At 35.1% G+C, this 288,358-nt stretch overlaps 10 protein-coding genes across 17 annotated transcripts in view; 4 read left to right on the forward strand and 6 right to left on the reverse strand.

Annotated features, from left to right (window-relative positions):
- Nucleotides 1-81,269: 81,269 nt before the first annotated feature.
- LOC128237261 (uncharacterized) lies at nucleotides 81,270-93,754 on the reverse strand. 2 transcript variants are annotated; one of them, XM_052952623.1, is made up of 6 exons: nucleotides 93,629-93,754; nucleotides 88,270-88,388; nucleotides 85,933-86,011; nucleotides 85,749-85,783; nucleotides 84,552-85,592; nucleotides 81,270-83,951 (listed from the first exon to the last, which is right to left on the reverse strand). In XM_052952623.1, the coding sequence occupies exons 2-6, from the start codon at nucleotides 88,376-88,378 to the stop codon at nucleotides 83,467-83,469; spliced, it is 1,749 nt and encodes a 582-aa protein (XP_052808583.1). In that variant the 5' UTR covers nucleotides 88,379-88,388; nucleotides 93,629-93,754; the 3' UTR covers nucleotides 81,270-83,466. The 2 variants fall into 2 exon arrangements, with proteins under 2 accessions (XP_052808583.1, XP_052808584.1); XM_052952624.1 differs by lacking the exon at nucleotides 93,629-93,754 and adding an exon at nucleotides 88,871-89,007.
- A 9,755-nt stretch (nucleotides 93,755-103,509) lies between these two features.
- On the reverse strand, nucleotides 103,510-110,784 carry LOC128237265 (C-type lectin domain family 4 member E-like). The gene is made up of 4 exons (XM_052952631.1): nucleotides 110,503-110,784; nucleotides 110,172-110,248; nucleotides 104,925-105,018; nucleotides 103,510-104,101 (listed from the first exon to the last, which is right to left on the reverse strand). Exons 1-4 carry the CDS (start codon nucleotides 110,690-110,692, stop codon nucleotides 103,902-103,904), a joined length of 561 nt encoding a protein of 186 aa, XP_052808591.1. The 5' UTR covers nucleotides 110,693-110,784; the 3' UTR covers nucleotides 103,510-103,901.
- A 3,334-nt stretch (nucleotides 110,785-114,118) lies between these two features.
- LOC128238253 (epithelial cell-transforming sequence 2 oncogene-like) lies at nucleotides 114,119-157,983 on the reverse strand. 2 transcript variants are annotated; one of them, XM_052953957.1, is made up of 26 exons: nucleotides 157,868-157,983; nucleotides 156,063-156,350; nucleotides 155,625-155,660; nucleotides 155,018-155,104; nucleotides 139,234-139,386; nucleotides 138,463-138,594; nucleotides 137,997-138,081; nucleotides 137,449-137,690; nucleotides 137,068-137,216; nucleotides 135,332-135,349; nucleotides 134,718-134,850; nucleotides 132,421-132,536; nucleotides 131,485-131,669; nucleotides 130,958-131,047; nucleotides 129,609-129,791; nucleotides 126,306-126,409; nucleotides 124,817-124,897; nucleotides 123,689-123,761; nucleotides 122,957-123,198; nucleotides 121,765-121,979; nucleotides 120,703-120,927; nucleotides 120,242-120,398; nucleotides 119,754-119,819; nucleotides 118,692-118,783; nucleotides 118,183-118,355; nucleotides 114,119-117,638 (listed from the first exon to the last, which is right to left on the reverse strand). In XM_052953957.1, the coding sequence occupies exons 2-26, from the start codon at nucleotides 156,279-156,281 to the stop codon at nucleotides 117,511-117,513; spliced, it is 3,384 nt and encodes a 1,127-aa protein (XP_052809917.1). In that variant the 5' UTR covers nucleotides 156,282-156,350; nucleotides 157,868-157,983; the 3' UTR covers nucleotides 114,119-117,510. The 2 variants fall into 2 exon arrangements, with proteins under 2 accessions (XP_052809917.1, XP_052809918.1); XM_052953958.1 differs by lacking the exon at nucleotides 135,332-135,349.
- Nucleotides 157,984-157,988: 5 nt separating this feature from the next.
- Nucleotides 157,989-186,450, forward strand: LOC128238254 (polycomb protein EED-like). The gene is made up of 12 exons (XM_052953961.1): nucleotides 157,989-158,139; nucleotides 161,874-161,999; nucleotides 162,367-162,459; nucleotides 162,920-162,985; nucleotides 163,445-163,570; nucleotides 164,278-164,359; nucleotides 164,834-164,925; nucleotides 165,178-165,311; nucleotides 166,436-166,541; nucleotides 166,684-166,836; nucleotides 185,314-185,387; nucleotides 185,972-186,450. The coding sequence occupies exons 1-12, from the start codon at nucleotides 158,038-158,040 to the stop codon at nucleotides 186,096-186,098; spliced, it is 1,281 nt and encodes a 426-aa protein (XP_052809921.1). The 5' UTR covers nucleotides 157,989-158,037; the 3' UTR covers nucleotides 186,099-186,450.
- Nucleotides 186,451-187,627: 1,177 nt separating this feature from the next.
- LOC128236833 (3-oxoacyl-[acyl-carrier-protein] reductase FabG-like) lies at nucleotides 187,628-200,626 on the reverse strand. Of its 2 annotated transcripts, none has more exons than XM_052951956.1 (9): nucleotides 200,491-200,626; nucleotides 198,027-198,160; nucleotides 197,158-197,250; nucleotides 195,784-195,869; nucleotides 194,206-194,299; nucleotides 193,205-193,274; nucleotides 192,448-192,484; nucleotides 192,001-192,064; nucleotides 187,628-188,501 (listed from the first exon to the last, which is right to left on the reverse strand). In XM_052951956.1, the coding sequence occupies exons 1-9, from the start codon at nucleotides 200,549-200,551 to the stop codon at nucleotides 188,343-188,345; spliced, it is 798 nt and encodes a 265-aa protein (XP_052807916.1). In that variant the 5' UTR covers nucleotides 200,552-200,626; the 3' UTR covers nucleotides 187,628-188,342. The 2 variants fall into 2 exon arrangements, with proteins under 2 accessions (XP_052807916.1, XP_052807915.1); XM_052951955.1 differs by lacking the exon at nucleotides 195,784-195,869 and adding an exon at nucleotides 196,418-196,503.
- On the forward strand, nucleotides 200,597-222,123 carry LOC128236832 (catalase-like). Of its 3 annotated transcripts, none has more exons than XM_052951952.1 (13): nucleotides 200,597-200,765; nucleotides 201,932-202,103; nucleotides 205,197-205,307; nucleotides 207,224-207,354; nucleotides 207,675-207,725; nucleotides 208,532-208,711; nucleotides 209,517-209,708; nucleotides 210,597-210,749; nucleotides 210,924-211,062; nucleotides 213,392-213,546; nucleotides 214,185-214,352; nucleotides 216,064-216,098; nucleotides 221,330-222,123. In XM_052951952.1, exons 1-12 carry the CDS (start codon nucleotides 200,709-200,711, stop codon nucleotides 216,091-216,093), a joined length of 1,539 nt encoding a protein of 512 aa, XP_052807912.1. In that variant the 5' UTR covers nucleotides 200,597-200,708; the 3' UTR covers nucleotides 216,094-216,098; nucleotides 221,330-222,123. The 3 variants fall into 3 exon arrangements, with proteins under 3 accessions (XP_052807912.1, XP_052807914.1, XP_052807913.1); XM_052951954.1 differs by lacking the exon at nucleotides 216,064-216,098 and adding an exon at nucleotides 217,209-217,234; XM_052951953.1 differs by lacking the exon at nucleotides 216,064-216,098 and having other exon boundaries at nucleotides 200,598-200,765.
- A 5,593-nt stretch (nucleotides 222,124-227,716) lies between these two features.
- On the reverse strand, nucleotides 227,717-242,385 carry LOC128238462 (uracil phosphoribosyltransferase homolog). 2 transcript variants are annotated; one of them, XM_052954405.1, is made up of 7 exons: nucleotides 242,201-242,385; nucleotides 240,886-240,928; nucleotides 239,487-239,556; nucleotides 239,233-239,295; nucleotides 238,544-238,702; nucleotides 236,654-236,752; nucleotides 227,717-233,088 (listed from the first exon to the last, which is right to left on the reverse strand). In XM_052954405.1, exons 1-7 carry the CDS (start codon nucleotides 242,326-242,328, stop codon nucleotides 232,982-232,984), a joined length of 669 nt encoding a protein of 222 aa, XP_052810365.1. In that variant the 5' UTR covers nucleotides 242,329-242,385; the 3' UTR covers nucleotides 227,717-232,981. The 2 variants fall into 2 exon arrangements, with proteins under 2 accessions (XP_052810365.1, XP_052810364.1); XM_052954404.1 differs by having other exon boundaries at nucleotides 238,541-238,702.
- Nucleotides 242,386-250,034: 7,649 nt separating this feature from the next.
- LOC128238558 (iron-sulfur clusters transporter ABCB7, mitochondrial-like) lies at nucleotides 250,035-270,220 on the forward strand. Of its 2 annotated transcripts, none has more exons than XM_052954602.1 (16): nucleotides 250,035-250,206; nucleotides 250,852-250,923; nucleotides 251,877-251,964; nucleotides 254,401-254,525; nucleotides 255,911-256,040; nucleotides 256,512-256,698; nucleotides 257,595-257,676; nucleotides 258,193-258,281; nucleotides 258,712-258,799; nucleotides 259,439-259,613; nucleotides 260,840-260,997; nucleotides 261,539-261,702; nucleotides 262,541-262,670; nucleotides 265,577-265,751; nucleotides 266,166-266,269; nucleotides 266,908-270,220. In XM_052954602.1, exons 1-16 carry the CDS (start codon nucleotides 250,051-250,053, stop codon nucleotides 267,163-267,165), a joined length of 2,181 nt encoding a protein of 726 aa, XP_052810562.1. In that variant the 5' UTR covers nucleotides 250,035-250,050; the 3' UTR covers nucleotides 267,166-270,220. The 2 variants fall into 2 exon arrangements, with proteins under 2 accessions (XP_052810562.1, XP_052810563.1); XM_052954603.1 differs by having other exon boundaries at nucleotides 251,889-251,964.
- Nucleotides 270,221-272,146: 1,926 nt separating this feature from the next.
- Nucleotides 272,147-278,910, forward strand: LOC128236746 (histone deacetylase complex subunit SAP18-like). The gene is made up of 3 exons (XM_052951837.1): nucleotides 272,147-272,264; nucleotides 274,684-274,790; nucleotides 278,304-278,910. Exons 1-3 carry the CDS (start codon nucleotides 272,187-272,189, stop codon nucleotides 278,596-278,598), a joined length of 480 nt encoding a protein of 159 aa, XP_052807797.1. The 5' UTR covers nucleotides 272,147-272,186; the 3' UTR covers nucleotides 278,599-278,910.
- Nucleotides 278,911-280,597: 1,687 nt separating this feature from the next.
- The window catches only part of LOC128239371 (actin-related protein 6-like), a 16,927-nt gene continuing 9,166 nt past the window's right edge, over nucleotides 280,598-288,358 (reverse strand). Inside the window, exons 7-12 of the mRNA XM_052955995.1 lie at nucleotides 285,658-285,756; nucleotides 284,184-284,304; nucleotides 283,754-283,877; nucleotides 283,139-283,214; nucleotides 282,593-282,655; nucleotides 280,598-281,496 (exon numbers count right to left, since the gene is read on the reverse strand). Of these exons, the coding sequence (XP_052811955.1) occupies nucleotides 281,367-281,496; nucleotides 282,593-282,655; nucleotides 283,139-283,214; nucleotides 283,754-283,877; nucleotides 284,184-284,304; nucleotides 285,658-285,756 (613 nt within the window). The 3' untranslated portion in view covers nucleotides 280,598-281,366. The remainder of the gene's footprint in view (nucleotides 281,497-282,592; nucleotides 282,656-283,138; nucleotides 283,215-283,753; nucleotides 283,878-284,183; nucleotides 284,305-285,657; nucleotides 285,757-288,358) is intronic.

A 288,358-nucleotide genomic window follows, 5' to 3' on the forward strand; every position in this document is an offset into this window, starting at 1 on the left:
TTGAACATGTATTGGCAGGCGCGTAGCCAGGCATACTCCCATACTCCCGGGAGTATTTCGATTTTGAAAAATGAAAATTTTAAATGGCCTAAAAATGATGAAAAACTTGAACCCTAAAGGGGGAACAGCAACATATTACACAATGAAGACAGTCACAATTCACGCTTTTGTTTTCAGCAATATTTTTTTCTTGTTTTTCAATCGAAGGTAAACTACCGGTACAATTACATATCTGTATAAATCTGAGTTGTCTCCCATACATTATATACATGTCAAGTAAAGTTTATTGAGCGGGTAATTTTAAACCAATATGGCTTCCACAACATCAGCCGGTCCGCCATATCCAGATCTTTTTCGGGAAGATAGCACCTGTGCCTCTTCGAGAGCATATGAAGACAACTTCAAACACAATTTGATGTCGCAACAATGGACTGGCGCTTCTACATTTAAATTTCCAACAAGGTTAGAAATGTTTTATACACCCCCCTCCCCCTTCTACACACTTAAATTCTAAAGCGTAAAATAGTACAGTATTTATTACATCATTACTGCTGTTGTTAATGATTTATATGTTATAATCATTAAATGATTGGTACATATTAGCATTAATTCATACAGTGTTAGTTTATACGACTTTATTTCATTCCATCTCAATCAGCAGTACCATCAGCTCAATACAAATAGTACTCAATACACTGACGACAGCAGCAAAGAGACCGTGGTGTAAAGGATGCATGGGGGAGGTACGAACTTTACGATGCGAGTTCGATCCGAGCCGACGTCTTTAATTTTTTTATTTTTTAAACTAACCCGAGATACCAAAATCATTAAATGTGACATAAAACTGACAATATGACTCGCGTACATAAATATTTTAATATATTTATATTTTTTGTTTGTGTATTCAGGTACGCCCAAGGACGATTTCGTACACTACAAGCAAAGTATTTTGTGGACTTCCCATGGCTGCGATATTCTTTATCGACGGATGGTGTCTATTGCGCCCAATGCCACTTATTTTCCGGCCCTGATTTACGCGTGAAAACCCTTGTTAGCTCGGTTCTCCCTGACTGGAGCTATATCGCAAAAATTGTTGCTAATCATGCTAAGTCTGAAGCACATTTGGCGAACTGTGATTCTGCTGATACTTTCTTGTCTGTCATGAATGGCAATCAACCAGACATAATGCGAAAACTGTCATCACAATTTTTGAAGGCGGCCATCTTTGACAATGGATCGAAACACGTTCGAAGCTCTTCAAGCCCAGACTTTGGATCTGAAGTCCGGCACTACCCCTTGACCACGATGCCCACCCTGTATATCAGTTGTGAAATTTCTGTCTGATTGTGTTTCATTTATCCCTATGCATAACCGGAAAAAATCAATTTTGGTCCAAAACATGAGTGAGTCCCTTTCAGTATTTGACCAGGGTAAAGGATGTTATGGTGCACATAAATTGCTTATTTACATATATTTATAGGTTAGATTTGACTAAAGTTATGTGTATTTATGTTTTTGTTTTTCAGCAGACATAAAGCTGCCAGATAGTGACAGTGCCATGAAAACCAGTGATGTTCCTCCAGCCAGCACATATCCAATCCCTTTGCAGGTATCATCGGAGGCTGATGACAACATCGATATTGGAAATATTCTACCTATGGATGTAGGGCAGCTCTCCTCATGTGAGCAAGATTTGGATCATGCCCTGGAGACATTTAGGGAACAATTTCCATTCATTGACTCACCTGCAAATTCTGAGAGTGAGGATGAAAGTGAAATTGAGATAAACATAGGCAAGTTTCTTCAATCTGAATCCGAAGATAGTGAATCAGATCCCGATTGTAAATCTGATCTTGCTGAAGAAATTACATCAAAGGGAGGAAGGTTTAAAAAGAATGAAATAATCCGAGATGTTGAGTACCCGAATACTTTCATGAGAAAACATCTGAAACGAGCTCATTCATTCCTCAAGTGGTCAAGCATATAAGAAGAAATATGACAGAGTCTATGATAATTTTCATTACTGTTTCTTCTGTAAGAAAATGAATGGGCACATTCCTGTTCACATGAAAACTCATAAAAACATCAAGAAAGTTGCCGATGATTTAAACAAGAGGACCATGATGGCCCTAAATTGCTCACCTCTGTAAAAGAGTTTAACCTTTGTCATCAATATAGCTTGATATTTGTTCTCAAAGAATATTGAACAAGAGCTGTCACAGTATGTGACGAAAGCCCACGAATGTGACATTGACCTATGAACAAGGTCAGTACATGAAAAGTTTAAGATCAAACACTGACCTTTGATGTATGTATGTGGATCTTGCATACGACAGACAATCTTTATATGCAAAACACAAGTGCCAGGTTTTTGCTGTAAATCTGTCATATACGTGACAAAATTACAACCCGGTTATGACGTATATGTCCATATATGCAGCGTTTCATAATAATATAAAGCAAGGAATGCTTACAAGGTAGGGACACGGATCTTACACACGACACATCGTTTTGGTATGTCAAACACAATGGCAAGTTATTTTAAAATCTGTCCATACAAGAGAAAGTTACAGCCCAGACAGGACAACCTATACTCTTATGTCCTTATATGCAGCATTCCATTGTAAAAAGACACCTAAGTGTGACCTTGACCTTAAAGGTAGGGACACAGGTCTTGAACGGGACACATCGTCTTGGTATATCCCCCGCCTCATGGGGCATTTTTTGTAACGAAAGCCAATCAATGGTAAGGGTAGTTTCTCAGGAACATAAGAAATGCGTAAAATTAAGAAAGGGCAATAACTCTTTCAAAAAGCCTGACAATATGCACAGCTTCACTTTATAGTCATCAACGTAGGAGGAGTTGCGAAGAAACCAATTTTAAATGTAAAATAAGCAAAGGGCAATAACTCTTTCAAAAATGGTCAAATCAGAAAAGCCCGACAATATGCGCTGCTTCACTTTATGATCATCAATCTGTAAAAGTTTGGTAGAAATCGCATGAAAAACGTAAGAGGAGTTGCGAAGAAACCAGTTTTAAATGTAAAAAAAGGGCAATAACTCTTACAAAAATGGCCGAATCGCAAAAGCCCGACAATATGCACTGCGTCAGTATATGGTCATCAATCTGTGAAAGTTTGGTAGAAATCGCATGAAAAACGTAAGGAGTTGCGAAGAAACCAATTTCAAATGTAAAAATTAACAAATGGCTATAACTCTTTCAAAAATGGTTGAATCACAAAAGCCCGACAATATGCACTGCATCACTATATAGTCATTAATCTGTGAAAGTTTTGTAGAAATCGCATGAAAAACGTAAGAAAAGTTGCGAAGAAACCAATTTTAAATGTAAAATAAGCAAAGGGCAATAACTCTTTCAAAAATGGTCAAATCGCAAAAGCCCGACAATATGCACTGCTTCACTTTATGATCATCAATCTGTGAAAGTTTGGTAGAAATCGCATGAAAAACGTAAGAGGAGTTGCGAAGAAACCAATTTTAAATGTGAAATAAGCAAAGGGCAATAACTCTTTCAAAAATGGTCGAATCAGGAAAGCCCGACAATATGCGCTGCTTCACTTTATGATAATAAATCTGTGAAAGTTTGGTAGAAATCGCATGAAAAACGTAAGAGGAGTTGTGAAGAAACCAATTTTAAATGTAAAATAAGCAAAGGACAATAACTCTTTCAAAAATGGTCAAATCAGGAAAGCCCGACAATATGCGCTGCTTCACTTTATGATCATCAATCTGTGAAAGTTTGGTAGAAATCGCATGAAAAACGTAAGAGCAGTTGCGAAGAAACCAATTTTAAATGTAAAATAAGCAAAGGGCAATAACTCTTTCAAAAATAGTCGAATCGGGAAAGCCCGACAATATGCGCTTCTTCACTTTATGATAATCAATCTGTGAAAGTTTAGTAGAAATCACATGAAAAACGTAAGAGGAGTTGCGAAGAAACCAATTTTAAATGTAAAATAAGCAAAGGGCAATAACTCTTTAAAAAATGGTCAAATCAGGAAAGCCTGACAATATGCGCTGCTTCACTTTATGATCATCAGTCTGTGAAAGTTTGGTGGAAATCGCATGAAAAACGTAAGAGGAGTTGCGAAGAAACCAATTTTAAATGTAAAATAAGCAAAGGGCAATAACTCCTTCAAAAATGGTCGAATTGGAAGAGCCCGACAATATGCGCTGCTTCACTTTATGGTCATCAATCTGTGAAAGTTTGGTAGAAATTGCATGAGAAATGTAAGAGGGGATGCAAAGAAATGAATGTTGGATGGACGGACGGACGGACGCACGCACACACGGAATCGCCCCTACCATTACTATATCCCCTCGGCTTTTCAAGGCGGGGGATATTAACAGTAAGCTTAACTTGTTAACCGTTTTATTCATGATTAGATGCATAACTGAACCTTAAATGTACAAAGAATGCCCTTTGTGTTTCAGTACTATTGGAGAGGCATTGGAGACGGCTCTAGATGAGAAGATCAATCCCAATGCTGAAGAGGCTCTTCCAGTGAATCAGTTGCTTTCTGGGTTATTCCATTAACATAGTATTAAGATTTACAGCTAAAGTTCAATTTAAGCAAAGTATAAAATAGAATGAAGTATACTTGAAAGCCAAATATGGAGACATCTATAGTCTTGGATGTCATAATTGAATCAGGGATGCCAATTTTCTCTTCAGCTGATTTCCCTTTTTTGGTCACAAAATTAAGTGTTGCAATTAATCTGATCTATACAAAAAATGCTAAGTGTATATAGTATGATGGGGATCCTCTTATTTCATACTGGTTTCCCCTTTTTTTTACAAATTTGTGTTGGCATACCAGTTGAATGTTGGTCTTAAGTAATACAGGAGAAGCTCTTTCAGTGAATGTGAAATCTTATAATTTCGAGTACTATTTTCCAGGACTTTCTTAATTTTTTAAATTAAAATACTTAAAAGTACTCTTCTGGAGAATATCTTCTCATTAAACATGGGAAGTCCTTCCTACCTGCAGTGGTAAGACGGTTTCCAAAGTTTAAAAAATGTTAATATCTTTGATTTCCAATGCTGTCACCTTCTGTGAATACACTCATAATCGTTGGCATGAAATTTCATGGTTTAATGAAACGTGTGCATATTCGTGGATTTCATAACTGTAACAAAAAAGCAAGGGGAAATTAATGTTCAGTGGGATCTTAAATTCGTTGCTTAGCTCTCCCACGAAAATAAGTGCCCCACTAATAATGTTTCCACATTACATGTGCATTTATTTAAGAAAAGTTGGATTCTGTGCATTTATGCGGGTATGCACTGCAGTTGGTCAGATGAAAAATCCACGAATTGAGCTAAAATGGCCTATGCCTTAATGTGTAAAATTCAATGTTCATGTTCCGTTCAGGTTCTTGTTTCCTGTTTTGTTTCTTGTTTTATTTGAATGACTGTGTTAATATTTAACTTTGTAAATTGATATATATATATATATATAATAACAATGTAACAGTCATACTTTAATTAATCATTCAGAATTATCACTTAAACATACCTTTAACTATGTTGTGGGAATTAGAAAAAGCTTGAAATGTCACATTAATCATGGTAAATGGAATCTTAAAAGAACAAGTGCTTCATGAATTGTTGTTACTTTTTAAAAAAAGGTAATTTTAATGTAATTTTAAATTAAATGTTGAAATGTATTGTATTTTAGGTGGAGGAATGGCCATGGGTTAGCTTTTTCAAAACATTTAAAAAGAAAAGTTGGGTCATAAATGATGTCAAACAAACCATATTCCAGTCAGATGTTGAAAGGAGGTTGGAACCACCTGATGTCTCTATGCTTGGAAGTCGTCTGTTGTACACATTCAAGTGCCCTTTTCATGATAGTATCTACAGAGACTGGTCATTATGTTAAAATATCATACACATTCATAAACTTAAATCTTCTCTCAGTTAATGAAAGCACATTTTCTTTTAGCTTCTGGTTATGATTATATATATATAATCTTTGTTAAGTGTATCAACCTAAATTTTCAGGTTATTAGCAGGACATATGAAGAAGTATCCATAATAGTCAGAGATCATGCTGGCAGTTACAGATTTTGCAGTTACAGATTAACTCTTTGCAAATTTGTTTAATAAATCTTTTAAATGATATGAGTTTTCTTAATAAAAAGTAAATACTTGTTTGTTCAGCTTCTGATACATACAATGTTTAGCAAAGGCTTGGAGATGTAAGAGTGGTCTAAATTTACTAGGTTATCTGGTCCCCCTAGGCGTTGTTGTCCGTTCAAGTTTTGTGTTTAAGATCTTGACAAGCATTTCAGTGGCGACAGGTCCCTATCTAGGCTTCGACCAATGGCCAATTGCAAACCATTTTAACTAGGAGGTTAAAGTTATCTTAAGTTATCAGGGTATCTGGTCCCCCTAGGCTTCGACCAATGGCCAATGACCTAGTATTGTCTGCTCAAAGGCAGGGTTATCATTGGGCACCACCCAACTCTTTGTCGCCAGATTTTGGTTGAAAAGCATTTTAAGTCTCTATTGCTAGTAATAAAGAATGTATAAACATGTTCTGTATCTGTGTTACGCAATAATCAAGAGACATATATGAGAAATAAGCCTCAAATAGCTCATATTACTGCCACAAAAGTATATAACTTTACTCTTTGATGTGCGCCTTCGTGTCCAGTTACATCTGGATGTAAAAGTCCTAAAACCGGTTGCTTGCTTCAAAACTTGGCATGGTTTGCTTTGTTTTTCTGCATAAAAAACAACTAGTTATGTGACAAAGCATTACAAATTATAATAAAGCAAATTTAATGTTTACAACAAGAAAGGGTTCCATTTATAGTGGAATGTCATCGTTACATCACCAATTTTTGAAATAAATTGAAGGCTCATTACTTTTTTTGTCTTAAGTTATTTATTTTATCTTCTGTGGTATTTTAGTAGTGACAAAAACAAATGCAATAGCATGTAAAAGAACTTAACTCAACTCTTGATAAAAAAAAATGTGGACACCAAGCAATTTGTGATATAACAAACAAGCTGGACAGTGAATTCTTCCTCATATATTACAGGCATAACAATCTTATCCTAATATCATAAAACAAGAGATGTTAGTGAAACATTTATGCCCCCTTGGGAGCCAAATTGTTAGTAGGATTTGGACACTTAAATAAAATATGGACAATCAGAAAACCTTTTTTCAGCTTACAGTCACACTGACCTTGACCTTTGACCCACTGACCTCAAAATCAATAGGGTTCATCTGCTGGTCATGACCAATAAGCCTACCTAGTATGAGGTCTCTGGGTCAAAGCGTTCTCAAGTTATTGATCGGAAACCGTTTTTCATGTTAAGGTCACACTGACCTTGACCTTTGACCCACTGACCTCAAAATCAATAGGGTTCATCTGCTGGTCATGACCAATACACCTACTAAGTATGAGGTTCCTGGGTCAAAGCGTTCTCAAGTTATTGATCGGAAACCGTTTTTCATGTAAAGGTCACACTGACCTTGACCTTTGACCCACTGACCTCAAAATCAATAGGGTTCATCTGCTGGTCATGACCAATAAGCCTACCTAGTATGAGGTCCCTGGGTCAAAGCGTTCTCAAGTTATTGATCGGAAACCGTTTTTCATGTTAAGGTCACACTGACCTTGACCTTTGACCCACTGACCTCAAAATCAATAGGGTTCATCTGCTGGTCATGACCAATACACCTACCAAGTATGAGGTTCCTGGGTCAAAGCGTTCTCAAGTTATTGATCGGAAACCGTTTTTCATGTAAAGGTCACACTGACCTTGACCTTTGACCCACTGACCTCAAAATCAATAGGGTTCATCTGCTGGTGATGACCAATACACATACCAAGTATGAGGTCCCTCGGTCAAAGCGTTCTCAAGTTATTGATCGGAAACCATTTGGTATTCCGACCGACCGACAGACAGACAGACCGACCGACCGACCGACCGACATGTGCAAAACAATATACCCCACTTTTTTCAAAAGGGGGCATAAAAATAGATTTAGAAAGTGCCAAATTTACAGATGCTCAACCTCAAGTTGACTGGGTGTGTCGACACTTGGGAAACTCCTCAGATGTCCATAAAGCATACTACAGACAAATGTCTGGGTTGGTTGAGCGAGTTTACGTTACCGAAAAGCTGCCTCTACAAGATGTGAACCTATAAAGGGGCAAACACTTTATGAAATTGACATATCACTACTTCTATTTCTTTTTGAAAGCATGATATAAAATTGATTCCAGGAAATAACAAGAGTGACACTCACAAAATACGCCCATCAATAATTTCTTGGATTCTAAGACAACTTAATGTAGCACCTTCAGACGTATGGCATCAAAATAAGGTGGAAGCAAAAAGTATCCCTTGTAAACTGTGTATCCAAATTCCGAAATTCCGTGATGCGAAATTCAGTACCTTAATCTGTCAAAGTCAGAAAAGGCTCCTGAAAATCGTGTCTATAGATATAGACGATAAATCCCAAATCATGCCCAAAGACGATCAACGTGTTCGGGATTTGAAAAACAACATTCATGTAAAAATCGTCTCCAAGAGATGATTCATCCTTAATCGTACCCAAGAGACAATCATTGTGTACTTGGCAAAGCATTTATACCGGCAAACATTCTTGGTAAAGATTTTATAGCTACAAACATTTTCAGCAAGTTTGGTGAAGGTCAGATGAGAATTGTTCAAGTTAGAGAGTAGACAAAGCTTAAATGGCAAGGGCAGTAATCCTGAAGTGCTTCGGGGCATTTGGCTGATTATCATACTTGACCGATTTATTTTACCAACAAATATTTTCAGCAAGTTTGGTGAAGATCAGATGATAACTGTTCAAATTAGACAGTGGACAAAGCAAAAATGGCAAATTTTGACCAATTCAAGGGCCATAATCCTGAAGAGCCTGGCTGGTTATAGAACTTTGCCAAGAATATATACCAACAAACATTTATAGTAGCAAGTTTGGTGAAATTCGGATAAAAACTGTTCAAGTTTGAGAGTAGACAAAGCTAAAATGGCCAATTTTGATAAATTTAGGGGGCCATAACTCTGGAGTGCCTAAAGCGATTAGGCTGGTTATCGAACTTGACCTAGATATTTCACCAACAAACACTTTCATGAAGTTTGGTGGAAATTGGATGAGAAATGTTCGTTAGAGAGCGGACAACATTGTGGAGCCGCCCGCCCGCCCGCCGCCTGCCCGCCCGCCGCCTGCCCGCCATGGGTGTTCCCATAATACGGCCATCGTAAGATGGGCGTATAAAAAAAGCAGATCCAAGGAGGTCAATCCACTATTCAATACTCAAATCAAAACAAGAGTTCTTAATTGTATTCATCATGCAAAAAAATTTGGTAGGTAATGTTCATTGTGCAATAGGGCAAAGCATAAACAGCCTTTGCAATGTTGTCAGTGTAATGTATGTAACAGACCAAGGACAGGATAGTTTAATATAGCTTTATTACATTCATACAGATATGCACACAATCTTGAATCTCATCAATAACTGAACTATCAACATACATGCAACTGTTAGCCAGAGGCGGGCTTATCATACATAGAGGTGGGTATATCAATACTGGGCTCTAATTGGCCACTACAGCGTTTTTATGTCGGATATTGTTTTTCAAGTGCAATGCATGATTTACATCATTAATGTAATAATTTGTTTGCTATTTTTTAAAGAAAAATTTGCACGAATTTTTCAGCCCCACTAACAGTGAATCAGTATACTGGAATGAGGTAAAGATGTCAAATCAGAAAACGATGTATGCATTCTTTAAAAAAAAGCCTCTTGACCAAAATAAAATATCAGCTTCAGATGGACACTCCAAAAAAGTCAATGCACCTTTCAGCAAAAATTGCTTAATCCTAGATTTTGCCCAAGAATAATGAGTATAAATGTTCATGATATCTGAACTGTAAAAAAGTACATGTTTCCTTCTAGTCAAACAAGTGTGTATCTATATATCCATATATTGTAAATTTGGAAATTGATATTCATGAAACAAGTTACTGTTCTGCATTGTTTTATCACTCAGTGTTATAAAATTCTCACTGAAATTAAAATTCTCTCACCAATTTTGGACAAATGGGAGAAATTCTCTCTTTGAAAATCTGACATAGAATTATCCCTGTATTTTCAGCACTTACATGTCACACATATTTCCAAGAGTTCATTAGGAGAATGGAGCTCTATATATGCACAGCAAATATCACATTAAAGGCAAAGGTAAACAAACAATTGTTTAAGGAGGTGCCATTTTGACCAATTCAGGGGCCATAATTCAGTCATGCATGGGCGCATCTGGCTGGTTTTCAAAAGGAGCCGAGCTCTCATGGATATCTAACTACTGTATAAGTTTGATTGAGATGCATTCAAAAGTAAAGATTTAAGAGCATAAACAAAATTGTTTGCGCACGCACGCAAGGACAACAGACACCACGACTGACGTCATAGGCTCTCTGTTCTATGGCCAGTAGAGCTAAAAATGATTATTTGTTGTAATGGTCAAGATCAAGATGAAAGGTTCTAATGTTGTCATCACCTTTCTTTAACTTCAGCCAGCAAGAAGCAAGTGCACACCCCATGGATAATTGAAGAAAAAGAAGCCTTGTTTAATGCATTTGGTGCTTTTTTACAAGGATCAACTGATCAACTTCCTGGAAAAGAAGTTATTACTAAAGCACAGTCAAAATTCAAAGTTCTTCAGAAAAGAACCTGGTTAAATATTAAATGTCAGCTAAAAAACATGAAAAAGAAAAACATTTAGGTGAATTGCAGTGTAAATGGACTTCTTATTTTGAAAATGTGTAGGGTCGTTCCCTGCATTAATCTCTTATAAAGTTGTTTGGAGAATTATTTTCCATGCAGGACACAAGTCATGTTTCTAGGTGCACTAGCAATAATTATGTTTTAACCAATGATTATTCATTCATTTTTCTTTCTTGTCTTTGCAGCTTGATAACCAATTTCGATGACCTGGATCCTAAATTCAAGGAACAGATACAGCCTTTTTATACAAAGAGTAACACGGCCACTTTGTCTGACCACTTAAACGAATGTCAAAGGGCTTTTGTGAAATATCAGGCAGACAAGATTGTCAAGACCAATGAATAAATAACCACCATTTTGGTGGCGCAGATAATTAGAGAGGGCCTAACCCAGCGTCTTTGGCCAAATGATTTCTGCTTAGAGTCCGGAAAGGATTTCACAAGTTACCTTACAAATAGGTTAAAAAATGAAAAAAGCGATTAAACCTGAAAGCTCTTAAAGGAAACTCGAATGAAAGGATGCAGATGTATGTTGACACCAGTTTAAGTAACTCAGAAATCAACAGCAGCCGATTGGACAGCACGGAATCAGTGTAAAATGGAAGTGATTTTACGGCCGTTTAAGTAGACAGGACTACGGTCATTGAGGTAGAAAAATGACTACGGCCATTTGAGTAGACAGGACTACGGCCATTGAGGTAGAAAAAGGACTACGGCCATTTAAGTCGACAGGACTACGGTCATTGAGGTAGAAAAAGGACTACGTCTATTTAAGTAGACAGGACTACGGCCTTTGTAAATGTCAATTGAAGTAGAAAAAGGACTACGGCCATTTAAGTAGACAGGACTACGGCCTTTGTAAATAGTGTAATTTATACGTGATTTATTTTGATTTTATACATAGTCCAATTATATGACAATCATTTCTAATCGTGTTACTAAAGCTTTCTGTGATAACGGCAATTTACGTTGAAAAAGGACTACGGCCTTGTACATATTTATAAGCATAACTGTGATAGTGTGATTCATACGTGATTTATTTTGATTAAGTACATAGGTCAATTATTTTACAATCATTTCCTATCATTATCCGCCGCCTGTCTGACGGGGTCATCGTCCCGCGGAGGTGAACATTAATATCAGTGAAATGGCTGAAAGCAGCGAAAGGCTGCTTTCAGCCATTTCACTGATATTAATGGCCAACGGTCAGATGCTATTAGAATAAATAATAAATACACATTTCTACTTTATATTCTTATGTAGTTTTGCTTGTTTGGATACCGATTGCGTTCTAAGTGCTTCTTTGTATATGCCTAGTGCTTCTTTGTATATGCCTAGTGCTTCTTTGTATATGCCTAGTGCTTCTTTGTATATGCCTAGTGCTTCTTTGTATATGCCTAGTGATTCTTTGGATATGCCTAGTGATGCTTTGTATATGCCTAGTGATTCTTTGGATATACTTAGTGATGCTTTGGATATGCCTAGTGATTCTTTGGATATACTTAGTGATGCTTTGGATATGCCTAGTGATTCTTTGGATATACTTAGTGATGCTTTGGATATGCCTAGTGATTCTTTGGATATACTTAGTGATGCTTTGGATATGCCTAGTGATTCTTTGGATATACTTAGTGATGCTTTGGATATGCCTAGTGATTCTTTGGATATACTTAGTGATGCTTTGTATATGCCTAGTGATTCTTTGGATATACTTAGTGATGCTTTGGATATGCCTAGTGATTCTTTGGATATACTTAGTGATGCTTTGGATATGCCTAGTGATTCTTTGGATATACTTAGTGATGCTTTGGATATGCCTAGTGATTCTTTGGATATACTTAGTGATGCTTTGTATATGCCTAGTGATTCTTTGGATATACTTAGTGATGCTTTGGATATGCTTAGTGATTCTTTGCATGTACATGTACACATAGTGATTCTGCGAATTTGCTTAGGAATTATATATATATTAATTCTACTTTATATTCTTATGCAGTTTCGCTTGTTTGGATATATTTGATATTTGTTTTCAGGAACTCACAAGAGTAAGTCTGCTCTGTCTCGGAATAAAATGAAAACAAGATCCAGAAAGGTAGAGTATAGCTAGATAAACAGGTGAAAGCCATACAGAGGCAAGAACAACTGAACAGGGAGTTACAGAAGAAAAAAGGAAATGAGCAATCTAAAACCAAAAAGGCACATCAAAATGAGATGCAGAGGCCCAGACAAAAAAGGTCAGTAAGACATAGCATTGAATTTACATTTCATAGAATATTAAACACTGAAATGGATCACAACAAAACTTCACTTAGCTGCGTCATATGAAAATGTAACCTAGACATATAGAACAGAATATAGAAGATCGCAGAATAACCTTTAATGATTTGAGCTAGTCTTAAAATTTGGAACATCTACAAATGGGTCTATGGTGGGCGTCAAGATCACTGTGATCTCTTGTTTCAAATTGTGTCAATGAAATCTAGGTCAGTTTCGAAACTGGATCATGTGGGGTATAAAACTTGGTCACTAGTTCACATCTCTTTCAAAACCATTATCAACACATGTTTAGCAAAGCGTTTATAAATAGCTTTTGATTAAACTTATTCACAGGTATATGGAGAGAAAGAAAGAACAAGGAATTTATATAAGCATCAAAAGTTCAACACCTACTTCAAAGGCTAAACCTCAAACAAGGAACATTATTGAAACAAAAAGGGAGTACAATAGGCAAAAAAAGGAAAGTAAGACAGGAAATGTTGTGGCAAAAAAAGATGTGGATTAGAAAGAAGGACAGAGAAAGAAAAAAAGAAAATAGAATAGAAGCAGCAAAACTAAGGTCAATTTATGGTGGGATACAAAATGTTTGCTTAATTCAGAAGCAAGAGCTCTCTAGTCCAGAATTCATTTTGCTGACATATATTATGGAGAAAGAAATATTTGTTTTCAGGAACTCACAAGAGTAAGTCGGCTCTGTCTCGGAATAAAATGAAAACAAGATCCAGAAAGGTACAGAGTATAGCTAAACAGAAGGTGAAAGCCATACAGAGGCAAGAAGACCTGAACAGGGAGTTACAGAAGAAAAAAGGAAATGAGCAATCTAAAACCAAAAAGGCACATCAAAATGAGATGCAGAGGCGCAGACAAAAAAGGTCAGTAAGACATAGCATTGAATTTACATTTCATAGAATATTAAACACTGAAACGGATCACAACAAAACTTCACTTAGCTGCGTCATATGAAAATGTAACCTAGACATATAGAACAGAATATAGAAGATCGCAGAATAACCTTTAATGATTTGAGCTAGTCTTAAAATTTGGAACATCTACAAATGGGTCTATGGTGGGCGTCAAGATCACTGTGATCTCTTGTTTCAAATTGTGTCAATGAAATCTAGGTCAGTTTCGAAACTGGATCATGTGGGGTATAAAACTTGGTCACTAGTTCACATCTCTTTCAAAACCATTATCAACACATGTTTAGCAAAGTGTTTATAAATAGCTTTTGATTAAACTTATTCACAGGTATATGGAGAGAAAGAAAGAACAAGGAATTTATATAAGCATCAAAAGTTCAACACCTACTTCAAAGGCTAAACCTCAAACAAGGAACATTATTGAAACAAAAAGGGAGTACAATAGGCAAAAAAAAGGAAAGTAAGACAGGAAATGTTGTGGCAAAAAAAGATGTGGATTAGAAAGAAGGACAGAGAAAGAAAAAAAGAAAATAGAATAGAAGCAGCAAAACTAAGGTCAATTCATGGTGGGATACAAAATGTTTGCTTAATTCAGAAGCAAGAGCTCTCTAGTCCAGAATTCATTTTGCTGACATATATTATGGAGAAAGAAATATTTGTTTTCATGAACTCACAAGAGTAAGTCTGCTCTGTCTCGGAATAAAATGAAAACAAGATCCAGAAAGGTAGAGTATAGCTAGATAAACAGGTGAAAGCCATACAGAGGCAAGAACACCTGAACAGGGAGTTACAGAAGAAAAAAGGAAATGAGCAATCTAAAACCAAAAAGGCACATCAAAATGAGATGCAGAGGCGCAGACAAAAAAGGTCAGTAAGACATAGCATTGAATTTACATTTCATAGAATATTAAACACTGAAATGGATCACAACAAAACTTCACTTAGCTGCGTCATATGAAAATGTAACATAGACATATAGAACAGAATATAGAAGATCGCAGAATAACCTTTAATGATTTGAGCTAGTCTTAAAATTTGGAACATCTACAAATGGGTCTATGGTGGGCGTCAAGATCACTGTGATCTCTTGTTTCAAATTGTGTCAATGAAATCTAGGTCAGTTTTGAAACTGGATCATGTGGGGTATAAAACTTGGTCACTAGTTCACATCTCTTTCAAAACCATTATCAACACATGTTTAGCAAAGTGTTTATAAATAGCTTTTGATTAAACTTATTCACAGGTATATGGAGAGAAAGAAAGAACAAGGAATTTATATAAGCATCAAAAGTTCAACACCTACTTCAAAGGCTAAACCTCAAACAAGGAACATTATTGAAACAAAAAGGGAGTACAATAGGCAAAAAAAAGGAAAGTAAGACAGGAAATGTTGTGGCAAAAAAAGATGTGGATTAGAAAGAAGGACAGAGAAAGAAAAAAAGAAAATAGAATAGAAGCAGCAAAACTAAGGTCAATTTATGGTGGGATACAAAATGTTTGCTTAATTCAGAAGCAAGAGCTCTCTAGTCCAGAATTCATTTTCCTGACATATATTATGGAGAAAGAAATATTTGTTTTCAGGAACTCGCAAGAGTAAGTCTGCTCTGTCTCGGAATAAAATGAAAACAAGATCCAGAAAGGTAGAGTATAGCTAGATAAACAGGTGAAAGCCATACAGAGGCAAGAACACCTGAACAGGGAGTTACAGAAGAAAAAAGGAAATGAGCAATCTAAAACCAAAAAGGCACATCAAAATGAGATGCAGAGGCGCAGACAAAAAAGGTCAGTAAGACATAGCATTGAATTTACATTTCATAGAATATTAAACACTGAAATGGATCACAACAAAACTTCACTTAGCTGCGTCATATGAAAATGTAACATAGACATATAGAACAGAATATAGAAGATCGCAGAATAACCTTTAATGATTTGAGCTAGTCTTAAAATTTGGAACATCTACAAATGGGTCTATGGTGGGCGTCAAGATCACTGTGATCTCTTGTTTCAAATTGTGTCAATGAAATCTAGGTCAGTTTCGAAACTGGATCATGTGGGGTATAAAACTTGGTCACTAGTTCACATCTCTTTCAAAACCATTATCAACACATGTTTAGCAAAGTGTTTATAAATAGCTTTTGATTAAACTTATTCACAGGTATATGGAGAGAAAGAAAGAACAAGGAATTTATATAAGCATCAAAAGTTCAACACCTACTTCAAAGGCTAAACCTCAAACAAGGAACATTATTGAAACAAAAAGGGAGTACAATAGGCAAAAAAAAGGAAAGAAAGACAGGAAATGTTGTGGCAAAAAAAGATGTGGATTAGAAAGAAGGACAGAGAAAGAAAAAAAGAAAAATAGAATAGAAGCAGCAAAACTAAAGGTCAATTTATCACTATCAACAAGAAGTCCATTTTCATCTAAAAAAACAACAGAATACAATATAACATCAAAAGTAAGGAAAAGTTTACCTAAATCACCAACAAAATTTGCGAAAGTTGTGGATAATTTGCTGTCCAAAGCATCACCAAGGAAAGTTAAAGCTCTTAAACAGCTGAAAATTTCAAAGTCAACTACAAGTGTGCAATATGGCAGAAAGGTACAAGCTATTAAACAGGTGTTGAAAAGTTCAAAGGCTTCTTCTGTCATTGTTGCTGAGCATTTGGTAAAAAAAATATAGAGCAGGACATATCGCACATAGAAAAGGTTCTATCATGAAAAGAAAATCTCATGTTGATAGAAAATGGGTTAAGGGCCACATGGTTTTTAAGTATTCTTTTACATTGTTCCGGCAAAAGATTATGTTGGCATATAATTGGTCCGTCAAAAATGATGTTTGCAAAATCAGTGTCCATCAAAAAATTATGTTAGCAACAATTTTTCCGTCAAAAAATGATGTCAACATAAAAACAGGACTTGACCTGTATCTCCTGATGTTACCTGTGTACCAAATTTTTTTAAATCTGTCTAGCCTTTCATGAGTTATTGTCAGGAAACCATGAAAACCGACCGACCGACCGACAAGCTCACTAAAATTGTTCAAATCCGTCTAGCCTTTCATCAGTTATCGTGTACGAACACGCCTGATAAAAGGGACAAACCATCATTTAGGCTGCTTTCCCCCTTCAGGCGAGAAGTGGACTAGTCAACCGTACCTATATAAGGCAGGACGAAAATTCAGACGTTCATAACTAGCTGGTCACTCATATAGAAAAGATCTAAACGACGACCCCTGGTGAGTTGGATTTAATTAGTCTGAAGTTCATTTCACTATACCCTATTGCGACTACATGATTGTAACTCGGTCTTCTGTTGATATCTTCTATCATAATTATATTTTAAGTAAAGGTTAGATCGTTACTGATTTATTAATATACCGTAACCCAGATTAATTGATTGGTTTGTCTTATGTGTATGTATCTTTTCAGTTGCATTCATGACTTCTGAAAGTTCATCGGATGACGAAATGGCATACAGGAGGTCGGCTCCGAAAAAACCCAGGGTGAAAGTTGAACAAGACACAAGCGGAGAAACCAGCAATGTATCGGTATCGGGGTCTTTCATGTCACCACTTCTTATCTCGGATTCGGAAGAGGAATGCGCGACCGGCCGGTTATAACGCCATTCATGTCGCCGTTACTACTGACAACAGAATCGTCAGACGAAGGCCGGTCGACGCCACCCGGAGATGTGAACCCCCACATGGATAGCAGGGAGAGTGAGGACATGGATGACGACAGCCCGCCCCTCGCAGCCATGGCCACGTCCGCAGCCCCAGCAGCCCCAACACTATCCCGGCCACAGGGACTGGTTTTTCATTTTAGAGCCCCAGTTTTCAACCCTTACCAACACCTTGGGTTCAGAGTAATGGCAGCCAATCCCCCAGTGCCGGGACTCCGGGGAAGGAGGGTGAATAGCATACAGTTCTGCGACGACGACCTCATCTCCGCGCTCATCAGGCAAGCCAGTAAGTTGAAATCATTTGTTTCATTTAGTCGTGCTATGAGTGTGTGTTGCACTTACTTACTTATACTTATTTAACATGCACATCTCATGCTCGTTGCGGACTGTATGTTTCCTTTTATATTTCAATGATGTTGGATGCAGGGTCAGCGGAGGCAGTGCACAGGGCCAACCAACAGCCACAGGAAGACAAAAAGGGCCACCATACAGACCCGCTTAGAGACTTTATTTGTGATTTATAATTGTGATTTTTCATTTACTTTCATTGACTTGTATGAGTGTTTATTATGATTGATAGCTTGTGTGTGTATGTGTTTTTCTTTTCATTTTTAACCATTTCTATTTTGTTTTGTATGTAAGTTTGTTCGTATGTTTCATTTTATTGACTGGTATCAGTGTCTGTGAGTTTGTTTTTTTCTGTTCTTTTCATGTGTAAATATTTTAATATGTTTGTATGTATGTATGTTTTTTTTTGTACCAATTAAATCATACAAATTCAAATATTGAGTGGTTCTGACCATTTGTATGAGAATGAAAACTTTTGACAATGTGAAATGGACTACTGCCGTCTGGAAACTTGGTATTTTGCCAAATATCAGTCGCCTTCGGAAAATGACGGCCTAAAGGCTGGCTAAGGTCATCTTGGGGTCATTTTGGCCAAATGGGGGTTTGTAACCCTAAGTAGCCCACTCTTGGTAACTTAAAGACACAAAGAGTGCCGAAGTGCACTAAAACACCATTACTCTTGATTTACTACAGAGAAAACCACGGCGGCAGGAAATTTACTAGCCACACCCTGCAGGGAAAAAATTCCTTTTTTTTGGCTAACCCCAGAAATTTTCCTGTGTACCCTTGGTGAAATTTTGGGGTTAAATTTTTGGAAGTTAATTTTGACTGATACTTTAATATATTGGGTAAATTTGTGCGCCTAACACGAATCTAAAGTTCGTTTTGTCATATTTAAAACGGTTAAAAAGTTATTAAGGTTGAGAGCAATAATGACCACTTTTTTAGGTACCCCGAACCCCTCAGGTACAGGTGGAACGGACACCGATATCAAAAAACGTTTTTCAGATTTAGATTCAGCGCTAAATCAAACCACTAAACACACACTAACATAGCCCCATAGGCCCCTTGTTAAATTTTTCAATTTTCACACCTAGAATAAAGAAGTCTGAACAATATTTTTTTTCATTAACACTAATATTGCTCGCTAAATATGTATTGTAACGGTTTTAGGATACGCTGAGAAAGAATCTGAAATCAGAATTGTAATAACTCATTCCGTTCTTGAGATAGATCCACTTCCGGTATGATGGCCGCCAGTGAAGGGCGCTGGAAGTAGTTTTTTGGGGCGATTTTGACCAAAAACCATTAACGGCATAGCGTTCAGCGCATCTGCTACTGAGCATACGAACAGGCAAAGCATTGTTTTCGATACGGGTCAATTTACGGGCCATTTTACCTCCGGGGATTTCAATTATGACCAAAATACCCGGAATGTATTCAAGAAAACCCCATTATATGTCAGGTATATCTGTGTGCTAGACGTACACGTGAAAATGAATGCAAAAAGCAACGTTTGTCCGCCTGTCTGAGCGCAAAAGTAGAAGCAGTGCTATTTTACATGTAATTATAGAAGCGTCCTGGTTTGAAATTTTTCTTGTAGCTTTATTTTTTGAGCAGTGCTTCTGAAATTTGGTCAGATTTTAGTATAATCTATGCCTGTTTTAACGCAAAAAGATTTATGGAGGTATCTCTGTTCGTTCGTCCGTACGAGAGCGTGGGTCAATACAAGTGTGCGAAAAGGTGCTCTCTAAGGCGTCCGCGCGATCTGTTTTTGTTAATAACCTTTTTGTCTTGCACGCGACACGTCGTCTTGGTATGTGGAACACATGTGGCAAGTTATTTTAAAATCTGTCCATACAAGGGAAAGTTACAGCCCGGACACGACAACCTATACTCTATGTCCTTATATGCAGCACTCCATTGTGAATAAACACTATGTGTGACCTTGACCTTTGAGGTAGGGACACGGGTCTTGCACGCAACACGTCGTCTTGGTATGTGGAAAACATGTGGCACGTTATTTTAAAATCTGTCCATACAAGAGAAAGTTACAGCCCAGGAAGACAACCTATACTCTATGTCCTTATATGCAGCACTCCATTGTGAATAAACACTAAGTGTGACTTTGACCTTGAGAGGTAGGGACACGGGTCTTGCACGCGACACGTCGTCTTGGTATGTGGAACACATGTGGCAAGTTATTTTCAAATATGTCCATACAAGGGAAAGTTACAGCCCAGACACGACAACCTATACTCTATGTCCTTATATGCAGCACTCCATTGTGAATAAACACTAAGTGTGACCTTGACCTTTGAGGTAGGGACACGGGTCTTGCACGCGACACGTCGTCTTGGTATGTGGAACACATGTGGCAAGTTATTTTAAAATCTGTCCATACAAGGGAAAGTTACAGCCCGGACACGACAACCTATACTCTATGCTTATATGCAGCACTCTATGGTGAATAAACACTAAGTGTGACCTTGACCTTTGAGGTAGGGACACGGGTCTTGCACGCGACACGTCGTCTTTGTATGTGGTACACATGTGGCAAGTTATTTTAAAATCTGTCCATACAAGGGAAAGTTACAGCCCGGACACGACAACCTATACTCTATGCTTATATGCAGCACTCTATGGGGCCACTCTTAAAAAATTATCTGTTTGCTATTGCCGGCCGACCCGCCGAAAATGCCCCGACTCAAAAAGTTTTTTTTGCTAAAAAAAAATCGATTTTTTTTTTATTTTCCCTTAAAAACAGTCTTTTCACAAATTAGCGGTCTTGTCGTTATTTATCGATCCGTATCGTCTAGACGATTGCATATGTATATAATGACTGAATGCAAGTGTCTACTTCACCACATGCATAGTAACCTCAAACATGGCGGCATCCAGGGCTGTCGGAAAATGGAAGCATGAGCATTCAGGAGAAATAACATTCTGCTGCAATATAAGTGTAAATTATGTAAACCAACCAGAGAAAAGAAACATATTGAAGAATAGAATCTATTCATTTAACTGTTCTGATTCTTGGAACGATCTGCTAGCAGATTTATTAAGCGAAACTGATATACATGTTGAAAAAACTGATACGATTGAATTGTCAGTTGCCAAATCATTAGCCGGGACTGAGCTTTTTCACCCAGATTGCGATGAAGAAATCAGTGTGTTGCATAAGTTTGACAAAACTTTAAAATATGTTAACTTCTGCATCACCAAAGAACATCCACCAGAAATTTCACCGGAAGATACAAAGACTTCCAGTTCCACAAATGCATTCAGTTTAATGATGAAGGTGCCTAGAAAAGTTGAGAAATCTCCAAAAATGAGGGCACAAGGCCCAAGATTTACAGGTTTGTGAAATTGGAATGCCTAAAATTAAACCTGATAGTAAATTCATTTGAATCTATATAAACATGATAGTTAAAGATCTGTATTAAACTCAATTTTTTATGGTTTAATATCATAATTATAATGCTCAAATGAAGATATATCAATATTGTATGTTCCAAAAATCATTATTTGTAAAGATATTTATTTACCAAATTTATATTTCATGTTACATTACATGTTAAAGGGAGGTATAAATTAGAAATTTATTTTCTCAGGTCTGACAATTAAGTTTTAGATTAAGCTATAAATTCACTTTTTAAATCAGGTTTTTAATGATTTTATGAAATAAATATTTTCAGCAAAGGACCGGTTGTACAATGATTTGGTGACTGAGATGACGGTGAAGAAGGCCTTCTTTCCAAATATCATGTCAGACCAAGATGTTACCAAACGCGTTATGGTTGTTGTTAATGCCCTGTGGTATGTGGATGGGTCCCTTGGAAAACTACAAAATAGGTTTACTGGTGCTGACGAGGACTTGTGACAGACCTAGGTGTGTGTATTCCAAGAAGTCGCTCACTCTCAAGAGATAGTCGATCATTAGGGCGCCTGTTGGAGAAATATGATTATACATGTGGCTCGTTGATAACACCTGAAGGTTAGTCTGATCAGATTTTAACTGTAATACTTTTGTTCATGTCAATAATTTATAAAAATAATCGGACAACAGCAATTACCCTACATATCCTTTGGTTGAGCTATTTAGGCTTCAAGTACTACATGCATTACATGCTGTGATGCAGTATGGTCAGAATTACTGCAGCTTTATCTAGATATTTAAACAAACAAGTTTTATTTAATTTGTGATTCACACAAATTTATTACTCTGACAACATTGATAATTTTCATCTTAATATATAAGAATGTAATTCTTATATTGCAGCATCCACAATGAAATATAACTTTTAGCAATTTCATATTTATAAAAGCTAATAAAATGTTTAATATGTCTGACAATGTTGTTTTTCAGGCGATGCACTTCATGGTACAGTGTTTGTACGCCTGCAGCTATCCTGCCTCAGTCCAATAGAGTTCGCATACTATGCCTCTTCTAGTACAACAAAGAAAGACATAATTATGCTGTCATTGTGCTGCCGATAATTCTGAAAGAGATGCAGACTTACTAAACAAATTTCGTGTTGTTCTTCCAATCTGTAATGCCTGCAGAAATGATGGAAAAGAACCGTTAAAAAGGATGCCAATCAAATAGAGAGCTTATAGTGACAAAATAATGTGCAAATTGAAACATTTAACAAATGTTTGCGAGTACTATTAAAGTTTGATACTGTCATGTGACACTGATAGGGAGCTATCCTAACAACTCAGTACAAACAGTTACAAATACATGTTCCTAGTTACAAATATATGTTCCTACTACTAAGTCAGTGTTGGCAAACAGTTAACAAATGTAATTGGTTACTGAGCATGTAGATGATACTTGCATGTCAGGAGTGTTGGCATCATTTTCAGAATTATTACAGTATATTTGTACAAATGAGAAGTGAAAGATGCATTTTCAATCTGATGTAAATAAGGTAAGTTTAAACCATTGATGCCTATATATGATATCAAAAGTGTTTGAATTCATAACAACTTAATTACTATGCAACTAATAGAAAAATCTTACAGTGACAATCAACAAATGGTATTTTTTGGCTACAATGAGTAAACAGATGACCCTGTTCTATTAAATTTTAATTCATTTAAAACTATGAGACTTTAATCTTTAATTTCCATTTAATTACCTTGACCCTTGAGACACCAAACGCAATCCCATGAAAGTTCTCCATAAACTCTTCCTTTATACCAAGTTAGGTCTAGATATGCCAACCCTGACTAAAGTTATTCAGTTTCAACTGTTTTCCTATTTTTAGTAACAGTGACCTTGATCTTGACCCTACAACCCCAACCGCAATCCCAAGAAAGGTCTCCATAAATTCTCCCTTTATACCAAGTTGGGTCAAGATATGTCAACCCTAAATAAAGTTATTCAGTTTCAACAGTTTTTCTATTTTTAGTAACAGTGACCTTGACCTTGACTCTAGGGACCCCAAATACAATCCCATGAAAGATATCCATAAACTCTTCCTGTATACCATGTTTGGTCAAGATATTGCACCCTGACTATAAAGTGATTCAGTTTCAACTGTTTTTCCATTTTTAGTAACAGTTACCTTACCATTGGGACCCCAAACGCAATCCCATGAAAGGTCTCCATAAACTCTTCCTTTATACCAAGTTTGGTCAAGATATGTCAACCCTTACCGAAATTATTCAGTTTCATAGGGGTGTTTCACGCCGCTCGTCCGAACAACGACGTTGCACATTCTTATAACCATGTTTCACTATATGTAAAAACCTGGTTAAAAAGAATAAGCCATCCACAAGTTCTAGTAGTAGAGTCACTGATGCTCCTAGTAAATATGCCGCCAATGAAAAAACTGTACGAAAGTGGATGAATGACCTAAATAAAGATTTGGTGTTTATGATTGAGAAAGGCATGGTTAACTGCCTGACCTGCACGCTTTGTAAACAGTATTCGCCCCCATCCATGTCTTCAAATGTAAGAGCCATTACCAGTTATGCAATGTTTTTTTTTTAAACAAAACAGCACCAAATTAATGTTTCGTTCCTTGGATTTTTGCAAAAAAAAATTTGGAGTGAGCGAGCGAAAAAAAATATTCAAATACCATTTTGTCAGTTTCAATTAAACCCAAAGCGAGCAAAGCAGTCTTCCTGAAATGTGCCGGTCCGCCGGACATGTCCGGCAAATTTTGTACATGTCCGGCAGGTCTTCCGAAAATGGCGGTCAAAATGACGGACATATTTTGAGACGACTAAATAGCGAAAAGGTACATGAAAGTGAAATGTCTCTAAAAACTTTTGCTGATTATTTGCCTTTGCGGTAGTTAGTCAATCCCATACTGATATTGACGTCACATAACATCGCCAAAAGTCGGCCATTTCCGATATGCAATTATGATGTTGTTTGCCGGGGATAAACGAGTAAATACGATTCATCAGTAACGGCATATTATCACAACTGTTTTGATTGATTCTTGGTTAGCAACAAGGTACAATCAAAATCGTCGGCACTCAATATACTTCGTCTGCAGTCAAAATGGCAGCAGTTGGTGGAATTACTGGAACCGAAAAACCAGAAAGCACCTTAATGGCGGGGGTGTTTAAATATTTTTTTCGATACCAAGTGTGTTTATTTTTACTAAATGACATGTCCATGTAGTGTTTATATGTTTGTGAATTAAATCAGGAAAGCATTCAAAACAGTTGACATTCATTTTTTTACTCTTTTTGTATACTATGAAATGACATTTATTGGTGGACAGGCAGAATTATTTCTATTTCGGGAAGACTGGCAAAGAGCGAAAAATATTTTTTTCTTTATAATCAATATAAATAGGAAATATTGTTCAATATAATTGCCCTTAAACCCATTTAAATGCAATCTTGAACGCGTCTGAACCTTTAATGGACAATGTAGAAATACATACTAGAAACTGTGTTAAGTACAATCATTATATGGATAAATAAAATTTCTCATACAATTAAAACGTATTTTATTATGACAACTTTTCATACTAAAAAATAACCCTGCTTTTACTTGAAGTTTTGAGAAAAAGTTTGAAACAACTCATATAAATAATCTACCTAAATCACTTTAACATCATATGCAACTGTATTGAGACATACTTAGGATTTATTTCAAATGTGTAAAAAAAAATGATGTTTTACACAGTCATCATCAAACATCAGTCTCTATATACATTTATATTTCTAGACTAAGTTTTGTTTTTATTATCACAAGAAATGCAATGGTATGTGCTTATCAAAACAAAAAGAACAAGGTTATGTTCAGAGTATTTTTATGGTCATTTCAATGTTTGTATGCATTAAGCCAATTGTATATGGCCCCCCAAAGTCCGGAATAGCAGGGACTTTGACTTCCAGTCCATCCAATGCCGGTTTAAATACCCGACCTGCAGGGACAAACTGCTGGCAAAATCACTGCAAAATTCCCCCGCTACCCAGGATACCTAGGTAAGGCCCATTCCTTGATATTTTTGGAGTGAAGACAAGACCAATGCATTCACTAGGCACTGCGGGCCACCTGAAAGCTAAAAACATGGCCCATTGCCCCCGCTATACCCCTGGACCGGAGGCGAGGGTTTGGTGGGGGACCAACTGGTTACAATTGACTGGTGCATTTTACTCCTGGATTATGCTGCAAAAGAAAACAAGATTTAAGGTGATCAACTTAGGCTTACCTATGTTTTGGTTGATCCAGACCAGTGTTTAACTTAGGTTTACCTCCAAAATAAATCAAAACCCTGCTTAAAATCCCCAAATTATTTTTTACATGCAAAGTCAGTAAGTCCACATGGACCCTAATTAGTTTTACGCTTACAAGTATAAGTAATACTTATAATAATTTAATTTGATATTTATTTACTTGTTCTTTTTTATTCAGATGATGAAGCATAAGTGCATTCTGTGTGAACATTGGCGAAAGGACAGCGAGGTTGTGAGGCAAACATATTTTGACAGGCTGCCTCAGCATCTGCAGACAGCCTTGGCATTGGTGGCCCCGAGTACCGCGTTATGTAGTCGGTGCTTCTGGTAGATCTGCCGATAATCAGCGTTATTTTCAGTGCAAAACGTGATAGCGACACATAAGGCGGCACACCTGGCCACAAAGATGTATCATCCAGAGTTGCAGTTGGTTGCATGTGACTCTGTGAAGTACAAGGCAGCATGGGGAACTTTGTTCACCAAACCAGAAAGGAAAAAAAAGTTCACCAGACCAGAAAGGAAATAAAGAAGTTGACTGCTGTTGCCGATGACGCCACTGAGGCAGACAACTGTGGATGTGTGGCTAACCCCTCCACCAGCAACAGAAGCGATGATGTTTCACCACCACCAGCAAGCTCTTCATAGGGGTGGGAGGATGACGGCCCTCTTTCCTTGCTCACCAAAGAGCATGTGATGGGCCTTAGAGCAAACGCCTGTGTTATGGCTGGCCATTGGCATTGTACATATGAATTAATACTTGCTTTTTTTTAAATTTCAGGACTACTACAGTGGACCCCTGTTGGCTCAAACTCTCAGGGACCAGCGAAAATAGTTTGAGTCTGAAAAATTTCGAGCCAAGGGAGTTCGAGTCAACGGGGTTTGAATTTTTTTTATGTTGTCTTTATGTTTCTTTATTTGTTTTTCAGTTTGTGATGGCCAGCTGTGGGGTGCTTTCCTTCAAACCAGACCGGAAGGACTGAAAGACTCGGCGCACGCCGGTGAGGCAATGATGAATGTCTGCAAAAGTCTGGCCTTGTCGGGGTTAAGGGGCCGTTATGAGGAGGCGTTTACCTCGGGACACCTCGAGACCCATGGCAAGTACATGCCGCAGAATCTTAAGCCCGGGTCTGTAAAGGCGGCTTATACGTACCTGAACTGCTGTCCGGAGAAACAGTGTGAAGCGGCAGGTGGAGCTTCGTCGGCGAGATCAGGAGATGTAACCAACTGAAACTATTCAACATGTGGCGAGGATCTTCATGACAAGCCCCTATGTAAAGACAACCCCGGATGCCTTCATCCTAAAAGTAGACCTAAATCATTTTGAAATATGTAATATACACCTATGTTTTAATGTCTTTCAGATATTCGCACATACTGAATGCCACATCCTTCGCAGAGGACACATACAGGACAGTAACAGTAGACCATCACAAGACGTCGGCTGTGTTTTGTGGCCTTAATGCATATGCCACAGCACATCTACGCAGTCCTGCAAGCATACGCCCATTATACACGTCTTTACCACTGGCCGAGCGACAAAAGCTCTGACCTGTTCCGTGTTTCCCAAGGAGCAGGACCCACACAGACTCATGATAGCTATATAAACAAGTGGGTCGCTTTCGCATGGAAGAAGTCGGGGCTGGACGCGCAGTACCCAGCCTACCAGGGCACGATGACCCCTCACTGTAATTTTATTACGACCTCGTCCAGGCGCCAGGACAGCGGCCAGAAGGCCCATGACCCCTGTCACGGGTGCCAGTCTTCCTGTTCAGACCGGCCACGTTCATACCATCGCAGTTCCTTGGCTACAGAGTTAGACCAATCGCACCGCCGTTGCCAGGACTCCGGGGAAAGTGGGTACGGAATATGCGGATCTCATCGTCGTGCCTGTGCGAGGACCCAGGCAAGCCAATAAGTTGAAATCGTTTGTTTTCATATCATGCTATGAGTGTGTGTTACACTTTTACTTATATAACATGTCTATCTCATGCTCGTTGCTGACTATATGTTTCCTTTTATATTTCAGTACCCTGGTTGAAATTCTGGGGTAAAATTTTTGGATTTTAAAATCGACTAATACTTTCATATATTGGGAAAATTTGTGCGCTGAGCACGAATCTGAAGTCCGTTTTGTCATATATCAAACAGTAAAAAAGTTATTAGGGTTGAGAGCAAATTTTCAGCAGGTTCAGATGGACTGGATATAGATATCAAAAAACGGTTTTCAGATTTATTTTCAGCACAAAAAACTTACCACTAAACACACACTAACCTAACCCAATTCACCCCCTGTTCAATCTTTTTATCCTTACTGATGTATCTTGGCTGAAATGATAGGATTTTTTTTATAACTGCCTGATACTATGATATATGGTGTAAATATTGTTGTTCATTTATTTTGAATAATTTCCCTCTGTAAAACATCACACCTCTTTTCTTCATATAAAACAAATATTTCTTTATTCTTTAAGCAATGCTTGTAAACTTGGGTCATTTAGTGGTATTAAGTGTATTGATTTTATCGCAGAAAGATTTAGGGACACACGTTCGTTCATGCAAATGTACGTAATCATGGAGCCGTCTAAACGTCCGTGCCTTGGTAGGCTCTATTATGGGTTATAGGTAATGTCTTTTAAGGGTGAATCGGTGTGGCTTTGAAAACACTCATTGATTTTTTTTATTTCATTATTTATTTAATGTCCAAATAACTGTGTTTGCTTGCGTGCGTGTTCGTGCGCCTGTACGAACACGCCCGATAAAAGGGACAAACCATTATTTAGGCTGCTTTCCCCCCTTCAGGCGAGAAGTGGACTAGTCCATCGTACCTATATAAGGCAGGACGAAAATTCAGACGCTCATAACAAGCCGGTCACTCATAAAGGAAAGATCCATACGACGACCCCTGGCGAGTTGGATTTAATTAGTCAGAAGTTCATTTCACTATACCCTATTGTGACTACATATACTATAATAATTATATTTTAAGTAAAGGTTAGATCGTTACTGATTTATTTATATACCGTAACCCAGATTAATTGATTGGTTTGTCGTAATTGTATGTATCTTTTCAGAAAAGTTGCAATGATGAATTCTGAAAGTTCTTCGGAAGGCGAGATGAGGTCGGCTCCGAAAAGACGAGGATCAAAATGGAGCTTGACACAAGCGACGACAGAAGCAGTGTTTCGGAAACTGGATCATTCTTTTCACCAGTCGCAATCTCCGATTCAGACGAGGAGGGCGCGACCGCCTTACCCCTACCATGTCGCCGTTACTGTTGACTACGGAATCGTCTGACGATGGCCGGTCAACGTCACCGACAGATGATGTAACCCCCACCGTGGACTGGGTTAGTGTGAAAATGGACTTGGATGAGGCCAGCCCGCCCCTAGGAGCCATGGCCACGTCAGCAGCACCAGCAGCACCAGCAGCCCCAACACTACCGCAGCCACGGGGACCGGTTTTCCCATTTAGGCCACCAGTGTTTAACCCTTACCAGCACCTTGGGTTGCGGGTTCGAGCCATAAATCCCCCAGTGCCGGGACTCCGGGGAAGACGGGTTAGCAACATCAGGTTCAGTGACGACGACGTCATCATCGCGCCCATCAGGCAAGCCAGTAAGTTGAAATCATTTGTTTCATTATCGTGCTATGAGTGTGTGTTACACTTACTTACTTATACTTATTTAACATGTACATCTCATGCTCATTGCTGAATGTATGTTTCCTTTTATATTTCAGTGACGTTGGACGCAGAGACAGTGGATGCGGTGGATGCAGTGCGGAGGGCCAGACAGCAAGAAGACCAGTAGGGCCACCACAGACCTGCGTAGAGACATTCTTTGTGATTGATTATTGTGATTTTTTATTTACCTTCATTTACTTGTATGAGTGTTTGTTATGATTGATGGCTTGTGTGTGTGTATGTGTTTTTCTTTTCATTTTTAACCATTTCTATTTTGTTTAGTATGTAAGTTTGTTCGTATGTTTCATTTTATTGACTGGTATGAGTGTTTGTTATGATTGATGGCTTGTGTGTGTGTATGTGTTTTTCTTTTCATTTTTAATTATTTCTATTTTGTTTTGTATGTAAGTTTGTTCGTATGTCCGCGCGATCTGTTTTCGTTAATAACTTTTTTGTCTTAGGAGGTATCTTATTGAAACTTGGACAGGCGCCTTTGAAAAAAAAACACGTTCAACGGTGTATGACACTTTGGGGTAATGGCTTCCGTTCGTCCGAACGTGCACATATGGCTATTTTTAAGTGACTCAAAACCACAACATATTAATTCGTTTGTTCATTATGTCAGATTTTATATAAAATAGACAGCCTGGCAAGGTATTTGGGCATGACAAAAACAAATCTGAAAACAGAATTGAGCTAGCTTAAATATTAAAAAAGTTAGAAATTTTGAACGCAACTTATTTTAGCACTCGCCCCCCAAAAAAATTACGGTACAACGAAAACAGATATCGAAAAGCGGTTTTCAGATTTGAATTCAGCGTCAAACAATGCTTTAATATGCGCACTCACCTTAGCCCCTACACCTCTTGTTCATTGTTTTATTATTTTTTTGTATAATTTTCCGCTGTACCAAATTGGGGATCAATTTTTGGACTTTAATATCGCCAAATACGTTCATATATGGGGTAAATAAATGCGCCGAGCACGAATATGAAGTCCGTTTATTCATATGATGGAAAATAAAAAAGTAATATGGGTCAGGGCGAAAATAACCACTTTTCTGACACCACTGACCCCATAAGTTCAGGTGGAAAGGATGCAGATATCGCAAAACGGTTTTCAGATCTGAATTCAGCGTGAAATCCAACTACGAAATAACCGAAAAGATTAAAAAAAATTATTTTTTTCTAACCCCAGAATTTTTCCTGATTATATATATAGCCTGGCAAAAATTCTGGGGTTGGGCCAAAAAAAATAAAAATCGACATAGGTGGTTATTTTCGTGGTAGTTTTAGTGCTGAACTTGAATCTGAAAACCGTTTTGCGATATCTCAATTAATAAAAAAGAAATTCGCGAAAATGGGTACTTTTTTGGGGTTGGTTAGTATCGCCCCGAACTGATAAGCCCCAACGTATAATATAATCAACTACTAAACAAGAAACAAAACAGTCTACTTACAGGTATTTCACGTCTCTAAAGACGATAAAACACATTAGAAACCCCTAGTTTCATGTTTTTTATTTTTTTGTATATATATTCTCAATGTAAAAAAAATTGTCATTTTTTTTTACAAAAATATCGCCTAAAACTTTTATATATATATATGGTCATTAATGACGCCGAGAACGAATATGAAGTCCCTTTTTTCAAATCTTAAAAAAAAAAAGTTTTATGGGTCAGGGCAAAATTAACCACTTTTAGAAAACCACCCGCCCACAGGTTCCGGTGCAACGGATACAGATATCAAAAAATGGTTTTCAGATCTGAATTCAGCGTGAAATCCAACTACGAAATAACGAAAAAGATGAGAAACTAAAAAATTTTGCTTTAACCCCAGAAATTTTCCTGATGTATATAGGAAAAACTATATTTTCGCAAAAAAAAAAAAAAATCGACAAAGGTGTTTTTTTATGGTGTTATTTTATATGCTAAACTCAGAGCTGAAAACCGTTTTACGATATCTCAAATAATAAAAAATGTTGTTCAAGAAAAACAGGTAATTTTTGGGGGTGGTTAATATCGCCCCCATATGATAAGCCCTAACCGAATACAAATTCAACCACTAAAGAAGCGACCAAACACTTTCACTCCTTGAAAGAGCTCGAAAACGATTAGAGATATCTTTATGCGTTTTTTTTATCTGAAAGGGCGTGAAAAATAACTGCCATAGCGAAAGTTTCAACAAATTCCACTGCTCGGAAATAAAAAAAAAAAAAAGATGGACAAAAAATGGCCTAACCCCAAAATTTTCCCGACCCCCGAGGAAGGAATTGGTAACATGTTTCTAGACTAATTTTTGACACTGAACACGAAAATGAACACGAAAACCCACGAAGACGACAATAAATTTGTTGGAGCAAAATGTGCCAACAGCTTGCAGGGCGTTAATGACCAGTGCCAGGGCATTACTAACCACCTCCAATCTTTCCAGGGGAATAATGACCATTTTCAGGGCAATAATGACCAAAAGTCCCTAACCCTAACCCTATCAGGCAAAATTTCTGGGTTTAGCGAAAAAATAATAATTTTAGGCCCAATATAGGGCCAAAACACTGATTTTTTGCAAAGTGGAGATGGAGTGCAAAACTGTTTTGCTATGGCCTTTTTTAGGCTCCCGCTAGCAACTGAGCACGTTTTTAGGTAGTTCCAGACTCTTATTAGTAAACTCTTATTAGTAATTTGAAAAAAAAAGTTGTGCCCTTTTGTGCTCTGGGTTTTGGTGGAAATCGATTAAATTTGAATATTTTCATAAAAATGCCCTCAGAAGACCCACTTTGGTGTAAGTTTAAGCGTGAGGTTAGCGCAACACGAAAACAATAAGTCCTCAACTTATCTGACCCTTTAAGTCAAACACGTGGATTACAATGTCGGATACTAAGAAGTGTGTTATTTGTTACCAGGCTCAAAAGGCAGGCGGCAGGGTCCGACAGACCTACTTTAAACAGTCAGTCTATGTGAAATAACGAAATGAAATGTGTAAATGAATATAAGTAATAATTTAATATGGATAATTCATATTAATCAAATTCATAATTGTAATGGAAATGATTTCTTTTAATAAATAATAATGAATAATACTTTTCAGGCTTTTGCAGAACCTACAGAGCACACACCACGTGGGGCGTGCCGAGTCCAAGGCCATGGCCAGCCTTCAAGGTCACAAGACCGGATGGTTGAAGTCGAAACGACGCACCACCCGGAGTTGGTCAGCGTGGCAAAGGATAATGATGCTTATCGCGCCGCAAGGGTTCAGCGCTCTGAACGAGACGTGTACTCAACTTCCACAGTAGCCGCCGCCTCCTCAGCCTCCTCCTTGTACAGCAGAGCCGATGAGCTCCGGGTGGAGGGGACTGGTTTCAGGAAGTTGTTGACGAGGCTGACCTTATGATGTCGCCCCCCCCCCCCTTACCGGAGCTGCCATCCTTGGCGAAGAAGTGCTTCCTTGCACAATGGACAAACATAACGGGAAATGAGGTGCTTCTGATTCGCAGTGTTTAAGGCTGACATAGCACACTGCTTAAAAACAAATACAACGATACCCACTGAACGTTTGGTCCAGGGTATGAAGGGTAAGACCTGGCGACTTAGTGTGGCGCAGGTGCACAAAAAGGTTAGAAACCTTGTTCAGAAGGAAAGACTGTGCCAAAAGTGTATGTAATTTATTCCATTTTTTTTATTATTTGTCACTGTTGGTGACATTGTTTGATTTTTTGTCTTATTTTTTTGTCTTGCCCCCGTGTGTGTGTGCGTGTGTGCATGCGTGCGTGTGTGTGTGCGTCTTTTTTATCTTAAATTTATTCTTTAATAATCAGTAAATCATTTTGAAGTTAGTATTGCGTTTGTCACTGTACAACAAGTCCAAAGCAAGAAATCCCACTTAATGTCTGTCCGTCAAATTAATTAAGAAAGAAAAAAAAAATTACCAAAGCAACCTTTAATTACTTAATCAATTTCCGGCGGCACTGGTGGCCACCAGGAGCCGTCTTCTCCAACTTCTTTGTTGGATCGTACTTACATTCAGTGGTGTACCAAATGATTGATTGTTAATGATTTCTGGTCGAAATACACAAAAAAAACAACTTCCGGTGCAGCTAGGTGGCGGCTCCCATGCTGAAAGTGCATCTATCTTGATAACGGGATGAGATATTTTAATTCAGATTTCAGATTCTTGTTCTACGCCCTCGAAAACCTATACAACACCAACTTTGCAAGCAGTCCAAGTGTTAATAAAGAAAAACACTTTTTACCTCTATGTAGTCTTTATGGTGAAAAGTAAAAATGTGGTGAACAAGGTTATGTTAGTGTGTCTTTAATGGTTAGTTTTTATGCTGAATTTAAATCCGAAAACCGTTTTTCAATACCTACTTCCGGTCCACCCAAACCCGAGGGGTCCTGGGTGTCCAGAAAGTTGTGCCTTTTTACTCTCAATCTTAATAACTTTTTTTAATATTGGTGATATCACGAAAAAAGCTGCAAGATCTTGGAAGGTCAAGCATTATAGAGACCGGTAATGAAGAGAGGCATATGAGGTCTTAGATGTAAACAATAGAAACTTAACGGCATGGTCTTATCTTAAACAAATTACACTATCTCAACTTATGTTGTTCAACAGACGAAGACAAGGTGAAGCCTCAATAATGAAGCTGTCAGACTATGAAGGACCGCATAGTGGAATTAAAGAAGACATCACAGAAACTCAATCTCCCTTGGAACAGCATTTATGCCAGGTCCTTAAAAGGATTGAAATAGTTGGTAAACGAGGTATAACTGTTCCTGTAATCTTGACCCAAAAAGTGAAGATGTGGCTGGAATTGCTCATATTAGACAAAAGGAAAATGTAGGTGTAAATGCAAATAATCAATTTATCTTTGCAAGACCCTATTATGGATCTTGGACACATCAGGGGCTCTGACTGCCTGACGGACTTGAGCGAGGATTGTGGGGCCACTCATCCCAATTAAACTGCTTCGCTCTACTAAATTAAGATTCCAAATAGCAAAACTTTTTCAGATCCTTAACTTGAAAGAAAAGAAACTAGACCTTGCTGACTTCTTAGGCCATGACATCAGGGTACACAAATGAGGCACATATCGCCAAGAACACTTTGTTCAAAACTGGTAAAACATGCATACAATTCATGGGAGGAATAGTAAGAACTCAAACAATCAAACAAGTGCCCAACTTCCTACAATACATGTTGAAAAACCCTAAGGAATACATGGGATCCAACAACAAAACATTGATGGATCAAATGTCGTCAGTAAAAAACCTCTACATGAAAAAAAAGAACAACTCCACAAGCAACAAAACAATCACCAAAAGGAATGACCAAATTAATATCACCAAACTCTAAAATGTTCGAAAACAAAAAGACCATAACAGAAATGACAGAAACACCAGTGGAATACATGACCAGATACAATACGATAGACAAACTAAGACAAACTAAAACTATTCTACAAATTGTTACAACAAAAGGACCAATCAGAAGCAAACACGATGATCCAACTCCTAAGACACCCACAAAGTAACACAAATTGGTAAAATGGGCAGCACAGGAGGTTGTACTCAGGAGAAAAACAGACAAAAGAACATATTTGAACCGATTCATGGAAGAATCAAAAGAAGAACATGAAGATTACCTAACAACATTCGAAACCCACACACTTCTCCACATGTGGTGTGAGGAACAAAATATTGACCCACAAACATTCCTGGGAGCACTATACTTGGTGTTAGGTTGTAAAATACCAAAAAAAACACACAATCTACCTGCATGGTGCATTAAATGCAGGAAAAACATTCTGGACATCTGCAGTCCTCCTAGACATTGACAAGGTGGGCATGCATATCACATCAAAGGAGTTTGCATTCCAGGAATGCACGGACAAGGAAATAATCATCATTTCGGAATTAACAATCTCCACACAAGAAATGGCAGAACAATACAAGCAAGTATTTGCTGGAGAAGAACTATATGTCAACATCAAAGGAACAAAGGGGGAACTCCTAAAAAGAAAACCGGTAATCTTAACAACAAACACCCCAGTCTGGAAATTCTTCTCCAAAGACAAACAAGCACTGACAAATAGAATGTTCTCATTCTTACACCTAAGGCAGTCTGAGACATTGAGAATAAAGCTAGCTAACAAAAAGGCCAACCCAGAATACTTCAGAATGGTGTTCAGAACCATGAATAACGTAGCAAATTTAAGAAACATAGAACAAAACGACCAAATGATGTGGCACACAGATCTCGAGTTCAACCTATATAATGCACAAAAAATCACAGACGAACCCGAGGAACAGCAGAAAGAAAGAGAGGAACAGGAGGAAGAAAAGGAGGAACAGGGGGAAACAGAAGAAAACGCACAAAAAATAGAAAGTTTAGAGACCCAACCACCACTCAGTGACAATTAATTGGAGGCTTTCTCCGATCAAGAAATGGAAGAAATCGATAAAATAATGAACGAAAACATACCAACAGAAGAACCAATGGACACACAAGAACCAATGGACATACAGTTCAGTAACTGAATATCTGTCAATATTGGCATTATAGTTATTTATACATATAGATCTATGCAATTTAGTTTCCATTGTTTGTCAAGATTCTTTGGTATGTCCCCCCCCCCCCCACTGATTTTCGCCTTTAAAACATATATGATTTTTTTATTCACCAGGATAATGAACCCAATCAGGACCCTTTCCTGAACTGGTCAGAGGGGGATCAGGGTGCCCAGCCAGAATTACCATTTGCTGGGACTCCAGGCCTGACAGATGAACTTGGGGAGGGCCCAACCCCACTACATTACTTCCAGACACTGCTCCCGGGGGAAACAGTTGACACCATGGTGGATGAAACCAACCGGTATGCAAATCAGCAGCTAGACCTCAGACAGGGAAAACTAGGGACCTTTTCAAGGTATCAATGTGGAGCAAAGTAAGGTATGAAAACAATTATCGGAATACCGTGGGCATTGGAATGATTACTTTCTATGATAATAAACAATTTAAAAATCAGGTTTCAAACAGTATAAAACATCTCATAAATGTAAAGGTGAAGTTCCACTGGTGTATTTAGGCAGAAATGGATGCAGTTCCTGTAATTCCTGACTACAATACCAACTTGTACTATCGTTGATGGGTAAACTAATGCACTGAATACGAATCTGCAAACGTTTTTTTATATATTCCATAGTTATTTTGTTATTTTTTTTTTTCAGTATAATTTTCCAGGGTGAAAATGTGGGGTTCGATTTTTGACTCTAGTATAGACACATAGTGTGATTTTTGGGGTAAATTGAAGCACAGAACACAAATATAAAGTCCGTTGTCATATATATATAAAAATGATCACTTTTTTGATACCCAGGAAAACACAGGTTCAGGCTGAACGGTTAATGTAGATATCAAAAAACAGTTTTAATATTTATTTTCAGTGCAAAATCTGAACTAAACACACACTTACCCAACCCTTTTCACCCCCTGTTCAATTTTTCAATCCTTACTGACATATGAACAATGGCTGATATATGGGATAAACATTGTTGATCATTTTTGTTACTTTATTATTTCTTTATTCTTTGAATATTGCTTGTAAACTTTTGTCAATTAGTATTAGTGTTCTGGTTTTAACGCAGAAAGCTTTATAGAGATGCACGTTCGTTCATGTGATTGTACGTCATCATGGTGGTGTCTAAATGTCCGTGCCTTGGTAGGCTCTATTATGGGTTATAGGTAATGTCTTTTAAGGGTGAATCGGTGTGGCTTTGAAAACACTCATTGATCTTTTATTCTATTATTTATTAAAGGTCCAAATAACTGTGCATGCTTGCATGCCTGCATGCGTGTGCCTGTACGAACACGCCCGATAAAAGGGACAAACCATTATTTAAGTAGCAATCCCAATGAATGAAATAATCCTTACATGTGAAAAAGATGAAAATCCTCCATTTTGTGTATCACATGTAAACTGAAGTTTCGCGATAATCCCGTGAGATTCAGGGGAAAGTACTCCAACCACACTGTTTGAAAAGTATTGCCACAGTTCCTGACCTACTTTGCGAAGCCAAAAATCATCATTTTCATCCAAAAAAAAAATTTAAAAAAAATTGTGACGGAAAAATGCTAATTTCACCCCTAGGGCGAATAGTTTACTAATTTTGCATAATTTTAAGCACTCCTTTTATCGATCTCACATTGTTTTAATTTGTGCTGACCTTATTTTGGCATAGAAACCCCCCCCCCCCCCCGGTCTATTTTTAAATCAAAATCGGAAGATGAAAAATCAAAGTAAAAGTAGATTTCTGAAACCCGGAAATACAAGATGCTTCAATTGTTTACCTCGATTTTTAACGATAATTGCTTTATGTGTCATCAATCATTGTCTTTTAATATATATATATATATATATATATATATATATATATATATACTGGTAAAACCGTAAAAGTGGGCAGTCGTCCTCAAACCGCCTTCCAGCCAGACGCCGGTGGTGCTGGAGATGCTGGGCCTAAGAGAAACAGTGACCTAAATCCCAGACCGGATGGGGAAGCGGGCGCAAGTAAGGCAGCTATTAGTGTTGAAGGTTCGGAAATTGTGAGGGCAGTCGGAGCAGAGCAATTGCAGGCGACTGGGTCAGGGTCGGGTCTGTGCAACTGGCTTGACGGGTATAAGGCATGCGAAGTTGCCGAGCTACAGCTGCAGGATAGTAGCATCGGGATAGTCTATCGCGGTCTAATCGAGGGTACGAAACCCTCATCTGAGGCCATGCATGTCCAGAGTCCCGAGGCGCGCCACTACTGGGTGATCTGGGACACCCTGACGTTGCAAGACGGTGTCGTCTTTAGGTCTCAGAATCCTGATAAACGGCCTCAGCTAGTTGTACCACACAGCCTGAGAAAAGATGTGATGCGCCTTGTCCACGACGCAGTCACTGGCGGCCACATGGGTATCAAAGCCACCAAGGCCAAGTTACTTAAGGCCTTCTACTGGTATAACGTCAAAATGGACGTTAAGCTATATATCGGCTCCTGTGACGTCTGTGAAGCAGACAAGCGACCCAAAAAGACGGCGAGAGCGCCCATGGGACATATAGGAGTTGGCGCACCATGGGACGTGCTGGCGCTAGACTTCATGGGTCCACTTCCGGTCACTCCCAGGGGAAACCGTTACGTCCTCGTTGCCGCGGATCACTTTACGAAGTATGTCGAAGTGTGGGCCGTGCCGAGGCAGACAGCAGATGTATGCGCCGAGAAGATTGTGAACGACATCGTGTCAAGATGGGGTGCACCACTCTGCATCCACACCGATCAGGGTTCCGCGTTCGAGAGTAGCCTTTTTAAAGAGCTGTGCAACCAATTGGGCGTGCGAAAGACTCGAACTAGCCCTCGCCACCCACAGTGCAACGGTCAAGTGGAAAGATTCAACAGAACACTTATCAAAATGATTAAATCGTACCTGAAAGACGAGCAAGAGGACTGGGACCTGTACCTTGGTGTTCTAGCCGGAGCGTACCGCGCAACGCCAAGCCGCGCAACATCGCTCACGCCCAACATACTAACTATAGGAAGAGAAGTGCGCATGCCCGCAGAGCTTGTCTTCCCAAAGGCTGTAAGTGGTGAAGATGACTTTATCTCAAGGGGAGACTACGCCAGGTCTTTGAGAGCAAGAATGCTCAAAGCACACGAGGTAGCTCGAAATCACCTCGGTCGATACGCGTCTAGAAACAAAGAGGTGTATGACACACGTGCCTCGCTAACTGAGTACAAAGTCGGCGACTTGGTGTGGTGTCTCCGGGAGATGCGGAAAGTTGGCGTGACCCCGAAGCTTGAGAAGGCGTTTGATGGGCCCTGCGTGGTCAGGAAGAAACAGTCGCCGGTCAACTTCGTCATCCAGCTTGACAAGCGCGGTCGAGAGCGCCTCTTCCATCATGATAAGCTGAAGCGGTACCGAGGTGGGACGGTACCAAGATGGGCTGCAGAGGCCCGAAGACGGCTAGCTGATGGTCCTGTACCAGTGATACCTACAGCGGGTCGACCTACCGAGTGTGAATCACCCGAGATCGGGAGTCGCCTCGTAAATTAAGCATCTGCGTTATATTTCAGTGCACATAGGGTAGCAAGAAGCAAATCATTGTTATTGCTATATAACTGTAGTAAATAGGCTTTAAAACGCCAGTAGTGTTTTCCATAGCCTAGTGGTGAAACTGAATATTAAACTGCGGTACAAACAAACATTAGCAAGTGAATGTAAACTTTTTATGTGGTTGTTCTGACCTGCCTTTCAAATTGCTGTGTGAACAATAAACGTAACTTATGTTAACATAATTATAATGTGGAGTAAAATCATTTCAAAATCTTAAATGGAACCTAGGGGGTGGTTGTCCTTGTGGTAAGGGGTAAAAAAAAAGCTAAAACAGTCAGACCTCATCCACAGCTTATACTGCATTTACTCATAAGTCCAAGCTTTATTTCAGATGGACGGAAAATTTTCTAATGGCAGCATGACGTACAGGTGTGTCCGGTGCGACAAAATAGGCCGTAAGTGGCAAGTCTTGGACCACGCTCTAAAGGAACACATCCCAGTGGAGAGGGTACCATTCTATTGTATCCTGTGCCGGTTTAGGTGCCAGGACTCCAAGGCACTGGTAGAGCATACTATCAAGTATAAGCGCCATGTAGACGAGGTCAACAAGAACGGGCCAAGTGATATAAACCAAATTCTAGTCCAGTCGAACAACCCGTTCTTTGTTGGTGATGATTGGGCCCAACCAATGAATAAGCTGACCTCGGCCACTGATAATGAGGTACAGGGGGGCTTTGACAGCTGTAGCGGGTCGTGGGGCGTGACCGGGTCAGCATTCGGCTCCACCTTCCCAGGGGTCCCCCGTCCTACATTGCGGGCCACTCATCTGCCGCTAAGCCCAGCCATGAACCCTTATGATCAGGCCAGGATGAGGCCCATGCAGACCAACGCCACAATGATGAGGGATGTTTCACCAATACAAGGAGGGAATGCCCCTCTCAATTTCGGGGCGTCGGATATACCGACGTTCACGATGGCTGGTGGAGAGCAACAGCCATGTACCTCGGCGCAGCTTGTTCCTTTAATGTTGCAGCCAACCAACTTAGGGCTTCTACAAGCGACCCCGAAAGCAAATGATGTATTGGAGAGCAATGGTAACACGCAAACCAGGGTGGCGGCAGTGCATACGCCAACAACCCCTCTCTTTGATGAAAGGATCAGCGATTTCCTGTTGCCTGGTCCATTAGATGAGGCGGACCCGATCTTCCTGGGCCTAGACCAGACCCCCAAGCCAGGGACGAAGAGGGCGGCACAGCCACCTGCGGGCTCCCCAGAACGGAAAAAGACGGCAGGGGATCCCTCCCAGGAAGCCTTGGCACGCATCATCGAGGAGACCATGCAGGCGTGCACAACCCGCATGATAGCAGGCATGGACAGGAACACACGAGCCGTACAGTCATCCATCGAGGCGCTAAAAGGTGAGGTCTATCGGATCGAGAGGAAGATGTCCACAATGGTCCCTGTGAAACCAGTCAGCAAAGAACAAACCATAAAGAGTGTTGTGACAAAGCCAAAAAGGCATTAACAATATGAACAGAACAGTTATTATTATTATAAATTTACAGTTCCATATAGTTATAAAAACTCTCGCTTGAAAGTTAAACAGGCAGCAGGAGCTTGCCCTTTAAAGGCAGGGGTGATGATGTGCCCCGGTGTTGTGACACTGACTGTACATTTATATTAAGAGAAAGTGTTATTATCAAAGTACTCACAGTTGTCATGTCAAATTTGTTGTTGTCCGTGATGGGGTAACTTAATTTTAAACCCAATTATAGACACGAGTTTACTTTGTAGAATTACCCCACCCGGCATTTCGTTTACTGTTTCCTGCTAATCCAACGTATATTCCGATTTAGAACATGCAAGCAACTTAGCTATATTGTGTAACAGACCTATATGACTTCATTTCATAAGCTTCTTACTTTTAAAACATGAGGAATATCACGTAATTTTGTCTGTTTCATAGCAAGTTATTGCAATATCATAGTCAGTCAGCCATCTTGTTTCATTGATTTTTGACATTTACGTCTTATCCTTTTACCAAGGTTGCTATAACCGCGAAGTTTAAACTCTAGAGGTTGATAATTTTACCTTGTATTGTTATTTTGCTTTGCTTTAGCGCTGAAAACTTAAGGCGAAAATGTATATTCTAGCATAACTATCTTAATCGCCATATTTTCAGCGGTTCTATTTTTAGACCGATCAAAGTTTTACTAGTCGATTCAATTTTAGGCGATCGATCGCATTTTCCTAGATCGATCAGCTGTAGTCGATGCGCTTTTTTGGTGTCGATCTACGAGTCGATGCAGTAGTCTGCATCACGCATATATAAGGAGCGTAGATTTTTGCTCAGGAGTTCTCCAGTTTTCTTTCGTGGCGGAAGCCTGCGTTTAACATCTCGGCATTTTTTTAAAGTAATTATAGCATAAAAGAATCAAGAAATATTAAAGAACATTAGTTAAATAATAAGTGGAACCGTTTTACAACGTTTAAGTAATTTATAAGATTTTGCTAAAGTTTTATTAACATTTTATCAATTTAAGGCGCTTGATGGCTGACTGTTTTAGTGTTTGATTGACAGGGAAATAAAACTGTTTTAGTCATAAACAATAACAACATTTTAGCCTTTCTCAAAACGACGGTTTTACCATGCATGTTTTCTTGTTGATGTTAACATAGTAAACTGAATAAATATTTTAACGGTTATTATCGTTTGTGACTTATCACCCGGATGTCAGCCTAAAGTCCGCGCCAGAACTGTAATACACGTAGGGCCAGAGCTAGCCCACAACAATATATATATATATATATAAAACCGTAAAAGTGGGCAGTCGTCCTCAAACCGGTGTTACGGGATGATGACTTTGCCGATGGCTAGGCTTCATATAGTTAACGTCATTGCGTATATATATGGTTCAGTATACTATATATCACAATATAGTGTCTGTAATCTCCCTTTTTAAAAACAACGCTGTGGGATGATTTTACGGGCAGAATACCATCTGCCCATATATATTTGTCATCTCCCCACATCTACCCGCAATATGTCTTGTTTATATATATATGTATATATATGTCACATATATTTGTCATCTGGACGGTATTATCAAATTGGTTACACAGGAAAGGGGCCTTAGACACGTTTACAGTTGCGTACGAACGTATATGTCTATCTGTCAATGTTTTTCCTTTCAAAAACAATGTTTGTGGGATAATGATACCAGCAGAATACCATCTGCCCATATATATTTGTCATCTGCCCACATCTACCCTTCAACCTGTCTTCCAATTAATATATACTAGTCATCTGCCCACTTTCCGTCTTGTATATATAGATATATATATATATATGTCACATATATTTGTCATCTGGACGGTATTATCAAATCTGTTACATAGGTAATGGGACTCAGACACGTTTACAGTTGCGTACGAGAACAAGGATGTGTGTCCGAATGGTTTTAGATACAACGACGAACGAGACAGGGGGGGGACGCTGGAGTCAATCTCCTTTACATAATTAACCTTATGCACACAGGCACTCGTTATCAATATTAGATGTCTGTGTATGATGCTCAACGTACGCCGGCGACATGGTTTTGCTTTCACTTGGCAAAAACGGCTTAGAACTTTTCCCCACCAATTCACTAAAAGAACGATATCATTATAATGCAAGTAATACACAAATAGTGGTATTAAATGATACAAAGTCGATATTAACTTGCACCCAAGAGTCTTATGCGACAAGTACATGGACATAAATAATAGTATTTAAGATGCGTGCTGTGAACTCAGAAAGCAATAATCCAGTCTAATAGATTGCGGCGCATCCGATGATAAAAGTCTACACCCACTAACCATGAAACATTTTTTCAGACTATAGTCCTTCCAAAAAAAGATATACGGTTGTGAGGTTTGGAACAATATTTCAACAGCACAAATGATTTCCCTTAATCGAGTGCATAAACAGTGTATAATTTATACACTGTTAATGCACATGAAAAACGTAATAATTCTAAAATTGACTCATTTTCACATTTATGAAGGTCGGATGTAGATTGACAAAAAACCCGACTAATTTTCGGACGGCTTTCACTAAGTGATGATAGTCGAGTACATTTATTCAAAACGGTACTAAGGTACCTACATTATTTAGGCAAGCCACTTGCTCAGTGTTTACCATATATGTTATTAACCGTGTAGTGTATCTACGATTTGGTTAAAGGGTGATTTTAAAACTGTAAATAAGATAATCATCGCATCATACATTAGTTTACCAATTCCGTCTTTGTGATAGGCTGATGTTTATATGGTGAAATTAAAGTTCCATTTTGCATTATAATAAGTTTGATATTTAATTATTATCATGATTTAACTCTACTTGTTTATGGCACAAGTACCGACATAAATTCAATCGGAAAGTTAATGCAAATGTATTATATTTTCAACGTTTGTTGTACAACTTACATCTATTTAGTTTACCAATATAAATGCACGTGCGGAAGGGCCTACAAATGTGTCCATAAGTGGCTTCGCATTATGTGACTATTTAACAAAAGACACAGAAATACTGTCCGTCATGCTCTAATTAAAGTTACACACACGGATACGTCATAAACACACGTCATAAAATTTAAAAACAAGGCACACAATTATGGACTCATAAAATAATATTAATATAACCATCACTAATTCGTCCGAGTAAGATATATATGATTAATGCATATATATGGGCATCCTAGCTCACGTGACAAGCACGTTCACTTCGTCTCCATTATACAGATATGTTTGACCGTGAGTGACCATGTTAATAAAACATCATGTAAGGACATGATTGGACATGAATGCACGAGAAAATACGTAATTAACATACGTCATATCCTTTAATGCTCACGTCATATCCTTTAAAAATAACAAATATCTCACTAAAAGGATATATCATAGTGTTACTGCAAATATGGATAATAATACTTCTAGAAGAAGAGCACAACCGTCTTCAGTGAAAGATTGGTGCTTCACCCTCAATAATTACACGGAAGATGACTGTAAATTATTGCAACAAATAGATGTCAAGTATATTTGTTATGGAAAAGAGGTTGCTGAAGATGGAACTCCATACTTGCAAGGATTTATTCAAATGCAAAGGCGAATTCGTTTCACAGGTATGAAAAAAATTCCACCATTTCATAAAGCAACAATAGAGAAACGTCAACGTCTTGGTTCAGCACTGGAAGCATATAATTATATTTCCAAAGATGGCAAAGCCAATTGGACAGAAAGAGGTGTTATGACCACACAAGGTATTCGTAGGTGGACAACACCTACAGAAATAGCATTTCAAGAATATGGATGTTCAAGACTAATACCTTGGAAATGGCGTTACAAAATATATGATCTTCAAGATTGGCAAAATCAGAGATGGTTCGACATGATTGGACATGAATAAACCTGATTATTCAACATACCGTATATGGACATGTTACAAAATGATTAGACATGTGAGTGACCATGTTAATACTTATGTGACTAATTCTATTTAAGAGACTAGTCACTTAAAATTATCCATGAAATTACGTAATTAACATACGTCATATCCTTTAGTGCTAACGTCATATCCTTTAAAAATACAAATATCTCACTAAAAGGATATATCATAGTGTTACTGCAAATATGGATAATAATATGTCTTCTAGAAGAAGAGTCCAAACGATTTCATCGAAAGATTGGTGCTTCACCCTCAATAATTATACGGAAGAGGACTGTAAATTATTGCAACAAATAGACGTTCAATACATATGCTATGGAAGACAGGAAGATCAAGGCAGAAATCCAAATTTACATGGATTTATTCAAATGAAAAACACAATTCGTTTGTCCGAATTGAAGAAAATTCCACCATTCAATAAAGCAGAATTGAAACGTCAACGTCTTGGTATTGCAATTGAGGTATATAATTATATTTCTGAGGATGACATCATCAATTGGACAGAAAGAGGTGTTATGAGAGGACACGGTATTCGTAGAATGACAGTAACCATAACACCATAGAATATATCTTACAAATCATTACAGTATTGAAAAATCAAAGACATGGTCAAACATGATTGGACATGAATAAAAATGATTATTCAACATACCGTATATGGACATATTTCAACATGATTGGACATGATTAAACGGAAAGGTGCATCAAAATGACACTGATATTTCTTGTACATATGTTTAATAAAAAAGTTAATAGTTACATCAGTTAGATTAATTCGTCCAAGGACCTGGGTTTTGTTCGACATGCTCCAAAACTTGTTACTGTAGCCTCTCCAGCCACATGCGGCACCTTGTCCGTCACCGCATATGAACTTTTCGCGGGCTAAAGCCCGCGAAAAGTTTCATATGCTACATGTTTGGTAACCATAACAACCTATCTTTAACCCATACCGGTCATGCTAAGGTGTCCAAACTGACAGGTGGTTGTGTTAGTCAGTGAAAATAAAATCCCTAATATACCGGAAGTCGATCTCTATAACTTCCATTTACGTGACCGCATAGTAGGAACGCTTAACGTAGAATGACGGAACGTGCCTAAGATAAATGACGTATTCTCTGTTACGTCATCATCATCACGTGGATGCACGTGAAATAATTCCAGCAAATCAATTTAACCAATTATAGTCCAATTAAAATAGGCCCAGATAATTAGTCACTTAAAATTATCCCTTAAAATAGTCCTGCGGGGCGTGGTCAGTATTACCCACGCCCGCAGGACTATTTTAAGGGATAATTTTAAGTGACTAATTATACGGACAATTTTAAGTGACTACAACTTAAAACATTTAGTCACATAAGTATTAATAATACTATCATGACGGACATAACTATTACTTAGGCGACTATTTTCACGGACACTTTTATGTGGCTATAATTTAGGTGACTAATTATACGGACAATTTTATGTGATTATTTTGACGGACAATTTTATGTGACTACAACTTAAAACATTTAGTCACATAAGTATTAACAATACTATCATGACGGACATAACTATTACTTAGGTGACTAATTATACGGACAATTTTAGGTGGCTATAATTTAGGTGACTAATTATACGGACAATTTTAGGTGGCTATAATTTAGGTGACTAATTATACGGACACTTTCAGGTGACTATTAACTTAGTCACATATATACCATTTATACGGACAAAATTTTATTCCCGGTTTTTTAAAAAATCATCATGGAAACCGGGAAATACACTAATTAAAATTTAGTCACTTAAAAATTAAGTCTCTTTAAACACCCATCCATACTAATGGACAATAGGTTAATGTGACTAGTCTCTTAAATCTATTTAGTCACATATATACCATTTATACGGACAAATAGTCACATAAGTATAATTTCGTGAGGACTCAGAGACTGTTGAGGAAATTGCCTGGCATAGGGGCGGTTGACTGTCAGTAGATAAGAATTGACCCAACCTCTGCACCAACCACGCCTGTGTACAGTATTGTCTTCAACAACCTCAGATACACTGCATCATATTTTGATTATATTATATACAGGTATATAGTTTGGATTGGTTGTTTGTTCTTTCACTTTTATTTACGTTTGCTTACGTTTGTTTCGTCGTATCTTGTATACGTATTTCATTTTGGTTACCTGTTTAAAATCCCTTCATTATGGAGGAATTAAAGAATATCTGTCTATCTGTCAATGTTTCTCCTTTCAAAAACAATGTTTGTGGGATGATGATACCAGCAGAATACCATCTGCCCATATATATTTGTCATCTGCCCATATCTACCCTCAACCTGTCTTCCAATTAATATATACTAGTCATCTGCCCACTTTCCGTCTTGTATATATATATATATCGTCGCTATCGGACGTAAATGGCGTAACTCAATTTTGGCGCTAAAAGGACTTATCTCACGAATCCATTCATAATATAAGACCGCATCCCGTACGAAAATAGCGAATCTCTTAACCAATTATAAACGTAAATATGACACATGTGACAAAATTACTAAAATTCATTGGACAAAAAATAGTTCGGCGAATATTGCCTATCTCGTAATCAAAATACCCGGCACTCATGAACATGGTTGACGATGCCTTTCAACGACATTTTACACTTCGTGGTAAGTTTTAAGTGCAAAGTTAAGGTTTATTTTAGTGCCAGTAGATGATTTACTAAATCTCCGAAGTCTTAACGCTTATTCATGAATAATTATTGGCCTTTTTAGAATTTGTCATTGTTTTAACTCGATTATTTTTCAATGAATGATTTCACGTGTAAATATTTTCTATGCTTGTATGAAAACATGCATCAACATTTATGTTAACTGAAAATTAATGCCCTTATGTATATAAATTTAATGATTGTTTTTGAGATAGGTAATTTTCGTTCAGTTGAAAAGCCTTCTTGGTAAATATTATTAAGATACGCCATTTTCTTAAATTGATATTTCCTCATTTAATTTTTGATTTTTTCTAAAATTGGGTAATACAATAAAGCCAAATTTCGAACACATAGTTTGTCATAAAGGAGAAGAGTATTGTTTGATGTTTGTATTTGGAATTGAACATTTATAAAGCATTTAGTTTCATTATTGCCTTGCACTTCATTCGTTTTGTCATATTTTTCAGCAACCATCGTGATCCTGCAATGTCCTTACTGCAATTACCAGAGTGTGTAATAGTGCAAATTCTTGAGTATATATATATCGATACTCTTTTACATGGTGTAGATAGAACATGCAAATATCTGCATGAAGTTATACATAACAATTCACGTTTGTGGAGACATATTTCTACTGATGGACCCATGATTGCGGATAAGAATCAATTGAAAAGTATCCTCAAACATGCATCATGTTTTGAAGAATTTTTGATACCCTATGGACAACTTACTTGTCATCAAGCTGAGATCGATTTCCTGTTTACAACGTCTCTCTGTAATGCGAAACACCTTTATTGGCTGGATATATCGGATTGTGAAGTGTCAACATTGTGTTTTCTGAATTTTTTACCAAGTTTAGAAATTTTGAATGTTTCTCATTGTACTAACTTGATTGACGTTGACTTTGAAGTTATTGAAACTTGTGATAAACTAGACCAACTGTTTATTTCATTCAATGATGTTCATCCTGAAACAATTGTCAGATGTTGTTCAGAGCTTAGTCTTACAGTGCTAGACTGTTCAGGTATAAAATTACGCCTTAGTAACATTCAAGACTTGCTAACACCAACTCTGATGCAATTCCATCTCTCTCTTCATACCGACGAAGATGAAGCTATCTTCCGTGATTTAGTCAGACCTTTCGGTTCTTTGTCAACTCATTTATATAAAAGCATTTACAATGTCTTACTATAGAATACAGGGATCTTCAGTGTCTGATTTGAGTGATAACAATTGTACTACAGATCAGAACAACAACAACGAAAGCCTTTTGAAACTTTTAGAAGATTCTGATGACACTGAATCATACTATGACGACGATGTCCGTGATCCGGATTGGAATCCTGTTAATAGTGCCATATCTGATACTGAAGAGATTCAGGTTGACCACGAAGTGATTATTGAATCAGAGCAAGATAACAATGGCGCGGTACAAAGGAGTTCGATCAATCTGAAAGAGTTAAATAAAAGTAATCGTATGAAGGGGGAGAAATACCTTGGCGTTCAAAAGAACACTGATGGTGTGAAATCATATTGCGTCGAACGCAAAGAGCGCTTAATAAGTCCAAGTAATTGCACAAATAGGTGTGAAAAAAGCAGACAATGCTCTCTTCTACAAGAGGAGGACAGACAGGCCATTTTTGAAACGTTTTGGCACCAAATGACAAGGCAGGAAAAACGCCTATATGTTACGGGGCTTATAGAGAGAAGAGAAGTTGCACAACGTACAACTGAAGGAAATAGCAGGCGAAACTTTTCTTACAAATATTACCTACGGAATGGTCATCTTAGAGTCCAGGTGTGTAAGAACTTATTCACTGCTACATTAGGTTTAAGTGAAAAAACTGTTCTTAACTGGACTAATGAAGCAACGTTTGCTGTGCCCAAACCAGAAGGGCAATGACGAAAAGGTGTCAACACGGAATTTGCTACAAGGAGGGACACAGCACGAGAATATTTGTCATCGCTACCAAAGGTGCCTTCGCACTATTGTCGATCTACCACAACCAAATCGTACCTAGAGCCATTATTTCAAAGCTTAAACCAGTTATATAACGAGTATCAGAAGGATTGTAAGGAGAAGGGTACGACTCCCTACCACAAAACTGGATTTATTGAAATGTTCAAAGACATGAACTTATCCTTGTGGCAGCCAAAGAAAGACCAATGTGACAAGTGTTGCGAATACAAAGCAAATAATCTAGACGAAGACATTTATCAAGCCCACATACTAAAGAAAAACGAAGCTAGAGAAGCAAAACAGGCAGACAAAGAAAAGGCAAAGCACGATTCAACAACGAAATTGTTTACCATTGACTTACAAAGTCTTTTAGTATGTCCCAAGTTGAACGCTAGCTCCTTGTACTACAAGATGAAACTATCTTGTCATAACTTTACAATATATGACATGACAACGGCAAGTGCCACAAACTACTTTTGGCATGAAGGAGAAGGAGAACTAAATGCAAATTGTTTTGCGTCATGTTTAGTTGATTATTTAGAGACATTAGATCTTTTGATTGTCAAAACAATTATCATTTACAGTGATGGATGTACATATCAAAACAGAAACTGTATTATGTCTAACACCCTGCTATTATTTGCAACAAAGCACAATGTGGTGGTGGTGCAGAAATACTTAGAAAGGGGTCATACACAAATGGAGTGTGACTCTGTACACTCCGTAATTGAACGCAGTGTAAAAAAGAAGCCCATTTTTGTACCCCAAAACTATGTAGAAGCCATAGAACAGGCCCGCGGTAAGCAGCCGTATATGGTCAAATATGTAGACCATACATTTTTCAAGGAGTTCAGTGCTTTGACGTATTACTCATCGATACGACCAGGCTGTGGTGCAACGGTGACTGACATTCGGGTTTTGAAATATAATACGGACGGATCCATTGCGTACAAATTAAACCACTCTGACGAATTTAGCGATATAACCAAACCTCGAAGCAGCAGGGTTGCCAGTCCCTCTATTTCCGACATGGTAGAAAATCTGTATAGTCACCGGCTTTCCATCAGGAAACAGAAGTATGAGCACCTTCAACAGCTGAAATCTGTGATTCCACGCGATTATCACAGCTTCTATGACACACTTTTACATACTTAGAAGTAGTAACAGTTTGCTATGACTAACTTCAAGTTATTTTTAATGTGGTTTTGCATTTGGTATATCCTTATTTGCCACAATCTTTAGGATTTATAGATTCTCCGGATGTGTGCTTTATATATACACGTCTATTATTGTGTTGTCACAAAGAAGTTTGCCTTCACAAAATATGTTTTGTTTTTCCACAAACATGTTTTCGTGCATGTATAAGTATGACAAAATTCTTACCATGCTGTTTGTTCTTACGTAAAATGCATTTAATTTTCATACACTTTGCTGGTATTTGTATTTGTCTCAGTAAGACTTTTAAACTATTTTAGTGATGTCTTTAAGAAGTTTGCACTTACAACATGGTTGTTAATCTGAATACACAAATATGCGATAAACCTTTTTCGCCAGTAAGTGTATAATACATGTACTTAAAGACAGGTTTTTCACCATGTTGTTTGTTCTTTGGCAAAAGTACCTTTGCCTCAACGTTTAAATATAATAGACTATGCTGTTTATTGTGTGTGTCTAGGTAAGACTTTCTGTACATGTATGTGATAGTGATGTCTTTAAAAGTTGATATTACAACAATTTGTTTAACCCCCAACCACAAACATGTAATTTACATGTTATCGTAAAGTGGATATGATTTCTTCTAACAATTATGAGCAAAGTCATCTAAGAATAGGGCGTTTTAATTAATTTTGTTTTATATAGTTCATTGTTTTATTTCTGTTCAAGATTGAGAATTGAAAGGTTTTGTTGTTGTTGTTGTTGTTTTTTGCCATGCATTCATAACAGCAAACATTTATTATGTAGATTTTGTAAATCATGGACAACATTGATATGGTATATCAAAATGAAACTACGTTGTTTTAGTGCAATAAATATGCAAAGAAACTGTACATTATTGTAGATTTGGGTTTGATGAATGTTCATTATTTTACATATCTCACTACAAAACGAGCAAATAAAGACAGAAACATACCTAACTCAAAACTTGCAAAATTCAGATGCAAAACAAACAATTTCAACAAAGCTATATTAATTGTATTATATTTTGAACATTATATTATAATATGAGCGTTTTTCGGTAAAAACTTTATATTTTTTTTAGTTTTTTCTATCTCCTGAAAAAAGCGTTTTTTTTTAGTTAGGCCTTTTTCGTCCGAAAGCGACGATATATATATATATATACGCATATGCCACATATATTTGTCATCTGGACGGTATTATCAAATTGGTTACACAGGGAAGGGGCCTCAGACACGTTTACAGTTGCGTACGAACACAAGGATGTGTGTCCGAATGGTTCTAGATAAAACAAGGAACGAGAGAGCGGGAACGCTTGAGTCAATCTCCTCTACATAATCAACCTTATGCACACGGGCACTCGTTATCAATATTAGATGTCTGTGTATGATGCTCAACGTACGCCGGCGACATGGTTTTACTTTTACTTGGCAAAGACGGCTTAGAACTTTGTCCCACCAATTCACTAAAAGAACGTTATCATTATAATGCAAGTTAAACACAAGTAGTGGTATTAAATGAAACAAAGTCGATGTTAACTTGCACCCAAGAGTCTTATGCGACAAGTACATGGACACAAATAATAGTATTTAAGATGCGTGCTGTGAACTCAGAAAACAATAATCCAGTCTAATAGATTGCGGCGCATCCGATGATAAAAGTCTACACCCACTAACCATGAAACATTTTTTCAGACTATAGTCCTTCCAAAAAAAGATATACGGTTGTGAGGTTTGGAACAATATTTCAACAGCACAATTGATTTCCCTTAATCGAGTGCATAAACAGTGTATAATTTATACACTGTTTATGCACATGAAAAAACGTAATAATTCTAGAATTGACTCATTTTCACATTTATGAAGTTCGGATGTAGATTGACAAAAAACCCGACTAATTTTCGGACGGCTTTCACTAAGTGATGATAGTCGAGTACATTTATTCAAAACGGTACTAAGGTACCTACATTATTTAGGCAAGCCACTTGCTCAGTGTTTGCCATATATGTTATTAACTGTGTAGTGTATCTATGATTTGGTTAAAAGATGACTTTAAAACTGTAAATAAGATAATCATCGCATCAAACATTAGTTTACCAATTCCGTCTTTGTGATAGGCTGATGTTTATATGGTGAAATTAAAGTTCCATTTTGCATTATAATAAGTTTGATATTTAATTATTATCATAATTTAACTCTACTTGTTTATGACACAAGTACCGACATAAATTCAATCGGAAAGTTAATGCAAATGTATTATATTTTCAACGTTTGTTGTACAACTTACATCTATTTAGTTTACCAATATAAATGCACGTGCTCAGAGACTGTTGAGGAAGTTGCCTGGCATAGGGGCGGTTGACTGTCAGTAGATAAGGATTGACCCAACCTCTGCACCAATCACGCCTGTGTACAGTCTTGTCTTCAACAACCTCAGATACACTGCATCATATTTTGATTATATTATATACATGTATATAGTTTGGATTGGTTGTTTGTTCTTTCACTTTTATTTACTTCTGCTTACGTTTGTTTTGTTGTATCTTGTAAACGTATTTCATTTTGGTTACCTGTTTAAAATCCCTTCATTATGGAGGAATTAAAGAATATCTGTCTATCTGTCAATGTTTCTCCTTTCAAAAACAATGTGTGTGGGATGAAGATACCAGCAGAATACCATCTGCCCATATATATTTGTCATCTGCCCACATCTACCCTCAACCTGTCTTCCAATTAATATATACTAGTCATCTGCCCACTTTCCGCAAGATATATATACTTGTCACATACATTTGTTATATCTGGACGGTATTATATTTTTTTAACACAGGGAAAGGATATAATAATAATAATAATAATAATAATAATAATAATCGTTTGCTTACAACTGCTCAATTTCATTTATAAAATATATTTTCTCCAAGAGCATATTTGCTGAACTTTGATATCACAGCGACTGTTGGATACCACAGTGACTGAACATTTGATCATTTTACAATAACGCATATACGTATAATGTTCTAAACCAACTTGCATTATTTTGAATATCATGCCAAAATTATTAAATCAAATACTTGTAGTAAAGCTAACGGTGGAAATGATGTGGCATGTGTATATTTTTATTTATTTCGTACGACGGACATACTTAGTCGTGCGCACGAATTACTCTGGCGTGAGCATGTGTGACTAAGTTGTGTGAACGGAACACTATGTCTCGCACACGAGTTACTATGTCGTGCACACGCGATTATTATGTCTGGACGAGAAAGATACGACAGTTTATTAGCATTTTTCAAAATATGTCAAAAGGCAGGGTTGTCCACTAGTTGACAGCCAAGCAGCCCTATATCAAGTCTGATGTTTTCTGTAATAACTGTGCAAAACTAACCAGTGTTGTTGCAAACACACCCTACCGTTACCCGTCTTTAATAATTTCAACTAACGTTGCATCCACTCAAAGCTCAACCCTTACGGCGGGACCCCTTCTCGTCTACTATTTACCGCCTTTCACAACAAAGTCGATACCACTCAAAAACTACAGACAGTGACATATTCTTTCACGTACATGTTTATTGCGTGACGTCAAATATCTTAATTGTTGAATATCCAACCTGACAAGAAAATTTGATTATTGCGCGACTTTCCGGCGGATTAAATGACTCCGTGATAAGACATGGATTGAAGCGATAGAAGTGGAGTTGTTTACATATATGAACAGAAATGATGGTGAATATTTGTCAAATGACGTCAACGATGTCCAACAGTGTATGTATACACGTTTGTAGAAACTGATTGATGTTTCATAATGTAAAGAAGAAGCTACCACAGCCTATATATTATATTATCCGAGGGCTTCACAATAAATGAAGTGTCGTTGTACCTTCCATGGCATTTCCATCAAGATGACTTTGAATATAATATACAACATTTGAAATAAAATATTAACTATGTTTTTCACTCATCTGCTAAAACCGCAGAGTCTAATACTAAATATATGCATTTTATGTTCCGTCATATTAGAGAAGTATTTAAAATTGACGTAATGGCGATTAGTCTAATTGCAGAACAATTTTCCTGCGATGTATTTGCAAAGTGATATTTAGCTTTGAAGATGTTTGAAACCAAAATAATTTACTTTTACCTTTACATATCTGAATGAAAAACAAACAAACTATAATTATTAACAAATATGTTTGTTTATTGGGCTTTAAGTCCAAACGACAGTTATTTATTTGGAAACACGTTTGTCCAAACGAGGCGGATTTAGTCTACCAAACTGTGTTATCACACAGTAGACAAGTGGAATGATACCACGACCGACTCACGTTATCCTGACACTGGCAAACAGTTCTTGAAATATACTGTGCTGAGCGCCAAGCACAAGGAACAAATAGCAAAACCAGTTTAACGACTTTGGTGAGTCGCAGCTGGGGATCGAGCCCGTAAACTCACATTCCCGAGGCGGATGATGTAACAACTAGGCCAACCGGAACGGACAACAAAGACATTTTACAAAATAACGTCTGTCATGGCCGCACATATCTGCCATTTCCTTCAGGGCTGTTTAATTTAAACATATCATAGTACCCCAATTTTGCGATACATAATAAAGGTATATGAAAAACGCAGATTCAATCGGACTCGTAGTTAATTCAACAGTAACAAAATCTCGAATCATGAAAAAAGCAACATAATTAGCACATGTATTGTTTTGTTTGTAACTCTTTCCTGTGCAACTAAGTTCATATGTTGTGAAAACAGTCTGAATAGAAGCTAAATGATGAATTACGGGAGCGTTGTGGTTTAGGGCCTTCGCTCTGAGTGCAGGAGGTCCCAGGTTCGAGTAACCGCGATGGATTTGTCCGATATGACTAGTTGGTGAGTTGCCGGCTAGCATTTGATGGTAACCGCTTGCCAAGCTACCTGGCATCGGGGAGTTATGGCTTATGCTTGTCTAAAAAGGAGTCTCATTAGCTAAAACCTATTTGCCCTTTCAATTGGGGTGACACTATAATTAACAAAAACAATACTTTACATAGAAGACTTATACCGTTGCAATATTAACAAGTTATTTGCTTATGACTTGGTTCTCAAGATCACTTTCCGACCACAAGTGTGAGAAAATACTATCATGCAGAGCTACAGATAACTTTTTTACTTAAAGTGTATTTTACACCCTTATGCAATCTGGTACACCCTTGGGTCATTCATTAAAGTGTAATGGCGATTTATAAAGGGTACTGGTACATTAAATTACAAATTTGAATGACTTATTTCATTTAATGAACTTTGATTGCACACATATAAGAACTTACACAAAATTAAAATATTGCTCAGCAAATAACAATTCCTGACTAATCTGCTGAGCAACATTTTAATTGATTAACACAGAATAAAATCGATTAAAAAACGCTACGCATCGGTTACGTTTACACATTGCGTAGGATAGTGAATCAATTTCAACAAACCGGTTTAACACTTAGTCGTGTGCACGAGTTACTATGTGGTGCGCATGTGTGACTAAATCGTGTGCACGAGTTAATATGTGGTGCGCATGTGTGGCTTAGTCGTGTGCATGAGTTACTATGTGGTGCGCATGTGTGGCTAAGTCGTGTGCACGAGTTACTATGTTGTGCGCATGTGTGAATAAGTCGTGTGCACGAGTTACTATTTCGTGCACATATGTGACTAGGTCATGGGCACGAGTTATTGAGTGGTGACTAAGTCGTGCGCACGGAATATAATGTCTCGCACACGAGTTACTTAGTCATGCGCATGAGATAAGTATGTCTTGCACGAGAAAGATACGACAGTTCATTTGCATTTTTCAAAATATGTCGAAAGGCAGGTTTGTCCATAAGTTGACAGCCAAGCAACCTATCTCAAGTCTGGTGTTCTCTGTAAGAACTGTACAAAACTAACCAGTGATATTGCAAACACACCCAAATCTGAACCCTAACGACCGGGCACTTTTCCATCTTCTAGTAACCGCCTTTCACAACAAAGTTTATACCACTCAAAAAGTTGAGATAGCGACATATTCGTTCACGTGCATGCTTGTTGCATCATATCAAATATCTTAATTGGTGAACATCATACCTTACAACATTACTTGATTATTGTTCGAGTTACCAGTGGATCAAATGACGCCGTGATAAGAAAGGAGTTATAACGATAAAATTATCTCGTGCGCACGAAATTGTTACTCGTATACACGAATAAACAATCTCGTGAGCACGAAATAGTAGCTCGTGTAGACGACCTAATTATCTCGTGTGCACAACATGTCATCTCGTGCACACGACTATGTATCATACGCGCACGACATAGTATTTTGTGCGCACGACATCAATAACACATATTATAATATATATATATATATAAGCATGTCAATCTGTGGCACCGTAACAGGTGGCTTATACATTTAGTGCACCATTCAAAAGGCTTATATTGTCTTACCTTACCATCCTAAAAAGCACTTCAAGGAGTAATATAAGAACGTTTTGGTTAATACCAGTTTAATCACTTTATTGAGTCGAAGCTGGGGATCGAACCCGTAAACCCACATTCCCCAGGCGGATACTGTAATAACTAGGCCACCGGCGACGGACTACGGATACATTTTACTGAATAACGTCTGTCACGTAAAAACAACGTTGATATCTGCCATTTCGTTCTGGGGTGGTTCAATGAAACATATCGATCCTATCACAGATATACTATGCATCTATTCACGCACAATAGTTCCCCGATTTTGCGATACATAATAAAGGTATATCTAAAACGCAGATTCAATCTGACTCGTAGTTAATTCCGAATAAACAAAATTTCGAATGATGAAAAAGTATAATGAGTACGTTTTTATTATTTTCATTCTCCTTTGATAAGAATGCAAAACCAGTTATAGAAATATAAAACAATATCTGCTTCTTTGTGATAACCTTGACCACTTTACGAAGCCTGTGGTCAGCATTACCCCGGTTGCATTGCTCTGTATTTGAACATGTCACAGATTACCCAACAGATAAGCCATATTTCCTCCAATAACTCTTTCCAGTGCATACGTTGCGTAAACAGTCTGTCATCCACGTAGAATCTAAGGATTGTTATATTTTCATTAACCACGGTGAGTCTGACCGATGTGACTAGTCGTAAGTCGCCGGCTAGTATTTGATGCTGAGTTAATGCATTTCTAAAGAGGTGTCTCAAAACCTTTTTGCTCTTTCAATTGGGGTGACACTTTAATTAGCAAAAACATTACTTAACAAAGATGACTTCAACCGTTGCAATATTTGCAAGTAAATTGCTTCATGACTGTGTCTCAAGATCACTTTTGACCACAGGTGTGAGAAATTACTATACTTGGCCCAAGTTGCGAGAATGTACAATGTACAATTATCCTATATATTGTTTTACAACGTGTCACACAGTTAGGTTTTCAAGATCATTAAAGTTCCGCTAGTTAGGTCTAAAAGATGAATGATTAAACTTTATTTGGCCCAGGCCATCCCGGTGTAAAGAAATTAAGGGTCCAGAAATCTAGTTAAATTGTCAAGCAATTTGAAACTGGGGTCAATGACATCTTGAGCAAGGCAAAATTTGTTAAAAAGCAACAAAAATGCATTTCTACATGTCAAACACATGTTTTAACCTCCAACATCTTGCCTTCATCGACATCAATGTTCATTAACTAGTGGTATGTTGTAACAGCAAACCAAATAATTCTCTAATTTGGAGGACACAGCTTTATTCTCGATTCAGGAAAGAGTTAACACATTCTTTTTTCACCATGACTACGCCGCTTTGACTTAGAATACAATAACTTTTACTTGCCTAAAACTTTAACCCAAGTCAATCAGGGGCCATAACTTGAATTAAGGATATGGAGTTATGTAACCTCATTGGGTGATGGTCCTGAACAATTAAGTATTAAGTCAATTGAATGAAGGGTATAGAAGTTATTAAACAATATCCCAACCGCCCTAAAACTTAAACCTTAGTTTCATAGTCAATCAGGGGCCACAATTTGTATAAAAGATCATATGGAGTTATCCAACCTCATTATGTGATGGCTCTGAACATCTGTGTGAAGTATTAAGTCAATTGAATGAATGGTATTGTAGTTTTAAGCAACGGGGATTTTCAAGATCTGGAGTTTAGGTATTAAAAATCTACACCTATCACATAAATACTTTGTGTATAAAAAAAATTACTTACTCTCTTGAAGCTAGTAAATATAAAAGCTTTAAAAAATTCTGGAATGTATGATCCTCCAAGATCAAAGACAGCAATCCAGAAAGAGAAAATTGCAGACTCTGTTTGATTGAGTCTGTTAATGAACAGTAATGGTGAATGCAACACTGTAATGCAACACTGTTCACGCCCCCTAGCACCGGCTTAAGCGGTATTCAATGTTCAAATCTTAACATGTCTCAATTAAATTACATACATTGTTATCTGGTCAGTGTTGTGTAATAAGTAATATTATAATTAAATCATTATTGGTATATGTATTTTCGCAGCAAAGTTGGGGAGATGTCCACTCACATAATAGAACATATGGATCTAGCAAGAAGAATGAGAAGACAGGAGATCTACATGTACAACTAATCTGCTTACAACACTTCCTGTCCTTGGATGTTGAACATACAGCAGGGCTCAACATTAACGGTGGTCCGATGGTCCAGGACAACCAGATTCATGGTCCGGACCAGTAGAAACCAGTTCTGGCTAGTCCGACTGGACCAGTGAAATTTCCAAGAAGAAATAATTTAATCGGAAATGTTAAGCACGATCCCTGACTAAATCTGACAATATGTATAATCCAACAAATAAATGCAGTGCAAGCAGCGTTCGTTGTTTTTATTTACATTCCCTTGCGCATGCGTTACATCTGTGACCGGAAGTAAACAGCACAGAACAGTTTACAATAGCTGTGAAATCATCGGAATTAGGTCAATCTTTATTACGATGTAAAATTCCAATAACTTATTTTAGCAAATCATTTCGTCCATATTTATAGCATTGAATTTGTTTTTTAAGTATTTATCGTATGCATAGTAAATTAAAGCAAAACAAAAAAACGCGAGAATTTACAACAGTAAATGACCCGTTGACCTATTTACGGTTTGTTTACAATGGAGGAATGATCGTCTGCTGAACAGCGTAAAAGATGCCGAAACAGAATCTACTTTCTTTCGGGTTTACAACGAGTAAAGAAACGGAAAAATCAAAAACTGTTAAAGGTTTGGCGGTGACCAAAAAGGCCTATGAAAATAAGAGAAAGAGACATTTCGTCCCGTCATGGCTGGACCAATATCTGTGGTTACGATATGATGAGGAAACTGATAAAATGTTTTGCAAGTCTTGCGAAAAATACGCAGACGAACATGGGTCCTCGTTGGCATCCGGGTCAGATGTATTTAAGATAGATTCTTTAAAGGCACATGTTTTGAACTTACTCAATTATTGCCATTTGCTAATGTGATTGACAAATTTTAATGTACATTCAAGTCAGATATGTACTATATATCTTTTATTGCTGCCTGATAATCCAAGTATATTCTAGTCAATCCTCATACTATTGTTTCATTGTTGTAATGTTAAACAGTTAAAGTTTTATATTAAAATTAAAAGCTCACTATTATTTTCATCATGTGTGTATATAATAAACCTTCACAGGCAAAGAATTAAAATCATATCATCAAAAAGTATCAATTTGGTCAGGACCAGTGGATATTAGGTCAGGACCAGTAGAAAATATATCTACTAGTCCGAATGGACCAGTGGATTTAAAAGTTAACGTCGAGCCCTGTACAGCGTTTTCAGCTAACCCAAACACTAAAAGTGAACTATATATTTGTTGCCTATTACTCAAACGTACATGCTCTGGACTGAAAATGACCACAAGAGCCATGCCAGTAGAGCATAGGCCCTTTTGGGCCTCTTGTTTTCATTCCAAATTTGGTGTTTCTGCATCATTAGAAGAGTTTTGCATTATTACAAAGAACTAGGGATAACATTGGCAGAAAATGACATAATTTGTGCACATTTTTGTTCAAATGCATTCAGGTTACAAAATAAGATTTCTTAAACAGTTGGGCCATTATCAAAGAAACAGTTTTAAGCTCATCTGATTTTTGAGAGGCGATAATGTATTGGTCTGTGTTGCACAGCCTGGTTGAGTGTTTTGTTTAGGTTGCTTTTCTCTTGAAACATCAAAGCTATTACTTTTGAAACTTTGATAATTTTTCATCAAATTGGGATGACTAGTAGCCACAATAATGTGCGTTAAGGGAACGTTTTTTAACATTTGGATATTTATTGTGTTCCCTATAACGCCACAAGTCGATTTATTTATACCAGTGTGAAATAAAATATTAGACTATTATATTACAACAACACTGAATTGTTAAAAGAAAAGGGACACATAAATGATATACTGGTTAATACCTTTTATTTATAACTTGAAGTTTTCCATGATAGCATTTATGATTTATATAACCTCATTGTGTGATGGTCCTGAACAATTGTGTGGAGTATTCAGTCAATTGAATGACGGGGAATGAAAGTTATTAATAAATATCCCAACCTGCCCTAGTAAGTTCCATTGTCAATCAGGGGCCATAATTTGTATAAAAGATAATATTGAGTTATCTAACCTCAGTATGTGATGGCTCTGAACAATTGTGTGGAGTATTAAGTCAATTGAATGAATGGTATTGGACTAAATGGTAATTGGAATGGTATGGTATACTTGACAATCCCAACTTGCCCTTTAACCTTCCCTAAACCTTAAAACTGCATAGCACACATATAAAACAAAATATCCAAATGATAAGGTTGGTTTCTCCACTTTCAAGAAACTGAAGCCCCAACATGTCACGCATGTGTCAGAAACAAACCGTAAATTATGCCTTTTTCAGATATATTGCAACACTGCTCTAAAATCAAAAGCTTTGAAATCCTTCCTAAGCCATGATAACTTTAAAGGCATAGAAAAGCTACCATATGAGAAGCAGGAACTGATAAAGAGAACACTTTGTAAGAAGGCAGAAGGAAAGCTGCATAGGAATGTGTGTCTCAAAAGAGAATGTAAGGACTGTGGAACTAGACTGCAAAGACCACTATTTGTGAATATTAGTTTACTGTTTTATAATATTTGATAACTGTATGATCTTTGTATAGTCCGTAGACTTTTAAAAACATGAATTGTATAGAATATTTTGTAAACACTAGTACTCCATATGCAAAGAGAGTTGTATGTTTTCTTCTGTATGGAAACTGATGGGTGTGCCAAAGTACTAGTTGTCATTCTGTCTATGCTCTTCTATTCATAGTTGTATTTGACAGGATAGTGCCATTTCATTGAAAGTAGAGTACAAGAGCTAACACCTATTTTTTTAATGAGGCATATTTTGTTATGGAAATGTTTTTTTGTTATGGTTGTAGTATATTGTTCTATTGCTCAAAGCAGTTTACAAGTTATAAACAATAAAGTTCCATCATTTATTAACTTGTTATTGTACATTGTGTATATATAGTCCGTAGACTGCAATACTAGATGTAAAGACATAACTTTTTTATTAGTCATGTGATCTTGATGCCGTTTGGAATAAATGTGCCCGAGTGTCTATGTAGTCTGTTCTCGTAAAAATTGGAAGGATTTATGCAACTTTATTTTTTGGTGTTTGTGCAACATGCTGTCCTACCCTGATCTGAGCCCACCCCTAATGTGAAGAAAACTCAGAGGATTTTACATGGACTCTTAACGTAAACTAAACTTACTTAAATTTTGAATTTAGATCACCTTAAACGTTACTAAATGCCATTAAACACAAAGTATTATAGAATGTACCTCCACTTTAAACGTGCTTTTTTCAAGCAGTGTTAGTTCTCACATTAATAATCAACTTTTGGTTCAAGTGACAACAATACAGAATCAAAATGTCTGATCATCAGTTATGCACTCAATTATACAGGGGTTTTTTACTGAAAAAGGGGAAGGGGCCTTAACAGCCTTTGAGAAGGGGAAAAATTTGCAGCATTGCATTAAAACAGGGGATTTTTTTATACAATGTGCATGTTTAACTTTTTATATGCTATCTAACATCTTGAGGGCCTTTTTACCAGGTAAATGGGGAAGTCCTATTTTAATGGGGGGGGGGGGGGGGGAAGTGGTGTTTTTATCCTATTTTTTTTGGAAACATCTAAGAGTAATGCTACTTTTTCAAACATTTTCGGGAAAAATAGAGTATATAATCACCATCTGATATAAATGAATCAAATGCTATTGTCAACATTTCATTACAAAATCAAACCCTAATGTTATTAAATCAATTTTATCCAGTTTGACAGAAAATGTCACTAACCGAAATATTTTTACTATTATCATAGTCAAGCAGCTTAACAACGGAAGCAAACAATAATTATCTCCCTTTCTAAATATCAATCTGTAAATGCCCAATCTATCTTTGTAAAGTTACTAGTAACGACGATTATTGTAGAATGTCGAGCAGGTACAACTCATGTAAATAGTAAATTGGATCTCAATCTGAATATATTAAGTCTCAAAATGTCCAATCCATGATTACTCACATTCTATCTACACTTTCAGTCGACGTTTCAAGGGGCAAGAAGACCGATTAGAAACTTATACCCTAGATATTTGCATGTCATGTAATGCAGACTGCTATAAGCTTGTGAGGTTCGTTGTTCCCAATTTTACAGTATAAATAAAAGTTTTGTGTTCACAACATGATCTATTCTCACATATTCAAAATGAAATAATGAAACCCTCACAAAGTGCATAAGCAATCTACATCAACATTCAACTTTAAACATCCCATACATAAATTGTTATACACAAAATCAGTTGTGAAATAGTTCACTGTTTCGTAAACATTTCACAAATAACTGAAACAACAAAAATGATTTAACAAATATCGACCAGTCGCCAAGGTGTAGATCTCTAAGCCTTATAAATCCAAGGCAATTTGTTGACCCATTTTAGGTGAAAAGATGGGTTTCCAATTGATTTACCATTACTTACAAAACTTTATCCTGAACAGTAAACTACATGTAAATAAAGGACAACAACTTACGACTGGTTAATGGACAGTTCCATATTTTGACTAAATTAGGCATCTATATAGCTTCAACCACTTTTCTTCATAAAGCAGTGGCCACATAAGCGGCACAGTTTATCCCCCTTCTTACATAAATTAAGAGTAAAAACGTATCTACGAGGCTATGAATAGTAGACATTTCTATGAAGGAAAGGGTTAACAATCGAAGGTACTTATTCTAAAAAAATACATGGGTGGGGTCCGTATACATAAAACATCTGAATTCATTTCCTAACTCAAGTCATTTTTTTAAGAAAAGTATTTCCCTGATTATACGGTATTATATTACATATTGATAATACCTGAAATGCTCCATTTTCTTTGATTGAAAATACATACTTCAACTTTTAACACACAGTTACAATTCTTTCAATTTGATTATGAACATTTAAGGAAAGAACATTTAAGAAAAGACTTAAGATGTTTTATTTATGAATTCCAGCCCTAGCCATCTGCACACAAACATCATCACAAAAATTTAGCATGTGTAGACAAGGGCATTCATGTACATCTGTAGCTACACATAACAACTAAAACACAATTCTCACATTTAACAAGTCAGATCTAAGCCAAACGAAAGGTACTCACTGTGACAATGGCCGCACATAATGGACACCATACCAATACAGGTTTCTACCTAAAAAAAAATATCCGGCGTGGGGGTCCCCATGACCATCAAGGTTGACAAAGAAGGATTTCAGGTAATTCTACTAGAATTTAATTAAATGAAGTTAATTAGATTCAGGGATTCAAGTTATATTAAAAATAGGATTCAAAAAGTGTTTATGGTCAGCGACTTCCATTTTTGTCATTAATTAGGGAAAGCCCTAAGAATATCATATCCAGCATATTGTCTATTGATGCCTAAAGGACTTTATAAGCCATATTGCTATTGGCCCTTTTGTCAAATACTGGAAAATATGGCTGTCTCTACAATATTATACATATTGACTATTAACAAAATTACTAACATGGGAACTGTCCATTGCCTTATAATAAACAACATCTTACTGGTCACCAGTCACACACCCAACTGCTTGACTTGGCACTATAAATGTCTATGACCTCTATCAGCTATGATGTCACAGGGGTCTAGGGAAATGAGAGGCCAACTGCACAAGGAAATCAGTCCACTGTCCATGTCCCTAGGGGTTACTTGTGGCATCCATTGGCTATGTCGCAGACGTCTAGTGTCCAACAGGAAGCCAATTAACCGCACGGGGAAGTCTGTCCACTGTAGTGTACCTGGGGGTTACTTGTGACCTCTCAGCTATTATGTCCCAGGGGTCTAGAGTCAAACTAGAGGCCAACTGCTCGGGGAAATCGTTACACTGTCCTTGTACCTGGGGGTTACTTGTGACCTCGATCAGCTCTAATGTAACAGGGGTCTTGAGTCCAACACGAGGCCAACTGCACGGTGAGATCTTCCCACTGGTCACTGTCTTTGTACCTCGTGGGTCTCTTGTGACCTCCATGAGCTATGAGGTCACAGGCTTCAAGAGTCCAACAAGAGGCCAACTACACGGGGAAATCAGTCCACTGTAGGTGTACCTGCGGCTTACTTGTGACCTCCATCAGCTATGATGTCACAGACTTCAAGAGTCCAACAAGAGGGAAATCAGTCTACTGTAGGTGTACCTGGGGTTTACTTGTGACCTCCATCAGCTATGATGTCACAGCCTTCTAGAATCCAACAAATGGTCAACTGCACGGGGAAATCTGTCCACTGTAGTGTACCTGGGGGTTACTTGTGACCTCCATCAGCTATTATGTCACAGGCATCGAGAGTCCAACAAGAGGCCAAACGCACGGGGAAATCGTTACACTGACTTAGCTGGAGGTTACTTGTGCCCCCCATCAGCTATGAGGTCACAGGCTTCTAGAGTCCAACAAGAGGCCAACTGCACAGGGAAATCTGTCCACTGTAGTGTACATGGGGGTTACTTGTGACCTCCATCAGCTATGATGTCAAAGGCTTCTAGAATCCAACAAGAGGTCAACTGCACGGGGAAATCTGTCAACTTAATGTGTACCTTGGGGTTACTTGTGGCAACCATCGGCTTTAATGTCATAGGCTTGAAGAGTCCAACCAGATGTCAGCTGCCCTAGGTCTTTGTACCTGAGGGCTACTTCTTTTCATCTCTCCTGAAACAAAATGTTCTCTTGTCTGAAATCAACATTGTACTTGCCCAAAATAAAAAAGTTGCCTGAATTAATGAGTTTATTGCCTGAAATTAACAATTTACTTGGAGGACAACTTTCCTGAAACTATCATTGAACTTTACTGAAATAAGCAACTCACAAGTTTGAAACTAAATTGATACTTTTGTGAATTATATATTCATACAAATACTGATCTATCTTTCATTATATGGAGCCCTAACTATTAAATAATCTTTTGGAAAACAATACCATCTTGTATATGAATATGGGTAATAATTCAGCAACAGTCTCCTCTGACAAGGCCTGAAGAAGGTCAAGTTATAACAGTGCTACTGCACCTAAGAGTTTTGGGTTTTGAGCCCTTTCTCCGGTCCTGCTTTCTTCTGACTTAACAATTGAGGAAAAACTAAAATAGTATATACTAAACAGTGCCACTGCTTTCATGGGCTATTAATATGCAACAGAATGAAGAGTTAGCAATTTAATTATTGCACAAGCAAAAACAAGTACCTGGTAATCGAAAAATAAATTTTACACAAGACTGAAATATTAAGCATTGAATAAGTATGTTGAAACCAGAATCTCCCACTGCAAGACAACTAACCATTTGATGATTTCTGACTAGGACGGCCTGCATTCCTGAATTGATTGCTCCTACAACATCGTCACGAGCATTCTGTAGATAGAGCAATATCAAAAGTAACAGATTAGTAGGTGAAGCTGTCACCCGATATGGTTTTCTTTTCCCCTTATATCCCATATCGGGTCACCTACTACCCCCATAACATACATATGACATACACAACCTGTTTACATGTTTAAATGTTTTATTTATCAATCTGAATATTCATCGGAATTAGAAAACAAGACACCATTTCAGTACGATATACCCTGTGACCATTCCAGACCAATAGTGTTGTGTCTGTTATGTTGGAGGCGTGATATATAATTATACAAGCCATCTTAAATAATTTACCGTTTTACACTGAAACAATAGTATCAAAGAGTCAATGCTAATGTTCCTCTATTGTTGTTGACAGGGTTCGACACTAACGGTGGTCCGGTAGTCCGAGACTACCAGTTTTGTGCTCGGACTACAAGAAATTTTAAGTCAATAGTCCGTCGGACTACTAGAAAATATGACATCCGGTAATTGAGCATAAAATCTATATTACGCTTAAACTTGCGTAAAACGTTTTGCTAAAATTTAAAAGAAGCCGAGTATCACCGGTAAATACTCATTCTAAAGTTTGCCGAAGATGGCCGAGCAGTTCCGGACAACCTGGATTGGACTGTTAAGCGAGTTTCGCCCGCAATTTGTTTAGCCTTTCGATCAATATTTAAAGCAGTCTGTAGAATGTCTTTATTTAGAAAGGGAAGAAACATTTTGCACTGTTACATGGTGTGTTTTAATCGTTACTCACATGAAACTCTGCCATTGTCAGCGAGGTAGATTTGTGTTAAAAATTAGGTAGAAATTCTAGATGCCTTGCATTTTCAGTCAGAAACAATGATAGATACGATGTTAGCAAAAACTTGATGGTTGTTACTTTTTTTAGATATTCTGAAAATATGTCATGGTAATTTATTTATCGTTTAGAGTATTGTCAATTGTCGGTGTTTTGATATAGCAGACAGAAGGAACATAATGTATGGCTTGTGAAATATTTTAACTGGCTTTTAGAAGAGCAGCTTAAAAAATAATCATACTGCTCAAAAAGGTCTAATTCAGTGTAAGTGCAGACGACAGCAGAAATTGTGTGCGTTAATTTTCGCGCTAAAATGTCGTTGTAAACATTGAAGTTAGGGCCAATAACAATTTTTTTCTAACTTTAATAAATTAATAACAATTTGGGAATTAATTTCATTATATTTTTAAAGCATTATTGTATGTCGTTTTAATAGATTAACAAAGACTACTGAATAGCAGGATGCCAATATCAATTATCAAATATTGCTGATCAGTAGGATGTCTGTCATTTGTGCGGTATCTTAGCAACGATCTCGGTCGAGGTGTCAATTGATTTATTGCACCATTTTCCTGAAAGTGACAGATTATGGGGTATTTTAGCATGGTTTTTAGATTTTTATTCTTGGGTATTTACGCATGGTTTTTAGATTTTTATTCTTGGGTATTTTAGCATGGGTTTTAGACTTTTTAAGGTTTTAAAATTAAAGGCCAAACATTGTATTGAAGAATGTGGAAATTTTGAGATTGAAAAATTGAGACACTGATAAGAAACATGACCAATCAAAGGGTTATACTGACAATGTTTCAATGGGAAGTCTAACAAAACTCTAAAGGAATCTGTTGCAGGTTTGCATTTTTTTGGACTACCAGAATTTTTGCTGGACTACCTGGATTTCAGATCCAGTAGTCCAAGGGACTACCTTGTGAAAAATGTTAGTGTCTAACCCTGGTTGAGTTTTTTTTTCAGTCAAAAAAGGGGAATCACTCAACAATTATTAAAGCAAGAGTTTTGGGCCTTTTAACCCATGTGGGTATTGTCTTTGCAACATGTGAATATCTTGACCAGTTTTTGAGGTATGTAATTTGTTATTGCCAACAACAACCATATGCAAAGGCTTTGAACAGAACTCATCTTTCTTCTTTCAAAATCAGATGAGCTAATCAATTATTTAAAGGGGTCTCCTATTGAGCAAACATTCATAAAACCAATTGCATTATATGCAATTATATACATTGTAAAACAGCCGACCAGTTGCTACATAGGCCTAAAAAAATATATTTGGTTGGAGTTACCCGACCCTACCTACAAAAGAAAAGAAACCAACTAGCTACTTCTTAATAATTCTACTTAAATTTCACTTATTTTACCACATTTGAATTGGCCCAATTGTCACTTGTACCGTCCATTTTGGCCAGCAGCCGGTTCTTAAACGTTAACACTGATAACTCTTAAATATTCATTTAACTCTTTTAAAACCTATTGACCTGGCCCCTATTTCTCAAAACTTCTTAAAGTCACATATAACAGGATTAACCTAAACTCACTATTTTTATTGTTCTATAATATGCGTTATATTTACTTCTTAAGAGTTTTTAGAAATTATATAAGGAAACTCTGTATGCTTATTAGAAGAAACCATTTTTCATTTATCAAAATCCATTATTAGTATGTATTTGGCGCTAATTGAAATAAGCGACTTAAGCCTGTAAAGCTTAAGAAGTTTCGAGAAATTGGGCCCAGTTCTCAACATAAACATGTGCATTAAAAACTACAATAAGTTTTTATTTTACCAGAATTTACTCTTCTACTTAAAATAATCGAAAGAACTTCTTAGGCCATGTAGCCTGTTCATGTTCTTATTACATTATTTATTGAAAAATATAACTGCTACAACTCACATTAGTTTAACAATCACAAGACATTCTTCTCGATGGACATTCAGCTGACAAGAAGCAACAGCAGCAGCTGGTATACGAATCAGCTCAGCTTTACAATCCATCACATACTTAAGCCCAGATCCTGAAATAATGAAATGTTTAATTTTATGAAAAATCCTTTGACGCATGGTTGCAGATATTGAATAGTGGTAGAAACCAGCAACCCTCAAGGCCCGCACTGGCAGATTTCTAGCAGCAGTTTTATTTCCTTGTTTTAATAAAATTTTGATCTTAAATAATTTTAATCTTTCTAAATTTGTATGCTAAATTCAACCGACCTAATCTATGATGATATACATTGTACACATCAATGACTTTGGGGAATTTTCATTGTCCACCTCGTGCTATCGAAATTTAGATGAAAAAATTCCAGCTCTTTTTCACCTTCTTTGCAAGAGCCGAATTCCGGATACTTCACAATTGCGGAAAATGGCATGTTTTCCCAATTTAAAGTTGTTGTTTTTTCCAAAAAGGAAGTTCCAACTTCACAAATATACAATAAAAATACATCATGTTTGTGCACATTTTGTTTGTTTACCTTTTATGATGACATCAAAAGCATTCCGTATAATTTTCGGCCATTTTCCGATAGTCTGTTCCAATGCACCAAGTAGTGTGTGTTTATATTCGGCATCACAGAAAAAGCAGGAAATTGTCAACTTCCACCCCTGCAATTGAGTTCCTGAAAGCCATACAATGTGCAATGATGAAATACCTGCCAAATGACTAACATTGAAGCAAAAAGGACCCCAAATATGGTAGCTGTAGTAATTCATGTAAAAAAAGCAATTAATAAATTTAAAAAAAATTGCATGTGATTTAATTGTCACCAAAGTGATTTGTAGATTACAGGCAGTCTTCGTCGTAACTGGGTTGCCCGAAGCTCGGGACAAGTAAACACCGTTTCGGACAAGTCAAAATTCCCAGTTGGTTGCCCAAATGGGCAAGTGCATTTTCAGAAATTCAGATCCTTCTGTTAAATTCAAAATTTCTTCAGCAACAATTCACACATCCTGATTGAATGTAATTATTATATTGCAATATTGGCTTTCGTCTATTTATGCATGAATTTGTTATTTTGGGCAAGTAAAACTGTCGTAGGGCAAATGGTTTTCTTCAATTACTTGTCCAAAGGACAAGTGCTGAAAGAAAATTAAGGTACAGACTGTACAGTTCGAGATTGTACGAAAAAATGACAAGAATTATATTCGTAGGACAGGAACAAAGAAATCAACTTTAGAAAATTGAAGAAAACAGCTACCTTAATCACTGTTTAATTAACATTTTGCAATGCCACATATTGCATTGATTGGATACAGGGGGACGAGGGACAAATAATAGAAATGAATCAGTATGTTATATGCTTATATCATGGGTTAAGTATAGAAAAAAAAGATTACGTCAGTAGTAAGGAAATATCGTGCAATTAGCAAAATCTGAAAAGAAAATGTGTGGTTGGTTGTGTTCATTAGTGCTTACATGAAAACCCTCTAAAGTTCAATAATAAAGGCCCATAATTTACATTATTTGCAAATTATGCACCAGTCAATTGTAACCACGGTCCCCCCAGGTCCGAGGGTATACCGGAGATAGCCAGGGAAGTCGGCTGTGTTTTTACCTTTACAGGTGGCCCCGCAGTGCTGTGTGAATGCGGTGGTTTTGTCTTCGCTTTAAATATAGCAGGGAATGGGCCTTACTTAGGGTCCCTGGGGTGCGGTGCATTTGACGGGGATTTTAGCATCTGTTTGTCCCCTCAGGGCAGGGATTTTAGCCGGGGTTGGCCTGACCGAAAGTCCTCACTATTCCTGGGACCTGGGGGAGCCGTGGTTACAATTGACTGGTGCATTAGTGTCATCTAAATTGAAGGTGTTAACTGCTTATATTTATCAAACCTTTTAAACAGTCATTTCACCCTTGTGGAGTTGTTTCTTTACATTCAGTTTCACTCACAAACTGTGGTTTCACTTTGTCATTATTGCCCGATGTAAACTCTCTATAAAAAAAACAAAAAAAACAAGAGCTGTCACAGTTTTTGAGGAATGCCCCCAAATGTGACATTGACCTCAGGGTTTTCATTAAGAGCCGGCTGCCGGCTAAAATGACCGCTTTAAAGAGAATTTTTATCAGCTCAAATTCTCAACAAAAATGCCCAAATGCGCCATTGTTATTATTACGGTCATTTCATTTCATAGCTGTTGTTTTATTGTCTGCAAGAAATGCATTTTTGTGTGTAGAATAAACATCAATTAATAGACAACTCGCGAAAATAGACGATGTTACTATGAAAGATGTCAAACATGCCTTCAAAGTTCACAATGTTTTGATGTCTCGTTTTTCTATGCAAAATCCCCAAACACGTCACTACCTATTTTTATCTACCAATAATAAATATCATATAATAATATCCTATTGATCACGCGCAAATGACATCACAGGTCATGGTTCAGAAATGTGTCAAAATGGCTGATTAATGATGTAGTAAACAAGAGACTGGCTTGAATAAACACATGTCATTTGTCACTTTTGTTTCCGAAAATGTAATGCTAATCCGCCAATAAAAATGTACCCTTACATTACACTTGTCTGTTTGTCAACGTTAGTATTTTGTTATGAATACAAGGATTATAGTAATATTATATGTGATATGACCCTGTTTTACAGCACGTGTTTCCTTGATCTAGAATATCACACAAGAAAGATGTTGTAATTTACCATGCTTTTCAGACCTTGATTTCTTGGCTTCGTTGAGGGCAATATCTAGTACAACATCGAGGTCATAAATCCATTTGCAAATTATGTTAAAACTGTTGCTAGAGGCAGACCTAGCATTCTTTTTATTTTTTTATAATTATATTTAAATTAATTCATTTTAAAAACAACGAACATGCAAAGTTGAACTGAAATAACACTAGTAAATTGTTTACCCTATAAAATTCTGTATTAACTTTGTACAATACATGACTCCTTCAATTTAAAAAACAAATATTGTCCAAGTTTCCTTTGGGATTAAACTTAGATAATTGGATTTGAAATTTAGTAAATCAACAGCAAAGTTATGTTTTAAGTGTAAATATTATCTCAATAGTTTGTTTGTTAAGGTTTAATACAAATCGGATCACAGTTGGTTTAAACAGCAGGGTTCTCAATAGGAACCGGCCGACGGCTTAAAAGGCCGCTTCAAAATGAATTTGGGCCGGTTCAAATCGGCGAATTCTTAAAAATGATATCGAAGAAATTTTGTAAACATCCTGCCGGAAATCAAAATTATGTGACCTGCGCATGTGACCTGCGCATCTAACCTCTTTGAACTGCACGTGCACCGAGCCGTTAATTCTCATTGGTCGGCTTATTATAGATATTATCGGAATTTCCAGAATTGCTATTTTTGAGCCCCTACGTCGCAAAAAAAGATGGCGAGGTTAAAAATCAAAAAAAGTTTGTTTGTACATCGCCGTGAACAGCCAGTTGTAAAAAAAAAGAAAATATGTTTTATCTATTGTACAAATTAACGACATAAAAACTCTGTGTGTACAGTAACATTCCAATGTTTACCGGCACGTCGAAAAGGATCTCTTGTTACGTTTTACATGATAATCGAAAGTGGTCAGTATTAATTAACTTACCATGATTTGTCCAAAATTTACATTTTTAATATTTAACAAAAAAAATTGAATTCTTTTTTTTTCAAAAAAGCAATTCATTTTAAATCAAAATTGTGTTATATTGTCTTCAAAAATAACTTCCCTTATCATGGTCAAAATAGCCCAGAATGCACGATTTCACACTTAGAAATCAAAAAAATTTGGGGGGGGGGGGCAATTTTCCGGACCCCCCTAGCTGGATGTTGGGGCCTCTTCAAAGTATTTGAAAGCCTCTTACAACAATTGTTATTGAGAACCCTGAACAGTAATTATTCATATGTTGTTAATATATCAGCATATAACAAGTATACAGGGAAAAGGATTCAAGAGAAAGTTCGCTCTGCACCTTTGATGCTTGATATTTTGGCCTTCTCAAATTATATTTGGGCCTGCTCAAACTTTCCTTAATGAAAACCCTGTGACCTATGAACAAGGTCAGTACATGAGAAGTTAAAAATCAAACAATGACCTTCGATGTATGCATGAATAAACACTAAGTGTGACCTTGAACTTAGAGGTAGGGACACGGGTCTTGCACGCGACACGTCGTTTTCGTATGTCGATCACATGTGGCAAGTCATTTTAAAATCGGTCCATATAAGAGAAAGTTACAGCCCGGACACGACAACCTATTCTCTATATATATGTCCTTTTATGCAGCATTCCATTGTGAATAAACACTAAGTTTGATCTTGACTTTAGAGGTAGGGACACGGGTCTTGCATGTGACACGTCGTCTGGGCATGTCAAACACATGTGGCAAGTCATTTTAAAATCTGTCCATACAAGGGAAAGTAACAGCAGGACACTATAACCTACACTCTATGTCCTTATATAAGCAGCATTCCATTGTGAATAAGCACTAAGTGTGACCTTGACCTTAGAGGTAGGGACACAGGTCTTGCATGCGACACGTCTGGGTATGTCAAACACATGTGGCAAGTCATTTTAAAATTTGTCCATACAATGGAAAGTAACAGCGGGACACTACAACCTACACTCTTATGTCGTTATATAAGCAGCATTCCAATGTGAATAAGCACAAAGTGTGACCTTGACCTTAGAGGTAGGGACACAGGTCTTGCACGCGACACATCGTTTTGATATGTCAAACACACGTGGCAAGTTATTTTAAAATATGTCCTTACAATAGAGTTACAGCCCAGACATGACAACCTATACTCTATGTCCTTATATATACAAAAAATAAGATATTTTCTTTCTTTTTTTTTTTTCTTTTTTTTTTTATTTACTTGTACTGATTCATTTTCAACATCCCAATAAATAATTATGTGATGTAAAGTTTTTTTGATAATTGAACTAGGAAATCATTGTTTTTCATCACATTCAGAGATCAGTATGAAATATCATCTGTCATGATTTATTGCAATAGATATTTACACCCAATGATTCATATTTCAGTCATTTTGGGTCTTTTAAAGGGAAATAAAACTAATATTAAATCATTTCCCAATTCGCAGGAGACTAGACAGCTTTTTCTTTTTTTAACTGTAAAATTTCCCAATTTCAGCATTTTCCATGACGCAAAATTTCCCAAAATGTCTCGGGTCTTTTTCCCAAAATGGGCAGAAAAAGCCTTGGTGTGACCTTGACCTTAGTCTTAGAGGGAGGGACAGGGGCCTGCACGCAACACTTTGTCTTGGTACGTCGAACACATGTGGCATGTTATTCTAAAATATGTCCCATCATTGGTCGAAATTAACACAATTTTGCAAAAATTGGCTCATTCCAGGTCAAAAAATAAAAGTTGTCAAAACGTTCAATCTGTGAGAGTGCAGCTTTAAGGTTACAGGGCTTTCGTTGAAAGAAGTTTGGACTTATATTGCTTCCTAGAAATGGATTAAAACTTCCAAAATTGATTCCTTTGAAATGCAAAAACTTTAATAATTTTGAAATACATAATTTTGTAGAATAAAAAACACAGGTGAAAGAAAACATGACATTAATTAAAAAAAATGTCCGAAATTTTAACCAAGATACACCCCGTAAGTTATACAGTACTACATAACACAAATTTTACCGTTGCTAAGCATCAATAGCACCCGGAATTTGTTTACTTTGAATAAAAATGGTTCCGCTCAAATATAAGTTCTTACATGTTTGATAACATTTTGCTGGTAGAACCACACGTGGGTAGAACCTTGTCAGCATCATCAGCAACCGCGTGTTCTTTGGCGCGAGTTTTGCGGTCGGTTGTATTACCCAATTACCGGAAAACGGATTTACCGGAAAACACTTTAATTTTCATGGGCGTGGTAGAGAGGCTGAGGTTCATACTCTATTGTGAGTGAGAGGATATATCGTGTTACTGGTGTGGGAATGCAGAAGATGGGAGGTGCTATTAAAAGATATCAAAAGCTTCTCTTTTAATGGAAAACGTATGCGAGGGCGGGGTGGGTAGGCTGGGTTTCAAAATTGATTGTGTGCGTTGGTGGTACTGTATCTCCGGATATATCTTCTGTGACGGGGATAGGAAGAGGTGGGGAAGCGGGAAGGTGGAGGGCTATACAAAGGTATTAAGGCATTAACTGATACTCCTATTACCGGAAAGATTAACGAAATAATAATATGCAATACTGCGTGCGACGTGTGTGTGTGTGTGTGTGGGGTGGACTTGGGTTTATACAATGTTGTGTGCAAAATCATGTTAATAGGTAAAACTTACGCGGCGTATCAAAGAAATATCTTATTATGAAAAAAATTGTTCTTAACCCAGGTAAAATAAATATTCAACATAATACCACTCAAGGCGATGATAGGGTGCATTGTCAGTTCATAATGCATCCGTTCATTAACTTTAAAGTTTAGTTTCAAACTAAATGATACTTATACTTGATATAAGTATGTCTTTTATGACAAAAATGGAAATGGAAAATTCAAACAAGCACAATCATTTAAAATGCTTATAGTACCTGATGCACTATCAATATTATCAACCTTTTTCATGGCAAGCGGAAAGGCATTATTTTGATACCTTCTTATGGCCCCACTCCAGCTTCCCAACAAATAGCCAACCCTCTCACACACGATGTACCCCCTCACACACAATCTAGTACGAACCCGAAACTCCCCATCCCCGTACGGAAAATTGTATACGATAATGAATAGCGTTTTCCGGTAAGTAGCATTTGAAACCTTTTTATGGCCTTCCTCCCGCTCCTCATCTCAATCCAAACATCCTCACACTTAATTTACCCCTCCGCTCCCTCACACACAATATGTCATACACACCCCAACCCCCGTCGCTCACAGTATTGTATATACTGATGAAAAATAAATGTTGTTCGGTAATTCGGTAATTCCATCGCCCTGAGATTTGAAGGGAACACGTTGTAGGTTATTTTGCACCAAGTTATGTCATCTGCTACCGATCATTGAAAAGTGCTCGCTTTGAATAACGTCATATATAATTGTAATATTATTTTACTGTTTGGAAGGTAAAACAAATAGCCTGCCATTTATGATTATGTTCAGGAAGGCACAATGACTTAAACAACTAGCCCGTAATAATGTTAAATTGAACATAAGATACTTAACGACATGGAAAACAATTGAGAGTTATGTACCAACGTACATGATAACGTTTTCATACAAAATATCAAATAATACCGTGGACCTATAAACCGTGTTAATTAAAAAAAAGTCGTCCACCATTCATGATTTTCGCTCAGGAAGGCAGTATGGCATAAAAAAAATAGCGCGTTCAGATCAAGGGCTCGAAGTAGGGTAGTCCGTAAAATTTGTCCAATTGAACTTTTAATATCTATGGAAATAGAAGAAAAATATGGGAGTGATGTTAACGATTTCATACTAAAATTGTAAATAATATCGTCCGGTACAAAATGTGAAAGATATCCCTGTTTTTCTGTGCTTTCAATAAACACAGCATATGTGTTGTTTGCCCTAATTTCTGCGTATAATATGTAATCATAAGGAGGACAACGAAGTACTCTTGTGTAACATATGTACCTATTAATATAAATGGCATCTATAAGTATTCCTGTGCATTATATGTTCGAAATATAAACGGCATCTCAGTATTCCTGTGTATTATATGTTCGAAATAAAAACGGCATTCCAGTATTCCTGTGAATGATATGCACGAAATATAAACGGCATCTCAGTATTCCTGTGTATTATATGTTCGAAATATAAACGGCATTCCAGTATTCCTGTGAATTTTATGCACGAAATATAAACAGCATCACAGTATTCCTGTGTATTATATATACGAATTATAAACGGCATTCCAGTATTTCTATATACTAGTATTATATGTATAAAAAGTAAACAACATTCGAGTATATGTACAAAATATAAACGGCACCTCAGCTTTTCTGTGCAATTATATACCTAGAGGGATGACTCCCAGTTATCCTATTTTATAAATGTACAAATATGAACGATTTCCAAATATTCCTGTGTATTATATACACACAATCATTATAAATGGTGTCCTAGTATTCTTGTGTATTATATGCGCAAAATATGAATGCCTGCAAATGTTTCTGTGTTACACATGTATTTACGATCCCTGTTTTCTTGTTGCTCCAGATTGAAGGGCGGGCAGCTCGGGATGACAGCGTGGACGGAAGGGTTACAGTTAAAGCTGCTGGGCTTTTGTGGAAACGGGAACGACTTTATGACCTTGTTTGATCCTTTTTGGCTGAAAATTGTTAGGGTTTTTTTGCTGTCATGGATCTCGACTGGATGCGTAGTCAAAACTCTGACAGTCGAATGATACATTTGTTTTGATTGCTGATATAATATATAGATCAGAACATGTAAGTTGTCACTCAAAAGGCTTCTACACCCCTATTGTTGTATTTTGTCGGTACAGTTGATAATGTAGTCTGAGAAGATTGTTTGGCGTAAATTCTCAGATGTAGATGTGATTTGATAACTGATATCATTATAGTCACACAGAAGGTGGTACACGTGCACATGTTGTGGAAATATATGAGACAGATTTGATGCCTGTTTGAAGTCACAAAAATACTTAAACATTAATTGCTGAATATATATAAATGCCCCTATTGTTTAATTGCACTGTGTAAGAATCAACATACTTACTGCCCTGATTGAAAGCATTTTGACAGTGGATTGTTGGATGTTTGATTGTTGATTACGTACATATACTGATGGAATGTGTTTTAAGTTCTTTTAACTACTGATGCTCTTCTATTGAAACAAGAGTTTGTACAGTCTTCCTAGGCAAAGTTTAAACCTTTAGACTATTAAAGTGGAATTTGTTTTTGTTTTTCTGAATTTGACGGAAGAATTAGATTAGCATTTAGCCTGTTCCGCTCCTTGCAAAGTTCATATGTTTTATACAAGCTCCAGTCAAATAATTGTGAGATAATAGAAAGGTTTCCGTACATGTTATTTTAAACTTTTCTGTTTTTCCAAAGAGAAAAGCGGTGATATTGCTATAGTCTTGGTGTCTTTGGCTTGTTACTGTTTTTCGCAAAAGTATTGGAGCAAGGGCTTCAACCTTGAACCGTAAGTAAAACTATTTAATATGTGAAAATGAAATTTGTAACTGGTGATCATGTTCACAATAACAATGAGTAAAATTAAATTTAGGGACCGATTACAGGCTGTTTGACACTGCTCAACGTATTATATTTGTGTTACTTTTCAAATGATGAAGTATTGATGATTCTGTCGAGGATGAGTTTTGTCAAGTAATAGAACGGTTGTGCAGGGAAAGTTTGAGAGACAAGCGAATCTGATAATCTAAATAATATGTGCGTCACAGTGCAAAGTCTACTATAGCTATATCTGAATAATCAAGTAATGCGTATTATTTTTTTGTAATTAACTTGGTCTTAAGTGGTGAGTTTTCTAAGTGAGACCCATAATACATTAATGCACGTTTCATGAACTGAGTGAGAATTAAATATTCATAACATTAATGACAGAAAGTGTGTTACTATCTGAGTTGTTAAGTCATGTGCACACATGGTAGCACCACAGTCACATAGGGGTCATGGTGTGCTGTGTTGGCACCTGCAGCTTCCATACTCTTGAAATCATTCAAAGTAAATCTTTACCAAACTTGCTTAAACAATATACATGCATATGGCTACATATCATTTATCACAGCTAAGTTCGATAAACAGTTAAATCACATTTTCCATTCCAGAGATATGGCTTTTGAATTGTTATAATGTTTTAAAAAGAGGGGTCTTTAAGCAGGCGAAGTTTTCAATTTGTCGAATTTATTTTTATTAGTACTGTTTCAAATTTTTGTCTAAGTTGCTCACAGCCCTAGACACGGGTCAAGACTGATTCATCAATGTTGTTACCTGTTTCATGTTTTTGAAATGTTCTGGAAAAATTAAACGAAGTACAGGAATGTGTTTATGTTCATAGTGCAACATAGCTCAATATGCTGGCGATATAAAAGAAAACGTTAACTAGGCCATTAGAGCTGCACTCTCACAGGTATACCAATTTTACAACTTTTTTTTATTTTTTTGTCTTGAAAAGAGCAGATTTTTGCGTAAATAAAGAAAAATGCATGAAACATCAATTTTTGAACTTAAATATAAAAATATGCGATCAAATTCTTTTTCAGCAGTCTTGTATCACTGGTTTCCATGGATTTGCGCAAAAATTGGCTTGTTCCAAGACAAAAAATAAAAAGTTGTCAAAACGTTATATCTGTGAGAGTGTAGCTTTAAGGACAGAAATTAATAAATCTCCTGAATTGTGTATGACCTAAATGTGGTCGTCTGTAAAGATTCGTATAAATTGGGTCAATAATACAATACTAATTGTGCGCTTAAATTAATGAAAAAGCTACAATTTGGACAATGCGAGCCATTTGTATTCAGTTGAACTCCGTTCGCTCGAACTCACAGGGACCGGTGAAAATACTTCAAGTCCGGGGAAGTTGAGTCAAGCGGGAATGCCCGACTTCAGTATTAAGAAAGTTGTCCTTTACATCCAGTTCGAGCCAACGAGCAAATCGATCCAAGCGTGTCGAGCCAACGGGGTTCGACTGTAAAACTAATTGACATAAATTGGTGAAACTTATATGATGTGTGTATAACCATAGTGGAGTGGTGATCATATTTTGTTTAGATTGAATATTTCAGACTATATTATCTATAGAATCTTTGTAACTGTATCCAATATTCAAAACAAAAGAAAAAATGATGAAAATATATAAGTATACAAATACACCTGGACAAAAATTACGCCCGAAACTGTCGATGCGTTTGCGTCCGGAATCCATAAGAAACACGTGTAGTTCCAGGCAGAATAATCATTCCGTCCAACGTCTGATCGTAATTTATTCATTACGTTCCGAATAGGCCTCAATTCCGACTTAACGCCCCTCTATTTCGTGCAGATTAGCTTTGTGGTGTCGATCACACAACGTGCCGACTATGTTTGGATTGAATTGACCTGTTCAATTATTATGGTGCCTAACTGTTCGTTTACCGATCTCAGTTTTGCGCTTTGTTGTGGTCATCTTATGAACGATCGAGTGTACGACAACATATTTTAAGATCAGGAAATTCAGATGAATGCTTATCCTACGACATGCCTCAGTGATTCCATTCAGGCAATCGATTGTTCAATTAATTTTACAGTCCAGTCAAAACACTCAGATTCAACTTTTAAATTGAAGATTGATCTAAGTGGTTTATTGAATACGGCTTCATGTGTCAAAAATCCAATTAAGATTTTAACTCACCCATTCAAAAACACCTAGTCCGACACATAGTTTTTACATTCTTAGCATTTGTTTCAAAATGTATAACATAACGACCAATTAAATACGATTTGAAAAATCGAACGAACGATACGCTCATATCATAGAAAACTCTTGTCCCCACAATAGAAGTGTTATTATCGTTGCTCAGAATGACCTCTCTACATAAGTTAGAGTCAATTTAAAATATGAGCCATACCGGGTACAAAACTGGATCACTATTATTTATGAACTCGTATAAGTATATTATAAACTCTCAATAGGAGCCACGTGCAGCTTACACTATTTGAAGCATATTCTATGTAATTAATAACAATTTTCATGGATGTTGGCCAGAATATGCAGCTTTATTAAATCAGATCTATTTCAGTTATGGAACATGTCGGGTCAAAAAAGAAAGTAACAATGCCAACAATTGAAAAAAACCAAACATTGCCAACACTATAGAGGTAAATGTTTTACAAATTAGCTTCATCAAATCCTTTCAAACATACATGCGTTTTAAAACCAGCTAATTGCCCCAAATGGGAATATTACTGCTATTTGATAATTATTTATCATTTGAGCAATTATCAAATAAAAGCTATAGTCAAACATGTATTATCCTTTAAAACACATTGGATAAGGAAAAACTTTTATTCATTATCGATAATATATACAACATATATGTTTGAATTTGGACAATATGACCCATTATTCAAACAGTTTAATACTTACAATCCAAGTCATATAATTCAATATGAACAAACGTACAATTAATCATATTGTGATACAACTTATGCATATTTTCAATTTATACATAAAAACATCAGCTCATAACTAAACATATCAAACCAAAATTACAAACAGTTGTAAACGATGGTACTAATGTTATACAAAATATACTTAGCAATAACTTAACTGCATGTTCATGTTAAGTGAATTATTAAGGTTCATTAAGATATATGATTTATGTTAAAAAGTCTGTTCTTTTGATGTTAATACAAAGACCAGATATTTCTTTCATGTAAAAATACATATAAAGTCTTTACTGAATGTCCCTTTAACTAGCCCAAAGACGAAAGTGAAACATTTTAGGAACGTACAAGAACTTGTTAAACAATAGTTATCTGTTGAAATGTATGTCTTACATTAAAACTAACTTTTATCATTTGTATCATTCTATATATCATGTATCAAGTCATTCGTTCATGTTATTTATAAAATATACATTCTATATTCTATTACTGGTTTTTATCCTCGGGTACCGGTTGACGACCTTTACACTGGTTGTTCTTTAAGCATATCGAAATAACCTCATATGTATGCCGGTACATCCATCCGTAGATTTAGTTTGTAAAATTAAAGATAATACTATTAATTTATTGTAGTGTTTTCACATGTAATTTTTAATACTAAATTCAGTCTGATTTCCAATGAAGTGTATTATTGCTTGCATAATTAATTTTCCTAAAAGTAAAGTCCTAAATTTAAAAAGTTGCATTGAAACAACTACAGTATGCAATCTTCTTGCAGCGTAGTAAAATATGAAGAGTTCTGTTTTTGTAAACTGTCCATATACATCCAAGGTTGTTTTCGATTGAAAATGGTCGAGAAGTTTCGACTGCGAGCACACTGCTCTATATTTATTTCCTGTATATCAACACATGTGTTATTTGAACTGAACCAAATTCTAAGATATAAGGTTCAAGTTACCGAATTTGAGTAGACTTCAAAGTTTTGGTAATCGACTTAATTTGCCTTTGACCATTTGCAAAACAATCATTTTGTGGCAAAGACAAAATATATGCACATATATTTAAATATATGATACTAATTTATGATAATGATATAGTAAATTGTGAAAATACATGTAAACCGTATATATATATATATTATATACTACTATACTTTTCAGGAATCATCAGCAATATTACCAAGAACAAGACTTTATATATGTGAATATTTCGAAACATCGAAAATGGGTTGAATTTGATTCTCTAGCTAATAATAACACAATAAAACTACTTCCAAACATAAGCCCTGACAATAAAACTGGTAACACAAAACTATTTACACATTTAGCAATAATCATAAAATTCAAAATAAAAGCCTTATCCTTTTAACTCCAAGCAAACAACAAACTGAAACTCAAAAACATTTACCGACCAATAAAGAGATTTGTTTTCATTAAAAAATCCTTTCAAATTACATGTATACCAAACTAATTTTGGATCTATAGTGTTTGATAAAATTAACCAGCTTATCAAACTCCGGTATTAAAACGAAGGCGAGTCTCTTTAAGCGGCATAAACTTTGATTCAAGTCTTCATTTTAAGCAAAATGTTTCTTTCCGACGTAAAATATATGACGGAATTAATCACGTGGTATACACACGCCGAGTGATACATGAATGCCACTGGCATGAGCCGTGTTACTGTTTTCCTAGAAATTATCATAATGATGTATATGAACATACATATGCTGTTGACAAAGTTAATGATTACTCTACTGAATTGATAGCATGTTTCGGACACGTCGAGAGCTAGATATTAAACTTTTGAGGAAAGTTACATGTAGTTAAGAATTTCTCTATAATCTTCAGAATTGTTTCTTATTTCGTCATGTATAATACCGGAATGAAACACTTTCAGATGTTTAACATTAAGTGCTTCAAGAATTTCACGTATCGGTGTGACAAACGTTTGACAAGATGAGTTGCGTGCATCTAGTCCACTACCACCAACTACCATACCAACGCATACAGGCTCTTCATCCCCTAGAGTATCTTTAAAGACCAGCGCGCCCGAATCGCCTTGTTGAGCAAATGTTTTTCCATGAACTCCAGAACTGACCTCTAACTGGTTGAAAAGCGTGATTTGCTTGATTGGTGTCATATAAGAGAATGGCTGAGTCCTGACTGAAGAAGTCATACCGTGTATAAATCCCTCGGTATATTGAGATGTACAGCCAAATTTCCATACGCGGCGTCCCTTTGCAAGCGTCGGGCCAATTGTGTTTCCAGAATTGAATGTCTTTCGAAATTGACTTGAAGCTATAAAATAAAAATGTAAATATCGCAATGGAGGCTTCGATGACAAACCTAGCAGAACTCCCACCCTCCTAATATCTTTTCTGCGCCAGTCATTGTAATATATTTGATTGTATAGTTTATTGAATCATCTTTATCACTAGTGAATATTCGGAAAATCGAATCTGGGGAAGCGGCTCGTTATGGACAAAGCCAAAATGGTCAATCGGTCCAAGAGCATTAAGTCTTGATAAACAATCCGCAGATATCTTCATAGAGAAGAACAAAACAATCATTCACCGCTTTTGTTAAAATAACAGTCGTGCTTATGTCGAAATATATACATACACGTTAATTTTAAAGCCTGAAACATGTTGTCGCCGCTGCAAACTCAACATTAATTGATAAACGATAATATTTGTTTCTTTTTGTTGATTTGCGTTTCCTTGTTGATTATTCTTGATGTTTGCTCCTTGTGTCATTTAACAAGACCAGAACAAGTATTTTACGTGCCTGCCCGTTACTCTGCTTGTCCGTGAATTTGCCATTGCGTAACTATTCGTATGAAACGCCTACTCAAGGTGTAAACATACATTCTGAAACCATATAGAGCAAGATACTTACGAAGGCTTGGAAATGTGCCTTTACGTGGTATTCTTTTGTCAACGCTAAACAAAGCTAGCTCCACCCCCGCGCGTTTATCGTCATCATGTTTTTCCTTGTACATCGCTTCGACTAAAAACCCAATCCTATCACCGTCGGGACCATCTACGGGTTGAAACACTGATTCGTTAAGTGTTGGGTAGTAAATCCGTTTGTCTCTTTCAGCCTTTTCTATTTCGTTTTTGTTCAACAAAACATGTGCGCAGCTAAACCCACAAAAGCCATATTCAGGATGATCCACAAATCCACCAAGAGTTCCATGTACTTTCTTTTCCCGTAGTTGAAAGAAATCAGATCGAAATCCAGAGCGCATTATTTTGCATCCTAAAGTTAAAACGCGTTGTCTTTCATTAGCATGCTCGTTTGCAAAAGGCTGAAATGTTCCTTCTAAGATATCGGTATCGTAGTCACCGTAGCTATTTGCAAATACCTCCTCCGCAAGTGGAATGTAACCTTTTGCGTGAACAAATAGCTGTATACATTTGCGCTTGAATTTGACATGGTTCGGTCCTTGAAATCCTTTCGATTTTATTTCGCTTCCAGTGACAATGCTAAGGTATGCATGTTTTTCCATTAGAACAGGTGACATTTTCTCGAGGCATTTTTGTAGTTCTCGGTCGTAGGTTGAAGGTAAAGTTGATGCCTCCCTTTGCACTTCACTGCATTCGTCACTGGAACTGTACATCTTTTTCAAAACATATGGGTACTTTATGCATTGTCGAAATCTCTTTTCAATTTCTATGCTTATATCTGTAAGGGTGATGACAAAATATATTTTGTTTCTCTCGTTTGGTTTATACGCTGGGTAAATATCAACACAATTAGCGTTCAGACCCATTTTGTCAATTTCATTTTTGATATAATCTGAAGCTATTGTGCATGCGTCCTGAGTCTCTTTTGACGTTCGACCGTTGTCTCTGCATATTTCATTCACACGATCAGCGTTCGGGATTTGGTCATGGTTATGTTGTTTACGATCCGTTCTATCCATGTCGTATTTAACTAAAGACAATGATGCAATTTAAAGACTCATATGATAGCATACAGTTGTATAAATGATAAGATAATAGTATATGGTGTTAAAAGTATAAGACTGAAATGTTTTTTTAATTAAAATCATGTCAAAAATATTATGTGATTGTAACACTACGTACTTACCGTCGGTAAAACTATCTTCCTTAAGTTTTCTGGCTCTGCAATTTATATTTTATAACCATATTTAAAAAGAAAATGGAGTATTATGACTGGCTCTTTCATTCAATTGAACAGTATAAGCATATAAAAATATTCCAATCGATGTGCAGGGACGTGCAAATTCAATGATATTGCAAAATAAACATACCTTGGATTTGATCCGGACAACGAAGATAAGTCAGAGTTCCCTGATCGGTGTGCTCGACGTTTAATGTTGTCCAGGTTATCTGCATATACATATATGTAAATGTATCGATAGAAAACTACCACGGCCAGCCCAGTAGCCAGAAATTGTACGTCAAGCTTATCACTGTGTGGGAACGGACACCGGATTTAGCTCAAAAAGTGATAAGTAAATAGACAATACGTAGTTGTTTTTCTTTACCAGAGGTAAATCATGCTGTGTTAACGCACATATACCGTGTCCACAAATGAAACAAGTGTTTGCACTAATAGCTGAATGCTAAATTTGACCTATGGTATACTTTAAAATGCTTACAATTTAGCAGACCTCGAAGAATGTTTCTTCAAATCTGAGATGATCACCTCGAAACTTACAGAATTTCGACAAGTATTGTTATTTTTAGGAAATATATCGAATAAATAAAAAATCTGAATCAAAGGATTTCACAAGCATAAGATCAACTATATTTATTGTAAGAACTGGCAATGTAACTTTTAAACTGTTTAAGATATGCCCTTATAAATGTTCAAAGTACTTTACTGGGGATAGCCGTTTTATGTACTGAGAATAGTTTCAAAGTTGAAAAATGTGTCTTGGTGATAATATGTAAAATGGGACAAACATTGATAGCAACACTATTAATATACAATATACATGTATGTCTATTTCGAACTTTCAAATAATATGTGATAATAATAAAGTGAGAATACAATTTGATAAGAAATTATTGAGGAAACATGAGTTAACAATGAGGTCGATCGATGCTCTAATGAACGTATATATGCAAGCTGCTTAATTATTGGGGTTGGCTTTCTCACTGAAGTGAACGAGCAGAGACCATTTTTCTGTTCTTAGTAATAGCAACATCGACCCAAGCTTATAAAAAGCTTCACGTCTTCAAAATTTGATCGCAATATCTCATTCTCTGTATGCAAAAACGTACCTACTTGATTTACAAAGCAATGCTATATATATGAATAGCAAACATCACACAAATTCTACGGCCATACGTTTTGTGTTCCTAAATAAATCAGATTACCGGCGTATTTCAAATATTTAGATATTTGCAACTCGAGCGTTGATGCTTGTGAAAAACACATCATGATTAACTAATTTGTATGAATGAAACAGTTTTAAGTGCATACAGATACAAAAAAACAGCAACAGTTTTTGCTCTCATCCCTCGATATGGACAACATCAATTTCCCTCGACCTCGCGTATAGGTAAATGGCCGTAATCATGATCACAGTCTCGTTATTCTAAATACATCGTTAGTACTTCAGTCCACTTAATAGCTATTCCCTGTGCAGTTACTTATTTGCTTAATCCATCACCAATACACCACCAGGGCATCAAAATGTATAAATATCTCCGTAACAATAAAACATATAGTATTGATATCTTACACATTACTAGATAATGTAATTACAATGAAATCGCTCGATTCAGTTTTTATTCTGATTTTCAATTTGTTGATTTATGTTTGAAATCGTACAACATAAATGAACATTTGTGAGAGATCCTGCATTTTAAGGCGAGAATTGGGCTATTATACAAAAGAAGAGACACATTTCTACCGTAGTCGTATATTGCACAGGGTCAAGTTATTCGAAACTCTTCGATTTTGATAAATATATCACCATAAAATACAAAAAAATGATGAAAAATTTCCATGTGTCAAAATCAAACGCTTATTCATTTATCACTTTTTTGAGCTATATCCGGTGGCCTTTCCCACACAGTGAGACACCGAGGAAACTTGTACAGATTTACATTTCCACTTGTAAAGTGGCAATCAATGATCAAAGCAATTGCAATTTAAACATTTAGCCATACAGTAAAACTGTCATGTTCAAATATTTTAAGGCGCATGTTTATATATACTTGATGGGCAACGTGAACGAATATTTTAGGATTTGTAGACAATGACGTTTTAGAATTTATTCACATTTTATGATAAAATCTACCCAATGTCATTTAAGTTAAAAGGTGCAAAACAATTCGAATAAACGGATTAAGGTAATACAACTCGGACGCGATTATTCAGGGTGGTTAAATGTTGCAAGTGCCAAGTGGTGCATAAAGGGAAGTGATAGAATGGAAATTCCTTCGGTTAAAAATATTCAGATGATGCATATTTTATGTATGACAGTTAAAAACATGTCGAATTTATATGCTTATGGTTTGAAGATTGATCTTTGCTCCGTAAACGCGGAAATAACCTTCTAACATTATATTAGTAACATTTGGCAAAATCAATAAAACACCTGAGTTACAATATAAAAAGTCGCACCACCAACCTGTCCCTGTCGATGGTTGCCTTGTAGCGTTTTCCTCAGCAATTGAAAATTGAACCCATCTCAAATAGTTCGGGTCCCTTAATAGCGACGTGGTGCCGTTCACATCCATTCTAAAATCCCTGAAATGTGATGTGCAAGAAACAAGAAATATTTTTGAATATGCAATAATGGAAAATTTAATGTGCGAAATAAGACCTCAGTGGATTTCGCAGAAGCCATATTGCTATCACCCTTTCCATTGCCCTTTTTCTGTATGCCCGTCCATCATATGGGGTGTTTTTCTTTAAAATCATTGTAGATATCAATCTGATTATGCGGCTTAATAAGGAATAATATACATTTTTCAAATTCGAATAATAATTTGTACCTTGTGCCTAATTCGAACTCAAATAAAAGAGAATATAATTCTTCATTTATTGATCGATTGGCAATGCGATAAAAATGAAGTATTTAAAATAGTATATAATTATATAATCATATCCTTAGAGAGATATTTAAGTTAGGTAAAGGGCTTAAGTTATGAATGACTTCAGATGCTTTTTGAATATCGCCCTTGAACTTTAATAAATATGCGTCCAAAAATACAGTTTGATAAACTTACAAATAAAAATCTCGTCTGGAAATATTCACTTTATTTTAATTAACATTTAAAAAATAAATCCTTGATATGAACTTAAAGCTCGTATGATTATGCTGAAATGATCAAAAGCATTGGAATTAATTATATCATTGTCTTTTTAAAACAATCTTTATTATATTGTGCCGTTCGTCGGTCTTTTAAAGAATATAATAATTGGTGCATCAAAATCAATTGTCAACATTGACAAATCTTTAACTCGGCCTGATTTAAAACAAAGGTACTGACAGTAATGTATAAAACAAAACAAAATAATACCCTGACGAAGATATCAACCTGCTCTTTTCAAAATATCGTGGCCTTCGCTTAATATTTTGTTTTAATTATTTCACTGTCTTGGTTAAAGGTTTAAAATTACGAAATTTTGTCATATTTTCATAAGATAATATTTCAAACAATTAAGCCAAAACAGAAAGTTAAAGTTTGGTCTGTTTAAAGTTCACTTAGATCTCATTATGTGCGGAGCTTTTAACATAAACAATCAGTCATTGTTGTAAGTATAGGTTATAGTGTATTTTGGAGTTCCATATGGAAAATAATCATTCAAAATGCGCAGCCGGACGAAAAATAAAGTAATTATATACGCTTACGGTAATTCAAAATGTAAGTATTTTGTCATTTAAGAGTCTATATTGTGACAGGATAAGAAAATAATATACAAGAGACTCAACAAAAGTTGGCCATATACGACGGCATACTATTAAAATAACAAATTAAAACGATATAAAACTATATAAGAAAATTTATAGACTTATCAAACAATTTAAACCAATTAGATAATTACGACAGAATAAAATTTGTAAAAATTGTAAAAATCTGCACAAAATGACATTCTAGAAGCTTAAAGCTGCACACTCACAGATTGGAGGTTTTGACAACTGTTTTATTTTTTTTTTGTCTTGGAACGAGCCAATTAATGCGAAAATGCATGTAAACCAGTGATATAAGACGTAGATTTTCATATTTAAGTTCAAACATTGATGTTTTATGCATTTTTTTCTTAAACCGTTAGTAACGCTTTTAGCCATATAACATTCATTTTCGAACGGAAATATGAAAATCTGCGTTTCGATCTTTTGTCAGCAGTCTTTTATCACTGGTTTTCAGATATTACGCAAAAATGTGCTCATTCCAAGACAAAAAAATAAAATTGAAAACGGTTAATCTGTGAGGGTGCAGCTTTCATTTTAATATAACGACATAAAACGCACGCGCACTACGTGAAATTCTATGTACACCACACGAGTGAAAAGTGTCAATCCATGGATGAAAATATCATTGTGGGTACCAAGAAAACCAAATCAATTTTTATTATGTTTCATCAAGAAATTTGAAATCAAATCTAAGGGTTAGGTCTTAAAAGTACTTTTACGGCACTTTAAACATAACTTTTTTTGTAATGTAATAATTCAATATCAAACGTTGTTTAAAACCATTTAACACTACATTCGGAACTCCTCGACCATTTTCCATCTAAAACAACTTCGGATGTTTGCCGGTTTAACATGAAGTTATGACGCTGTTGAAAATTTACCACATGGGTAATTTTTCAACGGATTATTGATCAATTTTAAACGTTGAAAAATGACCCTGCCCGTTATTTAATGACCCCAGTCACGCATTAAAAACGACCCCGTTGAAAACTGATAAGCTTTATACAGGTCATATTTCAACGTTGAAAACATATCCCAATAAGCTTATGCAATACGGCTTATACCATACAGTTGTTAGATAAACATTTTGCTTTATTTTTAAGTGATTAAAGGGGCTCGTTCACAGATTGCCAAGTTGCACTTTTTAAGATGTTTTGGTTTTATATTCCAAAAAAAACTGATGCAACGCATTAGATATGTTACGATTGAAGACTGACAATTGGACTCTTTGAACCGTTTGATTTCTACAGCGTTAATAACGCTCTGCATACCTCTCTTTATATCGAAGATAGTGTACTGACTCCGTTGCCGAATGGTCTAACACCCTGAAAATGCTTTTGGACTTACAGTCGTAAGGTCGGTAGGTCGTTGGTTCAAAACCCCACTCCGCCATTTATTTGCTTTTTTTATTTTCATAATGTATATGTCAAACAGCATCAGGATAAACCTTGACCAGAATGGATAGTTTTCCAGGCATGCTAAAATTTAGGACAAAATCGTTTACGAGAACATTACAATAACTTGACGTCTTCTTCACAATTGTAGATACCGTTGGTGTAATTGCCTCAATGTGTCTTTCGTACGCCATGCTTTATAATTTGGGTGTCTGTTTTCGAATGATGGTGCAAATAAAGTTGAAAATATAATTTTGTACGTAACTAGTGATTAAATCGCAACTACTTATAACAGCTCGTAAACACATCGTAACGTACAGTACGCGTAAAGGCTAGATTTACCATAATGTTTCGTAATTCAATAGCAACAACTCGTAAATACAACGTACCTCGTATAACGGTCGTATCACTGGTAGCAAATCGTTAATTTTACTGAATTTAGTCATAAATTTATCACAATAACTCTATATATTGGATCGCAATTTGATCGTGAACAACTCCTTAATATATCGTTAAAGTGGTCAAATCGTATAAGTTTCCTGATGAAATAATTCCTGGAGGATATCTTTGGTCTTCAAAATAATGTACCTTTATTTGAAACCCTTCAGTTTTTGTACGAGTTTTGTATTCAGATGTATTATAATGAACCATGGTTGGGGTTTCGTTTAGACATTATCAAGGTCATATCTCAATAGCCAACCGATGGAAGGATAGAAACGTCTCATCGGTCATCGCAGTGATCCGCCTTTTCAAAATAATAAAGTTACTCTTGCTCGAATTTAGACCCTAATCGACGTCAGAAATTCTGATTCATAAACTATTTGATAAAATAAGTAGAAACATCATTTACAAGTCTTTCTAGACAACTGTTACTTAGTTTCCTGTAATAATAATGAGTATATTGAAGAATGAATTGTGTGTGCAGATTGATAACATATTTGTTCCGACAAAAGAAAAAGGTTGTGACTCATTTTCGAGACTTTCTGTTTTAAGTCAATTTTGTACGAAATCGAATCCTCTCCTTTTCATAGCATGGCCTTGGGTGAAAACAAGCTAATTTTTAACTCGACCATTTGACTTAGCCTTTTAGCATGCACATCAAATGTGTAAACAAGCTTTCCCTTCAATTTGAACAGATGACCTATATTTCCCAATGCTACCAAGTTTTGCACAACGCCTATGACGACATTTTGAAATCTTGCATCTCGGCAAGCCTCGTTACCTGGCAACACAGATGCCCTCGGGTCGGATTTTTCTATCCGGAACGGAAAAAAAACATGACAGATATTATTAATCTGCCCCCATGCCAGATGAGTCACGCGCTGTGACGCAATACGTAATAAAGTTTCAATTTCTTTTATTATACACTTAATGTAATCACAATTATGAGATTTCAATAGATGTGATCCATAAACATTTAATTACAACAATATTCCTTAAAAACAAAACAAAAAAACCCTTAAACGACGTGATATCGAAGGAACTTATTGACGTTTGCAGTGAATACAAATTACTGCGCGTCATGACGTCAGTAAACATCATCGCACGCGCTTTTTGTTGAAATGTACAAAACTGCCATTTCTTATATATTTTCTGCACAATAGATGAAATTCATGGTATGCTAGAAAATATATATATCATGTGTGTTCGTTCATCTGAGAACGACAAGCCTCGTTACCTGGCAACGCAGAATTTTTCTATCCGGAGAGGAAACACATGACATATATTATAAATATGACGTTTTTGAAGTGATTTTTCCTGCGTTATTATGACGTTATATGAAAAAAAACTGTTTTCGGTCTATTAAAAGACAGGACAATATTTTATTGTCTACGAAAATTGTTTCTTGTCCAATCATGGAAGTGTATTTATTGATCAGGTAATAGAATTTATTATTGCAAATAGGTATAAAGTTACTTCTTTCTATAGTTTTTCATATTTTCACACGAATATATAAAACGATGCACGAAAATAGAAAATTTCGAACATGGAATTGGGAACGAATTTCTTATTCTTTTCTAACATGCGAGGCCAACAAGACCAACAGATCCCTTCAGAGAAAAAAGCATGCTCAGCCCTGAAGGAGTCGGCTGGTCTTTATAAACGCACATTGTCCAACCACACGGAGATCTGGTTATGCCAATTTGCATATGAGCAAGTACACCTACGTAATACGAACGCACTTCCACCTACAGCGGAACTGCACACTTTATTCAGCCGCCTGTAAATATGTATTTTCTTTTTTTGCATGTTTTGCATACGTTAGAGAGAAGGAAATATCCGGTAATTACATCAGAATTATTTTCGATTAGCTTAGTCCATTTGTGTCATGCAATCAGAGACAGAAAATGAAACTACGATAAAAGGAACATGGATCCTTATTTTTTTATTCCAATTCGAATAAGAAATTGTTCCTTGTGCCTTATTTAAGCCCGAATAAGAATACAGAAGAATTGGAGTTAAGTCATTTATTCATCTATTAATCGATTGGCAATGCGATGAAATTGGAGAATTTCAGATAGTTAATATATCATATGCAAAGAAAGATAAGTTAACGACTTAAGTTAGAAAATGACTAAAGATATTTTATGAATATATATATGAACTATGAATAATAATATGATTCTATAATGAATATAAGTGTACATAAAACAACAACAGTGTAATATACTTACAAATAACAAAATGTCGTCTGGAAATATTCACTTCTTTTTAAATAATATTTAAATCATATGTCCTTGATTAAAACTTTAAACCCGTAAACTATTCTATGATGATCTATCAAAACCATTGGAATAAAATTATCGTGGTCTTTTTAAAAGAATCTTTATTGTAATGTGTCGTTTGTTAGTCGTGAATGTGATCATAATGAGCCTTATCATTTGTGCATCAAAATCCTTTTGGCAACATTGATCAATTTGAAACGATCTAGATTAAAACAAAGGCACTGGCAGCAATGTAATATATTTAGTAATTTAATGATTTATATTGGTATATATTGTGACAGGGTCAGAAAATGATAAAGAGACCATATACTCAACAAAAGGTTTGACTAGAGACAATATACGACTGCATACTGTTAAATTGTTAAGTAACACGGTATTCAGAAATTATAGAATGAACGTTATTGACTTATCAACCACATTTACTAAATTAAATGATTATGACAGTATGAAATTTGTAAAAATGCTGAAAATCTGCACAAAATGACAAACTAGAAGCTTAATATTAAAATAACGTGAACTTCTATGAACACCACACCGGTGAAATGCACCAATCCATGGATGCAAATATCGTTGTGGGTACTTTATTATTTTAGTACTTATTAGACTTAATTAAATTTTATTTTGCATCATCGAGAAATTTGATATCCAATCTAAGGATTAATTAGGTCTTGAAGTTTGTTAACTATTTGAATAAAAATAGGCAGAACTGTTCTTTGCCGGCACTTCAAATAAACATAAAAAAAAATAATGTTATAGTTTAACTTCACGTTGTCATATGCTTTTAAACACTACTGCACTTTTTTCAAGTTATGTATAAGCGAAATTGTAGTTGTTGAAATACAAGTAATGTGTTTTTCAATTAGTTTGCTGGAGGGGAATTTACTGGGATTTTTATTGTAAAGAATGACGGTAACGTTAATGTCGGCAGTAAAATACGACACTGACTGTAATAAATTCAAAAACAACACTCAGTGGGGCACTTCTTCCAACCTGTTTCACTACTGTTATTTTTCCAATACAAACAATATTTCAAACGTTTCGAAGGACAGTACTCACATCCCAAAATAAACACCAGTCGAACAATGCCGTTAAAGTTAAAATTATATGGCCGATAATTTGCCGATTAACCCCAGAATACAAAACATATAACGTCGATGGATATGAAAATACAAGATCGAATACTTTGACTTTATAAAGAGACCAATCGACCTTTTGGGAACACATGATGTTGTAGCGTTTAATCTGTGCAGTGTTTAATAAGCGATATGAATACCTTTAAGAAATATGTTAAAACGATACTAATGATTGGAATATTATTCAATGAAGAAAAAGAGTACATATAAAACTGTCAAATTCTTACCCGTTTTACCAATATGAATAATTAATTCGTCCATCCAGCCGTGTCTCCTGTTGGTATAGCTCAGTGGTGCAGTTTTCGCTCCGTTTGCGGAAGGTCGGGGATTTAAATCCCGGCCGCATAGAAAACCTCGCCTAGCGGTCTGCTTTAACAGGTAGTACTGAAAAATGGTGAACAAGGGTATCGCACCCGTATCTCTTGTATTTCAATCTGCTTTTTTAAAAGTATTTTGATATCTGGATGTGACTGGTTTCTCATGTCACTTATGGCATATAACACAGTTTAAGTCGTCATGGTGTCATTCCAGGGGTCAAGCCATAAAGCAGTGGACTTGACATTTTACAAGGAAGCATGATAGTCTGTTCGACAGATCTTCAAACGCTACTGAACAACCATTAAAGTTAGATAGAATAAAAAATTGAACGTGGCAAAAGTTACAGAAGAGACACACACTACAGCAGTGGGCACGAATCCTACTTACGAAATGCTCTCCCTTGGTGATCTACAATGAAGTTTGACCAAGTTACAACTGAGACACACCTTATTGCTATTAACTCCCGATTATGTTCATTCAACCTCCATTTTTGATATTGTCAGCTATATCAGCTACTCACCTTCCCACGGTTCTGTGAAGCTTGATCTAAATTTTTATTAAAACAACAAACTAAGAAATGAGAGACGACAATAACGGACTGATTGACGAACGCACGCACAGACGGAAAGCACACGTTGCTAATACAAATACCTCTGTTCAGGATGTCGACAAGCGGTTTTCCAGGCATAGCTGCAGTCATTTGCTTTTTTTTATTCAACAGAATGAACTCTCATTTTGTGGGCCAAAATTGAGGATAAAATATTTTTTTTATAGCAATCACATATATACTTATATCCCTTTTTCATATATATATCATACAATGCACAGGCATATGTTAATATAAAACATTATTTTGTTCAACTCCTGTGTGTGTCATTTTACACAATTTTCAAAACTGTACAGCAGCAAGCGACGCTGTGCTTTAAAGTTGAAAACAAACAACAAAAACGGTTTGTAAACTAAAACAAATCCCGCTAAGCCACTCCAAAATTTCACTTGTTTTCGTGGCCTAAATACAATCATATAAAATACATGTCCCCCGCAATTGACATTCATACTACGATAGTTATCAAAGTTTTTATCTTACATTTCACATCATATAATCGAGTTTGATATAGGAGTTTTAATTTTGTGGGTGTACTCCAGGTTTAATTATTTCAGACGGAGCGGCAAACTCAAGGTTAGTCAATTTATAATCAATATCACCAACATTTTTTCATTTTTATTTCAGCCTTGTGGCATTTAAATATTGGATTTTACCATTTATAATTGATAACTATATTAGTGGGTAAAACACTCACTATCATACAGAATGAATATAAATGGTAGCTAGCTCATCTGCCGGCAAACACAATATTTCATCACCAATTAGTTTTACAATTATAAGAATCACTGATCAATATTATCACCATATGACCCTTAATTAAATGTTCTACAATTGGTTAAATCACTGTCACAAGCAAGTAATATTTACTTAAAAATGAGTTGCAACATCATTATCTACATAGCATGAAGTCCGTAAAATTGTATAATTATCAGTTCTGTAACTCAATATAGTGTGTCCCCGTTTAATTGTTTTGGTTTTTATCGTTTCAAGTCGTGTAATAAAACAATCAAAGAATGATATTATCGGTGCATTCGGCCTCGGTCAATATCAGATAACCAGGTCCATACGCTAGGATATCAATTATCAAACAATAACTGTAACAGTATTACCGACTGGCACTCTTTATACCAGTTATAGGTTATACATAGATTACATCATGGCATTGTAAAAAATTGTTTAATTAGGCAGCCAATGGATGAAGTCTCTGGCATGAATCTCCAGACAGTCGCCTCTGACCTGGATACCCCCTACTGCCAACCTTGTTCGCAGGATGGAAAATCCCTCCCAGCGCAGGCCTTCTGTAATGTTTGCAACGAGTTTATGTGCTCAATTTGCACAAATGTGCACAGGAACCAAAGGGTATCAAGGTCCCATACACTTCTTGACAAGAGCGTCATGCCTACTACAATTAGTGGCCATGCTGCTAAAGAAGAGAGCACAGAAGCTTGCGACATCCATTCCGGAGAATTCATCAAATACTTCTGTCCAACTCACGAGACTCTTAACTGCGGCCATTGTTCAGTTTTAAATCATCATTCTTGTAAACAGCAGATTATTTCTGACATAGCGAAATCCTTCAAATACGACCAAGGTTATGAAGCCATCAAACAGGTTCTTTTCAAGTTACAAAAGGATATCGATGCCTGTTCTGATGTTGAAGAAAAAATAAAACTAGTAGAAAAGACTGTTGAATGTGAGATAAGTAAGCTAGAAGATTATCGAAATAACGTCAACAAATACTTTGATGAACGAAAAGCGGCACTGCTGAAAACCATAACCCAGATGAAAAACATAGATGAAACACTACTTGATATGCTAAAGTTAAAATGTAACACGCTTAAGACCCAGGTCAATGAAATCAAAGCAAACTTAGAAGCCAAGGAGGGCACATCTAGCCAATTGTTTATAGAGGCCAAAAAAACCAAGATCATGCTTGAGGGATTCCAATTCACTCTAGCACAGATCAATAAGATGAAGACCATACATCAGTATCAGTTCATGAAGGACCCAGACACTGAGAGGGTTTTGGAATCACACACTGGCCTGGGTACTATTGAAGAGAATGTTGATGCAAAAGGTATTTCGTTTTTTTCAAAGGGATATACAAACCGAAAATTTTCATTATTTTATTGAAATTTAACATATTTTGACTTCGTTGTTTTCATTTTGAAAACTGAAACCGTTGATTGATTTGTTTATTTTGCTTGCATAAAGAAATAAATGATGGTCATAAAATATTTAGAAGTAAAAAATATACCGAACGAACGGAAGAGAAAAATATACTCGTATATTTTAAGGGAATAACTTCGAAATTATCACAAACTATTATTGGAACCTATGGAATTACCCAGTATTATCAAATCCATAATTAAGAAATAAATAAAATTAATATTGTTGGCAAAAAAGTTGGCAAATTTCGGATTTACTTAAAATCAGCCTTTTGCAAAAAGTGACAATATCAATATGCCACTTCGTTGCGCAAAGTAACTTACAGTTGACATCACATTTGCAGAACAAAATACCTTAGACCTGACTAGCCTTAGGTTCACCAAGGCCTCAGCCATCCCTATCAAGTCTCCATCTGACACAATTGACTGTCGCCTGCACAGCTTGCTCCTCCTTGATAATGAACGACTGCTGTTGGCTGACTTCAACAACCAGGCAGTGAAGCTGCTGGACCTGAAGACCAACGTTCTAGTGGCCGAGGTGAGGGTGCTAGGTCGGCCAAAGAACATGTGTCTTCTTCCTGGGGACAATGTGGCTGTTTCTTTGACGTCAGGTCGTATTCAGCTACTAGATACACGGGAACAACTTTCACTTGGGAACAGCATCAAGGTGGACGGTAGGTGTCGAGGTATAGGTTACCATAACGGTTGCCTTATCGTTTCATACATCAATGGAAAAGTGGAGAAGATGGATATGGAAGGGCAAGTGTTGAAAAAATTATAAAATAACTGGCTTTTTGGCAACCAATTTAAATGCCCTGTGTACATAACAGTGGTCAGTGAAGGTCAATCAGCGGCCATCTATGTATCGGACAACGATAACGACACGATCACCAAGTTGGACATGGACCTGAACATCCTCCAGACCTTCCATGACCCTACATTAAAATCACCAAGAGCGTGTACTGCAGTTGGAAACCAGCTGCTTATCTGTGGTGAAAGTAATAACATAATGTGCCTTGATCTGTCCAGTGGCCAGATGAACAAGCTGCTTTGTGAGAATGAGGGAATACAGGCGCCAGTCCATGTCTGCTTCTGTAAAAGGCAGAGTTCGCTGTATGTCATCTGGCCTCAACATAGAAATGACATTATGGTGTATAAGAAAGCAATAAGCAGTTGAACGAAAAGAAATCAAGAACATGATATAACGATCCGAAATATTGTTTCATATAAACAGTTGATTTGCATTAGAGATCGGTTTCTTTTAAGTGACATTTAAACTTCTTGGTGTTTTCATTTTTTTACATGTACGTTTGTTTGAAAGTGAAAATTTAGAGACCAAATGTTTTTGTTGTTTTTTTCAGAGTTTTTGTTAGTATGTTAGTTTAACTGCCTGAATGTCTTCAACTATTACCACGCAAAAGTAGCCCTTTTCTATTTTCTAAATTATGGCAAATAATCCCCGGCAAAGTCATAACCCAAGGTTAAAGTGAAAAGGTATCACTCCAGAACTCTGTTATGCCTCAATTAATTGGCCATGAACAAACATTTGCTTTGCATAATTGATATTGGTACAAATGTTGCAGCTTTGGACAAAACTAAAGTCTGTAAAGAACACAAGACAGTTGAACTATTGTGTTGCTTTAATGTACATGTATATTTGATTGGGATTTTATGAGAAATTCGGGTTTGTTTAAACATTATGTATTTTACAACGATTGCGAATAAAGTTAAGATAAATTACAGTTTCCACGGGGAGTTTAATGATTTGTTACAACATTTTTGTACATCGTGATGTGTTTTATCGTGCTACATGTTAATATCTGTTTGATATTCCATTTATATAAAATGTTACCATGATTATCCAGAGCTGCTAATGAATATTAGGCTCCGCCTACTATCTAATGTTATTCTTTTTACTGCTGCAGGATTTTGTACATAGCAGAGTTGTGTTTACTATCATGAGATGTTATTATTTATCGTTATTAAAGTATAAACATTGAATTGTGTTTATATACACTGACCACCCAATTTCATAACAATATCATATTTATGATTTAATGCTCTCTATTTATAAATAAATTGAATGATATGTTTTATTTCATACAGGAAGTTTATTGCTCTTTTAAATAATGACCCACTAATAGTTATATTAGGCATTTTTGTATTTAGTAGTTAAAAATTTGGGAAAAGAGTCGGTTATAAAGCATGTTTAAGGTGCTTTTTTATAAGTAAGAAATATTGATATTCATTCATGCTACTTATTATAAATAACTAGTTTTCAATTGGACTTTCCACCCAACATATTGATGCATACAATTTGAGCGGCATCGCATTTGGCCTTTGAACATTAATATAATAAAGAAATAATTATTGATAAATACTAAAATGTTGGCATTGCAAGGCGTAAACAAACAAATGTGTTGTTTTCACTAATCAGACCGACTTTTTCCTCTCGACCCTTCACTTGTTTTGCCGTAGTGGGGATTGTTTTTACGTGTGCATTATTCGAGTGAACGTGTTCAATTTTGACCAATTTATATCCAAATTTACTGCGATAGTGTTAAACCCTGATGAAGGTAGGTTTTGTACAGAATGCCGGCTTTCAAACAAAGTTATGCCTACCTTACTGCTCTATTTTTTGTATGTCAAAGTGGAAACAAAGATTTTGGGGCCTTATTCCAAAGGTAGATGTATTGATAAACTAATAAGATTAACGTTCGCTTGGAGCTTTTTCACTACAGGTGTTCGTTTTTATTTTATTTAAAAGAAATTTTGCAACTACACCGACATTTTCTGCGTAAGCATTTCTGGAATTTTCTCTAGATTTGTAATTATTGCGATCCTTTAACAGTGTGGATGGCTCTGTTGCCCCTTCATCATGTTGTCCCTACAACGACATGTCGGTCATCTTGATACAGTCTTTGAGAGTAATTGCAAATTTTGATTGTGCGGATGTCTCGGTTGCTCCTTTATCATTGAGACCCAGCTGCGACCATCTTGAGATTTTAAGCAATTGGGCATTTACATCACTGTTTAACGTTGTTGTTTGTTAACGATAGATTCTTGAACTCACTTATTTTGATTATAAAAAACCCCATAGTTTTGTGTAACAATCCATCTGTGCATACTATATTCGAATGTATTAATGCCGATTCAACCGACCCATATCTTTTTGAAACGTAATCACCTAGAGCACAACTCTGGCATGGGGTGAAGTTGGTAAAGATTGTTATTTTTTAATAGCGTCCTTTGGTAGCATTGAAAATTCCGCCAACATTTTATGATGAATAAAGTTTTGCATCATTTTAATGAGGAAAGGTCAATCAATAGTCATGACTATTGATTCAGGATATATTTTATTATTTGCAGGCCTGTAATTAAATGATTCAAGCAGATTTGTCATTGCAATATACAGAATGTAAATATTTCAAAAATAATCTAAGAATGATGATGATGGGTAGTAGAACAAAATGTATTTCAGCTTTCAGAAAATGTATTAATGTATGGTAGCCTATTTTACCAATGACCTTGCAGTAAATGCTCAATTTTTCATGCTTTTCACAGCACTTCAGAAATAACAACCCATATCAAGTTTTGAATATTTACACGTTGATTTTAATACTGTAGGTCACAGATTTAAGTATCGCAAAATAAAATCAGTTGTCGTCAAATCTTCTCTTTGACGTGACAGGATAAAGAATAAATACGTAGGGCTTACAAAATATGGTGTAAAGCGTTTTACAATAGTGCAAATTAAAAGACCCCTTTGTTTACATACGTTCATAAGATTGGAAAGTTAAAGCAAGTCGAAAAATATAAAATTAATTGGTGAAACACTGGGAGAATAGATAAATAAACATAAATACACAGAAAATGGAAACGTGTTGACTAAAAGACTCTGCTTTCTGACATTCTACAAATAGTCAAAACGTCCTCAGTCAATATCGGGGTTTGATTTAATTAACCTCCAGCACTTTCATTTAAACTGTTGTATGCGTTCACAACCCAAAATTTAAAAATCATTGAGTAAATAAAATAAAAGCTTTATCGGATCTTACATCAGCTTAATGACACTGAATAAAAATGAAAACCGAATCATGTAAAGTGATAAACACAACGATTAGATACAGACATAACCTGCAATTATACATACCAGTTGTGTAAAGGCTTACGCTAGCGCTATGTATCATAATTATTTTAGAACAAAATCTATTACTTAAGTCTGGCCCGCAGTACTGTTACTATATATGATTTTGTCCACTGTTGTTGTTTTTTAAATATTAAATTCTGTAGACAAAATATTAGATTTTCGATTTAATTATCTTTCATTAAATACAAAACAATATTCATATGGTTCAAATGTGTGGGTCGTCCATAGTTTTGAAGAATTATAATATTTATCGGATACATCTCAGTACCTGTCCACCAATCTCCTTTCCAATACGTTTCTATACAAATTCAATAAGTGCCTCATATGTTCATCGATGGATTGTGCCGTGACGCAAATATATCATTTTCTGCCTTGTCAATAATTCATAAGTTCCTAAAAGGACAGTTACAAAAAAGTTGCCCAGTTCATGAATATATGATTTAAAACTTCTCTAATGCCATTGACAATATCAATATAGAGCCGGTGAATCGTCCAAGGGTAACTCAACGCTTGGTTGTTTTCGAGATGAAAACAACAGATTATTCATAAAAGATACACACTCTTCCAAAGCTCAATTTTATTACAGCTTCCTTATTTGACAACAATTATAGGCAACATGATACTCACTTTATTATAAATAAAACAACAGCAAGTTTTAATATCCACGAGGTAAAATATAAATTTTCGGAAATAAAAGAAAATGTTGATAATTCATAAAACTTTAATTGGCCACAGCGAATAAAGTAGGTAAAACATTGAATTTTATTTTGCCTTGTATAAAATCACATTTGGAACATTCCGTGAAATCAAAATACGAAAACGTCTGGCACATGAGGTACATTTTATGAACACAAAGCAACAGTTTTCCTGTGGACAAACAAATACTAGTAACAAACTCAATCTGTGTTTTAACTATAAACTCGTAGGCCTAAACAAATTGATTCTGTGTTAAAGCTTCACTCTCACAGATCGAACGTTTTCACAACTGTTTTATATATATGTATTCTTGGAACGAGCAAACATCCATTGAAACCAGTTAAATAAGATGACTGCTGACAAAAAGAATAGATTGCAGATTTTTATATTTATGTTCAAAACTGATGTTTTATGCATTTTTCTTAACCCGTTAGTAACGGTTTAGGCCATAAAACATTAATTCTCGAACGGAAATATGAAAATCTACAATCTGATTTTTTGTCAGCAATCTTATATTATTGATTTGCAGATATATACGCAAAAGATTGCTCTTTCCAAGACAAAAAAATGTTGTAAAAGTGGAAAATCGGTGAGAGTGAGGTTTTAACAAATTGATTCTGTGTTAAGCGCCAGGCTGCATGTTCAATGCCTTTCTTTCAGACGGGGAAAATAGTCAAGACCAAAAAACAACAAGCATATTGTCCTGTTATTATTGTTCAATTGCAACAGCCGCACAACAGCAAATTGGAAAAGCAATCAAGTTATAGTTCAATTTCACAGACCGTTTTTGAATTCCCCCCGCACGACTTGTCACCCCATAGGCTTGACCGAAAGAAAACACAACGTTCGATGGCACGTGTTCCTTCCCCTGATGCGAAGTAAGTAAATGTAGGCAGCGTGAGTGAACGCAAACCAATATTTTTTCCTGTGGACAAACAAATATTAGTAACAAACTCAATCTGTGTTTAACTATAAACACTTAGGCCTTAACAAATTGATTCTGTGTTAAGCGTCAGGTTGCATACTCAATGCCTTCTTTTCAGACGGGAAAAATAGTCAAGAAAAAAAAACCAAGCACATTGTCCTCTTCTTTTTTTTCAAAAACAACAGCCGCACAACATCAAATCGGAATAGCAATCCCGCAATGTAGTTACAGTTCAATTTCACAGACCGTTTTTGAATTCTTCCCACACGAACAGTCAGCCCATTGGGTTGACCGAAAGAAAACACAACGTTCGAAGGCAAGTATTCCTTCCCCTGATGCGAAGTAAGTAAATGTAGGCAGCGTGAGTGTCCCAGCTAAGTAAAGGGTATTGTTGATCTTCATGTATCCCAGGAATAAATCGCGTTCTGAAAACATCGGAAAATAAGACAAAACAAGATACATTGTCAATGATATCAATATCAATATATTGTATGCAAAATAGGACTGTTGTTGGTGATATCAATGGCCTCGGCACCCCAGAGTATCATAACCTATATGATGCCCTGGGCAAAATAGCTGTAAAAATCTCGTACTTATGAATAATACATAAGGTGAAATCCAGCCGCTTGATTGGTCGCATGAGACACACCGCATACGAAAATGGCCGAGAAGTTACGAATGTAATCACGGTTCGAAATAATCCAATGAGATAACGGCTTACAAATAGTTTTAGGCAGAATATTGTTAAATATGCCGATAGCTCTTCACAAAAGAGATTCTTTCCTTTTTGTGTTATTTCATCGGTCGGAAAATGCTTCTGAGTATTCAAGATTTACGAAGTATCCCTAGCCAATTTGTCCAGGGTATCATATAGGTCATCATATAGATTATGATACGCTGGGGTTTCGAGGATGTGCCGTTCCCTGCATGCGAGGTGCCATCATTTATGAATAAAGCTGTGTCGATGCGTTGTGTCTCTATTAATTAGGGTTTATATTTAAATGTTTGACTACTAGGCTTTTTTTCTCTGCAGTTTTCGTTTTTTTCATTGTTTGTAATTACTTATTAAAATAGTAACATGTATTACAATAACAATTAAATTACTTATAGTTATTTAAGACTGTTTCGTCTAAACAGTTTAAAATGCCGATAGAATAACGGTCAAGTATTGTTTTTTTTCATTTTCTTTATCTGAATATATACGTTTCTGTAAGGATAAGACCACAACATTTTATGATTGAAACACACCTCCAGTAGCAGGTTTCATTGTATAGGCCAAGAAGTGCTGTTCCTCTATTGATTCAACGTACACGGCATGCGCTCCCATGGCAACACATTCATCCTGAAGAAAGTAAAATGATAACGACTTTACAAACCTTGCTTGCAGGACATTAAGTCTCCGTTATCCGTTATGTGTAGTTCGTCGTCAATAATACTTGAAGGAATTAAATAAACATTCTTCAAATTGAACTTTGTAAAGAATTCTTATTCAAAATATAATAATAATTGACTTCAGGTTTTGAAGGACATTATTACCCTTCATTCGGAACTCCTCGGCCATTTGTAATCAAAAACAACCTCGGATGTAACATCTATTTGGAACGTTTACATAATCAAAAAGCGGTACGTGTAAGTCCGCTGCAAGTAGATCGCGTAGTAATTTTATTAGGCAGTTAAACTTTATGACTTAACTCTTGGAAATCTTAATTATGTTTGCAATAATAATTATGCTTCACTGACAATAAATTTAAACTCAGATCAATAAAAACAACTCTAAAACACTACATTTCATTAATCATATCATTTAAAAAAAATACAAACTACTACAACTGATGTACCGGCATACATCCGAGGTTGTTTTGGATAAAAATGGCCGAGGAGCTCCGGATGTATTATTCGTAACTTAAACGCATCATCCTTTTAATGTTTAGTGCTGTCAAGCCTCCTACCAGATTTCAAATCATGTTCACGCGGATAACAACGGCCCTAGATAACAATTCCGCCCCTGCTTACCGTCAGTATCAAGGGCAATGGTACTTTGTTGGGCCATAATGTAGCAAACAATGTAATGCCACGGATTGGAAAAAAATATATATGTTTCGTTTAAACGTATTAATTTTATAAAAATAAAATAAAACAAGTTATAAAACATTATAGTAATCACTTTTGTTGGAACGATGTTTCGCGAAAACGTGTTGTCTTGTTTGGGCCACCAGAGTACCCGAGTGAAACCTACTTGGAATTCAGATACTAATTATATGGACGAGGATGACGAAACATTTTAAATTTCAACATTCAAACTTAATTGTCTTAGACACAAAGCTTCTTTGGTATATAAAGATGAAGTTCTTGTCTATTTTATGAAGTCAATAAAATATAATGATAACATACGAACGAATATTAAACATCGTTTAATAACTGTCTTTAAAAAATGTCAAGACATGGACAAATACATATAAAGTGGTTTTGTCTGTCTTCTATATCTCTTGAGTTTCAACATGCACAGAATAGATCTACTCGTTGGATAAGATTACTGGTATATATGTACCCGCTTGAATTCAGGATGTACAGAAAAACTTAGACTACAAAAAGCCTCAACTTTCAGGTGAAACATCAAAGTAGTCTTTACATTCAAATGATGTTATAAATTCTTTTTTTACAAAAATTGAACTGGGTTACCTAGAGATCTATACTACTCTGGCTTAAAACAGTCAACTATTCCAGTATTGAATTCACGGGAAAATGCCTTAACGTTCGTAAAAATATCATTATCAAACACATAAGCAAAACCATAATTACTCAAAAGCATAATAATATTAGATACCAAGTTTTTCTTACTGTTAAAATAATCAGATAATTCTTTCATGTACATATACAGTGCGTAATATAATGTGATCACTGTTGAAAACTTTGAAACAAAATTGTATATTTCTAATAAACAGATGTACATAAAGTGGATATCAACCAAGTTCTTCATAAACACTCGCTGTACATTTAATTTTCCCTGACACTTAACAAAATATAAAATGAATATCTCTCGACTTGGTATAATCCAATATTTCGGAAGCATTATTAAATACAGGGGCAACAAAGGCATCAAATAGTTGACATAGTATATTTGGTTTTAGGTCATAAATAGTATATTTGGTTTTAGGTCATAATCTTTACATTTAGATAATAAAAATGTTCAGTGCTTTGTGTTACTTTTAAATTTTGGCTCTGTCGATAAAAGCATCTTATGATGCCTTAATCTTCTTGTGTCTATCACATTTACAGAGCTACATGTGGAAATGTTTTCAAAAACTGAGTATTGATATTTAAAAACTGGCAAGAACCCAAGAACTGGCTGTTAGCCTTAAGACCAAAGTCTTACATGTGCTTGGAATTATTGTATATACAATTTTATTTTAGTCCGATTGTAAAGACAGCGGATATGAATTCCCATCAAAGTCACATCCTGTGTAGAAAACAGTACTGTTGTTTAAAACAGTACTGTTGTTTTTGAGAGGCCACGGAAAAGGTACCTCTAGTTGGGATCGAATGGGTCATAACAAACGGGAATTGTGTGTGATCCTAACGCTCAATCGTAGTACATGCCACATTGAATTGAAATTAAACATTTCTAATGCATTGAAATATTCTGAGAGCTGTATTCAAAATTCGATATAAATAAATTTATTTACATAAGTGACATAGTGACAAGAGTGATCTGACATAGGGTGGTCCTTTGTTTGGAATAGCATTTGCATGAAACATATATTCTAAAATTGACATGTCTGAGGTTTTTTATTATTTGTAAAATACACACTATCTATGCATTTTACATAAGTGTTTTATACACTTTTTTTGATAAAGTTCAAGTCTCAATGTCCGCTAAAATCATGTTATAAATAAAGCATTTATTTTTAAACAGAACAGCACAGAATAGAAGTTTATTTTGATTAAGACTACACAGTCTCTCCGACGTCATACAAACAATCACATAAGTGTACATGCACACAAAAACAAACGCATACATAATTATAATAATTCAAAAAACATAAAACAAAACATTCAATAATACAAAAAAAATATGGAGGGTAGTAATAAATAGTTCAAAAACCATTTATCCTTATATAATTATGTTTAAAACAAATGTATATTCAGCGTGAAACAATACCGTATTTTAACTAGGTATTGGTCATATTAATAAATTGTTAAAGGTTCCGCTTTACACAGAATAAGAAGCATATGTGAATCACTGTTGTTCCGCTTCGTCATCTCGACGGGCACTACGAATTCACGCTATCTCTGTTATGTCATCTTTTGTAATAATGAGATTACGTTGTCGTACAAAACGATTACCGTATTTTCGGACAAACGTATAAGTATTACGATTACTTTGAACTTTTCTGAAATAATTAGCTATAAAATGTACCTTATACAGTGTGTGTATACCACGTGATAAATTACGTCATATATAATACGTAGGAGGCAACATTTTGCTTAAAAAGTCTTAAAACAAAGATAACTTCTTTTACTACACCATTTTAAATAAAACAAAGGGCTGTCAATGCCGCTTAGAGAGTCCCGCCTTCGTTTTATAACCGGAGTTTGATTAGATAATTAGTTTCTTCAAACACTTCGACAAACCTGTTTCCAAATAATGTTTTACAGCGCTCTGATCAGGAAGAGGTCTTGCGAAAAGGTTTGTCGAAGTGTGTTAAGAATCTAAACCCTCAATCAAACATTGGTAAAATACCAAAGGAGGGGCTATGTAGGCAGCGTAGACAGCGCTATGCTTCATTTAAAATTGTAAAGAAATAGTTATGTTATCTGTTTAAAGTTCAATGCAAAATATTGCCTGTATACCCAAACTAATATACGAACTAAAGAACTTTTCCCGGAAACAGAAGCTTTCTTTGATCAACAGCTATGTAGGAATCTTGTTTACGTTTACAATTTTAGAACAAGTTTATATCACGCAGTGCTTAAAACCAGTATGGACTAATATTGACGATTTCAATGAATTTCCTTAAGCCTTCTATTTTAGATATAGTCATATCGAAATAATGTTTGTATCTAAAATAATAAAAACTGATTAGTTTATCTTTATGATTAACTATTTAAAATATAAATCACTTTTGACACTCATCTATGTGCTTTATATGCTATTTAAATGACAACTTACCAAGATAAAACCATTGGTGCTATGGTGCCATTGGCTTACTTCACATTATAAATTCCACTCGGGAAAAAGACGACGACAATGTCATTTGTCATTTATAAGGGTGAAATAATTTACTGCACTTTATCATTTATAATATATCACTGCGTCGTACTAAAAACAATGACACACACCAACTTTACAGAAAACAAGAACTTTGTATGAACAAGAATTTTGTCATGGAACATGAAATGTAAAAAGGCACTATATATTTAGTGAGTTTTCAAACAAAATTACTTTCTAGATACAATGAAAAACAATAAAAAAAACTGGTCAATGTTCAGCACTTTCCATGTCGTAAATCATTGTCATTTCACCTCGATTCAGGGATGACGTCACCATTGCGTCGTATGTACTTCCGTTGTGTGGAAAATTCTCAATAAAAAAATAATGTTTTTATGACTGATAGACATGTTTTCACATGCTAAATACACTGTAAATCAAAATTATCATTATTCCTGAAACTTTTATACCTTGAGTATCTATTATTGCCTGATTTATCATTTAGAATAGAGATTTAAACTGCCGCCGTATAGTTCAAAGGTCATTTTGAAAGAACTGTCATGGCGGACTGTGCAATTTTTAGAGTTTGTTTGTGTGGAGAGATTTTTCTTAGGAATAACTTGACCCCCCTTTTTTATTGGCTTAAAAGGTAATTTAAAGCTTGTACTTTAAGAATATATATGTTTATCATAGTCTGCATTCGCTCGAAATGCATTTAAATGTTGTCTAAAAATAATCATTTCACATTGAATTATAGAGGAAATGACAATGGTGGTGTGTAACCTTCAAGTTTGGAACCATGCAAATGTAACTTTTGTCCTAAAATGAGTTTGTACTCGATGCAGCTCACAATAAATTTAGAAAAGTGAGGAGCAGGTTCGCAACTATATTTCGGATTCAAGTTTAATCTTTTTAAGGCAGAAATAGTAAAAAAACTTACCTTTTTACCTACAAGATGGCGTGTTTTTTTTTCTAAAATTTGAATGGTATGGTGCCGGTCGATTACCCGCCCTGATCCATAATTATATAGTAACTAAAAAATAAACTGTCGAGTGAAATAACACACTTATCAAAAGTAAAAAGTAACATCAATAATATCAAAGATGGTTTTCGACCATCGACGGAACCCCAAAGATAATCAAACCGGTGTGTGGGTACTTCACTTCACAGATGCCCTAGCAAAGACGTTCAATCAAAGAAAACACGCACACAGTCAACAAACGTAGACATGTTTGACACAGACACATGATACAATGTAAACACCACTAAATGCTATAGAAACTCACATGCTGAAACCCGGTAGATGCAGTCGTCAGAGTGTAACAGGAATACTGGAAACTCCACCAACCTTCTGGGCAACTTCCTGGAATGTTTGGAAGTTGACAAGCAAAGCTGTTCTAGTATTTTTAAGCAATTCATAAGCAAACAACAATAACAACAACATAAACTTATTTACTAATTTTGGTTTTTCCAACAACATGATTTCACAAAAAAAATATGTTTTTGAATTGAAAAAGGCAAAATGGTATTACATAAAAAATTTTTTTTTCTTTTTCAAGCGTTTATGTCGAAGCACTTTTTAAGCAAATCTTTGTTCATAGTAAAGCGAAACCTTACCCTGGAGTGGTCTGAGATGCTTAGTGTTTGCAGGAGCAACTGCGGGTCTCTCGGCGTAATAGTTGAAAACCTCGCTGCACAAAGTACATGTTCCATCATCATCTCCATAAAAGACGGACTTGCATCTGTCGTTGTATTCACAATCCGCCACACATTTTATTATAGACGGGACAACCGCAGTGGACGACATATTTGCATCCACTGTGCACGTATGGTGATCAAACAGTTCGAAATGTATGTATTTTTCTAACGTAATACAATTGCCGAAATTTAATAACAATACCAAATGTAAGAAACTATTAGTATCTAAAACTAAACTAAAGGAATTCATCGTTGACTTTCTTGTTTGTTAAATGTCATTCGTGATGATTGCTACATTGTATGTCCATATCTAATGAATTCCTTGACGGAACTGAAAATGTGGAAAAGTAAATCAATTATTCAAATGCACCATTAAATGGCTGAGCAAATGACATGCAGTGTTGAATAAAACAGAAAGAACGAACCCATTTTTAATTGAGCTATGCAAAAGCTTTTTTGTTCATTTTTCTATACTTTTGAAAATTGAATCTTGATTGCAATTAGTATCACTGGCGTTGTTGAATTAAACAGAAAGAACGAAACTGTATTAATTTTTTATTTGAGCTAGTATGAGACATATTTTTTTTAATTTCTATACTTTTGGAATTTGCTTCTCGATTGCAAAATACTATCACTTAAAGGCGGGAATTAAACACTGCATTAAGTCCCCTATATGTCTGCCCCCACCCCGGTGAGGCAAAACATTAAAAGGTGCATACTGCCAGGTTTACCCTGGTCCAATACTTTAGTATGTCATGTCTTTACAGTTTAATACCTTTAATATATTTTATCAAATAGTTCACATTCCCTGCTTAAAGTTAACTACTCATGACGAAAATTGATTAAAGATTATTTTGGAAACGTATCTTTATATATTTTTTTATACTTAAAAGGGACCTAAATAGTGTATTTCAATACATTTTACCGCGTCAATATATTATGCTTTGTTTTGTTGACATCACAAATTATACCATTATTTATGTGCTGTCCTGTTCCCTCATGCTGTCAAATAAATGTATTTGATTTGTTTTCTTAAAAAAAAAACAACGTTTCTTAGGCTATAGACCGCAAATCGAAATCATGTATCGACAGATTTACTTTTTGATAAACATGTTAACAGAATTAATGCGCCGGGGCTAAAAGAAATAGGACGTATGGTGTTATGCGGTTTCAAATAGTGCGAATGTAAATACCACTTTATTAAACAATTGTAAAAATGCAACGTTAATGTGAATTTGAAAGCAAGCCGAATTTTAAATTAATCTTGGTGAGGAACCGAGGGATATAGGTAATTATAGATAATTATGCAGAAAATGGAAATGTGTTCACTAAAAGACTCTGTCTTATTTTATCTATTTCAAATAGTCAAAACGTACATAGCCAACAGTGAGTTTCATTTAATTAACTTTACACAATCAATTAACTTGCGAGATGAAAGTAATGTTCATATATCCTAGTATATATGGTTTATCAGTTACTGTAATGAAACTAGCTAATCGTATTAAAAATATTCATGATATGACCTATTCTACTACGAATCTTCATGATATGGCATATATTCTAGGATTCTTCGCATTATGGCCTATTATCCTAGGATTATTCACATAGCGGCCTCTTAACCTAGGATTATTCACGATATGGCCTATTCCCCTACGATTCTTCATGATATGGCCTGTTCTCCTTTGAGTCTTTACATTATGGCCTATTATCTAAGGATGCTCACATAGTGGCCTATTATTCAAGTATTCTTCATGATATGGCCTAACCTCTAAGGATTCTAAATGATATGGCCTATTATCCTATGATTCTTCACAATATGGCCTATTACCCTAGGATTCCTCATGATATGGCCTATTTTCCAAGAATATTTCATGATACGGCCTCTCCTATGATTATTCATGATATGGCCTATAATCATAGGATTCTGTTTGACACGGCCTGTTCTCCTAGATTTATTCATGATATGGAATACGTTTCTAGGAATCATCATGATATAACCTATTGTTCTAGGAGTATTCATGATATGGCCTATAATCCTAGGATTATGTATGGTGCGGCCAATTATGCTAGGATTCTTCATAATATGGCCTATTCTCGCAGGATTCTTCACAATATGGCCTACGCTTCTAGGATTCTTCATAATATGGCCTATTCTCCCAGGATTCTTCACAATATGGCCTACGCTTCTAGGATTCTTCACATTATGGCTTGTAATCCTAGGATTCTTTATGATATGGTCTATTTTCCTAGGATTCTTTATGATATGCCTATTCGCCTAAGATTCTTTATGATACGGCCTTTAATCATATGATTCTTCATCATATGGCCTATTCTTCTTGGATTTTTCGTGATACTGCCTACATCCTAGGGTTTTTCATGATATGGCCTTTTATCCTAGAAATCTTCATGATATGGCCTATAATCGTAGGATTCTTCATAATATGGCCTATTATCCCAGGATTCTTTATGATATGGGTTATTCTCCTAGAATTCTTCACGTTATGGCTTATAATCCTAGAATTATTTATGATAAGATCTATTATCCTAGAATTTTTCATGATATGCCTATTATCCTAGAAATCTTTATGATAAGGCCTATTATCCTATAATTCTTTATGACCCAACCTATTATCCCAGGATTCTTCATTATAAAATCTGGCCTATTATCCAAGGATTCTTCATTATAAGGCATATTACCCTATGATTCTTCATGGTATGGCCTATTATCCTAGGAATCTTCAAGATATGGCCTATTATCCCAGGATTCTTCATGATATAGTCTGGCCTATTATCCCAGGATTCTTCATTATAAGGCATATTACTCCAGGATTCTTCATCGTATGACCTTTTATCCTAGGATTCTTCATTGTTTGGCCTATTATCCTAGGATTCTTCATGGTATGACCTATTATCCAAGGAATCTTCAAGAGATGGCCTATTATTTAGGATTCTTTATGATATGGGCTATTCTCCTAGGATTCTTCACATTATGGCCTAAAATCCTAGAATTCTTTATATAGCATGGCCTATTATCCTAGGATTCTTCATGGTATGGCCTATTATCCTAGGATTATTCATGGTATGGCCTATTCGCTGAGGATTCATCATGGTTTGGCCTATTATCTTAGGATTCTTCATGATATAGTCTGGCCTATTGTCCTAGGATTCTTCATGGTATGGCCTGTTATCCTAGATTCTTCATGATGTGGCCCATTATCCTAGGATTATTCATGGTATGGCCTATTATCCTAGGATTTTTCATTATATGGCCTATTATCCTAGGATTATTCATGGCATGGCCTATATCCTAGATTCTTCATGATATGGCCCATTATCCTAGGATTATTCATGGCATGGCCTATTATCCTAGGATTATTCATGGTATGGCCTATTATCCTAGGATTATTCACATTATGACCTATAGTCCTAGGATTCTTCATGATATGGCCTATTATCCCTACATATGTATATGTCGACTATGCATATCACATCAAAATAAATCTAATTCTGGTTTTGTAGAAATCAGAAGTCAACAAATAAATTATATTTATTTCTAGTTATGCATACATGTTGTTTTGCCTTACGACTATATAAGATTATATGAAATCCATTATTTCTAACAAAAAAGTATTTGACTGAATTAGAGAAAAAATCCTTAGCCATCTATTTCTATTTTTGTGTAATAACTATTTTCTAATAAGGCAGTCTAATTTAATTTTGTAATGTTACTTTATTTTATATTTCTGTCAATATTAAAAATGAAAAATCCAATATATACTGACAATTATAGTTTATACTTGCAACTAATGGGCAATACACTGACATTTGTTGTAAAAATGTTTTTAAAATTACATATCTTTAAAGCTGCACTCTCACAGATTGAACGTTTTGACAACTTTTTTATTTTTTGTCTTGGAATGAGCCAATTTTTGCGAGCACCCATGGAAACCAGTTTTATACGACTGCTGACAAAAAATCAGATCGCAGAATTTTATATTAAAGTTAAAAAATTGATGTTTTATGCATTTTTCTTAAACCGTTGTTAAGCCATAAATCATTAATTTTCAACGGAAATATGAAAATCTACGATCTGAGTTTTTGTCAGCAATCTTATATCATTGGTTTGCAGATATTTACGCAAAAAATTTGCTCTTTCCAAGACAAAAAATAAAAAAAAGTTGTTAAAATGGCCAATCTGTGAGAGTGCAGATTTAAAAGGTTACTGCAGCATATAGTATAAAACTGGTTAATTCTTAGGTTTGGTTAAAGCTAGCTTAAATGTTTATTGATTGGTCAAAATTAAAATTTTATCCAATAATTACTGTTGACCTATGAAATTGCTTTTATTTGCAAACTAGCCAAAAGACAACACATGCAACACTTATCCAGTTCAATACAATTGCTGTTTGACCCTTTTAAAAGTTGCATATTGTTCAACATTGTCATAAAAACATCTACGGTATGTAGATTATAAGATTATATCAATACATTTATACATATCATATTCAAATTTAAAATATGAGTAAGTCCCTTTAAACATTGTGAAACAGTAAATTATGCCTGAAATTTTTAAAAGAAAAAAACAAAAACACAACAAAAAACGTGGTAGGTCATAACAGATAAAAAATCGACCTACATTTAATTAAAAACTATCACTGCTCTTAACCCATTATGTCATAACAATCTAACAATCAGAAAACTTAAAAACACCCTGTACACAAATGTATCACAGTCAAGATATTAAGGAGGAAACAACAATAATTAAATAACATGGAAATTATAATAAATAACAGGTAAATAAATCCATTAATACACACTGTAAATAAACAAATACATGCTGTAATTAAATAAATACATAAATAAATACAACTAAAACTGAAAGTAACATCAATCTACTATAAGCATAACACTTCTACGTATAATAACTGTATTCTAATTTAACAAATTACTCAAACCTTATATCTAGCATTGATTAATTTAAATACAGGCCTTCCAGCAGCCACTAACAAAAACGTAGGAAAAAAGTAGGAGGTTTTCTGACAGAAAAGAAGAAAATAGTAGGAATATTTTTTACAAAAAAGTAGGAATATTTTTGGTTAAATATGTATTTATTAATAGCTATTAATTAACTTACCTAGAGGAGACTTTTTTAATGCAAAATCATACCATTCTATATGCCACATTGAATATTTAAGTGAATGATGCTTGGTCGGTTTCTGTTGCTGAACTGTGTGGGTGAAAAGATGATGCATGTCAAAGTGGAACATGTTGCCACAACTTTCAACAACATAAACCAGCCAGTTTGACATCTTTTGTTCATTTTCTGCAAATAAAACTAGCACAAATTTTTTGCGGACTTTATTTTCAAAAAAGTAGGAATAGTAGGAGTTTTTTAGAAAAAAGTAGGAAAAAGTAGGAAGCTGTTAAAAAAGTAGGAAAAAGTAGGAAAAGTAGGAACCCTGGAAGGCCTGTAAATACTAATACCAACGGGCGAATCCAGGATTTGATGTTAGAGGGGGCGAATCTTAGGGGCGTGACCTTTTGACATGCGCCCCTCAGTCAGAAGTGAAATTTATTTGGTTTAAAGTGTTGGTAGGTTGTTCAGGGTACTCCCCTTGAAAATTTTAACACTTTGTAGTAAAAAATTTGGGGTATATTATATAACTTTTTTCTCCTTTATTGAAATAAAAAGTGAACTTGGAGGATTTTCATACATGTCATATTTCTGGAAACCATTTAGGGGGATTTGTTCAGAAAGGCTGAAAATTCAGACGGATTTTGGTAGTATTCAGGGGGATTTTTTTAGCAGGTCTAAGTTGGAAAAATGTTTTCGAGACAATTAAATTAGTTTACCTTCCTCCAAAGTCAATTAAAAAAACTGCTTAACACTACCAGCTATGATAACATTCAGGCAATAAGGGAATGAAATAAATATTATTTTTTTTTCCTTTTCCCAAATAGTATATTTTCTTTGCCTTTGATCATTACTACAAATAAATCAATCACTTGTTGTAAAAGTTTTGTTTCTGGCATTTATCAAACTTTTTTTTAAATATTCATTGCGATTTATTCAGTCATTTCTCCCTTTTGTAGTGTTTACATTCAGTTTCACCCACATACTGTGGCTTTACTTTGTCATTATTGCCTGTTGTAAAATCTCTCTAAATATGGCATGAATGGATTTTAGGGGGAGTTCGCCCTGGATGCGGCCCACTGGATCTGCTAGTGAATAACTGGTGAAACCCTTTTGTTTTATATTATGCTTTCTGTAGAAAAGTTGTAATAAGACTGTATATAGCCTGTTTAACATAAGTAAACACATTCATTCATACAATAACAATTAACAATATTATATGAATTAGCAGCTTAAAAACAAAGTATCTTACTGTTGGTTAAGTTGGCAGTGAATAAAATGGCATTTATTATTCAAACCCAAAATTGAAAATTATGGCAGTTGTCATTAGTTTCTAGTTCAACAGTTACACATAACAAAAAACATAAAAAATAAACAAAATATAAGGATATTTGAACTTATGCATAGATGATTAAATCAAAAATTAGATTAAAGTCAATAAAAAAAGTTTTCTTAATTAACATAAGTGTTACTGGAGTATGATGAGAAAATACTAAAGCTAAAAAAAAAAATAACATAATTCTTTAACACATTTTGTAGCACTTATTCTTTACTAATTTCATTGTTTCAATACAATTTATATATACTTTAATAAGTTGATTTAGGAAGTTAAAGCTATTGAAATTTTACTATCATCAATTAAAATTTGATTCTTATAAATGATTGACCATTCATATGGACAAATAACCATCACATTGAAACACAAAAGAGACTTAAATGTTTTCTGCATTGACTTTAAATGTGAAATCTTAGCTATTTCCATGCTTGTGCTCGCTCTTATGTCACTTAAGCTTTCACCCCTGCAATGCAGCTCGAATGGACTGTTCCACAAGGCCGATCCAATTGATTTTCTCCTCTGGTGTTTCGCATGAGAAGAACCACTGCTGTTTAGCGGTTTCAAGCTTTACAGAATTCTGAAGATCTGAAATAGAACAAGGATGTGTGAGTCACAATGGAATCAAAAACATAAACACATGTTTTCACTAACATATTTGTAATGCTAGTGAGAATTCTCGAAAAAGAAGATTTACTGAGGTTTTGATATTTACAAAATTGAAAAACAATATTGGACATCAAGGTACTCCTATCTGGTATCGGTCAACAGAATGAATAATTAATAACATAATAGAAATTACATGGACAAGCCCAGGGTCCGTGGTCACGAGTTTTAGTTTGAGACTCATATTGGACTCGTATTGACAATTCTTTTTAAATTTTGTTGAAAATTGCTGTTACAGAAGTAAATAAGGTCAAAATTACTGTATCTGATACAAATAGTAGGCTCTGCAACCTAGCACACATCTATTGTCAAAACTATTTATATTAAAGACATTTCGAAACATTTAAGAATACAGTTTTATTGGCCCAATTCTCAGACTCTGACTCAAGACATTAGTGAATACGCACCCAGTCGCCTAAAACAGAAATTCCAAAAACCAAAGACAATCCAAATGAGCACTATATACCTTTTGAATCTGGTAGATTGTGAATTCGAAGTCTGTTCAGTGATACGCTCGCCTCAAACTTGTAGTTGTATTCAATGGCTCTACTGAACGGGAAATGCTTCGATGTTCGTCTGGTCATAACGAGCGCGTCGTTAAACAGGAAAAGTCCGTATACTGCTGCATGTTGGAATACCCTGAAAAATATTACCATGCCCCTTGATAACCATTCATAGACATTAAGTTTATATTTTCAAATATAAATGAAATGAACCGTTAATTCTTCTATTTAAATAACTATTCTTTAAATACAGAAACAGTGCCATTCTTGTTTTAAAATCTAAACATCTTACAATTATACAATTATCCTTATAATATACTTTTAATCTAGCATTTCAGAATGTGTAAAATGCACTAGCTCATTTAAAGACCCACGTCTGATAAATCTGTTCCGAGCCCAAAGAAATTCCACACATAGACCATTACAGCCCATCACTCATTTACATAAATGCCCATTACTATTTTGTACTCACTGTAGCTCCGGTATTTCCGAGTTTTTCTTTGGGGGATTCAGCTGGTTGGCATCAAGCTGTTTAATGAGGTATCTGTTGGCCTCCAGTAATGCCTGAGAAGGTAAAATGGAATTAAACATGGTCAATATTTTCTCCTACCAGGGAGGTGCAGGAATACAAAATTATGATAATGACAATCATTTGCATGCTATACAACCATCAGCCAATTTCAATATTTACAAATTCTTTCTATACAACAATGAACTCCAGATGACCTTGACCCATGGTGTGTTGGATGTATCAACAGTAATGCATTACTGTTTTTCCTTCCTTAATAACTGAAAAACTACACATAAACCCTCTAACCCTAATATCAGTATATAAGTATCTATCACGTGTTTCCGGTACTGATGCCGGAAAAATCCGACCCGAGGGCACGTGCATAGCCGGTAACCAGGCTTGCCGAGTTATCGGCCACGCAGCGTGCCCGAGGGTTGGATTTTTCGATCCGGACCGGAAAAACATGATTGATAATTTTTCTTGCATATTTAAAATTATCAATTTGAGGAAAAAATGACGTTGAAAACGAACTTTTGCACAATTACACCAAAAAGCGGGTGCGACTTTGTTTACTGACGTCATAGAGCGCAGTGACTAAAAATAGCGTTTTTTTATGATTATTCATTTTCAATTTTAATTGAAAGTCTTGCAAACATATATATTTGATTGCTCTTTATTGAAATGGCATAATTTATTTTTCATAAACCATACAATAAATGAAATAAGAAGTGGCGCGTTGTTGCGCGTGAATCATCTTACATGGAATATGTAAGATGGGTTTTTTCAGCACTGGTCACATGACCAGAAACACACTTCCGGTATGCAAGAAAAACCCATAAACCCTAGAAGATGGTATGTATACACGCACGGCCAGATTGACATTTTTCTTTCTATATTCCACTCTTCCAGGGCATAAAATAACAATGTTTGGTAGCTAGAAAACATCATGTGCAAGAATTTATTTTAAGCATACTTAAATGACATTGGTTTATTGCGTAAATGCATGTATAAAATTACACTCACCGGACAGTTTTGAATTTTTCGCTGCAGTTCAATTAACCGACGATCTCTTTCCATTCGCACTTGGCACTAAAATTGAACACAAGAAAAATTAAAGTGGCTGCCAACCTGGCCATTTTTTATACTTAAATCAAGGGAAATAACAATCATAATATTCAATCATAGGGCATAAATCCATTAATATTTATTCAAGGGGCATAATATTTAAGGAAGGGGCATAACTCCATTAATATTTAAGAAAGGGGCATAACTCCATTAATATTGAATCAAGGAGTATTACTCCTTAAATATTCAAATAAGTAGCATAACTCCATTTTAGAAAAAATGAAATATCCTCTGTGGTTCTTGAGTTTCATCTAACCATTGCAAATCTTATGTTTTTTTGCATGCTGATTAACTTTAAGAAAACAAAAAAACTGAAATTGTTTCATGAAGAAAGATTCTGTTTGTGTTAAAACATGATGAGTTATTTTTTTATTGTTCCTGAATACCTCTCTTATACACTTGTCAAGTTCTGTGAGAGTTTCTATGGTGTCTTCCAGGTCAGCTCGATCCTGGTGAGATTTTGGGGTGTGCAATTCAAACCAGCTTAGAAGTGTTACATACTCATTGATTCTTTGAGATGGGAGCAGTAACATCTCTTGAAGGCTGAAATATAAAAAAATATATCATTATGTTTATGCCCTGATCAAGTTGTATGAAAATTCTTGAGTATATTGCATGTATTATTTATTATAAGTAATCTTTGTTCATTCATAGTTTTGAATAAAAAAACATCCAAGCAATACAATTTATATTTTGAGCTTTAAAATGGATAATTACATGTAGTTAAGATGGCCATGGCCTCTTTGCTAAATTAAGTAGAAAACAATACCATTGTCCTAACATTAATGAGATTGTAAGATTAAATTGGTTGAAAATAAAAATACAGTAATATTGAAAAGTAACCTACGTCAACATTTTGGTCTCTGGCGTGCGGTCATTCCGGACCAGAAAAGCCCTGAAAGCTGGTGTCTGCTCCTTGGAGCGCTCAATACATCTCAGTATAACTTCATTGTTGTTCACAAAGTTTGTGTAAACCTTGAGGTGTGTATTGAACTTCACAAAAATGTCTCCGAGGCACGATTCCTGCGCATCCCATTCAAGAAGACGATTTTGGAGGTTCTCCTTTAGATCACTGAATACAAGAATATGTAATGAAACGCTGCAGAACTCGAGAATTACGAATTGCCACATAGCGCAAAAAATATTGACAGGATACACATCACAAATATGTGTGACATTTCTATATAATCGGACTTTTGAAAAGGTGGGGGGGGGGGGGGGTCATTTTTTTTTATTTTATTTGTTGCCGGGTCCGGACAGATTTAGGTTCCAAACTTTTAGAAGCCCTGGTCATGATCATTTTTGCCGCTGTCATCTTGCAGATACAAATAACTGAACATATGGTAGCCATATTTTTGAACATTAATTATCAAAATATTAAGTATAATTGTTTTAATGAATTTGAAGCAAACCATTTAATACCATGCTGAATTAACTAGTTAAGGTAGCACACCCCTAAAGAAAACCTCCATTTGAAACGCTTCAATTTTAATGCTTTAGCCTCTGTTGTTAAGCTTATAAGAGTTTCAACGTACAGGTTAGAATCCATCCAAAAACACAATTGTTATTTTTATTTTCTTCTTCTTTGTTTTCATTAGCCCAATTTTTTTTTCCCACAAATTTGTATTGTATTTTCATCAAAAAAATTGTAATAATTCGTACACATAAATATTAGCTTCTTGAAAATTATCAATAAAGAACTGGTCATGAATATTTCTAGAACTTGTTCATTTTGCAGCAGCTGTAGAATAGACTACAATGCCAAGGCTTTAACATTATCTCAACTTCTTTTCCTAATTTCCTTCCTTCAATAAACAGAAAAAGATCAGTAAAATTCATGAAACTACAAAAAAATAAAAATAATTCACCAAAACCTGATAAAGCTTAGCTAGCTCAAATCTTCACTCACTGACTGTGCTGAAGAATCTGTAAAACATCAGTAAAGATAATCTGAAGATTCTGGTTGCTTATGATGGCTCTGTTTGACCGCAGGGCAGCATTTAGGGGCTTGAAGTACACATTCTTGATGGCAGTCAACAATCGGTTGTATTCAACCTCGCTGGATACAATCTCCATGGCGATAGGTGTTCGTTTCTCCGGGTGGTCGGAGTACCTCTGTGCAGTCTGAAGATAAGATACAAGAGAAAGTTAATGCATGCCAGAAAACTGTGCATGTGTTTGAATGAGGAGGCCTTTAATTAACATTAAAATTACAATAATAAAGTACTGACTTGAGACAAATACACAGAATCTGTTATATGCATGTTCCAACACCTTCTTTGTGTATGTAACCTACATATTCGCCAGTCTAATCTGCTCTACAATATCTATACGTATTCTGCATTTTAGATCAAGAACCAGTAAATGACTATTATTAAATTATTAAAAATAACCAATATTACAGACATTAAATCATTATCCGATAGATAGCATTACAATATTTAACATAATTTTTTATAAATAAATATTTTTATAACAAATACAACCGTTTATTTTATCGACGCAATTAAAAGTAGTTTTTGTAAACATCTAAATAACAAGCGCTCCTACCAAAAGCAAAATGGCCTGCAACTAATAAGCATTATGCTATTAGATTTGAGTAGTACAGCCTGTTAGAAACAGAGCTTTTCCGTAAAATAGTAATTGGGATATACTAGTACATGCCTTGTGTAATAAAACATTTATTTAGTAGCCAGGACACTGCAAAAATAAGATATTAACTTATGTCGCAAATATGCAATTTTCAAAAACTATAATCTATTAACAAAATATGGTCATTATATGTTTTCAATTCACCTTTTATCACTCTGATTATCAAACAAACTATTGAAATATTCTTTTAACCATACCATCCTTGGACAAATTTCCCCTATTCTCCCACTTTCTGCTCCAGCAATATTGCTTAACTCCAGAACTTGCATATTCCTTTCATACAAATTGAATAACCTAAAACAATATAATTCCTTCCAATCTCTAAAGTTTCCTAGTATCCTGTATAGTGGCAACCAGCCCCTGATGACACCCATTATAACTCAACTCAACGATGTGTATGACTTTCATATACTAGTAAATCAAATAACCTATAATTATACATCTCCTACCATTCTCTCAAGTTTCCCTGTGTCACGCATGGTGCCAAACTTTCTGCTCAGTTCCTGTGTACGTAACACCACTTTTTGTCTCTGAGTACCCCCTGCCCTTTTTCTCGTACCCTCTTCCTTCATCTCAGCCCCTTCCAGAGCCCCTTTTTCCACTCCCTCTTCCCGTCTGGTTCCCTGTCCCGTCTCAATATCATCATTGTCGCTGTCCCAGTCACGATTTTCATTAGGCTTTCTTGCATCCGCTGTAAAATTTGTCATTAATATGATGATTGTGAAGAAAAAGAGACATATTCATGTTTATGTGCACTCATTACAAAAAATAGTTCTATGTGACACATTTTTTGTAACATTGGGCTGATTGGTCAAAACTTTTTTAAAGTTAACAACGTGATTCACAACATAGTTTGTTAACTTTTAAACATGACATATTTGAGGATGTGATCATATAGTTTGGAACCTTCATCGGTGCAGACGCTGGTTGTACTACATTGTCAGCAAAATGTGTCTCCTGTGATCTACCACATGTTTAGATCGATAACAAGTGTCTTCCAATTAGAAGATATCGAGTGTTCATCATAACAATTCAAAGCACCTGGTCACATTTATCTGACGGTTATCATGTCACTTTTATTGGGTATGTGTGAATGACAAACCAGGTTTGTGTATTACATTTTTTAATGATTTAGCAGTTTTGGATAGAAAATAACTACACAATGGACAAAGCAAGTTTACCCTTGACTGTCATATCTTCATCATCACCCTCATCATCTTCATTCTCTTCTTCTTGATCTATGGCTGGAGCCCTCTGGTAACATAATAAATGAACAGATGAATAAAGATATACATTTACCCAAGATACATGTAATACGATCGATTGCTCGAGCCCTCTGGAAACATAATAAATGATGTGATGAATAAAGATACACATTTACCCAAGATACATGTAATATGATCGATTGCTCGAGCCCTCTGGTAACATAATAAATGAACTGATGAATAAAGATACACATTTACCCAAGATACATGTAATATGATCGATTGCTCGAGCCCTCTGGTAACATAATAAATGAACTGATGAATAAAGATACACATTTACCCAAGATGCATGTAATATGATCGATTGCTCGAGCCCTCTGGTAACATAATAAATGAACTGATGAATAAAGATACACATTTACCCAAGATGCATGTAATATGATCGATTGCTCGAGCCCTCTGGTAACATAATAAATGAACTGATGAATAAAAATACACATTTACTCAAGATACATGTTATATGATCTATAGATCAAGCACTCTGGTAATGGAACAAATAATACACGGATAAATTAAGATATTCATTTACACAAGAAACATGTAATACATTCTATGGCTGGAGCCCACTGGTACCAGAAGAAATGAACTGATGTATATTTACCTAAAATACATGTTATATGGTCTTAGGCTCAAGGCCTTCGATAAAAAGAACAAATAATGGACTGATGGATAAAGATTTGAAACCAAAGATACATTTAATCTATGATCTATGGCTCAAACCCAATAGTTATAAAATAAATTGATGTTTAGTTATAAGATATATATTTTCTTAATGTCATATACAGTAAGCAAAATCAGAAAATTTTCAATCAAAATAATATAATACAGAACCCTTTTTTGTCTTCTTTTTCAAAAATTCATGGCCAAGCATTTAACAATTAAGCCATTTGAAATGGATATAATGGCCTGTTGCTTTTGACCAGTATATCACAGTATTCCATAACAACATGGCAATGATTTATTAGACTTTTGAATCAGAAAGTTTAAAGTATTAGTCCTGATCTTCAACAAAAAAAGTCAAAACTTCTTGGAGGTAATATTCACCTTTCTTGTGCTGGTAAACTCCAGGTCTGACACTCCAGCCTTCTGTAGAAGATACTGTCCCAGGAACTCCAGGGGATTCACCTTAAATATAACTAGAGCTGTCACAGGAGTGACGAATACCCCCAAATGCCGCCTGGACACAGGAATGGCAAACCATTCCTTTAAAAAGAGGCCATAACTCCAAGGTTACTGCACACTGCATCTTTTATCATGCATGTATTGTTTGTCCGGAAACCGTTTTTCTATTTTCGTAACAGTGCACAAAATCCTTTACTCCACTGGCCCCATTTTTAATCACAAGCATTGTCTTCGCAGAGGCTGCCTATACAGCAAGTTTCATCACAATATCTCATGCCCAATTAAAGTTATGAAGCAGAAACCATTTTTCTATTTTTAGTGACAGTGACCTTGACCTTGGCCCCACCAGCCCCAATATCGAACTTGACCTGTATCTTCTGATGTTACACCTGTGTACCAAAAAATGTTCAAATCTGTCAAGCCTTTCATGAGTTATCGTCCGGAAACCGTTTTTCTTTTTTTAGTAACAGTGACCTTGACCTTGGCCCCACCAGCCCCAATATCGAACTTGACCTGTATCTTCTGATGTTACACCTGTGTACTGAAAATTTTTCAAATCTGTCAAGACTTTCATGAGTTATCATCCGGAAACCGTTTTTTCTATTTTTAGTAACAGTGACCTTGACCTTAGCCCCACCAGCCCCAATATCGAACTTGACCTGTATCTTCTGATGTTACACCTGTGTACCAAAAACTTTTCAAATGTGTCTAGCCTTTCATGAGTTATCGTCCGGAAACCATGAAAACCGACAGACCAACCGACAGACAGACCGACTGACAGACCGACCGACAAGCTCACTCCTTTATACCCCTCAAACTTCGTTTGTGGGGGGTATAATAAGCAATTAAATGGGCTAGACACCAGATGGTCTAAAAATCAGCAAATATATTATTTCTACAAAACAAGCCTAGAATTGTCAATACAAGCTAGTATGAGGCCAATACTACAACATTTTACAAGATTGAAAGAAAATTTTGCCACTGTCTCAGCTGAGTTTAAAAATAGCACATAATGGTTTCCCAGATTTTAGTGAGTATATTTAGCAGGTGAAAGTCACATGATTAGTACTGATACATTTAGTGGGATTTAGCTTGATACCCAGTAAATTTTGAATAGTAATAATATTCAAAAACTGCGAAAGATACATGTGTCATAAGAGATATGATACATAAGTAAGTAAGATTCATCTTCTGTTCTTGAAAATTGTCTTTTTTTCTTGTGATTGTATCTTTTGGTGTCTTAAGTCCCTTTAAGACATCTTTAATACAATGGGAGGGTTCATCTTGAATACAATAATGGGATCACATTAAGAACTATGGGGTACTAGCCTAAAATACGATTTCTCTATTTGTTCTAGACATTAATTGAGGAGTGGTTTGGCCTCATGTTGATAATGTTGAGCTGACCTACCCCATCTTGGCTGCCCAGCTCGTACAGACCCTCGGATAGTGTATCCGTGATTCTCTTTACACCACGTATGTCCACTTGTCCCAGGACACCGAACACTACCTCACCTGAAACCAATTGTAATAGGTAATGAGATTATAGTGTACAGAGGGTTAATGATGGTAATAATTATTGTCGATAAATGCTTATTCAATGGTGTAGGATAATGCTCAGAGTTTACTAAATGGAAAATAAGGATGGTAATTGAATTATGTAGTAATGCGGATTAATAACCAGATAAAATAAACAAGATGCCCAAAAGGGCCTATGCTCTACTGGCATGGCTTTTGTGGTCATATCAATCCAGAGCATGTATGTATGGGTAAAAGGCAACAGACATATAGTTTATGTTTTGTGTTTGGGTTACCTGAAAACGTAGCACGTTCAACATCTGAGCCCAGAAAGTATTGTAAGCAGATTAGTTGCATGAACTTTTTTTAATATGTGCCAAGTAAAAGTCATCTGACAAAAAAAAAATGCTTTCAAAACTGTACTCAAAGTAAAAATTTCTGTAGTTTTAAAAGTTAAAACTAGAAGCGCCGCAATGCGACGAAACCAGGTTTTTGTTATGGGCAATCAGAAATTATAGCCAAATAATTTGTTGTATGACTTTATCTTTACTTTTATTAAAAGAGACGTAACTGAAAATTACTGTTGGCGGAAACCATTTTTCTATTTTTAGTAATAGTGACCTTGACCTTAGCCCCTCCCCACTCAAAAGCAATTCCAAGCTAGCTCTTCACATAGGCTACCTACACACTAAGTTTCATCAATATATATATATATGCTAACTTACGTTAATAGGCAGAAACCATTTTTCTATTTTTAATAACAGGTGACCTTGACCTTAGCCCCACCCCCCTCAAAAGCAGTCCCAAGCTAGCTCTGTACATAAGCTACCTACACACCAAGTTTCATCAATATCTGTCAATGCTAACTAAAGTTATTGGGCAGAAACCATTTTTCTATTTTAAGTAACAGTGACCTTGACCATTTTTCTATTTTAAGTAATAGTGACCTTGACCTTAGCCCCTCCCCATTCAAAAGCAATCCCAAGCTAGCTCTGTACATAAGCTACCTACACACCAAGTTTCATCAATTGGTCAATGCTAACTAAAGTTATTGGGCAGAAACCATTTTTTCTATTTTAAGTAACAGTGACCTTGACCTCAGCCCCTCCCCCCTCAATAGCAATCCCAAGCTAGCTCTTCAAATAAGCTACCTACACACCAACTTTCGTCAATATCTATCAATCCTAACTAAAGTTATCGGGCAGAAACCAATTTTCTATTTTTAGTAACAGGCATACATGCCAAATCCCCCGGTGGGGGAAAAAATCCCCCGGAATTTCGATCCATCCCCCGGTCTCCCGGCGGGAGATAAAAAATCCCCCGGAATTTATAAGAATTTTTTTTTTTTTTTTTTTTTTTTTAGAAATTTTACATCAGGCAATAATGACAAAGTAAGTGAAACCACAGTATGTGAGTGAAACTGAATGCAAAGAAACAACTCCACGAGGGTGAAATGCCTAAAGGAAACTTACAACAAGTGATCAATTAATTAGTAGTAATTATCAAAGGCAAAGAAATATTACTATTTTGGAAGGAAGAAATTAATTGTTTATTCTATTCTCTTATTGTCTGAAAGTCATCAAGCTGATAGAATTAAGCACATTTTTTTAAAAGACTTTGGAGGAAGGTAAATTTAATTTAATTGTCTCGAAAACATATTTTTCCAATGACATATTTTGTTCTGCAAGTACATTACAGTATGACATGACAGTGTATCATAAGAATGTGATAAATCATGACATAAAATAATTCTGTATAATGAAAAAGTTAAGAGGTTTTCAAAGCAAACTATATGTGAATACATTTTTTCGTACTTGCGTCTAAAAATACTTTAAAATTTCGCCAACTTAGACCTGCTAAAAAAATCCCCCTGAATACAACCAAAATCCCCCTGAATTTTCAGCCTTTTGAACAAATCCCCCTGAATGGTCTCCAGAAAATATGGCATGTATGAACAGGCGACCTTGACCTTAGCCCCCCCCCCCCCCCCCAAAAGCAATCCCAAGCTAGCTCTTCACATAAGCTACCTACACACCAAGTTTCATCAATATCTATCAATGCTAACTAAAGTTTTTGAACAGAAACAAATGTTTGACGCCCGCCTGCCCGCCCGCCCGTCCGCCCGCCTGCCCAACGACAACCTCATTCTAATAACTCGGTTTTCGTTGAAAACCTGGTTAAAAAGTTGGTCAAAAGGTCAAAGTCAAGGGCATCCTAGGACAGCATTGATCAATTTGAACAAACATTCACAATCAATTGTGCTGAGATGCATGCACGAACACACAAAAAGATTTTCAAACCTTTCCAGATTTATGTTTACCAAACCTTTGAACCCTGGATGTGGCGAGTAATGACACCAGGTGCATAACTTAAGCATTCAGAACCAATTTTGTTAAGATAAATGCGCAAACTACAGAACTTAAAGTTAAAAAATGGCCTTTGGACTTTCAACAAGAACAAGGCAGAGTAATTCACAAAATCAACTGCAGAAGCAAAAAGCAAATTGTCTCTCAAAATCCTAGACTTGCAAATTGTCTCCCTTAACTCTAGACTTGAATTTACATGTACATGTAAACTTGGCTAAAAATAGAATTCGCTCATGCAGACCTGGCTAAAAATAGAAAGCATTTCTTTAAAACTTTCATGGCCCATAATCTAGGCATTCATGGGCGGATCTGGCTGGTTTTCGAAAGGAACCGAGCTCTAATGGATATCTAGATACTGTACAAGTTTCATCGAGATACAATCAAAACTGAAGACTGTATCGTGTTCACAACCAATTGTTTACACAATAGCATTTTTTTATACTATCAAGGGCCATAATCTAGGCATGCATGGGCGGATCTAGCTGGTTTTCGAAAGGAACCAAGCTCTAATGGATATCTAGATACTGTACAAGTTTCATCAAGATACAATCAAAACTGAAGACTGTATCGTGTTGTTTACAGACACACGAACGCACGGATGCACATACTATGTACACATTACCATCGCATAAGCTTTTCTGGCATTTGGCCAGTAAAGCTAATTTTTTGAATGTTAGAATTATCATTATAAAAATAATCACTGGGTCATGTTTAAATTAGTGAAAAATTGCCCAGACTCTTGTTATCCTTAATGATACAAAAAAAGTATTTAAAAGATCGGCCTCAGGTAATTTATTTGTGTAGTCCGAAGAGTATTTATCAGCACCAACCTGCAAGCTGTGCGGCGATATCCCTGTGTGAGGATTCGAAATAAGAAGTGAGGATTTCCCGGCATTTCTTGAGGGACTCGACAGCCTGGTCCGCAGTGTTGGCCCACACGTTCAGTTTGCTCGTACAGAAATACTGCTCAGGTGGCGGACCCTCTCTGTATGGAATGCACCAGTCTGTGTTCACTGGAAATACATTTACATGATTGTATTAATGTGGCTTGCTCTGCCTGGGTTTATATACAAGGTTATAATCATTTAGGAAAACCCCTTGCAATTATGCCAAGAGGCGTACAGAACTTGAAACAGATAGCTTTTACTTAAGTGAGACTCGTATTTGATATCAATACATACACATGTATAACAAACATAAAATTTGAGTAATAAACCTTTAACTACTTACTTTAAGTAATGCATTTATGGAAAATATTAATTACTGATAACAAGATTGTAACCGTGTATTTAATAGCTGAAAATGCACAAATATTACCGTAAATGACTTGAAGGTCCTAAAAGATTTAGTCATTTACAGTGATCGACTTTAGTCTCACAAGGTAGGAATTCCATGTTTTCTGCACCATTTTTTTCAAATTAAAAGCGGGACTCTTCATATTAAAGAACAATTGTTTTTTTCATTATTTATTCTTCCTTTTCAGTATATTAACACAATTGTATAAATTTTGGTACATCTTATTTGGCAGTCAGAGTGTATTGTATGCCCTTATGAAATTTCCTATAGGGTAATGAAAAACTTTGTTGGTTTCTTTGAATACATTGTAATAGTGACTGTTAAAGTCTAACATTTAAGTGCACTCATGATGTATTTTACATACGTGACAGGCTTAATCCTAAAACCAGAACTTAATTGATTAAAAACACCGTACAGCGCTTCCCTCCCGTTGCATTATAAAAGTCAATGCTGTCAAGGGAAATCATTGCCTAAGTGTTGAAGTGATTTTACACTGGTTAAGAAGTATCTTTGATTTGGTCAAAACGGTTGTTCAAAAAATGGTCGTAAATTGATCATAGTAATGGAATGCCTTAATAACATTTTGTATTCATACCAATACGAACAGATGTTTGAATTAATATAGTAATTGGCGCATCTAAAATGATGTTAATGCTGATTACGACCCTTATGTGTAGATCTGGGCATAACTCTAAAACCATTTTTAATGGAATGATAGGACTTGTTATTCATATATGCATTGTAAAACTCATTGATAGGGCTTAATATTGGGTCTTTTGCTTGTAAAGTGACCACAGAGTCAAAGCTACTCCCTTAACTGGAGCACATAGAATTAAACATCCTTTAAATTTCACCGAAAAAAAATAACAAAAATGTATCTTACCATGGTTGTATGATCCGATTATCCCTGTTGGACTTGAAAACTGGACGCCGGTCAACACGGTCAGTTGAACCATCAGTTCCATACCCAGCTCTGAAAGGGGAGATAACAAGATAAAAAAATGTTATAAAGGAAAGATTATTATTCATATTAAATCTTTGTCATAGGAAGGTGAAAAACAGAATCAGTAAATTTCAGTTTCACCAATTGACATAGAAAAAGTGGTATACTTAAAATACAATTCTCAAATTATCTAAAAAGCAAATATTTATCAGCTATTTAGACTATTCTAATCTATTTTAAATTCCTTGTGAATTCAGCTGAACAGGCTTGCATCCATTTCGGAACAGTTACCAAATCTGTGACCTATTTCACAAGCTTACAGAATGTGGCCGGGCCAATGGTTAGGATCAAACTAACAATGTCTTAAATGACAGGAAATCTCTTATACCACATAAAGTCATAGAGATTTCCTTTTTGTGAGAACACTTTCATAACTAAACTACTTTTACCACCATCAGTTTTCTTACCTGAGGCAGCCAATGGCGCAAACATGTCAAACTGCCCGCCCATCTCTGATGGCAATATGTGACCTGATGCAACCTCAAAAAACTCGCGGGCATCAGGAAAGTCCAAGTTCTGTATGCTAACATTGCAGCCATGTACGAGCCGTATTTCCCCTGGTGATTCATTATGGGTGAATATACCAATACTCCTGAAATCACATGAACAAATTGTGTATATTATAATAAGTACCGTAACACAACACATATCAAGCTGGCACCGCCAGGTACACACACCCCTGGTTGTCCAAGGTACCTTGCACCACCTATAAAACACATGAACAAACTTTGAACATACTGTTATAATAAATCTAGTACCATAGCTCCTGAAAATCATATAAACATATTGGGAATGTGTGAAATCATTGTACCATGTATTGGGAACATTAATGTTATAATAAAAATAGTATGGAAGTTACAGGGGGTGAGTGCACCAACCAAAATATTCCAAATCATACTCCTAGATATCCCAGTTATTGGAAACATGTCAAATGTATGGTACCAATGTATTAATAAAAGAATTGGTAACTATAAATGTTCTTTGTCTTTCAACTCAAAATGCAAGAACTCATTCAAATAATGTACATGAAGATACATGAAGGCAACATGGTTCAACTACCTTAAAACAAATATGATCTTACAACAAAACACATAGTTAGTCCAGTTAGTGCAGTGGTAACAGCACACTCACTTCAAACCAAGACCCCCGGGGTTCGATTCCCAGTGTGGATATCTGTGAGTCTGGTTTGTTGTCATCCAGCCAGACAAAGGGGGTTTTCTCAGAGCATTCCAGTATTCCACACATAACAAATCCACTCTCATGTAAAATCATGCAAATGAGAATGATTTTGCATAAGATAACATAAATTTCTTCATAATCATTGTTAAATCTAATGAACATACTGTGCATTTCTCCCTTGTAGGACCTTTTCAAGTTGAACACACAGAGACTCCGCAGTTGTGCCCTCGTACTCGTAAACAATTGGTATCACGCCAAACAGGACGGCATCCAGTAACAACTGAAATGAGATTCACAGAAACTATATATCGGTAGAGGAGAAGTTATCTTCCAACTTGCCATCCCAAGTTGTCAAGATTGTCAGCAGTTGTTCCCTCATACTTGTAAACAATTGGCACAAAATGAGTTTTAACAAAACAATAAACAAGAAGATATATTCTAACTTGCCATTCCAAGTTGTTATGATTGTCAGCAGTTATACCATTATATTTCTAAACAATCTGCACCACATCAAACAGGACGGCATAGAGTTACAGCTGAAACCTGGTTCATTGAGAAACTACAAATTATTATCCAAGCTGAAATAGGATTTCGGAGAAATGAAAGGAGTAAAAATATCTTTTCTTTCAGAAGTGTTTTTAAACAGATATTGAATCCTGTCAATATGCATCTTTTTTCAAACAAAATACTGATAGATTAAACATCAAGTAATTATAAAACATAAGTAATGTTAGATCTTAAGGTATATGACCCACAACTATAGATTCCTTGTAACCCCATTTAATCTTTGTATCATTTGAAAGGGTGTTGTGTTCAAAAAAGAAAAGCCAACAATTTTACTGAAAATAAAACAAACAAGTTCTTTTGGCCTATATAGATTGCAGAATTTATCATTTCTGTCTGCATGATTTCATTTGAAAAATAATGATTTTGAAGTATTTTTGGCAAAAAAGGGTCGTAACTCCTAAATGACTAAAGCGATTTCCATGACTATCGAACTTGATCAAGATATTATGGTCACAAACATGTGTTTAAAGTTTGGTGAGGATTGGACAAACGGTTTTCAAGAATTAGATCGGAAACAATCTTCGGGACGTATTTTTCAAGTCTTTTTTTGCAAATAAAGGGCCGTAACTCCTAAATGACAAAAGCGATTTCCATGGCTATCGAACTTGATCAAGATATTATGGTCACAATCATGTATGTAAAGTTTAGTGAGGATTGGACACATACTTTTCAAGAATTAGATTGGAAACATATATTTTTGAAGTATTTTTGGCAAAAAAGGGCCGTAACTCCTAAATGACTAAAGCGATTTCCATGACTATCGAACTTGATCAAGATATTATGGTCACAAACATGTGTTTAAAGTTTGGTGAGGATTGGACAAACGGTTTTCAAGGATTAGATCGGAAACAATCTTCGGGACGTACGTACGTACGTACGGAAAGACGTACGTACGGACAAGGGCAACCCTATATGCCGCCACTTTGTGGGGGCATAAAAAGAGCAAATAAACAAGCTATATTTACACCTCAACTTCCATTCCTTAAATGAACTGCCTTCTGGCAATTACGGTTATCATCCAATGAACGCACCGTCTTCGGATATGTTCGGATCACAGATCATTACATAACAATATACATGGAAATTGTTGATCTTGTTATTGTTTGTATTGTGTGAGCAAGTCCCGTAAAACATAAAACAACAAGTGTTGATTTTAATGTATTGTTGCCCTATTTGTTTGAAATTTTTGTTTAAAAGTAATTTCAAGTGGTTGATCTGTTCCCGCGTTATCGTGACGCCATTTGATAAAAGTTTCCGGTTAGAGTAGGGTCGTTCTATTTACAGAATGGGTAAGAAAGGATTACTGAAAGTTTTTTTTTAAATGAAATGAAGTATTTTTTTACTAATTCTTCAATTGAATGATGAATTATTGGTGAACATATAAGTAATGAATTGCGGGATTGATGTCATAATCAGGGATATGAATGCAATTGGGCTGGACAAAGTACGCGTGGAGTCCTTTGGACTCCACCTACTTTGACCACCCAATTGCGTTCATACACCGATAATGATATCAAACCCGCAATTCATTCCTTAAGTAGTAACTTAATGTATGATTTTTTTGGGTCATTTATTTTCCCGTATCAGTATGCAAATATCTTTAATATGATACCAAAATTTTATGGGGTCACCAGGCATCAAAATTCAATATTAAGGTAAATGGAGCTATCAGAGCGTTAGTTTATTGATGGATCAGATTCCTTAACTAGTTTATTTATAACTGTTTTCTTTTCTTTTTTCACTTATGGAATCATAGTATCACTAATCCAAGATAAGTATTAAAACTCAAAAGTGACAGTCTTTGAATTTGTACACATTTTGCAAACTAAAAATAATATAAGAAAAAAAATCAAGGAATATTCTTCAATTTTGTTCTGCCTTCATTTTTACTCACATCTGCAGCAGGAACCCTTGAAGATATGAAAATGACCCGTGGGTTTTGTGGGCGCTCATTGCCCGCTAGTGACGCCCGTCTGGTTCCCTGTAGTGTTCCCTGGTATGGTGCCCGGCCTCCTGCTAGATTGTTCCTGACAGAAAAAATGTTTATCATTATATCTGTAAGTTTTGATCTAATAATATTTATTTTAATTATTTTTTTTCTATTTATATGACCAATAAATATCTGACTCCACCATTTTCATATTTTTCAATTCAAGGGAATACCAATTTAATTATCAATATCAATTGGTGACTTTTAAGAAACTTTCAAGATCAGAAAATGAAAAAATAAAAATATCAATAAAAAATCTTGTGACATTGTTCCTCTGTCAATGCGATTTTTCTACCGGAATTTAAATACTCACAAATAGTGTGTTTCATGCAAAAATGCAATAACACAATATTAATAGGGAAACACCATGTTAGATTAAGGGAAGTTAGTCTTGGAGAAGAAGAGAAGGTGAACAAACACTATAACACAATCTAACATGAGTATGTGATTATTTTAAAAAGATCGGAAAGAAATAGATAAAGATAGTCCAAGTAAGAATCAGGTGCTTCAATACAGACCTTGTATTATCCTTTGAGCTAAGATTTAAAAACAAAATGATTTTTTGTTTGATCAGTACAACACATTATACAGTTTGATACTATTAGGTATTCAACGTGATGAAATGTTACGTATGATTTGATTAAAAGTGAAAAAAGAAGTTAATCCTTTGCCAGTTCACTGTGTTTAAGTCACTTGAATTTAACTACCGCTATGCCAAAATTAACAAAAGCACTGCAGAGCAAATGCCAAATATTGCTCAACTGTGGGGGGTTTTCATTCAGAAAAGAGGCATATCTCAACATTTATTATCTCTACTATTATGATTAAGGCTATACATGTTCATATTGCCTGTGGCAACATGTGTACCAAGTTTTATTTTTATATCTTGCAATACCTACATAAACAAAAAATAAATAGGGTATGCCAAACTCTTTAAGAAGGCTGTTATATATTGGCAATACATTACCAAGGTATGGCAATACATCACCAAGGTATGGCAATACATTACCAAGGTATGGCAATACATCACCAAGGTATGGCAATACACCACCAAGGTATGGCAATACACCACCAAGGTATGGCAATACATCACCAAGGTATGGCAATACTTAAAGGTATGGCAATATATCACCAAGGTATGGCAATACTTCACCAAGGTATGGCAATACATTACCAAGGTATGGCAATACATTACCAAGGTATGGCAATACATCACCAAGGTATGGCAATACACCACCAAGGTATGGCAATACACCACCAAGGTATGGCAATACATCACCAAGGTATGGCAATACTTACAGGTATGGCAATATATCACCAAGGTATGGCAATACATCACCAAGGTATGGCAATACACCACCAAGGTATGGCAATACATCACCAAGGTATGGCAATACATTACCAAGGTATGGCAATACTTAAAGGTATGACAATATTTCACCAAGGTATGGCAATATGTCACCAAGGTATGGCAATACACCACCAAGGTATGGCAATACATCACCAAGGTATGGCAATACATTACCAAGGTATGGCAATACTTAAAGGTATGGCAATATATCACCAAGGTATGGCAATACACCACCAAGGTATGGCAATACATCACCAAGGTATGGCAATACATTACCAAGGTATGACAATACTTAGAGGTATGGCAATATATCACCAAGGTATGGCAATACATTACCAAGGTATGGCAATACATCACCAAGGTATGACAATACATTACCAAGGTATGGCAATACATCACCAAGGTATAGCAATACATCACCAAGGTTTGGCAATATATCACCAAGGTATGGCAATACATCACCAAGGTATGGCAATACATCACCAAGGTATGGCAATACATCACCAAGGAATGACAATACATTACCAAGGTATGGCAATACATCACCAAGGTATGACAATACATCACCAAGGTATGGCAATATATCACCAAGGTATGGCAATACATCACCAAGGTTTGGCAATATATCACCAAGGTATGGTAATACATCACCAAGGTATGACAATACATCACCAAGGTATGGCAATACATCACCAAGGTATGGCAATACATCAACAAGGTATGACAATACATCAACAAGGTATGGCAATACATCACCAAGGCATGACTGGACATCACCAAGGTATTGCAATACATCACCAAGGTATGGCTGGACATTAACAAGGTATTGCAATACATCACCAAGGTATGGCAATATTTTGTTTTGGACATGTAAATTTTACCAAAGAATATCTAAATATGTACCTTCTAAGACCCGTCCTGTTGGGCGGGAACCAGCCTGTGTTAACAAGCTCACTGACACGCTGTTCTCGTGGATTCACAAGGTCATGTTGTAAACTTTCCGTTAGTGTCATCGAGCGCCCAGTTTGTAGTAGATCATAATCCTCTCCAGACTGAGAAAAGACACTGTTTGATTTATATTCATTTGAATTAGGAACTGTAATTTGATAACATTTTAAATCAGTTATATTTTATCAAAGGTGAGAATTATACTTCACTGTAGATTTTAAAATGATTTGATTTCAAACGCTGAATAATACTGTATTTCATTAATTTTTTTGGGGCTAATTTTGACAAAATAGGTGTAAATTTCATAACGCCCATGTCATCTAATATTTATCTCACCGTTAGAGCTCTATGTCTTTCTCGTCGACGTTGAGTGGTCAATCCGAGTTCCATGTTTGGGTTTGTTGTAACGTTAGACTTTTTCTTCAAGATCCCCCAACGGTTGTGGAACAGCAGTGCTGACTTGGGCATGCTGGGCTCGTTAGGGTTGTAATCATGCAAGAATGCGTACATATTCTTGTCCAGGTCCTTAGGGTGATAGTCTGGACCAACCCATGGTTGCCGCGATGTTAACATTTTGTCTAAAAAGAACATAATAATCATTAATAATAATGCTCGATGGGGTTCAAATTGTTGAGAAAAAAAGCAACAGATTTTGATTAGATTTTGTTTATGTGTTTTGGTGTTAATTGATCCATACCAATCATGGTTGTGATGAAAGCATTTGTCTAAATCCAATAAGTTACATATTTAACATTGTTTAAATCATGAAAGCTTGGTGTTTATAGACAGTTTTATAATCAAAGTTTAATTGTGAATAGCTTGCACAGTTGTAAAATATGTTGCCATATAATTATATGAGAAAAATAATAGGATATCATACTCACTACTTTCAGCAAGGGAGAGTTCTTTTTTGGTCGACTTTTTGGGCATCAGATCCCTACCATCACCACGCATTCCATACATAGCATTCTGCAAATATAGGCAATCAGTTACATTATGTCACTTTTTATTCCAGTGTTTTATTTTACAATTGTCATTCAGGTATATACCCAATGGTAAAAATTGATATTGTTGCTTGTTATGAGAGTAAAAATTCCAAACGTAGCTCTCTTATTTTTTCCTACCCAGTATACAAAACTAAAAATTCAGGAATTTGAAGAGTTGCCTGGCTGGAGCTTTCACCTTTGTCAAATCCAAATTATTCCTTTTAAATAACCAAAACCTTTGAATATCATGACTACCCCACCCTTACACAAGTTAATCAATATAATAGCATACATTTGTTGTAACATAGTCCAGAATATCATGACTACCCCACCCTTACACAAGTTAATCAATATAATAGCATACATTTGCTGTAACATAGTCCAGAGTTCTGACACATGCGATGTAGTGTCGCTTCCAGCATCCAAACTCATATTCCGATGGCATGTACGGCAAAAACCATCCATACTTCAGACACTTTGGCAACCATAGAATGTCCTGAAAAGAGCAAAATGTAATAAACTTGATTCAGAATTTTCCCATTTACTTTTGCACACCTGAGAGGCATATCAGGTGAATTTGGCTGTGCCAAAAAATTATATCTGGCAACCCCTATACCAGATGAATCGCCCAAAATTTTACCAGACTTTAAATAAAAAATGAAAATAAATACACACATTTTTTAGACATACTATTTGATGTCAATATTGGTCTAAAAAAAATACACGTCATGACATCAGTTAAACAACATGGCATACAATTTTTGCTGAAATGTACAAAAGTGTGTTTTCTATATCAAATTTTTCCATAAACTACAGTTTGCAAGAAAAGCAAATGAATCATGTGATTTTGGTTCAGATCTTAAAACATAACAAGCACATGCCTTTGGGTAAATTTTTTCAAAATGAACCGGGAAGACATAATTATAATTATATATTATCATTCAGCATGACAAAAAAGTTCACAAACAATTCTTTGAGTATTCTGTTTATATGTAACAGTTTACAAATACACGAGGAAAATGATAAAATTATTTAATTTATATATTTCAAATCATTAAAACACAGAAGTGAAAAATAACATTTTCTTAAAAACCAAAAAGTAGATAAATAAAATTCTTTAGAATATGAAAAATACCTGATCTGCAAGAAATTTCCAGTGCCAACAAACTTGGGCGCAGCGACTGAGGCTCTTCGGCTCAAGAAAGGAGAACACGTATAGGGCAAGAAATCTTGGCAGAACTGTGCTGAAGTCGAGATGCTGTAATGGTACACGCTCTTGAAACCATTCCTGCGGAGGTAGAAAAAGGAGGTGGTTAGATATATCGAGGTTCAATGTCTCAATACTGTATGGATTTTTCAATATAAATCTGTAAATATAACAAAAATGTAAAAAATGGATGCTTAAATGTCCATCTGTTTGTTTTCTTTTAAAGTGAACAATTATACCCTGCAATAAATTCAGGTTTGATTCCGTGCAAGTGGGTTTCCCCAACAACATAACCACACTCTTGTGTTACAAATTGAGCCAACAATAGTAATTTATATAATGTTGCAATGAATAAGTTTAAACTGAATTGAATTATCAAAGCAACAGTTCTTTGACTTGATACACATGTGTATGGTCTCTGCCAACATGTTACTGGCAACATCAGTCACGGTTTTGCGCTCAGATAAATAACATAAGCTTGTTATTTTTCTTTGAGTAAAAAGATGAGCTTAAAAATGTAAAAATAAATCTTACACATGTATGTTATTATGCCTGAGGTGGGTTTATATGTGGTATTCTGACATGTTATGAACTTTAAATTAAAGCCAATGCCAATTCACCATAAAAATTGTGCAATGATTAGTTTTATTCAGTACTCTAGTTGAACGACTCACAGCAGTTTAAAGGGACTGTACACCAGATTGGCACAAAATTATTTTTTTCTGTAACGAATCTCTGGACAATTATTTAATAAAAGTTTAACTCTTTGATATCATAATTGTAAAAAAAATACCAAAATGTAAAAACAATCGAGTCGGAGGCCATGCAGGTTCGAACCGGTGTTGCCAAAATTGCAGTATAGTTTCGTATCCACTATGCTACGAAGGCTTACCGTAAACAGTTGGAATATTTAAGCTATATACCTTACTTGGTAATATCACGTGATAACATTGACTAGCCAATCATGCATAAGGAATGAATTCTACTCATTTTTATAATTCATTCTTTAAATTTTGCATTTGTGACATCCAAGTGAAACAGGGAAGAAAAGTATGCTTTGAAGTAAAATATGGAGGGTTAGTTAAATATTATTCGCTGGCAGAGGCCTCTGAATAAATTTTACTTCTTAAAAAAGGCTGCTGTTCATGCATACTCCACCCAGCGGTTACTTCCCTTTCATAATATAATGTCTAATCGTGAAGAGATGGATCACTTGTGGTGAACTTGTTGAGCCATACCGTACAATTATAAATTTAAGGATATATTGATTTCGTTCATACGATCATTTAGTTAAGTAATTGTTTTCATTCAATTTAATCGATTGCATGCCCAAACTAAAATATAAAACACTTATCAACCTGAAGTCAGACACATTAATGACCAAAGTCAAATACCAACTATTATGGTATTTACCAGCTTTACTATTTAATACAAACTGTTATTTATTTTACTTATATTTCTTTCACAGGTAAAATAATATTTTATTTCTGAAAAAAAAAAAAACTGTTGTAAGGGCCTATGGGGATGGCCCCGACCCAATGGACCCTATCACAGGGCAAATAAAAGGGGTCCTCGAGGCCTCAAAAAGGAGAGAAAAAACTAGCAAACCAAAACTTATTACTTTTGTACAGCATTATACTTAATGAATAAATAATAATAAGATAATTTCAATCTGGCTGTTATTAAAGTCAATCTTTAAAAAAAATACTGACTTAAATGAGCATATTTTATTTATTCAAAACTGATAAAACATGTTAACATCACACCAATTTTAGCTAACACATATCATGAATTGATTACATAAGAGGCATTGTTTATTCTTTATCTTACATAATGCATTCATATATCAGCACAAAAATAATAATGTTAAATCACTGTTTTTCACCATTAAGCAATTTCAAGTGTATCATCTTGTTTCTTCTGTTGAAATATTTTTGATTGAATTTGAAAAGGTAAGTGAGTTTAAATTCCTTTTAAAAATATTATTTTCTTTTCCATCCTTTATTTGTTATACAATAAAAACTACGGTGACAAGCCCAGCAGACAAAAAAAATAACAATCACAGGGTTTAGTTAATGCAATTGACCCCCCCCCCCCCCCCCTCCACAGGTCCAGGGAATAGCGGGGACTTTGACTTTCGGTCCAACCAAGCCCGGGTAAAATCTCTGCCCGGCGGGAGCAAACTGTTGGTAAAATTCCGACACTGGACACTCAATGAGACACAAAATTCTTTTTATCTGATTTTTTGATAACCTTCTACCAGAAACACACACTATGTTAAGAAATATCCTGAAATAGCTTTGACATTAAATTATGGGACAGTACTAGAACATATAGTATTAAAATACCGATGCGTTGTAAATTGCACTGCTACTGTCATTAAGGAACCAAAGTTGATTGAAGTTGTACTGAATGATTGAACTTGAAAGATTTGAGATATAAATTGAAACTTATTGAAATGAGAGACGTTGTTTTTCCTTGTTCCACATCTGTTAATAAGACTCCATCCTAACTGAGACTTAAAGAATGCCAGATGTGTTACACTATGTTGCCTTTTAAATTTCACTAATTTCAATAATGATACAGTTACAGTTCCACGTTTTTTCTTCAAAAGTGCCCTCTTACAGACATAAGAAAACACCTTGGACAAAATTGGTGTTCGTCCTAGCTAAATTGCTTCTTACGTCTGCAAGAGGACACTTTTCACTCTTGATGAAAAAAAGAGTAACTGTATCTGTCAGACTTATACGACTATAAGTGTATTGCATATATATTAGTGAAAAAATAAATGGATTAATAAATAAATAAGTAAATAAAGATTTATAAATAGATAAATAGAAATATTTTTTCCGAAAAGATAAACGTCAGATTATTGTCATAGCCTTTTTCAATACAATGCATCGTCTAGTGGGAATACTCAAAATTCTCGTGCACGGTCACCTTACAACTGTAAGAACACACTTTTTCAATAGCTCTGCTGGGGGTATAGTCGTATAAGCTCTCAAGTGGTATACTTCACAAGAAAACCCTGATTTTGCAGAAATGGATATCAGAGAGGCTATTCATAGACAACAAACATGAGTAGAGAAAACAAATGCATGAAATAGTTGATACATTATGCATTGCTTATCATGCATATTCAGAACCAATAAGAAACTGTTTATTCAGAGGTTATTTAATAACACTCAATAGAATTTGATACATTTTTTGTTACCTTATATTTTTGTACAGCAACTTTTATCTTCAAAACTGGTAGGTACATAGTCAATATTTTTTATCTTTTATTTCACAAACAGCTAGATGGATAAAGTCTCTGGAAGGACACTCCAGGCAGATGCCTCTGCCCTGGATGTGACCTACTGCCAGGCCTGTTTGAATGAAGATCGGAAAACCCTCCCAGCCGAGGCCTACTGCACCATCTGCAAGGAGTTCATGTGCTCTACCTGCACAAAGGCACACCAAAGAGTAAGAATAACAAAGTCTCATTCACTTCTTGACAAGAGCAGTATGCCCACTATAATGAGAGGATTAGAAACCAAAAAAGACAGTGCAGAGTATTGTGACATCCATCCTGGAGAATTCATGAAATACTTCTGTCCGACTCACCAGACTCTCAACTGTGGGCACTGTCTAGCACTAGACTTGGAGCATCGATCATGCAATGTCAGCCTGATCTCTGATATATCAAAGGCTTTCAAAGAAAGCCAACAGTATGGAAACATCAATAAAGCCTTTGCTCAATTATTGAAGCATATTGATGACTTTCATTCTGATGTTGAAGACAGCATTAAGCAAATAGAAAACCTTAGAAAAAGTGAGATAACTAAGCTAAGGGAATACCGAGACCAGGTCAACAAATACTTTGATGAACGTGAAAAAGAACTGCTGAATGACATGAACCAGATGACAAAAATGGATGAAACACTACTGGACTCTCTGAGACCAAAATGTGACAACATTAAGACCAAGGTTGATGAAATCAGGACAAAACTAGAATCCAAAGAGAACAACAATCACCAGTTGTTTATTGAGGCCCAGAAAGCCAAGAAAATGTTGAAGGGATTGCAATCAACTCTGGCTGAGATCAACAAGGCCAAGACAATTCACCAGTATCAGTTCTGGAAGGACCCTGTCACTGAGAAGATGCTGGCAACCAAGACAGGCCTGGGTACTATGGAAGAGACAGTTGGTACAAATGCTCTAGGTATTGGTTTTGTTAAATAAATAATTTAGATGATTTCATTGAAACTTAATATATGTGTGGTAATCAAATTACTAGACAATTAAACTGTTTTTGAAAATGACACTCTCAATTCAATTTACAATCATTAAATCAGTGCAACCTATTTCTTGACTGCTTTATGTTTGATCACACTATAAACATCACGCCATTATAAGAGGCACCACTTATCATAAATTAAATTAAATTGTTTTAACTTTCCATGAATGTCACATTTGCAGAGCAGCAGCACTTTGTCACCACTGACTTAACCAGCTTGTCATTCATCCCAGCCCCTGGCATATGTGTAAAGTCTCCATCTGACACCTATCACTGCCATCTGTCCAGCATGTTCCTCCTACCTTTGGACAGACTGCTTCTGGCTGACTGGAACAACCAGGCAATGAAGTTGGTTGACCTGGAGACAAACACCCTGGTGTCCCAGGTCAGTGTGCCAGGTCAGCCAAGGGACATGTGTCTCCTTCCTCAGGACAAGGTGGCTGTTACTCTGACCACTGGTATCATTCAGTTACTGGAAACCCCAGAACAACTCTCACGTGGGAACCACATCAAGGTGGATGGTGACTGTCAAGGTATTGGTTACCATAACGATTGCTTGATTGTTTCAAACAGAACTGGGAAGGTAGAGATAATGGATATGGAAGGTAAAGTGTTGAAGAAGGTATCAAATAGTTGGTTTGAGCATCCCTACAACTTCACAGTGGTAGGTGAAGGTCAGACAGCAGTCATATATTTGGCAGACTCTGGGAAACACACAATTTTCAAGCTGGACATGGACCTGAACATCCTCCAGATATTCCAGGACCCTACACTGAGAGCACCTAGAAGCATTAGTGTAGTGGGTAACCAACTGCTTATCTGTAGTTGGAAAACTAACAACATCATGTGCCTGGACCTGCCCAGTGGCCAGATGACTCAGCTGTTTATCAAGAAGAAGGGAGAGATTAAGGGACCACATAACATCTGCTTCAGCCAACAGAAGAAGGAAATGTATGTCACCTGTGACTCATTTTGTAGTGCTGTAGGGGTGTTACGGACAGAAATTAACATTTGAATATTTTCAAATTAAAAACAAACACTTGATTTGATGTAGGTTTACTTTCAGTTACTTGTTTAAAACTTACCTTGGAATATTTACTTCTTAAATGAACCGCCTTTCAGCAATTGCGATTATCATCCAATGAACGCAACATCTACGGATATGTTCAGATCTCAATTCATTGCATATCAATATACACAAAAATTGTTTATCTTGTCATTGTTTGTATTGTCTCAACTGGCCTCCAAAAAACTTAATTCAACATTTTAGAAAGTGTAAATTTATGATATGTTAAAAGGAATTGTTGTCATTAGTGTTTCAATTTTACGTTTAAAAGTGATTAGAATGATTTTTCCCGCCTTATATGACATCATCTGATGTAGTCCGGAGTGCAAACTCCACACACTTTAACCAGCCCAACTGCGTTCATACCCCGATAATGACATCAATCCTGCAATTCATTCCTTAATTGATTCATTAATTTGAGTCTTTATAATGTCATATAAATGTAATAACAATGGCCCCACCTAGATTTTCAGTAATATTATGTTCATAAAATATATACCTATAATTATAGATGACACCCTCACATATATATATTCATATGCATTTTTTGCTGCTTTACCTCATTTTGCTTTCAAGGGTAACTTTTTATTTCGGATAAAAAAATAATTCATATGAGTATAATGTTAATCTTTACAATGATATCATTTATAAGTAAGGCACTATAAACTACATGCTATTTGCTGCTATGCGTTTACCAGTTTTGCTTTCAAAGTATATTTAAATCCCAGATATATTAAACATATGCCTTATATAGAAGTCAATAACCAAAAAACAATTTATTTTTAAACTTCTTAATACGGTAGGTACTTAATAACTACCCTTTTTTGTTAAAATTGTTATTTGGTAACGTGATGCATAATTTTATACACTGTATGGAATATAACTGTTTATGAATGTTGTAAGGGCCTATGGGGATGGCCCCGACCCCATGGGCCCAATCACCGGGCAAATAATCAGGGTCCTCGAGGTCTCAAAAAGAAAAAAAAGAGCATACCAAAACTTTTTACTTTTGTACAGCATTAAACTTAATAAACATTTTAAGTCTATAAGGCCTAAAAAATAAAATGTTTCAGGTTACCCAACCCTTACCCCTATAAAAGCTGCCAAAAAATCAAAAAAGATTGTAAGAAAAAACGTCTTCCCACCATAAACACATTTTTTTAAACATAAACTGTCATTATTGCATAAAAAATGTGTTTTTGGTCCATTATCGCGGTGCGTTAAAACTGAAAACCCGTGTGTTATTGTTAGAAAACGTGCATTATTAAGTAAATTCATGTGCCGTTAATGACCGGCTTTTTGTTTTACATAAGCGCTATCAGGGCCCGCATCATAAAAATTGATGCTGAGTGCCCTGGTTTCTGACTGAAAATGGGTCCGCGATGCAAACTTTTGCACACAACATATTTCAGCATATATAGCTGTATACAAATATTAAAGAGATGAAATAAACAACTTTTAACTTACATGTTTTCTTCTGAGTTGTCTTATCCTGGCAAGCTGAGGTGACTTACTAGACAGTACTTTCTGCAGTTGTTTTGACTATTTATTTGCTTTAAAAGCACTAAATTAAGTCTAAAACGTTTAACTCTTCCAAACTTTAGTTATTTCTGTCAATTTTATTCAGAACAAACAATTTAAATGGACATGATTCCATTACGTCGTATGCAATGAACAAAAAAATCAAATATTTGTTTTTCTCTGATGCTGAAGATGCTGTACATTTTATCCAGAACATTTAAACATTTTTTTCTGGTTTAAATTAGTTGCCAAAACATACAAATGTTAGATTAGGAATACATCGGTAATTAATCGATTACCCGATAGCTATTGTATGTAAATAATCCAAGTAATCCAGTAAATTCCTAAAAAAATATACTTTCAAATCGACTGAAAATGGCGTCGAAACAAAAAAGCAACTGTCAAGTTATGTTGCGGCCCTAATCGAGCTTAATGTAAACTTTTTTCAATGACATCGCTACTCAAAGTTACTCATAGTGTATATTTTTATGCTTCGCACTCGGGCTGTAAACCATTTTGCGGGCCTTTGCAGATGGTAACGACCTCAAAAAGGTGTATTAACCCTATATTAATTTTTGACATATTAAAGCTCCATAACAGCAATATATGACTGACATTTGTAAAAAATAGCGCTATTTGCAAAAAAACAACCCTACCTACCCTACCTAATAATTTTTGGGATTTTATCCTAACAGCTTTTTAAGGCCAAAATAAATTCAATGTGGTAAATAGTTAAAGTAATTTTTTGAAAATAACTGATTTGTTGTCCTGAATGAGCATATCATTTGTTTAAAACTGATGAAATATGATGACAATACACCAATTTCAGCAAACGCATATATAATCAATTGATTACATAATAGTCATTGTTTATTCTTTATCTTACATAATGCATTCATATATGAGCATAAAATGATTATAAATCAATATTATTCATCAATAAGAAGTTTCAAAATAGTGGGTGTATCATCTTGTTCCTTCTGTTTAAATATTTTTGATTGTATTTGACAAGGTAAGTGAGTTTAAATTTGTTTTAACAAAACTTTATTTATGTTTTCTATTCCATTGTTTATTTATGTAGTAAAATAAAAACTATGATGACAAGCCGAGCAGACAAGAAATATAACAATGGGCTTAGTTAACGGCCCATGGGTCAGTTAAAGCACAACGGACTCTTGACACTCAACTAGACACAAAACGCCACAGGACAAAATACACAAATTACATAAATATTGAAATATTGTTATCTATAAATGTCTGGGCAACTGTGTAAAAATAGGGTCAGTGAATTCTCATCCCAACAAGCACCAACTTAAAGCATAAAAATTCACATTTAAAAATAAGCAGATGAATGAAGAATCAAGCCGGAGAAACAAAGCTCAACTCTTCTATGATACAAAGACAACCATTTGACACAAAGTTTGCGGTTTAAAAGTATGCACTTATAATTATACAGAAGATAATAGCTTGTAGCCTAGCATGATATAATATATTATGAATTATAAATAGATAGTTATATATGAATTATAAATAGATAGTTATATATGAATTATAAATAGATAGTTATATATGAATTATAAATAGATAGTTATATATGAATTATAAATAGATAGTTATATATGAATTATAAATAGATAGTTATAAAGTAAGAAACAGAAATAAATGAAACAATCATTTTATAATGAAAATACGTTTTAATAACAGCTCAATAAATTTCCTTTTTTCCCTGCTTTTGATTCTTCATTTAATTTGAGTCTGAGTGGACTGATAAAATTGTCGTGAGAGAACTTAAAGTAATGGATAAAGATTGTTAGTATGTACTTATAAAAATAAATGGTTTGATGTGACGCAGTTGCATAACCATTTATTTTGTGTAAGTACATTCTAAATATCTTTAAGTTTTAGTGGTCTACATTATATTGTGTAAACTACCCACTAACTGGACCAGCCACTTTTTATATCTACTGCTTCAACCAATTAAAATCAATAACAGCTGAGGGCTGATTTACTAAATAAATGTAAAGGAAATCTTGAGAAATACTGCCATCACATTGGACAAAATATAATGTTGACCACTGTAAACTTTGAAGTAGGTAAACATGTACTTCTTAACATGCAATCCTATTTGATACATCAAGGGCAAAATTCCATGGAAACCAGTTATAAAAGACTGCTGACAAAAAATTAAATCGCTGATTTTTATATTTAAGTTCAAAAAATGATGTTTTATGCATTTTTTCTTAAAAACGGTTTAAGCCATAAAACATTAATTTTCGAACGGAAATATGAAAATGTATGATCTGATTTTTCAGCAATCTTATATCATTGGTTTGCAGATATTTACGCAAAATTTTGCTCTTTCCAAGTCAAGAAATAAACAAGAGATGTTTGTCAAACATTATGCCCCCCCCCCCCAAGCGCCATGTTGTCAGGATTATTTATTATGGACAGTTGAATGAAATATGCATGGACCCAAAATGACAGCTGATTTGTCATTGACATTGGATGCCTTTGAGGCAGTTTTGACCATTCAAAGTGTGAGGATAGTAGGTACAGTTTTTAATCATGTTCAGTTATTGACTGATATTTGCAGGTATAAATGTATCCTCTTAGCAGCAGGGAATAAGTACATATGACAATTTTTTTATGATTAATATGAGTCATGACCTTATGACCTCAAAATCGGGGGTCGTCAACTGGTCACCCAAAACCTAAATGTCAAGTTTGAGGGCCATGGGTGCAGGCATTGTCAAGTTATCACACAGACAAGCTTTTTACGTTCAAGGTCACTGTGACCTTGACCTTTGACCCGATGACCCCTAAAATCAAAAGGGGTCATCTACAAGTCAGGCCCAACCCCCAAAATACAAATTGAGGGCCATGGGTGCAGGCATTGTCGATTATCACTCGAACAACATTTTCACATTAAAGTTCAATGTGACCTTGACCTTTGACTCGATGACTCCTAAAATCAATAGGGGTCATCTACTGGTCAGGCCCAGCCTCCATGTCAAGTTTGATGATCATAGGTCCATGCATTGTTCAGATATCACTGGGAGAAGCTTTGTTAACTTTTTGCATTAAAGGTCACTGTGACCTTGACCTTTGACCCGATGACCCCAAAAGTCATCTACCAGTCAGGCCCAACCTTCATGACATGTTTGATGACCACAGTTCCAGGAATTGTCGAGTTTGCCTTCAAGGTCAATGTGACCTTGACCTTTGACCTGATGACCCCTCAGATCAATAGGGGTCATCTACTGGTCAGGCCCAACCTCAAAGTCAAGTTTGAGGGCCATGGGTGCAGGTATTGTGGAGTTATCACCCAAGACAACCTTTTATCATTTTAAGGTTACTGTAAACTTGACCTTTGGCCCATGACCCCCAAAATCAACAGGGGTCATCTACTGGTCATGCCCAATCTCCAAGACAAGTTTGAGGGCCATGGGTGCAGGCATTGTCGAGTTATCACTCGGACAACCCTTTATCATTCAAGGTCACTTTGACCTTGACCTTTGACCCTTAAAATCAATAGGGGTCATCTACTGGTCAAGCCTAGCCTCCATGTCAAGTTTGATGACTATTGGTTTAGGCATTGTTGAGTTATCACTCGGACAAGCTTTAAAATCCTTTTATCATTAAAGGTCACTGTGACCTTGACCTTTGTCCCGATGACCCCTATAACAAATAGGGGTCATCTGCTTGTCATGCCCAACCTTCATGTCAAGTTTGGTGACCAAATGTCCAGGAATTGTTAAGTTATCACTCAGACAAGCTTTGGTCTACTGATGGAACGACCGACCGACCGACATGTGCAAAACAATATACCCCTCTTCTTCGAAGGGGGGCATCAAAAGTTGTAAAAATGGTATATCTGTCAGTGCAGCTTTAATATTAACAATTATGTGATGGGTAAAATCATTGGGCGCTATTATAAAATATAGCAACTATGGAAGTGCTTCCTGGACTTCCCAATCTCCGCTTCATGTTATCAAAAAAGTATATATGTCGCAAAACCATAAAATAACACCACTGTACCGTTGCATTTATAATTAGGACAACATACTTTGTTATAAATTTGTCTTTAGGTGAAATGTTTAATGGAATATTTGGATGGTAAGAAAAAGTTTCCATACTTATAATTAGCAGAAAATGCATTTTACAAAGATTTATTCAAACCATAGCATTGTTTTTAAAATTGGTTAAATTAATTGAGAGCAATTTTAACTAAAGAATGGTCTCTGGAATTATTATCTTAGAAAATGCAATACATGAAAATACACCTAAATGTTCATGTTGCCGCCATGTTTGTCATTGATCTGTATGTAAACAAACAAATTTTCTTATGTTTTTGTGTAAACATACTCTACCAACCACACGTTTTTTTGCAGATTCTGCTTATTGCCGTGATTTTTCCTTACCACAGGCATTATCTTGAAAATCTAATGTTTACTATACCCCGCAATATAAGCATAACTCCCACAGCCTTTATTTCTTTCATTTTCCCCACGTTCCACCGGTTGAGGCAACGCTACACGTGGGGTTGTGAAGTGATAATTTACAGTAATTAATGTAATTAAGGTAGCTGAAGGCTATTTCTTTGTTCCCTTTCTACTAATATTATTCTTTATTTTATTAAACATTAACTAGACCCATAATCTACAAATCACTTGGTCTGTACCCAAAATGTAGTTTCATTCCTAAAAATTATGCTTTGCAACTGTGAAAGTTTTCAGATGCTATTGTCACTTTATTCACACTTATCTAAGTTTTGAATGCCTCGTGAATGTGAATAAATAAATTATTGAATTAATGTAGAGTTTGATTATATGATATTAATAAATTTATTATGGGTGGTTAAAAATAGCAAGAACCTAGGACTTCAAGCATGCCCTGTGAACTTGGAACAATGTTTGACCCCAGTCACAATTGTGATTTTCTGAAAACCTTTAAATAGTAACATACAGAACAAGTCACATTTAAACAAACACTATGCGCAATCAAGGTGAGGAATCACGTGACATCAAAGGGGTTCTCACATGGGTCACCATGGATGACAACCGATTTTAACACACAAGTGACGGTAATTTCTCAATAATTTTTTTGACAGAAAATATATGAAAATATTTTTTCAGCCAAAAAAATGCTGCTATTTTCTGCTTCTATACATGTGAAATATTTGAGAATAGCTTGTATTTTCATGTTGCAATCCTAGGCCAAAATTTCTTCTTGACAGAATTTTGTAGAATGAAGCATGCTGAAATTTTGGCCAAGCAGAAAATAGCATAGTCTTTTGTCTTGAAAACTGGCAGGTTCATAGTCAATTTTGTTTTTCACAAGCAGCCAATGGATGAAGTCCCAGGAAGAACACTCCAGGCAGTTGCCTCTGCCCTGGATGTGACCTACTGCCAGGCCTGTTTGAATGAAGATCGGAAAACCCTCCCAGCCAAGGCCTACTGCACCATCTGCAAGGAGTTCATGTGCTCTGCCTGCACAAAGGCACACCAAAGAGTAAGAATAACAAAGTCTCATACACTTCTTGACAAGAGCAGTATGCCCACTATAATTAGAGGATTTGAAACAAAAGAAGAGAGCACAAATCTTTGTGACATCCACCCTGGAGAAATCATCAAATACTTCTGTCCGACCCACCAGACTCTCAACTGTGGGCACTGTCTAGCACTAGACTTGGAGCAGCGATCATGCAATGTCAGCCTGATCTCTGATATATCAAAGGCTTTCATAGAAAGCCAACAGTATGGAAACATCAATGAAGCCATTGCTCAATTATTGAAGCATATTGATGACTTTCATTCTGATGTTAGAGACAGCTATAAACAAATAGAAAATCTTAGAAAAAGTGAGATCACTAAGCTAAGGGAATATAGAGACCAGGTCAACAAATATTTTGATGAACGTGAAAAAGAACTGCTGCATGATATAAACCAGATGATGAAAATGGATGAAGCACTGCTTGACTCACTGAGACCAAAATGTGACAACCTTAAGACCAAGGTTAATGAAATCAAGATAAAACTAGAAGCCAAAGAGAACAATTGCCGGCTGTTTATAGACGCCCAGAAAGCCAAGAAAATGTTGAAGGGATTGCAATCAACTCTGGCTGAGATCAACAAGGCCAAGACAATTCACCAGTATCAGTTCTGGAAGGACCCTGTCACTGAGAAGATGCTGGCATCAAAGACTGGCCTGGGTACAGTGAAAGAGACAGTTGGTACAAATACTCTAGGTATTTGGTTTTGTTCCATAAATAATTTAGATGATTTCATTGAAACTTAACATATAAGTGGTCATCAAATGAATAAAGACAATTAAACTGTTTTTGACAATAACACTCTCAACTCAACTCACAATAATTATATCAGTGCAACCTTGATTTCTTGACTGCTTTATGTTTGATATCATTATAAACAAGGTCACATCATTACAAGAGACACCACTTATCATAAATTAATTAGTTGTTCAATTAATTTAGTTATTTTTCTATATCACATTGCAGAACAGCATCCCTTGGTCACTGCTGACCTAACCAGCCTGATGTTCACCCCAGGCCCTGTCATACCTGTGAAGTCTCCATCTGACACCTATGACTGTTTTCTGTCCAGCCTGCTCCTCCTTCCTTTTGACAGACTGCTGCTGGCTGACTGGAACAACCAGCCAATGAGGTTGGTTGACCTGGAGACAAACACCCTGGTGTCCCAGGTCAGTGTGCCAGGTCAGCCAAGGGACATGTGTCTCCTTCCTCAGGACAAGGTGGCTGTTACTCTGACCACCGGTAGCGTTCAGTTTCTGGAGACTCGGGAACAACTCTCGCATGGGAACCGCATCAAGGTGGATGGTGACTGTCAAGGTATTGGTTACCATAACGATTGCTTGATTGTTTCAAACAGAACTGGGAAGGTAGAGATTATGAATATGGAAGGTAAAGTGTTGAAGAAGTTATCAAATAGTTGGTTTGAGCATCCCTACAACCTCACAGTGGTAGGTGAAGGTCAGACTGCAGTCATCTATTTGGCAGACTCTGGAAAACACACAATTTTCAAGCTGGACATGGATCTGAACATCCTCCAGATATTCCAGGACCCTACACTGAGAGCACCTAGAAGCATCAGTGTAGTGGGTAACCAACTGCTTATCTGTAGTTGGAAAACTAACAACATCATGTGCCTGGACCTGCCCAGTGGCCAGATGACTCAGCTGTTTATCAAGAAGATGGGAGAGATTAAGGGACCACATAACATCTGCTTCAGCCAACAGAAGAAGGAGATGTATGTCACCTGTGACTCATATTGTAGTGCTGTAGGGGTGTTTAAGACAGAAATTAACATTTGAACAAATATGAATTAAAAACAAAATATTAGAGCTCCAAAATAGTCTTTTCCATATGAACGTTTGATTTGAAAAAGAGATTCATTTTCAGTAACTAACACACTTGTTAGCATTTTCTATAATTGATTACAAGGATGTGTTTTGTGTGTGTAAAATAAGAGCCTTAATTTCCATAGATCTTTATATAGCTTATCTAAATTAGGCTTTCAATCTGATAGTACTGCAACGTTATGTAAATCTAATTTCAACAGAAAACACTAATTTTAACACAAGATACCCAAGTGTTTGAAATATGGCAAATAGTTAAATTCATTAGAATCAAATATTCTTAAACTTGAATTGTGCCTGAATAAATTGTCAAATTCATTCAAAAGAATGAATATTCCCAAACTTTTATTGCACCACCGTAAATTTGTCACTAACAAAATTTTGATTCCCATATTATGCTTTGTATATTTGATGCATCTTTGAACAGATTAAATATGTAAAATTCAAGTACAACAATAAATTTAGATAAAAAAAAATACATGTAGTGGTTTTATTTTAATGCATTTCAATTGTAGCGTTTGTGCAATAATTTCAAAAGATTAAAAAAAAAAAAAAAAAAAAAAAATATATATATATATATAATTATATATATATATATATATATATATATAAAGTTGAACAGTCTGTATATCAATGTATTTTAATAAAAATCAAGTTTTGATGACGTCAGCGGTCCATATTATGTTTTTGGCGGGTCCGGACCTCGCCAAAAATATAATATGGACCACTGACGTCATTAAACAGGTAAGTGCTGCTTGCAATTTTCACAACAACATTTTTTTCGCAAGTAAACATTATTAGATTTGTTCAATAAAACACATCAAAGGTGCTTTAAAATTATTAAATGGTAAAAAAGTGTTCAGTATAATATAAGAAATATTACACACCACTTCGGGCCATATGTCATTATAAGGACCGGTCAGTCAGCCCCCGAAGGTGAATGGACCTTGGATAATGTCATATGACCCTCAGTGGTGTGTAATATTTCCTAATTAGGGTACAAAAACAGGGAAAATGTACTATAAGGAGTGCTTTCTAATACATTATAGCTGCCATATTGGAACAGTTATAAGTAGGCAGGACTTACCAGTGCAATAAGTTTTGAGTGGATAGATTTATACAATACTTTATATTTATAAGCACTCATGGAACATTGTCCACAACACCATGATACAAAAAAGTTACTTCACCCACTATTGCTGTGTTTGAAATTTTACATTAAGTCTTGCGATGAAGTCTGGCATAATTTCAATAACACTGGTATTGGGTCTGTTGCAAAAAAAAACAGAAACAAAATCTTTATAGTTATTAAAACATTTTTTCGATGTGTCACTGAAAACAAACTTTTTTTTAAGAAAGGCCCTGGCCTAAATATACTATGAGTGTTTAAAACTTGGGTTAGGGTTAAGGCGTTAAACAGAATCCAAATCATATTTGGAATTTCATTCTACCTGAACAAACTTGTATTGCCGCCTAGTGCATTGTCGGAAGACCAGGTCGAAAAATCGCTTTCTTTGAGAGTCTGTCCATAGGTCAAACTGGAAATAGAGGGGATAAAATTTTAACAGGCTGTTTGAACTTTAAGTTTAAATGTGGTTAATTGTTCTTGAATTAACATACAAAGACAATGTTTTGAAATAAATAAGTTTAAAATGTTATTGCAGAAAGTGGCAAAAATATCATATACTGTTGGATATTTGACTCAGGAATTTTGTGTAGAGGAAAACAGACTCAGAGATTTCAAACAAAATTTCGAACTGAAGAAGCTGAATTCTTGTAAGCTCAGTCAGAAATGATCCTTACTGTTGAGCATAATTCACACTGAGATCAACGGTTTTCAATGAACCTCTCAAAATTCACAATCAACTGACCAAAATTAATCTTCAAACAATAGTTGACATTCAGAACACCGCTATACACATTTAAATCCTCACAGAGTTTACCTAACAAATTAGACTGTAATTTGTGAATAAATTGATATTACAATTAAATTATCAAACATGCTCAATGTTTACTAACAATAAAATTATGAAACTTGCTCAAAAGTTCATCACTTACCCAATGAGAAACAAGGTCTCGTCTTTCCAAAAATATCTGTAAGAAAGACAGTACAATCTATTAGTATAATTGTTTTGTTTTGGTCCTGATATTCTTATCTGATTTTAATGTTCGAGAAATGATGTCCAATAGCAACTTTACGTTTTTATTATGTTATATGTTTACAGTACAAAAAAATCAGTATATATCTATTGTATGATTTTATGCTGCCAATTTATCAATTTATTATCTTTGTACTTTGTACAGGTCTTTTAATTGCTGCACTGTATTTTGACCAATAAGTAATAAAAATTGGGAATTTTCAGATGCGGAAGTAAGAAATAAATACAGTGTAAACAAAAGTTATCACTGTTAGATGCACAAATTCCATGATCATAATTATTGCAAACTTTGTATATGTACTTGCATATTAAATAAGCTAATAAAAAATTAACTCACCTGTTCGTTTGAAGCTTTATTCACTACCGGCGTCCATGCACTATTGTGTGTCTTCATTTTATTGGTGGAGAATTTTTGAGACTCTCGTACTTTTTCTGTACGCATTTCAGTGATTTTCCCGAGAACTTTACTGTCATTCAACGTAATGGCAAGCTTTGAATGATGCGGGTGTCTCTGTCGCTCCTTCATCATTGTGTCTAACTGTGCCATGGCCGCCATTTTGATATATACAGTACTTGGGGCACTTAAAGCACTTTGTATAAAGTTGTTGTTTGATGCCGATGCTATCTACAATTAAAAATCATGAAAATGATTTAAGGTTTAAAACTTTAAATAAATGTGATCTTTCCTTGTAAATATTCAACTGACAAGATTTTTACCCAAATTGTATTCTTAATTTCTTTGGCACATTGACAAAATTGCTTGTTGCTTTTATCTCTCCACAGCTCTGATGGCAAATGGCCACTCCTGTGCTAAATTTGGCATTTGATTTACAAAAAATATTTCAAAAACTTAATATGATCTACAGTTATGCATGTAATAATTTTGCTCAGACTTTGGGATTTCCCCATCCTATCTAAAGGACAATAAAATCTGTAGACTTTTTAATGATTCTACACTCTTTTTTAATCTGTGTCTGAGGATTATATGAATGATGTTTACATGTATAAATAAAATGGAGAACAACTACCAAATAAAATCAAAAATGCTTTCAGCATAATTATACAATAATTTCATTATCGCATGACATTACTTGTTTCAAGTTCAATAAAACCATCACATAATTGTTATATAACACTATGTGTAATGGCACTGATTTTTCCTTTCTATTATTTAGCTTCAAACTTTTAACAAAAACATTAATAAACTCTTCATATTTTGTTGCCATTTAATACAAAATGTTATAAAGCTTGTTAAAGGTAAGTGAACATTAATGCTCACTTTATAAATTTTCCTAAACATGTTTAATCAATTTGCATTAAATGGCAACTTATGTAATATCCTATATATAGAGAGAAAAAATAGTACATAAATGTACGTCATATGCATTGTAATTTATGAATTAATCATTTACACAGATTAGTGTAAGACAATATTGGATAACTGTCTACACTAGCCAAAAAGCCAATAATTAACCCAGAAAAAGATGGTCTTTTTCTCATTACTTAAGGTAGACCCATACAACTATGAATTTCCGATATTTTTAAATGAATTTACATAAATATTAAAAAAAAAAAATACAGCAAATTTGGGAGTCTGTGCACCAATTTCTGCCCATTATTTAAGTTTCGACATAATGCGGACCATATACATGTACAAAAATGTACTCTCGCATACCACATACACCTTTAAAAAACCTTATAAGGAGCTGTTCAATATTTTATTGTGTACATGTGTCAGGGTGTAGCTCCCCCTACCCCCTTGTGTGTCCAATACTCATTTACTTCTTATGTGAATCCTGTGAACAAATAAAGCCTGCATACTGAATATTGGCAAATTTGCGTTTCTGCGTACCACCTTTTGAGCAATCTGTTATAAACCCCTTAATACTTTAAACCGAAAAGGGGGATTTCATAATGTAATTTCAGTCTCATGTATCACACACCAAAAATAGGTGTTTCATCTAGAAAGTCGCATATGCGTGTATATTAAAAATGTGAGTGTAAGGTTAAAAAAGTCATTTAAAAATAATTATGCATATTTCTGACCTGTATCATTAAATTAGGCAAATCCTATGCAAGATTACTTGGTTAAATTCTAAACATCAAATAATTAACAGATTAGAAAGCATCTGACTGACATACCAGTGCCAATTAAGAACAATCAGATTTCAATCAGGAGATTAACTTTTGACAGGTGTCCGCCATATTTGTTTTCGTTCTGCGCAAGCGTAGCGTGTCGAATCACCCTGGACAACGATTGGCGGGAAAACTACTGCACCACATGGCAGTCACGTGATAATTATTTGGACAAAATGTCGGATAGCGAAGAAAATGCGGCTCCAAATAAAAATACAAGACCAAAAAGACAAAGCCATGTCCTTGTAAAGCAGAGTGAAGATTCAGGCGAAGATACAGTAAGTGATAGTGTAATTAATTGTAGCACTGGACTGCTATAAATTAAAAAATGATATCAAGAATTAATTTATGCATTCAAAGACTAACACTATAACAGTAACAGCCTTTGTTACGGTTTTATTTATGTTTAAAACATTCATCGCATCCTAGTCGTAAATTTTGGGTATAGGAGAAGTCTTTCCAACTCAAACATGTACCAGTCCTGCTTCAAACTCTAAACAAGGTTGAAACAGAAAAAAAAAATGATTTAACTGAGGCGGCGACCAGACAAATCGGCCCCTTACCAAATCGGCCCCTAGCTCAAACGGTTACCTTTTCGGCCCCTTACCAAATCGTCCCCATCCCGTAGACGTTTCGGCCCCTGATTACCGAGACGTTTCGGCCCTTATTTTAATTTTATTTTTTATATCTAAATACATTGTTTAAGTAAAAAACATGTAATTTCATTTTAATTTTTTTTTAATAGACAAAGCTATATACATGCATACAAAGGTATGGATACAAATAGTTTTAAAGAAAATATCTGTACACTTGAAAACATATATTTATTTTATTTCTAATTATAAGTAAAAAACATGTAATTTCATTTTTTTTATTTTAAGAGACAAAGCTATATACATGCATACAAAGATATAGATAAAAATAGATTTATAGAAAATATCTGTACACTTGAAAACATGTAAAGATATTTTTATAAGACGAAATAGAGTTGAAGAAGAAATGTTTAAACTTCATTTTTTTTAAATAATCTTTAAATATTGTACATAACTATGTTGCTAATATTATGTATAATGACATGTCCATTGTCTAACATCAGTCTTCACCAAACACCCATCGCCCGGTGTAGATGGCACCAACATTTTTCAGGACTCCTCGCAGGTGACCTTATGCGAATCGTATGAGTCCCACTCATCCATGATCCTGGCGTTGATGTCCCTGTAACGCTTCTCGATATAAGTTATAAATTTTATGAAATTCAGTTATTTATATTCAAATCAGGTAAGGATAAAAAACTATTATTAATCTTATATTGAATACGTATGCAAAACCATACTGGCTTAAACGGTGTTTTTAGACAGACGGTCTTATGGCGAATTGTCACATTCCACAGAGGTATTAGGCGTTGGAATTGTGACACTTTGTGTTTACAAGCTTATAAATACGTCTACAACGTTTGTTCCGACTTTCCCAACCACTAATTCTCACACTTAAAGATTAATACCAATTATCTCTTCGCACCTCAAACAGAATATTATTTCACTTTTTTATTACGGATATATTGTTTTACTCTTTTTAAAATGCATTTGAACTATCAAGTTGTATCTTGTTTGCAATTCATATCTATAAAACAAACATTATTTCCTAATTATGTTTAGATAAAACACTAATTGTCAAAAATAATAATTAATAATTATTCTGGAGCAATAGTATACCACATAGATAAAAAATTAATGGTTGAAATGTAAAGGCATTTTTAAAAAACGCAACACGTTTAAAACAAATGGTACCCACTTTTAGAAACGATTTAATATATATACTTATGTTGTTTATATTACTCAAATCTTCTTTAATCAACTCTAAATAACATTAACAAATTAAAGACAATTATTCATTCACACGTCTTTGAATGTCTTTATCACACCCACAACACTAACAGTTTGCCTTGCAAAAAAAGAACGCATGGTTCAAAGACAAATTTTCTTTGAAGTCTTTAATGATCAATTAATAATTAACAGTTATAACAAATAAACTTTCTTAGATTTTCTAACATTTTATATTAAAAATCAGGGTTAATAGTTATTTAGATTTTAATTATATTTTTTATATCAGTCATATCAATGTTTTTCATGCATATCTGTCTATTTGTAAATTTAAAGATTTTATTTACAACTTATTTACAGATCTCATTGACATTTATAAGAGGACCTACAATGTTTTTCTTTATACCCAAGATAAAAAATAAAATAAAATTAAGGGGCCGAAATGTCTCTGTTGAAAATCACTAAGGGGCCGAAACGTCTCGAGTCATTTTAATTAAGGGGTTGAAATGGCAGGGCCGAAACGTCTTAGGGGCCGATTTGGTAGTAGGCCGATTTGGTAAGGGGCCGATTTGTCTTGCTCCCACTGAGGCAAGTAATTGACAGTGGCGTAGCTTCTAGTCCACCTAAATGGCCGGTCGGTTGAATTACCGAAAACCTGGGAAAACCTCGTTAATTTTCTTAAGTATATACAATAGAGTATTTGTGGTGATTTGTACGCCACCTCGCATACTCTATTGTATGTACTTAAGAAAATGAAAGGGGTTCCGAGGTTTTAGCCACCCCCACCCCCCTCTTTCGACTTCCCCACCCCTCTCCACCAACTAACAACTAAGACATACAACCCACAAACACAATAAAGTATTAAATCCGAGCGTACAAACCACCACGAATACTCTATTGTATATACTTTATAAAAAAAAAATTAGGTTTTCGGGCTTTCTCAGGTTTTCAGTAATTCCACCAACCCCTAAATGGCCGTCAACAAGTCTTTTGATGATTTTTTTTTACTATGGCAGACTCATGATGTCCACCATCCCAGCAAAAAGGTAGCGAACGGTCCTTGCGCAGAGAATCCTTGCGGTTCTAAGAAAATGTTATTGCCTGCTATTAAACACATATCTTTTTTATGTCATTATGCCAAAAACATATTCAGATATCATAAAACACTAACATGTGTTGATTGTTGATTGTTTCCAGATATCTGTAAATCTGGACAAATCTAACAGGTTATGTACATGTATAACGGTATTAGTGACCCAGAGTATATTTATGTGAAAATAACGAATCTAATGACAAATTCAATCCAGTTTAGATCACTGTCAGGTATATTGAACAATTTTGTCATTATTATTCAACATCGATGCATAATATTACTATATATTCTTTCTCCAGGTGTTAAATGGTAAAGAGTTGTAGCGTTACAGGGATACATAAGAAATGTCAAAATAATATAAGAAAATATCCCTGATTGCTCATTATTGTAGCTAGCGTAGCTACATATAGGCCTTGTAGGCCTGGGCCTACAACTCTTTTTGAAAAAGACAAAATTTAAATAGCCCAAAAATGCAATAAAAATTAATAGCTACTCAACAATTTGAACAAATCAAAAGCGTGTTGTTTTTTTTAACCAAAGTTTGGTGTTTATTTAAACAACTTGCAGGGTGTTGCTTGACTTTATTGTTGTAATTGCAAATATAATTAAGCAAGTGTAATGCACATGTATATAAAAGTCCCCAAACTCACATAGAACCATCAGGCCTACAAGTTTTTTAGGCCTAGCTACACCCCTGATTGATGTCATAATTTTGGACTTCTATTTCTAAATTGAATGTTTTACACTGTATTATATGTTCTAAATTTTAAAAAATGTAATTATCCTAACCTTTGGCAAAGTTTTACATTTTAACTTATTTTATATGAAATGACTTCTCAGACTAAAGCATAAATATTTTTTATGCCCATTATACTCATCTTAGTCCATAAAAGTAGCCGCTTCAGAGTCTTTGTTTTGCCAACTCATCTTTAAGGGGAACATAACGAATGTCCAAATATCAAAAAAGTTTCCTTAAAGCATATTATTGTGACTTGATTCATCTATGACTGTAAGTTCAGATTATTTTTTTTAGTTATAGAAAAAAAACACATCCCTATCTATGCAGATTTTTTTTCTCTCATTTTGTTTATGTTTTCAGGATGATGTATCTAGTACAGTCAGCACAGTTCAGGATGACTCGCAGAGTGACACACCCCTCAGATTGAAAGGCAAAAACAGAAAAACAAAACCTAAACCAAAATTCAAATGTTCCAACTACTTAAAGGTATTTAACACCATAAATTTCACTGGTTTTATTGCTGTTGGCAAATTTGTAGCTCTAACTTAAAAAACGGTTGCGTTACATATTTTGTCATGCATTTTTAGCTTGTTGTTGTGGCCGTCTGCTGAAAAAGACTTGTACTTGTTGGCCATAACACAAAAACAATTCAAGATACAGCTATTACTTAAACCTGTGCTATCATTGTACACTTTAGTTCTGGCCTTTAGATTAGGGCAAGTTGAACTGTTCCATTTGCTAAGATTTAGTGTTAAGCCCCTTGGTGTACTGAGAAAATTCAAAAAGTTTTTGGGAGTGCCTGCAGTACTTAAGTTTTAACCATTATCTTCACAATTGTAATTGCCTTTTACAGGAAGACCACAAGAAGCCGTTATTTGGTGTGATATTCAACACCTTCTCTGCTGAGGATGACCCACTCCTGTTTATTACTGTTGGACACAACAGGGTAAGTGATTGGAACACACACCACAATTTTCTCAGTCTTTAGCTAATTAACCCTGACCCTCGTTTTTTTTTTTTTTAGGGAAATGAATGAAATCCTGTTGGGGCCTCTTTATTTGGGGGAAATTAATAGCTCTTGATTGAAAAGCAGAATGCACTTGATTTATAGAAAGAAAGATAGATATGTAAAAGCTTAAGTGACATTGTTATTTATAATTATACACTTTCATGAACTCTGCACTAATAACATGAAATAAATAAATTTATAGAAAATAGTTTACAAAGTTTAGTTTGCAAATCAGATTGATGAAAAGATTACAGTTTATAGAAAGTCAATGTATATAGTAATAAATGTCAATAAAAAGGCCACACTATTTTCTAGGAATTTACTAGGTTGAGGTATCTTTTAATGAAATTTTTTTTTTGTTTTAAAGTATTTCAGTGTCCTGCAATTGTTTTTTCAGGTTACAATGTATGAATGCATGCAGGACGGAAAAATCAAGCTTTTGCAGGCATATGCCGATCCATGTGTATCCTTGTATGCTGGAATGAAGTTTTCTTTTGTATACAACATTGCTGTATTTATAAGAAAAGATTAAATTGTGTCACCACTGACATGCTGAAATCTTTTGTGAGCTCCAACTAGGAAACCATTAAAGAAATTTCTTGAATGTTGATGTCTATTTAATTGCTTTGACAATTTATGCATATGTTTGAAATCCCATAATTCATGCTGGATTTGTTACAAAATACATAACAAAGTTTATGATGTGAAAACTGTAGCAAAAAAGGCTTTTCTTACAATACACAAGACACCTTGATCCATATAATACTAATATTTTTCAACCAGCTTTTCTGATTATAAAAACAAATAATATCAAAACATAGAATTGAGTCCTGGCTTGATACTGGTTTGTGTTCATGTCATTCATTAGAAAAGCTATTGACAATATATAAGTATAAATAAACCTGACTTAACCCTTGCTGAGCCAGATGAGAACTACTATTGTGGTGTGTGGACGTATGATGTGGAAACGATGAAGCCACTCATTGCCGTTGCTGGTCTGCGGGGAATCATCAGAATCATTTGTCCAGTCACTCAGACATGCATTAAGGTTTACATTCATTTTTTTTAGTGCATTTGTTTTGCAAAGAAAAAAATGGGAGTTGTGATAGCCTTGGTGTTGTTGTCTATGTCACCATACTAAAACTATTAACCATTTAAGATATTTGTATGAAACTTAGTACACATGTTGAAGGAGACAATGTGCACCTTTTTTGTAAGGTGTAGAACTCTTGCTTTGATAAATGTTGAGTTATGCCCCCTGCCTGACTAAAAAACCACCCTAGTGTTTGAGAGTTTTTATTTATGTCAACATTCAACTTTTATTGTTGAAAGGGGTACTCGATATTTCTGGTCAAAAACCTCTCTTAAATATGATGGCCACAAATTTGTCATTTTAGTTTGTCTGTTTTCAAAGAAAAATACACTAGGTACATTTGTCATAGCATTGGTTTTGTTGTCACTGATATGCAAAATAGATAATGTTGGCCTGACCTTGGATATCAACATGAAAATATGGTATAAATCTGCAAGTTGAATAACACTAGCTAATGGCTGAAATATCTGTCAAGTTGCACCCTTTGTTTAATCTTTTTGATAATGTATAGTATCTGTTACAAATGTAGATATTTGGGATATATGTACAGCATTTGTGGTAATGGAATAGATAAATATATATAACATTTGCAATGATGTTTTAAATAACATTTTGCAATATATATATATAGATCTGTAATACATGTATACTATTTGTTCCAGCACTTTGTTGGTCACGGTACTGCAGTGAATGAACTGAAAGTTTACCCGCGAGACCATAACATGCTCCTGTCAGTCTCTAGAGGTGAGTATAATCATTACGACAATGATTAGATTTCTAAAATATTCAATATTCCACATGATCAAGTGTTTATGTGTGCAAGCTTGTTATATGTGAATGGACATGGATATAAAAAAATAGCAATTTTCCTCTGCTATTTGTATTGTTTAAATGGCATATGCACTGTGGATGGAAATGAGGATTCGCTTATTAATAGTAGATTTCATTTAAATAATAAGTCTGTATCGGCTCTTAATAAGGGCTTTTCTATTTAAACATATAAACCATGGGGGGGGCAGCAATTATTTTCATAGTATATGGAGGGGTGTCTTTTTCGCTAATTTGGACTTCAAAAGGGTAAATTGGTTCTGTAGGGGGGGGGGGGGGTTAAATTGAAAGTGCCTTCCACTGTGGGTTATATGTTTAAATAGAATAGCCCTTTATATGAAATACTGGATGAATGCTATTTTGTTGTTAGTTAATAATATGATGTTTTAGACAACACAATGCGTCTATGGAACATCCAGAAAGGGAACTGCGTCGTGATATTCGGAGGAGTCGATGGCCACAGGGACGAAGTGTTGAGTGCAGTAAGACTATGCAAATATTTGTATTAAATATTTTGTAATTTTTTTATTATACGCTTTGTTTTTTTTCAAGGGCCTTTTTCATATTTTTACTCTTAAATGTTCACTGATGTTATAAACACATAGCTAAGGCTGTAGCTAAGGCTGTAAACAATCAATTTCCTTATGATAAGACATTCATAAGTTATGCAGGCATGATAGAATGATCACAGGATTTAAAAACGTTAATTGAATATATTATTCTTTTATTTTCAGGATTTCAACATAGATGGCTCTAAGCTGATATCCTGTGGCATGGACCACTCACTGAAGATGTGGAGAATGGACAACGAACCCATACAGGAAGCCATCAGGAACTCGTATACATATAACGCGGCCAAAGTTAAAATGTAGGTACAGTATGCTCCACGTGAACCCCAATGTGCCTCTCTAACGCATTAAAGGGACTGTACACCAGATTGGCACCAAAAAAAGTTTTTTCCTGTAACGAATCTCAAGACAATTATTTAATAGAAAGTGTTACGCTTTGATATCATAATTGTAAAAAAAGGACCGAAATGTAAAAAAAAAATTATAGGGGTCAGAGACCGGGTTTGAACCTGTGTCGCCAAAATTGCAGTCCAGTGTTGTATCCACTGAGCTACGACGGCTTACTCTAATCGGGTGACATAATTGAGCTATAGACCTAACTCGGTAATATCACGTGATAACATTGACTTGCCAATCACGAATAAGGTATGAATTCTACTAGGTAGACATACCCAGTAATATTTTTTAATTGAAAAATAGGAAATAACTGCTAAACTTAAATAAATTGTTAACTATGTGGTACTTCAGTTAGTAAGTTTCAATGCATTGTACACATTAATACCAAGTTTATGTCAGTTTTCAACAATTTTCTTTTTTTCTTGCAAATTGATCATCTGGTGCACAGTTGCTTTAAAGGTGGATGTACAACTGTGATGTTCACACATAGAAATACAATTACTAGATCATTTTATCCAATATTTGGATATATTTGATCCAGACCTGCTGCCTTCATCAAATAAAAAAATTCATTTTCCATAATTTCAATCTGAATGAGAATTGAAGTGTTCGGCCATGGCCACACTGTTTCGCCATTTGTGCGGTAAAATTTAAAATTGATCATCAAAATTTCTAGACATGGGACAAACGATTCGTCTGATTAACACTGGAAGTGTTGACTGAATAATTAAAAAAAATCCTGGATGTACTAGCCAATGACAATTTGTCATTGTTTAATACCCTGCTGGTACCTGGTTGAGCACATGAGCTGTGATACTTTTCATTGGCTTTTGAAATGAGTCGGTTATTGACAACCGGTCGTGATGAGTTGTACATCCCTTTCATGTAGATAGCTGTCATCTCTGCATTCTATTCCACAGCGATGACCAAGCAAATGTGCCTACAAAAATGAGAAATGTCAAGTTGTAAAAACTTGTTTCACAATCGTTATAAAATTAAAGTTTAAAGTAACTTCTCTTTTTTCCAGGCCATTTCCAACACATGGTCAGAACTTCCCGGACTTTTCAACGCGTGACATCCACAGGAACTACGTAGACTGTGTGAGATGGATGGGAGACTTTGTCCTATCAAAGGTATTCTTTTAGTTATTAACATAACTCATTGCCTTGGTGCAATAGTGCTTTTTGTTAACCTTGGCTATAAGACTTGAACTGTACATGATGTTATGTGCATGAAATATATACATGCTAACAAAGGCATTGTGTAATTTTTCAGTCTTGTGAAAACTGTATTATCCTATGGAAAGCTGGAAGCCTGGAGGAACGATCGTGGCGCGTCAAGGAGGGTAAAGTCAGCATTTTGCATCGCTTTGACTACCGCGACTGTGACATATGGTACATGCGCTTCTGCATAGACTCAGAACAGAAGGTAAAATTGTGACTTACACATATTTTTTTTATTTAAGCCAAGATTTTCATTTGAGTCTCTTAAAATTTGTTAAAACTTAGATATAGCTTGAATGTTTTAATGTAGTGCTGTCGAAGGGATCGTTATAAAAGTATTTGTTCTTATTATTCACTTAGGTTTAGTTTGTCTGTTGTTCAGATTTTGAAAAACAATCCAGTTTCTGACATATCGTTGGGGTCTTAACATTAGCTTATCATAACTAGAAATCTATTCATTCGAGTCACATAAAACTTGATGCACAGTGCCAAGTCCTGGTTAGATGGTGGTGATGTTGTCTTCATCATTATTTAAAAACTATTTTTCAAATTTATAATGCTTTATGAGTGTACGAACATTGAGAAAAAGTTGAGCTTAATATAACATTAATATGAAGCCACAAGATATCTGAAAGAATTTTGAACCAATGACAGACCAATGATGGACAGATGATTCAAGTTACATAGTTTCGATAACGGCCCAATAAGTTGCCAACAAGATATCGGTTTGACTTGTATCCTAAGAGCAAAGAGATATTTGTACTCCGTTTTACCTCTTCAAGAGGACAGAACAGCCAAATTGTCAGACTTAGTGTGTTAATTAAAGGCAGATCTCAAGTTGTTACAAGAAATCAGAATGTAAATGAGGGCTATTCACTGATGTTCACATTTGAGGCATTGTAAGGAGTTTTGTCCAGATTCCTTTTTGAAGTATAAATAGGTATTAGTAATCAATTGTTTGATTTAAAAAAAAAGAAATTTTATTGGGGCCTCACAAATTGCGTACAGTTATGAGTATGGAACTTATGCATCTAACAATGAAAACCATGTATACAAGTGAAAACCATGTATACACAAATATTGACCAAACCTTGGGGACTAAAATGACCTAGAATTTGTAATTCATAACAAATAGTACAGATATTTAAGCTCTTGAAACTGCTTGAAACCCAGGAGTTTCAAAGTACTTTGCCCCCTATAGAAACCCTGTGCACTATTTCCATTTAGATGCAGTTCTAGAAAAAATAATTTCAGGGAGATTTGCCTTTAAGGGTAGGTTGCCTTTTGGAATAGAAATGTCAATATTTTTCCAAAAACTACTGTTGACCAGTCAAAATGCTTTTATATGCAAACTAGCCAAAAGATAACCTGTGGAAAACTTATCCAGTTTTATACAATTGGCCCAGATATATAAAGTCAGAATTCAAAGTTTTAATGAAATTTGGTACTACTGATGTTCCGATGAGCGATTATAATTGAAAATTGATTGGTTGGGCCTTTAATCGGCGACAACCAATTATTTTTGGTCATTAATGATCATCAATTTAACAGTTTACTACTTTCCTTTTGTTATTTGCCATCGGTTAGTTTCCATCCAATTGTCTCCTTTGAGTTTATTTATTAATTTTGGAAGTGTTCAGTTCTTATCGTTAACAATATGGCTTAAAGCAACAACAACACTTATTTACTTCAAACATACACATAACATAAGCATAGTTATTGAACAAGAATAAAACTGCAATTAAGGTATTGTCAAAAAACCGATTGTTCTATCGATAATCTGTTACTTGAGTGGAACCAATTATCGATAGTCAAACTTGAAACGATTCCCAACTCAACTTGGTACACATGTTGACTAAGTGTATCATGAGTACCAAGTCTCTTTCTTCTTGCTGGTTTATTTGTTGAGTAATGCGTCTGAGTTAATTGAGAAAAAAACTCACGTTGGTATCTGCTCAAAAAGGCACACAATATATAGGTTGAGGTAAAAAGTATATTTTAATTTTAAGGGATTAACTTGTTCAACTTCTTTGACTTGAAACATAAAAACAAAAAAAAGTGTGTACTTTTGGCACAGATAAAGAACATTAACATTTTTATTAATAAATAGCTAATAGACCACAAATTCCCATGTTAAAAAAACGCCAATATTTTGCTATTTTTTTCTGCCTATAATTCATATTTCATTTTATTCTTTTTTTCATTTTAGTCAAAAGTGTTAAACACAATAATGAATTAAAAAGTATTGCATCAACCAATATTCTGCCCCTTTAATGCTCCATACATGCGATATTTTCTGGAGACCATTCAGGGGGATTTATTCAGAAAGGCTGAAAATTTAGGGGGATTTTGGTAGTATACAGGGGGATTTTTTAGCAGGTTTAAGTTGGCGAAATTTCAAAGTATTTTTAGGCGCAAGTATGAAAAAATGTATTCACATATATTTTGCTATGAAAACCTATTATTGTATTAACCTATAATGTGCACCTTTAATGCTCATGTAAGAATTTGTATCTGTTGTGGAAATTCCAAGTAATACAATACTCAATATACAGGTGTTACTATTGAAAATAACAAATATTACAGACACCAAAGCAACTATCCGATGATAATAATGTTTTTATAATTTTTTTTGTCTTTTTAGGTGATATTATTATATAATTATAAGAAAAGTATATTTACATTAATGGCCAAGTAGTATCTTATATAACTTTCTGCACAGAATGAAGCAAAAAAAATCACTATTTCTATTCAAATTTGAACTTTCACCCCTGGTCTTGCATGTAACCTCATGTCTCTTATTCAATTTCAGTATTCATACTAGAAATAAATTATCATAATTGTGGTCAGCCCTTCAGTCAGATTGTAAACAAGGCCAGATAAACCTTATTTTAGATTCTCATCACTGCTGGCCCCTGTCAAACGCCTTTTTGTCAAAATTCAGAAACTCTAAATGAAGCTTGGTACACATGTTTATAGTGTGGACATGAATACCAAGTCCTTTCACACTGACTTAAGTATACATTGTATGAAGAGTTATGCCATTTAGCAATATTGTATTTCAATTGATGCACTTGACATTGCGTGTCCGTATTTAGTTTGCCTCATGGCAAATAACCGTATGGCAAAATATGGAAACTGAGTTGTGTCTAGAATTTTCCAGCTGACATGGGTTAATTTATGGATGTTAATTTAATTTAGCGTTATATATTTTACAACAATTGTGAGACCAGCTATAACAACACTATACTGTGAAATCATGAATGTTCGTGGGGCATTTATGTTCGTGGTTTTCGTGGGTTGGGTGATCCACGAATTCAAGATCCCACGAAATATAGACCCTTTATTCACTTTTTCAATTGCCATGTTATGTACATACTCTAGATTTTCTTTACAGAGTTAACAGAGTTAACAGTATACAGGTTAATATATGTCTCACTGTATATCTTATTATCACCATTTTGTTAATATATTATATCTGCCTTTAAAAAATAATAAACCAAATCATTTTAATGTGTTTTATGAACCGAGTGACAGAAGCGCGTGCCTAAATGTGTCCTGTATGAAAATCTCCAGGCTTACAAGATGTGAGTGATGAGTGTCGGTTCTCGATTTTTTCTTCAATAAAACAATTAATCGATTACATTGGAGGTTTTGAGCCCCCAACGCAGACGATCTTGGACGATCACAGTTTCGATTTTTTTTTCAAATTTGAAAAACCACGAATAAGTACCCACGAAATTGTATTTTTTCGGCAAACCACGAAATTTCATGCCAACGAATATTAATGATTTCACAGTATTACATTATCACTCTCATTGGCACAATTTTACTTGAGAGTGTGGTCTTGTGTTGTGGGGAAAAAGGAGTACCCAGTGGAAACCCATTTGTCCGGCTTTGTGACCACAAACCAAACTCACATGTGCCCTGGCCGGGAATCACCTGTGTGAAGCAAGTGTGCTAACCACTGCACTTACCAGAAGTTGTTTTGAGGGTCCCATTAATTGATGCTTTCAGAATGTTCCTTACCTTGAAAATTGTATTAGGAGTAAAATCCCTGAATTTAAACACACACAGATTGAAAGCTGCACTCTCACAGATTGACAGTCTTGACAATTCATTTAGTTTATGTCTCAAAATCAGCTGATTTTGACATCGATGCCATCAATTCAGTCATATAAGATACCCACAATAGAACAGATCTCAATTGTTCCGGAAACAGCCTAAAAATTATATTTTCTAAAAGCCTTAGTAACACTTTAAGCCATAAAATATCAGTTTTCAAACATAAATATGAAAATGCAAACTGATCTTTTCTCAGCAGTCTTGTAAAACTAACTTTGAGACATTAACATAAAAATTGTCTCACTCTTAAGACATACATGTGATAACGTCCCGGACGTCCAGGATTGTCCCAGAAATCGTATCTCTGTCACGGAGTCACGGAGGGTGCATGTTTGTCCCGGAAAGTCATAAAAAAAAAATAATAATAATAATAATCTCAGAATCGATTATCTTAATTTTACCAATGTAAGTCAGCTATTTTGCCTGTCCGGGTCACTGGTCATAAAACACAGGACATGTTGACACTAATCCGTTAATTGGTACGTGTGTCGTTGAGGTCATCGTCAATCACCCGATAATTGATCTATCGGCCTATTGTTGTGCTTAAAGAGTCGGGGAGGGTTTTTGTATACAAATTCATTGTTTTCATATGGATTTGTTTGGTCTTATGAATGATAGCTTTTAATTGATGAATTGATATTTTTCACACATTTTACCGACAAACGAGCATGAAGGTAAGTTCAAAGAAAGTGACAAATGAGTAAAAAAACAAAATTAAAACACGGAAAACATTCAATTTGTGAGAGTGCAGCCTTAACAAATAGAATATAAAGCCTGTCTCCCACTTAACAAATCTATTAATATAGGAGATGAAAATCTAAAAATTATTTGTAAGGCCTAAAGGCTCATTTTCTGCTATGACCATTTATTCAGACAATTTGTTTGAAGTAATGTTATCTGATAAGCCAATGATCATGCTAGGGTGTTGGTCTGTACCAATTAATTAGGTCTCATTAATTAATTTACATGAACTTTTGCACATTTGATAGCACAAATTCCATGCTCATGTTAATGTGAATTTGTAATTGACTAGGATTAGATACCAAGTCAGTTTCATGCAGGTTTTGTTGGTACAGTTTTGTCAACAGTGCAAAAACAGCCTTCAGGCTTGTTTCATGTATTAGGGACATGATCGTTGGTTTCTTTGGAAAAAAATGTTATAAAGAATTGATCTTATTTTTCTTGTTTTCATGCAAATTTAAAGCTGGGCCGCAATTTTGCAAATCCAAAATTTGCAAAATCAAAGCCGAGCATGAACAACCAAAAAATAAGAATCTTTTTTATATTTATAATTTGTCCTTTTCATCACTTTATTTTTGGGGGGTAATAAAGGTTTTGGTTGCATTTTTCAAGAAAAGTACTGAGATTTTTTAAATTGTGTTGTACATAATTAAGCATGACCAAGCTTTTTTTTGTGAAAATCACGAAAGGTTGAACGCTTTATGCAAAATGGGCACAAATTTAAATGAAAAGATTAAGTGCAAATGTAAAAATATATAATAAATTTTGTTTCTATGAACAAATCCACTTTTAAATTCTATGTTTATTAGGTTCTATAGGGTACATCAGGATATGTTCATAATTATTATGTTCATTTATTTACCTTAAAAAACCCCATACATAATAAAAAATATTAAAGTATTTAAAACAAAGATTGGTTTAATAAAATGTAGTAACTTTTATACATTATAGCTTTGACTTTTAAAATAATAATTTTGCTTAATATGCTAAATTTTCTAATTGTTTGATATTAAGAAATTATTTCATGTCTGTATTGTTCCTCTATGGCCATCATTGTTTACTGTAAACTGTATAAATTTTGTGCAGGTTTAATATTTTAAATGAATAAGAACACGAATACATAAATTATATAAAAGATGAGGTATGAAAACTGTTTGAAATTTTAAACTTCTTAATGTTTTCCAATGATAGTATAATTTACACTTATTGATTGACTTACAAGCCAATAGTTAAAATGATTTACCCTAGGTATGACTCTTGGTCCTTCCCGCGGGTAAATGGTTTTAAATTTAACCTTGCTAGTCATTCAATAAGTATTTTATGAGATGAAATTAGACTTTTTTTGTATTTAAACACTTTATTTTATCATAAAAAGTCTTTATTTTATCATAAAAAGTTCATGTTTTAGCTAAAAATGTAACAGGTACCGTCACACAGTTACCTGTACATGGTATTTCCAAGTGACCTCCCTTGTTACTAGGCAAGATGTAAACAAACAACGGTCTTAAAGCTTTAAGTACGAACCACTTAAACTTGGAACACAGTTTGATTTAAAATTAAACAAGAGGGCCATGATGGCCCTTATTTGCTCACCTGAGTAAAAGTGTTTAACCTTTGTAATCAATATAGCATGATATTTGTTCTCAAGCAATACATATGATCCAAATTTCAAAACTGTAGCTTCAAAAATAAGAAAGGTCAAAAAGGTACAATAAAGGTAATGAAAGCACAGCATTGATATTTGTTTTCAAAACTGTACACATGGTCAAAATGTTATTGCTACACCTTAAAAAAAAGAGCCACAGTCAAGGTCATCTGAGGACAATATTGATATTTGTTTTCAAAACTCTATATATTGTCCAAATTTTATTGCTGTAGCTCCAAAAATAAGAAAGTAGGCTAACAGGTTAGAGTCAAGGTCTTCAAACCACAACATTGTTATTTTTTTACATAATTGTGAACATGGTCAAAATTTCTTCGCTGTTGTTTCAAAAATAAGACAGTAGGCCAAAAAGGGTGGGACCAAATTTGACCCAAGGGGCGTAATATGCACAGTCTTGGTAGTGGACCACTATTTGATGTTTGTTACAAATTATTAAAAGTCTGGGCCTAGCGGTGTCAGACGGGAAGATTTTCAATTAAGTCCACAGGAAACCTCATGGTATAGACCCCTTTTGACCCCAGAGGCATACATGTAATTTGATTTTCACAAGCAATAGTGTAAGACACACGAATGACGGACAGCGCACCATCCAATGGAATATATACCTGCTATAAACTGAGGATTTGATAAAACTACACTATGAACAGCCTAAAGTAACAGTGTCTCAATTTCCTTCCTCTCTTGTTTCGTTCTTGTAATTAAAATATATTTTCTGTCTTTGATAAAATATACCAAAATAAAGAAATTGCAATTAATCAAAAGAAAATGTTTTACCCACAAAAAAACTCAGAACTGCTACCAAAATTATTGACCAGCCATATAACAATAATTATTGACTGGTGATTTATATAGGAAGTTTTGTAATAAAATATTGTCACAAATTTTAAACCTCCCAAAATTGGGCAAAACTAAAAAATCATGTAAAAAAAAAAATACCTCGCAAAATTAACACTTCTACAGTATTTATAATGAAGATGTACCATGTTTGTAATGACTGTCTGTAATTGAAGCAAAGCCTCTTAATTGGTTTAGAGATAGCACCCTGATAGTGGTAGTAAATTTAGACAATGTCTTTACTTGTGAATGAGTTGTACAGAAAGTTAATGGGGTATTTCTAGTGTATTTTCGGTGGGTGGTTGGAGTGACTGTTCTCTGGAAGTCAGGCTAAATAGTGTGATGGTGTTTATTTATTTTTTTTGATATTATTAATTTATTGATATTCTTAAATTAGAAAAAATATTGACTTTGAGTACATATAGAAGGTGTTAGTTTTTTAAAAAAAAATATCTGTGAATTTCTGGAGGCTGAAACATTGCATCTTTAGTGAATGTTAAAAACATTTGAAAATATATTTTGTATATTGTGTGTAATGTTTATTATTAACATTGGGAGCAAAACTGAATTCAAAGAAAGTACAAATTGGATAAAGATTAACACCTACGGAGAGTAGCCAGTAAAAATTAAAGAATGTATTTCAAGTGGATTTAAATCTATTACTATCTCTGTATTTCAAGTAGTTTCATATTATCAAAGAACGATGTTCACATTTAGTGGGAAACTGATAATACTGGTGGTGTATATCTCTAGCGTTATTTGCTTAAATGATGCTGATCCACCCAAACTGAAGTGTCCAGATTCCTGTGTTTGTTCAGAAACCTTTGCTGTTTTCACATGTCGGAATTTTTTCAAAGTGACTGGCCATGAGTTCTCTTCTGTGACCAAAGAAATTCATCTGACGAGAAATTTCCATGGCCCTTTATTGAACGGAACATTCCAAAATCTGAACAGCCTTGAGGTTATAAATATTTCTGACTCAATGGTGAATTTTATCCAAAATGGTGCATTTTCTGGACTGTCAAAGCTGAAGCAACTTATTTTGAGTGGAAATAGCATTGAACTTCTTGACAACACTGGGGAACTGTTTAAAGACACCCGGCAACTGGAAATTTTGGACTTGAGTAGAAATCAGCTTAATTTTCTACCTGATGAGCCCTTTCGTTTTCTGCCAAATTTGAAAGTTTTAAACGTCAGCTATAACCATCTCTTGACAGCTCGATTAGGCCCTCGTTTCCAAGTAACGACATCTTTGCATGTGTTGGACTTTTCTGGAAATAAGATTGATTCTGTGCAAGCTGGTGATTTTGCGGCCTGTCATTCCTGGGATTTGATCCCGAAATCAGTTAATTTCTCAGACTGTGATTTGAAAACTTTAGAAGCAGATGCTATCAAGGCTTTCAAAAATTTGGATTTTCTTGGATTGGCTAGTAACTTGGATTTTACTTATGAGAACATGACATTGTACCTTGAAGCACTGAGTGATGTGACCTTAAAAAAGTTAGACTTGTCTTACACAAATTTCTCCAATAAGATAAATTTATCAGATTTCACTGTAGACAATCTTGGAAGACTCTCATTGCAAGAACTATATTTGGCTGGAAATGAATTTTCGAGCATAGATGAAAATTTGCTCTCATACCTAAGTTTAAAAAAACTTGATTTACGAAGTAATCGCTTGCAATCATTGGATAATGGGATTGCTAAACTTGATCAGCTGAAGCACCTAGATCTAGCCAACAATGAAATTTCTAGTGTATCTGAATTGTTTAAGGATAATGTAGGTAATTTGGAATTTTTCAGAATTGCAAATAACAAGTTAACTGAAGCCAGTGGTATAAATTTAGTGAAGGCAGTTAAAGCAACAGAAGTGGATTTAAGTGACAATTTGCTTGAGAGCTTTAATATACCTAGGCAGTTGATGAAACTAAAAATACTAAAATTGCAAAGGAATAAACTTTCAAGCTTAAACAATGGAGAACCTTTGATTGGATTGAAAGAATTGACACATCTTGATGTTTCGGAAAATCGGTTGTCGGCTTTAAATGCATTTATGTTTAGGGACTCGAACTTTATAGGGCATGTGAACTTTGCAAAAAATGAAATTAATACCATCAGTCACCAGTCTTTTGTGCCCAATTGTCCAAAGTTCCTTGATTTATCGGAAAATAAATTGGAAGCAGTTCACCATTTCGGTTGGCATGATGTTGAAACTATAATTCTGAGAAAAAACTTGATTTCTGAAATACACGAACAGGCGTTTTTCTTTCTTCATGGTTTAAAGGACTTGGATATTCATGGAAACTTTATTTTAGAATTGCCGGTCGACGTCTTTTCACAAGCTACAAATATAACCTCTCTTGACATGCATAGTAACAATATGAGTGATAGTCAAATGTTGTATGAAGTTCTGAAACCGTTGAACTCACTGAAGCACATTGACATAAGTTTCAACAATTTTACAAACTTTGACATTTCCCCTTTACCTCTTTCCAACAATTTTGAACTTGTTGATATAAATTTGTCCTTCAACAGACTGAAGAGCATTAACCCTGAGGTTTTCTCCACTTTTAAACTCTTAAAAACTGTTGACTTTTCACGAAATCCATTTCATTGTGGATGTGAAAATGTTGAGCTACAAAATTGGTTGAAGACTACGAGTGTTCAAATACTGAACACACAAAATTATGGATATATTTGTCGTTCACCGATTATACGAGGGGGAAAGACTCTTATGGACTTTGAAATTAAAACTTTTGAATGTAACAGAAACTTGTTTTACATTGTCCTGTTTTCATCAATTGGCGGAGGCGCAATGTTTATTGCAGTTGCTATAGCGATCGGGTGCTATTTAGTGAAATGTCGCCGAAAGGGGAATCTCGATATTCAGAGTAAATCGGAAAGTGTCGACCTTCTGGGTTATGAGAAGAAAGCAAAATCTGACCCTGTAAATGAAGCTGTGAGCCCCGACCACTATGTTCAACAGATACGAAACAATTATATTCAAGGGTCCCCATCAGATACGTTGATTGATGTTGAGTTTGAGAATCCAAATTTATTAATAGATACACGGGCTTATGTAAGAAAAATAGTGAAGAAACCAAGCAAGAAAAGTAAACCTGAAAAGCCAAAAACAAAGAAAAGATCTGTTTCGAAAACCAAATATGGGCACAAAAAGCCAGCCATTGATGCTAAAAAAATGAAATATTACACGCAGATGTATGAAATGTTGAAAGATCCTCAATTATCGAGGATTAGAGACAGTAACAAACTAAGAAAAGATAAGGACAATCTAAAGAAGATATTAGCGGAAATGGATAAAGAGTACAAGAAAATCTTGGAGAAAAAATATGCAGAAAAGAAGCATAAAAAACATCACCATGAAAAGGAAAAAAAGCAAAGGTCAAGGTCACATTCACGATCACGCCCAAGGTCACGGGGAAATCGTGACCTTGTTAGAATGATTTCGCTGCGACAGTCACGAAGCATGCCCGATGTTATGAGCTACGTGAACAGTCTTCCCAGAATGGCCCAGGGATATAGAGATGGCGAGTACAGGTATTAGTGTTTGTCATATATGGTTGCATAGTTGTTGCTTTCCATTCTTATATACTGTGAAATCATTAATGTTCATGGGGCATTAATGTTCGTGGTTTTCGTGGGTTGGGTGATCCACGAATTCAAGATCCCACGAAATATAAACCCTTTATTCACTTTTTCAATTGCCTTGTTACGTACATACTCTATTATATGATTTACAGAGGTCGCAGTATACAGTGTTAAAACCTGTCTCACTGTATAACTTACGATCATTATTCTGTTAATATATTATAACTGCCTTTAACAAATAATGAACCACATAAATTAAATGTGTTTTATGCAGCAAATGACAGTTATAAGCACGTGTTTAAACGTGTGCGGTTAATGAAAAATCTCCAAGTTTACAAGATGTGCGTAATGAGTGTCTGTACTCGATTTTTTTATTTAATGGAATAATTAATTGATTACTAGTACATTGAAGGTTACTATGCACCGAACGTGACAATATATGCACCTTTTCGGTGTTTTCACAGTTTGCAAAATTCTTAATTGGCATTCAATGGCTTCCCCTATCTGTATTTATGATCAGGGTACATCTTCTTTTATATGCACTAATTGGCATGTCATACCACATTAGCGAGTGTCATAAACCAATGACGTAGAAGACGGAAATCACGGGCCAGCGCGTGGATATTATGCAGACGATCTAGGACGATCGCATCTTCGATTATTTTTTTTTCAAAAATGAAAATCCACGAATTCAAGTACCCACGAAATTGTTTTTTTTTTTCGGCAAACCACGAAATTTCATGCCCACGAACATTAATGATTTCACAGTACATGAAGAAATTGTGCTTTTGTTTTCTAATGAAAATGATAAATGAATAGATATCTGTATACAATAATGTGAACAAAAATGTATGAAGCAACATTTCAATACAAACCGTTTTAGATGATTTTGAATATAAAGATTATTTTAAAGGAGCACAATATAGATTGATGTAAAAAAAAAAATTAATTAATTTTAATGTATTATTATGTCTCATTGGCTTGAATTGGCAAAAAAACATGATTGAGGTAGGCCAAATGTATTTATCATTATAATGCCTTGAAATTAGAAATAATAATTTTGTCATCAACCTATATTGTGCCCTTTAAAATAACTTTTTAAAGGGACAAAGCAGTCTGATAGATGAATACATGAAATAGAACTTATCAAAGTTAAATTTTGCGTTAGATTTTATAATGTTATGAATGATTTTTAACATTATTTGAACTGAAAAAATACTTTCTTTTGTTTGCAACAGGTATCGAAGGATACCCATATATCACGTTGACCATAACGATCCTGGCGCACGACATGGCTGGATACGCAGCATGGTGGACATACCTCGTGGTAGAGGCGTATCGGGTGATCACGGATACGATTCGGGCGTTAGAATGGCAAAACGGTCGGAAAGAGATGTACGTGTTCCATCTAGGCATATTGAGAACGACTGGTATCTGGATGGTCGAATTCCACATGGATATCACACAGTGTCCCCAGGGAGGCAAACACTGATGATTGATAGTCGATATGCCAAAAAAATGAGGCCGGGTAGCATTGAAAGGTCTCTGCATGATATCGATCGACACAGACAACAAAGACGAAATGATGATCGCAGATCAACCAGGGAGATGGAAATAAGATTGCATCGTGAGGACGATCGCCATTATGAAAGTGAGGCTGTTCCTAATGGTCATGTTGTGCGTGATGTACGAAGACCGAAAAAAGATATGGCTGTAAATGAAGATGAAACACAATTAAAACGACCCCTTGAAGTATTGTCACACGAGGGCCATGTTAGCATTCCAAGGGGATATCACACTATAGCCAGCGTACGTGGTGAGAAAGCTGGTAATGTTGTGACGGAGAATTTCAAGCCTCAGAGACTTGATAAAACAAAGTCAGCAAGTGCAGATGATCACTTAAGTCAATGGGTGTAGAAATGAAAATGTTCCAGTCAAGACAGGCTTCTGTATTGCTCTTTTGAATATTTTAAAAATGCACTCTCACAGATTTACCGTTTTGACAACTTCTTATTTTTTGTCTTGGAATGAGCTGAATTTTGCGTAAATATCTGCAAATTAGTAATATAAGACTGCTGACAAAAGATCGGATCGCAAATTTTCATATTTCTGTTGGAAAATTAATGTTTTATGGCTTAAAGCGTTTACTAACGGTTTTAGAAAAAATGCACAAAACATCAATTTTTGAACTTATAAATGAAAACTGCTATCTGATTTTTTGTCAGCAGTCTTATATCACTGGTTTCCATGCATTTTCGCATAAATTTGCAAGACAAAAAAAATAATAAAAAGTTGTCAAAACATGTAATCTGTGAAAGTGCAGCTTTAAAGAATTGTCTGTTGGCAATGATGTTTTTTAAATTTTGTTGGAAAAAAATTAAGCTAATTGACTTTCTCTTACAAACAAACACCAAACTGCAACTGGCAGATTTATTGACTTATAAACGAACAGAATTTTGTTAGTCAAAGCCTAAAATAAGTCAATTTTCAATGGCATTTCTAATGCTTTTTGACAAATTTTCTGTCATATTTTGAAATAATTATAAACGATATTGTTCTCATTTTGATGATTAATTTAATCAACATGATCAAATTAGTGAAACAAGCGTTTTTTTCTCAACTTTCACGCATTAATTCTTATGATGGTTGAACTTGACCCTATAAAACGTAATCGAGTCAGTTAAAGACTGTAAATGTGTATTTGCCAGACATATCTTTTTATTATAAAAAAACTATCAGAACATTCGTTAGTGAATGTACATAATGTTATTTGTTATATCTTATATCTTTTATTTTATGATAATTAAAATGGTTGTTATTAAACGAACATTTTATTATTTGTTATATCTATAGTATTCAACATTTTTTTCATGGCATTAAAGCAACTGTGCACCGGATGATTGATTTGCAAGAAAAAAAGAAAATTGTTGAAAACTGACATAAACTTGGTATTAATGTGTACAATGCATTGAAACTTACTAACTGAAGTACCACATAGTTAACATCTTATTAGCTCGTCTGTTTTTCGAAGAAAAAAAGTCGAGTTATTGTGATAGCCTTGGCGTCGTCGGCGTCGTCTGCGTCTGCGTCTGCGTCGTCGTCGTCGTCCAAAAACTTTAACCTTACCTCATAACTCAAAAACCGTTCAACATTTTCACATTAAACTTGCTACACGTGTTCCTATTAACACTATGCATGTTTATAGCAGGTCATATAATTTTGCCTTTAATTAATATTGAGTTATCCCCCCTTTTCGACTTGGAATTTCATCAGACGAGCGTTGGCACCCACTCCGCGGTGCTCTTGTTGAAGTTTAGCAGTTATTTTGTATTTTTCCATTAAATAAGATTACTGGGTATGTCTACCCAGTAGAATTCATTCCTTATGTGTGATTTGCTAGTCAATGTTATCACATGATATTACCAAGAGAGGTATATAGCTGAAATATACCACTCATTAGGAGTAAGCCTTCGTAGCACAGTGGATACAACACTGGACCGCAATTTTGGCGACACGGGTTCGAACCCGGTCCCCAACACAATTTTTTTTTACATTTTGGTACTTTTTTTACAATTATGATATCAAAGCATAACACATTCTATTAAATAATTGTCCTGAGATTCGTTACAAAAAAATCTTTTTTGGTGCCAATCTGGTGTACAGTCCCTTTAATGTATTATATGTAAGAGGTGTCTTAAAGATCAGGATTAATCCCAAAATCAGGTTTGAGAGCTTTTAACCTCAAAATATTGTACAGTTATTGTTCAGTAGGATTTCTTTTTGCTGGACGTATGCATCTAAAGCAGTAACAAGTACTTTTGAAACAATTTCAACAGGGTCTAAGCCCCTTATCATGGTTTAAGCTTGCATGCCCCTGCTATTTTTCGGGATTGACAATTATTAGCTATTAGAACCCCTGATGTAAATGTTCTTAAATGTATTGTAATATTCAGAGTATATTAATTTTATATCTGTCATATATATCAGTTTATCATACTCACATATCAGTTGTTCATGTGTATTTTAAAAAATAAATAAATATATATATAAAATCATTCTTAATATATATGTAATCATTTGGTATTGAATAAGCACATTATATTGAAATATGTTAAAAATGGTATTAAATCATACAATCTTAGATAGTCTTGTTTGTTTATGCAAATCGTAAAAAAAGGTTAATTCTTTGGTTTGGTTAAAGTTAGCCTAAATGTTTATTGATTGGTCAATATCCAGTTATTACTTTTGACAAATCAAATTGTTTTCATGTGCAAACTATTAAGTCAATAACGTAAGGATACCTTCTTTATGCTTCTATAGTGGTGAGCCTGTCTGTTAGTTTGTCACGCCCCTACAAGGGAAGGCACACACAATGGTTAAATTCATATGTTTGTGATGGTGGTGTGTAAGCTTATCTATACTTGCACTCGGGCCTTGCCCATTCGGCGAGTGCTCCGTTTAGATTGTTAGTCATTTTAGGTTTTTGGAGCATTGTGCACAGATAGAATGTAACCCTGTTTAGAGCAACCCTGGTTCTTTAACGTGCACCAGTGTATAGCACTGTCACACGGGACCCCCATTTAACTTCCCTCCCGGAAGTATTTTTAGCGATGCGACGGGGAATCAAACTTCAACCCCTGGATTGATAATCAAGTGTGTTACCTCTAGACCACGGATCCGCCACATGTTAGTGATAGCCAGGTGAAACTTCATAAATACAAAGATGTACAAGGAAAGATAACAATTATCTTTTGTATAAAACAATATCTGCACTCTTAACTTTATTGCTCGCCATGCGAAGCTCTCCATAAAAGCAACAGCTTTTACTGTGAATACAAGGCTTAGAAAGAAAACTCCGACAAAACCATTCAGATTTGATAAAAAACAAGGACTGTTCAGGGTTTTTATACAATTAAACCAAGTGACAAAGTTGTTAAACCAGTCCCCAATCAATTAAAATGTCTTATTTCATTTTAAGCCAATTTACTTTCTTTCAGTTAATTTTACAAAATTAAAAATAGTTTATCTTGACTGCCTTAGACATTGTTTACTTAAAAGTCTCAAAAAGCCTTTAGAAGAGTTATAAGCATATTGGATCAAAACAAAAATGTGCTCTGGGCTCGATCTTGTTATAAGGAACTCAAGATTGTTTAAGAAACTTGGGCCAGGTAGCGCCTATATTTGTAAACCAAGCTTTGATATAACCAAAAAGAGTGGGTAGAAGATGTTTAGAGTGTCAATTGAGGCTTTTCTCGTATTTGACATACTGACCTTCTTTTTGACGGGCAAAAAAATTTGACGTAGATTTTATAAATGCAAACATTCTGAATATGTGAAATCTAGAATTTAAACAATAATGAATCATGAAAATTACACCTTAACTTCGGTTTCTTTCAGAGAAAAGTTTCTTTTGTAGAATGCCTCCATGTGTATTCACCAGGTTTTTCAAAGATATGACCTTGTGACCTATTTTGACAAGAATGGTCTCATTTGGACAGGCATTCAGACCAAGTTTTATGAAGATTGGATTGAAAATGTAGAGGCTAGAGTAATTCACAATTGGCTGTGTTGAACAGCTGAACACCAATAATAGCTCACTTGAGCACATAGTATTAGAATTATAAAGCTATGAGTAAGAGTTGTTTTTTGACATAACCAAGTCTTGAAAGAGTGTTGAGGAGCAAAAGCCAACACTTGTGTGTTGTGTTGCACAAGAGGCATAGCTCAACAATTTTTATAGCCAGAGATATTTGACTTGCTCGTCATGGGGGTATTGTCCCAGTCAACATGTGAACTGTAACCAGTATCATTTAAATACCTTTAAACATTCAAAGAAGAGGGGATATATTGCTTTGCAAATGTTGTTCAGGTCGGTAGATCAAAGCTTGTCCGAGTGATAAGTCAACAATGCCTGGACATATGGTCCTCAAACTTGACTTTGAGATTGGGCATGACCAGTAGATGACCCTCTGTATTTTAGTCATTGGCTCAAAGAATGCAAAATACTTGTCTGAGTGAGAACTTGACAATGTCTAGACCTATAATCCTCAACTTTTGCTTTGAGGTTGGGCCTGACCAGTCTATGACCCTTAATGATTTTGAGGTCAGTGGGTCAAAGGTCACAGTGACTTTGAACACAAAATGCTTGTCCGAGTAATGACTCGGCAATCCCTGGACCTGTTGTCCTCAAACTTGATTAGGAGGTTGAGTGTGACCAGTAGATGACCCCATTTTATTTTTAGGTCATCAGGTCCAAGGTCAAGGTCACAGTGTCCTTAAACGCAAACGGTTTGTCTAAGTGATAACTCAAGTTTGTCCAAGTGATAACTCAACAATGTCTGCACCAATGACCCTCAAACTTGACATGAAAGTTTACACTGACCAGTAGCTGACCACCCAGACATGACATGAAGGTTGGGGATGACAAGATGCCCCTTCAGGTCAAAGGTCAAGGTTGCAGTGACCTTGAATGCAAAAAGCTTGACCAAGTGATAATTTGACAAGACCTGCAACTATGGCCATCAAACTTGACATGAAGGTTGTGAATCCGATACATTTTGAGGTTGTCAGGTCAAAGGTCAAAGACACAGTGACCTTGAATGCTAAAAGCTTGTCCGAGAGATAACTTAACAATTCATAGACCTATGATCCTCAAACTTGACATGGAGGGTGGTTGTAGACCAGTAGATGACCCCTTTTGATTAGGGGTTATAAGGTCAAAAGGTTCATTATGACCTTGAATGCAAAAATCTTGTCTGAGTGATAACTTGGGCATAATGTTTAACAAGCATCTCTTGTCTCTACTTTGTTTCCTTGAAAAACAGACAAGCTCAGTAATACTTCACACAAATATGTAGTCTTATATCATAATGAATTGGGTCACAACACCAAACTATATTTTTCTACATGAACATGTTTGGGCTTCTCACCGTGTCGACAGATGGTTGTGGTGCGGTTTTAAAATGGAAGGAAGTAGAAAAAGTTATCTTAAACAAATTACATGGTGTGTGCGTGCGTACCTGTGACATCAGATTTAATCACACAAACCAAACAGAATGATTCCATTATAAGGAGTAAAGGATAAGAAAGTTTTGGACAACTTTTCATGATTTTGCAGCCATAGTTACAGTCTTGATGTATTTATTTACTTTACCTGATTTGTTTTCAACACTGGGCTTGTCCCTGTTAATTTATTTAATTCAAAGAAAACAGCAAAACAAATTCATATCCTTGGTGTCTTGGGCATGATTGTTGTGATTCATTGAATTCCAATGTTGGCCATATCTTAAAAAACAACTTGAAGATCGCTGTCATTAAATGAGAAAAAACCCACATAGATTGGTCAACATTTAGGAAGTAAGGAAAGCAAATTCCTTAGCTCTATCCAAAACTGTTCCAAATTGTGCCCCGATAGCCAGAGAAAAATACATGTGTATGCCATAAGTCTGGGCATCAGTTTTACGCACTTGTCTGGATAAAGTTATGAATCATGCATGTTTAATAAGACTCAACATTATGGAAAAACAAGATTTGTTAGGCTCCTTGATAAACAGAAAAACAGATGAGCAGACCACTTACATAAGGGGCCTAGGAGATAATCCAATACCATATATAAGGAAATTCTGAAGCCCAAGAAAATATTTTACCTCTCCAACAAGTGCATTTTGCGCACACTGAGTAGAGCCCTTCTTAAGATTGTACATTCTTCAGATGATGGCGCTAGGGAACCAAGTGGGACGGATCTACATCTGGGATATGGATACCGAGGATCCAAATCAAGCAAAGTAAGTTTTGCATCGTAGACTTGTGAAATATACCTTACAATTATTATATCACTGCATTCAAATGAGAGGGGCATGAGTGAAATATATAGGAAATTCTATAGTTTGTCTGTTTTTTTGGGGGGAAAAGGGTAACTTTGGCCTCATTATTGTTGTCCTTGTCATGTTTGAAACCTTGGCAGTATGAAATGGTCATTATCCACACACTCATGTGGAAATGTTGATCTTGCTAAAAATAAATTATGAAACTAAGGCTATCCTTAACATATTGTTTGATTGCATTGGCCACACTACCAAAAATGTCAGAGTCAGATAGTATTGCCTGTGCATAATGAGCATGATTGTTCATCATGTAGATCCTGTTCATAATTTGTCATCATTCAGTCATTAGAAACCTCCGTCATTGAAACAAATCCCTACCTACTGAAAAAATATCAGTCAAGCTACTACAATCAATTTTGGAAGATGGCTATAATTGCATTATTAATTTCCATTGTATTACTTTTTCCTTCATATTATTTTTTTTTAAATCAAATATTTTCTTCATATTACTTTTTGCCTTTGTATCATTTGTTTTCCCTTTTCAGATGCACAATACTGACACACAACAAGTGTTATTCGGCTGTACGCCAGACATGCTTTTCTCCAGATGGAGAAACACTGTTGGCTGTGTGTGATGATGGAACAATCTGGAGGTGGGACAAAATCAAGTGAAGATTCAAGGGAGATAATACAAGTGAATATTCAAGGGAGATTATTATGATAAGGATTTAAGGGAGGCTATCAAATGATGATTTAAGGATGAAAATTGTGACAGACTTGGAAAGAGATACCATTTTAAACTTTTGTGAATGTGTTTCATTTGGAAGGCTGGGACCTTTGTTGAATGGTTTTATTGTCCACCTGTTGTGTTCATGTATAAACTATAAGAGTTTTACAAGTTTTTTTGTCGAAGTACCATTTTATTACGACCAAAATGTTGCTCTGTCATTAAGCATTGTAAATTTAAAGCTTGTTGTTCATGAAGATACCGTATGTTGCTGTAATAAACATATTTGTAAGTGTATACTTGTACAATAACCAAGCGGAAATGATATTAATCTGTCTACAAATCTGTCTTGCACTTAGTAACTCGTTTAGTCACTTTCCCAGAAAGCATAATAGCATGTAACTCATGACAATTATAAGGGCTTTAACTCTAGTTGCCAAGTCAAGGTCAACAGAAAATATGTCCTGTATTTCATGCTTGTCACCAAAAAATTATGCTGGACAATGATGACAAGTTTGTAGTATCTGATATTAGTTTTGTGTAACCAACCAGTGTACATTAGGGAAGTGGGTAAGACACGGACAGGTGCACAGGTAAGCAGTATGGTGATGGCAATGGAACAAGTTGTGTTTTTCCGCATTGTTCAAGTCACATAATGAGATATTACCCGCAATTGACTGTCCTTAAAAAAAGTTATCTTTGATTTAAGTCTTCATTTTAAGCAAAATGTTGTCTTCTGACATGGCATATTTGACATAATTTATCACACACAATATATAGTAAATCGTTGCTCGATAACATATTTTCACTGACTTAACAAGTTCGTTCACAGGCTAACAATCAAACATTAGATTTCAACAATTCATATTGGCTTTTATTATATACCCATCATAAATCCACACGTAATACATATTGCAAAATAGGGTAGTCCGTATTCCACTCCAGTGAAATACGGCCATATTCCACTTTTGTGACGTCACGTCATAACAAGTATCGTTGCGCGAGGTTAAAATGACGTCAAAAGACAAAATAGAGCTTCGTTAAAATGACATTTATTATGGAAACTTGAGGCTTTTAAGTGATCTAACCAGTAATGAAAGGGTTATTAGTACTGCGTTCTGATCCGGAAATCGACGATTAGAGCCACATGTCTACCAGGACATGCAAATGAACAAATGCAGTTTACAACGCCCCTTAAAAGCTTCATTCTGCAGGGTATAATAAAAATCTAGTTGAAACAAAATGAAGAGGAAAAAAATCTAGTTTGTTTATTTATTATAGAATAGTTTCTTCTATTAACCTGAGTGGTTAAAGTAAGGATTGCAATGTTTCAGTATTGATGGTCATCAGTGTATGAAAACATTTGGTCAGTGTACAATTAATGGAATTTGAAGGTTTTTTGAAGAATTCACAACTTCCCATGCACTCTGAACAAATGTTTTCATACATGTATGGATAAAATACAATTCCGAAGCATTTGACGTTTATATTTATTCTCCTTAAATATATCTGGAATAATCCAACTACAACGCTGGAAAAAAACACTTCAAAGATACGGTAAATGCTCTTAAACAGCAGCATCAATGATTTCACCCGTTTCATTAGTCACATATATTTAACATCTTGAAACATAATTAAACCACTCACAAATCATATCACTTTTGTAAGATCAAAGGTATCCTGAAGCTGTTGCTTTCATCGGAATATGAATGCATTTGACAAAATATAATTTATCTAAGGAAGCACAAAAGGAATGTAAGTATAACGAATGTGAGAAGTACATGAAATAAAATAGATACATGCAGCTTTAACAATCAAACATACAAACAAGATAACAGTAAATGAATATAAGATGCACCAAAATATTGTAGAAATTAACAATCTACATTATAGACAAACCCCAATACAATCAAGCATTATTATTGCCCATCAACCCTGTATCAATCATGCATAAAAACATACATTATCAGAATCCAGAAAAGTAATTTCTTAAGACATTATGTAATGTAAAAACAATGAGATAAAGAAACAGATTTAAAGTCTCTCATAAAATAACCTCACTGAGGTTTTTTGTGAATTAATGACAATATCAGGAAATTTAGCAACAACATCAATTGAACTAAAATGTCTACAGCCATCACATGGGTAGCAATACACTGGTTTTATTTCAATTGAGTGAAGTAAATAAATCATCGTGGGCACATAGCGTGTCTCCCCCCGTCAATGGGTATCTGCGCCCCTGTTATAAACGATGCGTTATCGGAGGCAAGGAATGCAATTGTGGCTGACACCTCATCCACTTGTCCAGGCCGTCCAAGGGCATGTGTGAACTTTGTCCTCTCGAGAAACTGGAATACAAGGGTAGGAAATTGTGAATGGATCAAATAACAGTCAGGACGTGGGTAAACTTGGTCCTTGGTCAAGAAACCGGGAATATAAATAACATTTAGTGGGTAAACTCGGTCCTTGGTCAAGAAACCGGGAATATAAATAACATTTAGTGGGTAAACTCGGTCCTTGGTCAAGAAATCGGGAATATAAATAACATTTAGTGGGTAAACTCGGTCAGTCCTTGGTCACGAAACCGGGAATATAAATTACATTTAGTGGGTAAACTCGGTCAGTCCTTGGTCACGAAACCGGGAATATAAATTACATTTAGTGGGTAAACTTGGTCCTTGGTCAAGAAACCGGGAATATAAATTACATTTAGTGGGTAAACTTGGTCCTTAGTCACGAAACCGGGAATATAAATTATGTCTCCCCCTCTCTGGGGGAGACATATTGTTTTTGCCCTGTCCGTCAGTCCGGTAGTCCGGTAGTCCGTCAGTCCGTCAGTCCGTCCGTACGTCACACTTCGTTTCCGATCGATAACTGGAAAACCGCATGACCTAGGATCACCAAACTTGGTAGGGAGGTTGGTCATGAGGTGTAGAAGATCCCTATTGTTTTTGGGGTCACTAGGTCAAAGGTCAAGGTCGCGGCGACCCCCAATGTAAAAAACATTTCCGCTCAATATCTTGAGAATGGTTTGACCTAGGTTCACCAAACTTGGTAGGGAGGTTGGTCGTGAGGTGTAGAAGATCCCTATTGTTTTTGGGGTCACTAGGTCAAAGGTCAAGGTCGCGGCGACCCCCAATGTAAAAAACATTTCCGCTCAATATCTTGAGAATGGTTTGACCTAGGTTCACCAAACTTGGTAGGGAGGTTGGTCGTGAGGTGTAGAGGATCCCTATTGTTTTTGGGGTCACTAGGTCAAAGGTCAAGGTCGCGGCGACCCCCAATGTAAAAAACATTTCCGCTCAATATCTTGAGAATGGTTTGACCTAGGTTCACCAAACTTGGTAGGGAGGTTGGTCGTGAGGTGTAGAGGATCCCTATTGTTTTTGGGGTCACTAGGTCAAAGGTCAAGGTCGCGGCGACCCCCAATGTAAAAAAACATTTCCGCTCAATATCTTGAGAACGGTTTGACCTAGGTTCACCAAACTTGGTAGGGAGGTTGGTCATGAGGTGTAGAGGATCCCTTTTGTTTTTGGGGTCACTAGGTCAAAGGTCAAGGTCGCGGCGACCCCCAATATAAAAAAACATTTCTGCTCAAAATCTTGAGAACGGTTTGACCTAGGTTCACCAAACTTGGTAGGGAGGTTGGTCATGAGGTGTAGAAGATCCCTATTGTTTTTGGGGTCACTAGGTCAAAGGTCAAGGTCGCGGCGACCCCCAATGTAAAAAACATTTCCGCTCAATATCTTGAAAATGGTTTGACCTAGGTTCACCAAACTTGGTAGGGAGGTTGATCATGAGGTTTAGAAAACTCCTATATTTTGGGGGGTCACAAGGTCAAAGGTCAACGTCGCTGTGACCTCTAATGTAAAAAAATATTTCCGTGCAATATCAGGAGAATGCTTTGATCTAGGTTCACCAAACTTTGAAGTGAGGTTGGTCATGATGTCTAGTTGATTTTGCAATCAGTTGGTCAAAGGTCAAGGTCACTGACCTTGAGGTGAAGAACCGGTTTCTGCTCAATAACTCAAGAACGTTTACACCCAGGAACTTCATACTTGGTATGCCAGTTAGTCATGACTAGTTGATGGCCCCTATTGATTTTGGGATCCATCATTGATTATTTCTCACCTACGACCACACAATGGGGGAGACATGCGCTTTTTCAAAAAAGCAATCTCTAGTTACATTTAGTGGGTAAACTTGGTCCTTAGTCACGAAACCGGGAATATAAATAACATTTAGTGGGTAAACTTGGTCCTTAGTCACGAAACCGGGAATATAAATAACATTTAGTGGGTAAACTTGGTCCTAAGTCACGAAACCAGGAATATAAATAACATTTAGTGGGTAAACTTGGTCCTTAGTCACAAATCCGGGAATATAAATAACATTTAGTGGGTAAACTTGATCCTTAGTCACGAAACCGGGAATATAAATAACATTTAGTGGGTAAACTTGGTCCTTAGTCACGAAACCGGGAATATAAATAACATTTAGTGGGTAAACTTGGTCCTTAGTCACGAAACCGGGAATATAAATAACATTGAGTGGGTAAACTTGATCCTTAGTCACTAAATTTAGTGGGTAAACTTGGTCCTTAGTCATGAAACCGGGAACATAAATAATATTTAGGGCATATATGATTTGTGAAAATAAAGTTATTAAATTGTGGTAGGATAAATTAATATTCAGGGTACATGAATGCGTAACCTTGGTCACAAGTTAAGCAACTTGAAAATAAATAATATTGAGGGCTTGTGTAATTTGTGAAAATAAATGTATGAAATTTTGAAGGATCTGATAACATTCAGGATGTGGGTGAACTTGTTTCTTCGACTGTAACATATGATAATATTTCACAATAATTGGATAATTGCTGCTTGTACAAACAGGATTTTTTCTCTTTTCAGCAAATTCCTCTTTTGGCCACACAACTTGAAAATTAAAATTGTTGCATTTCATCTGATTTATGCGCTATAAGACACACTTTTTTCCCTCAGATTTTGATGTGAAAAAGTGCCTGCGTCTTAAAACCAGTAACAAGCTTTTGAACTTTTTTCTGAGGTTGATTTCAGGCCGTGCATTTGTTTAGATTTATGTAGAAAGAGATGTTATTCGCGTCATATCGATCAAGTTTATATGGATTAAAACGGCAGATAATACCAATAATACAAACTGCTGCGATAATGGTCTTGTTTTTCGCACTTTGCCACATTCTTTATTCTTTTCTGTAGGTTTTGACATTTAGAGAGCAAAGCCGTACAATATAAGGTTTTTGCATTACTAAACTTTTCATTCTCAACAGGTTATTGTTTAAGATATACTGTCAGAAAGAAATCTCACAAATTGTCATAAATGGCAGCCGATGAAGAAAAAGAAGAAGATGATGGATGTGGTTACTACACTGACAGAACTACATAATTTGCTGTTTTATATAACATGAAACGAATAAACAATGAAACATATTTTGCTTTGTATTAGTATTGTATGGCTTTAAAAATAACCATCGCCATTTGCACGAAAAAAATATTTTTCGTCACTGTCAACAAACATGGTGACCGATCGCGGCAGACAATTTTGACATCTTTCTATGTGCAATCGCGGCAGATGATTTTGACATCTTTCTATGTGTCCTATAACCCAAAACATAGATTTAGAAGTTTTTTCACGGATTTTTTTGTCTGAGTCTTATAACCAATATCGTCTTATCGGTATACCCAGTCAATTATGGTATACCAAAAAAAAAATTCGTATATAGTGTGATGCGGATACTCCTATTTTGTACTAATTTCCTCTTATTTCACGAATTTGCATTGGCATCCCTGTACAAAGAGAATTACAAACCTTCTGATAAGCCTCCTCATCCAGTCCTCCTCGCTTGTGAATCTCCGTAATGATCACACCGGGGCTACACAAAGGAAAGGCATAGGATATTGTATATGAGATGCAAGAATACGGTAACACATCAAATGACAAAATTATGTTCCATAACTAATGTAATGATAAAATAATGATGCCTTGACTATATGAACTACATGCAGGCGAGCAAGGCTAGAAACATTGTGACAATGTTCACAATGTGACCAAAAAAGCAAACAAATTGTTGCATCAGCAGCTGCATATTGTAAATGCTTACATTTGTTACCATGGAATACAAAACTTTATGAAAATCATTACAGAAAAATAATAAAGCTTCCCAAGGCTTACTTGAAAACTTTTTCTAAATTTTATTATGTTTTTGTATTACATGGCAAATCATGAAAGCCACTATAACATGTACAAACAACTTACTTGACACTGTTCACCCGGACCTGCTTTGGAGCCAAATCTGGAAAAAAGGAAAAGGTGTACATAAACTACATATGAAATCATTATGAGACTTTTGTAGAATTGTTTTTCAGTTTTGCCAAGACCAAGTTAAACAGGAGCATTTTCAATATTTTTTGTTATAGCAAACTTAATTTTTGTTCAACATAAGAAATACAATGATGTGCATAATCTCCATTTGCCCTCAAATCAAGTTCCAAGTTTCACAAACGGTTTGAAATCTTGCATAATTTTTCCTTAGATATTGCAGAATACTGACAGAAAGACAGAGGGAGAGTAAGTAAACTCTTTGTCCCCTTCGTTGACTAATATTTATGTGGTCTTAAGCTGGAGGTCATGAGAAAATAAATTCATTGCTTTGAAACAAGTTTAAAGATGCACTCTTACTCCCAAAAAAGATTTAGCACAATGAATAATATTGTTTTAATATTCCAAAATGGATGAATAAATGTCGAAACCAATGGCTTTATGAAGACGATAGGAAATCACAGTAAATCTTTTTTACCAATCATCTAATATTTTTGCACTTTCTGTTATTTAATACAAGATTACAATCTTGTTATCGGTAATTAATATTTTCCATAAATGCATTATTTAGTAAGTAGTTAAAGGTTTATCAGTCAAAATTGATGTTTGTGATACATGTGAATGTATTGATTTTGAAGAGTCTCACTTTAATATACACATACGAATTCACAGCTGGATGAAGGAAATTTTCTACCTAAAGCACAACATCTGGTAAACTGGTCCACAGCACTTTTAGACATACAGTAGGCCAACACATTTGGGAACTGAAATGAACAGATTCACAAATTCTTATTCGGAAGATAGAAATCATAGTGATAACTCCCAATCTGCAGGCCTCTATTTCTCAGACCCCAACCCCACCCCCTTCCACTTGAGCGAAATAACAGCTGATTAGTGATTGTCATCGGTTGCCTTTGAGACAGTTTTAAGATTAGGACCAAGTGTGAGGATAGGAGGTTCAGTTTTTTTAGCATGTTCAGATGATGACTGATATTTGCAGATCAACATGTTTCCTCTTAGCAGCAGGGAATAAGTAAATATGATGTAATTTTATTAACAAATATGAGACCTTGATCTTTGACTTTATGATCTCAAAACCCATAGGGGTCAACCCCAACCTAAATGTGTAGTTTTAGGGCAATGGGTGCAGGCATTGTCAAGTTATCACACAGACAAGCTTTTTGAGTTCAAGGTCACTGAAACCTTGACTAGTGACCTTGACCTTTGACCCCTTGAATCAATAGGGGTCACCTACTGGTCAGGCTCAGCCTCAATATCAAGTTTGATGACTATAGGTCAAGGCCATAAAAGGTCACTGTGACCTTGACCTTTGACCCAAAGACCCCTTAAAACAATTGGGTCCATTTACTGGCCAGGCCCAACCTTCATGTCAAGTTTTATGACAATAGGTCCAGGAATTGTTGAGTTATCACTCGGACAAGCTTTGGTCTACCGATGGACCGACCAATCAACCTACCAACCGACATGTGCAAAGCAATATACCCCCTTTTCTTCCAAGGGGGCATAATTTGCTGTTCACCAACTTCCCTACAAAGTTTAAGGACAGTATTATCAAGCATACTCAAGTTATCAATAGGACAAGGTTTGGTCCATGGAATAACTACCAACATATACAAAGCAATATACGTCCGCTTCTTTGAAACGGGGGTATATATATTATAGTTTTTGCCCTACCGATCTCATTCCATTGACACTTGAAACATTGACAATGCTTCCTTTCGTGGCCACCAGATGAGGTGTACACAGCATAGTGATGTGATACATCGACCTGAAACCATGGAGGCAAATAGTTGACATATAAAAGATGATTTTGTGGTAAAAATTACAATGTATTTAAAGGAAGCTGCAATTTTATTTGTGATAGGAATAACATTTGTTTGTTGAATAACTTAATTGTATTAAATATAAAAAGGTAATGACAGCTGACTTTTGCATGCAATAATATTTCATGATATTAACTATCATATTATTAGTTGATACAAGCATGGTTTGGATAGGGAATACATCAGGGTTATTATCTTGGTTGACAATACAACTCAGAGCAGTACAAAATGCCCAACCAACCCCTTGAACACATTTACACCCAAAATCCCCCCATCCACTGAAATTATTTTTTAAACTATCTTTTATATTGAGAGGAGAAATGTAAAATGTTATAAAAATAACTTTTTCAGATTATTCACTGTAAATTATCTTTAGCTAACAGGAATGCCAACTATTGCAAAGTACTATTCTGTATTTATAATTTACTCATAACATGATGAGTGTCAAAGTTTAATAGCGGAAGCTGTTGAATTTCTATATTTTTGTCAATTCAAGGGCCATAACTCTGCATGGACCAGGACTTTTCTAATTCGCCAAAATGCCAGAAAAATGTTACACATAAACATGATGACCAAGTTTGGTGATGAACGTTGTACATTTTTCAAAATACATCCCATGCTCTGAAAGGTGTTTAGAAATGAAAGCTTTTGACAAATCTATGTCAATTCACTTTCACAGTATTCATATTAATATTTAGTTAGTTACACATAGTTTTGAAGGACAAATAGGATAGAAGATACATAATATGTAACACTCAGGATCTTTATAACCCATGCAGTGCCAGCCATGACTAAGATTTGAACTATCTTTTGCCGCATAGAAGCATGCAACAAAGAGAAAAGGCCAGACATTAACAGGATTACTGCAAGCAGATGCCAAGGCTGATTTGTGATGCTCAGTTGATCTAGGATAACTCATCCAGTCTTTTAGTCAGTTTGATGGGACTTGCTGCACATAATTATGCATATTGCCAAGGCAGTGTATACCAAGTTTCATTTGAATATATTGTGAATGGTTTCCAAGTTATGTCCAACATGAAGTCTTGGCATGACAACAACACTAAAGTAAAAGTTTTTTTCTTCAAAACAAGAGATGAGCTATCAAGATATTTTTTTCTTCAAAACAAGGGATGAGCTATCAAGATATTTTTTCTTCAAAACAAGAGATGAGCTATCAAGATATTTTCTTCTTCAAAACAAGGGATGAGCTATCAAGATATTTTTTTCTTCAAAACAAGGGATGAGCTATCAAGATATTTTTTTCTTCAAAACAAGAGATAAGCTTTTAACTTACAAACTCAAATGATACCAAAACATTGCCACGAACAAAAATCATTCTCATAATGAAGCATCAATACTCTATCTGTTCAAAAGCATTAAATGACAAGCAGGAATCAAGAAGCACATATGAGAAAGTTCATTTAACAACCTGACATTGGTATTGAAGGTTCGATCAAACTGTTCTAAGGAAGTGGTTTCAATTGAGCCTGGTTCGCCAATACCAGCGTTGTTTACCTTAAAGCAACAATATTCTTCGCTAAGTACAATGATTATGCCACATAGTGCTGTACACAAAATATTGCTGCTTAGCACTAGTCAAACTTTTCTGTAGGTCTTGATGGCATTAAGTGAAAACAGGTTATAAAATGAATTAAAAGCTATATGATTATTAAATTACATTTTTCAATGAATGAGATTAATTAGCTGTTCAGGATTGGAACTTTGTTATTTCCCCTTTATTAATGAATACATTTGGTTTTGTTTTCTTAATTGATCACACCTTAATTCTTAAAATGTAATGGTACACATATTCTCAATTTTACGAATTTACAAAATTCAACCTTTACCTATTAGAAATTTTCAAGTGGCCAGCAGAACTAAACAGCAATTAACATACTTAAAGAGTTTGGAACAAACAGAAATTAAGTTATATATTTTTCAATAAATCACAATTTCCACCTACTTCATACTTATAGACAATGATACAATACAAAATCATTTTAGATGCCGTGACAAATTTGTTTTCGAATGGTAAATAGTGATTAAATGGCATTCTACAGCACCTGACATTTGTATTCATTAATGTATCAAACTGCTCCAGGGACGTGGTTTCTATTGAACCAAGCTCTACAATACCAGCACTGTTTACCTGAAAATATCATGTGAAATCTTAAATATCACAAAAAATGTAAACTATCACATGAAAATATCATATAAAAATATCACATAAAAATGTAAAATATTAAAGAAAAATTTCACATACATGTACATTTCATTAGAAAAGGTGACAACAATTTGCAACATTCCATTTATTGACCTATTTTCAAAATAGTTTGACCTTGACCTCTAATCTTCATGAAGGTTGTGTAATATTCATAAGAGGTAAGACCAATCTGATCATAGTTTGTATTATGTCCGAGGTATAGTGTGAACAATAACTAGTCATTTTCTAATAGTTTACTGTTCAACCCCCCAATCACTGGTTTCTAAAGGAAAGGATAAAATTCAGAAATATACAAAAAAAAAAATTTTATACAGGAGGAAAATCTAAATTTCAGCTATAAAAATTGCCATAAAAAAACCTAACGTAAATCACTGTGTATAAGATGCTTATCATAGGGAGGATGTAGGCCAAAAAAATCGAGAGAAAAAAAATAATACCACCATTACTATAGATAGGGCACAGTGAAAATGTCAAAACCGGCAGTGGGACCATGTTTGCTATGACAAAAGAAACCCTTAAAAATGTTAATCAATGTTTTTTTTAAGGATGTCAATCACATACAAACGAAACATAAAATACCAGAATATCCAGACGGCCGTAGTGCTTGACAGAACTATCAACAATTCTCTTCACATCTTCTTCTATACAGACATCACCCACCACACAAAATGGCTGGAAATGAAAAATGTTTCAAATTTAGGCCAGCGAAACCTATTTTGAACATTCTAGGCACATGAATAAATTCTAATATTTTATTTAACAGAAAAAATTAAACGGCAATGATTAGCCCACTATTTTAAACTCTTCATGCAGATGCCAAATATTCGACAATTAAAAAAGTTGGAGCAGGAGATTCTGGATGAAAGGGAACAGACTGTGATAAAAATCATTAAAACTTGTTATTATCAACTTGTGGAGGCTGTATGGGTTAAATTATGGCATGTAGTTTACAGTTGCAAGGATAAAATCTTCAGAAAAAGACTAAACATCTCAGGTTCATTTCAATAAGATATCTTTAAGTCCTAAACCTAACTTTGCTCATGAGTGCTTGGAGACAACCAAAAAGTTATGGGCAGAATGGGTGCGATAAAAATCCTTACGATTTTTTAAACGTAGTTAACGCCAAAGAGAGATTACGCCTCAGCCAAGGAAATTTACAATCTTAAACCTTACAATCTTTATCAAATCAGGTTTCTGCAGAATAGTGCATTAGTTTTGTATATTTATGTCATACATTTTTGAAGGGGGAGATAACTATCACCAAGGGGGACACCGCCTGAAAAAATGGATCTTCACTACCCAGTTGATATCAGTATTCTTATGTGTTGCGTTTTATCCCATTTAAGTTCAGTCTATGTTTCATTTCTAATCATACTAATTGCATGTGCTATAATTTGCAATAAATACTAGTTAAACCAAAACAGTTGCTTAACCATTCAACTGTTAACCTTTTTATTTCCCAGTTTTTCACATTCATCAGCAGTCTTCTGCAAGTTTTCAGCATTTCTCCCGGTAATGGCAACCAATGCTCCTAGCTTGCTGAACATCGTTGCAGTTCCTGCACCAATCCCGGAACTGGCACCTGAAAAGAAACCACACAATGAATGAGCCGTAGAACTATTTTTATATAAATATGTAATATATATTTGTTAACATGTGCGTTCTCTTAGCTGAAACATTATTGTTGTCACAAGGAAAGAGCCACAAGCAGGGAGTGGGTTCGTTTCATGTATGTCCATAATGTGCTTCTAATTTTATGTGTCTATAATAATTAACATGCAGATGTCATTTAAACAAACTTAGTTTGAAACCCATGTGACCCACTTTTATAATGCTGTGATATTTCATCAATGGTACTATTCTATCCAAGTTTGAACATAATCTGACATACCATTACCATGATTTTGTTCCAAACAAATAAATCTGAAATATGATCTAGTTACCTTATTCTTGATCACATGTGACCAAGTTTCAAAATTATCCAAGAGTTGATCAAGGGAAACTTTCTGACTAATTATAATGGATCTTGTTTCAAAGATCTCTAAGATTTGACCTAGTGACCTAGTTTTTTACCAATGTGATCCACTTTCACATGGGGGCAATCTTTCATCAAGGAGAACATTCTGATATTAGATTGAAGCCTTTCAAAGTTTAAAGGGATAAAAAAAATTGTCATGAAAAATGGGCATGGGTTGGTAGGTTTTTTTTAATTAGGCTTTATAAAAGAATGATATTGTCATCATTGGAGAATGGTGTTAAAGTTATCTTCTGTATAAAGCTTTAAAGCTGCACTCTCACAGATATACCATTTTTACAACTTTTTTTTAATTTTGTCTTGGAAAGAGCAAATTTTTGCGTAAATATACAGTCTGTAAACCAATGATATAAAGTTGCTGACAAAAGATCAGATCGCAGATTTTCATATTTCCATTCGAAAATTAATGTTTTGTGGCTTAAACCATACTAACGGTTTTAGAAAAATGCATAAAGCATCAATTTTTGAACTTAAAAATAAAAATCTGCGATCTATTTTTTTTACAGCAGCCTTATATAAATGGTTTCCATGGATTTTCGCAAAAATTGGCTCGTTCCAACACAAAAAAAGAAAAAAGTTATCAATATGTTCAATCTGTGAAAGTGCAGCTTTAAAGGTTTTAAAATACATATTAAAACACACACTTTTTTTTGTTTTTTTTTAAACTGACTAAAAAGGGTAACCAAACCAAATGTTGTTGTTTTTTAGGTAAAGGCTTAACGTAAATGACTGGTTTATAGACACACTTTTTTCCCTCAGATTTCGATAAAAAAAATGCCTGCGTCTTACAACCAGTAACAAGCTCTTGACATTTTTTCTGAGGTCGATTTCAGGCCGAAATTGGTTCTTCAGAGAAAAATAAATGGTGAAAAAACTAGTTTGTTTAGATTTATGCAGAAAGGGATGTCACTCGCATCATCTTGATCGAGTTTATACGGGTTCAAACAGAAGTTGAAGATCGGGATACGGTGTATCGTAAAACATTTATTATTTTAAATTAACATTACTGTACGAATAAAATTATTCAATATTATTTCGTATGAAACAATAATTAATTATGCATAAAAAGAAGCATAGTGTGCACTGTCGAAAAGGTGCGAAAAAAATTGCACTGACTTTAAGCAGTTTTACATACCAATAGTTCAAACTGTTGCGATAATAGTCTTGTTTTTCACACTTTGCCACGTTCTTTATACTTTCCTGTAGGTGTTGACATTTTTAGAACATGCACATCCAATATAACTTATAAGGTTTTTGCTTGACAAAACTTTTTCATTCTTGACAGGTTATTGTTTATGACACACCGTCCGAAAGAATATTTTGCTACGTAGAAGTATTGCATCGTTTAAAATAACCATCGCCATTTTCACAAAAAACAAAAGTTTCGCCACTGTCAACAAACATAGTGGCCAATGGTAGCAGATGACTTTAATATTTTTTCTATGCGTCCTAAAACCCAAAAAATAGATTAAAAGGTTTTTTTTCGAGTTTTTCACGGAAATTTTTGTCTGCGTCTTATAACCCCTATTGTCTTATAACCAGTCATTTACGGTAATATATACTTTTCAGGATTCTCAATAATAATGGACTGTTGGCCAAAATAAATGGAGTTTAGGCTCATGGGATACTTGATAGTATTGGCATCTGTTACAGTTGAGAGTTGTTGCATTACAGGGCAACTTAAACATTTCCAATTGATAAAGAAGCTTCCCTGTGGCTACCAGTAATGGTTGTGTGTAACCTGTACCGTTATAAGTTTTCGATAAGAAATGCCGAGTTTACCAAACAATGACATTTTAAATATAAAATGCATAAAAAAGCAATAAGTAGATCTTCAGCTTTTAATACATATACTGAAAGTCTCATCTAAATATTACCTGTGATCAGGGCCACCTTTCCGTCAAGTCTTGCAAGTCCAGTCGACGACCCCTCCGCCATTTTTCTCTAGGTTAATTGAAACTTTATTACTTTGTAAAAATCAGTACATGTCACTTTCGGGGTCAAGGCCGCCTGTTAGATAAATACTTTGTTTCCACCCAGACTTTGCGCAGTTATCCGTGTGAATTAGGTGTTGTCATCTCACAAAAACTTAATTATGGCTGGCAGAGACAAAGCTACAAATCAAATGGAGGAATTTAAGAGCTCTCAGGGGGTGAGATAATTTTATTTTGATTGTTTTTAAAGAAAAAATCTGATCTGCAGACGCAGTTTCAGGTTTTGACACTTGGGTCAAGAAGTTGAGTCTTGACAACTACTGCTTCATTGGTATATGTTTTTTTTTCACTTATTTTCACTTAATGTATTTTTATGATTAGTGCACGTTCACAAAATAGGCACTACTGCTTAGGGATGTAAGTACAACATGCAGAATTGTGTAATTAAATGATGAGGTCAAAATTGAGGATGTTTGTATCAATATTTATATAACAAATACATAAAATGCACATCCTGAACCTAGTCAATATAAACAGCTGCTTTAGAGTTTTTAACAATTTTTGTTTGAGCGACTCTACATAATGAATATGGTTACGTCCAAGTGTTAAAAAAATTCCTTAACACACATTATTGTGGCCAATCCCGAACAGTCAGTCAGACACCAATTTTGATCGTGTTTGTTATGTTGAACGTTTTGCATTAAAGGCTGTATAAAAAACAAACATCTTTGCTTTCACTTGTTTGTTACATTAAGAGGAATTTATCCACGTTTCATTGCATGTTAAACATGGGTACACAGGACAAGTCCTTATGAGGTCACTTCCTCTTTACCAACTAAGTTATAAACTATTGCTCTAAGCATTTACTTAACAGAATGGAAATAATAAATGTGTGACCCCAAAAAATGGTTTTGTCATTCAGATTCTTTAAATAAAAAACATTCATCATGATGCCTTCATAGTTTAATGCCTATGCTTTAGTCCTCTAACCAGTGAAGTTTTCTTCGTGTTTTGTGAATATGGCAAGAGCCATTAGATTGTGAAAATAGTAACAAAATATGACAGAATGCCTAAAATTGTTAATTGGGCCTTGAGAGGGTCACAGGGGAAAAAGCTTCCTTTAAGTTCTAGAGTTTGAAGCCTTTTAAGAGCCTTAGATTGCATTTATATCCCTATACTAATTGTTCATGTTTAATGAGACACCAAAACATGGTGATACACCATTATGTCTTAATTTATTAATAAAAAATGAAATATCAACCAAACTTCAAAGTTGATAATTTTGGCCAAATTCAATATAAAAAATATTTCGTCATTCACAATCATTGTGACTTAATAAATTGCAATCTGTTTAAAGTCAATCCCCTCCATATATTTTTTTCAGTCCCCCGATATCCTGACCACAGGTATTGGGTCTCCTGTGGGAAATAAGAATGCCAGCCAGACGGTGGGTCCGCGGGGCCCAGTGTTGTTACAAGACTTTGTGTTCACAGATGAGATGGCCCACTTCAACAGAGAGAGGATTCCAGAGAGAGTGGTCCATGCCAAAGGAGCAGGTTAGTTTTATACTTCTGGTATAACCAACCAAATTCTTCTTTGTATAATTTTAATAAATTTAGTCTATACCTTAAATGTGCAAGTCAGTTTTAAGCTTGCCTGTTGTTGCTCTTAAAATAAAAACAGTCAATGTATTGCCATAGTGCTGAAGACGTTATGTAGTTGTTGTTGGCATTGTGCAAATTCTAATGTTGGCCATAATTCAAACATTGTTAAACACATGCTCACAATGGATAATGCCATGTGTAGCAAGCCCTGTTACTCTGGTTACAAGTATGTCTTGAGTTATGCCCCTTGATGAGCAATTGTTTGTGACTTCTGATAAAATAAAATGAGATTATTCAGAGTAAGTATAATTAATAAATGTGTTTTGAATATATAACAGCTGCAGTCTGTCAATTCATTAACATACAGGAAAATTCAAACGAAAAACTTTTTTTTTAATATTTCAAGTCTTCATGTTTATCAGACATGGTTACTTTTTGTACGATCAAATACCAGATATTTTAACCAATTGAATCCTTAGTTAAAACTGTCCAATATACTATTGATATGAACATGATAGGAAAGACAAATAAATATTAGCAGTGTATCATAATTGACAGAAACCGATGCTTCTGATTTTGATTTATTACATATACAATATACTCAACCTACTTAAAAAAAAACAGGTTGCTTCTGAAATTGCACTTGACATAATGATTTAATATTGGTTATGTTTACTTAACGAATTAAGGCATAACAAAAACATGTGTTTGTTCCCAGTTTCCCAATCTACTGTAATTTTTTGCACCCAACCCCAATTTTTTGTTATTGTCAGTTTTTTTAAAGCGTTAATGTTTTTCTCCTTTTTTGGGATACCTTTTCGATAGTTTCTTTTAGAGGGAAGATGTTTAAATGAACCCAGACAAAATGGGTGGTGGGCCTTTTTCAGTTTGAAAATCATATACAGTATGGGCACAACTTCACTAAAAATGAAAAACAAATGTCGTGTCTTACCTACTCTATACATTTTGGCAGTAAAACTATCACCCTTTTTTCTTTGCTGAAATATATTAAGCCGTAACTTGAAATAAATACCATACATACCTGCACACAGTGAAGTTTAGTTTTAATCTACATTTCATGCCAGTGAAATTGCATATCAGCCTCCAAAATGTACCATGTATAAAATGTTAAGACGCTCAGTTTTACAACCTGATCTCATAATTTGGTTACCTGCCTGCAAAAAAACTTACCAATTTTAGTTTGTTAGGCGAATATAAATTAATTGCTAGATTTTCATTTAAATTCATTTATTAAATTGGAGTGGGGGTGACATTTTATTTTTTATTTTTCTTAAATGACTGCTTCACCGTTGAAATTGTGTTCATGCTCTTTCTTATTACATAAAGGCCACTATACATGTGTTTCTAGAGAAACCATGAACACTATTGTAACAATTCTCCTTTTAACATGTGAATGTTTACATCGACACCGGCTGGTATGAATAAACACCGTTCCTAGACAGTACATTTTTATTTGAGTCAATAAAATTTAAGCGGCGCCGGAAAAAAAGGGCAGGGATGAAAATCTAGCAATTCATTTATAGTTGCCTTAGACAATGATGTTTAAATTCTTGAATCATTTAGATTGTTCTAATTTTACAAAATAAAATATTAGTTTCCTTTTAGGTACTTATACATAAATAGGTTCTTTTGGAAAAATCTCATCATTTTTTTGTACACTTAATAATTTAATTCAATTTAATAATTTAATTCAATTCAATCTAGTTTATTCAAGTTAACAAAGGCCACTGGCCCAAAAAACACAAAATCAACAAAACAACAAAGTATGGTAGTTGGAATATAAGATTGACATTATATATTTATCATGTTTAACAAATGGTATGCATAGGTTGTTATATCTAATATTGTACGATGTAATATCAGCTTTGGTAGGCATTAAAGAGTAGAAATCATTTAAATTATTACTATTAATTGTTAAGAATTGTGTTGATATTTATTTTATTTTTGCTTTAATTAATTAGTCTCAATGCATTTTTTTGACAAATCTTTTAGATGTTAAAAAGTGTTTTTCTGTTTTGTTTTAATCTTGAGAAAGATATCCCTGTCTTAATTTAAACATGCAAACAAAATCACAAGGACAATTTGGATAACAATTTTGTAGACTTATCAAGGGTAGAAAATTTAGAACGTTTTAAAGTTTGAACAGCGACTTTGGTTTTATAACAGTAGATACTGCGCATTCATGTTCATGAACTTAACATTGACCTGCTTCTTTATCTTATCCTGTTGACAGCATTATGCTGGTTATCTCTTCTAAGATCTTATGATATTTGCCGGTTGAACTATTTTTGTTTCTATACTTTTGTTGAATGTTGCTGACTTGTATAACAAAAAAATGATTCCTGCCTGCGTGTGTTATTGTCAGCATTTTATAACATTTACATAATAAAATTTTGACCTAAGTAACAGGATTCATACAAATAACACATGCAGCTAAGATATTCTACACTTTATTGACATGTACATGTACAGTATCCGTGTCTGTATAATTATATAAAAAGTGTTTCAGCTTAAGATTTATGCCACACCGATTTAATTTTTAAGTTTAACCCCCCAAGAAATTGAGGGAGCCTGAAAATAAAAAAATACAATTTTTCCATTTCATTCAAGAACTGAAACCGGCAAATGTGAAGCCAAATTTTCAAACATAATCGATCATTTGCAATGATAAATGACAACATATTTAGTATCAATTTTATTTTAATGTTTCAGTCTTCCGTTAGTAGTCAGAGACCTATAATAACATGCTTTTTGTGTCGTTTGATGCAGCTTACATGAAAGTGTATTTTTCTGTCATTTTTCGTAGAAAATATGAAAAATACATATGGTAGACTTAAAATCAATTTGGTGCAGCCTTATTTACATTCATTAACAGAAGTCCAAAATTGGACTCAGAATTTATTGCTAAACCCTGTTAAAGAGGCTACATACAAGTTTATAATTTAAGTTATTGGTCACAAATATAGAGTTGTCTACAAAATTCCTGTTGTTATAAGTTTTATGAAGAATATTTATTAATTTCAGGAGCGTTTGGTTACTTCGAGTGCACACACGATGTAACAAAGTATACGAAGCTTGCGCCATTTGGGTTCGTTGGAAAGAAGACCCCTCTTGCTGTCCGCTTCTCAACCGTTGGTAAGCGGTCATGATAGCTATTTTTTTGTACTAAGTCTATTCCAATTTGATTCCGTAATTGTGACGAAGGCTGATAGCTCGTAGAGTCACATTCACACCAGTTTTCTGGCTGATGTAAATTTTGAGATGCCATGAGAAAGTTGCCCAGATATGAAACCCACAACCTCTTGGGTGAGAGGTTCAGGTTACTATACCACTAGACCACATTATCCTTTTATTGTTCATTAATCATTTGCAGCCAATCAGCACCCAGAGTTGTAATGTTCTCTATGTTGTTTACTGGCTTTGTGATCCATTTAGTTTTTATTTTACCTAGGAATTGAACTCAAACAGGCAAAAATCATTGTCCAACGTTCTTGCATTCAGACACATTCTGGCAGTTTTTTTTCTCCCAGCATTTTATAAGGGATCCTTCCCTATCAAATACATGTTCCATGAGTACATTTATGGCAGATGTGGTTTTAATTTGCCAGGATCTTTATTTAATATTGTACATGAATGCATGTACAAGATCAGATGAAAAGTCATATGTCTCTTGTTACATGATGCAAGATTTTTAATCTGTCAGATTTTGTGGAATGTACTAAGTGCACTGTAAAAACAATTGTTAAGGCCAATAAGTACCAATATTAAGGTGAGAAAGGTATGTGTGTGTAGACTGGTCAAGTTGCTCGTATATACGTAAAGTACTTAACAATGAATTTTTTGTTAAAATGTGATGATAATTGGTAATTTTTCAGTAAATTTCTTTGTTAAATTGTTTTTTGCTTAATTTAGGTTGTTGGAAATTTTAACGATAACATAATCATTAAATCAGTAATAAAATTAACAAAAAAATTAAAGAAGCTCCAATCTTGCTTTAGATATTTAACAGAAATGAAAATTGCTACTGTTGGATGATAACTGAATGTAGCGAAAGTACGAACAGCTTGGCCAGTATGTTTGCCACGTTCTTCTAACACTCTGGTAATAACAGTCTTCACTTTTATGAAGTGGAAATTACAGAGATGCTTCTAGAATGAGACAATTTATGAGTGACCTTTTTCAATGTCAAACATCATGAAATAAGAGATAGACAATTGTTGAAACATTCTTGAAGTGCTATCTTAACAAAGTTCTATAAATGATTACATGTATGTATAAGGCCAAGGATGTTCTTATCTGAAGTTTTGTTTGACAAAAATCATGTTTAATTTATCATTTATTGTAAAATACTAATAAAAATATAGCCTGAATAATAATTCTTCTTAAATTGGCTCCATTTATTTCTTTCGGCATTACATGCTGTTATATATAATAATAATAATAGTTATATTATGAAACTATGAATATCCTGATTAACCAAAGGAAAGTTTTAAACTATTGACATACACCCCTCTCTCGGAAACATGATATGTATGTATTTAATGTAAGGAAGGGGGGTTTGGGGTTCTGACCTCGAGGAATACTTACTTATTTTTACTATGAAATGGTGTAATTTTTTAAAAACAATTCTCTGATATAGACATTAAAGAAGTTAGACAAGTTTAAGGAGGGTAGCATGTCCCCGGAAAATCTTGTTACCATGAATTAATTGATGAGGCAGTTTCATTGATTCTGTGAGGTACCAGATGCTTTCCTATAGATTTTTTTTTCACCTTTGCAGTAAAATAAGTTTTGACATCAGTCAGCACCTCTCGGCCATGAAGGCTCAACTGACATTGTGTGGTTGTTCATGCCTATTTAATTGAATGTGAATTCATTGGAAGAAGAGTTGTCTCCCCTGCCTCATGCATATTCATTAAAACAATATATTGTCAGTCAATTGGCCCACAGTATTTATGAAGTATAACGGAATAAAGTACCGTGGTTGCGGATGATGGCTCAAGAGACGCTTTTGATATTTAATGAATATAAAAACAACTATATTTCTATAGGTGGGGAATCTGGGTCAGCAGACACAGCACGTGACCCTCGAGGGTTTGCGGTCAAGATGTACACGGAGGAGGGAAACTGGGACATGGTCGGAAACAACACGCCCATCTTCTTCATTCGGGATCCCTTCCTGGTAAAAACATTTTGTGAAAAAGCATGGTTTACCCCTGTATTTCTAATGTTTAAGTGTTTCAATTCAGTTTAAAATATGGTAAATCAACGTGTGGAGGAAAAGTTTCATAATTGGTTCAAAACTTGACAAAGCTTTAACATGTTATATTTCTAGCCTTCTTAAAACTGAACACTGAGTAAAAAAAACTTAATCCAAGCTAATCATCAAACAGCATTTGTGTAGCATGTTGGTTTCCTAAAAAATAATCATATTTTTTTCAGATTGCATTTTAACCATGTTTCATTGTATGTCTCATAATTACCGGTATGTTCCTTTTTCAGTTCCCCAGTTTCATTCACACACAGAAGAGAAACCCCCAAACTCACTTGAAGGTATTATTTAAGGGTTATGGTGCACTTCTGCTCCATATTGGAGTGTTTTCTTTGCTTTTCGTTTTTTTTATTTATTCTCATATCAAAAGCTATTAAGCTATAAGTTGTTTGCGGATAAATTACAATGTATTTTTTCAATATACGTATGCTACTAATTAACCTTTGATTGACACAGTGGTATTGAATACTCTGCGCTATCTTAGACAACTGTTTACGATTGAATTCTCTGTGCTATCTGTGACAACTTTTTACTACATTTGGCTCCCCAGCGTTTCTATTTGTATTTTTGTTTCCTTCTTTTTCCTACTTTTTTAAAAGGCCTATTTTTTCTTACTTTTTGTTTAAACCTATTATTTCTTTATTTTGTGAAAAATGCTGATTAATACATCTGGTTCATCGATAACTTTGTGACTTTGAAGCGGTGCATATTAGTCAACTGAAACATTTCTGACCTGAGATGGCCTCATGGCTATTAACTTTTCAACAACTTGAAGCTGTTGTTCAGTTCTTAGTTTTATCATCACAAGTTTCATGAAATAGGTAAAACTGTTTCTGAAGATAAAAAATAATTGTAAATTGTTCTTAAGCTGATATACAAAATTCTTTATTTTCCTACTTTTTTTGCAATGAACTGCTTTTTTCTCCTACTATTTTGTCATTTTTTTTTAATTTTATTCCTGCTTTTCTATGTGACATGGCGGGAGAGCCTTCTTCAGCTGTAGCATTTAAATAATTACTGGAATGTTAATTGCTGTATATTTATAAAATAAAAAATGTATGATCCTTTTCTTTCCCATCACGCTCAGGATCCAGACATGTTCTGGGATTTCATCAGTCTGCGTCCAGAGACCGCTCACCAAGTTTCGTTCCTTTTTTCTGACCGAGGTACACCCAATGGCTATCGTTTCATGAACGGTTACGGAAGCCACACATTCAAGCTCGTCAACAAGGAGGGAAAGGCCGTATACTGTAAATTCCACTGGAAGGTTCGTACAGTTCATTTGCAGAAGTTAAGGCCACAAAAAAAATAGTTTGATATTTTCCATCCGATTCACAAAAATACGTGCTAGTTTGATTTGGTCATAATATTATATTATTTTTTTTATCATATTTTTAATAATGATTTAGTGGGTTTGAGATATTAAAAACTTCTACCCACCACCACCTATCTGGGTAGGGAAACACTAAACAAACTATTTATGAATTTTGACAGAGCAGAAAGCATTAAGAACACTATTGTTGACTGCCTCATAGATTTGAAAATATCAAATATTCCAATTGCTTGAAGTATTGCAAATCGTAGGTAGTAAAATAAAGTTACTGAAGGCTTGCAAAACATGAAAAATGTCTATAAAGGATCAATTCTTGTCTTTGAACACGTCTACTCTGAACAGCATTAGTAATTGTGATTGGGATACAAAAATGTAAGGCTGTGTATGTGAAAAAAATACTCTACTACCAATACCATCACTTATCACATGTCAGTATTGCAGATGCCCACGCTAAATTTAAGGTTACGAATATACAAATAAACATGTTTAAATTATCGAACCATCGGTGGTATTGTTAAATTTTGGTGCCATATCATTTGAGTATTGTTTGAATGGCTACTGCTTACTGATTACTATTATAAAATATAAAAATAAAACAACACATTACCAATGCCTTATGGCAGTTTATTTTTTCGTTCTTTTTTTCAACTGAAATCTGACTTCGAATGACCTAATTTGTAATACTAGTAATTCAAGGCCAAAAATAATTTTCAATTAACATAGAATTGTCATCTTACAGTGTGACCAGGGCATCAAAAACCTTTCCGCGGACTCCGCTGGGGAGATCTCAGGCACAGACCCAGACTATGCAATGCGCGACCTGTATAACGCCATTGCTGAGGGAAACAGCCCTTCATGGTCCCTCAAGATTCAGGTGATGACGTATGAGGAGGCTGAGAGGTTCAGATGGAACCCATTTGACCTTACCAAGGTGTGTATTTTAATTTACTGGCCCCAATTTCTCGAAACTTCTTAAGCTAAACAGGCTTAAGTAGCTTATTTCCATTAGCCAAAATACATACTTAAATAGAATTTTGATAAATGAAAAAATGTTTATTCTGATAATCATGATGATAATTCCTATCTAAAATACAAAAACTCTTAAAGAAGTTAAGATTACGCAATTTATTGAAAACCAAAAATAGTGAGCTTAGCTTAATCCTGTTATAAGGGACTTAAGTTTCGAGAAATCAGGGCCGGATACTTAAGCCCCATCTAATCCTCAGACATGCTTACAATAGCATTAGCTTCAACAAATTAATATTTCTAAGAATTTTTGTTTTATTATGGCTTAATTACCGGTACTGCTTTTATATAGGAAATCGTAAAAAAGGTTAAATTTCATTGGCATAGTTCCAAGTCATAATATTCTATTTTAATTCTGTTCTGAATGATAACAATTAAACCATTATTTTTTTTGAACAAAATTAACCCTTGAAAGAATCCCTTTTAATTCTGATGGCTTGTTGGATGCTTACCCGCCACAAAAATAACTATTTCAGTACATGTTATAATCCTTGATCATTCTATCATAGAATACATCAGATACTGCTTGTTATTTATTAAGGTTTTATCTGCTAACAGGGAGAATTTTTATTCCTTGTAATTTACCTGTTAAATTCATTGAAAGGGCGAATTTGCATGCCTTTCACTGTCTGTCAACAGGGAGAATGTCTGCTAATTCCAGTAGGGCATACCGTATATGTTCTCCATGGAGAAATAAGAGATCTTAATTTTTCTTAAGAAAATTGTTTGTTTGTAGTGGTATGACGACAATATAAATGGCTAAACTCAGATGATATTTTCTGCTGATCTACAGATTTGGCCCCAGGGTGAGTTCCCCCTAATTCCAGTAGGGCGGATGGTTCTCAACCGTAACCCTAAGAACTACTTTGCGGAGGTGGAACAGATTGCCTTCTCCCCGGCTCATATGATCCCTGGAGTGGAGGCCAGCCCCGATAAGATGCTCCAGGTTTGTATTTTTTTAGCCTGTCTGATTTCCGAATAACAAGAGTCTTCAAAATAAATAGACAAGTTTTATAACATTATATCAATAAGACATTTTCGCAAAAATACGTTACTCTGGGCGACATTTACTACATTTTTTTTTATTCCTGTAATTTCAAGTCTTCTTACCAATTTTCAGGGTCGTCTGTTTTCCTACTCCGACACACATAGACATCGCCTCGGAAGCAACTACTTGCAGATTCCCGTTAACTGCCCCTACAATGCTCGTCTCAAGAACTACCAGCGGGACGGACCACAGTGTGTCACAGATAACCAGGGTATATTTGTTTTGTGTAGCTCATTTGTTTTTCGAAAAAAAAAAAAATCAAGGTTAAAGTCATAACCTTTGTTTCTGCAAGGGCTCTAACGTTAGCCTTGGCCTTTACTGAAAAATGCTCAAAATAGTCACAGGAAATTTGTTACACAAGTTACCTGTGACAATATATAAAGCTGATGAATCTTGAATTATTGCTTGTTCAGCTCTGTCCCTTGTTTGACTGGGGAAAGAAACAAACCGGTGTTGGTATCTGTTTGCAGCGCCCTGTTTATCTTTTTAGCTCACCTGTCACATAGTGACAAGGTGAGCTTTTGTGATCACAATTTGTCCAGCGTCCGTCCGGCGTCCGTCCGTCCGTCCGTCCGTAAACTTTTACTTTAAACCACATCTCCTCATAAACCGCTTAGCCAATTTCATCCAAACTTCGCAGGAATGTTCCTTGGGTGGTCCCCTTTGAAAATTGTTCAAAGAATTGAATTCCATGCAGAACTCTGGTTGCCATGGCAACGGAAAGGAAAAACTTTAAAAATCTTCTTCTTCCAAACCACAAGGCTTAGGCCATTGATATATGGTAGGTAGGATCACCAAATGGTCCTCTACCAAGATTGTTCAAATTATGGCCCTTGGGTCAAAATTGGCCCCGCCCCGGGGGGTCATGGGTTTTCTCTATATGTTTATAGTGAAAACTTCAAAAATCTTCTCCTCTGAACTTACTTGGACTAGAGCTTAGATATTTGGCATGATTCATCGTCTAGTGGACCTTTACAAAGATTGTTCAAATTATGGCCTTGGGGTCAAAATTGGCCCTGTCCCGGGGGGTCATGGGTTTTCTCTATATGTTTATAGTGAAAACTTCAAAAATCTTCTCCCCTGAACTTACTTGGCCTAGAGCTTAGATATTTGGCATTATTCATCGTCTAGTGGATCTCTACAAAGTTTGTTCAAATTATGGCCCTGTGGTCAAAATTGGCCCCGCCCCAGGGGGTCATGGGTATTTTCTATATGTTTATAGTTAAAACTTCAAAAATCTTCTCCTCTGAACTTACTTGGACTAGAGCTTAGATATTTGACATGATTCATCGTCTAGTGGACCTCTACAAAGATTATTCAAATTATGGCCTTGGGGTCAAAATTGGCCCCGCTCCGGGGGGTCATGGGTTTTCTCTATATGTTTATAGTGAAAACTTCAAAAATCTTCTCCTCTGAACTTACTTGGACTAGAGCTTAGATATTTGGCATGATTCAGCGTCTAGTGGACCTCTACAAAATTTGTTCAAATTATGGCCCTGGGGTCAAAATTGGCCACACCCCGGGGCTGATGGGTTTTCTCTATATGTGTTATAGTGAAAACTTAAAAAATCTTCTCCGAACTCACAAAGACAAGTAACGTCTTAATTTAAACTGGATAACATATTTAGTACACATACCAATTTTCAATATGGGCCACATACAACAATTAATAACAAATATACATACATAGATACATACGTAAAATCAAGTAGTGACAAGAGCTTAGATATTTGGCATGATATATCATCTAGTTGACTTGTACCAATGTTGTTCAATCTTTGGCCCTGGGGTCAAAAAATGGCCCCACCCCTGCGGTCATGGGTTTCCTTATATATGTATATGATGAAAACTTAAAAAATCTTCTTCTCCGAAACCAAAAGGCAAAGGCCTTAGATATTTGGTACGAAGCATAGTTTATTGGACCACTATTAAGATTGTTCAAACTTCAGCCCTGGGGTCAAAATTGGCCACGCCCCATGTTCATAGGCTTAGGTTTTCAATATTTGTATATAATAGAAGCATTAAAAAAAATTCTCTCCGAATTCACAAGGACTAGAGCTATTTGGCATAATACATCATTAAGTGGTCCTCTACCTTTATTGTCCAAACTTTGGCATTGGGGTAAAAAATGACCCAGACTTCTAAAAAACCTTAACTACTTTGAACCATCCAGATTTCTTATCAAACCAATGTGCAATATATGACAGGTGAGCGATTCAGGGCCATTTGGCCCTCTTGTTTTGCTCATCTGTTCAGGTTGAATAAAGATTGCAGTTTTGTGAGCAACAAAACACATCCATTCCAGGAATGATAACACATTGGATGTACCCTGAAATCAGGATTATGAACTCAATTATTAACATTAGTTAAGTTTTATCCTTTACTGGGTATTTGCATTAAAAATGGCTTTGAAAATAATTTCCACAGGGTTTTAAGACCCTTTGACCTGCTTTGGGGTTCAAAGACCCATATTCAAACTAAATTTTCAGGATTGTGATTGTCACTGTTATCATCTGTGATAACTATACTTTTGATCCTAGGTGGAGCACCAAACTATTTCCCAAACAGTTTCCAAGGGCCGGTGGACGACCCAAAATGGCTGGAACACATGGACAAGCATTCTAACGGGCAGGTCGGGCGATACAACACTGCCGATGATGACAACTTCACACAAGTCGGAACATTCTTCAACAAGGTGAGATTGCACGGCTTGTTATGCTGTGCACACATCTAGGAATAATTATTAATCCTATATTATAAACATTGAAGTTATAGTTCATTTATAATAAATGAAATTACTTTTTTATTTAATTAATGGCTGAGTTCATAGTTTATCACTTAAATCTTGTAAGAAAATATAATAATATTATTATGTATGCATCATAAATCTTTGATACATATTGCAAAATATGTTTGTCAGTATTTGACCTAGTGCAATACGGCGATAATTCAATCTGCTGATGTCCTTTATGATAAGTATTATTGCGTTAGGTTTAAGTGACTTTCGGAAGGACAATAGGGCTTTTGTTAAATTGTGATTAGATATTGTATTACATATCTTCTATGTCATTTAAATCAGTAGCGTATATAATGAAAGTGTTATTAGTACTGCCTTTTGATTTATAAAAAATATAAGATAACATGGCCTCAAAAAGAAAGCAGGATACTCAAACTCACTCACATATATTGTCGATAACCAAATTAGGAACATACAAACCTTGTCACGATTGGTGTGGACCTGTTGTTATACTATGATGGAAAAAGAAGTGCTTAGGTAACTTCAGGAAAAAACTTTTTTATTTGTTAACTAACTGGTAACTCATGCTCCTTCAGGTCCTGACAGATGAAGGCCGCGAGAACCTGACATCGAACATTGCCGGTCATCTGATCGGGGCACAGGAATTTATTCAGAAGCGCGCCATCGGAAACTTTGCCAAGGCAGATCCAATGTATGGACGCATGATCCAGGAAAAGATTGACAAACTGAAGGCTAAGAACCAGGTTTGTAGATTAATATTTACATATTTATTTTAATGATCTCATCTTCATGAATGTCACATAAGGATTTTTAGGGTGCTCAAATATTAATGCTAACATACCGTATTTGTCCTTTTAGACTGGCTTGTTTAAATTCACCCCCCTGCACGCTAATTATAAACCAAGAATTTGTTGTTATTAATATTAGTTTTGTGTAACCTTCCTTTTTTATTATTAACTTTTGTTTATATACATTTTTACATCAGTAAATATTATATACATAATAATATTGAACAAGTGATATATCGGACATGGAGAAAGATAGTTTGGTTCCGGGTGAATTTATAATTTTCAAATATCGTAGTCTTCTTAATACTATGGACTGTTTCATATTAAGACCTGAGATAATGCTAAAATTGTTAATTGTCTTAAGAAGGGCGTAAATAAAAATTTTGGTACCGTTACGAAAAATGTTGCATTGTTAGCAAATACAGTGTTTTTGAATTCTTCATAATCTTTAATTATACTCTTTATATTAGATTTTTTTCTTATTGAGGGATAGGGGACAGCCTTGCCTTACTCCTCATTCTATTGTAAAGAAATCTGATAATTGACCATTGTTAGTTTTTCAAGCCTGCGTAATTTGATAAAATAATTTTATCCATTTATTGAAAGAGTAACCAAAATGAAAGTATCCTAGAGATTAAACATGAATTCATGATCAATACTATCAAAGGCTTTTTCAAAGTCTGCAAAAAGATGAAGGTCGGGGTTGTTAGATTCATCTAAATGATCTAAAAATTCATATTTAAATCAGATATTTGCCGCAATATATTTGCCTTTCATGAAACCTATATGAAAGTTATGAATTATGTGCTGAATAACCAGTTTCACTATATTTAATAAAGATACAGGATGCAAATTATTCAAAGATGAGACATCTTTATACTTTTTCGGTATTCAATGGATTATTCCATTTTTTGTAATTGTGTAAGACTAACATTGATATATGAATATTTCAAGGAATTTAACAAATAACTTTTTATGAATCCAAAATGATATGTAAAATTCTGTCATTTAAAACCATCAGAACCCGGGCTTATGTTATCATTCATTGCTAATAGAGCTTCAGCACTCTCTTTTTCAGTTACTTCACATGAGTCTTTTTGTACATTTTGTACTTTTTGTGTTTGAAGAAGTCATATTTATATTTCTGTATTTTCTATTTTATTTTAAAGGTTATTTAGAATAGAAGTATAGCTTAGTTACTTAAGGTATATTATCGGATTCAGTTATTTCAACATTATTTACAGGTAAAACTCCAAGACATCTGAATTAGGGCTTGATATTTTATGCACACAATATCTTTTTCTTCTATTTCAATATTTTCACATTGTAGCCGACCTTTATGATCTTTTTATGTTCTACAATTTCCAAGTTATATTTTTTTTTTCCTATACATATAAACCTATACTATTTGTGCTGTTACCACTGAAATATGAACTAGATCCCCATTCCTGTTTCTATTTTGTTATAATTCAATGTTTTACTCAGTGTATCTTTTTATTTGAAGCCAATTAAATATTTGGTTATATTTTTTCAATTCTCCTAACCCCTTAACAATAAAAGTACAATTACATGTGAACATTAGTAGCAGATTTAGACTATAAAATCCACGAGTCTGGTTATCACCCTTGAAATAGTGTTGAGATAAACTTTGCCATTTTTCTACTAGAACACAAGTATGCAACATACCCATCTGTAACAGTGGTAAGGAAAGACAATGGTTAGAGAAAACGCTTTTAGAGCGAAACATATTAATTGGATTTGTGGTTGCATTATGCATGTTTCTCGCTACAGTTTCTGAAATCAAGCAATTAACACAAACAACATATGCCAAACAAAATGGTATATAGAAGTGCAATGTTGAGGATATGTTCACTACAATTAACATTCATACCGTATTTTCATAGTGATTTGTAGTAACGTATTATTCCTATGTTCATGAAAAGCTAATGGTTGTATTTATTTCAGATTTCAATTCAACTCTTTAATCATCCTAAATGATCTATACTTATAATGGATACTTGTGATGCTTGAACAAAAACAAACAAAAATGTTGATCAAATCGACATTAAATGGGTATGGAAACTGAACATTATATGCATTTCATGCATCGCAAAAATGATAATCATAGTATCATCAAAAGAGTAACCTACCTTAGTATAACAAGGTAGATGGTTCTTTAAAAGATGTCAGCATGTATGCTGAAAACAAAATGGCAGCAAAATGATGTTTCCAGCTTAGTATGCTTCATTCAGGAGCATTGTTCAATTCCCATGTAGAATCGCACGAAATACCCACTTAATTTAAACCCCAGGCCCAAATTTCTTAAAAAAACCTTAAGCTTATCAAAGTTTTCAGTTAGCAAAATGACTTACTGAGACTTCATTTAAGACACTAAAAGAGTTTTTCATGGTTGTAATGATAATTTTCTTTAAATGTCTCAAAACTCTTCAGATTGAGAATTTAACAGAAATTATACCAAACCAAAAAGATTGAGCTTTGCTTGATCCTTTTATAAGGAACTGAGGAGAAATTTGGGCTTGGGCATGAGTGTCTATTAGGGCGTCTACTTCAATAAGGACAAATACGGTATGCATGTGTGTAACATATGTATCAAATTTTAGATTCAAATACAACTAAAACTGCCAAAATAATGGCAATAGGTTATATATCTTTACAGAGCACTTATGGTTTCAAATCCTTTATTTATTTATTTTATTGTAATAATTCAATTCTCCAAAAATATAAAATTGGATTATTTATATCCACTATTTAAGTTACAGTTATTAATGTGTAAGAAATTGCTTCACATAGCCATCTGCATAGGCAGAAGCTTACATGTAAGTACATGTACATGTATGTCACTTATGTGTTGGAATAAAACTAAACAGAAAATAGTTGCTTTTTAGGGTATATTGTTAGCATATAATCTGAGACTGATGAAGAATTTTTTAAAGGGTGACAGATAATTGTTGTATTTCCATGGTAATTTTTAGCATCTCAGATTGTTATTGAAAAATTGATCGATAAAAGTGTGGCATTTAAGTGACATTTTATAAAAATGCTGGCTTTTGTACATTATAGAAAACACTGTACATTCAGACAGACACCTTGCTTGCCTATGTATTAGCGTTTTATAAAAAAAAAATGTACATTTATATTTCAAAGTCGTGAAGTAGGGGTCATATTCAGAAGGCATTGTAATATATATTTAATTCTAAACTAAAGTTAGAACAGAATACCATAAGTCATTGCCTGGACACAAGAATGGTTAATTGCCATGTTTTGAAATAAACATCATGAGAATTTGTCTATAAAAATGACCAACATTCCTATGAACTTTCATGAACCTGTACATTGCTGCAAAGGTAGAGCATGTTGTAAGATTTTAAGGCCAATTTTTGATCATTTTTCGTTTCAAACAATTCACAGGTGCACATCAGCCTATACTGACCATAATTTCTATGAACTACCATGAGTGTAGACACAGACAAAATCAAGGGCCATAACTCCAGTAAGGCCAATTGAAATGTCAAACAATTCACATGTGCACATCTGATCATCATTTCAATGAAGTTCTATGAGTGTAGCCACAACACTTTTGGATCTGGATGTGATATTAGTTTTCAGACATTTTTTACTAAGTCAAGGGCCATAACTCCTGATAGACCAATTAAAATATCAAACAAACTGCAGGTGCACAACTACCCATATATTTTCAGACATTTTTTTTACTAAGACAAGGGTCATAACTCCTGATAGACCAATTAAATATCAAACAAACTGCAGGTGCACAACTACCCATATTTTTTCAGACATTTTTTTACTAAGTCAAGGGCCATAACTCCTGATAGACCAATTAAATATCAAACAAATTGCAGGTGCACAACTACCCATATTTTTCAGACATTTTTTTACTAAGTCAAGGGCCATAACTCCTGATAGACCAATTAAATATCAAAGAAATTGCAGGTGCACAACTACCCATATTTTTTCAGACATTTTTTTACTAAGTCAAGGGCCATAACTCCTGATAGACCAATTAAATATCAAAGAAATTGCAGGTGCACAACTACCCATATTTTTTCAGACATTTTTTTACTAAGTCAAGGGCCATAACTCCTGATAGACCAATTAAATATCAAACAAACTGCAGGTGCACAACTACCCATATTTTTCAGACATTTTTTTACTAAGTCAAGGGCCATAACTCCTGATAGACCAATTAAATATCAAACAAATTGCAGGTGCACAACTACCCATATTTTTTTAGACATTTTTTTACTAAGTCAAGGGCCATAACTCCTGATAGACCAATTAGATATCAAACAAACTGCAGGTGCACAACGACCCATATTTTTTCAGACATTTTTTTACTAAGTCAAGGGCCATAACTCCTGATAGACCAATTAAATATCAAACAAACTGCAGGTGCACAACGACCCATATTTTTTCAGACATTTTTTTACTAAGTCAAGGGCCATAACTCCTGATAGACCAATTAAATATCAAACAAATTGCAGGTGCACAACGACCCATATTTTTTCAGACATTTTTTTACTAAGTCAAGGGCCATAACTCCTGATAGACCAATTAAATATCAAACAAATTGCAGGTGTACTATTGCCTATGCTTATAATGCTTCCTATGAAGTTAAATGAATAAAGTGCTAAACATTTGGAGATACATGAGACAATATTTTGGAATGAAGGCTTGATGTGACACAGCGTGACATGCTGCGACAAACTCAACTTCTTTATAACCCCCAGATAAATGTTTATCCATCTTGGCCAAAAGGGTAAAATAAATGTTAAAGTCCTTGTATATAAAGTGCAAATATGGAAATATTGCATATATGAAAACAGTTGAGGTAATTTTTAGTTTTGATATGAAGGTGAAATATTATATTCAGATGCTTTATAAATACGACCCCTGGTTTTGTGATTTATTTCCGTTAACGTAGCATCTAAATTGTATATACAATAATGCCTTAAATAACCAAACATTTTATACCTATACAATACTCTTTTAAAAAACCAAACATATTATACGTATATAATACTGCTTTAAAAACCAAACATTTTATACGTATATAATACTGCATTAAATAACCAAATATTTTAAATGTATACGATACTGCTTTAAATAACCAAATATTTTAAACAAAAGTATTATTCAAAGATATAATGTGGATGTAAACCACCCCGTATTATCCCTATTATCAAGGAACATACAGAGAAACAGAACACTGATAAATTCATGGATCTAATTCAGGTACTGAGGAAGTATCACAAATAAGTTTTGAAATATTACATTCAGTTCACATGAACTTTGTCGTGAGTAAGTACTGACTAGTAACGCTGATGCATGAATGTGTAATTAGTAAAAAAAAAGTACAGATTCGATATAGATATCATATGATATGCATGTTGATATGCTTCGACCCCTTAGTATGACTTTCTGTATGAATGTTCCAGTTTAAATAATAGTGAGGTTATCCTTAAAAATTGTTTGTTTGCAGTGGCCTGGGGTGGTATTCAATGCCCTACTTAAGTCAGTCTTGTGACAGTGCATCATTTACTTCATTTACTGTCGGTATAATACCTTATACCATGCAATCTGATTTGGTACACCGATCCAGTTAAGACCAATATAGAAAACTACCCTTGACTTACATATTTTAAGACTCACCAATACAACAATAAATCAAAGACATAAAATATTGCGGAATGAAAATTGAGGTTACCAGACAACATACAACTCAGTCATACATTGAATAACTCCCAACTTATGTCATAAACAAATCTGGGGCAGATTACATTAAAAGGTCTTAGTTGTGATTTCAATTGAATATATCTTGAATCTGTATCTAAGCTTCAAAAATAGCAAGAAAGTTAATTTCTTTTCTTTCTCCACTGTGTTTATTTTAAATACTGGCAGACGTTTGATTCACACAAATGTGTAGTTTAATAGTGAAAATATGACACTTAGATAATTTCAATTTACAACGAAGATCATACATGGAGACCATTCAGGGGGATTTGTTCAGAAAGGCTGAAAATTCCGGGGGATTTTGGTAGTATTCAGGGGTATTATTTTAGCAGGTTTAAGTTGGTGAAATTTGTTTTTTTAGACACAAGTACGAAAAAATGTATTCACATATATTTTGCTATGAAAACCTCATAGTAGAAAGAGAATGATTTTATATCATGATTTATCATAATCTTATGATACACTGTCATGTCAATATACTGTACATAAAATTTACCTTCCTCCAGTCTTTTAAAAAATTCTGCTTAAAACTATCAGCTATGATGACGTTCAGACACTTAGAGAATGGAATGAATATTATTAATTTCTTCTTTTTCCAAAATAGTAATATTTCTTTGCCTTTGATCATTACTTCAAATTACTTGATCACTTGTTGTTAAGGTCTCCTTTTGGCATTTATCAAACCTTTTTTTTAACAGTCATTTCACCCTTGCGGAGTTGTTTCTTTACATTCAGTTTCACTCACATACTGTGGTTTCACTTTGTCATTATTGCCTGATGTAAAATCTAAAAAAAAAATAATATTTTTTTTAGCTCCGTGGGATTTTTATCTCCCGCTGGGAGACCGGGGGGGATGGATTGAAATTCCGGGATTTCCCCCCGCTGGGGGATATGGCATGTATGCTAAGATCTTGCTTGAAACAGAACCCTGGCCCAGCCGACCAGGGGTGGTATTCAATATGCAACTTAAGTTGATCTTAGGGTCATACATCATTGACTTCATTCACTCCATTGGTCAGTTATTAATAACAAGTTATCCAATTGGCTACATCGTTCTTGGACCATTATTGAATACCAGCCCAGTGCAAACAATCTTTAAGGATAACTTAAGGTGAAGATAGGTATATGGATAATCAATAATTGTGTGTATTTTTCCATTCCAGAGCAAACCGGTTGCAGCGCAGTTGTGAAGGATTCATATATAAACAGATCTTTTACAGAAGAAGAAACATAATTGTTCAAACTTTTGCAATTTAAGTTGTGACGAGAATATTATGCCTTTCATTCATTTTGGGCTTTGAATGATAAGTATGATTATTTGCAATGATATCTTAAGACTAACATTGGTCTAAGATCTAAGTGACTGTAAGAATTTGAAAATCGAAAATTACTTCCTTATGTGAAGAAGTGTTATATTTTCTGGAAAATTGGGAATATAATTTGACAACTGGTGCATTGAACCTATATAATTGTTGTTTAAAGGTTGTAAATACTGTTTTTATTATTTGAAAAGACCACTTTATATTATATTTGATTTTATGTATGAATGATGATAGAAACATCACATTATCGCAATTGAGTGCTTACAGTATTACCAAGTATGGAAACATTGATTTACATTGATTTTGTATTTTCATGAAACATAAACTGTTTTGCTGGTTATCACGAAAGACTGACATTATCAGTTAATTAAATTGATATTTTCTCTGTAACTTAAATTGAATGTTGATTACATTGTTAAATTTCAATATTGATTATTTGAAATATTACGACATATATTATGCTCAAAACATTTTGGCATTATAATCATTGATTTTTTGTTAATTATCATTCAATTTTGTGTATTTGAAGGCAAATTACCATAGATGAAGTTCTGTGTCTTTATTGTAATCAGTGATCATGTGTCTAGCAAACATTTCAATGTAGTTGACATTAATAAACAATTTATAATAATAAAGGTCTCCTTATATCCTCTCATTTGCAAGTCTTCCATCTCCTAAATGTAAAAGAATGTCTTGAATAGAATACACCACTGGCCATTTTATTTTTACCGCAGACAAAGTCATTAAGTTATCTGTTGTACAAACAAGCTTGTCGTTTCATGGAGCATCAGCAAAAATGCTAGAAACAAGCATGCCCTGCCGTGGAGCCATCAGCAATAATGCTAAAAACAAGCTTGCCCTGCCATGGAGCCATCAGCAATAATGCTGGAAACAAGCTTGGCCTTACATGGAGCCATCGGCAGTAATGCTACAAATAAGCTTGCCCTTTCATGGAGCAGTTGGCAATAATGCTACAAATAAGCTTGCCCTTTCATGGAGCCATCGGCAGTAATGCTACAAATAAGCTTGCCCTTTCATGGAGCTATTCGCAATAATGCTACAAATAAGCTTGCCCTTTTATGGAGCAGTTGGCAATAATGCTACAAATCAGGTTGCCCTTTCATGGAGCCATCGGCAGTAATGCTACAAATAAGCTTGCCCTTTCATGGAGTCTTCAGCAATAATGCTACAAATCAGCTTGCCCTTTCATGCAGCCATCAGCAATGATGCTACAAATAAGCTGTTCATTTCACTGAATTTGGACGCAATAATTTTTTATCCTTAAAAGATTACCGCTTGCTGATAAGTAAAATAAATTACCTAAAATACACTATAGATAAATTTATTACAGTGTGTGCTTTTACTCTCTACTTAAACTGAAATTTGACTTGAGATAACCTATTTTTGCTATCTTACAGAGTCATAAAACCTTCTTTGTAAGATTGTTTTGATATATATTTCACATACATGTATTGCATTATTGGTATTCTTTCTCTACAAGATTGTCAAATAATATTTGTTCTGTATATATATCTTGGTCACAGGGCTTCTAAAAACCGACGATTTGCCTTTCTGGACCAATTCATGGCAGACCAATTTTAGTAACAGAAATTGTCTAAAAAATCAGTCCAAAAGGTGTTCATTTTTAGCTCTACTGGCCAAAGGCCAGAAGAGCTTATGCGATGGCAATGTGTACGTCGTATGTCAATCTGTGCGTCAGTGTGTCCTTAAACAATTGCTTGTGAACACGATACAGTCTCCAGTTTTGATTGTATCTCAATGAAACTTGTACAGTAGTTAGATATCCATCAGAGCTCGGCTCCTTTAGAAAACCAAAATCCGCCCATGCATGACTAGATTATTGCCCTTAAAAGTATAAACAAAAATGCTATTTTTAGCCAAGTCTATAGCCTAGGATTAAAGAGACAACTTGTTTTTTGGTTGTGCAGTTGGTTTCATGTTGTACTCTCCCTAAATGCCCTTGTTAAAAAGAGATCAAAATTACAGTTGAGGTTGGTTAAATTTTAGCTCTAATGGCCAAAGACCAGAAGTGTCTGTCGTTTGTGTATCCTTTTGAACACAATTGCTTGTGAACTTTTCTGTTTATGCCCCTGGGGTCATTACTGGCCATGCCCCGTGGTTCACAGGTTTGGTATACTTATGTAGGGAAATGTTTGAAAATCTTTTTGTCTGAAACTACTAGGCCAAGACCCTTGCTATTTTGAATAAGGCATCATTAAGTGATCCTCTACCAAGATGGTTCAAATTATGCCCCATGGGTCAAAACTGGCCCTGCCCCGGGGGTCACAAGTTTCCTAGAGACTTATATGAGAAAGAAAAACTTTCGAAATCTTCTTGTTTCAAAGCACAAGGCTCATCCCTTTGATATTTGTTGTGGAGCATCATATGATGATCCTCTACCAAGACAATTGCAATTATGCCCCTGTAGCCAAAGCTGGCCCCACCCCTTTTGACCTACTTTCTTATTTTTTTACAGCTATGAAATTTGGCCCTTGTGTACAGTTTTGCAAACAAATATTTATGTTGTTCTCGGATGACCTTACTGTGACCATTTCACCTACTTCCTTATTTTTGAACTACAACAATGAAATTTAGACCATGTGTACAGTTTTGATAACAAATATCAATGTTGTGCTTTGATTACCTTGATTGTGACCTTTTGACCTACTATTTTATTTTTGACCTTCAGCGATTCGTTGTAGCATGATTGATTGATTGACATTATCACGTGATGTTATCATGGCATTCTTCAAAGGTCAGATTATCCAGCGACTGTTGTATATGTCCTTGTGGACTAGGGCTTTAGGCGTCGGTTTTCAATTTTTTCCTTGACTTCGCAGGTGTGGGTTTCCAACTCGCCTAAATATTTTTTTGTACTTCAGCTGCATTTTTTTCTGCAATTTTGGTATCATTGAGTAGAATAATGATAAAATAAGTGTTTTCAGATGAATTCCCGGGAAAACTAATTTGAGCTCAAAAAACATGAGGGAGTCTCTTTGAATGTGTGCTGTAACTAGTATGTACATAATTTGGATATGAACTACTGTCATTGGCACATTAAAATGGTTCATGCAACTAATCTGCTTACATCTTTTTCTGTCCTCAGATGTTGAACGTTTTCAGCTACCCCAAACACAAAACGTTCCAAGTGCAGTGTTCTGCCAAGGACGCGCCCTTGCGCCATTGGAGCAGAAAAAATCGGGATGGCGCAAAGAAATACCTGTAGACGGGCTGATTGGCGCGCCCGTTTTTCGAAAAGCCGTTTTGACTTAATCGAATTTTCGAAGAGCCGTTTTTACTTAATTGATTTCTTTTTCAGAAGTTTTACAGCACAGCGTTCATTATATAAAACAACGATTTTCATTGGTCCGTATACGTGTAACTATCCAATCGCGAGGGGTAGTATATTTTTTTTAACTAAATTCAATGTTATCATTATGGCTGAGAAAAAGAAAACAACTCGAACTATGTTTGATTTCTTCACTGTTCCTGAAGCGAAGAAACACAACGCAAATATATTGGACGGCAATAATAATACTGCGAAAGACATTACTCCCCCAAACAGTTCAATAAGCGAAACTGACTGCACATTAGCAGAAAATTCTAATACATTGCCGGTAGATAACAGCGATGCTAAAACGTCTGCAAATCCATCTGACAAGAAAAAAAGTGAAACAAGGTCATTCCAGAAAAGATGGCTCTCCCGACTTTTCCTGGTTGTTGGTTGATGAACAAACTCAATCTATGAAATGCACTATTTGTTTAAAACATAAGAAAAGTAATGCACTCACTACTTCTGAATGTAAAAACTTTAAAACCAATATCAACATTAACAAGACATGCTGTGGATGTTACACCATGTATATAATGGGTAAATAAAACACTTTCATTTACAAGTTTTCATTTTTCCCCTGGCAAAGGTCATGGCCCTTCACTTTTGAAAATGGCCCCTAATTTTCATGACTGCTAGGCCATTCGGCCCCATCTTTTTCAATCATTGGCAGAACACTACAAGTGAATTAAATGTTCATTGCCTATTACCCATGCATACATGCTCTGGATTGAAAATGATCACAAGAGCCAAGCAAGAAGAGCATAGGCTCTCATGGGCCTCTTGTTTTTTGTAATTTCAATCCAAAACAGCAAAGTCAGTAAATAAATGTAGAAATTTTATTACATTAACAGTGTTTGTCATTCACATAATTTCTCAAATTGACAGGAGCCATCATTGAGGACAATAATCGACTCCTGGATTCCTTTGAAAGCTTACAGCTCACAAAGTAAATGACTATTATAATAATAATAATATTTTAAATCAATTTCTAGATTTTAATGACCCAAAACACAAGATATTGCAAGAAAATTTTATTTGTGTAATGGCTGTTATAATGTACAATGTACAATGTTGTGATTTTTGAATAGTTGGTGACCCCATATTATAGTTTTATTTGAAAAGGTTTAATTATGTTAAACTAGAATGTAAAACTTACGTTCTTTTATAATACTAGCATTTTTGGCCTCAAAAAAGTCATGTGTCAGATTTCAGATAAAATAAAAAAATACCAATTGCTCAATGTTATCTATAATTATGATATTTGGTTCCTTATCTTATATACAAGTTACTAGAAATCAGCAAGTAAAACTGTATTACACTACTAAATAAATTTCCCTATACATTTCCAGCGCTTCAGGTACATGAAAACCATACATTTCTTTAAATTTCAGTTCAAACCCTATTGATTTAAACAATAAAAAAGGAATGTCAGGTTTTCTCTTAATTTACTTTGAGGTTATGTTGCATCAGGTGGGAAGACAGCCAAGTTCTGGTCCAGCAAAACATATTTTGAACGGCAAGGAATTATGTGCATCACTCAGACAAACTATCAATCTGAAGTAGCATTCTTAGTGAGGGCAACCTGGACTATGTCCTGTACTTTGCATTACTCTCAGAGATTGAACAGTTTGACAACTTTTTTATTTTTTTGTTTTGGAACGAGCCAATTTTCGTGAAAATCCATGGAAACCAAGTAGATAAGACTGCTGACAAAACATCAGATCGCAGATTTTTATATTTAAGTTCAAAAATTGATGTTTTATGCATTTTTGCTTAATAAACCATTAGTAACTGTTTGCCCAATAAAACTTTAATTTTCGAACAGAAATATGAAAATCTATGATCTGATTTTTTGTCAGCAATCTTATATCATTGGTTTGCAGATATATACACAAATATTTGCTCTTTGCTTGGAACTTCCTCTCTTTACGTCTATCATTGTATGAAGGTGTATTAAAGTCCATCCCATGGTTTTCAAGTTCGCTATGGAAAAGGAAAAATTGCAACAGCCTGACCGACCAACCAACCAACGAAAGGGTGACTCAACATACTCCCTTCATAATTGGCTAGATGTATAAAATAATAGCCTGTATAAAAAAAAACGTGGCCAAAAATCCCCCAGTCAAATAAGTGTGAAAATAACATTTTTTTATCAGCTAACAACTCATGAACTTTTATTTAAATTTAATCATTCAAGTCAAGTAAAACATATTGCACTAAAAATGTTTGCATCAACCTACATTCAGTGTGTGTATACCACGTGATAAATTACGTCATATATGCTACGTCGGAAGGCAATATTTTGCTTAACATGAAGACTTAAATTAAAGATAACTTTTCATTTACAACACCATTTTAAATGAAACAATGGGCAGTCTATGCCGCTTAAAGAGCCCCACATTCGTTTTATTTCCGAAATTTGATGAGGTCATTAGTTTCATCAAACACTTCGACAAACCGGTTTCCAAAATAATGTTTTGACAGTGCTACATCAGACGGCCGTATTGTGAAAAGGTTTGTCGAAGTGTTTTAAGGAACTAAACTCGCAATCAAACTCTGGTAAAAGACCGAAGGTGGGGCTCCGTAAGCGGCGTAGACTGCGCTATGTTTCATTTAAAATTGTGAAGAAATAGTGAAGTTATCCTTGTTTAAAGTCCTTTTTCAAATCAGAATATTGCCTTCCGACGTAGCATTTATGACGCACTTTATCACGTGGTATACACACACTGATATTGTGTCCCTTAAAGAGTATGACATCAAAATGGAACTATTTCCTATCATGCACATCTTTGACTTATTTGTCTGAAGAGAAGTTAATAAGACTAGTTGATTGTGTACAAGGCTTTCCCATGCGAAGAAAGATGACAAATACAGGTATTTCATATTTTATTTTCCCAATATGACAATATTTAACTGATCCCGCCCGGAATATGACATTGTAAATACATCTGACTGTTTTTCATATTAAAGACAATAACATAATAATGATCTTACACAATGGAGAACCAAGTTTATTTTCACAATGCTGACAATTATATAGGATGCATGAACATTCAAAACACATAAATTAATGACAAAAAATAGATACCAAATCTTCTTGTATTTAAAAAATATTGTATAATCGGGCCAAACATTCTCAAACAATCTTAAGTCCTTTATAACTGGCTCAAACTAAGCACACTATTTATTTTTATTTTCGTATCATTTGAGCTATAATTTCATTTTGAAAAATTCTTGAGTCTTTTCAAGTGAATTATTTTCATGTAAATCGCAATAAACTATTTTTCATTACCGTAGTAGTAAAATAAAATTTAAGTCTGTAGTTTGGTCATATGCAAAAACATAACTTAAGATTTTTTGAGAAATGGGGCCGAATCTTTCACACAGATTAACAAAAATAAGATAAGATACTAAACAACCCTCTTCATTTCACTACATTCATCATTAAATGGGGAGGAATGGTAATGAGCTGTATATGGGTATAGACGGCTTAAAAATTATTTTGTCTACAGTCGATCCCTATTGGCTCAAACTCTCATGGCTCGTATTCCTTGTTGGCTCGAAATGGATGTGAGGGACGATTTCTATATTCTCAAGATAAGCATTTCTGCTTGGCTCGAATTCCACAAGGCTCAAGGTATTTTCACCTGTCCTTGGGAGTTCCAGCCAATGGGGTTTGACTGTTTAATAGTGATGAAACGATTATCGAGTACAATCGATAAATCGCAGCTGACAATGCTATGTCGGCAATAATCGATAGTGGTTGGCCAAAATCGATGTGGTAAATGTTACTTCGGGAAACTACGTATTGTTTTTTGCTTTGTGATAAAAGTCGAGTAAATGTCAATTTTCTTTCCAGTAAATTCTCGTTGAATTCATTTAAAGTTTAAAACTTAAGAGAAGTTGTTAAAGACGGAAATTTACATGTACTGATTCCAGGTTTAACCATTTCAATGGTCATGATTATACTATGTATAAAGAATGTATTCGTTACTGATATTATGAACTTTCGATTATTGTCCGATAGTAAATCGAAATGCTTGGTTCGATTCGATTCGATTATCGATAGCAAATAGAGTCCGATTTTCAGACTACTGTTTAAACAATATAATCATACATGTATGATCAAAATCATGGAGAATTTCATTAAGAACCCTAAATCAATTTCTTACCTAGAAGAGATTTACAACAGAAGCAGCACATTGTTGAAAATCCCTCGTAGGTACTGAATCAAAAAAATTTGCTGTGTATTGTAATGATTAAAAGAAAAATGCAAAAAATATACAAATTCTTTTTACTGAGTTATGAACAAAAGCTGGTATTTTCTACATTCGCTCTTAAACAAAAACAAAACATTTAGCATGATGGAATATATTCAAATGTCAACATGTGTTAAGGCAGACTTTTAACAGTCAGCACTAACATACATCATAATAATCATATGGGTGAAAGACAAAATCCCTCCTCCAATTTTTGAGTCGACAGACAGAACCCTTCATGCTTTAAAACTTTGATGTATGTTGTTTGGCAGTAGTATTGTTGAATAATAACGTTCAACAACTTATATGAATGGAAAATATGGTATTTATGTTAAATAACCTTCAAACAAGAGCTGTCACAGAGACAGCGCGCTCGACTTTTCCGCCGCTTTTCAGCGTATGGATTGAAAAGTTTTGGCGCAACATGCATGGTTCACTGTTGGATTAGATTTCAATGCATTACATGATGTGCTGAGATATTTACATAAATTGAATTGGAAAATATTTGAGGTAGTAAGCAAACTTTAACATAAATTTAAAGTCGAAAAAGGGGCATTTTTTGTCAAAATGCTTGATAGAGTTACCTTCTCCTGTGTACACGTTGGGAGCATGATGGTGAACAAGCGTGCTAACTTTCAAAGCCAGATGTCAATGGACTTTGAAAATATTTGAGGTGGTACGCAAACTTTAACGTAAATTTTAAGTCGAAAAAGGAGCATTTTTTTGTCAAAATGTTTGATAAAGTTACCACCTCCTGTGTACAGGTTGGGGGCATTATGGTGAACAAGTGTGCTAAGTTTCAAAGCCAGATGTCAATGGACTTTGAAAATATTTGAGGTGGTACGCAAACTTTAACATAAGTGCTTACGCTGACGCTGACACCGACGCTCGGGTGACTAGGATAGCTCTCCTTATTCTTCAAATAGTTGAGCTACAAAAGAGAGAAATGTTGAACATCATATGGCTGAATTTTGTACATCTTCGTAAAAAATAGAGGAGTAAAATTGTCTTTCATACAAGTTGAGTCATAAATCTTAAAACAACTCATCTAAAATTCATAATTTCTATTTCTCAATTATATTATAGCGGTATGTCAAAAATAATCCAAGTTGGTCAAATACATTGTATTTGCAAACATACATCATAATATTGAATATTGGTATGTATAATAACACAAGTTGCCTGAGATCAACTTACTGGACTAATAATACAAATACATCAATTATCATTATTGCAAAATTACTGTATTCATTTACATTACAACCATTATACCGAATTTTTGCCTCATTTAAAATAAAAGCAACCCTTCATACAATAAGTTGTGGATTCCCCTAATGTTTTCATCTCTTAGCCACAAAAAGGGTATACAATCTTATGTTATTTTTTTTTAGATTCTCATTAATTTTCAACCTTTGACCCCCAGCATAAAACCCAGGGATTTTATTTCAAGATGTCACAACATCTGTTAAATACTATATGTTTAATACTAGTGTCAGACAAAACCTTTTTTTTGGTTAACTCATTATTCAATCATATAACAAACCAAGTTTAATTAGATTTCAAAGACAGCCACAGGCTGATAATAAGTTGATTTTGAGTTTCTCTTTTCCAGGACAAGGGTTAGGGTAAGTATTTGTGTCTATTTTAAGATTTCTTCCCTGGTTGGAACCCAAACACCCGACCTCTTGATGGAAGTTAAAACTGATCACCTAATGTATATGATTTCAATATTTATGGAAAGCGTTGCATTTTTCAAAACCAGTTATCAAAGTTGAAGCAAGCCTACATTTATAACAAAGTTATCACGCAAATCAATAATTGTTGTTTTTTCATATTAATTTTTACAATTTTTGACTTTAAGCATTATGAGCAAAAATATTGTCAATTTATAACATTTAATAATATGTATAATATAATAAGCTTAAATAACTTCAGTGAATTTAAGCACTCACACAATTGAAGATATGAATATTTCCACCTGTACAGTAAAGTACAAGGACACAAAATCATAATAGTTTATTGAAAGTTTATTACACTGTAATAATATTTCATGTAGAACCATGAAACAATACAGAAATATTACTCACAAGAAAAGCTACATAAATATCAGGGATGTGATTGACCAGACAGCTTAGGGGGCTGAAACCATTTTGGCAGTGGGATAAGGGGACACTCTATGCCGCCAAGGGGGGTTAAAGGGGATGAAACATAATTTTTAGGAGCCCTTTTGAGGGGTCTCCTGACTTTAAATTCAAACCAAACTTTAGTGTCAATATCAACACCAAATAAAGTAAAAATCAAAATCTGTTCACTTTTTTTAATAAGTTTTATAAGGAACTCCCACAAATTGAAGGTTTTTTATTTTTGTCTTGGAAAGAACCAATTATTGCGAAAATCCATGAAAATAAATGATATAAGACTGCTGACAAAAATTAGATCGCAGATTTTTATATTTAAGTTCAAAAATTGAAATTCAAAACACCCTGTTAGTAACGGTTTAAGCCATAAAACATTGATTTTTGAATGGAAATATGCATATCTGAGATCTGATCTTTTGTCAGCAATCTTTTATCATTGGTTTGCAGATATTTACACAAAAATTTGCTCTTACCAAAACAAAAAATAAAAAAAGTTGTAAATGGGAGAGAGTGCAGCTTTAAAAAAATCCCTGGAGCAATAAGATTCGCGGATACACACGAATCAGCTGACAGATCACATCCCTGAAATAATGATTTTACCAGTCTACTTTAGAATGTTTCATAACTTATTACATGAGCCAATAGTTTAAATATATTGTCACCTTAGTGCAATAACCAAATCTCTACTTCTATTTCTATATGCAGTTATTGAGTTATTGCAATAAGGTGAGAGGTATAGAGAGGAAAATTGCTTGTTCCTGTGTAATATAATAATTTATATAGCAGCAAAAGTTATATTCCATGAGCAGACGCATTTACATTTGGTGGTTACAAGGTGAAATATATTGCAATCTTAAACTGAAACAAACCATTTTTCTTTTTATTATATACCTAATGGTGGTATCCAAAGTCATTTAATTGAAGTTTATTAGAAAATGTGGCAAACTGTATGCACATGTAAGAAATTATTACAACTTTGAGCAGGTGCTAGTAAATGCTTAAATCCTATTGGATAAAAGAACCCCTGTGACATTCATTCATTTTTCCATGAAGCATTCGTGTATGCAAATCAGCTTATTAATATTCATGATACACATGTTGATTTGAACAGCTTTACAGGCTAAAATTTCAAGAGTGAAAAATATCAAATTTTAAACAGTGGAATATCATATTTATTTCACTGATAAATCTCTATAAACCACAAGAAAGCATTTAATAAAATGCAATACAAGCATATGTTATCAAAAGAAATGATAAAATTATATTATGAACATGTAAAATGAAGAGCTTCATCTCTAATCTTCTCACATTTCAAGATATTTTCTTCCATTCACTTAACCATACACACAATTCATTAATCCCACCCCAAAGCAGATCAAATACAGGAGTCATACTTCAGAAAACAATACACTACTCACATACAAAAGAATAACATATACTGATAAAAACAATTTCTCAGCACACAAACACATCCTTACTATTACATATCACACTTGCCATTACAAATGACTACTGTATGGCTTAACAATTCCTATAATATAAGCCCTGCTCCATGACAAATCACACTTCCTATGACAAAGCACAATTTCTAGGGAATAAGACACACACTTCATTTCATATGGCACAACACAATACATAGGCCAACCTCACTTACAATGGCAAAACAGAATCATGCTCGTACATATACATGTAAAAATGTAAAATAATAGTTGAACACATGAGATTCAGGCTTGGAGAGATGTTACGCAGTGCCAAAGTATTTCTGTCCGAAATGATTTGGGGCCACAGGATGCACTTCTGACGTCAAAATCGTCAAATCTGGGAACTTGTCGATCAGTGCTTTAACAGCTGTTGAAAATTAAAGTTTACACGATTAGTTTTCAATATTTGTAAACTAAAAAAGAACAAGAGATGTTTGTCAAACATTATGCCCCCCCTGAGCGCCATGTTGTCAGGATTATATTGACAATTGAATTAAATATGCATGGACCGAAATGACAGCTGATTTGTCGCTAACATTGTATGCCATTGAGGCAGTTTATAGATTATGACCATTCAAAGTTTGAGGATAGAGTGTGTTATGACCATGACCTTTGACCTCAAAATCCACAGTAGTCATCAGCTGGTCACCAAAAATCTAAATGTTAAGTTTGAGGGCCATGGGTGCAGGCATTGACAAGTTATCACACAGACAAGCATTTTTGGTTCAAGGTCACTGTAACCTTGACCTTTGATCCAATGACCCCTTAAATTATAAGGGGTCATCTACAGGTCAGACACAACTCCAAGTCAAGTTTGAGGGCCATGGGCGCAGGCATTGTCCAATTAACACTTGAAACATTTTCGCATTCAAGGTCACTGTGAAACTGACCTTTGACCCAATGACTCCTAAAATCAATAAGGGTCATCTCCTGGTCAGGCCCAACTTACATGTCAAGTTTGATGATCATAGATTCAGGCATTGTTGAGATATCACTGGGAGAAGATTTGTTAACTTTTTTGCGTTAAAGGTTACTGTGACCTTGACCTTGGCCTGATGACCCCCAAAGTCAAGAGGGGTCATCTACTGGTCAGGCCCAACCTTCATGTCAAGTTTGATGACCATAGGTCCAGGAATTGTCGAGTTTGCTTTCAAGGTCACTGTGACCTTGACCTCTGACCCCTTAAATCAATAGGGGTCATCTACTGGTCAGGCCCAACCTTCAAGTCAAGTTTGAGGGCCATGGGCGCAGGCATTGTTGAGTTATCACTCAGGCAACCTTTTATCGTTCAAAGTCACTGTTACCTTGACCTTTGGCCCAATGACCCCTAAAATCAAAAGGGGCCATGTACTGGTCAGGCCCAACCTCCAATTCAAGTTTGATGGCAATGGGTGCAGGCATTGTCAAGTTATCACTCAGACAAACTTTTACCATTCAAGGTCACTGTGACCTTGACCTTTGGCCCGATGACCCCCAAAAACAATAGGGATCATCTACTGGTCAGGCCCAACCTCCAAGTCAAGTTTGAGGGCCATGGGTGTAGGCATTGTCGAGTTATCACATGGACAACCTTTTACCATTTAAGGTCACTGTGACCTTGACCTTTGGCCTGATGACCCCCAAAAACAATAGGGGTCATCTACTGGTCAGGCCCAACCTCCAAGTCAAGTTTGAGGGCCATGGGTGTAGGCATTGTCGAGTTATCACATGGACAACCTTTTACCATTCAAGGACACTGTGACCTTGACCTTTGGTCCGATGACCCCCAAAAACAATAGGGTTCATCTACTGGTCAGGCCCAACCTCCAAGTCAATTATGAGGGCCATGGGTGCAGGCATTGTTGAGTTATCACTCGGACTACCTCTAACCATTCAATGTCACTATGACCTTGATCTTTGACCCGATGACCCCCAAAAACAATAGGGGTCATCTAATGGTCAGGCCCAACTTCCATATCAAGTTTGATGACCATAGGTCTAGGCATTGTTGAGTTATCACTTGGACAAGCTTTAAAATTATTTTACCATTAAAGGTCACTGTGACCTTGACCTTTGACCCGATGAGCCCTAAAATCAATAGGGGTCATCTACTAGTCAGGCCCAACCTTCATGTTAAGTTTGATGACCATACGTCCAGGAATTGTTGAGTTATCACTCGGACAAGCTTTGGTCTACCGACGGACCGACCGACCGACCGACCGACATGCCTGTGCAAAGCAATATACCCCTCTTCTTCGAAGGGGGGCATAATAATGTATTGCCATATGAAAACTTCAGGGAATGTCATATTTGAAGCAAACCCCAGGGTCAATACAAACAACAAATAAAGAATAAAGTAACAACTGGAAGCATGTAGTGCATTTTTTACTCATTTTTATATTACTGTGAAATCATTGATGTTCGTGGGCATGAAATTTCGTGCTTTGCCGAAAAAAACAATTTCGTAGGTACTTGAATTCTTGGATTTTCATTTTTGAAAAAAAAAATCGAAGATGCGATCGTCTGCATAATATCCACGCGCTGGCCCGTGATTTCCGTCTTCAACGTCACTCGGTTTATGACACTCGCTAATGTGGTACGACATGCCAATTAGTGCATATACCCATGTCACTTATCGATTTAATTGGGAATAAAGGCCATTAAATGCCAATTAAGAATTTTGCAAACTGTGAAAACACCGAAAAGGTGCGTATATTGTCACGTTCGGTGCTTAGTAACCTTCAATGTACTAGTAATCGATTAATTATTTCATTAAATAAAAAAATCGAGTATGGACACTCATCACGCACATCTTGTAAACTTGGAGATTTTCATTAACAGCACACGTTTAACCATGTGCTTATAACTGTCATTTGCTGCATAAAACACATTTAATTGATTTGGTTCATTATTTGTTAAAGACAGTTATAATATATTAACAGAATAATGATCGTAAGTTATACAGTGAGACAGGTTTTAACACTGTATACTGCGACCTCTGTTAAGAATATACTAGAGTATGTACGTAACAAGGCAATTGAAAAAGTAAATAAAGGGTTTATATTTCGTGGGATCTTGAATTCGTGGATCACCCAACCCACGAAAACCACGAACATTAATGCCCCACGAACATTAATGATTTCACAGTATTTATTTTTTATTTTATTTTAACAAATCACATCCCTGAACTTATCAATTTTATCATTGAGAATATCTCCTCGGCATGATAGGTTAGTCATCCTTTACTGTAGCATCAGATAATTATTCAATATAATCACATTTTTTATAGTTTATGCAAAATAGAATGTGACAAAAGCTGAGAGCTCAAGGAATCAGGAGAGAGTTAGGTAGAAACCATTACTGGTATATATTTTTATAGGCCATGAGAAGGTACTCCTGGTGGGGATCAAACCCACAACCTCTTAGGTGAATGGCAGACACATATACCATTCAACAATTCCCTCTGACAAAGTTACATTTTCAAATTAATTATTTTTTAGGAAATTCTGACAACATTTTTCTCCATGCAATAAAATATGTAAAGCTCCACACAAAATTCTCAGGAGTTAAAAAATCTCAATCCTGAAACATACCAAGGGACCTGTTACTATGAGGATATCATGCCAAAAGCGTTTGATTATTTCAAAAGTCATTAAATATTCATTTGGTATTTTCCATTGTTTTTTATGCGAATGTCTGAGCAAAAAACAATCTTTACAACTGAACTAAATGCTCTAAATCTCAGTTCAGGATTAATCTTAAACTAAAAATCCCACAGGGGAAGGCAATTCTTCATTAAACTACCCACCTACAGAAGCAAATTTACCCTTTTGGGGTCCAAATAAGCGAAAAAAGAACCGCCCAGGTACTATAAAAATTGCCTTCCCACCATTGGTAATATGTTTTACTGGAATAGCCCTTATCTAATTGCACATATAAATTTCCAGCATTACCTTGTGGAGTGATGAAGAGATTCAGTAAGACCACATTCCTTTCCTCAACTTTGTTTTCTTTGAGCACATTCAGGGCCTTTATCACAGTGTTCCCTGTACCTGGCACATAAATATATCTTTGTTAGTTTGGCAAAGTAAAAAAATCATGCTCTCTGAACTCAGCTTTGTCAGAAATATGACTGCATTAAGGTGTTTTAAGAATAAATGCATTGTCATTGTCACTGACCTTGGGCTCACTGACCTCCAAAATGATTAGGGTCATTAACGAGTCAAGTACCATCAACTAATAGTTTCATAGTCCCAGGTCAAAACATTTTTGTTAATTATGGCGACAGATATACAAATATCATTAACAATGACATTGACCTTTAAGCCTTTGCAATTTTCTGAAGACAAACCTATGCCTTATAATTAATATAAGTTATCAGATACACAAATAGAAAGAATAAGTTATAGTTAATTTAAAATAATATTACAAACAAGCTATTTTGGCCTTATAAAATCGCACAATAGGCAATGCAATTGAAACAACAACAAGAAATGCCTCAACAAAACAAGGTTTCCAATGACTGACAGAAAAACTTCAGCCTTCGTTGAGTGATTCGGTTTTTACTGTTTTTCTTATTATTTTCAGTAACAGTGACCTTGACCTTGACCCTGCAAGGGGCACCAAAAGCAATCCAATGGTAGTCCTCCATAAACTCTTCCTACATACTAAGTTGATCACAATATGTCAAACCTAACTAAAGTTGTTCGGTACCAAACTGTTATCTATTTTAGTAACAGTGACCTTGAACCTTGGGGCCACAAATGCAATCCTATAAAAGATCTCCATAAACTCTTCCTACATACCAATTTAGTCACAATATGTCAACTCTTACTAAAGTTGTTCAGTACCAAATGGTTATCTATTTTTAATAACAGTGACCTTGACCCTAGGGACCCCAAATGCAATCCCATGAAAGGTCTCCATTAACTCTTCCTGTAGACCAAGCTTGGTCAAGATATATGAACCCTGACTAAAGTTATTCAGTTTCAACCATTCCTCTATTTTTAGTAACAGTGACCTTGACCCTAGAAGCCCTATACACAATCATATGAAAGGCATCCATACACTCTTCCTATTAACCAAGTTTGGTTAAGATATGTGAACCCTGACTAAGTTTATTCAGTTTCAGCCACTCTTCTATTTCTAGTAACAGTGACCTTGACCCTAGAGACCCCAAACACAATCCCATGAAAGGTCTCCATAATTTCTTCCTTTATACCAAGTTTGGTCAATATATGGGAACCCTGACTAAAGTTATTCAGTTTCAACTGTGTTTCTATTTTGAGTAACACTGACCTTGACCATGATCATAGCGACCCTAAACGCAATCCCATGAAAGGTATCCATAAACTCTTCTTTTATTCCAAGTTGGGTCTAGATATGTCAATCCTAACTACAGTTATTCAGTTTCAACCGTTTTTCTATTTTAAGTAACAGTGACCTTGACCCTTGGGAGCCGAAACGCAATCCCATGAAAGGTATCCATAAACTCTTCCTAATGACCAAGTTTTGACAACCCTTCCTGAAATTATTCAGTCTCATAGGTGAGTTTGATGCCGCCTGACCGGCCGCCCGAACAATGATGTTTGTCATTCTAATAATCAGGTTTCACTTTGTGAAAACCTGGTTAAAAATCATTACAAAATGTGATCATTTTATGGATGATATATTTTGAGTCATTCATTTTACAGATTATTGTAATCAGCAAGCAATTCTCATTCAAATGATACCAAAACTATATGGATTCACCAGCCATCAAATTTTAACATGATGGTAAAAAGAGTCAAGGTAGAATGTGTATGGTATATGCCGATATGGTTCAGCCATAACAGACTTACTACCAATAGGGTAGAGCAGCAGAACTTTTCTGTTGGCAATGTCGGGTGGAAGTTTGGAGTATACGACTCTCGCGTCATGTGTGTCTTCATCACTGTGGATAAGGATTTTCCCGATACGAATCGATCGACAGCAATCTCGTACACTTTGTTCCATAGCCTCACCTAAAGAAACATTTGTATTTCTATTTTTAAGTGACAATATTTAATGCCATTGAAAGAGATTTGGAATAAAAAAAAAATGATTTTAATACTTAAAATGCAATCTTGTTAAAACAAGCAGTTCACTAAGAAATGATTTTAAATCAAAACAGCTGTTCCAAATTTCAACTACAACATTGACTTGTCATTCCAGGGAAAATCATTGAAAGCAAGGTTTTCCCTAATATTTTTCAGCTGGGGTTCTTGGTCCTTTATGACAAAGGGTCACAATACAATGCTTATTACTTTATACTAAAATGTTTAAGAGTATAATCTGAGTGTTTTGAATAGACTGTACAAATAACTGGCCAATAAACTGAATGAAATTACATCTAAGGCACATAAGGAAAAGGATAAGAATCACAATAAATACTTCTTGGGTTCCATCCCTATTATGGCAACTTTTTTCACAGCAGTACAAGATTCAAGCGACTATTCATATCAGGCAACAGCCATCTTTGAAATCAAACAATTCTAATAACTCCTTCACTCACCGCTCCTCATGATACTAACACAGCAGTTTCCCTTCTCGTAAGCAAGGCCATCATATTTGCAGCCTGAAAGGAATAGATTTTGCTACAACAGTGTTTTTTTACCACCATCTTGAATATGGGCTTTTCTGATTTAGAAAAAGTGTTATTTTGACTATAAAAATTGAATTCCAATTTTGCCTTGAAATGAAAATCAAGTAAAACAGTTTGCATTGTTTCTGTACTTGTTGTGTATTTTTGGTATCCAAATCTTTTACCTGTTGGTGTCGTAACTTGACATTCTCTGTACGGTAACTGATTCAGCCCTTCTTCCACAACCAGTCGGATCTGAAACACACAACCAGTCGACTCAATATATGAGTAACATAACCAGTCAGCTCAATATATATGAGTAACATAACCAGTCAACTCAATATATGAGTAACATAACCAGTCAACTCAATATATATGAGTAACATAACCAGTCAACTCAATATATATGAGTAACATGACCAGTCAAGTGTGTTACTTTCCACGTGCCCAAAATTTCAACCATGCAAATGAATAATTATAACAAGATCATTAAAATATCAATGTAAATTTTTAGACACTGGTAAGTTCTACATTTTGGATGTAATTTGTGCTTCTAAATCATGAATTTCACAGCCACATTGTATTAGTGTTTTGCTTAAAACTGAATACATACAAAAAGACAAAACATATCATGTTTCTTCATCTAAAATGGCATCCTCCATCTCAACTGACTGACTTCACTGTGAGAGTGCATTCTTTGCAAATGTCAGACAACTTTAATGTCATTTTCTCATGCAAACAGAAAGTATAGTTACGATACTTTATCCCATGGCCTGGATTGCATCCCATGGCCCGAATTGCTTTTCATCATTGTAACATGTTCTACAATTTAGGGGCAGTGATTAAATAAAAAAATAATGGACATTAATGGCATAGATTTTTGCTTGCTGGTTGGGAGCTATAATTCTTGACAATAGGTTTATGATTTACTAGCATACTGACTTGAAACATATATATTGTATAGCTTTTTTGTTACTGCCCCCTGTGCATGCACCTATCTCCTTTTGCAGCACTTAACCAAAGAAATAGGCATTTGGTTGGTGAAATTTGAAAAAAGAAAAACATTACCTAAAAATATATTTTACATAATAGGGATAGAATATTCAATAAATGGAAAACCAATTAATACATTGATCTGTTGGATTGTATACTATCACTTATCTTTCCTTGTGTACAGATACATAACACTCGACATACAATCATACACGATAGGGACTTAATACATATGCAGATTACCGAATTACTAAAATATTTCCCTCTACATCCAATTCTCATGAGTAAATTGTGCTCACTAACGAACACCAATACCCAATCACAGAATACACAACGTTGCTGCTGTTGCTGTTTTGTCAAAAGGCGCATAACTGAACAATTATTCAAACCAGCCCTTGTTACTAAATAATTATGTGTGCTTGTCCAAGGCAACATGTGCAATATGTATGTTTAAAGAGAATATAAAATTACAGAGCTGATCTTTATGTTGGCAAAGATTAAATTTTTCGGCTTCTACACAAAAATGCCAAAAACATAAAAGCTGATCACACTCAAACTAATACAATGTAAAAGCTATTATTTTTCACTCACAAGTCGGTCTGCATAGAACACAAAGTCACTGCGAGAAGTGGATCTGAAGACAAAAATATATAAATTTCCACACTAAAAAACATGACATACCAATGTTTTAAAATAGGTGACCTTAACTCAGGACTATCTCACAGATTTAAATGTATGCTCGTGTTCCAAAAAATAAAAACTGTGTAAGAAAACAAATGGGTTTTTTTTGCAAAAGCCATTGGGTCTTATCTTTAAAAAAAAGCAAAAAATAAATAAAAATTACACCAAAACATAGCGTATAATCGGCACATTTTGTTAGCATGTTAAGTTCTAATGATTCAACTTTACTTTGTATTTTGTGCGAAAAGCTTTTGCCCCCTTAATTCTGGTTCTCAATGCGGTGTGCACTTCAGACATAAATATTTTATCAAAAGACAAGTCAGCCTTTAAAAAGAGGTACATGTATCTGTCTTGAAATTTGTTAAACATGCAAAATAAAGGATTTTGAGGCAAATTTCAGTTTTACTTTTATTTTTTGCATTTAAATACACAGAAATAAGGGTTAGTACAAACCAAAATCCATAAACTTTGTATGATAACGCAAAATGATACTGTATTCAAGAAAAACATCTCTTGGAAGTAAAAAGGTTTTCAGAACACACAAATTGGAAATTAAAATCCTATAATCATATGAGATATTTGAGGTTAATATACCTATTAAAAATAGTGTTATTTTGAAGAAAAAGAAATTTCCCCACTCTTGAGAATTTGCCAAAAATTACCCTACTTACATTACTGGATTGTATCAAAATCTTATTTTCGCTAAAGTTACTTTATCTTCACCAAAAATTACCCAACTTTCATACTGTAATCAAACTCTTCACCAAAATTAACCTTTTTATCGTTATTTTCATCAAAATCTTATGTTCACGAAAAATAACTTTTTCTCCAAAAATTACCTAACTTTCACAATTTCATCAAAAGTGTATTCCCACTAAAATAACTTTTAATTTCACCAAAAAGAACCCTACTGTCGCAATTTCATTAAAATCTTATTTTCGATAATATAACAATTTTTACTAAAATTAACCATATTTTCGTTATTTTAATCAAAATGTTATCTTCACAAAAATCAAAATCTTTTTAATTTTTATGCCGAAATTAACTTTATTTTTGTCATTTTTGATTTTCTTAAGCTTAACCAGAATGTTACAAACTTCTAGTTTGAATCACACACAAATCTTTATCAAAGGTAATGTTAGCACTTATGCGTCACTGAATTTATTTCTCCCCGACACTAGTGACAGGTTTCATGGCTTTGTAAAGTTGGTTAGCAGTCACTTACCTATCTCTTAAAACTGTCTGGAGCTCCCGGACATTATCATTTGCTTTCAGACGAATAAAATTTGATCCAAAATCAATGTCTTCATAATTTTCTTTTTTCAATGAATCGTGAATTATATCAGGTTCCATTGTATCTCTTTTATTGCCCAAAATTGTTTTGATTTTGCATGCGTTTCCGGTGTAACACAGAACAGTTTTCTACCAGATAAGTGTATTTTCCGGTATCCGGTTCACTGAAATACTGGTGTAGGTCAGGCGGCAGTAATTCCGCTCCCATAACCTTCCACGGAATTTAACAGAAAACATCATAATTCACCGGACCAAATGTTCCGATTTAATTTTAATCCACCCACTACTTTCTAAATAGAACATCCTATTGGAAGGACACGAGTCATTTCGGATATTCATATACAATCAAAGTAAGTCAAAGCAAAATTTCAATTAATGGAAATTTAAAAACGACACAAAAAACATATTGCAATATTTGATAGATATAAGTCAACAGGGTAAGTAATCAGATTAAGTCAACGTATAATTAAAATAAAAATGATTTAAAAATGAAATCATTAAAATAATGCAATACCTGAGAAAAATAAGGTAAGTCTTGACTGTCCTACTTACTCAGTTAATAAATTTTAATGATACGATTTGTTAACCTTTAGGTACAAATTGATGTATTGTTCGGCATTGATCTTATATTTAATGTATTATATTCATGTTTCTTTATGTTTTCGTATAACATTTTAATACGTACCCTTTTGAAATAACATAAATTTATGCTTACGTTTTCATTCTAAGCATTTATGTGTGTGTGCGTGTGTATGTTCTTTCAGAAGGCCACATTGTAAATAAGTCGTGTGTTATGTTTGTTTATAATATGATGCCTATGTCTTAATGTGTTACCTTCTTTAAATAAAGTTATTATTATTATTATTATTATTATTATTATTATTATTATTATTATTATTATTATTATTATTATTATTATTATTATTATTATAAGTCAACAATAATTAAGTAAGTGCGCCTTTAAATAAAATAAAAATTTAAAATGAAATAATTAGAATATTGCAATATTTGATAGAATTAAGGTAAGTTTTATTGGCAATATCGGCAATTATATTTTTAAGCCTTTGGCCATGGCATGAACAACACACATAGAATGAGATGAACACAAATTGAAAAGGTGACAAATAAAAAAAAATCAGACGTACATATTGTAAGGGGTTCAACCAACATACTAAACCGGAAGTCAGGAATGAATGCCGGCTGTTGGGTACATGTTACGATATTTTTCCGTTTATCTTATGCTATAAAAGTTTTTGACATTTATCTGGATTTTACTTATAATAAAAGTTTAACAATTTATATATGCTTTCGATTTTATATCAAGTTTAAGGAATACTTTGCCATTTAATTTAACATTGAGAGTTTATCTTCAGCTGGCTATTAATGCTTTAATATGCAAATCTTGTAAATTTTGTTTGTAACTTATTGATTGGGACATGCGCTTATTTTGGGAATACAATATGAGATAGTTTGCTTTAGGTAGCTGTTTTTGAATAAATTATGTCATTAAAATGTTCTATAATTAACAACCTATTGGCTCGTCATAAAATTGTTAACTTTGTCTTTTAATTGATTTAATAACCAAATAATGCTATGCTGTGTATATTTATATACATGTTACACAAACCAGATTTATGCGGGGTTTACCGTATACTGAAGAACCGACTGAAACGTTGTTTTTCGAGTTATCTGTCTTCTGACGATATCTTCAACCTGTTAATTTTCATAAGCTTTGCTAAGTAAGTTCGTGGGTTCCCTCTGCTCTGGACCATTCATATTGTTTAACTATAGGTTTTCAATTTTAAAAGTCTTTAATGTTCCTGAAATTTGATCCTTTTCTTTGTTGATCAATTTTAAAGTGTTCAATATTATTTATTTTAGGGTTTTGTTTTATTTTAAGATATTGTACTTTTGATTGTCAATTTGTGACACTCAGCGAAATTATTTATAACTTACAGTCTACAGTTAACAGTATAGCTTGCTTGGGCGGCTAGGTGTGGCATAGACACGTACAGTTTCATATTAATATAGTAAACTTTGATACATTATAATTGCCATTTGAATGCCTTGAATTTTGAATAGATTGTATGTAAATGAACACATCTCAGTTGTTTTTCACACCCAACCCTGCCTTTGCCCTTTTCATGTAACCGCACATGCGCCTAATACGCTCATTAAATAAGAGTTCGGTTACAATATTATACAAAACAGAAACATTATATAATTGATTGTACTATCCAACTATGAAGCAACTGCATCAATGCTGACCAAACGTAGTGTCTGTGCATTTTGAAGACATTGAAACCCTAAATTTATTCAAGGTATTCCATGAACCGGAAATACTGTATTGTAGACGTAAAACATAGTAAAAAGTACAACCATGCATAAAATGGAATTCGGATTCAACCATATTAGTATTGCATAGTTTACATTTCCGTACTAAACGTTCAATATTACTGTCCCTTCCAACTTCTATTCCAAGAGAGAGAGGACATAGTCGTAAGCTCGATAATGCAATTCTATATGCGTTGTCTTAATGCTTCAAAAAAGAATGGTTAATATGATCAGTAAACCAAACATAGCTAAAATCAAGGGTGTTTGACACATTCTTAACAGATTTAGACCGGCTATCCTTAACCTTTCAGTGAACAAAAATAACATCATTAACTTGCCAATAGTATTGCTCATCCCGATTTTTATGGTGATGTTTTAAGGAAAATTCGTAAAATTAAAATGTTTCCAGCGGGTAGTTGGGCAGATAGACTCAATGAATTACTTGGATTTTATTTAAACCGTGGATATAAAGGCAATATTTTGAAGAGCACTTGCCTTCTAGTTTTTGAAGATGAATTCCTGAAACAAAATATAGGGTTGAATATAGCATCCTTACATAACTAAGCTTTCAGTCCTTTGATTTTATGAAGATTTTGCTAATTCATGTTATCTTTAATACCTTTTTTGGTTAAAACTTTTTTGGCTGACTCGGAGTGTTTTGGCATGTGACTTCATTTTCTTCAAATATTTTACATTTTCAAATCATTTGGAAGGAAAGATTAGCTAATACATGTCGCTTTTATTTTTAATTATGTTTTCTTGATCTGTTCCCAGTTTTAGTACACTGATGCTTTTTATTATGAAACTCTATGATCACACAGTTTTAAACCTCTTATTTTATAAGGCAGACTGTGTGTGATGTTCATAGTTTCATACAATGACTGCATCGTATCTTTGAAAAGTTTTTTGCATTAGGCGCTCTGAATTGTATTCCCCCGTCTGTAGATAGAGTTGGGATCTCTAATATAGAAGTACTTGGGGTTTACCTATAGGTTTATTATTATTTGTTTTATTGTTAAGTTTCCTCAAGTTAATGAATACTTTGATGAGATTCACCTTTTGCGTTTTATCTTTATTTAGGATTGTTGGGATAAGAGTGAGGTTTGTGCACGTAAACTGGTTTAAACCCCCAGTAAATTTACATTTTACTGACCGTTCCAAGGCGGTACCTCCTTGAATTCCTTGAAAACATACCTAGTTTTTTTATATATAGTATGTATGCACTATGCTGCTTGTGGAGTTTTGTTCTGTTCTTCAATATTTCTTGTTTGTGATTTTATGTTCAATGTCTTCGGCGTTTACCCAGTGCCATTAAACCGGGTTTATGTTTAAACTTTTTGCTACTGAGCTTGTTTCTGTAGCTTTTCGCGTAAATATTGTTCACAATATATATTATTTATAAGCGAGGCTGGGGAAGAGTTGATCTTGCACCAACATATAAGTGCTCTGATTTTACAGAACAAAGATAATGCAAATTATCCGAGCACCCCTAGTACAGCAGTATTAGTAGTTTGAACCCCTAGAATATGTTTACAAAATCTAAGGTGGAGTTTATCCACCTCTTCGATGTCATATATATCCTAATCGTCACAACCATACATAAGAATAGGAGCAATCATAGAGTCGAAAAATAACAGTTTCGTCTTTACGTCGAGTTTAACTCTACCAAAAATTGATACAAGGTGATTATATGCTTTCCAAGCTTGATGTTTCAGAGCTTTAACTGCGTTTACAAAACTTCCATTGCAATTGAATTTTATACCCCAAAAACAGAAACTATCCACTGTTTCGGCAGCATCATTATTAAAGGACCAAACACAACGAGTTAATGTTTTTCGTCTTTCGAATGTACATATTTTAGTTTTAACAACACTAATTTTAAGACCCACTTGACTATCTATGTATTGCATCAACTGGTCTTAAAGACTATAAGGGTCAGTTGTGAACAGAGCAATTACATATACAAACAGTAACATTTATAGGGACATCTTAGTTATATCATTCTGGGTTAGATTTTCAAAACCTAAATTCTCCCGAATGTCATTAATAAACAAAGTAAATAAAAGATGAGATAGAAGTTCCCCTTATTTCACTCCAAGAGATATATCAAACAGTTCAGATTATAGAATGGTATTCTTATCTTTAACACACGCCTTAACATTTGCACATAGGGACTAAAGAATGGTTATTATTTTACTACTTATACCAGTTTGAACTAATTTTATCCACAAAGCATCGTGTATAACAGATTAAAAAGCCTTTTCATAGTCAATGAAAACTGTTAAATTTCGGTGTTTGAACTTAAACCTGTTAAATAACAGTATGAAGTATATACATACAATCAAAAGTGCTTCTGTTGTCTCGAAAAACGAATTTATGTTCAGTTTCACACAAATTTTTAATCTGATTTCTCAATATTGGAGAAAAGAATTTGACAATAACATTAACACGTGTAATCCCTCTATGATTAGATGGGTTAGTCCTATCACCCTTTTTATGGATAGGCCCAACCACAGATAGATCAGGCTTCTGTATAAATTCCAGAATTAAACATATTGGTAAAATAATAGTTTCCACATATGAAGCAATAAACATTGTTGCATCTTTGAAAAAAACTCAGCAACATTGCCGACTTAAACACAGCATTTGTGCCAATACATAGAACCAGTAGCATTAACTATCTCGTCTAAAGTAAACGCACAATCATTGTTATCAATCGAGATATTATCACTATTATTAGCATCTTCATCAATTTTACTTGCATTTGTTGTAGATGGCATATTTTGTTCTGTTCTTCAATGTTTCTTGCTTTCTTGCATTAAGAAAATTTAATGTATTAATATCATTTGATAGCAAATGAAACTGCCTCTTTTTATCACAAAAATCTTTGCTTGCCTACATTCAATACTGAACCATGCAGATTTCGTATTGTTATATTTCGTATTCTTGTGTGTTCGATGAAAATGTTTTACGGTGTACCATTTATGGAACATCGTAAATAATATCGGATAATATTTTAATGCAATTATATTATATAATTCACCACTAACGAATTATACATTTAAATCATTGAACAGATACCTTTTATGTTATAACAATGCCATCAATTTTTCATGTAACATATCATCAGGATCAGAATGTATATTCCTGACAAATTCAATAGGACAGTGGTCCTAAAATTCTGTAATATGCAAACATTCATAGATCAAATAAGATTTGAAAATGAAATAATTACATTATTATATTTAATGATTTGGTTTTGCTCATCCAACACGTCCATGACCGAGTGCAACACATTAGATGCGGCTGCCTGTTTCACCTATAACATACGAATTTATGTTATCATTTGTTTTACTATTTATTTTTTTATTACTGATGTTTTTCTCCAGTACTTTTAATATTGTTTTATATAAAATATATCAATAAATATATCTCTGCCTTGTGATCCGCTTGTTTCCTTGGTATGTTGGGTCCAGATTGATTCGAGTGGCCATGAATACCACGCCGGAACTCGTCCCTTAGCTGCTTAGCTGACTCACAGTGGCACGACATAGATCTATGTTATCGCCTCCTTTTACAACACCGCCAGAATGTCCTTTTCAACGATACTTTCTGTAACAATGAAAACCAAATTATTTGATACAACCGGTGGACCCAGCAGCCGTCAGCTTCCCGTGACCAGATGAGCTGGAGAGGAAAGCGATCCGCTACCGACAGAGACAGTGCCCTAAAGATCCAACATAGTTGGATTTCAAGGTGAGGGTATAGCAAGGAAGTATATGGCCGATAGAGGGGCCCACAAGTTAGTAAGACGTCTCCTCGCCATACCATTCGTCCCGGCAGTACACATTATAGAGGCGTTCCAGTTCTTTACTAGTAATTTTACTTTAATTATATATTTCAAGATTGGCACAGGCGCCTGAACCTGATGGTAGCTTCCTGTCCACCTTTCTTTGTTCTAGTAGAAGTACGTGATGAGAAGGTACACTTCATGATAGGTTTTAAACATTCGATGTATGCATTTTCATTGTTAGTTTCATGTGTATATGTCATCAGAATTATCCATTATCCAAATGATCAATTTCGTTCCCGTTTCGTTTCAAATATGCCTGCTGTTATCAGATTGCGCTTTCTTTGGCCGTTCATTTGTAGAGTCAATCAATGATGCGAATGTCTTCTAGTAATACAAATTAAAAAAAGAACTCCCACTTCTATAAGGCGTTTCGAATTTATCTAGTCTTCATTAGGTGAAATCAAATATGTATTAGGTATTTTGGATATTAATCACTTTAACCTAGAAGACATTCGGATCATTCATTAGTTCTTCGATATGGAAGTGCAGATTCAAGACATAAAGAAAAAACAAGTCTCAAGATGTTAAGAAAATGGCAGACTTCAAACACAAAAGTCAACAGATTTCCGGAAACCTGCATACATGTAGCAGGGAATTTTATTTCTAAAGGTTTAAAGCACATTGATGCAAGTTAGCACTTAAAGATATGAAATCACCAAAGGACAACGAGGAGTTTATAAAATGGCAAGAAAACATAAAGAACAGTATTTTTGATAGTAGTTATTTTACACGCTTAATTCATTATAGCTACAGCCATATTCGCAAGTGCATCTTTAACAAATTCGCCTGGAAAGTCCGTAACCGCATTCGTAACATAATTATGCATGTTTCTTAAACGAATTATTTTTAGATGCACGATTACGGCATGTAAACGTTAAAAAAAACTTGGCAAAACGTTAAAAGTTGTTTAAATTTCATTCATGTAAGCAGAAATGGTTTGCTTGAAATATCTAAAAAATAGAAATGTATTGGCTACAATGAATGACCCATAAATGAAGGCAATTAAATGGAGATCATCCTTTACTACAATATAATGCATTTTCTTCAGATCGTTTTTACACATGTTTGCAGTAATGTCCAGTATGCTCGGTCAGAAAGGAATTTTTAATAGGAATTATACTAGCTTCACGGACCTATAACTTTTTAAAAGCTTATCCGTTATTTATGTCAATTGCTATCAGACGTGTTATTTTCAGCCCTTTAAACCAGTGAAATGGTTAGAATATCAAAACTATTTCGGAATGCTCTTTTGACAAAAGGTTACTTAAACTGAAAGTTTCATTTGCCGGTTGCAATTATCATTTACAAACATGAGGTATTATGAAATCCGGTTTAAACATGGCCAAATTGTGCAAAATCTGACACACAAAAAATGCATCAACAAATATTTAAAGCGGTCTGCATTAGTTTAATCAAACTTATTTCTTTAACAAGTTTCAAACATTTTTTTAACATTTGTAACTAATTTTAAATATATTTGTCGTCTTTATGTCCAGGAGAGATCACTGTGTAGTAGAGTGTACTGTTTTGCGGGATACCGGAAGAAGCCGAGTTTTAGCGGCCAATCTGTCAAGGGACATCACTCCACGACTACAATGTCACTGTCAATTTTGTGGAAATGTCAATCCAAAAATCCAAAATTAAGATTATTATTCAATACAAATCAGTCGATTTCTGTTAAAAATAGTATTAATAAATTCTCGACAAAATCTTTCCTTCGGAATTCAACGAGATCTTTATCGTGTTACCGGGTATGTTCAATCTTTTAATTTTATCATGTTTATTTTGATACATATTTTTATGTTGATATTGAAGTTATGCACTGTACTAGAACTTGTTCTTCAAGTTTAACACTCAGGAAAGTGCTGATTTTAGGATGCACGACTAAGCCACTACTGAAAACAAACCCATTCCAAAAGTATCATTTTTAGAACAAAATGAAGCATTTATTCACGTTTGAAGATTGTGGTGATATTGCTACAGTATCTTTATATCTGGTCTGTAATTGATTCCTGTGTACTGATGGCTTTTTTGACTGGTGTACATTGAAAAAGTTAGCTTCATAGCAAGCTTTTACTCAATTCAACTGGCCTCCATTGATTGAACTATACTTTCAGCTAACCAATTACAGCCTTCTTGCATACCCCAGCTAACCAATCACAATCTTTTTGCATAATTTAAGATACCTCAGCCAACAATCACAGCCTTCTTACATTATTTAAGATACCTAAGCCAACAAATCACTTTATTCTTGCATTATTTCAGATACTTCGGCAAACAAATCACAGTCTGCTTGCATTATTCAGAAACCTTAGTCAACCAATTACAGTTTGCTTGCATTGTTTTAGATACCGCAGCCAACCAATCACATTCCTCTCATATTTATAAAATTTCAGATACCACAGAAGAGAGATGAATTCAACAAGCCAGGATTTTATAAGTCAACTTTGTTTTCAAATTGCAGAAAGGTAAAATTTAAATCTGGTTTCTGTTCAAGATATTTAAATGAAACTTTATACATGTACATGTTGACATAGACAATACACACATGTGTTGCAAGGCCCATAGCTATGATTTTAATAACTGTTGAGTTACATCATCTCAGTAGCCTAGTGGATAAGCGTCCGCCTACGGAGCGGGAGGTCGTGGGTTCGATCCCTGGCGCGTCATACCAAAAGACTTTAAAAGTTGGTACAAGTAGCTCCCTTGCCTGGCGCTCGGCATGTAAAAGGAAGTGCTTGGAAAAGTGGTGTAATCAATACTGGTTTAACCCAGGAAAGTTGTACCCCGTGTATCGATGCTTTGTAAAAAAAAACAAGGGGTCTCTTCGAAACCCAGACTTCCTTGTATCCCACCACTTTCTCTTCAGCGTGCTGTCCCTTCAGCAAAAACAAAGAACCCCGTTGGAAATAAGTGCTTGCACTTTCACGGGTTATCATTAACTGCAAGCTTATTTTCTAAAAAGCGATGGTAATGCTCTTGAAGTATGAATGATTTTATTCCTGGATTTACACAAAAATATGTTCAAATGATTATATGCCAGTTGCTGTTTGCTGTTTAAATGCATCTTTCATGAAATATGTTCGTGTTTGTTGCTTTTCATTTGCATTAACATGTACATGTCATTGTTTCTTTTTTTCTGTTTGAAACATTTATTATTTATTTTTGTCATTTTCTCATCTATGAACAAATGTTAACTTTGGCCTTAACTCAAAAGCTGTTCAAGATATTTGCTTGAAACTTTGTACATATGTTACAAGGGACCATTTTCATGCGTGTTTCAAGTCCCATAATGTTTTTGTGTGCATTTTGTTACATTATTTGCCATTTGCAGGTGCATGTTCATTGTATCATTTGCATGTTGTTTGCTTTTGTGTTCTGTTACTCTGGTTCATTCTTACTTTTGCTGGCTTCAATTAAGCCTCTGTTACAGGTTCCACCCTATCATGTGGTCTGGAGGACCTGTTTTCACCCTGGGGCCTCAAACATGGCCCCCTCCGACCCCAGCGGTAAGTGATGTAATAATATTTACATTGGCTTCATATTTTCATTAGTATGTCTCCCCCTCTCTGGGGGAGACATATTGTTTTTGCCCTGTCCGTCAGTCCGGTAGTCTGTCAGTCCGTCAGTCCGTCCGTACGTCACACTTCGTTTCCGATCGATAACTGGAAAACCGCATGACCTAGGATCACCAAACTTGGTAGGGAGGTTGGTCGTGAGGTGTAGAGGATCCCTATTGTTTTTGGGGTCACTAGGTCAAAGATCAAGGTCGCGGCGACCCCCAATATAAAAAACATTTCTGCTCAAAATATTGAGAACGGTTTGACCTAGGTTCACCAAACTTGGTAGGGAGGTTGGTCATGAGGTGTAGAAGATCCCTATTGTTTTTGGGGTCACTAGGTCAAAGGTCAAGGTCGCGGCGACCCCCAATGTAAAAAACATTTCCGCTCAATATCTTGAGAATGGTTTGACCTAGGTTCACCAAACTTGGTAGGGAGGTTGATCATGAGGTTTAGAAAACTCCTATATTTTGGGGGGTCACAAGGTCAAAGGTCAACGTCGCTGTGACCTCTAATGTAAAAAAATATTTCCGTGCAATATCAGGAGAATGCTTTGATCTAGGTTCACCAAACTTTGAAGTGAGGTTGGTCATGATGTCTAGATGATCCCAATTGTTTTGGGGGTAACAAGGTCAATAGTCAAGGTCGTGGTGACCTTCCATGTAAAAATCATTTGCGTGTAATATCTTTATGTCTCCCCCATTCATGGGGAGACATATTGTTTTTGCCCTGTCCGTCAGTCAGTCCATCAGTCTGTCAGTCAGTCAGTCAGTACGTCACACTTCGTTTCCGCCCAATAACTATAGAACTCTTAGACCCAGGAACTTCATACTTGGTATGCTAGTTTGTCATGACTAGTAGATGACCCCTATTGAATTTGGGGTCACTAGGTCAAAGATCAGGGTCAACGTGACCTTGAGGTGAAGAAACGGTTTCCACTCAATAACTAAACATCCTTTGGGTCCAGGAACTTCATACTTGGTATGCTAGTTGTTCATGACTATTAGATGACTCCTATTGATTTTGAGATCAAAAGGTCAAAGGTCAAGGTTACCTTCAGGTAAAAAATGTTATGTTGGCAGTGACCTTAAGCTTAAAAATGGTTTCTGCTCAATAACTAAAGAAAGCTTGTACCCAGGAACTTCATAGTTGTTCATGACTAGTAGATGACTCCTATTGATTTTGAGATCAGTAGGTCAATGGTCAAGGTCACCGTGACCTTGAGGTGAAGAAACTGTTTCCGCTCAATAACTAGAGAACGCTTGCAACCAGGAATTTCATACTTGGTATGCTAGTTGGTCATGACTAGAAGATGACCCATATTGATTTTGAGATCACTAGGTCAAAGGTCAAGGTTGCCATGACCTTGAAGTGAAGAAAAAGTTTCCGCTCAATAACTAAAGATCCTTTGGTTTCAGGAACTTCATACTTTGTAAGCTAGTTGTTCATGACTAGAAGATGACCCCTATTGATTTTCAGATCAAAAGGTCAAAGGTCAAGGTTACCTTCAGGTAAAAAATGATACGTTGGCGGTGACCTTAAGCTTAAAAATGGTTTCTGCTCAATAACTTAAGAACGCTTGTACCCAGGAACTTCATTCTTGGTACGCTAGTCGGTCATGACTAGTAGATGACCCCTATTGATTTTGAGATCAGTAGGTCAAAGGTCAAGGTTGCCATGACCTTGAGTTGAAGAAATGGTTACCGCTCAGTAACTAAAGAACACTTGCACCCAAGAACTTAATACTTGGTATGCAAGTTGGTTATGTAGATGACCCCTATTGATGTTGTGATCAGTAGGTAAAAGGTCATGGTCACGATGACTGTGAGCTGAAAAATGGTTTCCGATCAATAATTGAATAACGCTTGCGCCCAGGAACTTCATACAATGCAAACTTCGTTTACATTTTCCATGATTAATCAACAACACTTTCTTCTCTTCACTATTTAATATAATCGAATAAACCAAACTTCACTGTTGGTTTGTCTCCAGTCCAAAGTTACAAATTTCATGTCCATCATTTATTTTTTCTCAGCTACGACCACACAATAGGGGAGACAAGCGCTTTTTCAAAAAAGCAATCTCTAGTTCAGAGATAAAATTGATGTTCATATTGCATAATTCATGCGGAATGAACGCTGATTTGACTAAATTTTGTAATTAATGGGTTCTTTTTGTGAGTGTTTTGGGATCAAGCTAGACTTTGAAAACTAACGAAACTTGATCACAAACCAAGAAGAAGTTTCCATCAAGTCATGTTTCTTTCTATTGTTTATACTGCGAAAAACTTCTGCCTCAGCTAAAAACAGAGAAGTTTGATAGTTTAGGCATATCTTCACTTCTACTTCTCTAGCTAGCTTGATCCCTGCATCAAACTACTTCCAGGCATCCCACCCAAAGCTGGAGGAAAGGAGATTATATCCATGATGTTACACTACCTCTGGCCAGCCGACAAACCAGAAATCAGGCGCCGAGTTGTGCTGGCTATGGGACTGCTTATCAGTTCAAAAGTAAGTATTACTCGGTGTATCACATTTCTGTCGGAATGGCATAAGTAAAAGCTGTTTGAGACTATGAAATAATAAAATTCATTGGCCTGAACAAATATCTGAAGGTCTAAAAAAGTTCCAGTCCTCTGGCCTGTAGCACCCAAATTTCTTCAGGCTTAGAACACATTCTATAAGATTCGGGTCTTCAGGTTCATGCAATTCGTGCTAATTGGTATCAGTTTAAATATATTTTTACAGTATGCTAATTTCCTTTTTGAATGGGGGTTACAAATATCAACATTATGTTTACCTATTTATTGCAAGAACCAGGGGCTGTGTTAAATAACAACCTTAGATTTGAATATTAAGAATAAAATCAGAGTGTATTGATTGGTCTGCAATTTAATTGACCAAAAGACTAAATGGAATCACTGATGCATGTCTAAGGATAATTATAAGAACTGTATTGAATATGGTCCCTGGTAACCATTTAAACCCATACCTCATATTAGGCTCTGATTCTCATCCGATAGGACTAGAGTGTAAGTCAAGGCTCTAAGCCTCCCTAGTCATTTAATTCATTGCAACAGAACCACTTTTTGGAGTCTAAATTATTTTCTCCCACCTCAGATAAGTAAATCCAATCATTTGACCATGCTAGAAATTCTTATCTTGCCCACGGGCGAAGATAAAATGCCCGTATGGAACTCCTTTTTAATGGTCACCACATTGTAATTACCTCCCTTATATTGAAGACTGTCGTCTGTAGCATCATGGAAACCTTGTCTTGTGGCAATATTTAGAACGCTACTTAATTATTTTCACGCACCTTTCAAGAAATAATGCTTCACTCTCCTTAGAACTATTTAAAGACCAATTTGACTATTAACATAGTCTGAATCACTGCGCACATATCCATGACAACCATGAATTATCGCATATCCATGTACGCAATTATTTTCACTAAACACAAAAGAGTTCCAGCAAAAAATATATTTTTACTTAATTTTGTTTAACTGAGGTGGGAGAAAAAGCATCTACCATAGCCGCTCGTGTAAGATAGGTTCATCCCAATGCTCGCGCAGGGTGTTTTGTGGAAACTCGGTAAACCTCGTTTCCGCAAAACATCCTACGCTCGGGTCGGAATGGACCTATCTTACACTCTCGGCCATGGAAGATACTTATAATATTTGGCTCGATACCTCATGGATAATGGTTAATGTCCCCCTTTGGCTTCTAAATCCCTCTTCAATCTGCATGGGGGATGCAGTGGGTCAAGCCATAATGCAGCTTATAGGTTGGGGCAGACACGAAAAACTCTAAACTACAAGTGCCTAAAATGTTTTATATTTACTTCACTTGTAAGTCACGAATCTTACAAATCTGTGTCTGCAATTATTTCACAGTTGGTGACAGTTGGCGTGCCCTTTATCTTCAAACACGCTGTAGACTTCCTGAACCAACCAGAAAATTGGCTGAACGTGGACAACCCTGGCGCAACCATTCTCACCTCGGCAACAGCCATAGTTATCGCATGTAAGTCATAACTATACTGGCCCTCATTTATCTTAATAAAAATGATAAGTGTAACATGCTCAAGTTTCTTTTTATTTGATAAATCCAAATAGCTTGCTAAACTAGATTTTACGAAACAAAAAATAGTTTATCATGATTATCATTAATATAACTTCTTTTAAATTTCTCAAAACAAGGAGAGTATAACACAATTAATACCAAATCGCAAAATAATGTGCTGAACTTGATCCTGTGTTAATGCACTTAAGATTTATCTAGAAATTGTAGGCTGGCTTTCACTTTCTCAGCTTGTTAAACTCTGTGTTTAAAGTTTTGTAAACAAGATCTAAATGATCATAAGTATTTAATTTGCAGAACGGTTTGTTTTTATTTCTTTCATGATTCTTTTCATACAATATTAATAGGTTATATATTGCCAGAGTAACCGTTTGCCTAAACTCAAATGCTTTTTAATCCAATGTGTCATTCAAGACGGTGTTGGCAGGACAACCGCCAATGGATTTAGTGAGCTGAAGAACGCCGTCATAGCAACCGTTTCGCAGGATTCCATGAGACGGGTAGCGAAGAATGTATTTACCCATCTACACAACCTTGATCTCTCGTTTCACCTCTCACGACAGACCGGAGCACTCTCTAAAGCCATTGATAGAGGAAATAGGTAACAGGTTCAGTATTGAAATATTGTTTTAGCCAGAAATGTGTTCTTTTGTTGTGAAGATACAGATGTACTGCTCAACATAGACGTCCTCAGCCATGTGCCCATCTGTCACTGGGTGTTTCGCCCCTTATCTTGGTACACCCTCTAGACAGCGGGGCAGATAGTGGTGATCAGTCACTATCTCGTCTATGTTGGCTTCCAAGTTGATTCTTACTGTAAAATATGAATTCTAAGTGAATCTGCAGCGATGCCAGTTTTCCGCTTTTCATCTGATTTCCTCTTTTTTGGCACAAAATTTTAAAATTAAAATTGTTGTCTTTTATCTGATCTATAAAAAAAAATAATGTTATATGGATACTCCAATTTCATTCTGGTTTCCTCTTTTTTACAAATTTGTGTTGGCATCCCTGAATTCTGAAAGGTGTCTAGTGGTATAGATGTCCCCCTCCCATTCAAGAGGTTGTGGGTTTGAGCCTCACCAGGGGTACATTCTCATGGTCTCTCAGCATTTTTTCTAGACTTGAGCATTATCAGTTTTATAGCTGTCTTAACAAATAAGATAAAATGAATTTATAAGACCCAAAAACTGTTTAATTTAAAGGGAAATATCCCTGTCGATACAAGGAATTAGAGCAGTCTCATGGAATAGTAAACCCATCACTGATTCAAGTTTTGAGGTCATAAGTTGATTTACCCAATTATCATTTAATTAATCAATGGACACAGCCAATGACTTGATACAAAGTAATCTAGGAATAGATTGTATCTGGTTTTTATGAAGTATGCCACACATAAGATCATGGAATTTGTTGAATGTTCGTCCAACAGTGAACACTATGTCTACACTGTTATCATAAGGTTTAGGAGAAAAACCAGTCTGATGTGTACATTTTCAGAGGTATAGACTACGTCCTCAGATCAGTGGTTTTCAATGTTCTGCCAACTCTTTTCGAAGTGGGGCTTGTCACTGGAGTTTTGGTAAGCTTTATATTACTTTTATTGTTACACAAAATTTTACCTTGAATAAATAAATTGTAGAATTTTCAAATACTGTAAAATAGTTTATTATCTAATCTGTGATTATTAATTATGTTTTGAATTCAGAAACTTCCAGTTGTTCCTATATTCGGGGATGTTTTGGTTAAAAGCGTGTTAAAAGAACACAAACATCATCATTTAAAGTAAACATATATCTAAAAGGGCATGTGTAACTTGTCACATCAAAGAGGGTAGCGCATCATTTTGGCTGCCTCAAGAATGTTTATATTATGCATTTTTAAGGGAAAAAGCAATATTCAGTTCTAAGACTTATTCTATGGAGTACATAAATTGTAATAATAGTCATTTCTGTTCCGTTTCGGAAAAAAACAGCTGTTCATCTGACAACCATATTAGTGAAATGTGCCTGTCAGATAGTTAAACCATATGTCCCGGACAAGCAAACCTGTGCTTATTTCACAGGTGATTTCAGTGCAATCTTGTTAACATTTTCAGTGGTACAAGTGTGGTTCAGAGTTTGCGGCTGTCACTATAGGCTGTATCGGAACCTACACTGTGTTTACACTTCTTGTCACGCAATGGAGGTATTGTATCACTTTATTACAAGCTCATTTTATGAAGAAAACGTCATGGTTATGTGGTAGCTTTGGTGTCTTTGTCGGTGTCATTGGTGTTGTCAATGGTGTACAATAACAACTGTGGCGATAACTGAAAAACTGTTGATATATTCCAATAAAACTTGTTAACACAGGTTTCTAGAAACAATACACAAATGTATATCAAGGCACATAACTCTGGGCTTAAATAATTGTCCATTTATGCCCCTTGTTTGGCTGAAAGAAAAAAACAAAGGAGTGTTTGCATCTGCCCTGCGGTTTGGTTGTTGTTATAATATAAGTTATGTTCTGATGAAGGATTACAGTTGAAATCAGCTTATGATAGTGATTTTGTCATGGAAGTGCAATTACATTGAAATCAGCCTATATCTTCTATGAATATGTCGTAATTTCAAAGGACAAAGATCCGAGTCGAGATGAACCAGGCTGAAGGAGAGGCAGGAAACAAGGCCATAGACTCTCTGATCAACTACGAGACTGTCAAGGTAGTATATTTACATTCCCATAGTCCCATAAGCCCTGAACTGGTAAATTAATTGTTCGGCTTGTACACATTCTTAATCATTCATAGCAGTGTTTGTTACAATTTGTTTTGGCATGATGATCCAGAAAGTCTTAAATTATATGACTGCTGTAGGAAAAATAAGGTGCTTACTTTGAATTAACCGACAACATTATTATGTTAAAGCTGCACTCTCACAGATTGAACGTTTTGACAACTTTTTAATTTTTTGTCTTGGAACGAGCCAATTTTTGCGAAAATGCATGGAAACTAGTTATATAAGACTGCTTACAAAATAAAGAGATCGCAGATTTTTATATTTAAGTCCAAAATATGAAAATCTGTGATCTGATCTTTTGTCAGCAACTTTCATTGTTGGTTTGCAGATATATACGCAAAAATTTGCTCTTTCGAAGACAAGAAATAAAAAAATTCTAAAAATGGTGAATCTGTGAGAGTGCAGCTTTAATTTAATCATAACAGGCAAGGTATACTGTATAACTCGATACAAAATTATCAAATATATTGATATACTATTAATAGTATACAAGAATGTTTTATCCAGGTGTATCATTTTTTTTATTACACCAGTTTATCTTTTTCGAAATAATTCCTGTTTCAGTATTTTAACAACGAGAAATATGAAGTGGACCGTTACGACAAAATACTGGCACGCTACGAAAAGAAGTCCCTAAAGACGTTACAAAGCCTTGCGTTGCTCAACTGGGGACAGAATGCTATTTTTAGCGTTGGACTGACCGCCATTATGGTATTGGCCAGTAACAATATTATGGCAGGTAAAGTGTAATAGGTTTAACAATTATTGTCAGTTATACAATAGTATTCAAAATAACCATTAAGCCTTAAGGCTTTTTTTTATTCTTGGTATACATGTATCACAACTTTATTCCATGACAACTGTATTTGAAAAAAAATGTTTTCTAAGTAATTCTGCCTGCTTTATTGGGCGAGAGATATGGCAGTCTGTGACTGTCTTGTATTATGTAATAATATGTCTTTTAAATGATGTAAACCAGTATGAAAAGGGTTTTTAGTATTTGGCTCTTGGATTTTTGCATTATTTGATTATACCTGATATCAACATAGTACTAATAATAACCCTCCCTTGCTGCATATAATGTTTTAGCTTTCTTTGTTATATTTTTAAACATATTTTAAGTTATCCTAGAGAGGACTTAAGTATAGATGCAATACAAGAAAGAAAAATGTCACTTGATCTGAAATTTGAAAACTATAACACTACTACTTACAATAATATAACATCACATACTGATATCAACACTTACCAGTATGGTTATGGTATCATATAAGTTGTCTTTGATTGTTATACGTAAAACTGCGGTTATTACAAAGCGGTCGTTCCAGAACCGGCGGTCCCATCGAGGTCGGAGCTTGGTCCTGAACAATTTTTCTTCTGTTTTCATATAAAGTATACCTACGCTGCATCGAAACCTAAATATATTGAGGAGTCGAGCAATATTGTCGGTCCCAAGTACACAAATCATGCACAAACCTTATGGCTCCCTCGAGGTCATAATTTTCATACTTTTTGCCGAACGCGTGATCCAAAATAAATAAAAATTCAATGACAGTTGAAAGGCAATTTGATAAGGTGTGAAAAACTGTTTATCACTGTTTACGCATGACCGATAGTAGTTGATAAGGGCATTTGAGAAGATAATTATGAGAAGTTAGTGACAAGAAGTTAATGGTGAGAAATGTAAATGAGTATTAAAAATATGAATAAACACTACCATATTGATCCAATATCGGAATCTTTGAAAAGAATTCCTTCTTGTCACTTTGCTTTGCAATATGGCAATTTTGTAAAAATAAACATTTCTATTTATTCATTTATTGATATTTCTTCATTAATTGAGCGGTTTCCACAACACAACACATAATCGGTGAATTAGTAATCATCTTTGGCTCGGTCTCTTGCGTCCTCGAGCAATCTCAGTTTTACTGTATTTAATACTTAATGTATAATATAATCCAACAGGTACAATGACAGTTGGTGACCTTGTTATGGTAAACAGCCTGCTGTTCCAGCTCTCGATTCCCCTCAATTTCATTGGTTCACTGTATCGAGAGGTTCGACAGTCGCTCATTGATATGGCAACCATGTTTAACCTGCTCAGCATTAAGCCAAGTATCACAGTAAGTAGTTCTTAGAGTGTATCAAATTTCTCAGAAAGTAGTTCTTGTCATATCGCAAAATATCAAACTAAGTAGTTGTTGGAATAGAGTCAAATATCTATGCAAGTAGTTTTTTGCATATAAGTAGTCACTTTTCTTAAAAAGTTGTTTTTGGCATATGGCCAATATTTTAGTAAATAGTTGTAGGAATGTAAAGAAATAACACAGAATTTATTGGAACATAGCCAAATGTCACAGAAAGTAGTCCATGTAGTGTAGTCAAATGTCAGAGAAAGTAGTTCTTGGGTTGTATTAAATAACACAGTCAGTAGTTCTTGGAATCCAGCCATATGTCACAGAAAGTAGTCCATTGAAATGTAATTCAGTTACACATTAAGTGATTCTTCGATTGTAGTGTTAAATATATGGTAACAGTAACTGACTAAGCTGTTCTTCACATGTAGTCAGATCTTTAATGTAGCTCTAGACTGATGAACTTATCAAGAATGTGTAGTAGGTTTGTCTAGATTACCAGTATTTCATGTTTTGTATGACGTTTCAGATCAAACCAAATGCACCTATTCTAGACGTGAATGCCCAAAACTCCACAGTGACTTTTGACGATGTTAGTTTCGAGTATGTCAAAGGTCAGAAGATTCTCAACGGGCTCTCGTTTAGCGTTCCAGCGGGCAAAAAGGTTGCCATTGTTGGTGGCAGTGGATCAGGGTAGGAGATTATTCAAATATTACCCATATTTACCAGTTATCAATGCTTGTCACTAATTCTAGTATTAATACTTCTGATCAAAAAGAAAACTTTCTTGTTACTTGATCATTGTGCAGTTTTATCCTCTTAAGTATAATTTGTGGGTTATTTTCAAAATAAAATTAAATGCACCCATATGTATACATTGCATACTTCATCTCAGTGATTATGGTTTTGTTTTGCCCATAACGGGAGAAAAAAAATCATTATCATTCAATACTGTATTCTATTGTGGTCTTAAGAGAAAATTTTGATAACTTAACATGTATGAATTAACTATGATAATTGCCATCTTGGTTTGATTGAGATTGTCCATTAGCAGTAATGCTAATGGTAAGTTCAACACTGTCAATGCCTTTTAGCAACAGCTTAGAGATGGTATTCGATACCAACTTTGCTATTGCCAGGACATTTTGTTTTGAAGTCTTTGTGGTTTACACAGTCCATTTTGTCTGACGTCTATGTGGTTTACATGGGTAATTTTGTCTGACGTCTATGTGGCTTTAAAGGGACATTTGTTTGATAGTTTACACAGGAATTTTTTATGCCAGTCAGGATATAAAAAAGTTATCATGAACAAATTCAGGGATTTCATACTTGTATTTAGACTGTGCATGATAAAAACTTCACATATATAACATCAAATCTGAAAAAAAATCACACTGACTATCCAATGTTATTATTGTTTTTGACTGATGTATCGGTATTTAACTTTTACATAGGACAAATTAAAAATCAACCAGCAATATTCTGCTTTCAGATGTGTTTCGCATACATGCACAGTTTTATCTTGTTCCAGGAAGTCCACCATAGTCCGTCTGCTGTACAGATTCTTTGACCCAATGACAGGAAGTGTCCAAATCAACGGTCAAAATGTACAAGATGTCAACTTGGACAGTATACGACGTGCCATAGGAATAGTACCACAGGTAATGTTGTACTAAAGAATGATTTACCGGTAAGATAACCAATACTCCGTAATGCGAACTTTGGATGCTTGGTGGTACCATTTTTGTATCTTGAGGAAGGGGACCTGCGTTGCACGATAAGCCTCAAGGTCATTGCAAATTGACCTTTGTCTCCGAAATTTCAAAATTGGGGGGGAATGTGTAACCGGGTATTCGATATGTATACAGCAGCACTGTCTCGCTATAGAGCTAGCTTTAATAGCGGCGTAGTAGAATGAATGCTTGCAGAGCAAGAGGTTGTGGGTTCGAACCCCAACAGGTGCACATAGCAATTTATGCAGTATGTTACATCAGTTTCAATGAAGAAACACTCCAAACTTCATTTTTAACCAGGTTTTCAACGAAAACCGGGTTATTAGAATGAGGTTGTCGTTGGGCGGGGCGGACGGGCGGGCGTCAAACATTGGTTTCCGTTCAATAACTTAAGTTAGCATTGATAGATATTGATGAAACTTGGTGTGTAGGTAGCTTATGGGAAGAGCTAGCTTGGGATTGCTTTTGAGGGGGTGGGGCTAAGGTCAAGGTTACTGTTACTAAAAATAGAAAAATGGTTTCTGCCCAATAACTTTAGTTAGCATTGACCGTTATTGATGAAACTTGGTGTGTAAGTTGCTTATGTGAAGAGCTAGGTTGGGATTGCTTTGGAGTGGGGAAGGGCTAAGGTCAAGGTCACTATTACTTAAAATAGAAAAATGGTCAAGGTCACTGATACTTAAAATAGAAAAATGGTTTCTGCCCAATAACTTTAGTTTGCATTGACAGATATTGATGACACTTGGTGTGTAGGTAGCTTATGTGAAGAGCTAGCTTGTGAGGGGCGTTGGGCTAAGGTCAAGGTCGCCTGTTACTAAAAATAGAAAAATTGTTTCTGCCCAATAACTTTAGTTAGGATTGATAGATATTGACGAAAGTTGGTGTGTAGGTAGCTTATGTGAAGAGCTAGCTTGGGATTGCTATTGAGGGGGGAGGGGCTATGGTCAAGGTCACTGTTACTTAAAATAGAAAAATGGTTTCTGCCCAATAACTTTAGTTAGCATTGACCGATATTGATGAAACTTGGTGTGTAAGTTGCTTATGTGAAGAGCTAGCTTGGGATTGCTTTGGAGTGGGGAAGGGCTAAGGTCAAGGTCACTATTACTTAAAATAGAAAAATGGTCAAGGTCACTGTTACTTAAAATAGAAAAATGGTTTCTGCCCAATAACTTTAGTTAGCATTGATCGATATTGATGAAACTTGGTGTGTAGGTAGCTTATGTACAGAGCTAGCTTGGGATTGCTTTTGAGGGGGGTTGGGCTAAGGTCAAGGTCGCCTGTTACTAAAAATAGAAAAATGGTTTCTGCCCAATAACTTTAGTTAGCATTGACCGATATTGATGAAACTTGGTGTGTAAGTTGCTTATGTGAAGAGCTAGCTTGGGATTGCTTTGTAGTGGGGAGGGGCTAAAGTCAAGGTCACTATTAATAAAAATAGAAAAATGGTTTCTGCCCAATAACTTTAGTTAGGATTGACAGATATTGATGAAACTTGGTGTGTAGGTAGCATGTGAAGAGCTAGCTTGGGATTGCTTTTGAGTGGGGAGGGGCTACGGTCAATGTCACTGTTACTTGAAATAGAAAAATGTTTTTTGCCAAATAAGTTTTGATAGCATTGATAGATATTGATGAAACTTGGTGTGTGGGTAGCTTATGTAAAGAGCTAGCTTGGGATTGCTTTTGAGGGGTGTGGGCTAAGGTCACTGTTACTAAAACTTAAAAAATGGTGTCCGCCCAATAACTTTAGTTAGCATTGATAGATATTGATAACACTTGGTGTGTAGGTAGCTTGTGTACAGAGCTCGCTTGGGATTGCTTTTTAAGGGGGGTGGAGCTAAGGTCAAGGTCACTGTTACTAAAAATAGAAAAATGGTTTCTGTCCAATAACTTTAGTTAGGATTGATAGATATTGACGAAATTTTGTGTAGGTATTAGTAGCTTATGTGAAGAGCAAGCTTGGAATTTCTTTTGAGGGGGGTGGGGTCAAGGTCACTGTTACTAAAAATAGAAAAATGGTTTCTGCCCAATAACTTTAGTTAGCATTGATAGATATTGATGAAACTTAGAGCGAAGGTAGCTTATGTGAAGAGCTAGCTTGGGAGGTGGGGTCAAGGTCACTGTTACTAAAAGTAGAAAAATGTTTTTTCTGCCCAACAAGAATTGATGGATAGTGATGAATCTTAGTGTGAATATAGCTTATATGAAGCTGCAGATTGAACTTGCTCATACAACAAATTAATTGGCTATAATTTCTGATTGCCCATAACAAAAACCAGGTTTCGTCGCATTGCGGCGCTTCTAGTGTTTATTTACAGTGTGAAGTTTGAGTCGTTTATTTGCCTGTCTGTAAGAGATAAAAAAAATGGGGCATTGTTACCTTATGTCCTTGATGATATCAACGCTGTCAGGGTCTTGATGTAAAATTTATGCCTGGGCCATTTTCACTGGAAAAACATTTTAGATATTCTAATGAAACTTTGTATGCATGTTGCCAGTGACAATACACACATGATCAGCAAGGCCCATTATTCCAGCTTAGTAATTGTTAGTGAGTTATGCCCCTTTTTAACTGAAAAAATCACTGCCATCTGTTAGAATCATAATTCAATGAATATAAATTTGAATTAGTAAAAAAAAACTTATGATTTTAGAATGTTACATAAGTAGAATAAAAAACTAGAGTCCCTGAGTAAGTTTGCCTTGTTGGGCTTGAAGCCACATTACCTCGGGCGAGAGGTGGCTTCCTGCTCAAACCTTAAATTATTTGACAATATCAATGAATAAGTATGTTATAAAAATTTGTCATTATTATTTAATAAGATCTTCTTTTCCAGGATTGTGTACTGTTCCATGACACTGTTTTCAACAACATCCACTATGGAGATCTGAGTAAGTCTGCGGACGATGTTTTCTCAGCAGCCAAAATGGCAGAAATCCACAACACGATTATAAACAGGTTTCCAAACCAGTATGAAACTGAAGTCGGAGAAAGAGGGTTAAAGTTGTCAGGTAAATCTCTTCTCTTTACGGATGTTTTTTCATGAAAATGAAGAAAATAATTTATTTAATGTTACAGAAGGTATAACTTTATAGGTGCTTTTTTTTTACAGTTTTCCTAAAGTTATAAGAATAAGGGTCAATTCTGCAGTAATCATATCACCTAAGTGACAAACTCAGACATTTCAGCATTTTTTTTTTTTGTAAAGTTGTATTTGTTTTCTATATAAGCAGAATAAATGACGATATATACTTTGATGTCTTTGACAGATGTTGCCAGGAACAATACAGCAAGGCCCATAACTCAGGCTTTAATAATTACCCTATTGAGTTATGTCACTTTCCAAATAACAAAATGTAAGAAGAGAGAATTAGCATTGAATTCTTTGTTAATTTAGTTAAACTGTACATACATTTGATATACAGGAGGAGAGAAGCAGAGAGTGGCAATAGCCCGCGCCATCATGAAGGACCCGCCTATATTTGTGTATGATGAGGCCACATCATCACTTGATACTATCACCGAACAGGTACTGTTGATAAAATGTTGTATGCATGAAATGGTTCCTTTTTGACAATACAAGCCAATGTATTTTATTGAATTGAATAGACTTTATGAAGAATTTGTTTATTTTTGGTTTTCCGTAATGTCAGCATCTGCCATGCAGTATAAACAATGTAAATAAACAATATGTTTAAAACTTAAATGAAAGTTAAGCTTACCAAAAAAGGTTTCTTAGATAATTTTATGTTTTTGGTGGTGGCCTGATTAATAGTACTTTTAATGCTTTAATGGCACCTTTCTTTATTTATATTTTTAAACTTGTACAAGGATTAAATCAAGCATTCATAATGTCAAATAATAGAATTCATTAATAGATTAGTTTCATTGGCTCAGGATCAGGTGCTAAAAATCCTGGAAATACCATGAAAAACCAAAGTTTCGAAAAATGACTATTTGGTATTAAAATGAACCGAATACAATGCTGAAAGTTATGGAATTGAATTTAGAATATTTCTGATTGAATTGAATATAAGAAATTTCTCGTTAAATTGAATTTAAAATATTTCTCATTAAATTGGATTTAAAATATTTCTCATTGAATTGAATTTAAAATATTTCTCATTGAATTGAATTAAAATTATTTCTCATAATTATCTTTTTCAGAACATTCTCACTGCTCTTCGAAGCGTGACGAAGGGACGCACAACTCTCGTGATCGCTCACAGACTTTCGACAGTTGTAGACGCGGACGAGATTATTGTCCTAGAGCATGGACGTGTAGCGGAGCGAGGCAACCATTTTGAACTGATGATGAAGCCAGATAGTTTATACAAACACCTCTGGGAAAAACAAAGTTTTGTGAACTATGACAATAGTAATTATAACAATAATGTTGATATAGCAGAGGAAATTAAAGGGTAAAAACTGATGTGTATGTTAGATTGTGATATGATTTTATCAATTTTGTTATTTTAACTTTAAGGAATAAAGTTTAGCAAGCTGAGAAAATATCAAAAATGTGTGCAAGGGTGAATTAAATCCAGCAAGGTAGAAAGTTTTCAGTTTTAATACTGAATTCAGAAATCAGTTTGTTTGAAAACATATCTCCTATTTAAATGTATTTTAAAAACTGCATTTCAGAAACACCCTGTTTTCAGTATTTTGGGCTTGTCAACTTTTCACCAATGGTTTCAAGTCTCTTTAATAAATATTTTAGATTTTATATTCTCAGGAGCTCTTTTAATATGTGTTGATCCATATAATTATGTACAGCTATACATCATAATACATGTATACAAATTTAATTAAACCCAAAGAAATATTTTTGTACACATTTAACATGAGTGTAAACAAGGTCTGTTATTCTCGTTTCCCTGCCAATGAGTATGAGAATAGTACATGCATTGTTCTGGTAATTTATTTGAATGTTATTAAAGCTGCACTCTGTCAGATACCAGTTTCGACACTTTAATAAAAAAGGTCTGAGAATTGGCTAATTTTGGCATCAATGCCTTCAATTCAGTCATGTTAGATTATTCACAAAAGAACAGATCTCATTTGTTTGGAAAACTTTTAATAAGTTTATTAACGCTTTTAGCCATAAAACATCATTTTTAGCTCCACTGGCCAAAGGCCATGGAGCTTATGTCGTCACAGATTGTCCGTCGTGAGTTCGTGCGTGCGTGCGTGCGTGCGTAAACTTTTACTTTAAACGACATCTCCTCTGAAACTGATAAGCGGATTTTGACAAAACTTCACAGGAATGTTCCTTTGGTGGTCCTTTACCAAAATTGCTCAAATGGTTCCGGTCCATTGCACAATATGGCCGCCAGAGCTAAAAATAGCAAAATCTTTAAACGACATCTCCTCTGAAACGGTTCGGCAGATTTTGATGAAACTTGACAGTAATGTTCCTTGGGTGGTCCTTTATTAAAATTGCTCAAATGGTTCTGGTCCATTGCACAATATGGCCACCACAGCTAAAAATAGCAAAATCTTTAAACGACATCTCCTCTGAAACGGATAGGCAGATTTTGATGAAACTTGACAGAATTGTTCCTTGGGTGGTCCTTAACCAAAATTGCTCAAATGGTTCCGGTCCGCTGCACAACATGGCTGCCAGGGCAAAAAAATAGAAAAACCTTTAAAGAACATCTTCTCAGAAACCGATGATCAGATTTTGATGAAACTTAACAAAAATGTTCCTTGGATGGTCCTTTATCAAATTTGCTTCAATGGTTTCGGTCCACTGCACAAGATGGCCCCCAGAGGTAAAAATAGAAAAACCTTTAAACGACTTCTCCTCAGAAACCGATGATCGTATTGCAATGAAACTTGACAGAAATGTTACTTGGGTAGTCCTTAACCAAAATAGCCCAAACAGTTCTGGTCTGCTGCACAACATGGGCACCAGAGCTAAGAATAGAAAAGAACGTTAAACTACATCTTCTCAGAAACCGATTATCAGATTTTGATGAAACTTTACATAAATGTTCATCGGGATGCCCTTTAACCAAAATTCCCCAAATGGTTCTGGTCCGCTGCACAACATGGCTGCGAGAGTTAAAAAATAAAAAAAACTTTATACGACTTGTCGTCGAAACCGATGACCTTTTTTCGATAAAACTTGACAGAAATGTTTGTTTGGTGCTCCTTTACTCAAATTGCCCAAATCATTTCGGTCCACTGCACAACATGGCAGCCAGAGCTATTAAAGTAAAATTTTTTTTTAAATAACTTCTCCTCAAAAATTGATGATTGTATTTTTATGAAACTTGACGAAAATGTTCGTTAGGTGGTCTTTGCTTGAACCTTTTGGCCAGTGGAGCACAGGCACTGATGTGCCTCTTGTTCAAACATAAATATGATAAACTGTGATCTGATCTTTTTGTCAGCAGTCTAATATCACTGGTTTCCAGACATTTTCACAAAAATTGGCTCATTTAAAGACAAAAACATAAAACAAGTTGTCAAAATGATCAATCTGTGAGAGTGCAGCTTTAAATGGACTTGTTCATGTGTCATGTGTTATATGGTTCGACATTGGAAAAATAAATGAATTGTAAAAACAATGCTTTTAACAATGATGAAATATCATCAAAAGTTCATATAGAGCTGTATTGTGAATAATGATTTAAAAATGTTACAGAAAACTCTCTATTTTGCCGAACAGCCTTGTAGCGCTATTAAACTATTATGGCCTAGATTTGCAAAATTCTGCACAGATGAATATTTGCCAGTTGCTGTTTGGTGTTTGTTCATCAACACAAGTAAAATGAAAATGCAAAGTTAAAAAATGTCAACTTAAAATCTGTGGGCGAGTCTATTTAAAATGAGGAACCATGCCTTTATAAGGGACTCAAAATGGGTGAAGAAATGTGCACCTGGCCCCAAATTTTTTAAACTTGCAAGTCCCTTTAAACAGAATTCAGTTGAGCTCACTATTTTTGTTTTTCTATTCTTTGCGTAATATTTGTTTCTTTAAGAGTTTTTAGACTTTAAAAAGGACAGTGTGTGTATACCATGTGATAAATTACGTCATAATTGCTACGTCGGAAGGCAATATTTTGCTTGGAATGACGACTTTAAACGCACATAACTTTACTAGTTTTTCACCATTTTAAATGAAACATTACGCAGTCTACTTAAACCTGTTAAGCTTAAGCAGTTTTGAGAAATTAAGGCCTGATAATGACTTCACCTTTGTTATATTCAACAAATACTTTCATTCTCAAGCACACTTTTGTTACATTTTGAAACAGTTGACCTGTTGATTTTATTTGCTTAATTCATTGTATTCTTTGAGGTCCATTTTTCTATATGTTAATGATTCAACAAGTTTAATGTAAATTGGCTATTTTACCTTGTGAGATGCCTTTTATATACATGTTGCTTTTGTTTTAATTATATTGTTTGTTTGTTTGTTTATTAGTCAGGTAGTAAATTATTTAATCTGAAATATATTTTTGAAAACGTTTTTTTGGTTTTGTTATTCAGAACAGAAAGATGGTACTGGTATAACCTGGGTTATATGCTTGCTCTGCCACTGAGCAATATATGAGTGTGAGGGTTCTTTTGTGCCATATTGTTCAACTCAATGTGCAATAAGTAGCAGGCATTTATTAAAATATTGGTGGGATTTATCTGCACTCTTCATATTGCACATTGAGTTCTGCCTACTGGTTAATATTTGCCTCTAAACAGATTATTTTTTTACTACTGGGATTGCCCCTGTATTTTTCATTGCATTATTGAATTATTGCTTTAATATACAAAATCACAGACCTATAAACCATATTTGAGACTGTTTCTTTTATTTTGTCACGGCTTATAAACCTGGTTTATTAGTCTGTGTTTGTCTGTGACAAAATCAAAGAAAACACTCAAAAATGGTTCAATGTCTTAATATGGTTTAAGGTGATATGTCTGCACCTGTATAACAATAATGAATATAAATGTATTTTGACAGAGTTGCTTTACTCTGATAGTTCTTAAAAAGTCCTTAGATTTAAATGCATGTTTAAGTCCATGTATTGGATTTTAAGTGCATGAAACAAAGGTGCATTTTTATATAGAGGTTGAAACCAAAGTCATGTTTATATTTGTTTCTACTTCGCTATAAAACTATTTCAAAATGATAATGATGCATGTAACTAGATGTTTTGTTTTCAAAGCTGCAAATCCAAAACCAGATGCCTCTCTTACTGGGCCAAGTGTGAAGAAATTTTTATCTCTGTCTTTTCCACCATTTTCTTTGTTCATTCTTTATGTTTCCCATTTCTATTGCTTGTACTCTTAGATAATAATGCTGCAGAATGTTGAAAAATTCTATTAATAAACCAAGGGGAGATTACTTTGAAAACATTAGTGCAATAGATTTAGTTCTTAAAGTGTGCCCAATTTTACATTGATCAAGTTTCCTTGAATTGTGTCCAGTAGCTCCCAAGTTAGGCTTTGGATAAACTGTGAACAAGATCAAAATAGAAGGTTAGAAAACTTTGCATCAATCTGGCAAAATTTAACCATTCTTGGTCTAAGTTTCATTTACTTCCTTGGAGTAGTTTCCGATGTCTGCTTCACATATATGGAAAACTAAGTACATCAGGAGATAAATTTATAAGAAAATACCCATTTATTAAAGTTCTTGTGTTATCACCAGTATAAGTACAAGACATGAGCAATTTTGGCAGGGGTGCACCCCCTGTAAAATTGTTCAAGTTTACTTTTTATGTGAATATCCGAGAAACAATATGAAATCAATGGACTTAAATGCAATATTCCAGATTAATATGGCTTAGTTTGTCTTCGGGAATAACCCTTAATCCCAATTAAACCATTTATTGTTTGTATTCTGAGGGAAGGGGGCATACTTTCCTAGAAGCGCTCCCAAAGTGTGCTTCCTCTCATGCGAAATCCCGAATCTACCCCTGCAAGAGGAGTTAACTCTGTAACAATATGATAGAGAGTTATAATTATTGTGCTCTGAGCAATTTTACTTTGTCAGTAATTGATTTACAAATTTTCAATTAATGCCATTGAATAGGTTTCAAGTAATTATCAGGATTGTGCTTTAACATCTACCAAGAGCAAAAAGTGGCCTAGAGTTAGGGTCCGCTAGAGTTACATTGTGTATGATTTTTGCAAGGTGTACTCCTTTTCGTTCATTGTCATAGTTGTATTTAATACATCCCGAAGAAAATGGAGTCCGTCCTAAAAGTAATGGGTGACCATCTTGATCATATTCTTACTAAAATTTGATAAAAATAAAATTTGATAAAAAAAAAAACGGACGGGGGCGTGGTGTGTCAAAACAACGCAACCTGCCCCTGTGATCTTGACCGCCTATGATGTTGCGATTTACTGTGTTGTCTGCTACAACTGTACACTACGGTGCGTGCTTTGCTCTCAGCAAGCGCCTGCCTGACCGAGACTGTAAATCAACAATGGCTCTCGAATCTACAGTTCAACTCCAACAAAATGACGGAAATAAGACTCCAGAAAAGCCTGTAGATAGAGAAAAGGTAATAAGAAGAGCAAGTTAGTGTTATAGTGTACAGTTTTGTTAGAATTCGGTCTAATCAGTTTCTCGACGTTTTCTTGCAATATGTTTTCGCGAATTTTGTTTTCACTTTGATTTATGATTTTATTTAATATCGAGTAAAAGAAGGTCTTCAGTGTTCATTAAGCCCGTTATTTGTAACTAGTACTTGCTCAAATATATTGACTGCAATTAAAAGGAAACTTTATTTACATTTTGTGTTGACTTTATGAATTGATAAAAAAAAAAATCACACATATAATGATTTATTAGCCACAATAATGCACGTTTAGGGAACTTTTTTAACATTTGGATATTCATTTTGTTCCCTCAAAGCCACAAGTTGACTATTCCATATCAATGTAAAATAAATCTTCAACTTTACTTCACAATACTAAACACTTCGCTGTAAAAATAAAACCACAAAAGTTACAAATTATTTTAGCCCAAACCTTTTACATATTGCACATAAGTTTTTAATGAAACACAAATAATTAGTTTAATTTAGATCAACTTCTGTCAATAAACATCTCCATTTTGAAACCATCTGGCAGGTGTCTGTTATCTTTCCGCTCATATACAGTACACTCCACGTGGAACTACCACTTTCCGTTTTCCTCGGCGGATTTTGGTCATCGCGGACACGACATCCAATTGATCATAATCCTCTTTCCTCAGCGTTTTTACTCGTTCACCCACCGAGGCTAATCAGTGGACCGCATAATTACAATCGCCGCGTTACTCGGAGGTAAAAACACTGCGAAACTCGGAGGAAAACCGATTAGAATCTCCCACTGTATCTAATTTTGTTTAATTTATTTGATAATTTTTGCTACACCCGTAATTGTTCATAAAATTTATTTCGCGTACCTAATTTTCGGACACCCAAGGACTTCAATGGTAACTTTCACACTTACCAAGTTTCACAGACGAAGATTATTGATTTTCATCTTTTATCCTGGCTAGATTACCTAACCGTATATGTACACCACTGTGACAAGTTAATTAGTAAATACCCATCCTAAACGATGTATTGCATGTAGAAAGAGGAAGTGTGAAATATTTATTGGAGGATTAAATAAACAACAAGGGCAATCAAGGAATTAAGAAAACAAAGACATTACATTTTTGTATAACGATCTGCCAATAAACTTTAAAACTTGTACCACACTTATAGACTGTAAGAAACAATTCTACATGTACAGTTATACTTATTGAATCATCAATAAAAGTCAACACATTCAATGATATAGGTAACTAATTAATGTGATGAATTAAAGTTGGAAATGCAATACTTCAGTTACATTCGAAAACACCACTCAGGCCCATAGAATGTGTTATTCCTTTCCATGCATGTATAAAATGGTGGTTAATGGGAGTTTAATTAACTTGATGAAGGATTTACACTTATATGCGTAATAAATAAGTTTAGAACCATTGATAACTACGGATACTTTAATAAGTCAGGTAAAATGCAAATTAGGAAAAAAAGACCGAAAAAATTTCACACTTACAAAGTTCTCAACACCTTCATTACTCCAATCTAATTAAGTTCTCAACACCTTAATATAGTAAGAGAAAGATGACAATAACAAACACAAATGCACGCTATGGTATATCTTTTAATTTCATAATGTGAAAAACAACAGTTGTTAGACGATGCTGATGAAAATTGATATGGAAATTTTTGATAATTGTTTTTAAAAAGAAACTAACTGTACTTTGGAAAATTAATTATCTAATTATTCCATACTGTTTAAACAGAAGCAATGTACTGTAGTAGCTATGCACAAAACGCGGAGTTCCGCGATTAGGTCAATAAATCGTTACGATCACCGACGCTACCGGCAATAAAACCCTCCATAGATAACGATTAACTTGGTGCAACTCGGTGAAATTTAGCGAGGAAAAAGGTTGCGTACTCAGCGGAAATCCGCGATAAATTAAAAACGCCTCCAAGTCACCGAGGAAAGTGGTAGTTCCGTGTGGAGTGTACTGTACTTAACGCTGGGATCTGTCATTCATGGCCTGGAAAACAACAAGTGGGGTATGGACGCATAGAGTTGCCTAATAAAAAATCGTCAAAGACTGAATTGGCTGTTTATATGGACTTATGATTTATTGACTCGATCTGGAACAGTAACAAGTATGGGAGAAGCTAACAAGCCATTGCAAAATGGCTTTCAAGGCTTCAAAGACCAGCAGTAAGCTCATTTGAAATTTTGCCAAAAAGCAATTGAAAAATATTATTTTGCTGACCGATTTGCAGAATTAGCATTCGTTTAGCACAACAGGAAAAAAGTTTGTCGAAAAATTGCAAACAATTCCATCCACATTTTGAGTATTGAAAAAATAAGGTTTAAAGGATTATTTTGTTTTATTTTTATTCATTTTTGTTTCAGACCTGTCCGCTACTGCTTCGAGTGTTCTACAACACAGGAAGGCACAATCCTTTAAATGAGTATGCCAGGGGAAACGTCCCTAACAATGAACTGCAGATTTACACTTGGTAAAAATAAGAGTTGCAAAATAGAACTTAACTGCTATTTATAATCCAATCAAATTATGACTATTTCGAATAATCTGAACAATCATAACTATTAGATATGTCTATTTTTTATGTTTGTCTTCTGATGAATTGTATGTCTTTGAAATGAATCAGATGTTTATATGAAGTACATGTATACATTCTACAGACATTGGCAATAAATTATTGCTACAAAACTCAATTATTCTAGAATATCCCTTATTTTTTTTACAGGGCTTTCTCTCTACATGCAATGCATATGCATAATTATGATATTTGCTTAAAAAAAATTGATCACATTTCATTTTGACACAGCTGAAAACACTCTGTAATTGTTAGTTCTAAGACCAAAAAGCATTGATAGAAAAACAACACTGTTGGCAGGGTTCCCGCTGGCGATCGCCATTGTCGCCATTTGCGACAAAATCGCAAAAGTTGCGACAACTTTTCAAATTTGGCGAATTTATGGCGACAACGATTTTTTTCTAAAATATTTTCTTAAAATGACGTAAGTGGTGACCATGCGGCCTGCATGATAATCGATTCTGTCACTGTCATAAATCAAGCGCATCTGCTGGTGCGACAACAAAAATTAATCCGATAATTAGGGCAAGCAGTCACGGCCCAGTCAACACCTCGCTAATTATTGCAGAATTTTATTGCTTTCACGGATAAACAATGACATCCTTTAACTGTTATGTCTCTTTTTAGCAAAGAATTTTAATATTTAGCTCAACAGCCTTGTTGTTGCGTAATTATCGTGTTAGTTTTAAATATGCAAATCGTAGAATTTTATGTTGTCACGTGATATGCAAATTTCGTAATGACGTTTACGCGCTAAAAATAGACTTGCTTTCGGTTTTGTCGCAATTTGTAATTGCTATAAATGCAGCATTCTAAGAGTTCAAAAAGTGTCAAAAAGATTAACAGAAATCAAATAAATAGGATTAAACCCCATTTGATAAGGCTTCTAATATGTTGGCTAGAGTAAAGAGTAGGTAGACAAATTTCTATTAGAAAAGTTATGGCCCTAGTTTGACAATGTATATTTCTTTGAGTTTCCATTTATTTTAAATTTATCTCATAATTTCACAAATGTATTCTTTTATTGTATGCAGGCATTAGACTGAAATCAACATATTGATGTTTATGTCACATTTTTTGCAATATTTTTTTATTTATATACTAGTCCATATACAATGAATTTTGTCAACAGAATAACAATTTGCTATTAATATCTTGTGCTTCATGTACAACAAAATGTTATGATTTGCACGACAATGTGCTAATTAAATGCAATTTAAGGCTCTTAAAATGCTTAAACCCCATGAGCTTCAGGGGGCTTCGCCCCCTTGGCCCCCACAAGGGCGCTGCCCTGGACCCGTAAGGGGGCCTATCGCGGCCCCCTTAACCCCCCGCGAAAAAGTGGCGACAACTTTTTAGAACCCAGGGGGAACCCTGTGTTGGTACTTGAATTCAATTTTCTATGTTTTAGTGTTAGCCTAAAAATAGATTTTATAGCATATATAGTAAGTTTCCTTCAGTAACTTTTTCTTGAAGGGTAGTCATAACCTGCTTTCTACTTCAGTTATTAATCATACGTTCATGATTATATCCCTATCATATGTAAGCTTCCCAAGTTTTACAGATTTATGAAACATCATAGTAAAAAAAATACTGCCTGTAAGCACATATTCAGTAGATATCTAAATGTTTCATTGACTCATTGTACAAGTTGTATGGACGAATAACATCCTCTTGTATTCTAGTCTGCATGTATTAATAAAAGTCAGTATCCAAAATGAACTGTCTTTGTATATCATAATTCTTTGTGCAAATTTATCCAATATGTTTTATTTTCACGATCATTCATATTTACGCCATTTATCCTGTCACCTGCATACAAATCGGTCCAATAACAAGGTGCCGTGTAAACTTTAGTTTATTAGGATAGTAGACCACGTGATGTTTATCTACAGTCAGGTGGTCATGTGACCGCGAAAACGAACTTCTTTTATATATTCTGCAATGTCAGAAGAAAAGCAGAACTGCCGTTTCAGTATCTTATCAATGGACCACCTCAGCCGACCTCAGCAATCACTCGCCCATAAAGTCCCATCATTATGCAAAATAATGACACTGGCAAAACAATCGACCTGAAATCTTCATGAGATGTGAAAATCTTACCCCATCCGCAAATGCTGGAAACTGTGAAACAGCATTCAACGATACTCGTCGATAGTTTATTCCATTTCTGTGGTGAATGACAAAATCTCACTTACAACAGAAATGAATGATCTCTTTGCCGGTGCAGTTATGATCATTCAACACTATCAACATCATTTAAATCCATTTAATATGTTGCGATTGTTTGTAAACACTCGTGATCTTGAATTTTGACCTGTGTACTGTACTCTGACTTGCGGAATAATTGTTACATCATCAGATAATGTTCAGAGACTGATCCATGCTTATGCACGTTTAAAAGTATTTTTATGTTTTGAATTGATATTGACGTATTAAAATGCAATGACTTTGAATATAAACGTACTAAAAAAGTTGAACAGTTTTACGAACTATTTTGGGGGCGATTTAAACATGGATACCGAGTGTGATGACGTCAACAGGGAAAAACAGTTGCCCCCCTTACTTTTAAAGATTCTTATTAATTTTAAGGTTTTATAGTGTTTAATTAAACAAAGTAACAGGATAAATAGAATACTAGGTTAGTGCCGTGGGTGGAGAAAGTTTATCTGGCTTGGCTGCGGATTTCGGCTCACCCGATAAATTCCTCCGACTTGCCAGATAAACTTCCTCCATCCACGGCACTAACCTAGTATTCTCTATATACACAGATGTTGTAATGTCATGATTTTATATTTTTATCAAGGGGTCCTTTGAAGGGATTAAATGGAAAACAATATTATAAGTATTTATTAAGAAATTGGTGTTTACTTATAAATTAACTTCAGGAACAAAGCAAATTATCATAAAATAATTATGTTGTAAGACAAAACTATTAGTGACTTTTTATAATAACAAATACAATAGTTTATTGTTTAAGGCAATTGTGGATGTGCTGTAAATGATACATCATTGTAACTGTAGAACCAATGCCTGATAATAATCTACAAGATATAACTTATTGAAATATGGTTCTGGGCTAGGAAACTTATCATTAAAACAATAAAATATAGTTAAAACCCAATAGTTACACCATGTTAAAAAATAATATTTTAATGACTATTAAAGTGTTAGTGATGTAGAAATCTGTATCAAAATTCAAAATATGTACCAATCCCACATGCTGAAAAATGCAAAATATTCAAGTTAAGTAGATAAAAAAATTAGTAACTTGTAAACTGAAGATTGAAAGTGTAAGCTTTATGGCTGACCGGTGTTATTATTACCCATTCTTCATTACTTCAATTATCATACCGTACTGTAATGATAAGATTGATGAACAAAATATATGAATAAGTTTGTTAACTGCAGGTTGGATGCCACACTGAAAGAACTCACTAGTTTAGTGAAAGAAGTCAATCCTGATGCTCGAAGGAAGGGCACGTTCTTCGATTTCTCCATCGTGTATCCAGATTCCAGATCCCCCACATACAGAATGCGGGAAATTGGCACCACTTGTTCGGGGCACAGAGGAGCAGATGATACTGTCAGTTTGCAGGCAAAGAGATTTGTGATCGGGGACTATATTGACATTGGGATCACTCCTCCAGGGCCTCGCGGGCCTCTCCGACCAGGAAATATGGGTCGTAGAGGTCGCCCTTACTGATTCATGAATTTCAGAGGTTTTTGATGTTTGAGTAAGGAGATTTGCAGCAGTTTCAAACTAAATAAAACTCATTTAAAGGATGTTTCTTTTTTAAAAATATTTTCGGGGGGAGGGGGGAATTTAGATTATATATATTTACGACTGAACTATCGGTTTGGGTTGATCTGTAAATATTAATAAGCAATTTTGTAGCCTTAGTATGGTAAATTTTAAGGGACAAAGTGTGTTCCAATTAGTTTACTTTTTTACATGTACATCTTTAGACCATTTAATCATGTTTCCAGTCATCAGAGAATAAAATTTAATGCAACATTACACGTTCCTTATTTTTTGCGTGTTTCTTTTTTCGTAAGAAAAGGTGGAGATATTAACACAGTCATTGTGCAAAATTGTCATATAGTGCAAACAACTCGACCTTTGCCATTACTCAATATATTTTAAATAAAATTTGGTACACATGTAGCCAGGTACAATGTGCACATGTACAGCTTGTGTTGCAGTTTGCTTCTCGATGCTATCCCCAATAGGTCATATGTTTACTGTGGTGGTCAAATATTGTTGAAACTCAATTTCTTACAACTAAGATACCGATATTCACTGCAGTAGACAATATAGCCTTTTTAACTGAATCATCCTGAAACTTGGCCAAATTGTTCAGCCATAACTCCAAACAGAGTTACTTCCCCTTTCAGTAATACATGTGTCTAAATTTTATGAAACAATCGAGACATTTGGTATGCAAGAATCCATTCATAGAATGCTTTAGACTGCTTGAGATTCATTTTCTTTCAATTTAAACTCAGGATTATATATGCATACAAACTTGATAAAACCTAATATAACTTTCATTAATAGCACTGCACTTTTACTCAATGAGATCTATCTGTACATAAATTCCTCAATGAGATCTATCTGTATATAGATTCTTTAATGAGATCTATCTGTATATAAATTCCTCAAGGAGATCTATCTGTATATAAATTCCTCAATGAGATCTATCTGTATATGAAGTTTGAAGTCAATACCACAGACTTAAAGCTGTGCTTCGGACAAAAAATGTATGAAAATTAAGAAAGGGCAATAACTAAAAAAAACTGCAGCTAGAGTTGTGGTTCCTATGCACTACATTTCTCTTCGATTACATATATGATGTTTGAAGTCAATATCTCCAAGATTTAGAGTTATACTTGTGAGTCGTGACTAAAAATAAGAATGACAATCAAAACAGGGCAATAAATAAAAAAAACTGCAGCCAAAGTTCAGGTTCTTGTGCACTGCATTTCTCCTCAATGAGATGTATTTGATTATATTTACACCTCAACTTCCATTCCCTAAATAAACTGCCTTTCGGCAATTGCGTTTATCAATCGATGAACGCAACATCTTCGAATATCTTCGATCGCAATTCATTGCATAACAATAAACACGAAAAAATTTGATCTTGTTATTGTTTGTATTGTGTCAGCAGATGCCTTAAAATATAAATAAACATTTTAGAAAGTGTTAAATTATGATATTTTGAATGTATCATTGCCATAAGTCTTTCAATTTTATGTTAAAAGTTGATTTCAAGTGGTTGATCTTTTCTCGCGTTATCGTGACATCATTTGATAAAAGTTTCCGTTTACAGTCGAGTCTAATCTATTTACAGAATGGGTGAGAAAAGATTACTGAAAGGCTTTCTTAAATGAAATAAAGTATTTTTTAACAATTCTTGAATGAAATAATGCACTGTTGGTGTCAATATAAGTAATGAATTGCGGGATTGACGTCATTATCAGGGATATGAACGCAATTTGGCTGGTCAAAGTACACATGGAGTCCTTTGGACTCCACACATTTTGACCAGCCCAATTGCGTTCATACCCTGATAATGACGTCAATCCCGCAATTCATTCCTTAAATAAAGTTTGAAGTCAATACCTTAAAGAACATTCTTATAACTATATTCCTTTAAGTATCATCAGAGGATGATAATTACTCAAATATACACCATACAAACATTTACAAGCAAAACATTTATTTTTTCCTTCTCTTACATACATGTATTTTCCATGTCTGTCAAAATTACAGACAACAAATGCTTCATATGTGTGTGTTCTGACAATTCTGACCTCTCCAAACAACGCTGTGACCTTTGTACAAATTTCCAACTCCTTTTGCAAACTAAATGTACTGTTTATGTTCATTGCATCCTCACAAAATCAAAATTTGTTGGCTGAAATGTCACAAATCTGAGTGGCAGTCACTAGTTCAAATGCAACAACTCTCAATACAGATGGAATTTCCTTTTCCTGAACTCATAACTGATTTGTCAAATCAACGCCAAATCCTCTATTGAATAATACAATTATAACAGATCAACATCTTGGAAACTATTTAACATATGCTGATATGCCATATCATTTGATGGCTCATGCATAAATCCTGTGTCCTTGGTCACTGACTGGCCGACAGATATTTTAACACAACATTTAATTTGGCATTTGCACTTTCTTTGTCAATTTCCCAAATCCCGACACCGGTTCGAACCTTGAAGCGCTCTATAAGGATAATATGTTTGTCATACTCCAACCTCGTTGAGTACCAAGTTACAAATCATGTCCCAGCCTGGAGTTAAATCATGGAAGCTTTCCATTCATAATTCATAATGAATATGTTTGTTATTCCCATATAACCCTGCCCAGCATTGAATCTTTAATACAGATGCAAAGGCCCTCGCCCACTTGATAACCACAAAAATCCAAGTTGCACAATAGTTCAGTACTTCAGACATCAAATCGCTCCATACAGATATTATGTCCGTGTTCTTCATACTCGGCTCGAGTAACTGCAAGCTTCCTGAAGGCTGGGTCATTGGCTAGTTGAACACCACCTTCCCATGCGTAGCTGATGGGACTGGAACACAGAAACATATCATCAACAAGGCCAAGGGTGAATTGTGTAGGAAAAAGACTATTTCATACGACAACTGAAGAATTTTTCATTTTTAAGCAAATGCTTTCATTTCAGATGAGTTTTCTGTTAAAAGAATAATTATATATCGGTAACCAATAGAATAAAGTAACCAAGTCTCCAGAAATTCCACACGTTTGAATACTTCAATTAAGCTGAAGATTTTCTATTTAACAATTTGTTACAAAAACAGGGCACTTAACAAAGAAGCAAAAGTCTTGACACAGGAAACTACAAAGCCAGGATTTAGCAAAAGACTGACATAACTTCTATATTTTAAATAATAAATTTATCCTAACAATTCAATATTTAGCATCGAAAGGTGTTATAGGAAATAAAGTTATTATAGATGGAATATTAAACCATTAATTAAAGATGAAAACCAGTATTATCTTCTTCCTTCTGTATATGATGTACATGTTTTGTATTGATATTGTTGTTGTTTACAAATGAATAATGCTCCGCACAAAAAAATAAGAACCATTTACTATGTGCAATAACTACAAAAACAGTGCACCAGGAGTTATGGTTCTTGGTGCAAAGCACTTTTTCGCGATATGATCTATCTGTATTTAAAGTTTGAAGTCCATAACTCAAAGACTTTTGAAGTCAATGACTCAAAGACTTTTGAAGTCAATAACTTGTTTTGTATTGACATTGTTGTTGTTTACCTATGAATATTATAATAAATCAAAGTTCTAGAGCTTGTGCGACACATTACTAACTTAATATGAATATTACAATATGCAGATCAGTTTTAAGAGGTGTTTGAGCATAAGACAGTGTATTCCAGTTGTATATAAATACCCTTAATAGGGTTTCAGCTTGGCCAATTTTAATGTTTCAAACAAGCTACCCAGTTGGGGTCCTTACAGCATTTACTCTAAAAACAATCACCATCAGTTCTGTGTAAATCTGTACCTGGTCATAATTCCTAATCAGGGATTTTATTTGTTTCGGATTTTACAAATATTTTCACAACTCCAAACAGAGTTCACGTTCATTACTACATAAATTATATGCATGTTACAACACTTACTTTTTTGGAGCAGTAACGGAAATGTCAAATTCATCTGGTGCCATACTTCTTACATCTGTGTAGCTGAAAACAAAATAATGAACATTAAAATGTCTAATAGACTTCATAAACATGTGTTCATAGACAGTAAGATACTGAATAAAGTGCTTAACAAAACATTCAAATTTGTCCGACTTAAGTTATAGTTACCGATATGTACTGTTATGCCAAGGGAAATAACTGAGGCCATACCAAATTCATTCAATATTTCTCTTTCGTATCTTACCAACCTGGCGGGAAAAATCAAAGAAAGTGACACAGAAATAAACAATTGCCCAACATCACATGCATGTACATGTCCATATAAGTAAAAGTTTAACATCTTCTGGTAGATATTTCTTGACTCAAAGCAATATCATGTTAATTATTAAGCTCTAAATAATGATCATTTGCTTATTCATTACTTTTAAAATGTTTTTTGTTTCAAAAGAAAGGCTATGACCTATCCACATCTGATGCCTTTAAACATATAATGATATGACATTGTCTGATGCCATGACGACTTACAATCGTTGATCAAATCCAGGGAATAGACAGTTTCCTCCCGTAGTGAGAATGTTGCGGTATAGATGTGGGTGCATCTCTGAAACACATTAATATCCCAGCGATCAGTATGATTACATAAAGTCTAAATTAACATACATGTAATGCACCTAACAATGTTTTGCCCACTGGGGGGAGGGGTGCGCGGATTGTTAATGCGGGACTATAGACGGCAGGATTTTGATGGTATGACTTCCGATGGGAAATTTGGCTGGACTTTTTTCCGAAGGATTTTTTATGGCTGGATAACCTTCGACACAAGGTATTTTCAGAAGGACACAAGATGGAAATTCTGTGGTTGTTTTTATGAATCTCAGATTTCATATTTATAAATTGATATTGTACAGACCTCTTTTAAGCATTGTTTACTTATAGCAAAGCACTATAAGCATGGTGTGCCAGAGGCCACTTTCTTGTGTGGTACTGACAGAAGCAAAAGCTTTGGTTATGCCCATTTTATAAATAATAAGACATGGGAAATCATGCGGAAGTCTTAATATTGAATAAATTACTACAGTACAAAAAATATATGAAGATTGAAATATTTTCCCTAAATGTTCAGTCTAAAGCATCATTTACCTTCTGGTGTAGTGCTGACTGAGTGTACGAGAGCCTCAGTAATGCCCTTTTCATGAACCCCGACGTCCGAGGGATGAAATAAGAGTTCTGGGACAGAGAAGCGCTCATTGTTCATTCTGATGATCTAAAATTTGGAGAAATTGAAAATCATAGTGCGTCTCTTGATTCATTTTGAATCTATATCAGAAGCACACATCTGCTGTCAATCCTAAAATAATATGACTCAATAATATTATATATTTGTTGGGTTTTTTCAAACTAAAAATGGGGCTTATATTTGTTTGCAATCACAATGCCAAAATGTTTATTTTTCCACAAAAAACAGACTCAGAACCTACGTGTCATGGGAGAAGTCTGGCAATACAAAGTCTCACTCAAGAGGTTAGTTGAGATTTATTACGCCCCAACAAAAGAAAACTAATATACAAACCTGTTCATTTCCCTTGGCTTTGCCTGTGGTCTCCTCCCTCGGTCTTACATAACCCCTTGTTATATGAGTGTAATCAGGCAACACATAGTCTCTCATCACTGTGTTTTCTGCACCCTTCTTTCTAAATTTAACCAAGACAATCAAACATCATAAATTGCTGGTGGCATGAAATGAGATGAATTCATTTTTGTGACTTAGGCTGAGTCTTATATTGTTCCCGTTATCATTGAACAATGTAGGTGGTCTTTTGTTTTTGATGCAAACAGTTTTAAGCTAATAATGCAAAAAAAAAAACGGCTACATCAATTTCATTAACAATGAAAAAACATTGTAGTGGTAAATCCTTCAAAATATTAACTAACTTCCAATGTACATCAAATAAAAGCTTTTCTAAACATGAGGTTTGCTTGTATTTTGAAGACTGTACCACTATCATAGGGATTTCTCAAGTCAATTGTTTGAAACATAAAAATGTTTGACAATCTTGACTTTCTGAAGTTATAAACTTTACAACATAGTTAACACAAACATGTATATGGTATATATCATTTAAGACATACATGCCTTGATGCATGCAGGGGGTGTCTTTAATTGGTATCTTGTCATGGACTTTTACTATTCTTAAAGCTGCATTTTCACAGATTGATTGTTTTGACAACTATTTTATTTTTTTGTCTTGGAATGAGCCAATTTTTGCGTAAATGTCTGGAAACCAGTGATACAGGACTACTGACAAAAGAACAGATCACAGTTTTCATGTTTAATTTCGAAAATTGATGATTTATGGCTTAAAGTTAAAAAAAATAAAAAATTCAAAGGTCAAAACTGTCATTCTGTGAGAGTGCTGCCTTAAAGGGACTTTTTTTATGTTATATAAAATACATTTTTTTATGGCAAAGAAATATATTATTATGAAATGTGTGGCAAATCATTTGGAGTAATAAAACTAAGATACTGCCAAATGTTGATAAATACCTAAAATATTCCACGATTTTGGAGAGCGTTCGTAACGCTCTTCAACAAAAGGCTGTATTGTGATTGGTTGATTGACATTATCATGTGATGCTACCAATGTATTCAATAAAGGTTACATATTCACCAGCTTACTATGAGTGCTTATAGGCGAATTGATAAGGTGTCAGATTTCTATGTTTTTCTTGACTGTACCAACCTGGGTTCACTCCCAACTATAACCATGTTGTTGTTTTTTACTTTAATTGAATTTTTTTCTGCAATGCTTAACTGGGAAACTCCATTTTTGGTTCCAAAACAGGAGTGAGTTATTTAAACTGCTGATGTCATTTACATAATCAGCTACCCTTTTGTACTACTTTCGGTCACGCAACACTATTAAAATAAAGTTCATAAACAATGAATTTTTGCTTAAAATAATTGATGCCCAGAAGTTACCCAACAACACATGCCCTGCACATCTATTAAGATATATATTGCATCAATGTTTTTCTTTCCAAACCTTGAGGTGAGCATGTCTGTATTAAACTGTGTGGAGACATAGGAGACATCCTCCTTTAGTTGGTTTATAACATATGTCTCGTCCATCACCATCAGCTGTCTGAAACAAGACCAGACACAATTTTATACATCTGTGTCCAAGCTGATGAAGCAGTTATTATCGTAGTTTGAATTTTCACTTTCAAAAACTATCCCATTTTTCATAAAAAATGGTGTATCTCAATACTGTATATTGCTGCAATGAATAAACTCATAAAAAATAAATGCTGCCTACTTTCATCGGTTTTAGGAAAGTCTGTTCTAAGATAAGTTTATCATTTAAAATCAAGGAAAGTGATATTGAAATACATATACAGTTGAACACGTTTAGGGCTATTCCAGTAAAACATATGTCCCACCCCAGGAAGGCACTTTCAAAATGGACCATCCCCCTTCAGAAGTTTATTTGATGAGAAAAGAACCCCCTTTAGAATATTTTTTGAGCAAATTCGGACCCCCTTGAGAAGTTTATTTTTTTATACGTCTATATGCAAAGATTATTTGCAATTACTCTTTTGTAACTCTTTGATCAGGTGAGCTATATAGGACCTTATAGCTCACCCTAGTTTCTAAGCCAATCATCACCCAGAGATTTTCAAATCTTTGCTCGAATAGGTTTCATATAAGATCACATCTGCATCCAATAAGTTAATTATTATAACTAGGTCAACAGACATGGCGCGCGCCAAATGAACTTCGAGCAGCCAATGGGCACGCTGTATACGGCCTTGTTCGATGATTGGCTTAGAAACTAGGGTGAACTATAAGTCGGTTACAGCTCATGTAATGGAAAATAACAAAACTTATTACTGGGCTTCGCTTGTAATAAATCTTGTTATTTTCCATTAATAAATTTGGTTATTTTCCATTATATGGACTATAACCTACACACCACGGTTCTCTTGTTTCTTCATATGTTGCTATAAGTGCATATTAAGCCACATGAGGCTGAAACTTTCACCCATGTAATTATATACAACCTTAAAATAACTTGTGGTCGAAATGTTAAGGGGACGAAACATTCGGATTTATAACATTTACGCAATACGTACAAATTATGATTTCTAATAAAATTCTAGACAACTGTTGTCAATTTCAGGGGTCGACACTAACCATTTTTCCAAGGGATCCCGAAGGGACACCCAACATTTGAAATCAGGTGTCCCTTCCTGAAATTAGGAGTCCCTTCCACTTTTTACATTTTTTCATTGTTGAGCCTGTTTTAATATTAAATTCAACATCCTTTTACTTTTCAATTTGTAATGCAAGTATAAACCACCATAATTATTATACATGTTTTCAGCAGCATGTAATGACAGGTTAGTAGCACTGAATGGCAGTGAGGTATATTTTGGTCTCTAAGTTGGTAGATTGGGTTCAAAAGCGGGAGAATGTCTAAGTCCCTTTTGTTTTCAGTCAAAAACAGAGATGGATACAATGTAAACAAAAACTTGATGTTGTTACTATTTTTAGATTTTTGGAAAATACGCATAAAATACATCATGGTTCAGGGTCTTGTCAAATGTCGGTGCTTTTCATTAAGAAACTGTAGGAATATTACATCTGGCTTGTGAAAACTCCAATCAATATTTAGTAGAGCTGTTGATAAATCAATCAGACTGCCCAACAGTCGTAGTGCATACTGGAAGAGCAGACGACCAAAAATTGTGTATACATGTTAATTTTCGCGCCAAAAAGTCATAAAATTTTATAAATTTATTGAATTAATGAATAAAACCCTGCAAATTTTATTTCTATTATTTTTTATCAAGGCATAAAATATATGTCTTTAAAATTAACAAAGAATATTGATAAGTTGAATGCCAATTAACAAAGAATGCTGAATGTAGGATTACTGTAAATACTCAAAGGTCGCATCATATTATATAAAAGGTATCATCAGAGTTGGCATCTTTTTGGGCGTTTCTGACACATAAGCAAAACAATTCCACATAAGCATTTTACCGATAATAAATCTCTGTCAGCTCTGACCTTGTTTAAAATGTAAACTACAAAACGGAAGCGTTAACCTGCATGCGCCTGTGAAATGACCTGTTTATTTATAGATTCATGACGTAACTATAGTCAAATAGTCAGCTATACTTTCGCTTTGATGAGTCCGATAATGATAATTAATAATATTGTTTTGACATGTGCTGTCAAGAAATTTAGGGAGCCCGAATTTAGGTAATAAATTAATTAAATGCTACTTATTTATTGATATTTAGGGTTTATCAGTCAGAAATTTAAAGTGTCCCGACGGAATACCGGACTTCGAAGTTCAGGTGTCCCTCCTGAAAAACTGGTGTCCTCGGGATCCCGGGACCCCGTTAGTGTCGAACACTGCAATTTGGTATACTTACCACGAAACGTATCCACACATGCGGCGCAACTATTGGTTTCTAGCCAATTTTGTAGGTTGGTCTTTGACCACGACTTTACAAATTCTGGCGCCTCCGCCATCTTGTTGTCAAGGGACGCAACTTCTTCTGATTTCCGGTACCGCGGAACCGACTCGTAATATCGCGAAAATTTGTATCCAAACCAATTCTGTACACGACGTTCGGTAAAATATGTTATATGGATAAAAAAAAACCCCGGTATTTCACCATCGGGCAGTGAATATAAATGAGCAGATACGGTCAGAAGCAAAAAAGAAAATG

The sequence above is a fragment of the Mya arenaria genome, chromosome 6 (assembly GCF_026914265.1).
Source record: "Mya arenaria isolate MELC-2E11 chromosome 6, ASM2691426v1".
Classification (NCBI taxonomy): Eukaryota; Metazoa; Mollusca; class Bivalvia; order Myida; family Myidae; genus Mya; species Mya arenaria.

Bases quoted from the DNA above. Each gene is read 5' to 3' on its own strand.
- LOC128237261 (XM_052952623.1), bottom strand. From the start codon at position 88,378: ATGGATGTGAACGGCACCACGTCGCTATTAAGGGACCCGAACTATTTG. The intron at 85,784-85,932 runs GTATGTTTATTT...TATAAATTGCAG, and splicing joins TTGTCCGGATCAAATCCAAG to AGCCAGAAAACTTAAGGAAG. The intron at 85,593-85,748 runs GTAAGTACGTAG...CATTGTCTTTAG, and splicing joins GGAAGATAGTTTTACCGACG to TTAAATACGACATGGATAGA.
- LOC128236746 (XM_052951837.1), top strand. From the start codon at position 272,187: ATGGCTCTCGAATCTACAGTTCAACTCCAACAAAATGACGGAAATAAG. The intron at 272,265-274,683 runs GTAATAAGAAGA...TTTTTGTTTCAG, and splicing joins AGCCTGTAGATAGAGAAAAG to ACCTGTCCGCTACTGCTTCG. The intron at 274,791-278,303 runs GTAAAAATAAGA...TGTTAACTGCAG, and splicing joins GAACTGCAGATTTACACTTG to GTTGGATGCCACACTGAAAG.
- LOC128238558 (XM_052954602.1), top strand. From the start codon at position 250,051: ATGTCACTGTCAATTTTGTGGAAATGTCAATCCAAAAATCCAAAATTA. The intron at 250,207-250,851 runs GTATGTTCAATC...ATAAAATTTCAG, and splicing joins GATCTTTATCGTGTTACCGG to ATACCACAGAAGAGAGATGA. The intron at 254,526-255,910 runs GTAAGTATTACT...ATTATTTCACAG, and splicing joins GACTGCTTATCAGTTCAAAA to TTGGTGACAGTTGGCGTGCC.
- LOC128238253 (XM_052953957.1), bottom strand. From the start codon at position 156,281: ATGGCGGCCATGGCACAGTTAGACACAATGATGAAGGAGCGACAGAGA. The intron at 155,105-155,624 runs GTAAGTGATGAA...CTCTATTTCCAG, and splicing joins GAGACCTTGTTTCTCATTGG to TTTGACCTATGGACAGACTC. The intron at 131,048-131,484 runs GTAAGAAAACTG...CTCCCCTTTCAG, and splicing joins TGCGCCATTGGCTGCCTCAG to AGCTGGGTATGGAACTGATG.
- LOC128236832 (XM_052951952.1), top strand. From the start codon at position 200,709: ATGGCTGGCAGAGACAAAGCTACAAATCAAATGGAGGAATTTAAGAGC. The intron at 209,709-210,596 runs GTGTGTATTTTA...GCTGATCTACAG, and splicing joins ACCCATTTGACCTTACCAAG to ATTTGGCCCCAGGGTGAGTT. The intron at 214,353-216,063 runs GTTTGTAGATTA...TTTTTCTACTAG, and splicing joins AACTGAAGGCTAAGAACCAG to AACACAAGTATGCAACATAC.
- LOC128238462 (XM_052954404.1), bottom strand. From the start codon at position 242,328: ATGGAACCTGATATAATTCACGATTCATTGAAAAAAGAAAATTATGAA. The intron at 240,929-242,200 runs GTAAGTGACTGC...TTTTGTCTTCAG, and splicing joins CAGACAGTTTTAAGAGATAG to ATCCACTTCTCGCAGTGACT. The intron at 238,703-239,232 runs GTGAGTGAAGGA...ATGTTTCTTTAG, and splicing joins TGTTAGTATCATGAGGAGCG to GTGAGGCTATGGAACAAAGT.
- LOC128237265 (XM_052952631.1), bottom strand. From the start codon at position 110,692: ATGTCGTCCACTGCGGTTGTCCCGTCTATAATAAAATGTGTGGCGGAT. The intron at 105,019-110,171 runs GTGAGTTTCTAT...TACTTTCTTCAG, and splicing joins CATCTACCGGGTTTCAGCAT to GATGAATGTGTTGCCATGGG. The intron at 104,102-104,924 runs GTGTGTTTCAAT...CGATGTTTTCAG, and splicing joins AATGAAACCTGCTACTGGAG to AACGCGATTTATTCCTGGGA.
- LOC128236833 (XM_052951956.1), bottom strand. From the start codon at position 200,551: ATGGCGGAGGGGTCGTCGACTGGACTTGCAAGACTTGACGGAAAGGTG. The intron at 198,161-200,490 runs GTAATATTTAGA...GTTTCTTTTCAG, and splicing joins AAAGGTGGCCCTGATCACAG to GTGCCAGTTCCGGGATTGGT. The intron at 188,502-192,000 runs GTTTGTAATTCT...CTTGTATTCCAG, and splicing joins ATGAGGAGGCTTATCAGAAG to TTTCTCGAGAGGACAAAGTT.
- LOC128238254 (XM_052953961.1), top strand. From the start codon at position 158,038: ATGTCGGATAGCGAAGAAAATGCGGCTCCAAATAAAAATACAAGACCA. The intron at 162,000-162,366 runs GTATTTAACACC...TGCCTTTTACAG, and splicing joins AATGTTCCAACTACTTAAAG to GAAGACCACAAGAAGCCGTT. The intron at 165,312-166,435 runs GTAGGTACAGTA...TCTTTTTTCCAG, and splicing joins AACGCGGCCAAAGTTAAAAT to GCCATTTCCAACACATGGTC.